General features: G+C 54.9%; 13 protein-coding genes across 30 annotated transcripts; 9 read left to right on the top strand and 4 right to left on the bottom strand.

Annotated features, from left to right (window-relative positions):
* Positions 1-2032: 2032 nt before the first annotated feature.
* PARP10 (poly(ADP-ribose) polymerase family member 10) lies at positions 2033-9450 on the bottom strand. Of its 3 annotated transcripts, none has more exons than XM_081324458.1 (10): positions 9232-9450; positions 8377-8622; positions 7677-7913; positions 6728-7572; positions 6285-6497; positions 6031-6154; positions 4932-5870; positions 4650-4783; positions 3551-3725; positions 2033-2792 (listed from the first exon to the last, which is right to left on the bottom strand). In XM_081324458.1, the coding sequence occupies exons 1-10, from the start codon at positions 9380-9382 to the stop codon at positions 2455-2457; spliced, it is 3402 nt and encodes a 1133-aa protein (XP_081180584.1). In that variant the 5' UTR covers positions 9383-9450; the 3' UTR covers positions 2033-2454. The 3 variants fall into 3 exon arrangements, with proteins under 3 accessions (XP_081180584.1, XP_081180585.1, XP_081180586.1); XM_081324459.1 differs by having other exon boundaries at positions 6743-7572; XM_081324460.1 differs by lacking the exon at positions 6031-6154 and having other exon boundaries at positions 4932-5919.
* A 27879-nt stretch (positions 9451-37329) lies between these two features.
* Positions 37330-51531, top strand: GRINA (glutamate ionotropic receptor NMDA type subunit associated protein 1). Of its 3 annotated transcripts, none has more exons than XM_081325846.1 (7): positions 37330-37491; positions 48723-49028; positions 49329-49441; positions 50137-50337; positions 50474-50602; positions 50963-51106; positions 51291-51531. In XM_081325846.1, the coding sequence occupies exons 2-7, from the start codon at positions 48740-48742 to the stop codon at positions 51438-51440; spliced, it is 1026 nt and encodes a 341-aa protein (XP_081181972.1). In that variant the 5' UTR covers positions 37330-37491; positions 48723-48739; the 3' UTR covers positions 51441-51531. The 3 variants fall into 3 exon arrangements, with proteins under 3 accessions (XP_081181972.1, XP_081181971.1, XP_081181970.1); XM_081325845.1 differs by lacking the exon at positions 37330-37491 and adding an exon at positions 40355-40459; XM_081325844.1 differs by lacking the exon at positions 37330-37491 and adding an exon at positions 42883-43000.
* A 71756-nt stretch (positions 51532-123287) lies between these two features.
* LOC308665380 (sphingomyelin phosphodiesterase 5-like) lies at positions 123288-134149 on the top strand. 4 transcript variants are annotated; one of them, XM_081323343.1, is made up of 9 exons: positions 123288-123960; positions 124534-124675; positions 125370-126366; positions 126785-126857; positions 127399-127539; positions 127631-127720; positions 127856-127919; positions 128734-128884; positions 131438-134149. In XM_081323343.1, the coding sequence occupies exons 3-9, from the start codon at positions 125482-125484 to the stop codon at positions 131510-131512; spliced, it is 1479 nt and encodes a 492-aa protein (XP_081179469.1). In that variant the 5' UTR covers positions 123288-123960; positions 124534-124675; positions 125370-125481; the 3' UTR covers positions 131513-134149. The 4 variants fall into 4 exon arrangements, with proteins under 4 accessions (XP_081179469.1, XP_081179466.1, XP_081179467.1 ...); XM_081323340.1 differs by having other exon boundaries at positions 131408-134149; XM_081323341.1 differs by lacking the exon at positions 123288-123960 and having other exon boundaries at positions 124088-124675; positions 131408-134149.
* Positions 134150-142063: 7914 nt separating this feature from the next.
* OPLAH (5-oxoprolinase, ATP-hydrolysing) lies at positions 142064-156721 on the bottom strand. Of its 2 annotated transcripts, none has more exons than XM_081325310.1 (26): positions 156357-156721; positions 155832-156023; positions 154962-155067; positions 154751-154874; positions 154024-154219; positions 152211-152376; positions 151992-152130; positions 151698-151765; positions 151349-151602; positions 150932-151044; positions 150487-150657; positions 150261-150398; positions 150034-150172; positions 147971-148083; positions 147582-147733; positions 147335-147495; positions 146426-146527; positions 146036-146210; positions 145751-145935; positions 145092-145238; positions 144803-144937; positions 144545-144694; positions 144044-144201; positions 143529-143689; positions 143075-143172; positions 142064-142985 (listed from the first exon to the last, which is right to left on the bottom strand). In XM_081325310.1, the coding sequence occupies exons 1-26, from the start codon at positions 156528-156530 to the stop codon at positions 142818-142820; spliced, it is 3885 nt and encodes a 1294-aa protein (XP_081181436.1). In that variant the 5' UTR covers positions 156531-156721; the 3' UTR covers positions 142064-142817. The 2 variants fall into 2 exon arrangements, with proteins under 2 accessions (XP_081181436.1, XP_081181437.1); XM_081325311.1 differs by having other exon boundaries at positions 142065-142985; positions 154962-155070.
* A 35-nt stretch (positions 156722-156756) lies between these two features.
* EXOSC4 (exosome component 4) lies at positions 156757-157904 on the top strand. The gene is made up of 3 exons (XM_081325313.1): positions 156757-156986; positions 157135-157341; positions 157420-157904. The coding sequence occupies exons 1-3, from the start codon at positions 156816-156818 to the stop codon at positions 157777-157779; spliced, it is 738 nt and encodes a 245-aa protein (XP_081181439.1). The 5' UTR covers positions 156757-156815; the 3' UTR covers positions 157780-157904.
* A 225-nt stretch (positions 157905-158129) lies between these two features.
* Positions 158130-162865, top strand: GPAA1 (glycosylphosphatidylinositol anchor attachment 1). The gene is made up of 12 exons (XM_081325312.1): positions 158130-158303; positions 158383-158565; positions 158640-158751; positions 158849-158999; positions 159075-159176; positions 159527-159723; positions 159968-160164; positions 160249-160402; positions 160780-160872; positions 161103-161299; positions 161421-161591; positions 162256-162865. Exons 1-12 carry the CDS (start codon positions 158230-158232, stop codon positions 162497-162499), a joined length of 1875 nt encoding a protein of 624 aa, XP_081181438.1. The 5' UTR covers positions 158130-158229; the 3' UTR covers positions 162500-162865.
* Positions 162866-163894: 1029 nt separating this feature from the next.
* On the top strand, positions 163895-167083 carry CYC1 (cytochrome c1). Its single transcript, XM_081322595.1, has 7 exons — positions 163895-164050; positions 165000-165193; positions 165617-165743; positions 166001-166158; positions 166266-166426; positions 166509-166609; positions 166769-167083. Exons 1-7 carry the CDS (start codon positions 163952-163954, stop codon positions 166871-166873), a joined length of 945 nt encoding a protein of 314 aa, XP_081178721.1. The 5' UTR covers positions 163895-163951; the 3' UTR covers positions 166874-167083.
* Positions 167084-167224: 141 nt separating this feature from the next.
* On the bottom strand, positions 167225-181051 carry SHARPIN (SHANK associated RH domain interactor). Of its 4 annotated transcripts, none has more exons than XR_014026046.1 (14): positions 180835-181051; positions 180543-180717; positions 179965-180048; positions 176738-176879; positions 176559-176649; positions 176150-176420; positions 175881-176017; positions 175552-175725; positions 169748-169908; positions 169563-169674; positions 169326-169428; positions 168745-168843; positions 168473-168616; positions 167225-167777 (listed from the first exon to the last, which is right to left on the bottom strand). XR_014026046.1 is itself a non-coding variant. In XM_081324729.1 (14 exons), exons 1-14 carry the CDS (start codon positions 181039-181041, stop codon positions 167697-167699), a joined length of 2058 nt encoding a protein of 685 aa, XP_081180855.1. In that variant the 5' UTR covers positions 181042-181051; the 3' UTR covers positions 167225-167696. The 4 variants fall into 4 exon arrangements, 2 of the variants coding, with proteins under 2 accessions (XP_081180855.1, XP_081180856.1); XM_081324729.1 differs by having other exon boundaries at positions 169249-169428; XM_081324730.1 differs by having other exon boundaries at positions 169249-169428; positions 176738-176876.
* Positions 181052-188513: 7462 nt separating this feature from the next.
* On the top strand, positions 188514-194733 carry MAF1 (MAF1 homolog, negative regulator of RNA polymerase III). The gene is made up of 8 exons (XM_081323338.1): positions 188514-188789; positions 190332-190471; positions 191598-191726; positions 192107-192272; positions 192900-193021; positions 193132-193251; positions 193327-193446; positions 193581-194733. The coding sequence occupies exons 2-8, from the start codon at positions 190389-190391 to the stop codon at positions 193600-193602; spliced, it is 762 nt and encodes a 253-aa protein (XP_081179464.1). The 5' UTR covers positions 188514-188789; positions 190332-190388; the 3' UTR covers positions 193603-194733.
* Positions 194734-196863: 2130 nt separating this feature from the next.
* WDR97 (WD repeat domain 97) lies at positions 196864-218255 on the top strand. Its single transcript, XM_081325643.1, has 29 exons — positions 196864-197180; positions 197274-197431; positions 198374-198966; positions 199335-199456; positions 199799-200459; positions 200783-200931; positions 202695-202931; positions 203028-203118; positions 203534-203666; positions 203788-203915; positions 204602-204677; positions 204834-204989; positions 205653-205808; positions 206130-206201; positions 206505-206687; positions 207152-207223; positions 207760-207909; positions 208615-208749; positions 209966-210112; positions 210241-210363; positions 211862-212062; positions 212287-212408; positions 212985-213144; positions 213734-213799; positions 214009-214140; positions 215349-215558; positions 216322-216458; positions 217112-217173; positions 217649-218255. The coding sequence occupies exons 1-29, from the start codon at positions 197138-197140 to the stop codon at positions 217849-217851; spliced, it is 4878 nt and encodes a 1625-aa protein (XP_081181769.1). The 5' UTR covers positions 196864-197137; the 3' UTR covers positions 217852-218255.
* Positions 218256-218913: 658 nt separating this feature from the next.
* NUGGC (nuclear GTPase, germinal center associated) lies at positions 218914-256170 on the top strand. 6 transcript variants are annotated; one of them, XM_081323319.1, is made up of 27 exons: positions 218914-218994; positions 223580-223732; positions 225109-225302; positions 225527-225636; positions 226669-226746; positions 228220-233299; positions 234682-235741; positions 236217-236442; positions 236633-236845; positions 238106-238312; positions 239317-239498; positions 240039-240159; positions 240500-240574; positions 240692-240811; positions 240980-241163; positions 242007-242140; positions 242342-242542; positions 244478-244626; positions 245662-245821; positions 246024-246132; positions 246708-246841; positions 247564-247675; positions 249835-250040; positions 250386-250597; positions 253055-253157; positions 254532-254580; positions 254978-256170. In XM_081323319.1, exons 2-27 carry the CDS (start codon positions 223632-223634, stop codon positions 255085-255087), a joined length of 9630 nt encoding a protein of 3209 aa, XP_081179445.1. In that variant the 5' UTR covers positions 218914-218994; positions 223580-223631; the 3' UTR covers positions 255088-256170. The 6 variants fall into 6 exon arrangements, 5 of the variants coding, with proteins under 5 accessions (XP_081179445.1, XP_081179442.1, XP_081179441.1 ...); XM_081323316.1 differs by lacking the exon at positions 218914-218994 and adding an exon at positions 219261-219559 and having other exon boundaries at positions 250389-250597; XM_081323315.1 differs by lacking the exon at positions 218914-218994 and adding an exon at positions 219261-219559.
* A 1724-nt stretch (positions 256171-257894) lies between these two features.
* On the top strand, positions 257895-261286 carry HGH1 (HGH1 homolog). Of its 2 annotated transcripts, XM_081325898.1 has the most exons (6): positions 257895-258446; positions 258538-258638; positions 258716-258814; positions 258926-259017; positions 260665-260787; positions 260900-261286. In XM_081325898.1, the coding sequence occupies exons 1-6, from the start codon at positions 257917-257919 to the stop codon at positions 261032-261034; spliced, it is 1080 nt and encodes a 359-aa protein (XP_081182024.1). In that variant the 5' UTR covers positions 257895-257916; the 3' UTR covers positions 261035-261286. The 2 variants fall into 2 exon arrangements, with proteins under 2 accessions (XP_081182024.1, XP_081182023.1); XM_081325897.1 differs by having other exon boundaries at positions 258716-259017.
* Positions 261287-262329: 1043 nt separating this feature from the next.
* Positions 262330-271417, bottom strand: LOC308666533 (testis-specific serine/threonine-protein kinase 5-like; the record flags this gene model as incomplete). Its single annotated transcript, XM_081325403.1, has 8 exons — positions 262330-262769; positions 262974-263156; positions 264079-264194; positions 264267-264399; positions 265337-265392; positions 266608-266810; positions 267823-267930; positions 271214-271417. The coding sequence occupies 8 exons, from the start codon at positions 271415-271417 to the stop codon at positions 262330-262332; spliced, it is 1443 nt and encodes a 480-aa protein (XP_081181529.1).
* Between the last annotated feature and the right edge of the window lie 2235 nt (positions 271418-273652).

The following is a 273652-nucleotide window of genomic DNA, read 5'->3' as shown; positions in this document are numbered from 1 at the left end:
CCACATCTTTCAAAAGTCCTGGAGCTCAGGGGAAATACCAGAGGATTGCAAAAGGGCTGATGTGGTTCCCATCTTCAAGAAAAGAAAAACGGAGCCAGGAAACTACAGACCAATCAGTCTAACATCAATACCTGGGGAAATCTTGGAAAAGATAATCAAAAAACAGATCTGGGAACAACTAGAAGCAAACAAAGTTATAACTAGTAGCCAGCATGGGTTTATCAAAAAAGATCCTGCCAAACTAATCTTACTTCATTCTTTGATAAATTGACTAAATTAGTAGACCAGCGAAACACTGTGGACATAGTATATACTTAGACTTCAGTAAGGCACTCAACAAATTAGACCACAATCTACTTCTTGGCAAGCTAGAAAAATGTGGAACAGACACCACCACCATCAGATGGATTTGTAGGCGGCTGATGAACCACACTCAGAAAGTAGTCCACAATGGCACCACATCCACATGTAGGGAAGTAAGCAGTGGGTTACCACAAGGTTCTGTCTTTTCAATATCTTCATAAATGACTTAGATGAGGGAATAGAAGGGAACTCATTTAATTTGCAGATGACACCCAACTGGCAGGAGTAGCCAACAACCCAGAAGACAAGCTCATTATCCAGAAGGTTCTTGACAGACTTGAACGATGAGCCTTATCCAACAAAATGAAATTTAATGGGGAGAAGAGCTAAGTTTTACATGAAGGCAGGAAAAACCAAAGGTTTAAGTACAGATTAGGTGAGACCTGGCTCAAAAAACAACAACTGTGAGAGGCACCTTGGAGTCCCAGTGGACGATCACTTGACCATGAGCCACCCGTGTGCAGCAGCAGCCAAAAAAGCTAATACCACCCTGGGTTGTATAAACAAAGGCATAGAATCAAGATCACAAGAAGTATTAGTACTGCTTTATAAAACCCTAGTGAGGCCACACGTGGAATACTGCAGCCAATTTTGGTCACCATACTACAAAAAGGATGTTGGGACTTTGGAAAAAAGTTCAGAGAAGAGCAACAAAGATGATCCAAGGTCTGGAGACTAAAACATACGAAGAACAGCTGCAGGACTTGGGTTTGGCTAGTCTAAGGAAAAGAAGAAATAGGGGAGACATGGTAGCATTATTCCAGGATTTGAGGGGCTGTCACCAAGAAGAGGAGGGGGTCACGTTGTTCACCAAAGCACCAGAGGGAAGGACAAGAAACAATGAATGGAAACTGATCAAAGAAGCAACCTGGGATTAAGGAGAAACTTCCTGACAGTGAGGGCAATTAACCAGTGGAACAGAAGTTGCCACCAGAAATCCTGGGCACTCCATCACTGGAGGTTTTAAGAAGAGACCACTGGACATTCACCTGAGACGGTATAGGCTCTTCTGCTTGAGCAGGGGGGGGGGGGCTGGACTAGAAGACCTCCCAGGGTCTGTTCCGTTCCGTTCTGTTCCCATTCCTATTCTATTGCCAATTTGGTCCGGTAGTGAAGGCTAGAAACCAGGAGATGGCTAGTTCTAGTTCTTAGCATGGAAAATGGCTGGGTGACCTTGGGCCATCACGCTCTCTCAGCCCACAATGCCAGGATTAGGCAACAAGCCGGTTGATCAATTCCTGTCACAACTAATGGATCAACTCTCGGTTGATCTGAAAAAAATGTGGACTCTGTACTTTCAGGAAGTAGGAAGAAAAAAATCATATGCTGTTAATACTATTCAAAAATTTAGAATTGAAAACTGAATTTTCAAGGTTTGAGGGAGAACTGAACGATTGTTCAATTTTATCTCAGCGGTTGTAATTTACATTGCTTGCAGGCTCTGGATGTATTCTGCTCAGACTGTTACCAAAGAGTCAAGAATGCAACCACGGAAGGGCGTGCATTAGATTTTAAGGGTTGGTTAGATGAAATCTGCCAACTCTGTCCTTAAATTGGTTCTTTTTTTTGACAAAAATTAAAAACTTTGATTCTGGGTGGTCAAAGTTCAATGTCTTGTTGAAAAACTGAATATACTAATTTGCACATCAACGGATTGTAAAAAAGAAAATAGAATTATTATTTTTTTGTTTTCTCCTGCCCTTTTTGTGTTTCGTATTTTATAGCTAATCTTGTTTAATCAAGTTCTATGTTTATTTTTATTCCCATCTGTAGCTTTAAAGAAAACAACCAGTTATTTTTTAAAAAGGGGGGGCAGGGTCTGAGTGTTACTTAGGTGACACACTCGTCCCCTGGGGGCTGCCTGGAGGACCTCTGTGAGGGAGCACTCCAGACGCTGCCCCATGGCCTGAGGCCCACCACCCAGGAAGAGGGGAGAGGTGGGGGCTTCTGGCAGTCTCCGGTGGGCACTGCCCGGCTTTGCCCCATGAACCGTTCCCACTGCAGGAGCCACAATGTCCTCCCTAGCTCTGCCCTTGCCCGCCGAGCAATCCCGCTGGCTCAGGGTCTCTCCTGCGGAAAACCGGCTCCCTTTCACCAGGGCGGCAAGCGGGCACTGTGAGGAGGCCTCCTCTTTGGGTCCACCCACCGACAGGTGATGAGGTATTCGGGGTACGCCTGGGTGTCGTTGAAGATGACGAAGATGGAGGGCTCGCTCAGGTTGTCCACCGTGCTGTCGTACCGCCGGAGGGCGGCATCTCCTTCCCGCAGGGGTGGTGCTCGCATGTTGGGGTTGCCCGCTGTGTAGTCCCCGACCAGGGTCCGGGTCACAAAGATGTATTTGTTGCCATTGGGGCTGCAAGGGGAATACCGATCCTGCGCCGAGAGAAACGCCTTGACCGCAAAATAGACGCCGTGGCCGTAGTGTGTGGCTGGCAACAGGGGAAAGGGAAGGAGGTATTTGATCAATGGCCGGCACAGAGCAAGGTAAACTTATGTAAAATAAGCAAAAGCATCCAGATAGGAATACAGTGAATAACCTACCACAACTGTGCGGACATTTATAGAGATTATAAGACAAATCTCTAACATCTATTAAGGTATGAAAATTCAAACAAAAGTTATCAGTTTATCCTCCCATATTACAACAACCGATACTCAGGTGCAACAAACACATCATGCAAGGTCTAGTACTGAATAATGTGGAATATCTCACACGTATAAACTTGTGGGGCACTGCCCTCTCAGGCATGGGGAGTCTGTCCGCCTGCCCCTTCAGGGAGCCTCTCACACAGCGGCTGGCGAAGAGGACGCGAGGCCTGTGCCAGGCCAGCAGCTACCGGGGCCTTCAAGAGCCCTCCGAGAGGCCAAAGGCAAAAAAGCAACCTCCACGCCATCTTGTCCACCCTGGGCTGGGCATTGACTGGTGCCGGGCACCTCAGCGAGCCTCTTGCCTTAGGCTGGCATTGGCACCCTCGGATCCCAAGGCTGGTAGAGCCACCTACAAGCCACCCCAGTGATCCATCTTCCACACAGGGAGCTCTTACCCTGGGATCTTTTTCAGAAGAAACCAGAATGGATATGGGCACACACATACACAGGACTAGCCAGACAGCCAGCGCAGAGGGTGCCCCCTTGCCCCCCTTTACAGCCCCCAAGGAGGGGTCCCTTTCTGTGCAGCCAGACTGACCATTCTTGCCAGAAAAGCTGCGGTTGAATCCGTGCTGCCAGATCTCATGGCTGGACTGCTCCGTTGTGCCGTGGTACAGGATCCGCTCCACTGCCCGATGCCCGCAGGCCTTCTCCATGGCAGCCTTCTTCAGCTGGTACTGCTGGTAAAGCAGTGGGTGCATCACCTTCTCCAGCTGCCAAGTAGGAGGCAGACAAGTCAGCCCCACGTCCAGCTCATTTCCCCCCCCTGCCGCATCGGCCGCGTTCGGCTTGGGGGACCAGGGCCCGCTTGATCCCAAACCTGAGCTGCCTCCAGCACCACCCCCTTTCTCGCTCAGAACCCCCACCCAAGGGGCCGCAGGCACCGCCTCTGAACCAGCCCCAAAGAGGGGCAGCTATGAGGAGCCAAAGAGGGGTGGTGGAGGGATTCCCTCCCTCATCCAATTTTGCTCTTAGAGCAAGTGGTGCCTGTGGCAGAACCAGGCTGGCCCAGCTTTGGGGGAGCCTGCCCTCTGGGCCAAACCCCTACCACTGCCCTTCGCAAAGAAAGGGGGAGCCCCTGTACCCAATTTGAGACCAGGAGAGGGTCTCTCTGCAAGACCAAGGGGGGTTCACCAGACGAGTGCCAGGAGTGTGCTGGGAGGGGCTTGGAAAAGAGGAGGCTGGCAGACTTCCCTCTGCCCAACGGAGCCCAGCGGCATTGACTGCCGGCAGAGAAAGAGGCAGCACATCTCGGAAGGTCCCCGCTGTCAGCTTCTGCTTGGCAGTCCTTCCCAGCTCAGCTCTTCCAGAGGATTTGTGGGGCAGAACCAGGGTGCCCACTTCGCAGACAGCAGGAGGAGGAGCTGAGCAGGGCACCTTGACTGCAGATCTGAGCCCTTCTCCAGGTTTGGCATAAGGGGACAACCCAACAAGAAAGCAACAATCCCAACATGGCAGGTAGAACTCCAGTCGACCTGGTTAAGGGTCTTCTGCTCCTCAGAGCCCCACAAGTCCCCCCTCTGGACCTTGCTGAGACCCCACCATCCAGCCTCAAGGCCAGAGAGGGCTCTGCTCTGCCTCCATAGTTCTGGGACGGGGCCTGCCCTCTGCTGAAGGGGATGGAGACAAGCAGCCACCTTGACGATCCAGATCTTGCGGTGAAGCCCATCCAGCGTGTCGTAGAAGTGTTGGACGGTCCTCTGAAACTCCTCGGAGTCCTCAGTCAGTGGAAGCAGCTTCACTTCGCCCTCAGCTGAAGGGTCTAGCAGAGCTGCAGAGAAGCACAGTCCATGAAGAGACAGCTGCTGTCCCCCCCAAGGCCAGGAGGGGGCACTCTGCATGGCCAGGGAGGCCTATGCTGCCACAGAACAGGGGCACCAGAACCCCATCGGGTGGGACACACCGCGCAGGGCATCTACCTGGGGAAGCAAGTGGCAGCTGGAGTTCAGTGCGGCCAATGGGCAGAGTGCGGCTGTTGCCAACATCATACTCCTCCATCCGCTCAAAGTCCACAGCAAAAGGCCGCCCATCAAAGAACACCTCCATGCGCTTGTGGCCGCGGCACCACGCTTGCTCCAGCAGGGCGCTGGCCTGGGCCGAATAGGGGGTGGGAAAGCCCTGCTCCGAGGGCTCCCAGCGGACCCAGCGGGCATCCCCATAACCCATGGCCACTTCTGTGTGCAGCAGCCGGGCCAGCAGCAGGGCGAGGTCTCGGGTGGCGGCCACAGGGTAGTCCAAGAAGCCCGACACAGTGGCCACGGAGCCAGCGAGCGTGATGTGCACTGCATGCTTCTTCTCCAGGTAGCTCAGGTAGTCCAGGCAGAGAGCGGGCAGGGACGGGAGGACCTCATTCTGCACCTTTTCCTCCCGGAGCTGCACACCCAGGGCACGCTCCAGCTCCTGCGCCACAGTCTCTGCATCCTCCTCCAAGGCGGTGTAGACCTCCAAACGGGTTGCATCTGCGGCCTCCAGAGAGGCCCTCATGACAGACAGGATGTCGGCATCTGGACTGGATGGCTGCTCCTGCCTGAAGGAGCGCAGAGAGAGCTCAGTGGCACGCTCCATCTCCTCCACTTCCTGCCGAGCACTGTCCATGGACTGCTGGATGGCCAGGAGCAGCTGTGCTTCCTCTTCCTTCTCCTCCTCCTCCTCTTCCACTGCCATGCTCGGAATGGGGCCTGGGACAGGCAAGGGCCCTTCTTCTATTGCGTCTAGGTCAGCCAAGCCAGTCTGCTGCTCAAAGGCAGGCGGGTCCTCTGCCAAAGGCTCCAGAGCTGTGTCTGTCTCCTCCTGTTCCCCTGCTGCAGGAAGAGCCACCCCGGGAGGCTGGAGGGCAGCTAGAAGGCCCTTGATCTCTTCTGCAAGGAGAGGGAGAGCCAGTGAGCAGGGAAGCAACACAAGGTAGGCCTGCAAAGAAAGGGGGAACCCTAAAGCCACCCCAACCTCAGACCAGGAAGGGGATGGCAGGTGCCCCTTGCTGTCCTTCGCCTCCAGGGCGGACAGCTGGGCAGATATTACCCAGGTTAGCTTCGCTTTGCCAGTTGGCCACCCCGACTGGGCTCTTTGGCTGCTGTTTGAGGCCATGCAGGGAATCCCGCCGGAATACGACGGCAATTGGCTCCTGTGAGGTCTCCCATTCGTGCTGAAGGGGGAGAGAGCTCCTTCAGAGGCAGCCCCAGGTTTCCAAGCTCTTCTCTCCCCTCCAGCTTGGCACTCTGTCCTCTGGCCCCACTGCGCTTCCTGAGCCCTATGCCCTCCTCCAGGGTACGCACTTGGGTCTCTGGGGAGTGCCACTGGACGTGTTCCAGCCCGAAGGCACAGCGAAAGCTCCTTTCCAGGCCCTGCAGGATGGCCTGGCCACGCTCCTCCAGCAAGAAACGGCTCACACCAGGAAGATGCAACACCACAGTACGGACGCAGATGGCATGGAGCAGACTCTCAAGGAGGTCAACCGCGGCTCGGCACGCCCAAGATTCACCGTTCAGCTGCACAAAAAGACACCGTCTCTGTTTTCTCAGGCTAACTTGTTTTGTTTGACAAAAGGCTGGCAAAAGCAGGATCTGACCCCACCCTCGTCTTTGGCTACAGAAGTGGGCCTTTAGCCCAGTGCCCAAGGACACGTGGGAGCTGGCACAAGGGGGGGGGACACTAAAGCAGGAGAGAACTGGCAAATGCTTGGCACCCAGGATGTTGCAGGTAGCTGGACCCCATTTACCCGCAAGCCAGTGACCTCGGATTCTTCCAGGGGCAGCAGTGTGATGTCAGCCAAGCCAGCCAACATTTCTTGGCAATGGAGCTGAAGGTAGCGAAGACGGCCAGGCTCCGTGGTCACCAGCATCTCATCCGGCAGGCAGTCCTGCAGGCCTCGCTTCAGCTCAGCCATGTTCTCCTCCTCCAGGCCAGGCAGGGTGAGGCCCTCCAGGTGCTCCCCATCCTCAGCCAGACGCACGAGGCAGCAGCGCAGTCCCGCCTGCACCTGGGCCCAGCGAGGGGATGTCAAGGCCAGCAACTGCCACTCGGACAAGGGCAGGGAGATGGGCCTGAGAAAGGAGCCCAGGAGGGAAGCGGCCAGCTGAGCCACAGAAGGCCTCAAGGCCACAACTAACACCTCCTCTGCGGTGGGAATGTAGCAGGCGCCCACCCCGCGCTCAGCAAGCTGTTCCGCCAGGTGCTCCTGCACATCTGCCCACTGCAAGAACTCAAGCGCCCAGGTTGAGAAGGGCAGCCGCTCCTGCACCACTGCATGCAAGGCTGCCTGGATGTATTCCCGCAGCTGCTGCCGATGAGCTGGATCCCCGCCCGAGATGTGCAGCCCAACCTCTTCACAGCGAAGCACGCATTCAGGAGCAGAGGCCCCCAGCTCCTGCAGGACGCCCTTGGATTGCAGTAGCTGCCTTGTAGCTGCTTCCGGGATGGGAAGGGTGGTGGACAGGGCTGGCTCATCTCCTCCTGCCTGCAGCTCTGATGCTGCCTCTGGCGGCTCCAGGAAGTCGTAGTGAGGGGAGACCTTCAGACTACCATCTGGGAGCCGATGGGGCTGCTTCAGTACCCGATCCACCACTGCAGGACACGAAGGCAGCAAGATCAGAGGAGACTTTTCAGCACCTCCTGGAAGGGGAGGCAGGAGACGTGCAGAAGCAGAACGCGCCTCGAGCAGCCCTCACCTGTGCGATCCTGAAAGGATACCACAGCCATCGTGCCTCCCAGGAGAAGCCGCACTGCCTGCACGCGGCCCCCGCCGCTCCGCCTGCTCTCAAAGTAGAGGGTCAGCACCTCTGGCTGCAGCTGGTTGCCGTGGTGACTCTGAACCAGGATGCTGTCTGTCTGCTCCACCCAGTCCAGCACCAGGCTGGCCCCGTCCAGCACCCAGCTTTGCACATGATCCGCCAGCACCAAGAACTCTGCCAGGGAAGCGGAGGAATTGCATGAAGGCAGCCAAACCCTTCAGGCCTTGCCCTACGAACTGCCTTCTGTTAGCCCCCCTCCCACCCCAGCCAGAAAATGATGATACAACTAGAGGCCAGAGATCGGTTTCCAGGCCCAGCAAAGCAGATGATGGGCAACTTTGCTCATAATGCAGGATCGTTCCTGGTGGGCACACGATCCCAGCTGGCCAAAGGCAGCAGCTGGAGTGATGTACCCCAGTGTAGGACTGCAACATTTCGCCAGGTGGTGGCTTCTCTGCCACTTTTCGTCTTTCTCCTGGTGTTTCTCCAGAGAGGGGGGAGAATAAGGGGACAGGTGCAGAGAAGAGGCACCTAGTGGCAACCACACTTTGGGGCGCCCATCTGGGAAGGAGCCTAAGGAAACTCTGCTGGCTGCGTTTGGAGAGGAAGGGCAGGAAGGGGCGACCTCAGCAAGTACCTGCATGGCTGAGCGCCGCCTGCAGCTGCACCAGCACCTGGTCCCCGGCAGGGCTGCGGTAGACGGAGTAAGCGTCCCTCTCGCAATCCAGCATGTGCTCCACGTACAGTTCCACCAGCTCCAGGCTGCTTTGGGGCTTCAGGCCCTGGAGGACCAGCTTCCCATAATCCCGAGGAGCAGCAGGCTGGACTGTCAGGGGCACCCCTTGCAGGGCATGGTCAGTTTTGGAGAGGACCCTCTGGGCATCTGTGAGGGAGACAACCAGCAGTGATTTCCAGAAGTAAAGTCCTCAACCCCGAGGCCGGCCAAGTTGCTACCATGGACAGGCCCAGCCAGAGCCCAAGCTGGCAGGCCCAGGTGACCACCTCTCCCCCCCACCCCAGGGCCTCAAACCCCTCAGAAGCCCAGAAGGGCAAAGCCAACCGTTTGGGGGAACTTGCCGGGAGCACTAAAGACCCCAGCCCTGTAGCCAGCTGGGTCCCTTGCAGGGTGGACTATGCTTTCCATCATCCCCAGTCACCTCAGTCATAGAACACGTGGAATTTGTAGCCCAGCGTATCTGCTGCTTTTGTAACTCCTGCTAAACTCAATTGGTGTTAACGTGTAGCCCCTGTGGCTTAGCGTACAGCACAAACCCACATGTTGTGCGACTCCAAAGAACTGGGCGGCGCAGTAAGGGTTAGCCACATCGTGAAAAGGCGGTTCCTAAGAGGGCAGCCGTTTTGCGAAAGGCCCGGTGGGAGGGGGGCGATCCTTGGGGCTGCAGGCGAGCGCCGGGCGCGGAGATCCGCCTCCGGCAGAGCAGCAGCGCCGGAAGGCACGTCTCCCCAGCCTCCCTCCGGCCGCGACCCTCACCTTCGGGGCGCTCGAAAGTTAGAGTAGCGCCGCCGCCCCTCCTCCGCCAGCTCTGCACCGGCCCGCCGCCCGAGCGCCGGCTGTTCTCGAAGTAAAACACCAGCAGTTCATCGGCCACGTCCGACGGGACCCCGAGCACCGCCACCGCCATCGGAAAAACCCGCCAGACTCTGCCCGGGAGGAGGGAGGCAGGCTGGGAGGGCGGAGGCTCCAACGTCCGCAGCCGGAGCCTCGCGGGAAACGAAAGCGAAACGGCGGCGCGAGGAAGAAGGGGCGGCGCCGCAGCTGCCTTCCTCTCGCCCGCCGCCCCGCCCCGCCCCGCCCCGCCCCCGCAGGAGGCGTCGGACCTCGCCCGAGGGTGTCGCTGGACTCCAAGAGCCCCCCCGGCCCTTTGCGACCACTGAGCTTCCCCAAGGGGGGGGGACGGGAGCTAGTGTCCGGTTGCTTCTTCACCAGGCTACGGAGCGAACTACAATTCCCAGCACCTCTGCGGCTGGGAGTCCCAGAAAAGGCAGCTAGACCCCCGCTGCCCCGCCCCTCGGTGTGGAGAAGTCGAGCCTTGCGAACATCCCCCCCTTCGCTGTCGGGGCGCTGCTGCACCCGTTGCCTCGAGGCGGGCGGGCGGGCCGGCAGATAGCTCAGGCGGAGGCCGGGCTGAGGGCCTGGGTTGGCTGCGCCCCCCGAATGGGGCCAGCAGGAGCGCGCGCGGCGAGGGTGGGCGGCGCCCCTTCAGAGCCCCGCGCCACCCTCCGGCGGAATCGCCCGGGCACGACCTCCCCCCTGGCTGGCTGGCTGGCTCCCTGGCAGCAGGAGGAGGAGAGGCGGCGGCGCTGGGGGAGCGACAGAAGGCTGCCCGTTTCTCCCCCGGGACATCTAGTCGGCCATCACCCCAACAGCGCTCCTTCCGTCGCAGCTGCTGTGTTCCAGATCCGCGTTGAAGCAGCCGATGCTCTGGATCGGGGGCCCCCAAGCTTCGGGCACCAGGGACCGGTTCCGCGGAGAGGGGTTTTGCTGCAAACCGGAGGGGGGCTGGCTTCGCGTGCTCCCTGCATCCCGCGGATGCCCCCCCCGGGTTGCGCGGCTCAGTTTCTGGCCTGGTGCCGGTCCACGGACCGGGGGTGGGAGAGCCCTGCTCCGGACCAGCAGTCGCCAAAGTTGTTTGAGTCTGCACTCCGATCAATAAAACATTTTGAGCATGAGCCCGCAACGGACACGTGTTTATCGGAGAGTGAGCACAGCTGCTTCGAGCACCCAGGGCGCTGCCTGGCAGAAAGCCCAGGCCGTCCTTCCTTCGCTGGGAACAGCTGCCCTACTCGACAAGCGGTCTTCACACAGGAAGATGTGCCAGGCTCGAAAGACCTGGTCCACGGGTGTGCACTTCAAGCTAGCTACTTTATCGCACGCTGCCTATATTACTACAGGAACCTCCCCGGGCGGTTGCCGTCCCTCGGCGACAGGCAGAAAAACGAGGAAGGGGGCAGTCTGGGGTCCGTTGCGGCTCCGCAAGGCTTCAGCCGCGGGGGAGGCGGGCTCGGCCAGACCGGGAATCGAACCCGCCCGTCACTCGCGGCGCCCTTTCCCGCCGGCTCAGCGCTTCTCCGGGCGGACGGGTCGAGGCGCGCGTGCGCAGTCGGGGAGCCCGCCAGCGGGGGAGGGCGACTGCGCTTGCGCCGACCCAGCCCCTTCCTCGCCCGCTCGACCGTTCTCCGGCGCCGCTTTTGCGGGGGGGGGCGCTTCTCAGCCGCCCCCGCAGCCCGGGGAGCAGCGGGTCGCAGCGGGTCGCGGGGAAAGGCTGCCGGCCACAGGCGGGCAAGCCGGCCGACTTTGGGTGGGGCGGCATCGGGCGGGGGGCCCCGTGGCTCCTGGAGCTTCCTTTAGGGGCTCCAGTGCGAGTCTCGAGCCGGGAGGGGCGGGAGGCTTCGTGGGCTTCGTGGCCCATTTCAAGGCTCTGAGATTAGGGTCGCCGGTGTCCGCTTAAATTCTGCTCTCCCGAGTTGTGTATGGTGAGGATGCTGCTCGGAAGTGGCCAGGTTCATACATTGTGCTGAGACTCGGTTGTTTACGGGATGCAAGAGTCAGTGCAGTTGGGCCGCTTACATCAGCCACGGCTAAAACCACGTTGGCTGCTGCTGTGGCTCAGCTCCCCTGGCTCAATTCTGGAAAATGGAGGGTTCTGGCTCTGGGAAACTCAGATCCCCCCCCCCGCCGCCGCCACGAAGTTCAATATGGGCCACTTCGATCCCTCACCTCCTGCGTGTGTTATTTTCACTGATTGTATTCATTTAAGCCGGTGCAGAGCCCACCAGGCGGGGGGTGTGGGTGTGTGTGTGCTGCTCCGGGCCAGCCTGGGCTGAGAACCTGAGCATGATCAGGCCTGGCTCTTCTTGTATCCCGGAGTTGGAAAGGGCTTACTGCAAACCCAACAGAGGACCATCCTGTTGGGAAAAGAGGAGAGTTCAAGCGGGCAGCTAGCCTCAAGTCCTTGCACAGCCACAAGCGATCCAGGAATGACCACCACCCGCCCCCGCCCCAAGCTTTGTGGAACCTGAAGCTATTGGGTCTGTTCCCTTGGGTCTATTCCCCAGGGAAGGCAATCCCCTTGGGGAGATTCCTGTAGTATAGGCAGAATACAATAAAATAGCTTGAACTGTACATCTGTGGATCAGGCGCTTGGCCTGGCACATCTTCCTGTTTGAAGACCTCTTGTTGAGTGTTCGGCCCACCACCCGGGCAGGCTGTTTCCAGTGAATGAATGATGGTCAGTGCTCTTCTCTCCTGCCCTCTGAGCCCAAGGAGAGGAGCCCACCCCCTTTATCTGCCAGGCAGCGCTCTGGGTGCTTGAAGAGAGCCGTTCCCTCTCCCTCCCTCCTTAATTGCTTTGTTTGTAGGCCAAACATACCTGGGTGTTTTCTCCACTCCTCCAGCAGCTTCCTTTCTGGAGCCCTCTCCAGCCTGACCCCTCCCCCCCACGTCCTCCAATCTGTCACCGTCTTTTTTTAAAAAAATGGGGGGAGCCCCCACTGCACACAGGACTCGAAAGGGCCGTGGCCAGGGAGGAGCGATGGCGCCAGTCTTCCTGGAATTTGAAGACTGAACATTCCTGATTCCTTGAGGTTCCTCCTTGACCATCCTGGTGACTCTTCTCCAAACTGGTTATTTTCCTGCAGATGTTTCATTACCCAAACTAGGTGACGTCTCCAGCATTAGAAGGGAGGGGGGTTTATGGGGGGGAGGAGGAGGAAAGCTGTGGGGTCCTTGGTGCTCTCTGAACTTGGTCGTTTTCTTGTAGACGTTTCATTACCCAACAAGGCAGCATCATCAGTGCTAGCAAGGAGTGGTTTATATTCTACCGGTAGTGGCCGGCCCTGTCAGGGTCGGCGGGGGTGGCCTTGGGGGTCCGTTGGTTGGGCTGTTCACAGCTGGCTTGTTTGGCAGTTCCTTGATTGGGGTCTTGCTTACTTCTTGATCTTTGGCCTGATGTTAATCTTAGTGTTAATCTAACCTGGATATTGATCGCTGGTGGGGAGGTGTTTGGTCATTTTGTTCCCTTTCTGGTTTGTTGACTGATTGTCCTTTTTGTGCAGTGTGTAGATACTGTTTATGCCTATGTATCTGTCGATGGCCAATTTGTCAGAGTGCCAGGCTTCCAGGAATTCCCTCTTTGGACTTGGCTTGGTTTAGGATGGTCACAGTTTCACGGTTGAAATCCATACGTTGTGAAATGAGAGCATTTTCATCCTGTCTTCTGACTGCTAGTTGATCTTCGTGGAGGTCTTCTGCTGGTCTTCTGTCCTACATAGTGGCTGTTGTGCTCTTGACACTCTTGTGTTGTAGATTTTTTTTCTTTTCTTTTGGGGCTGCTGGGTCTTTTGGTTTACTTGGGATGCTTTGCGGGTCTTTTTTTTCTCTAAACCTCATCCAGTTTCCTCAAATCCCCCCCCCCCACCAGGATGCCCAGAATTCAGGCCAATTCAGAGGAGGAGCCTGCCCAGCGGTGGTTCTTCTGGCTCAGGTGGGGGAGGGGCTCTCAAAGTATTTCACAGCCTTCTTCACAAATGCTGTTGCCAACCCAGGGAGCCTTTCATTTCTGTTTCCTAAGTAAAGAATTTTAAATGCCGTTTTCTTGCCTTCAGCCGTTTCTCCAGCCTATCTGGACTGTATTGCATTTCTGTCTTCTAGGAAACCAGCTGTCCTATCTTACTTGACTTGCATTCCCTTGATGTCTTCGTCCTCTGGTGGTGAAAGATAGCCCTCCACACACACACACACACACACACACACACACACACATATGAGCTTCATTCATATTAAAACTATGAGATCCCCCTCCCCCCCTTAAAATGGGAATGGCTACCTCAGCTCTTCTATGACTCGTGGACTTCAATTCCCAGAATTCCTGAGCCATCCAAGTTGGCTCAGGAATTCTGGGAGTTGAAGTCCATGAGTCATAAAAGAGCCGAGGTTGCCTGCCCCTGCCCTTGGAGAAAGCATCCATAAGAAGCAGAACTGGTCCTGAGGAGAAGGAGGAAGAGCCCGCCGGGAACCGGAGGGCCAAGCAAACCACGATTTCTATTCACTGACCGTATCTCAGAGATAGTGCAGCTGCGTGCTGAGCTGGGAGGACGGGACCGAAGGTCACCAGGTGGCCTTATCAAAAACATTCCAAGGCCATCTTGTAATTTGCAGGCTCTGCCTCATTGTCTTGCCTCGCAATGTAGTCAGCCAAAGGTACACACACTGATTTTGCTTTTGCTCAGGGCTGCCCGACAAAGCACCACTGCTTTGTTGGCATTTGGCTCACACCGTTTGTGGTTTGCATGCTTAATGACTGTGAGGTCCTTGGTGCTCTCTGGGCTGGAATGTTTTCCGGCAGAGGCTTCGTTTCCAAACGAGGCAACATCATCAGTGCACAGAGAGCACAAGGACCGCAAACTTGGCAACTTTTAAGACTTCTGGACTTCAACTCCTTCTGGGAATTGAAGTCCACAAGTCTTAAAGTTGCCAGGTTTCAAGATGCCTGCTTTAGGCAAACAAGGTTTTGGCTACAACAGGGGTCTTCACACTTGGCTCTTTTATGACTTGTGGACTTCAGCTCCCAGAATTCCTCAGCCAGGCACTTCATTCTGGGAGGTGAAGTCCACAAGTCATAAACAGGCCCAGTTTGAAGACCCCCGGGCTACAACAACCCAAATATGCAATGGAAATGTTGGAAAGGAGAGGAGCCGGGGTCAATCCTGTGGAGCCCCCACTCAGTACCTCTCTCCAGTTAGATCAGGAACTTACGGTGATGATGCAGGAACCCTGGCAGAATCGCAGGCTGACTGTGCCCACAACCAGGAATTCAGTCCTGATAGGTTCAAGGTTGACTCAGCCTTCCATCCTTCCAAAGCAGGTAAAATAGGGCCCAGATTGTTGGGGGCAAGAGGCTGACATCTTTCAGGCAGTATATAAGTCTAAATGCTATTGCTATTTAGAATAGAATTGGAATTGGAATTGGAATTAGAATGTAGAGTAAAATAGGAATAGAATAGAATAGAATATAGAATAGAATAGAATAGAATAGAATAGAATAGAATAGAATAGAATAGAATAGAATAGAATAGAATAGAGCTGGAAGGGACCTTGGAGGTCTTCTAGTCCAGCCCCCCGCTCAAGCAGGAGAACCCATACCATCTCAGACAAGTGACTGTCTAGCCTTTTCTTAAAAACCTCCAGTGATGGAGCGCCCACGATTTCTGGAGGCAACGTCTGTTCCACTGGTTAATTGTCCTCACTGTCTGGAAGTTTCTCCTTAATTCCAGGTTGCTTCTCTCTTCAGCCAGTTTCTAACCATTGTTTCTTGTCCTGCCCTCTGGTGCTTTGGAGAATAGCTTGACCCCCTCTTCTTGATGGCAGCCCCTCAAATACTGGAATACTGCTATCATGTCACTCCTGTTTCTTCTTTTCTCTAGACTAGCCAAACCCAAGTCCTGCAGCCGTTCTACATGTTTTAGTCTCCAGACCTTTGATCATTTTAGTTGCTCTTCTCTGATTTTTTTCCAACGTCTCAACATCCTTTTTGTAGTATGGTGACCAAAATTAGCTGCAATATTCCAGGTGTGGCCTCACTAGCAGTACTAATACATCTTGTGATCTTGATTCTATGCCTCTCTTTATACAACCCAGGATGGTATTAGCTTTTTTGGCTGCTGCTGCACACGGCTGGCTCATAGTCAAGTGATCGTCCACTAGGACTCCAAGGTCCCTCTTATAGTTGCTGTTTTTGAGCCCAATCTGTACTTAAACTTTTGGTTTTTCCTGCCTAAATGTAAAACTGCTCTCCACATTAAAACTCATTTTGTTGGATAGGGCCCATTGTTCAACTTTGTCAAAATCTTTTTGGATTCTGAGTTTGTCTTCTGGAGTGTTGGCTACTCCTGCCAGTTTGGTGTCATCTGCAAATTTGATGAGTTCCCCTTCTATTCCCTCATCTAAGTCATTAATTGAAGAGTACTGGGCCTAAGACAGAACCTTGTGGTAACCCACTGCTTACTTTCCTATGTGTGGACGTGGTGCCATTGTGGACTACTCATTGAGTACAGTTTGCCAGCCAGCAACAGATCCATCTGATGGTGGTGTTGTCTATCCCACCTTTTTCTAGCTTACTAAGCAGCAGGTTGTGGTCTACTTTGTCAAATGCTTTACTGAAGTCTAAGTACACTATGTCCACAGCGTTTCGCTGGTCTATTAATTTAGTCACTTTATCAAAAAATGAAATAAGATTAGTTTGGCACGATCTGTTTTTGACAACCCCGTGCTGGCTACTAGTATTAACTTTGTTTGCTTCTAGTTGTTTGCAGATCTGTTTTTTGATTATCTTTTTCGGGATCTTCTCAGGTATCGATGTTAGGCTGATTAGTCTGTAGTTTCCTGGGTCTGTTTTCCCCCCCTTTCTTGAAGATGGGAACCACATCAGCCCTTTTCCAGTCCTCAGGTACTTCCATGGTGCTCCAGGATTTTTGAAAGATGTGGTGCAATGGTTCTGAGATAACATCTGCCAACTCCTTCAGAACTCTGTGATTTAGATTTGTCAAGGTTGGATAGGTGTTCTCTTACCGTTTTCTTGCTTATTTTAATTTTTGTTTCTAGTTTATCTTGCAGTAGGGGGTTTTTTTGTACGTTAGGCTATTTCTTTTTGTGTGAAGGCTGATGCAAAGAATGGGTTAAGCAGCTCTGCTTTCTCCCTACTGCCTGTTACATCCTTGCCATCTTCTCTCTTTAGTGCAACTGCAGTTTTCTTGACTTTTTTCTTGTTATTAATATGTTGAAAGAAAATTTTTCTGAGCCTTTGCTTTCCTGATTTCGTCTTTGCATGTTCTTGCTTTCTGCTGGTAATCAGCCTTAGTTATGTGTCCCTCTTTCCATTTTTTGTACTTGTCCTTTTGACTTTCGATTTGTTAGAGAGAGCTTTGTGCAGCCATGCTGGTTTCCTCTTGAATTTCTTGTTTCTCTTTTTCAGTGGTATTGCGCTAGACTGGGCCCCTATGATCGTACTCCCTCAAAGTTTCCCAAAGTTTTCCCCTTTAGGGTTTTCATCCAGGGGATCTTTCCTAGAGTCTCTCTGAGTTTGTTAAAGTCAGCTCTTTTGAAGTTTAAAACTCTTGGTTGGATTATTTTCTATTGTTTGTGTTTGCATTATATTGAATTTAAGCATGACACGGTCACTTTCCCCCAAGGTACCGGCAATTTCGATTCCTTTTATCACTTCTTCTCGATTAGTAAGTATTAGGTCCAGTATATTTTTACTTTTAATTCCCTCCTCCACCTTTTGGATGATAAAGTTGTCTGCTAGGTTGGTTAAGAATCTGTTTGATCTCCCGCTCCCTGCAGAGTTTGTCTCCCAGTTGATATCTGGATAGTTGAAGTCTCCCATTACTACTGTGGTGTGCTTCCTACATATGTTTGTTAACTGGCTGGCAAAGAGTCCATCTGTTTCTTCTGATTGGGTGGGTGGCCTGTAATATACGCCTATAAGCAATGTCACTTTTTTTTCATTTTATATTGACCCATATAGATTCTGGAAGGCTTTTATCTTTGATCACGTGCATTTCTGTAGATATGTAGTGTTCTCTTACATATATGTATATATGTATGCCTTGAGTGCAGGTTCCCACCAGAGATGTACCCGGGTCATGGCCACGCCACCCAGCCCACCGTTAACTCGCAGCCAGCATGCCGCGGGGTTCTTTGGCAAATGCTTGGCTCAGACCAAGGCAAACTCCGACTGCAGTGTTCCCACCAACCGGCAAGGAGCTCTGTCTGGTATGACTTGTCCTTGACCAATTCATACTGGCTGAAGGGTCAGCCCCTTAAGAGGTCAGATGGCCCCCTTTCACAGGGAAAACGGGAAGAGAGAGATGGTATTCGCCACCTTGAGTTATTTGCAAAAATAATAAAGGTGGATTACAAAATGAATAATAACTAAGCATCCATTTTTCTTCCTCCATTCTCTTGGGCCACCAGTCATTCACTTCTTTCCAGAGAAAACGGGGTGGGGTGGGTGGGCCAGCCGTCAGCTGATCACCCGTGGAGGGAGGGGGGGAGGCAGTTCTTCTGCTCCTGGAGATTTGACTCCTGCCGAGGGAGAGCCTCCCTCCTGCCGAGGGAGAAGAAGAACTAAAGAGCCTCTTATTGCGGGTGAAGAACGAGAGTGCAAAACTTGGGTTGAAACTTAACATTAAGAAAACCAAGATCATGGCATCTGGCCCTCTCAATTCTTGGCAAATAGATGGGGAAGAAATGGAGGTAGTGACAGATTTTGTTTTCCTGGGCTCCAAGATCACTGCAGATGGGGACTGTAGCCAAGAAATTAAAAGACGCTTGCTCCTGGGGAGGAAAGCCATGGCAAATCTAGACAGCACACTAAAAAGCAGAGACATCACCCTGTCAACAAAAGTGCGTATAGTCAAGGCTATGGTCTTCCCAGTTGCAATGTATGGCAGTGAAAGCTGGACCATAAGAAAGGCTGAGCGCCAAAGAATTGAGGCCTTTGAACTATGGTGCTGGAGAAGACTCCTGCGAGTCCCTTGGACTGCAAGGCGATCAAACTGGTCAGTCCTAGAGGAGATCAATCCTGAGATGTAACAGTAGTGGGCCTTATTCATGATGACAAGGTGGAAGCTTACCGCAAGGTTGTTGAGGGGTTGGTGAACTGGTGTAAGGAAAACAGCCTAGTTTTAAATACCAGAAAAACCAGAGATCATTGTCAATTTCAGAAAAGGCAGGCACAGCCACACTTCTCTGTGCATTAATGATTCACCTGTGGAGAGGGTTACCAGCATCAAATTCCTGGCTGTGCAACTAACAAGTAGGCTGGCTTGGTCAATCAAGACTGAAGCGGGCACAGCAGTGCCTGCACTTTCTGTGTCGCATGAGAAAAGCACATCTTCCTTCCCCTGTCCTCACCACTTTCTACAGGGGGACGACGGAGAGCATCCTGTCGTACTGCATCACAGTCCGGTTTGGAAGCATCCCTGCTTCAGACAGGAAGGCAGGGCAGAGAGTGGTGAGGAGGGCAGAAAAGATCATTGGCAGTTCCCTCCCTCCCATCCAGCACATAGCACAGAAGTGTTGCTTGAGCAGGGTCCGTAAGATTATCTGGGGCGCTACTCATCCTCTTCACAACCTGTTTTCCTTGTTCCCTTCTGGGAGGGGGGGGGCTTCGTGGTATCCGTAGCAGAACATCCGGATTCAGCCATAGTTTCATTCCACACAGCATTAACCTTGCTAACTCTCAAGCTTCCTCCTTCCATTACATATTCAAGATGGACAGTATTTAATATTTTATTGTTATGTAAATGTAGGGGTGTGGGTCTATACCTATGTTGTATATAGTATGTGTTCAGTGTGTTTCATGTGTGTATTTCACTTTTATAGTGGGCAACTAAATTTCATTTTTGATGTGCGCCGTTGTGCCCACAGTAAAAAATGACAAGATTGTTTTATCTAAAATGAGGTTAGGGAGCAAACCCCACACTTACTAGTACTGATAATGTAACCTAGTTGGGTCATGAAATGTCTGCAAGCAAACAACCAAGCTCAGAAGGCACCCCACAGTTCAACACTAAGCTACATATATTCTCTTAAAATAAATATGATGAAATAAGAGCTAGATGTTGTAACCATTATGTAGGCCAGTGTTTTTCAACCTTTTCACCCATTGTACCACTTTTAGGATATGGCAACATCCGAGTTCCACCAGTCACCTAGCAAGGTGTCAAAAACTTGATGACCAAAAAAAAAAAAGAAAAAAAATGATGAAGTACAGGTAGTCCTCGACTTACAACAGTTCGCTTAGTGACTGTTCGAAGTTACAGTGGCACTGAAAAAAGCCACAGCCGAGCAACATCTGCCTGCCCGCCCGGTGGCACTCTTCCTCCTGTCCGAGGTTTTCATTGTTGTGAGCATTTCTGTTGAGGATTGACAGTGGGGGTGGCATGGGGGGGTGTTTGGTTTTTATTCCCCCCCCATCTGCTGGGTGGTTGCAGCAGGTTTTGGTCACTTCACATGACCCTGGGACACTGTGACCGTCATAAATAGGAATCAGTTGCCAAGCATCTGAATGTAAATCACAAGACCCTGGAGATGCTGCTACATTCCATCTGATCCTGGTGCTTCTTCTAGGGCCTAGGCTGAGCAGAAGTGCCGGGATCAGCGCCAAGCTCCAGCTGGAGCCTGGTGCTGATCCTGGCGCTTCCGCTGAGCCCTGACAGCCCCGAAGAAGTGCTGATGTTGGCGATTCTGCTGAGCCCCGACAGCCCTGCAGCTCCAACCATCTCTCGCTCAGGTTTGTGCGGTGCTGCCACAGGTTCAGCTCATTCCCCTCCCCCGCTACCACTTTTCTATGATGGTCACGTACCACCTGCAAGGTGCCAATGTACCACAGGTGGTACCCATACCACTGGTTGAAAAGCCCTGGTCTAGGCTTATAATTTCCTAATGCCCGCCCACCCCTGGATAGTTCTCATCAATGGCTCCAGTGTGGGGAGCAGCCCCAAGAGAGATGCCACGGGGCTGTGCCATGGTCTTTCAACATTTTAACCAAAATCCTTGGAGGGGTGGGAACTGAATGGACAGTTATCATGTTAGCTGATGACCTGGAGCTGGGAGGGCTGGCGATACTTCGGTGGGTGGACAGAAGCCCAAAGATCCCCAAAGCTTTGCCCTTTGCCGGCGGTCTTCAAAGGGGCCAGATAGCCCTCTCTGCAAAGTTTTAGCAGGTCCTACAGTGGGCATAGGAGGAGGGAACGGATGACCTCTGTGGCCCCTTCCAACTCAGTGATTCTACATCTTATACTTGCCATGCTGGACAAAGCTTCCAGTGGCACAAAGCTCTGCTTCAGGCAGGTGGTCAAGGGTAAAGGAGGGCTTGGCTGGTTTAGGATTGTGGAAAATAACTGGAAGTAGCGAGGAAATTTAAAAATAAATATATATATGCTTTTAGTATTATCATGTAATCATATTTTATATTTTATAATAATCATTTTATAATCAATTGCCTGAGTAGATGCTTTGAGTATATGGGGAAAAATACAAGCCTCAAATTGAGGGAGGGGGAGAATAGGAGTTACCATGGGGCCCAGTGTGAGTCACCATCTAGAAATTGTTTTTAAGTACCTACTGGTGCCTGATACCCCTGGCAGGTGTAGAAGATGGGAGACATCTCTCCTTTAGAATTGATAGGTAAAGGTAAAGGTTCCCCCGCACATGCGTGCTAGTCGTTTCTGACTCCAGGGGCCGGTGCTCATCTCCGTTTCAAAGGCAAAGAGCCAGCGCTTGTCCGAGGATGTCTCCGTGGTCATGTGGCCGGCATGACTAGACGCCAAAGGCGCATGGAACGCTGTTACCTTCCTACCGTAGTGGTCCCTATTTTTCTACTTGCATTTTTACGTGCTTTCGAACTGCTAGGTTGGCAGAAGCTGGGACGAGTAACTGGCACTCACTCTGTTACACGGCACTCGGGATTTGACCCGCCAAACTGCCGACCTTCTGATCAACAAGCTCAGCGTCCTAACCCACTGAGCCACTGCGTCCCTTAGAATTGATAAGCATGTATATATATATATATGGTCTGTGTGCTGCCACCACGTGGCTGTTTTGGGAAATTATAATATGCTAATTGGGTCTGCCAGCACCTTTCCCCTTTGTGATGTATTTCCTATCCTGCTCATGATGCTGTACTAGGATCCACCCCTTCTGGGTTGGACTTCCCCCTTCTCCTTGTTCCCTTGTGTTCCATCCTCCATTGTAACATCTGAACACAAGCCATGTGGACAGTAATCCTGTTACTGTCTTTTGACCTTAAAGTACCGTCCAGACTTCACCTGACCACACCTTCTCTGCTGTAATATTCTTCTACATGCAAAATAAAGGTATTTCAGATGAACCAGGTACTTTACGAGTTCACTATCTGGAAAAGGCCATTAAATGTGACTAAATTCGCTTAAACAGACCAGCGCAAGTGTCTTAACAAGGAATTAAATCACGATCACAATGTGCTTTCGATCCAGAATAGTCAAAAGCCATTAATTAATTTTTAGTGCCTGCAATCTATTGTTATCTGCAAAGCTTAAGTTATCTGCAAAGCTTAAGTTAAATAAAAGCAATCAATTTTACTGGCTGCTTTGTGTGTGTTGTCTACGAGTAAGAAGTCAAAGATAGCAATTAATTCTTACTGGCTGCTTGTGTTTACTGCAATCAAGTTTAAAGTTCAGTTAGAAAATGTGCTTCAATTCCTAAAATCTGCTTCTAAATGTGCATGCCTACAGTAAGAAAGCTGACTCTGTAAGAGGCAGAGCCGTGTTTTCAGGATAAGCTTCTGTGAACTGTTAGTTTCTTCCTGTCTTTCAAAGGAAGCCAGCCAAAAGGCCTGTTAAAATTTTACTGCCTCATTTGCCATTGGATTTCTAGTGATTTAAAGTGATTTGGAAAAGCTTTGAAAAGGAAATGAGCTTCTGCTCACTTAGACGGATTGCTTGAATGTTCCATGTTTTAATTGCAAAGAGACTGTTTGTAATCTTCAAGTCTTGGGAAACCAAAAGAAAGTTTAGAATTTTGCTGCCTGTCTTCCAAAATTGTCTTTCTCTCAAATTTCACTAGAAGGCTTAGAGATTTACCTTTGAAAACAAACTTCCTCTCTGGCTAAGCTATTAAGTGGCAATGAAAGAACAATAAAGTAATTTGTTGCCCTGGTAACTGGCTCTTCAGTGAAAGAGAACCCACCTTCAGAATGCAAGCTATGCAACAGCTTGTAAGCTTGGGTGTTATTATACAGAGAGAGAGGCATTGAATGATAGCCATTGTTTTTAGAATTTGAAATGCATGTGAAAGCTTGCATATAGAGACTTTGATTCACACCTATGTCAAGCCAAGCATGTGTTTTTATCTGAAAGGCGAGTAGCAAAGCAGAGCAAACCTACCCAATCCCAATAGCACCCATCTATGCAAGCAGCACCCAAGTGGCTGCTCAACAATAAAGGCTTGTTCCCAACCACGCAGCAGGTGCCCCTAGTGGTCAAAGGGCGAACTTCCCTGAAGTGTCTGAACCACACAGAAGCTGCCCCCTGGTGGTCAAAGCGTACAGTAAAACCAACCCAGAAACTCATAGAAATTTATGAGGCAACTAAAGATGAACTTACAAGTGGTCTGTCAAAGCAATGGGACAGAACCGCATACGCCATAACAATTTTGCAGAGTCTTAAAGACAATCCTGCTGAATTGAGAGACTCTATACATTGCCTATCTGCAGCTTATGTACGTTACCAGCGGCAGTCTGAAAAATACATAGGTTTTTTGGAAGACTCTAATGTAGACGATTCCTCAGCAGAATTAATTAAAATTGAGTATCTGAACCACCAAAGAGATCTCCTAGTGCAAGATGCAAAGAATAAGGTGAAAATCCGTATTGCAGACCTGCAAGAGACCAGATCTCATAGGTCTACATCAAGTAGACGCACAGTACATTCCGCTAGATCCTCTCGCTCCAGGACTTCAACAATAAGTAACAAGTTGGCAGAGGCACGTGCACACCTAGAAGCAAAGAGAGTACATGCTTCCTTTGCCAAACAGGAAGCAGAGATGGAAGCACAGGAGAAAGCCCATCAAGCAAAGATGGAAGCACAGGAGAAAACCCGTCAAGCAGAGTTAGCAGCCAAAATAAAGATTCTGCAAATTGAAGGGGAAGAAGCCGTTGCCCTAGCAAAGCTGAAGGCCTACGAACAAGCGACGCAGGAAGATACCTGTTGTGACTCAGGGTCAGCCTGTGGGTCCGACAGCCGGCTCCGATGTATCGGAGGACTCAGATGTGGGGGAGGAGGGAAACGAACCGGCTGATGATGATTTGGAGACTTTGCAGAGTCCTCAGCCGGGAACCTCTGCTCAGCTGTGTGAGCCCGAGAGTGCGGAGGATGATGACCCACAGCTGGCCCTGTTCAAGGACGCCCGACGCAGGAGGCAGTCGAGCAGGGACAAACAAAGGAAGGCTATGGGACTCCTCGGGAGGAGGCACAGGGAGACCACGCCCTGAGCTCTCTATAAAAGGAGTGTTTGGGGAGGGGCTGGTTGCTGAAAGCAACTCTTTTGCTTGAGAAGATAAGCTCTTGTGTGTTTACTATTAAATCTTGGCAGAAGCCTTTTAGCCTTGGACGCTTTCCAGTCTCTTCTTTTGATTAGGGGTGCGAGAAGAGGGCTGGTTCAGAACAGTTTGCTTTCAGCCACCACCCCTTAATACTACGATGGAGCAGCTTCTTGCCGAGAATGCCCAGCTCAACCAGCAACTCACCTTGCTGGCCACTCAGGTGGCACAACTGCAGGCTCAGGTACATGCTGCCCCCCCACCCAGGAGGAAATGTCAGATAGCTATGCCGGATAAATTTGCTGGTAAACCAGAACTGTTTCCTGCCTTCCTGGGACAATGCCAGCTTTATATCAGCGTGAGAGCAGCTGATTTCCCCACTGACCGAGATAAGGTGGGATTCGTGTTGAGCCTTCTGTCGGGAGATGCAGCTCGTTGGGGCACGCCTCTGTTGGCACAGCCTAGCCCTTTGTTGGATAACTTTGGGGGGTTTTGTGACCATATGCGCCTCATGTACGAGGACCCGATTAAGGCGCAGACCGCCACCCGACGCCTGAAAGCTTTGAGGCAGGGTCAGCGCCCTCTACAGGCCTATATCAGCGATTTCCGGCTGCTTAGCCAGGATTCCGCCTGGAATGAGGCTGCGCTCGTGGATGCCTTTCAGGATGGCTTGTCAGAGGAGATGTTGGATGAGCTGGCCCGCGTGGACATTCCCTCAGACCTGAATGGGCTGATCCATCTTTGTCTGCGGATCGATGCCCGGCTGCAGCAGCGTAAGAGTCGCCGTGCCACCCCACAGACCCCTGCCGCCCCTGTTGTGCGTGAGCCCCCAGTCCAGAGGGAGGAGCCAATGGAGCTGGGTGCCGCCAGGTCCCGTCTATCGGTGACGGAAATGGACAGACGACGATCGGAGGGGTTGTGTTTTTACTGTGGGGACCCTGGACATTTGGCTGCTTCTTGCCCGAAGAAGCGTCAGCGGGCGTCAGTGACCAAGCCTGCCCCGAGAAAGTCTCCTGCTTTGCTATCGGGAAACGGCCCGAGCCCGATCTAGACGGTGTGAAAGATTGGGCGACCCACAACGATCACGCCGAGCGACGCCGTTCCGACGGTGCCTGTGAACCTCCACGGCATTTGATTTTGGAGGCACGACTGATCCTTCCTGGCAAGCCAGAGGGGATTCCGGTCCATGCCTTAATTGACTCTGGGGCTACCACTAACTTTATGGATTCGGCCTTTGTGGCCAAATGGGCTGTTCCCCAGTGTCCGGTGGATCCGCCCATGCTTGTGGAGACCATCGATGGTCGAGTGCTCCTGTCCGGGCCTATCACGGCCGCCACGCAACCCGTGTGTATGGCCATCAGTACCCATGTGGAGGCCATTCAGTTTTACGTCACTTCGGATCTGCACTTCCCCGTGGTCTTGGGACTGGCGTGGCTCCGGGCGCATGATCCACAGATCTATTGGTCTCAGAACTTGGTCACCTTCCCAAGTTTGCAGTGCGTGGACCACACCCGCCATATCTGTGCCGGCCAGGTGGAGGGTTCCTCAGGGGTTTCCTTGCCTCCCGTACTGTCCGACTTTGCTGACGTGTTCAGCGAGTCAGAGGCGGACCAATTACCCCCGCACAGGCCCTATGACTGCTCCATTGACCTAGTCCCTGATGCGCCTCTCCCAGTGGGGCGTTTGTACTCCATGTCGGAGCCCGAGTTGGCTGCATTGCGGGACTTCCTGACAAAGAACTTGGCTCGTGGTTTCATCCGGCCCTCGTCCTCGCCAGTGTCTGCGCCCGTGCTCTTCGTCAAAAAGAAGTCGGGCGAGTTACGGCTTTGCTGTGACTACCGGAAACTCAACGCTATCACGGTGCGTAACCGCTACCCGCTGCCCCTCATCCCCGAGCTCTTGGACCGACTCTGGGAGGCTAAGATCTTCACGAAACTGGACCTGCGTGGAGCTTACAACCTCGTCAGGGTTCGGCCGGGTGATGAGTGGAAGACGGCGTTTGGTACTCGCTATGGACATTTCGAGTACACGGTGATGCCGTTTGGCCTGACCAACGCCCCCGCTGTGTTTCAGCATTTTATGAACGACATCTTTCGGGATCTGTTGGACCAGTTTGTTGTGATTTACCTGGACGACATCCTGATTTACTCCCCGTCGCGTGAAGCGCATCATCAGCATCTCCGTCAGGTCCTGCAGCGCCTCCGGAAACATCGGCTGTTTGCCAAGTTGGAGAAGTGCCAGTTCTACCAGGTGACCATTGATTTCTTGGGTCACCGCATTTCTCCTGAGGGCATCGCCATGGAACCGAGTAAAGTTGAGTCGTTGCAGAGTTGGCAACCCCCGCGTCGCGTGAAGGATATTCAGCGACTTCTTGGATTTGCCAACTACTATCGGACATTCATCCCTGGCTTTGCTGCCTTGACAGCCCCCCTCACCCGGCTCCTGCAGAAGAAGACTCGGTTCCAGTGGAACGCCCCCGAACAACAGGCGTTCCAAGCTTTGAAGGACGCCTTCATGAAGGAGCCCATCTTGAAGCATCCTGACCCGCAACGGCCGTTTGTCGTGGAGGCGGACGCCTCCGACATTGCCATTGGGGCCGTGTTGCTCCAGGCAGCGACGCCCAACGGTACCCTTTTCCCTTGCGCGTATCACTCTCGGAAATTGAATCCCTCGGAGCGCAACTATACCATCTGGGAGAAGGAGCTGCTGGCCATCAAGGCGGCGTTCGAGGCTTGGAGGCATCATCTGGAGGGGGCGCGGCATCAAATCGAGGTCCGGACGGACCACAAGAATCTGGAAAGCCTGCAGACCGCTCGGAATTTGAACCAACGCCAGATCCGGTGGTCCCTCTTCTTTGCGAGGTTTGACTTCCGGGTGCGGTACATACCAAGCGGGCACAACCAGAGAGCGGATGCTCTGTCCAGGAAGCCCGAGTACACCCGAGTGGAAGACAAGCTTCCGCCCAGGACCGTGATCCCCGTCGAGTCTTTTGCTGCGGTGCGGGAGCCGGTGGATATACGGGCTCGGATCCGGGAGGCGCAGCAGCAGGAGGCGTGGGTGGCTCAGCGGAAGGAAGAGGTGGGGCCAGATTCGCCTTGGTCGGTCACGGATGGACTCCTGTATTATCGTGACCGGCTCTATGTTCCAGGAGGGCCACTCAGGGGACTCGTCCTCAGCCAATGTCATGATAACCCGGCTGCGGGGCATTTTGGCCTGTTCAAGACTCTGAACCTGGTCTCCCGTACCTTCTGGTGGCCCCGAGTCCGACACGATGTCCAGTCTTATGTCACCTCCTGCGTCCCATGCAGGCAGGCCAAGTCAGCGACAGGGGCCCCGCCTGGTTTACTGCAGCCTTTGCCAACGCCCAAGAGACCCTGGGGGGCTGTGTCCATGGACTTTCTGACGGATCTACCCCCATCCTCCGGCTTCACGACAGTGTTTGTGGTGGTGGACATGTTGACCAAGATGGCGCACTTCATCCCCTGTCGCGGCTTACCGTCAGCTCGCGCCACTAGTCGCATGTTCATCCAACAGGTGTTCCGGCTGCACGGCCTTCCCGATAGAGTCGTCTCCGATAGGGGGGCCCAGTTTACAGCCCGCTTCTGGCAGGAGTTGATGCGGGCGTTGGACATTAAGGTTTGCCTCTCGTCCGCGCATCATCCTCAGACCGACGGGGGTACCGAGAAGGTCATCGGCATCTTAGAGCAGTATCTGCGCTGCTACGTTAACCTGCAGCAGGACAATTGGGTGGACTATTTGGCCATAGCCGAGTTTGCCTTTAACAACTCGCAGCACACCTCCACGCAGATGACACCGTTCTTGGCCAATGTGGGTTATCACCCCCGGTTTTTCCCCCTTTCTCCCGTGGACTCACCGGAGCCGGCAGCGAACGAATTCATGGCGGAGTTACAGGCGATCCATCGGTTGGTGCGACGGCAGCTGGAGAAGGCCAAGGCCGACTACAAGAGGTTCGCCGATCGGTCGAGAAGGGATACGCCTCCACTATCGGTGGGGGATCGGGTCTGGCTGTCCACCAGGAACCTACCATCCACTCGGCCGGCGAGGAAGCTGGACCACCGTTACCTTGGACCGTTCCCAGTCGAGGCCGTCATCAACCCGGTCGCCTATCGTTTAACTCTGCCACGTTCCCTGCGCGTGCACCCCGTCTTCCATCGGTCCTTGTTGGTCCCCGAACAACCGGCTTGTCCACTTCGCCAAGCGGAACCTCCCCCATCAGGACCTCGTGATGGCGACAGCACCCCCGAGTACGAGGTCGCCAGCATCAGGGATTCCCGCTGGCTGAAAGGTCGCTTCCAGTACCTGATCGAGTGGAAAGGGTACGGGCCGGAGGACTTCACATGGGAAGACGCGACCGCCGTTCATGCCCCTGCGTTGGTGACTGCGTTTCACGAACAGTTCCCATCCCGACCGCATCCGGATCGGCAGACCCGGGGGAAGGGCCCTGCGGTGCGGGATAGTGTTGTGACTCAGGGTCAGCCTGTGGGTCCGACAGCCGGCTCCGATGTATCGGAGGACTCAGATGTGGGGGAGGAGGGAAACGAACCGGCTGATGATGATTTGGAGACTTTGCAGAGTCCTCAGCCGGGAACCTCTGCTCAGCTGTGTGAGCCCGAGAGTGCGGAGGATGATGACCCACAGCTGGCCCTGTTCAAGGACGCCCGACGCAGGAGGCAGTCGAGCAGGGACAAACAAAGGAAGGCTATGGGACTCCTCGGGAGGAGGCACAGGGAGACCACGCCCTGAGCTCTCTATAAAAGGAGTGTTTGGGGAGGGGCTGGTTGCTGAAAGCAACTCTTTTGCTTGAGAAGATAAGCTCTTGTGTGTTTACTATTAAATCTTGGCAGAAGCCTTTTAGCCTTGGACGCTTTCCAGTCTCTTCTTTTGATTAGGGGTGCGAGAAGAGGGCTGGTTCAGAACAATACCGATGTAGAGGGTTCCATTCCAATAGAAGTGGAAGATCTGATGGAACGCACCAGTCAATACGTGTTAAAGCATAATGTTTGCAACGATGCAGAGCCATCTCCCACACCACCTACAAACATCACAGAGAACCCAGAACTGCAAGGGCCTGCTCTCCTTCAACACCACAGCACAAGTGCAGCTTCTGCACTTCCCGCTCACCACTCAGAGACCACAGAACTGCAAGGGCCCATAGCTCTTCTTCTAAGCAACACAGGTGCGTCAGCTGTGCTTTCCACAAACACCGCAGAAGTCCTGCGCCTGCCAGGGCCTACACCTCTTCTTCAAAGCAACACAGGTGCGTCAGCTGTGCTTCCTATTAAAGGAAAATAAAGGTTATTCTTTTATAAATGGTACCAAATGTAACACCAATGAATTGTATCAAATGTAACACTAAGATGTGGGGCTATCTGCAGTATTTCCTGCTTAGACAGAGAATTCACACATGGTAATCAACAAAGCTCTTTTGAAATGTTAAAAAGGATACTCACCTCAAGAAGGTGAGTAAAACAAGATAGTGTAGTGCCGGATGTAAGGAAGTTGTTACAATAAGTCTTTTGGAAGTAAAGGTTCAAAGAAGATCTTTTTGACTTCAAAGACTGACTTAAGTTTCTTAAGGGGGGGGCATGTATCGAGAAAAGAAAGTATAAATACTTGCTTTGAAACTTGCTCAGGGCGCTCTTAGAACCCAATCCAACTTGGGAAGGGTCTAAGAGGCCGCGTTTGCAAACGCTTTCTTTATTATTTTCTTTATTATTTTCAATTTCTTTTCAATAAATCTTTGTTTTTGTTAACCAGACTTGTCTTTGAGTTGTGAGTATCAAATTTTGGGTTTTTAAATCTCACAATCTTGGCGCCCAACGTGGGGCTTGAAAGAGCCTCTTGGGGCGAGCTGTTCTCAGTAAAGTCCAGGGGCGCGCCTGTTGATTTCAACTGCCTGGAGTTGTCTGAGATCTAGCTTCCCATTGCAGGCTCCGAGCCAAACTAAATTGACAATTCTGGTCTACCAAATCAAAGAATAGGAAAAAGGAAGAGAGTCAACAACTGAGGCCCAGGACCAGGTAACCCAGTGCACTGGCCCAGGTAAGAAACTTTTGCCCCGAAGGAGGGAAGCACGCAATTGTACCTGGGTGGTCAGGAGAGCGATTGTGGGAGGTTTCTGCGATAATGGCTGTGTGAGTGTGATGGGCTGTGTTCTGGGAACACTGGTAAGTCCAAAGCGAGTGCGGACCTGAAAGGTTGCATTTCCTTAACCCGCGAGGGGAAAGGACAGCCTGAAGGGAAGCGAAGTGGTGTTGAAAATTTTGAGTGGCCATAAGATCGAGAACCTCAGGGAACCATAATCAGGGAAACTCTCAAACAAGATGGGCAATTGTTGTAGTTGTTGTTGTAAACCTAAAGAAAAGAAAATTCAAAGAAATAAAAGCAAGTTTTTCTTCTATCTTTTTCTTTTAATCTAGCTCTTTGGACTATTCAATTCCCTTTGTCAAAGGTGAGGTGAGGAGGGTGCTACTTTTCCCCTCCCCCTTTACACTTGCAAAAGACCCCAGGTTCAAAATTCCTTTTAGTCTTTCCCCACTGTCTTTTGAAGTTGGTGGGATAAATTGGAGGTAACCATAAATGTTTTTTCCCTTTTTTAATTAAAAGGGGAGACCTGTTTTGGCCTAAAACCCCAAATTGATATGTGTGTTTTGTTTTGTTATATATATATATATTTGGACATTTGGAACATTAAGCTTGGACTTGGAATGGTGAGAAAAATAGGAGATGGTTAAAGGGCCCTATAGAAACCATGTTCGGTTGGAATCACCTCATGATTTTTCTCACGTCTTGTAAGACAAGCCATATGTCTAAACCAATGTTGTTTTAATAGTATCTGTGTATATATGTCTGTCTGTGTTGTTCTGTGTTATTTCCAAGACTTGGAAGAGGGTCAAAATCCTCTCTGATAACACCAAACAAAAATGCCTTATTTAACAATGTATGGTTTGTCTGGAGAAAGTATGAAATGAAATTTTTGTATGTGAAATTGTTTATGCAAGCAGTCAGAATGGAAGTGAATGAGTTAATTTGCTGATATGTAAATGTATGTGTTAGCCTTCAAACATCACTCACCCCCACCAGTCCCAGGCTGTGAAAGGAATAGTAAATTGCAGATTTTATTGTTGTAAAAAGTAAATGAAAAAACAACAATGAGACAAGTTTCATGGACAATGTGTGAGAGAATTTATGGAAAATGCATGTGAAGGACAGCAAAAAAAAAAATTAGTGGTGAAATTTCTTTTACTCCTGTCTCTTTCTCTTCCCCCCTCCCCAGTTACTTTACAAGAGAGAGAAGGGGGGTGGGTCATTTTAACCATTTTTTTTCTGCTTAGAATTCTGGTCTGAGGAAGGGGGGTGGGTGTGAAATGTAATGCCCACTCTTGCAGTTTCAGCTTGTAATTTTTTTTTTTTTTGGAAAGAGGATACAGTAATTGTTGGACAATTTTTTTTGGAAATCTTTGAGTTTTAGAAATTACTCTAATTTTTTGTGGAGGTTTTTTTTTATGTTTTTGTGTCTGTGTGCAGGACACATTGATGGAAGGTGATATCTGGGAGAATTGGGGGAATTGCAATTCTGTCCTTGTTTGGAACAGGGAAGGGAGTTGGCAATACGACCTTTTCAGAAAATTCAAATTGACTATACTGAATTACCAAAAGCAGGAAAAATAAGGTTTTTGCTTGTCATAGTGGATAATTTAACTCGATGGGTAGAAGCTTTTCCATGTGTGAATACAAATGCTAGCACCACGGGTAGAATATTGTTAGAAAACATAATACCCAGGTATGGTCTTCCTGAAGTAATAGACAGTGACCAGGGGATGCATTTTACGGCAAGGGTAGTAAAATTAATTAATGAGGCCGTAGGAATTAAATGGGATTATCACACAGCTTGGCACCCCAGTAGTTCTGGGATTTCTGAACATGCTAATAAAAAATTAAAACAAACTTTGATTAAATTAATGGAGGAAACAAATTTACCCTGGAATAAATGCCTCCCCTTGGCCTTATTAAGGATATGAACACAACCACGTAAAGATATTGGATTGTCATCATTTGAACTCATGTTTGGAGTACCTTATATGGGGAAGGAGGGATTGCCACGAGTTGAACTGAAAGATAAAATAATAAGAGAATATGTAACTTGAGCTGTCCAGATCTTTTTCTCTCTTGCGACAGAAAGGCATTCTTGCTCAAACTCCACCCTTGGACTTTGCAGTACACCGATACAAAGCAGGGCAGTGGGTGTTGATAAAAGCCTGGAAAGATGAAAAACTAACTCCAACTTGGGAGGGACCTTACATCGTCTTGTTAACTACTGAAACAGCCATCCGGACAGCTGAAAGAGGTTGGACTCATTACTCCCGAGTGAAAGGGCCCGTGCCAGCCCCAGAGAGGTGGAAGGTGGAATCTCACCAAGGAGATCCACTGAAGTTAAAGCTTCGAAGGACCTAACGGACTCTTGACAGAAGGAGGGGTGAAGAGACATAAGGACTAAACATTGCATTTTTTATACTTCCACTCCCAGAGAAAAGCCAAGATTGAGAAAAATCCAAATCTCCAGGAGGTGCTGGTTTTGTAAGTGCCTTTGTGGATGTTGTTGTTGCTCCCATTATATTGATTGCATTTTATGTACGGGGTGTAAGATGGAGTGTGATATTAAGAGCATAGAGGATGTACTGGAACGTTACTGGGTGGTACTTGGGAGTTCTTCTTATTATACTCTTAAAACCTGTCCAACCACTAGAACCATGTACGCAATGTGTAAAAATGACAAAAAGGGAAGGGAAAATTGAGAAAACAATGATATACCATACTATGATTCCTGAATGTTTATAAACTAACTTAACAGACTGCATTCAGAATGACACACAATATAAGCGTTGTCACACCAACATAGGGGTAGAATGTTATGACCCAAAGGCAATAGGACCAGTAACTGCTAAAATGTGGGTGTATAAGGGAGGGGTAGGTGCAATTCAGATGTTCTCATTAAGTCAAATCAGACGAGGTTACATAGCCCATAATGAAACCAGGGGCGGAACTAGTGTGGGGGTGTGCTTTGATGCTTGCCAAGCTATTAATAATGGACAAGGATCTGATAACTCGTTTGGGGTGAGATGTGAAAACTTAGAGTGGGAAAGAAATTATATACAAGAAAGGAAGTATTTATTTCAGAGAGTGCATATACTGTATTAAGTGCAGGACCTGTTGCCATTGCTCCAAGCTATGATTATTGGTACACTACTACGGTCCCAAATGAGAGAAGTATAGGTCCAAAGGAAGTGGAATATCAAAGAAAGAGACATTAAGTGAAATAACTGAGATGGCTTATTTAAAAGTTCCTGAAAACGACACCCTGGACTGGGTAGCCCCGGAAGGTATGTATTGGATATGTGGAAAATATGCCTATGGGTATCTACCCAAGGGGTGGTATGGATCTTGTATCTTAGGAATAATCAAGCCAAGTTTTTTCCTTCTCCCCATTGAACAAAAACAATTGCTGGGACTAACTGTATATGATGATTTATCAGATAAAGTCCGAAAGAAAAGAGCCATACAACCAAGCAATATGAAAATTGGAATCTGGAAAGATGATGATTGGACTCCAGAGAAGATCATCAACTATTATGGACCAGCTACATGGGCGGAAGATGGCACTTTAGGTGCCAGAGAGCCCATCTATATTCTAAATAGGGTAATTAGGCTACAAGCAGTGCTTGAAGTAATTACAAATGACACTGTAAGTACTCTAACGCATTTAGCTAAGGAAAGTGTAAAGTCTCAAACTTACATTATGCAGAATCGGTTAGCCTTAGACTACTTATTAGCTCAAGGAGGTGTGTGTGGAAAATTTAATCTGAGCAATTGCTGCATTGAAGTAGATGAGAGTGGTATGGTAGTAAAGGAAATTACAGACAAAATGATAAAATTAGCTCATGTCCCAGTCCAAACCTGGAAGGGGTTGACCTTAGATGGGGTAAATAATTGGTTTGTAGGGTGGTTTGCAAATTGGAAAGAACTAGCAAAATTTGCAATACTAGGATTCTTGGCTATTATGTTTTTACCATGTTTGATTCCTCTCATACAAATACTAATAAGACGAACAATGAAAAGTATGACCTTAATAACATCTTCAGTTGAAAATGGGAAAAATGGGAAAAAAGAAACAATGTTAATAATGAAGGTAGGAAAACAAGAAGATTCAGAATACAATAACTTGCTTCCACAAAAATTTGAAAAAAAATTAGGAAATGATGAATTCCTAAAAGTATAAAAGAATAATTCAGGTAGAAGAGAAAAAGGGTGGAATTAAAGGAAAATAAAGGTTATTCTTTTATAAATGGTACCAAATGTAACACCAATGAATTGTATCAAATGTAACACTAAGATGTGGGGCTATCTGCAGTATTTCCTGCTTAGACAGAGAATTCACACATGGTAATCAACAAAGCTCTTTTGAAATGTTAAAAAGGATACTCACCTCAAGAAGGTGAGTAAAACAAGATAGTGTAGTGCCGGATGTAAGGAAGTTGTTACAATAAGTCTTTTGGAAGTAAAGGTTCAAAGAAGATCTTTTTGACTTCAAAGACTGACTTAAGTTTCTTAAGGGGGGGGCATGTATCGAGAAAAGAAAGTATAAATACTTGCTTTGAAACTTGCTCAGGGCGCTCTTAGAACCCAATCCAACTTGGGAAGGGTCTAAGAGGCCGCGTTTGCAAACGCTTTCTTTCTTTATTATTTTCTTTATTATTTTCAATTTCTTTTCAATAAATCTTTGTTTTTGTTAACCAGACTTGTCTTTGAGTTGTGAGTATCAAATTTTGGGTTTTTAAATCTCACACTATGACCAGCACACAAACTCTGAGTCTGCATCAGCCAACACCTCCTCAACACTACATTGCAGGGCCATCCCATGCACTTCCTATGAACGTCATAGGGACCCCAAGCCTGCAAAGGCCTGCTCCTCAACATCACAATGCAGCTGTGCCTATTGTCAATGTTCCCGTAACTGCCTGGAATGAACAACGGTTTAATCGACAGCCAGCACAAGCTGTAGGGACCGCACTACAACAGAATGCTCCCGCAACATCTTTCTATCCTGGAATACCTCAACTTCATACCCAAGGGGTACCACAGGTCTCCCTGGAATCAAGGAATGAGAGATTAGACCAGCTTGACTATGCTACACTTGTGACTCATCGAGACCTCATCACTGCTAACCTCTCAAAGTTCGATGATTGTCCAGAGAATTACAGATCTTGGAGATCAACCTTCAGACTCGTTATTGCTGATCTCCACCTTACCGCCAAGGAGGAACTCGATCTACTCATAAAGTGGCTAGGGCCGGAATCTACAGCCATTATCTCAAGAGTGAGATCAGCGTATCCTAACTCTCCAGAGACAAGTCTCGCCTATGCATGGGCTCGACTCGAACAAGCCTTCGGCAGCCCAGAAGCAATACAGAATGCTCTATTACAAAGACTACACAACTTTCCGAACATAAGCAACAAAGACAATCGAAGGCTCCAGGAACTAAGTGATCTCCTCACAGAGATAGAATCGGCAAAAGCAGACCCGCTTCTACCTGGTCTAGCCTACCTAGACACCTCCTATGGTGTCATTCCAGTGGTGTCAAAACTGCCATACGGCCTGCAGGAGAGATGGACACAACAAGGATCAGACTACAAAGAACAATATGGTGTCCTCTTTCCCCCATTCTCATTTTTTTTGCAGTTTCATCCGTCAACAAGCCTGGAGGAAAAATGATCCCAGCTTCAACCACTCTGCACCCAGTGTGGCTGCTCCATCATCATCATCAAGGTTCACCAGCAGACACACCTGGACAAGAAACAATCACAGTTTCAACCACCCTCAATCCAGTGTGCCTACTGCATCATCATCATCAAAGCATGATAACACCACAGCTAAACACAGAAACTCACGTGGAGTTATGTTTATACACAAGACAGACATCTCACCTCCTGTACCATCCCCTACTCAACAGAGTGGGTCAGCTGGTGGAGACGAACATCCCAATCGCCAGTGTCCTATTCACAAAAAACCTCACCCTCTAAGGAACTGTCGTGAGCTTAGAGCCAAGACTATACATGAGCGGAAAGAGGTTCTCCAAAAACTTGGAATATGCTACAGGTGCTGTGCTTCATATAACCATCTTGCTAAAAATTGTAAAGCCTTTGTCAAGTGCACAGAATCCAATAGCGACAAACACGCTACGCATCCTGATCCACTTCCAGACAATACACAGCAACCACCTGTATCCAACCCTGCTTCTAGTTATGGCGGGGAGCAGCATGGCGGGGAGCAACAAAGTCACGCTCCAGTCACCAACGTCTCATCTTAACTCCAGTCTTCAAGTTAGAGACCTTGTTCTGTTTAAGGACCAACGACCTCAAGAATCGAAGGGCACCAAAAACCTTCATCAAACCCATTACAGAACCCGTTCTGCTTTGCCTCTTGAAGACTGAACTCGTTGCTTTCCCTGTTGAATCCTGACTTCAAGAAGACAAGTGCCTTCAACCTGATCCAGACTATTGAAAAGGCAATTGTTGTTGTTGCAATATCTATGCATGTTCTTTTATATCTTTCAGGTCTTGAACGCAACAAGCAAAACCTCAGCCTGAAATGGCAGTTCTTATTATTGCACTATGCATGCATGTTTACTTCTTATATCTCAGGCTTTATGTCCTATATGGACGCATGTTTACTTCTTGTATCTCTCAGGTTTACGTTTTTATGTATGCATGTTTACTTCTTATATCTCTCAGAGTTTTATGTCCATTCCTCAGGTTTACTACTCAGTGTCAGTCCAGGGGTCCATTTAATTGAATTGAGGGGAAGGGCTTCAGGTCAGCCAGGGAGCAAAGCCTGTTAGGAGAGGAAGATGTTTTTGAAAAGAAGCTGGCGGGGCTGTCTCCTCTGGTACAGAGTTTTCAGACACACACACACACACACACACACACAGTGTAACTCTGGTGCTCCAACGCTGGAGATTTTTAAGAAGACCCTGGATAGCCATTTTATCTGAAATGGTACAGGATTTCCTGCTTGAGCAGAGTTTTGGATTAGGTTAGAAGACCTCCAAGGTCCCTTCATTCTGTTATTCTACACTTGCTTAACCCTCAAAGTGTACTTTTTGGTTCTCCGTATAAGAAATGAGGCCTGCCTGTATGCCACAGGCTTGAACCGGTGACAGAATCCACCCTTTTTCCTTTATTTATGTAATCGGTTTGACGCGGCCACCCTTTAACAGTTGCAACTTTGGGCATGAGCAAATAAGAGCCCCAAATTTTTTTAAAAAACAAGGTCCATCTGGACTTGCAAATGCAGTCAGCCTCCGCGGAGCTGCTGACGGGCCCCTTCAGCTTCCCTGGAGGTCCAGGTGGCATAAACGCCGCTTCCGGTGCCACCGGTCTGGTTCAGCAGCTTGCCAGTCGGCGCCTGAGACAAACGGGGGAGGGAAAGGAGCCGTCAGTCTGGGATCGATTGAGGCTCCGGCTGCTCCCTTCCCTGATCCGAGGATTATTCCGTGTCGGCAGCCTAGACAAATGGGAGGGGGCGGGGGGAGTCGGTGAAGGGTTATGTCCGAGGAGAAGAGAAGGCAGAAGGTAAGAGATCAGGGCTGCTGCATTCCCCAAACAGGCTCATCTCGGAAGGCCTCCGGCTTTATTTTAGAATCGCTCTAAGCCGCGAAGGCTCCTAAGCTTCGCCCTCTCTTGCCGGCCGCGCTCGCTCGGCCCCCTCTCCCTTTAAGCCGCTTTGCTTTGGGGCGGCCCCCGTAATGACCTACTTACAGGGTCGGTCGGGCTTTGGAGGGCGAGGAGCGGCGGCGGTTGCGGCAGACGCCGGGAATTGCGATCGCAGCTGCTGCCCTGGCAAGTTTGGCAAGGCTCCCTTGTGGCCTGACACTGGGGAGGGGGGGGGGGCTAGGGGCCAGGCGCTTTGCTCCCTTTTCCGCTTGGATGGGCGCAGACTTCGGCCTGCCTCTGGCCGCTGTTCGTCGGGGCTGCCCCAGATCGCCAGTCTTGCCAGAGCAGGGCTGAGGTTGGAGGGAGCCAGGGAGAAGAATTTGGGGGGTGTGTGTGGTGGTGGTGGGAGGTTCAGTTGAGTGCCAAATGCTGGCAGAGTCAGGACTATCAGGGCTGGGCTGGGAGCAGGAGGGGCAGCTGCATTTATAGGGCTGAAGCTCCTCACACCCCCACCCCCAGCCGCATCTGTGTGCCAAGGCCAGGATGGGATTGGGGGGGAGGGCAGAACTTGGTCTCCCTAGGGCAGAGAACCGGCCGAGTAGGGCTATGGGGGGGGCTGCTGGGCTACAGCCATTTGATGCAGGCCTCGGCCAAGCACTTTGTTCCTTGCTGGGATTTTGGCTTCACTCCCATCTGGCCCAGAACCTCCTGGGCTGAACCTGCCGTCCTGCTGCGCTGGGTTTTGCCTCCAAGGGCCACTCATGTGGGTCTCTGTCAGAATCCATCCTGCAGATATGCCCAAGCACCTCTGCCCTTTTGAGCTGGCATCAGCTGCTGCTGACCGCTTGCAGCATGGCTGCTGGCTGGCTTTGTCCTCACGGGATCCAGTGATGCAGTGCCGAGGATCCAGTGGGGACCGCACACTGGGATCTCTGCCGTGGCAGCGTCTGTGATTCAGCCCCCAAAAGTTTGGGCCTGTGTGGGGATGTCGGGCTTTTCCCCAAAGGCTGGAGGAGTGAACCAAATGCCCCAAGGCGGCACCAGTTTGGCGTTTCGCTTCAGCTTGCTGTGCCAAGGAGCTGAGAGACTTGAATTCTTCCCACGGAGATGAGCTTCCAGCTCAATGGGCCATGATCTCACGAGTTGGCATCCTGATGTTTTGCCGGCTCCTGGCTGGCATCTTCCAAGGTGCAATGCTGTGCTTTTGTTTCATTCTGTTTTGATTTTGTGAAGTTGCACTCCGTTTTGGCCTAGGGCAACTGATGGACATCAGTGGTCAGTATATTTGTTTTTTCCAACTTGATGACCAGTCCAGATGGTCTCTCTGCCCCCCCCCCCGATTGGGGATTCTTCTTCCTCACTGCCCATTTACGGTGGCCTCTCGTCTAGGACTGGGGAGCAAAGGGGACAGCCCTCCGGTTAGTGGGAGCCATCCCAGCCATCATCCCCGGGCCTTGCTTGGTCTGCTCCAAGCCCCTTTGACCTGGCCTAGCGCTGCTCCCCCAGGAGGGCTGGGAGAGGGTGGGCGGCCTGGGCCACTGGCACCCTGCCCCCTGAAGACCTCCCCCCAGCCAGCCCTCCTGCTTAGCAAGGAGCAGTTATGAAAGTCCAGCAGCAACACAGCTGGGTGTGGTTTGTGGTGGAGCAGGCGGCCTTGGAGGGCTCTGGGAGGGAGGACAGTTGGGGGCCTTGCCGTTCTGCGCAGAGGAGACCAGAGGCAACCTGGAGCTTTGGAGAAAGGCCCTTTACTCCTGGGAGGGAGGAGCAGCAGATGCCCTGGGGAGGGCGTGAAAGCAAACTGGGACCCCCCCCCAGGGCCTGCTGGGGTGTGGGATGCCTAAAGGCCAGGGGGCTGGTTTGGGCCCTCGGGCGTGGGGCCCCACAGAATTGGGTAGTGACAAGGGCCAAGTGGTGGGGTGGGCCTGGCTGGTTATCTAGTAGGTGGGAATCGGCCTTCTCTTGACCAAGACCTTCAGGGCTGGAGCGTATGACGGCACCCCACAAGTTGTGAACGTTGCCTCTGGTGCTGTGTGTGCAGTGCTGCAGCACAGTGTGGGGTGTTTGCTGCTCTGGGGTGTGGGGGCGTTTGGCAGTTCTGCAACCATTTTCTCCAGTCCTGGTTTTGATGCCATTTCAGACGATGTGTGTGTGTGTGTGTGTGTGTGTGTGTGTGTGTGTGTCCGGTCAGCATTTGGTTCATATCCAGACTGGGGGCATTTCCCAGGTGGGGGCAAAAAAGCTTTGCCTAAGGATTGTAGCTAGTGGACGGGCCGCCCCACGAAAGCTTCTGGGTGGTCAGAACTGTTGGAGGGCGCCAGGGGGGATCCTCGGTGGAGAGATGCCAGCTGGTCAAGAGCCCGACGGGGTCTTTGGGGCGAGAGTGGCTTTGGGGGACGTCTCAGGAGCACAAATGGGGGTCCCCTCCCCTCCCCGGAATAGACGCGGTGTCGCCAGGCGGCCTTTCCGTGGGGCGCGCAAGCCCGTCGGGGGCGCCGGGGGAGACTCGGTCCCGCTTCAGCCGCGGCCGGGAACACCCGTTAGAATCCCGCTCTCCCAGCCCTGCGGGAGAGCGGTTGGGGCGGGGCCCGAGGGGGCTTGTGGCGGGGGGGCTGCCGGGGGCGCCGGCGGAGAGGAGGCCCTGGGCGAGGGGAGCCCCCCCCGTGCGGAGCTCTCCCGCGGCCTAGACCACCCCCCCCCCGCCTGCAGCCCTGCCCGGTTCCCCATCGGCTGCCGGGGGAGGGGTGCTGCGTGCACGGGGGGGGGGAGGTTTGGCTGCTGACGTCACCGTCCCCGCCCCCTCCGTGCCCGGCCTGGGAGGAGGGTGGAAGCCGCCGCCGCCGCCGCCGTTCCTGCGCACCCGGAGCGCTGCGGGGTCCCGGAGGCCACGGTGAGTCAGCAGCCCCGGGAAGGGAGGCGGGGGCGGCGCTGCCTGGCACCGGGCGCGGCCGTCGGTCCGGCGGAGCCCCCGGGAGGGGAGGCCTCGCTTCGGGGCGCTGCGGCGCCGCTCCCGCAGAGGCCCGGCCGCCTCCCCTGCCGCGCCTCCCCGCAGCCGCCGCCGCCGCCACCTGGCCTGGCCGGTCCCTCGGCGGGCTCTGCGCACTCGGCGGGGCGCCGGGCGGGTTTCCCCCGGGGGTGGCGGGTGGCGAGCGCGGAGCCCGGCGCCGTCTCTCTCCTCCCCGCGTCTGCCAGCAGCCGGCCCGCAGCCCCCGCCTCGCCCGCGGCCTCCGGAGCTGCGACGGGGCCCGCGGCTGGTCTGCGGCCGGCGCCGATTGCTCCGGCGAAGGAGGCCCCGCGAGCGGGCTCGGAACTGGCGGCCCCCGACCCTCCCTCCGCTCCGGCTGAGCGGCTGGCCCGAAGCCCGGCGGGGCGGCTTCTCCTCCGGGGCAGTTTTGCCTCCTCCTGGTTCCGCTTCCTCCTCGCTTTCCATCTGCACCCGGGCAGGGGGGCTCTGAGAGGGACCCCCCCCGCATTTGGCCCCCGGAGCTGCCTGGCCCCCGGTGCCCCCCCAGCACCCTCTTGACTCAGAGTTAGGTCCCCAGATCCCCCCCCCCGAGCCAGGAGCGCTGGACTGGGGTGCTTTATTTCTTTAGAGCGTTTACACAGCTGCCCGTTTTAAAGCCAACGCTCCAAAAATTAAAAGGGATATAAACTCATTTAAAAAACTATAAAACGCAACCGGGTAAAACAACAAGAAACTGGCAGCAACCCAACTTAACTTGCTATCATCTAATCAGGCAAGGCTTGAGGGAAAAGCCCGGTCTGTGGCACCCCAAGGGGGGGGCTGCTGAAGGTCAGGGAGGTGGGGCTGACCCCCCATTAGAGGACGGTTTTGGGGGGGAAAGGGGCCAGGAGTGTGCCCGTTCTCTCTCTCACACCAGGTAGGAGGGGTAGATCTCCTTAGGCCAGGGGTCAGCAACCCGAAACAGCAAAAGAGCCACTCGGAACCGGTTCCGTCATACACACAAAAAAGTGGGAGTCGCAAAATGTGCGCGTGCATGTGGGCACGCACGCGCATGCGCAAAACAAACAAAAATACACCACCCTACGCCCGCACCGCATCCTGAGCTGCACGCACCTGTCACTGACCAGTGCCGCCAGCTTACACGGGGGGGGGGCGGGAGAGACGGACTCGCAGGCGACGGGCACTGGGTTGCGGCGGCGCCTTCAGCCCGGGCACCGCCGGAGCCAGCCGAGCGCCCTCCCCCTCTCCCGGGACCTCCAAACCTCTGCGTTTGATGAATGCAGCAGCTCTTCAAATGTGGAGGCGGAGGTTTGGGGAGCTGCGCAGCTCTCTAAACCGCCGCCGCCCCGTTTGCATAGCTGCTGCATTCCTCCGCGTTTGAAAGAAACACGAACGAACGCAGCAGCTGTGCAAAGAGGACGGTAGCAGTTTGGAGAGTGCGTGCGCACCTCTCCAAACCGCCGCCATCCCATTTGGAGACCTGTCGCGTTCGTTCATGTTTGACGAGCACAGCAGACCTCCGAACGGGACGGCGGCTGTTTGGAGAGGTGCGTGCGCACTCTCCAAACCGCCACCGCTCGTTGGAAGACCTGCCGCGCTCGCCAAACATGGATGAACGCGGCAGCTGTGCAAACGGGCCGCGGCAGCTTTCCCAACGAGCGGCAGCACTGCCCGTTCGAAGAGGTGCGCACGCACCGGGTGACTGGGAGCCGCAGGAGACGGCTCAAAGAGCCGCATGTGGCTCCGGAGCCGCGGGTTGCCGACCCGTGCCTTAGGCAGACAACCTGGCCCTGTGCCAAGTGCGGTTCTTGAGACTAGCAGCGCCTTGACCTGTACCTAGAAAGGAACTGGGAGCCAGTGCAGCTGCCGCAAGAGAGCTGGCGCTGCCATGTTATTGTGTGGGTGCTGCTGCCGCATTCTGGACCGGCTGAAGTTTTTGGGTGGTCTTCAAGGGCTGCCCCATGTGGAGATAATCACAGTAATCCAGACGCGCGTGTGTGTGAGACCAAGGCATGAGTGACCATGAGCAAGGCTTCCTGGTCGCAAGTGGCCCCCCAGACAGATCGATGCAAAGGCCTCTCCAGCCAGGGCTGCCCTTTCAGCAGGAGCCCTGAGTCCAGGAGGACACCCCCCCAAATTGCGCATCAGCCAAGCCCAGGGAAGCGCCACCCGCCCAGAGCCAAAGATGAAGCATCACCAGGGCCTGGACGGGGAGGGGATAAAATCCCACAGCCACTCTGTCTTGCCAGGACTGAGTGGGAGCCAGTTCCTCCCCAGCCAGAGCCTCACAACCGCCAGGCCCTCGGCCATCACTGCCAGGGCATCCCCTGTCCAGCCAGCGAGGAGACGCACAAGTGGGATTCATGGCCTATGATGATACCAGGCCCCGCTGGACAGCTGCTTCCCCAGGGGTCTCACGCTGGAAAGGAGAGGTGCAGGGCCCCGGCCCTGCCCTCCTTTTTTTGGGTAAAAGTTTTTATTCATTTTTTTTCCATACATACAGTAATAATTTTTCAACCAACGTGCTGTCTGAGTTTACATCGCTAATACATATTTAATTCCTAATCCTTTATTCTTTCCTCTAGCCATTGATAAAATAAGTCCCAAGTTTGATAATATTTCGTTGTTTCTTCTTTTTCTTTCAGTTTCATTGTCTGTCTATGCGCATCCTAGTATTTTTTTGATTATTTCTTAATCTGATGGTATTGCTTCATTTTTCCAGTATTGCTCAAATATAATTCTTGCTGCTGTTGTGACATGCAAAATGAAATATAAGCTTTGTTTGTTAGTCTTTTCTGGCATTATACCTAATAAAAAAAGTTCAGGTTTAAAATCTACATGTTCTCCCAACATCTTTTCTAGCCACGTATGTACCTTTTTCCAATAATTCTTTACTTTGTCACATGTCCACCAAACATGATAATATGTGCCTGACTTACGTTTACATTTCCAACTTCTATCTGACATGTTTTAAAACATTTTTGCTAATCTTGCTGGTGGCAGGTGCCATCTATAGAACATTTTATATAAATTTTCTTTGTAGGAAGTTGACGTTGTCAGTTTATAATTTCTTTCCCATAAATTTTGCCATTTTTCTAATTCTATATTCAAATATTTTCACCCATCTTATCATTGTTTCTTTAACTTGTTTGCTTTCCATTTTCAAAGTTAATAGAAAATTATACATTGTCTTAATTAGTTTCTCATCCAAAGTTAACAATGTCTTATCAAACAGTTTGTTCCTTATAAAATCCATACAGTTTAATATCTTTATTATATCTAGCTTGCATTTGTAAATGTGCCCACCATGATAGATTGATACTCTGATTTTCCATTTCTTGTTTAGATTTCAAATTCCTTTCAGAGTTTAGAATATCTGTATATGTCCAGATTTTTTCAAAGTTCACTACATTTGGGTGTACAAATGCTTCCATTGTTGACAACCACCCTGGAATTTTCAAATATATTTTACATTTTATTTTTCCCCATGTTGTTAATAATGCATTTCTTATATAATGATTTTGGAAATATTTATGAACTTTATTTTTCTCGTACCATAAAAAAGCATGCCACCCTAATTGTAAATCGTGACCCTCCAGATTTAACAGCCTTTTATTTCTAAGAGTTATCCATTCTTTTACTCATGTTAATACCTATGCTTGATAATATAAAACCCACTTTGGCAGACCAAATCCTCCATTTTCCTTGGCATCTTGTAACATTTTCATCTTAATTCTAGCTTTCTTTCCTTGCCAAATAAATTTCAAAATTAGTGAATTTAAGTCTTCAAAGAATTTTTTCTCAAGTTTTATAGGTATTGTTTGAAATAAAAATAAGATTTTCGGTAGTATGTTCATTTTCACTGTAGCAATTCTTCCTAATATTGACAATTGCAAGTTTTTCCATTTTTCCAGATACAGTTTTATTTGATTCAATAATTTTATGTAATTATTTTCTTTTATCGTTGAACATCTTGCTGTTAAATATGTTCCCAGATATTTAACCTTTTTAACTATCTGCAATTCTGTTTTTCCGACATTTTTTGTTGTTTGTGAGGTTTTTAACTATTACTTTCGTTTTTTCTCTTGTTTATTTTCAGTCCTGCCATTTCTCCATATTGTTCTATCTTTCCCAGTAGCTTAGGAATCATCTGCAAAGCTTCTTCTAAAATAAATACCAAATCATCAGCAAATGCTTGTAATTTATATGTTTCACCTTTTATTTCTAGCCCTTTAATTTTTATATCTTGTCTAATATTTCTATTTAAAACTTCCAAAGTGAAAATAAATAACAATGGAGATAATGGACATCCTTGCCTTGTGCCTTTTCTTATCTCAAAAGTTCTCAGTATAGTCTTGATTCGCAATCACTTTTGCTGTTCGTTCATCGTATATTGTTTTTATCATGTTTATAAAGTTCTGTCCAAAGTCCATTATTTGTAGTTGCTGAATAATAAATTGCCAGGAAACATTATCAAATGCCTTTTGGGCATCTGTAAGTATTAATGCCAATTGTTTCCATGGATGTAGTTCATAATATTCTAATACGTCATTATCACTCTCAAATTGTTTTTAATTTGTCTCTGGCAAAAAAACCCATCTTGGTCTGAATGTATAAATTCAGTTAAGTATCTTCAGTTTCTCTGCCAAGTAAAAATTTTATAATCCACATTCAGTAACAATATCGGCCTACAATTTTTTATCTGTGTCAAGTCTGAGTCTTCTTTTGGTATTAAGGTAATATTTGCTTCTATCCGTGTATTTGGGAGTTTAGCCTCCAACAAAAGTTCATTACAAACATCTTTCAGCGGTTCACTTAGTATATCTTGTAAGGTTTTATATAACTCCGCCGGCAGTCCGTCTGGCCCCTGTGTTTTCTCATTTTTTTGTCTTCTTATGGCCTCTGTTATTTCCATCATTGTTATTTTTTCCTCTGACATAACCTTACAGGTTTCTGGAATTTTTGGAAGGCTATTTTCTTCCAGATATTGGGTCATTCTCTCTCTTGGAATTTCTTCTATGTCATACAGTTCCTTGTAATATTCTTTAATTATCTTTTTTATTTCTTCATTTTTAAATTGTACACAACTTTTTCCATCTACTAAATTATCATTTTCTTCTTCTGTTTTTTAAGTTTATAAGTTAACCATCTTCCTGGTTTATTTGCATTTTCAAAAAAAAATTGTTTTGCTCTTTTTATTTGCTGTGCCAATTTTTCTGTATCCCACAGATTTAGTTTGTGTTTTATTGTTTCCATTTCTCTTTTCAAAATCTTCTTTTGCAGATTCATTTGCAGTTCTGATTCTGGTTTTCCAAATTTTTTCTTTTAATAGTACATAATGCTGTCTTTTCTGTTTGGTTTTTCTTTGTCATGTATGTTATAGCTATAGCTCTAAAGTTTGCTTTGACCCTGCCCTCCTACCAGCCCCAACCAGAGCCGGTCATGGAGGAAGGAGGAGAAACCCCCCCCCCCGGCCTCCACCGGCCAATCCCGAAGCCGGCCCAGGTGGATGGTATGGAAAGCCACCGAGAGGGCCAGAAGGCTCGGCCTCTCTCCATCCCCAACCCTCCAGCGGTCAGCGCCCTGCCAGTGCTGTGCCCTGGCCTGAACCCCGACCGAGAAGGGTCCGGCCACCTGGCTTCATGCGGGGCCCCCTGGAGCCGTGCGCCGGCCACCCCTTCTTCCCTAAAAAGGGATCGGGGTGGGAGGCTGGACGAACGTCGTCCAATACTGCGGGGTCCAAGGATGGGCTCCTGAGAAGGGGGCGCACCCTTTTGGAGCATAAAGTTGCAAAGCACCCAGAATGGCAGAATCAGGCAACGTATGAATTTATTCAGATGAAGAGATAAAAGAGCAGGAGCCTCTGAAATTGCAAAATTTTCCAAATTCCAGTTTATTTTTTGAATCTTTGTAAATTTTGTGAGATGCCCAATTGCATGCCACCTCACAACATCAAGACAGCACAGATTTCTTAAAGGGACGAGCCCGTCCACTAGGCAGGCCTACCCTGCCTGATTTAGGCTTGCAAAATAGAAAGGCCGGGCCACTCAGGCTGCACCTCTGGACTTGGAGGGATCCCTGGAAGTGTAACCCCCCGGACCTCGGCCCCTGCTGAGCTCCAGGCAATGAAGGGGGGATAGTGGGGCCTTGCCCCCCCCCTCTTGCTGTTGGCTCTGGATTGATGGGGGTGGGGAGTCTGGGGAGCACAGGCCGTGAAGGGAAACCCTTGCTGATGGGGGGAAGGCAGGCTGGCATCTGGGCACAATGCCAGCCCTCCCCTGGGGGTGCCATGCGCTGATTCTCTGGCCACATGGCACTTCCTGCTTCTAGGACTGGAGCGCCTTTTCCCCCCCACCTCCCAGTCGAGGCCCCCCCCCCGGAAGCCTGTCCAGCACGAATAACGGTTTGCTGGACACCATGGCAACGGAGCCCATAATAGAACACATGGTGGCAGCCTTGGAGAGCTGCTCCTGCCAGGCAGAGGGGCACTGGAGGTGGTTCTGGCCTTGCTAGGCCAGGCTGTCTGAGGGCGTCCTGGGCCCTGAAGGCGGGCTGGGCTGGGGAAGGAGGGGAGGCTGGCAAAGGGTACCGGGGTCTGCGGCCTCTCTGCACAGTTGCAGTAGGCCTGGAGCCTGGAGTGGGCTGGGATTCAGGTATTTGTGTAACGGGGAACCTTCCTGGCACCACCCTCCTGGGCACTGAGCTCCTCCAGCCCTTGGCAGCCTCAACTGAGAGTGCCGTGGCTTATGGGCTTAGATCACCTCAGGGTGGGGGCCCGGTCGCCCCTTCTGGTGAAGTGGCGGGGGGCTCAGCTCTGCCTCTCCTGAAGATGCCTGTCCAGGAGTCCAAGCGGGCCTTCGGGAGGCCCCCGAGACCCCCCCAGGGCAGATGCCCATGAGCAGCGGGGTGTGTGTGAGGAAACTCCCTACGGCTCGTCGGTTGGCGTGGCAGCTCCAGCTGACCTCATGGAAAGCCAAGCAGGGCCAGATCCGGTCAGCACCTGGATGGGGTCCCAGCGCCACGAGGTCCCAAAGGGGCCCAGGCGCTCCCTCTGGCAAAGGAAGGGCCGCCGGTTCAGCACCGGTGCCCTCAATACTCGGGTGTAACGGCCTCCAGGGGCCAAGTGGGGCTTGAGGGGACCTCTGCCAATAGCCGAGGCGGGAGCTGTGCCGAGCTGGCTTCGGTCACTCGGGGAGCCCCACATGACAGACCACAACGGGAGGTGGAGAATACTGCAGGGGGGCCTCCTGCTGCTGCAGCAGCTGCTGCTGGGAAGGAGACCTTGCAACCCTTAGTCAAAAGCTGTTGCCACTGTCAGAATCTGCCAAACCTGGTTAATCCTGGTTAATCTAAAAAAGTCCCCAAAATCTCAGGGCTGCCGGCTAGAAGAGGGCGGATATAGCTGAAGGGAGGCCCAAGGCCACTTCCTGGGAAAAGCAAGAAAAATGGGCATGTGCTTGCACGCGTACACAGACACAGACACAGACACACACACACACACACACACACACACACACACACACACAGAGAGAAAGACAGAAATTGTGTCTGCCTTAACCAGAGCTGGAACAAAGTTGATGAGTTAATCCCTCTGTGACCTTTAAAGGCTTTAATGCCATAAGTTAAAATTTCTTGCTAAATTGCTTTGGCCATCCCTACTGCTCCATCTTCCTTTAGAGAGCCATCCGGTTCTGTTCTCTTGGGGGGAGGGGGGTTTAATATTGGCTGCGCTGAAGACCACGGGGCAGGATAGGGGAGGGGAGGTCCCCAGATGGGATACCATGAGGGGGGGGAAATGCCCTCCTCTCCCCCCCCCAGGGAAGGATGAGCTGCTCTGGAGGCCTTGGCAGAATGCCCAGCCTCAGCCTGGGAGGGTCTTGAAAGGGGATACCTGTGTGAACGAGTGGTGTGTGGGGGGTCCTCCCAAACTTCTCCTCCTCTCCCTAACTTTCCTCCCAGCAGCTTCCTGGGCACTGGGGGTCAGTGGGCACTGGTGGGAGGTGGTGGATGAGGAGAGGAAACCCTAGGATCTCTTTAGGGCGTCCCAGTTGGTCAGGAAGCCTGTTTGGGTTGGGGGTGGTGGCTGGTTTTCCTCCTGGGATTTTTTTGGAGGGGGGATTGACAGGACAAGGAAGGACTGTAACAGATGCTGACACGGCCTCACCTGCTTCCCTCTCCTCCCCTGCAGCTCCCAGCATCACCGCCATGTCGCACGAGAAGAGCTTCCTGGTGGCAGGGGACACCTACCCGGGCCCGCAGCCTCCGATGGCCCCTGGCTACGTTCAGGCACCGTATCCCGTGGCTCCCCACCCACAGGGCCAGTTCCAGCCTTCACCTTATGGCCAGACCGGCTATCCTCCGAGCCCCTACCCGGTTTCTCCCTACCCCCAGGCCGTGGCCTACGGACCTTATCCACAAGCTGCGTACCCTCAAGGGCCCTACCCACAGGGTCCTTACGTGCAGCCGCACCCTGGAGCACCTGTGAGCCCACCTGGTAAGTTGTGCCCTGGTGGGCAGAGGGAAGGGGGGAATTTCCTGGGCACGGGGCCCTCTGCGAAGCCTCAGTGGCTCTGCCCTCCCCCAATCTGGGCCATGGAGTGAGTCCTAAGGGATCCACTGGCCGTGAGCAGCCCCCTCGTGTGTGTGTGTGACATCTCCTGAATTCTGACTGGGTGGAAGGGGGCGCCCTCTGTGTGACCTGGGGAGCAGGTGCCCACCTGCACCACCTGCAACAGGCTGTCCAGGGGCCGTACAGAGAGCCACTCAGTCTGCCTGCATTGCTGTTTCTGCACAGAGCCGATGCAGAACTACCACCATGAGGACGGTCCACCTTCTTACTACGACAACGAGGGCTTCACCCCCAGCAACTGGGATGACAAGGTCGTCCGGCAGGCTTTCATTCGCAAGGTCAGCAGGATGGTCACTGCAGGGCTGGTTGAGCTGTGGCCAGCATGCTGCTGGTTGGGTGAGAGGCTGACCCTTTGAATGCTGCCACCCTGCCCAGGGCCAGGCTGCAGGTGGTCAGAGGCCTCTCTGGTCAGAGCTGGTGTCCCTTGGAAGCCCCACAGAGGGGAGGCTCAGCTTAGGGGGCCTAAGACTCTCCTCTTGGAACGTGCTCCTTGTCCACTCCGTGTAAGAAGAAGGGAATGGTTCTTCGGCCAGAAGGCGGGGAACCCTACCTGAACACAATGGACCTTCCTCCATAGACCTTCTGGTCTCCTCTTGCAGAAAAAGGACACAGTCTAGAGGAGAGGATCTCCAGAACTTCCTTAGGACAGGACGAAGCGGGGTCTCCGTGTTCCTTCTCCACTTTGAGGGAAGGGCTCCCACCGGTGGACTTCCCCCACTGTCCAAGAAAGGGCTGGGCAGGCTCTTGGGCAAAGCTGAGGTAGATGGGGTCCCCGCTGTATCTCCTGTGAGCAGCTCAGCTTACGTGGAAGAGAGTCGGGTGCCTCTTGTTGGAAAGTCCAGGCAGGGGAGAGGACTGTCCCCCCTCCTTGGTCAACTGGATCCCTCCCTCTCCCGGTGCCCCAGAGGACTGCCCTGCAGGAGCACTTTCCGCCACTGGTGACCAGGCTGAGCTGCTGCCCTTGTGCCCGCAGGTTTTCCTGGTGCTGACCATCCAGCTCTCGGTGACCTTCTCCTTTGTGGCCATCTTCACCTTTGTGAAGGACGTGAAAGGCTTTGTGCGGAGGAATGTCTGGACGTACTACGTCTCCTACGCGGTTTTCTTCATCTCCCTCATCGTCCTGAGCTGCTGTGGGGAGTTCCGGAGGAAGCACCCATGGAACCTCATCGCCCTGGTAGGGCGAGATTGGGGCTGCTCTCCCCGAGGGCTTGGAGGGTCTGGCTGGCTCTCAGGAGAAGCCCCGCAAGGAAGGGAGGAGGTCCCCCTCCAAGCCCTGGTGGAGGCATTAACACCCTCCCTTCCCCCTACAGTCCATCCTGACGTTGAGTCTCTCCTACATGGTGGGCATGATTGCCAGTTTCTACGACACAGATGCCGTCATCATGGCCGTGGGCATCACGACTACCGTGTGCTTCACCGTCGTCATTTTCTCCTTGCAGGTGGGGGCCCTCTGCTTCCACTGAGATGGGGGAATTGGGCCACGTGGCGTCCAGACATAAGTCGGGGTCACATGTTTGCAGGAGGGATTGGGGAGTACTCGCTTGCCTTGGACCCCAGAATTTCCCCTGCCCATTGGCGCTGCTGCTCTGGGGGAACGAAAGGCCCGAGAGCGAGATTCCCGGTGAAGCCCCCGTGCCTGTGCCAGAGGAGTCCAGGATTCCTGTATTCCTGGACTTGTCGCCCATTCGCTCCCTTAAAGCCTCTGCATTCTGCAATGTGTGTGAGCGGGGTCAGTTTGGGAAAGCAGCCTGGATGTCAAACCCCTTGAACTTGCCTTGTGGCCCCCTCCCCTCCTGCAGACCAAGTACGACTTCACCTCCTGCCGCGGCGTGCTGATCGTCTGCCTGATGGTCCTGTTCATCTTCGCCATCCTTTGCATCTTCATCCGGAACCGCATCCTGCAGATCGTCTATGCGTCCCTTGGGGCCCTGCTCTTCACCTGCGTGAGTGTCTGTGGCACCCTGGGAAGAGGGAGGGGTCTCTTCTCTCGTGGAGCGGCAGGGGCTGCCATGCAGGAGGTTTAGAGTAGGGAAAGGCCTGAGGGCTGGCGGAAGACCCCCCTCCCTCCCCTCAGTCGGCCATCCATTGGAGCTGCTGGGGACTAACTCAGCCACTTCTTTGTTGCAGTTCTTGGCGGTGGACACACAGCTGATCCTGGGGAACAAGCAGCTGGCCATCAGCCAGGAGGAGTATGTCTTTGCGGCCCTCAACCTCTACACGGACATTATCAACATCTTCCTGTACATCTTGGCCATCATTGGCCGTGCCAAGGAATAGGCCACCCCCAGCCCTTTCCTCCCTCACAGTCCCCTCCCCTCCCCAGTTTTGTTCTCTTCCCTACGGGCTTGGTTGGTTTGGTGGGGTCGGGGTCCTTTTATGCTTCCAGGGAAGGCGGCACCGCAAGGTGGCTGCGGTGGGCACTTGCCTTTGGCCTGCCTGCCTGGAGAGAGGAAAAGACGGGATTCACGCCCTGCATCTCTTGGGTGACCCCGAGTTGAGGAAGGGGTGTAAATATGCTGCTGCTCTTGTCCACTGCGTTTTGCTCTAGAAATGTCCATTTCATTTTGGAAACTCTGCTGCTCCTCCTGAGCCCAGGAGCGCCCGCCGAGTCCCTCCGATGGCCCTCGTGGCCTTCCTTCCTTCCCTTGCTTGATGGGCACAGCCTTCCCTACTGGCTCCCCCTGGCCGTCTTGGGCAGAGTGTTTCACCCGGGGGGGGGAGGCTGTGGGTGTTGGGCAGCCCAGAGGGTGCACAGCTCAAAGTCTCTCTTGGCACCTCCATGTTGGGGTCTGCCGAGACCTTTTGACTGGGATGTTGATGTTACTTGGGGACACTTCACTCTTCTTCCCCTCCCCCATGTGGCTGGCTTGGGCGGGGGGCTTGAAATGCTGCATGCTGAGCCATTGCCACTTTGCCCCCTAGGCCAGCCTCTGCACTAAGCTGTATAAATAGCAGTCTAATAAAAGTCAGAATATGCCCACAGCAAAGTCTTCGTTTGTCTGCAGCCAGCCAGAATGGAGAGGAAGGGGCCTTTCCTGGGCTAAGGGCAATGTCTACCTGATCTTGTGAAAGGTGTCCTTTGAATGAGCTGCACAGGGGCCTCCGGGGAGGGATGGGGAGGTGAGTGTGTGCACTGCAGGGGCCTTCCAGAGCACCGGTCTCCAACCTTTCCAACAGCTCCATTTGTACGAGTGGTGGGTGTGCACGCTGCTTACACAAATGGAGTTGCGCGCGCTCTCCCTCTGTGCACACATGTGGAGCTGTACATGTGAGCACGCTTGCACACTGCCTCCACAGCGCAGCTCTGAACAGGCTGTGGCCCTATCGACTGCGTCCCAGGGGTCGGGGGCTCCTGTCCCAGAGGGTTTACAGTGATGTCCACAGTATCTGAGCCACACAGAGACTGGCGATTCAGTTCCAGCCCATAAACATATTTTGGGGGGAGGTGTAATGTTTTTTCAAAAATAATACATGCCATTAAGCTGTGTTGAACAAATCCCATGAGTGGTTGTGAAACGGAGTAAGAAAGGGAAGGCGGAACGAATGATATTCTTGGCTGGTTTCATTTGTCATGGCACAGTCTGAATAAATCTGTGTTTTATCCATGAAAAAGTCTATGCAGTTTGCACCAGACAGGCATAGAAATTGGGGATAAAGCAAAAAATGCCATCCGGGACAGGGTACGGTGCCATTTGTTCACCTCAGCAACTGGGTTTCCGTGTTTCTCCAGAAGCAGAGTAAGGGGGGGGCATGGGGTGTCAGGGAAACATGTCCTTCCAGTCAGTTCACCCACCTCTGAGCCCCACCTTGCACTCAGCTCTCACCTGTGGCTCCCCAAAGCTGTTTTCATGTGGCAGCAGCTTTGACGCCCTGGCTGAACCAGGGGAGGGTGGCTGATGGGCCTCAAACCCTCGCTGAAGCAGGGAGCTGCCCATCCCGGCACGTGAAGGAACGACTGGTAGCCTGAGTGGGTGAGACCATTGGAAGGCCCAATGGCCTCTGCAAGTGCCTGGAGCACCAGGAGCAGGACAAGGCAGAGAAGATGCCCGCCCAGCCGCTGCGCTGAGTCCCACCTCTGCTTCTCTCCACTCGACCGGATTGCCACCCGATTAGGTGGGAGAGAATGAGGCTGACGCTGTGCAATTCACACTTAAATCCAAATTGCATGCTGCTCTGGACACCACCATTCTTTAAAAAATCCTGTGGTGACGGGGTGGGTGGGTGAGGGGTGGGGGAGACGAAGCAGCCGCTGTGGTTAAGTGGGAGGTGCATTCACAGACCTGCTCACAGCTGGCTGAGATCTAATGGATCACTTTTTCAGTGAGGGAAGCAGCAGCAAAACTCAGCGTGTAGTTGGGGGGCCTGGCAGCCTTCTCTAGCTACGCCCTGCTCATCTCCTTAGCACGAGGAAGATGTTAGTAAAGGTGCCCCAAGGTGCTTCACTTACCCAGGCCGCTTCACAGTGGCCAGCGAGGATCCCATCTTGATCGAACACAGACAGATGTACGGTGATGCCAGTCATAACTGGCACTTGGAAGGGGCACACAGTAGACAGACCAGAGGGAGGAGCAGCTTTTTTTGCCAAAGAGCTTGCAAGACATAATACTGACTTTGCAACCCAGCACGAGGAACACTCAGCTGACCGAAATCTGAGGTGGATACCCTTTTTTCTGCTTCTACGCTGGCTGAAGACGTAGGAACCAAGCTTGGTGACCTGTATCTTGCTGGCATTGCTGAGGATGACTGGGAATGCTTCAGGGGTATTGTCCATTCACCTGTGCTGAAGATGCGGGGCCCTCTACTCACCAGCAGCACGGCTGGTTGGAGGAGAATGATGAGAAGATAACAGGCTTGTTGGAAAGCTTCACCTCCATCATGTCTTATCAGAATGACTTTGTATCAGTTGCCAAGATAAAAAATGCCCCTCCAGTGCTTTTTTTAGGAGAGTCCAGAATAAACTGCAAAAAAAAATGCAAGCCAGCATACTGGGATCTGCTACTTGAAACAGTTTTGTGAAGCCTTAACACCGTCTACAGACCTCAGTCTCTCGGGAGCTGCCAGAATATAGATGTTGCAATTCTCATTGTTGAGAAGGTTCAGATGGGCTGAATGCTCTGAAGTCCACTATCGTATATTAACAATGAGGCGACGGATAGGATCCCCCAGATCCACATCAACAGGACCATGGATGAGCCATGAGTAATAGGTGAAGTCCCAGAAGCTGACAGCCAGCAATCCAATGGCAAAGCCCCAGTGGTAGAGGCCCTAATGGCAGAGATCTGCAAAGTCAATGGTCCTATATTTAGAATAGAACAGAATAGAGCTGGAAGGGACCTTGGAGGTCTTCTAGTCCAGCCCCCTGCTCAAGCAGGAGAACCTGCACCATCTCAGACAAGTGACTCTCCAGCCTCTTCTTAAAGACCTCCAGTGAGGGAGCACCCACGATTTCTGGAGGCAACTTCTGTTCCACTGGTTAATTGTCCTCACTGTTAGGAACTTTCTCCATAATTCCAGGTTGATTCTCTCTTTCAGTTTCCAACCATTGTTTCTTGTCCTGCCTTCAGATACTTTGGAGAATAGTTTGACCCCCTCCTCTTCTTTGTGGCAGACCCTCAAATACTGGAATACTACTATCATCTCTCCCCTATTTTTTCTTTTCTTTAGACTATCCAAACCCAAGTCCCGCAGCTGTTCTTTGTATGTTTTAGCCTCCAGGCCTTGGATCATCTTAGTTGCTCTTCTCTGAACTTTTTCCAAACTCTCAACATCTTTTTTGTGATATGGTGACCAAAATTAGCTGCAGTATTCCATGTGTGGTTTTACTAGGGTTTTATAAAGCGGTACTAATACTTCCCATGATCTTGTTTCTATGCCTCTCTTTATACAACCCAGGATTATATTAGCTTTTTTGGCTGCTGCTGCACACTGCTGGCTCATAGTCAAGTGAAAAATTTAGAGAGAAATCAAGTTATTTCAGGCTTTTTGGGGAAAAGGAATTCATTCCTTGAAAGATGCATCCATAATACATCTCTACAAGAGGAAGGGCAATTGTCAAGTATGACGCAACCATTGAGGAATCTTGCAGCTCTCTGTTGCAGGAAAAATCCCTTCATCTGGAGCTGGGCTTGCTACCAGACACAAAGTGTGCCTTCTGCAGAAGTCTGTGGGATTATTGACATAATTTTTGCTGGGCACCAACTTCAGGAAAAGTGTCAGGAACAGTATCACGAACTCTATACAACCTTTGTTGACTTCCCAAAAGCCTCTGGTTCTATCAGCCAACATGGCTGCCCCACCAAATTTATTCAGATGCTGTGCCAGTTCCATGATGCCATGATGGCCTGGGTGCCAGGCGGTGGAGAATCTGCTAAGGCACTCAGCAATGGTGTTACCAGGGCCTTTGCTGGCACTCACACTCTTCAGCACGATGTTCACTGCCATGCTGTGTGATTCCTTTCAGAATGCAGTGCTGGAATCTGTCTCAAGCACAGAGCGGATGGGAAGCTCTACCACTTAAGGTGACCTCAAGCTTTCGCCAAAGCGAAGGAAACTGTTCCGAGGGGTTTCCTCTTAGCTGATGACCAGGTCTTGAATGCTGGCTCAGGGCCAGAGATGCATGTCAAGGTGGACAAATCCTCTATGGCTTGTTACAACCTTGGACTCACCATCAGTATTCAAAAGTCTGTAGTCGTGCACCAGCCTGCTCCTCCTCCGTCGAATGCAGAATCCAAAATTGCAATCAAAAGGCAGAAACAAGCAGCAGTGGACCAGTTCATTTACTTAGGCAGCATCTCCGCAGTGAGCATCGGTACAAACGTCCACTGCAAAAGAGCAAAGGCGAGTTCTGCTTCCAACAGAACTGTGCTCCACTGTGTGGGAACATCAAGAAATTAGACCAGCAAGTAAAACTGAAAGTCTACAGAGATCTTGATGCCCTTCTTCATGCTTGTGAAATGCGTCTATTGAAGGACACCTCAAGCATTTACGTGTGACATGTCTTTGCAGAGTGTTAGGCACCAGATGGGCAGATAAGGTTCCAGACATTGATGTGCTTCAGCAAATCTGCCCTCAGTCCACACAGACAGATAAGAGAATGGCCGTAAGGACCCACCTCAGATAACCACCCAAGAAAGCAGGTCTCTTGAAACAGGCATTGTCTCAAAAGGAACTTTTATTAGGGGTATTAGTGACAGTAGGGAAGTCAAGGCGAGATCTGGGAAAAATCCCGATTAAACGGTATAGTTAAAGCAGCGATATTCCTCCTCCCACCAGAGTCATAATGTCCATTTGAAATCCAGCCAATCCACGATGTGCAGGTAACTGGCACGGTTGGCAAACATCTCAAGGTCTTCTCCAGTTTCGTTTCTCAGCAACCGTCTCCCTGATAAGGGAGACACATTCCTTTCTCAAGTGGACAGAGGCGGCAGAGGAAAAGTAGAAAGTGAAAGTTATCCCAAGCGGAAGCAATTATCCCCCCTCCCCCCCCAGCGGAATGGCAGGCCCCAAAACAAGAGCACAAGAATATACGGATGTGCAAGGAAGACAATAAGGATTTTTGGACCTGACAATACCAAGTTGGAAGGGACCTTGGAGGTCTTCTAGTCCAACCCCCTGCTCCAGCAGGAGACCCTGTACCTTTCCAGACAAATGGGTGTCCAATCTCTTCTTAAAAACCTCCAGGGATGGAGCACCCCCCACTTCTGGAGGGAATCTGTTCCACTGATCCATTGTCCTTACTGACAGGACGCTTCTGAGTTCCAGAGTGCTTCTCTCCTTGCTTAGCCTTCAGGTGCTTTGGAGAAGAGGTTGAGCCCCTCCCCCCCTCTCTATGGCAGCCCTCCAAATATTGGAAAACACCTATCGTGTCACCCTAGTCTTCTTCAGACTCGACATACCCAATTCCTGCAACTGATTTTCATATCTTTTAGCCTCTAAGCCTATTTAGACCAGGGGGGAGGGGCAGATAATGCCATCTGTGTGCCAAACAAGCACATCCCCAAGCACCTTCATTTGGGGGAGCTTGGTTGGAAAATGGTTATGTGGAAGGCAGGTGAAACATTGCGAAGATACATTAAAGGCCTTCTGGAACTCACCGCACATGGGCATGACCACCGGGGAAACACTGGCACAAAATCACTCTGCCTGGAGTGGCCCCATCCATGAAGGCTGTCAAGCTGATGAAGTAAAAGTTCTGTTGCAGAAGCACAAGCTGTGCAAGCCTGGAGCCATCGGTGCTACCATTGCAGGGTCTGCACGTTTGCCTAAGGTGTGCCAGGATGTTCTCCACCTGACTTGGCTTGGCCAGTCCTCTTCCAACACACCACCGGCAGTTTTAACATGGTTAATGCAATGGATGAACAACATGCGTGGAGGGAGATCTGAGGATCATCTGCTGCGAAGGGAGGGGGTGTCTGTACATTAATTTCTAAGAGCCCCTAAAGAATGGGATGCTTGCCTGTCGAGCTATGAAATGGATCCCCTGATTGGCAGCTCACCCGATCTGGCAGCACTTGGCAGGGAAGAAGCTGAGGGGCAAAGTTGCTGGCAAGCTCCTTCCCGTCCCCCAAATATTCTCCTCCTTCACCTTTACACGGCCAAATGGTGGGTGTAATGTATTGGGAGTTTACTTGAACTGTGTTCACATGTCTTTGGAATGCTGCTTAAGGTTGCTCAATTTTTTATTTTATTTATTTTAATCCCATTTATATCCCGCCCTTCTCCGAAGACTCAGGGCGGCTTACAATCTAAGCACAAATCAAATGTGCTTAGCAGTAGCCTTCATTCTATGTATATGCCTGCTTATTAGGGCTTTTGCCCCCCCAAGCGGCATTATTACAAAGTCAGCTTATTGCCCCCAACAATCTGGGTCCTCATTTTACCTACCTCGGAAGGATGGAAGGCTGAGTCAACCTTGAGCCTGGTGGGATGCGAACCTGCAATAATTGAGGTGTCTGTGTAATGGTCGCTGACTAGCCAGACATGCAGTCTCCAAGAAGATTTGGGGCGGGAATGGGTTCCTTTAAACCTATTGGCTGCCACCTAGTGGCCAACCGTATAAGTAGCTGTGCAGAAGCCTCTGATTCATTTCTGTTCCTGTTTGCCTCAATAAAGTAATGTTCCTGTTTGAAACCTCTTGTTTTGCTTCCTGCCTCCAGACTCACTACACAACAGTGGGGCTTCGTTGCACCTGTTGGGGACTCCATGGCTGTAGAGAAGTGCTGTGTGAGTGTGATGCACATTCTTCCATGCCCCCCCATGGCCTTGTCCCTTCACCCCTGCCTGGCTGCAGAGCCTCCAGCATGAGCAGATGCCACTCTTTCCACAACTGGTTCTTCTTGTCCTCTCCAAACTGGGAAAGGGGCACCATTTTCTCTTCCAGGCAAAGCTCTGTGGAGCCTCCCCTGAGTCTCCTCAGGTGGAACTCAACTTGCACGGCTTCCGTGAGACTCCGTGCACCAAGACCCAGCTCCCCAACCCACCCGTCGGACACACTGGGGACCTCTCCAGCCTACAACCATGAGGCAGCAAGGCTGACCCTGCTTAGTTTTCAGAGCACCGACAGATTATTATTATTATTATTATTATTATTATTATTATTATTATTATTTTATTAATTTTATTTGTATACCGCCCTTCTCCCGAAGGACTCAGGGCGGTGAACAGGGCAATACATATTAAAAAACAAGATACAAAAATTAAAAACGATTAAACAAAATGCCCACAAATAAGTTAAAACACATTAAAAAGTAGGTTAAAACAGATTAGTAAAACCCAACCCCATCCCATCAGGCCAGGTCACCTTGTTCGAAAAGGTAGGTTTTGAGATCGCACTGGAAGGAGCGGAGGTCAGGCGCCATCTGGAGCTCGACTGGAAGATGGTTCCATAAATCCGGCGCGCCCACAGAGAACGCCCTCCCCCTGGGGGCCACCAGTCGACATTCTTTGACCGGTGGCACCCTGAGGAGGCCCTCTGTGGGAGCGTACTGGGCGGAGGGATGTTGACGCCGGCCGCAGGTGCTCCCCAAGGTATTCCGGACCCATGCCATGTAGGGCTTTGTAGGTCATTACCAACACCTTGAATCTCACCCAGAAGACAACTGGAAGCCAATGCAGCTCGCGGAGCAGAGGTGTAACATGGGAGTGTCGGGAAACTCCCAACACAACTCTCGCGGCTGCATTCTGTACCAGCTGGAGCCTCCGAGTGGTCTTCAAGGGTAGCCCCATGTAGAGAGCGTTGCAGTAATCCAGACGAGAGGTCACGAGGGCATGAGTGACCGTACGTAAGGCATCCCGGTCTAGATAGGGCCGTAACTGGTGCACCAGGCGAACCTGGGCGAAGGCCCCCCTAGTCACAGCTACTATATTGTCTTCTAGAGAAAGCTGTGAATCTAGGAGGTCTCCCAAGTTGTGAGCCCTATCTACGGGGGGTAATAACTCACCCCCCCATAGAGAGAGATGGGATATCCTGAATATCCCGAGATGCCGGTACGCACAGCCACTCGGTCTTGTCAGGGTTGAGTCGAAGCCTGTTCCTCCCCATCCAGACCCGAACCGCCTCCAGGCAGTGGGACATCACGTTGAGGGCATCACTGGGGTGGTTTGGGGTCGAAATGAAAAGCTGGGTATCATCAGCATACTGATGATATCCAACTCCCAAACCACGAATGATCTCACCCAGCGGTTTCATGTAGATGTTGAACAGGAGAGGCGAGAGGACCGACCCCTGAGGGACTCCACAAGAGAGAGGCCTCGAGGTCGACCTCTGCCCCCCTGCCAACACCGACTGCGAGCGTCCCAGGAGATAGGAGGAGAACCACTGAAGGACCGTGCCTCCCACTCCCAATCCCCTGAGACGCCGCAGCAAGATACCATGGTCGATGGTATCGAAAGCCGCCGAGAGGTCTAATAGGACTAGGACAGAGGAATATCCCCTGTCCCGAGCCCTCCAGAGATCATTCACCAGAGCGACCAATGCCGTCTCCATGCTGTACCCGGGCCTGAAGCCCGATTGGTACGGGTCTAGATAATCCGCTTCATCCAGAACCAGAGGAAGCTGATGCGCCACCACACTCTCAACAACCTTCGCAAGAAAGCGAAGGTTGGAGACCGGACGAAAGTTATTTAACACAGCTGGGTCCAAGGCAGGCTTCTTGAGGAGAGGTCTCACCACCGCCTCCTTCAAGGTGGCGGGGAAACTACCCTCACTCAAAGAGGCAGATATAACCGCCTGGAACCAGCCTCGTGTCCCCTCCCGGGCTGCATAAGCCAGCCAGGAAGGGCATGGGTCCAATAAACATGTGGTGGAGCTCAGCCTCCCCATAATCCTGTCCACTTCCTCCGGAGTCACAGGATCGAACTCCTCCCAGATAACATTGACAAGACCACCCGTGTCCTGATCGTCAGACTCTGCCCAGTCGGAGTCCAAACCGGTCCAAATCCGAGCGATTTTGTCCAACAGATGTTGACTAAACTCCTCGGCACGCCCCTGCAAGGGTTCCTCACTCACCTCCTGATTGAGGAGGGAGCGGGTCACCCTAAACAGGGCGGCTGGGCGATTATCTGCGGACGCGATAAGGGTAGCGAAGTAATTAGACCTTGCCACCCTTATCGCTGCGAGATAAGACCTAATATGGGTTCTTAGTCGCAATCGGTCGGATTCAGATCGGCTGGACCTCCAACCGCTCTCTAGGCCCCGTCTCCAATGCTTCATCTCCCGGAGCTCCGCAGAGAACCATGGAGCCCACTGGGATCTACGCTGGGTCAGGGGCTGCAAGGGTACAACTCGGTCAAGTGCCTCCGTGGCCGTCCTTTCCCAGGCTTCCACTAAGGCATCTGCCGAGCTGTGAGCAGAGGAGGCAGGTGGGGACCCCAGCGCTGCCTGGAACCTCTCAGGGTCCATTAAGCGCCTGGGGTGGAACCATCTAGTTGGCTCAACACACCCACGGTGGGGAGTGGCAAAACGGAAGACCAGCCGCAGGAGATGATGATCGGTCCATGACAGGGGCATAACAATTGGGGAGCCCCCACCAAGATCATCTAACCACCGTCCAGATAGAAAAACCAAATCCAGGGTGTGACCTCCCACATGAGTCGGTCCATGAATTACTTGCGTCAGGTCCATGGCCGTCATGGAAGCCATGAACTCCCGAGCTAACTCAGATGCTCCTCCCAGGGATGGTAGATTGAAGTCACCCAAAACCATGAGTTTGGGGAACTCAATCACCAGCCCCGAGAGGATATCGAGAAGCTCAGGCAGGGCTGCTGCTGCGCGACTAGGCGAAAGGTACACCAGCAGAAAGCCCAACTGCGCCCTAGGACCACACCTCAGTAAGAGAGATTCACACCCGACTATCTGAAGAACGGTTGCCTCCTGCGGACATAAGGTCTCCCTCATAACCACAGCCACTCCCCCACCCCTACCTGAGTCCGAGGCCGGTGTAGCACCTGGAAGCCTGGTGGGCAAAGAGCAACCAGGGGGATACCACCCTCTGGGCCCAACCAGGTCTCCGTGATGCAAGCCAGGTCCGCATGCTCACTCTCAACCAGATCCCGGACGAGAGGAGCCTTATTAACGACGGACCTGGCGTTCAAGTAAACCAGCTAGAACTCAGGTGGCTGCACATCCTCGCTCCCGGGGCCTTGGGGTGAAGACAGAGGGTCGGAGCGCCTCACCGCTTGTAGATAGCGGGGATGCCCTCCCGGATATCGATACGGCCCTCTGTTCATACACCTGCTGCCATTCCCTAACGTCGTGGGAATAGGTAATCCCATGACCTGCTCCGGAGCTCCAGAGGCAACTAACCCCGGCTCCCCCCCTACGCGATCTGTCCCAGGCCTGGCCTGAACAACGGTGAGGGCGAAGGTCCGTTCTCCAAGCGTGTGGGCTGGTTTCCGAATGTTTCATTACCAAGCTAGGTAGCCTCTTCAGCTGCATTGAAGGTGTTACCTAGCCTGGTAACGAAATGTTTGGAAACCAACCCACAAGCTCAGAGAACGGACCTTCACCCTCATCCTCCATCCAAGCCACAAATATTTGCCACCAGTTGACCAAATGCTGACCACACAGCTGGACCTTCTTTCTCCACTGGCCAACAAGTGAACTTTTTGCAATATCACTTCTGAAAGGGGGGGGCAGAGGGACGAGGAGGAATAAGGGGAAGAAGACTTCTTGTCCAGAGGAAGCCTAAATATTATAATGGGCAAGTCACAGATGGCCCAGAAGGTTTGACTGCTTACTGAAGGCTCCCAGGTGCCCTGTCGGAGGTGCATCTCATTGCTGGACCAGTCCGAGTGAGACCCAGTGGACCCAAAGGGACAGGAGTCCGTTTAGCTGTTTTCAGTCAAGCTCCTGCATTAAGCCCATCTGTCTGCATTTTAAATAAAGCTTTGAAGTAATACACTTTGGATGGCTTGGCTTGCACCTGCATAGGGCAGTTTGTGGGCCATGAGCAGCATCCGCGTTCTGGGCTTTGCCCCTCACAATCGGGCCACAGTCGGAAGGGAGCCGGTCAGAAGGGTCCAAGCTCAGCACCCACCTGCCTCTTTCTAGGGCACCAGACTTCATCTCTTGCCAGAAGGGGCAGAGACCCTCGTCAGCAGGCTGGCAGGCTGGAGGAAGAGGTCAATGTTCCTCACCCTCATGGCCAACCCCATAATAATAAAAATAACAATAAAAAACAACAACAATAACAATAGAGTTGGAAAGGATCTTGGAGGTCTTCTAGTCCAACCCTCTGCTCAGGCAGGAAATCCTATACCATTTCCCCCCAGAAGCCCCCCTCCTCTTCACTGTGGAAGCAGCTGGCTAGAACCAGGCACCACCTTTGGGCCGGCAAAGGTCCCTCCTGGCTGGGTCATGGCCCTCCAGGTCATCCCAGCAGCTTCTTTCTCCTCTGGTGCAGAGCCCAGCACCACCACCCCCACCTTCCAGTTCCTTCCCTCCCCCACCTGGCCGCATCACAAAGGCTGCTTGGGCACTGACCACTGTCCAAGCTGCCACCTACCAGCCCAGCAGTGGACAGGAGAGGGGAGCTCTTGGCAGCTGGGGCTCCCACATGGCCCTCTGAATGTCATTCTTTTGGGGCACCCTGAGGCAGCAGAGTCTCCCCACTTCACAGCACCTTTAAGGGGATGGCTATCTTCACCCGCTATGAGGCATTGAGAAAGGAAATCAAGGCCCTCGTGGCTGAGAACGAGGAGCTGAAACAGCTGGTGCTCCTCCTGCGCGAGAACCAGGAGCTCAAGTCTGTCCTTCGCGACCAATTCAACGAGAGAAACCTGCTGCCAAACTTTGAATCCACCCGGCTGGACCAGCAAGGTGGCATGCGGGGGGCGGGGGGGAATGTGGCATGCCCTTGACTCTAAGCAAATAAGAGCCCCCAGGATGCCCTCGGGCCCCAACCCTCAGTCCCTGCACATCAACTCAGTGCTGAGCTGCAGCAGTGTCCCAAGGGGTTAGGGCAGCTGGGGCAGACCTTGGCCTGGAGACTTGGCGGCTGCTCAAACGGGAGTCGGGCAACACCCCAGTTCCACCATGAAGGCACACCCATCTCTGGTTAGCGGGTCAGCCGGGAAAAAGTTCCTTGAGGGGCACTCACAAAGGGGCACTCCCCAGAGACCAGCTGAGAGCAAAGCCGTGCAGAGTGTGGAGGATGAAGAGGTCCCGTGTCCCCAGGTTTTGGCTGTTCCTCAAACGGCAGCAAAAGAATGACCAGGAGAGCATCACCAGCAATGGTAGCCTCCACCACCACCTGCCTCAGCCCAAGGTTATCCCCGCTCATCCCAAGGTCATCCAGGTGGAGACTGTCCATGGATTGCTATGAGAACTTCCATATCCCCCCCCCCCGCCATAGCGGATGCAGGTAGGGCCAAGGTCCACTTGAGGAAGCATCTGCAGAGACAACTGGGGGCCCATTTCTCCACCCACCCCTGCATCCCATCAAAGAAGGAGGGGTGGAAATCCATGAAGGATGTAGGGCTGTGGGGCGGTCCTTTCCCCTCGGCAGCAGGAGGCTGACCCAGGCTTCCCTATTTGTCCTCCCCACAGAACCTTTAATGAACCAGGCCTTCCTTGACGCTTCCAACTTGGACCAATCCCAAAGTTCACCAAGCACCATCCTGCGGCTGGGCATTCGACAGCGACATCCATCTGGCCTCACAGCCCAGCTCACCACGCAGTATCCTTCACCGCCCGCTTCTCCACCTGGGGGAGGAGCCATGGCTTCCACGCCACGGGGGCACAGCCCTCCCCGCTTCCAGATCTGCTCTCCAAGCCCTGTAGGCTCCACTTCAGGTGAGTCACAGGTGCCCGCTGCAGCTGGCCGAGAGAGGCATTCTTGCAGGATACAAGCTTGGCTGTGCCAGGGCAGGGTCCTGCAGGGGATGCCTCCCCTCTGGGCATCTCAGGAGAACAGCCAGGTTTGGGGGTTCTTGGGGCGGGTCTCCCACCTCGCACTGCACAGTTGCCCCAGCCACACTTCTTGGTCTGATGGGTGATTCTGAGCTCTGCCGAAAGGGACTCACGGGGTCCGGCACATGTGGGCCACCCCACTGGTGGACTCTGGCAGGGCTGAAGCTGACCGTGCTCCAGACACATGGGATTCAGCTGCTCCTCCTCCTCAAGCACTCCGCTGGATGGGAAATTGGCCTGGGGTGCGAGTATGTGCCCGGGTCAGCACTCATCCACGAGCGATCCTGTCTGTGGCTAGAGCACAGCTCCGGGGGCCTTGGCAATCCTTGCTCCAGCCTTGTCCGCAAGGCATCTGGTTGTGCAATATGGAACCAGGCAGGAGAAGGTGGTGTGACTCACGTCCTGGAGATGGTGCAAGGCCTGTCTCATGAGCACACAAAGGGCACTTGTGGGTATTGTTCCATAACTGTATGTGTGTATCTATGTGGGTATGAAAGAAAGCAAAAAAGAGAGACGGATGCTGGATTTCAACATAGATGATCTCTGAACTCACTTTCCTTGTGGAGAACAGAATCTTTCTCTTTGTGTAGAGGAACAATAATCTTGCCCTTTCAATCAACAGCCATTAGATGCTGCCTTCACCCAAACAAGGAGCACAAACCTTCCAGGCAAACCACGTTTCTTCTGCTACGCTTGTAGCCTTCCCGTTTTTCAAAATCCTCGTAGCAATCAGACCTTCTTGATGGCAGCCTTTTCTTGCGTGCCAACATGTACAGTGTTCATCTCCAACCCCACTCTTCTTTGTATCTCTGCATACAAATCTCGGAAATATTCCTTCTGCTGTCCCTTTGCTTAAGTTTTGTCTCAAACTATTTTACCACTTTTATTTTTAATTCTATTCATTCTTACAGAGGCTCCTTGTTTAGTCTCTTTGCCTTCTTCTGAAACAATTTGTCTTTCTATTAAAACTGCATTGTATTTTTTCATTTTTTTAATCTTAACTGTTCATTGGGCTTTTTTTGCTACATTTTTTCACAATACTTGTCTTTCTATATGCATTATAGATTTCTCATTCTCCATTTTTGTAGCAATCATTTTCATATTCATTTTTCTCTTACCCAGAGTCTCTTCCACTTCCCATCATTCCATCAAGCGTGTGTGTGTGTGTGTGTGTGTATAATATTTTATTTTCCAATTTTACATATAAGTATTTAAAAAGCAACATGGTGACTGGGTTAATCAATAGTTCGATAACAATATCTTTACAAAACTCAAGTTACAACATCAAATATTTCCTCTCTTTTTCCCTTAACATTTACTGTCTCGTATTTAAGCTAATACAGTTCTTATTGTTGTTGTTAGCTGCGAAGTCGTGTCCGACCCATCGCGACCCTATGGACAATGTTCCTCCAGGCCTTCCTGTCCTCTACCATCTTCTGGAGTCCATTTAAGCTCACACCTACTGCTTCAGTGACTCCATCCAGCCACCTCATTCTCTGTCGTCCTCTTCTTCTCTTGCCCTCAACCTTTCCCAGCATTGGGCTCTTCTCCAGTGAGTCCTTCCTTCTCATTAGGTGGCCAAAGTATTTGAGTTTCAACTTCAGGATCTGGCCTTCTAAAGAGCAGTCAGGGTTGATCTCCTCTAGGACTGACCGGTTTGATCACCAAGGGACTCACAGGAGTCTTCTCCAGCACCATAGCTCAAAGGCCTCAATTCTTTGGCGCTCAGCCTTTCTTATGGTCCAACTTTCACTGCCATACATTGCAACTGGGAAGACCATAGCCCTGACTATATGCACTTTTGTTGACAGGGTGATGTCTCTGCTTTTTAGTGTGCTGTCTAGATTTGCCATGGCTTTCCTCCCCAGGAGCAAGCGTCTTTTAATTTCTTGGCTACAGTCCCCATCTGCAGTGATCTTGGAGCCCAGGAAAATAAAATCTGTCACTACCTCCATTTCTTCCTCATCTATTTGCCAGGAATTGAGAGGGCCGGATGCCATGATCTTAGTTTTCTTAATGTTTAGTTTCAACCCAACTTTTGCACTCTCTTTCTTCACCCGCAACAAGAGGCTCTTTAGTTCTTCTTCACTTTCTGCCATTAGAGTGGTATCATCTGCATATCTTAGGTTGTTGATATTTCTTCCGGCAATCTTAATTCCAACTTTTGATTCATCTAGCCCTGCCTTTCTCATGATGTGCTCTGCATATAAGTTAAATAGGCAGGGCGACAGTATACAGCCTTGCCGGACTCCTTTCCCAATTTTGAACCAATCAGTGCTTCCGTGTCCAGTTCTCACTGTTGCTTCTTGGCCCACATATACAGTAGGTTTCTCAAGAGACAAATAAGATGGTCTGGTACGCCCATCTCTTTAAGAACTTTCCACAGTTTGTTATGATCCACACAATCAAAGGCTTTAGCATAGTCAATGAAGCAGAAGTAGATGTTTTTCTGGAACTCTCTAGCTTTCTCCATGATCCAGCATATGTTGGCAATTTGATCTCTAGTTCTTCTGCCTCTTAGAAATCCTGCCTGTACTTCTGGTAGTTCTCGATCCACATACTGCTGGAGTCTAGCTTGTAGGATTTTAAGCATAACTTTACTAGCATGAGAAATGAGTGCAATGGTGTGATAGTTTGAACATTCTTTGGCACTGCCTTTCTTTGGAATTGGAATGTAAACTGATCTTTTCCAATCCTGTGGCCACTGTTGAGTTCTTATTATATCTCAATAAAAACATCATTACATTTATCAATAAATTTTAGCTTATACATAGCTTAATTTTTTTACATTCAATCTTCATAAACAATCCATATCCTGTTATTATTTTTTCCAATTTTTAGTTTCCCATCAATATTCCTCTTTCACCTTTAATATTTATAATTTTCAGACTTTAGGTAACCAAGATTTCCCTTATCTCAATTCATAACAGAATCTAATATTCAAAGTACACATTTTATCTATTTGAATATAATCTTGTTCTATTTCCTAAAAGTTATCTATTTCCCACCATATTACATCATCAATATCCCCTTTAATAAATCAAAACCATTATATATTACCTGTGTTAATCAATAAATCAAACATAATTATTATTTATTCATAATAATTGTTTTTTTCTTTTAGCTCTAATTTTTAAATATTAAACAGATATCCTTATCCTTACTTTCAACTAATTTCCAAATATTTTAAATCTAATGACCAGAATTCCCCTTATCTCAACTTCTCCCTTTAACCCTCTAATTAATAATATGAAATCCCCTCTAATAAATCAAAACCCCAATTTTCTTCAGCCTTATTCTAGCTTTCTTCCTTTGCCAACTAGGCTTCCATATCAATGCTTTTAGATCGTCAAATAAATCTCCCTCTATTATTATATATGTTATTAAAAATAAAGGAGACCATTTAATTGCTATTTTTTGGAAGGACTAGCCCATTTGTATTCATTAAGTTGTCTCCCTGTTATTCCAATTCCCCATGATTGCCCTAATATGTTTATCTTCCATTCAATCTGTTCTTCTTTCTCAATTTTCTTCTGATTTATATAGAAAGTCTTTTCCATTTTCAGTGTTGTCACTCCCTTTTCTGGATTTTCCATTAACTGTATTTGTTGGTCAATTGAGTCCTCTGTCTTAATATTTGATTGTTCCACTTCTTCTGTTATCTTCTGCATTGTTAGTTCTTTGGTTGTAGTCAAAGTTTGGGTTTGTGTAATCTAAGCTGGCATCTTGATCTTTTACATTAGGTCTTATTTTATCACAAGCTGAAAGAATGGTTTCATGTATTGCTTTCAACATGGAAAGGATCTTTTCCTGATCTTCATCCATCTCTTTCACATGTTTATAAATAGTCTTTATAGTAGAAATTGCTTGTCAACCAAGATTTTATAGTGCAAGGTATTTCATCATCTCATATAGTAACCAATATTCCTCACGTAAAGAGATAGGAAGGCAATTCCCCACATATAACTCTGAAAGTCAGTAAAGGTTTACATTCACTGTTCAAGTAGGCCAGTTATGCCGCCCAGATGTTCTCTTACAGCTGAGTTTCTCACAGGTGGTGTCAAGGTCAGAAGAGTCTTATCTAAGGTCTGGGCTTCGAGTCAAGTCTCTTTTAGAAAATAAGTTGTAATACCAAAGTTTGCCACAAGATGTCACTGATGTCATTTAAGGTTTTTTAAGTCCAAAATTTTTATAATCCTTTTTACAATTTTATTTCTTTTTTGTAGATAAAAGCAAAAGTCTCCAATAAAAATAGAAAAAAAATTGCTCCCCAAGTTTCAGGAACATATAAATCCAATTAGGTTAAAGTTGTTCTTTAGTGCTTTAATCCCCCTGAGTAGTCAATCGCTGCTATTCTTAGAGGGTGGGATAGAAACTCCCTTCCCTCCCTCTCTCACAGGGGGAAAGATACTTCAGGCAGTTTTTACAGGAAAAGAAAGTACTTAGGGTAAAGAGAAGATCAGATCTCACACAGTTTCATCTGTGTTGCTTTCAAAGTGCTTGGTGGCAAGTTTGACTTTGGTTGTCTGCAGCCTAGTGACGGGCCATATTACTATGGCCAGTCTTTCCTCTGCTGGTTTGGAGGGCTGCCCCAGATCAAGCAGAAGGGGTGTTGCCCTCCCGCGATCAAGGGGGGGGTGTCCCCTCCTTGCTCATTGCCCCTACAGGGCAACTTTCAACCCTTTCCAGGGTCCCCCAGCGGAGCGAAACCAAACGCGGTACATGGAGCTTGGCCTTCAGTGGCCGCGGCAGCCGCAATGGCAAACCGGAAGTCAGGCATCCTTTTTTGAGTAAGCCCAGGCCCTTCACTGGCAGTTCTGCAACGTAATTCCCCCTCCTCTTTCCTACCATCCATCTTCATTCAGTAGTTGGAAAATTAATGGCTCTTCTGTCATGACAGGATGGCAGCCACTAAAACAAGAGCTGCTCTCTGTGCTGTGACGGGATTGTTTAAACTGCTCCCCCCATTTTGGTTAAATATTTAAAGAGGACAAAATAGGGTCATAATTTTGGAGACATCCGTCCTGCTCCACGAATAGTTGCCCTCACTGGAAGATGCTGTCTTTTATCACTCCGGCCTTGGGAATAGACTGGATCCTTGGGGAGGGGGAGGATAAGTAGGCCTGACAATCCTAATTTGATCCATGATGATGATGATGGTGGTGCTGGTGGTGTTATCCCTTCAATTGAGTCTGACTCTGGGCGATTCTCTGGGCCAGGTGATCTCTCCACCTCTTCCGAGCTTGCACGGCTTTTTTTGAGTTGTCCAGGGTCAGCTTGGACAGTGTCCAGCCACACCATCTGGTTTGGTGGCCCAGTGCCCTTTCGCTTCTGGCTCTTCCAAGCATCATCGCTTTCTCGGGGGAATTCTATCCCCAGGACGGGGCCGGAGGAAGTGAGACTGCAGTTTCAGAGTTTTGCCTTCCAGTGACATTATACACTCCAGTGTTTGCTTGTTAGTCACCTTTGCTGTCCCAGAAATAAGTATTTGAATTAATTTACATTAATTCCATGGTTAAATATAAAGCATTGCTTGCAAATCAGGGGAATTTTGTTTCATATTAAAGAGTAGCTGAGTGTGGGCTGAAATAAACCCAGCCGTGTGTGTGTGAGAGAGAGAGAGGAGACTGAACTTCGTGGCTGTATTACAAAAGAGAAACGTGCAAAAAACCTGAATGGGGAGACGTTGCCAGGCGATGCACAATAGCCTGGACTTTACCTGCTTTGATGTCTAGGCTGGCATGTCTCAACGCTAAAGTTGCTGAAGCTGAGAAATGTTTCTCTATATGCAGGGCCCTTATTCCTGATCATGACAGCCCCTCTTCTCCTTTGAAGCATGAGCCTTGGTGGAGCAGTGGGCTAATGCCTCCTTAAGTAACACCAGCTCCCTGCAATTAGTGCAGGTGTCAGAATCCATTTATATCATATTCATAAATGGAATGTTTCAAACATATCCCATGGATTCTGCCATCTCCCGAAGAGAAGAGGATAGATGTGTATTGAACCGGCAATAGGCATTTCAAAGGAAAGGAGAAGCCTTTTGAACTGGGGAAACAAAAGGGGGGGCTAGCATCTGGGTTTTGTCACGGAAGACAGCAATAAACAAAAGGGTCCTAACTTCCTTTTTCCCACGAGATGGATGATACGAGAGGAAGGATGGGGGACTGACCAAATGGGGATTAAGGGGGGTTAAACCGGGAACTCTTTATAGGGTTTACTTCGTGGAAATATTAAGTCCTGTCTCGCCTCCTACAACCAAGCATGTCATAGTAAAAATTCCTTTTGGACTAAGATTTGGCTCCAAGAGTTTTGTCTTCCTAAGACGTGGTTTGGGGTGGGTCCTGACAGCAGGTTTGAGTCCCACCAGGCTCAAGGTTGACTCAGCCTTCCATCCTTCCGAGGTAGGTAAAATGAGGACCCAGATTGTTGGGGGCAATTAAGCTGACTTTGTAATAATGCCGCTTGGGGGGGGGAAAGCCCTAATAAGCAGGCATATACATAGAATGAAGGCTACTGCTAAGCACATTGATTTGTGCTTTAAATTGTAAGCCGCCCTGAGTCTTCGGAGAAGGGCGGGATATAAATGGGATTAAATGTCCTGGAGGAACCCTCTGCCCACCCCCAGCACAAAGGTTCCAGCAATGGGAGGTCAATCAATCAATCAGAATAGAGCTGGAAGGGACCTCAGAGGTCTTCTAGTCCAGCCCCCTGCTCAAGCAGGAGACCTTGTATCATTCCAGACAAGTGGCCGTCCCGTCTCTTCTTGAAAACGCTCCAGTGATGAAGCACCCGCCACGTCTGAAGGCAACTTTTGTTCCACTGGTTAATTGTACTCATTGTTAGGAAGTTTCTCCTAGTTCCAGGTTGCTTCTCTCCTTGGTTAGTTTCCATCTGTTGTTTCTTGTCTTCTGGTGCTTTGGAAAATAAGTCGACCCCCCCTCCTCTTTGGGTCGGCCCCTTGAATACTGGAAAGCTGCTATGCCTCTTCTGTGCTTGAGGAAGTGACTGCCCACTCAGGACAACCAGCCCATTTGCCGAAAGGGAGACTTTTATCTTAGTAACAGAGACGTGGGAATTGCAAAGAATTACGGGGAGTCTCTTACTTACTCCAGAGAGGGAGAGATTTGTGCCACATGCACACAAGAGTCTTTGAGGACCTCTCCATCGCACCTTTGGGATGGAAAGGATGTTGCGGTTGAAATAAATGTTGGTCCGCCTTGTTAATTAAGTCCCCCCTTGAGTTATAGATACAAATAGCTTCCAAATTTAATTTATTTGATTTAATATGACTACCAGAATCTTCCTGCCATATTACATGGAATAAATTAAATTAAATTAAACCACAGATTTTAAATTATTTATTTCAAGTCTATTATACCAGTTTCTTGAGTTATTATAAACTACTTTTGGGAGATAGATTTGGGTTACTTTGTAACTCTGCATGTAAACAGTCCTAATTCTTTAACCTAGGGTTAAATTTCATGTTGTGTAGTGGGTTCTGGAGAGCAGGAAGGACGCCGAGACGATGAGTACAGCATAACAGCTCTTTATTAGGTGGAAGTGACCGTACTGGGGAATAGGGGCTAACTGCATTCTTATATATACCTGGCCAGTACCTGGCCAGGTACTCAACCAGCCAATCGGATTGAACCTCTGTTTCCTGCCGAAAATGCTTCCCACCAAAACAGTTACAACGCCTCCTGGTGGTGACTCTTATACAAGCTTTAGGTGTTCCAGTAAAGCCTCATACATAACACCCCTTCCCCCTTAAGGATGAAACTATATACACATGCAATGAATTTACATACATGCCAACCAACTTCCCAAAGGACTTAGCCCCCGGCTTCCCTTATTTGCGCACATAGTCCGTGAGGTACGCGGGTGGCCTATGGGGCTGAGATGAACGTCTTAGGGTCTCTTCCCCTTTGTGGGCTGGCACCTTACTCGGCGTATCCTGGACGTCCACGTTCTTCTGAACTGGAGAGTCCGCTGGTAAACTGTGGCTGCCTGTTTCTGGTGGGCCCACCCCATAGTCAGGCCCTGCAGGAGGGTTAGCTCTGCAGTCCTGGGAGGGTTGCTGTCCAAGTTGATCAGGGTTCTCTGGATCCTCCTTGGGCTCGGACGTGGTTGTTTGTTGGTGGTGCTGGTAGGGGGAATGTGAGCTAGCTTGTGTGCTAGCTTGGAATTCTGGGCCTGGACTTTTATCCTGCCACCCTGTGATGAGTCAGGACAGTGTTGTTCGTAGGAAGTGCAGAAGATGGCTCTGCATTGTTGCAAACATTATGCTGTAACACATATTGACTGGTGCATTCCATCGGATCTTCCACTTCTATTGGGATGGAACAATCTGGATTGGAGCCTTCCTGCATCACCTGTTCATAGACCTTCAGCTTTGCTCGGGCAGCTGCTTGTTCCTTTTCTATTTACAGAATTTTCATTTGGGCTACCACCTCTACTTGGTGAGCCTCCTCTTCTGCTTCCATCTCTGCTTGGCAGGCCTTCTCCTCTGCTTGGTGGGCTTTGCTCTGAGCTTCTATTTCAGCTTCCCTTCTGGCAAAGGAAAGAAGCACGTCCTTTTCCTCTGCAAGTGCACGGGCCTCTACTAGCTTGTCATGTATGGTTGAAGCCCTGGAGTGAGAGGATCTAGCAGAATGTACTGTGACTTTAGTTGATGTGGATCTATGTGATCTGGTCTCCTGCAGTTCAGCAATACGGATTTCTACATTATTCTTTGCATCTTGCACTAGGACAGACATGTGAAACACAAGGCCCGGGGGCTGGATCCAGCCTGCGAAGTGGTTTCATGTGGCCCACGAAGCCATCCTGGAAACAGTGAGGGAACGGCCCCCACTGCCTTAGCCCTGGCCCAGAGACCCTCCTTCTGCCAGAGACCCTCAGATCTGTCCCACTCCTGCCCAGGCCCCCATAGGCACCCTTGATGCGAATGATGTAGAGCTGGCCATGCCCACCCAGTAGGCCATACGCACTCTAGCCATGCCCACCCAGTAGGTCACGCCCACCCTGGCCATACCCACCTGGCCCCTTGAGGGCAACCGTAATGCTGATGCGGCCCTCAATGAAATTGACTTTGACACCCCTGCACTAGATCTCTTTGCTGGTTCAGTTCCTCAATCTCGGTTAGTTCTGCTGAGGAATCATCTATATTAGAGTCATTCAAAAAGCCTGTGTATTTTGCAGACAGCTGCTGGTGACTTTCATATGCTGCAGATAGATGACCTATAGCACAGGCCTGCAACCTGCGGCTTCGGAGCCGCACGCGGCTCTTTCAGCCGTCTCCTGCGGCTCCCAGTCCTCTGCCATGTGCAGTCCAAAAAAAGAAAAAGTGGGACTAAAAAAGTTCAACCAATCAATTCAAATATGCAGGGTAGGTGCATATCTCGCCTTGCCTCCACTCTTCAGTCAAACCCTGTTCTGCGCATGCACGCATGTATGCACATGCGCACACATTTTTTGCGGCTCCCAGTTTTTCCTTTTGTGAGGGAACCGGTTCCGAGTGGCTCTTTCACTGTTTCAGGTTGCTGACCCCTGACCTATAGAGTCTCTTAATTCAACAGGATTATCCTTAAGGCTCAGCAAGACTGACATGCTGTATTCAGTTCTGTTGCATAGTTCTGACAGATTACTGGAAAATTCATCTCTAATTGCCTCATAATTTTCCCTGAGTTTCTGGGTTGGTTTTATTGTACACTTAGGTTTTACAGCAGGATCTTCATACAAATCAGGGTTGTCTGGTTGAACCAGTTCTTCTGAATCAATGGGACACTCCGCCATGGCTAGGATAGGTACAGAAAACTTCCTAGGTATTTTTAACTAATTGGGTGAACTTTGCTCTTTGACCACCAGGGGATGTCTTCTTCGTGGTTAGAGACTTGAGGGAAGTTCACTCTTTGACCACTAGGGAGCACCTTCTGTGTGGTTAGAGACTTCAAGGAAGTTCACCCTTTGACCTCTAGGGGCAATCTACATGTGCCTGGGGACAAGCCTTTTATTTGCTGAGCAGCCACCATGGTGCTGCTTGTGTAAGTGGGTACTTCAATAAAGTTCACCCCTTGGCCACTAGGGGTCGCTGTTTGGAAGCAAGCCTGTTATTTGCATTCAGCCACTGGGGAGTGTGCTGTTCTGCATGAGCAAATACAAGCCTGTTATCGTCCCTAGCCTTCACTTGGACACAAGGTCAGCCAAACTGTTTCTTCTTAGGACCACAAGTTTGTAAGCCGGTCTGGAACTCTTAAGGAACTGCTTGTCCGTATTAAGAGTGTCAACCATAGACTGTAAACTGTGCCATTAATGAAGGTTAATTTGCTCCTTGTTTCTTTGTTTAAAACTAGTAGGACTGGGTAGGATTGCTTGCTTTAGGCCTTCAGTTGCAGGTAACTTACTGTAGGCTTGCTGTATAATCTCCCTTTTGGAGATTCAAAACATATATTTTAAAGATGCTTGCATGGCTTGTCATAAGTGTGAATCAAAGTCTTTCTCTCTATATACAAGCTTTCACATGCATTTCAAATTTGCAGACAGTTTAAGCATTTCAGTATGGCCACCAGGGGTCGCTGCCTGCCTCAACATAAATCCAAGCTTGATGTTTGTCTCCTGCATTCCAAGGGTGGGGGCCTCTTTCACTCAGCAGCTGGCTAGTGATTCACTGGCAAGGAGACAGTAAGATTTTAACAAGCCCTTTGGCTGGTTTCCTCAGGAATACAGGAAGAGACAACATTCACAGAAACTCAATCCTAGAAACACGGCTCTGCCTCTTGCAAAATCAGCTGGAGAATGGCAAATTACTCATCTCCTTTTTATAGCAGGCATGCACTATTTCGAAGCACCTTTTGACTGAGTTTTGCTTGCAGCTAACATGCACATGTAGGATTGCAGACATAAGGAATTCAAATTACATCTTCTGACTATTCTGAATCAAACTGCTGCATTGTGATTGATCCCCTTGTTAAGTCCCTGTGGTCTGTATAAGCAGATATTATCTTTATTAACAGTTCTCTTCATATAGCTGAACTCATGAAATACCTTGATCATCCAGAAATGCCTTTATTGCATGCAGAGCAGAATACAGCACGATAAGGTGAATTAGGAGATATTGTACAGTATTCCAAGGTCAAAAGATGGTAATAACTCACAGCGTCTGCACGTGAATCTGGAGCACATGTCTGCTGGTTATCACATGTCTGCTGGTTGTGAAGAAGCACATGTGTGTCCCAGTTATGGAGGAAGAAGCCTCCAGCGAGCAAGAAGGAAAAAGTCCATCCCAGAAAAGGGGAGGGGAGAGGAAATACATAATAGGATAGGAGGGGTCTGGCTGCCCACATTGTAATTTCCCCAAAACAGCCATGTGGTGGCAGCACAATGAGACATTTGTGACTGGAACATGATTTTGTTGTTCCCCACCATGTTGCTCCCTGCCATAATTTGAAGCAGGGTTGGATGCAGGTGGTTGCTGTGGATTGCCTAGAAGTGGAGCAGGATGCATAGCTGTAGTGTGCTTGTCGCTATTGCAGTCTGTGCACTTGACAGAGGCTTTACAATCTTTAGCAAAATGGTCATATGAAGCACATCACCTGTAACATATTCCAAGCTCTTGAAGAACCTCTTTTCGCTCTTGCATAGTCTTTGTTCTAAGCTCATGACATTTTCTAAGAGGGTGAGGTTTTTTGTGAATAGGACACTGACAATTAGGATCTTCCTCCCCACCACCTGAATCACTCCATTGAGGAGGAGATGGTACAGGAGGCGAGATGTCCATTTTTCTTGTAAACACAGCTCCACGTAAGTCTCTGTGTTGAGCTGCTGTGTTAACATACCTTGGTGATGATGATGGAGCAGGCACACTGGGTTCACCGAAGTTGAAGCTGGGATCATTTCTTATCCAGGCTTGGTGGCTGATGAACCTGCAAAAATATGAGAATGGGGGGAAAGAAACACCATAGCGTCCTTTGTAGTCTGAGCCTTGCTGTGTCCATTTCTCCTGCAGGCCGTATGGCAGTTTTGACACCACTGGATTGACACCATGGGAGGTGTCCAGGTAGCTTAGACCAGGTAGACGTGGGTCTGTTTTTTCCAATTCTATCTCCATGAGGAGATCACTTAGTTCCTGGAGCTTGTGATTGTCTTTGTTGCCTATCTTCAGAAAGTTTTGTAGTCTTTTGAATAGAGCATTCTCTAATGCTTCTGGGCTTCCGTAGGCTTGTGCAAGTCTTGCCCACGCAGCAGCGAGACCTGTGTCTGGAGAGTCAACAAGCACTGATCTCAGTCTTTTAACATGATCTGCAGATTCTGGCCCTAGCCACTTTATGAGTAGATCGAGTTCCTCCCTGGTGTTAAGGTTGAGATCAGCAATAACAGCTTTGAAGGTTGATCTCCAGGATCTGTAGTTCTCTGGACAGTCATCAAACCTTGAGAGGCTAGTGTTGATGAGCTCTCGGTGAGTTATGTGTCTGGCGCAGTCAGAATGGTCTGGTCTCTCACTCCTTGATGCCAAAGAAACTTGTGGAACCCCTTGGGTGTGAAGGTTCTCTGGTGAATAAGGGTGAGGTATGCCAGGATAGGAGGGATGCAGTGGCTCAGTGGGTTAGGACGCTGAGCTTGTTGATCAGAAGGTCGGCAGTTTGGCGGGTTGAATCCCGAGTGCCGCATAACAGAGTGAGCGCCTGTTACTCGTCCCAGCTTCTGCCAACCTAGCAGTTCGAAAGCACATAAAAATGCAAGTAGAAAAATAGGGACCACTACGGTGGGAAGGTAACAGCATTCCGTGCACCTTTGGCATTTAGTCATGCCGGCCACATGACCACGGAGACGTCCTCAGACAAATGCTAGCTCTTCGGCTTTGAAACGGAGATGAGCACCGGTCCCTAGAGTCAGAAACGACTAGCACGCATGTGCGGGGGAACCTTTACCTTTACCTTTATGCCAGGATAGAATGATGTTGCAAGAGCATTCAGCTGCGGTGATCTCTCACTCCTTGATGCCAAAGAAACTTGTGGGACCCCTTGGGTGTGAAAGTTCTCTGGTGAATAAGGGTGAGGTATACCAGGATAGAATGATGTTGCAAGAGTATTTAGCTGTGGTGTAGTCCCTAAGGCTTGTGCTGGTTGTCGATTAAACCATTATTTATTGCTGGAGGTTACCTTGTCATTGGCAGTAGGTGATGCAGTTTGAAGTGTTGGAGCACCTGTGTTGTGGTGTTGAAGAGGTGCAGGCTTTTGCAGGCTTGGGGTCTTTGTGTTGTTCGTAGGAAGTACAGTTGGTGCACTTGTGTTGTGGTGTTGAAGAGGTATAGGCCTTTGCAGTTCTGGGGTCTCTGGTGAGTCAGGACAGCGTTGTTCATAGGAAGTACAGAAGATGGCTCTGCATCATTGCAGATATTATGCTTTAGCACATATTGACTGGTGCGTTCCATCGGATCCTCCACTTCTGTTGGGATGGAACAATCTGGATCGGTGCTTTCCTTCATTGCCTGTTCATAGACCTTCAGCTTTGCTCGGGCAGCTGCCTCCTCCCTTTCCATTTGCAGAATCTTTATTTTGGATTCTGACTCTGCTTGGTGGGCTTCCTCCTCTGCTTCCTTTCTGGCAAAGGAAACAAGCACTTTCTTTTCTTCTAGATGTGCACGGGCCTCTACCAACTTGTCACTTATCGTTGAAGCCCTGGAGCGAGAGGATCTGGCAGAATTTTAGTTGATGTGGCTCTGTGACTTTAGTTGATGTGGATCTATGACAGGGGTGTCAAACTCAATTTCATTGAGGGCCACATCAGCATTGTGGTTGCCCTTGGGGGGCCAGGTGGGTATGGCCAGGGTGGGTGTGGCCTACTGGGTGGGCACAGCTGGAGTGTGTATGGCCTACTGGGTGGGCATGGCCAGCTCTACTTCATTGGCATCAAGGGTGCCTATGGAGGCCGGGGCAGGAGTGGGACAGATCTGGGGGTCTCTGGCAGAAGGAGGGTCTCTGGGCCAGGGCGAAGGCAGCGGGGACCGTTCCCTCACTGTTTCCAGGATGGCTTCGGGGGCCACATGAAACCACTTTGCGCGGGCCGGATCTGGCCCCCGGGCCTTGTGTTTGACATGTCTGATCTATGAGATCTGGTCTCCTGCAGTTCAGCAATACGGATTTCTGCCTTATTCTTTGCATCTTGCACTAGGAGATCTCTTTGCTGGTTTATTGCATCCATCATGGTTAGCACTGCTGAGGAGTCACCTGTAAGAGTCTTTCAAAAAGCCTGTGTATTTTGCAGACAGCCACTGGTAACGTTCATAAGCTGCAGATAGGCGATCTATAGAGCCTCTTAATTCAGCAGGATTATCATTAAGGCTCTCCAAAATTGACATGCAGTGCACAGTTTTGTTCCATAAGTCTGACAGATTACTGGAAAATTCATTTCTAGTTGCCTCATAGTTTTCTTTGAGCTTCTGGGTTGGTCTTACTGTATGCTTGGATTTTACAGCAGAATCAGCACACTCAGCCCCCTGAATGTCTGTGTGGTCGGAACCATGCTGCATCTGTGTTGATTCAACGCTAAAAGAGCGTTCTGAGTCTTTTCTAGACATTTTTCAAGTTTTGCAAAAAATAAGTACTGTCTCTTTAAGCAGATGAACTGTAGCTTAGATAGGGTTTATAACAAGGTTCAACGTACAAACAGTTTTCAGCTTTGCACAGGAAATGCTTATTAAGCTTGTGCTTTCACAAGATGGTGGATTTGCACTGAGCTTGCTTGCAGATAACACACACACATATGGATTGCAGGCAGTAGGAATTCAAACTGTCTTTTGACTATTCTGGATCAGACTGTTGTTTAATGATTTATCCCCTTGTTAAGACTCCTGTGCTGGCCTGTATAAGCTGATACTATCACTGTTAACAGCCTTTCCCAGATAGCAGAACTTGTGAAAGTACCTTTTATCATCCAGAAGGACCTTTATTTGCATGCAGAGAAGATTACAGCAAACAAGATGTGGTAGATGATAAATGCACGGTATTTCCAAGGTCAAAAGACAGTAACAACTCACAGTGTCTGCACATGTATCTGCCAGTTATGGAGGAGGAGATGAAACACAAAGGAACAAGGAGAAGGAGGAAGTCCATCCCAGAAAGGGGAGGGGTATAGGCACAGAGTCAGGAGAAGGAGGAAATACTTCAGAGAGTGGGAGGAGTTGGCTGACCAAATTAAGATAGCATAATTTGCCCAAACAACCACATGGTGGCATCACATACACCTACGGCCAGTGCTTTTTTTTGTAAAAGAAAAAGGTGCTGGAACTTACACATGTCATACAACCCGCCTTGCCTACCCTACAAGGTTCCATCCAAGAAAGGTGCCGGAACTCCGTTCTGAGCATTCTATGAGAAAAAAAGCCCTGGCTACGGCAGACCCCTGCGATGTGGCCCAATTTTCTGCAGGCCCGACACGTGGCCGACCGGAACTTTCAGTTCGCCCACATGTGGTTGCCTCCGCAGCCTCCGCATTTCGGCTGGCTCTCCCTGTGCTCGCGTCATCGATCCCGTTGTTCCGTTTTCTGCTGGATCAGGTCGATGTCAGGTTCTTTCTTGTCTGTGTGCTCGCCGTACGTAGTGCCTTCATTGTGTATTGCTTCCTCTGGGCTGCTGGGCAGGGGAGTCTGTACCGCTTGCACTGCGCCTCCGGCCGCCTCGGCCAAGATCTTATCTTGAGCGTCTTGGAGAGTTATATCAGGCCTTGCAAAAAGCCTCTGTTGCAGACACTTGTCTCTTAGGCTGCACACAAGCCTGTCCCGAAGTCTCTCATCCAGGTTGGAGAACTGGCAGAGGCGGGTGGCCTGTCGTAAGGCCGCGATGAACTCCAATGCAGATTCGCCTGGCTGTTGTACCCTCTGGTCAAACCAGAACCGCCAGGCCAGCGCGGACATTCAGGGCTTGAAATGCCCGTTCAGCTTTGTCGTGAGGTCTCTGTATGAGATGGTTTTGATCGGTGTCAGTGCAAATAGGCTTTCGGCCAAGTCGAATGTGGCTGGCCCGCTGATGCAAAGCAGGGTCGCCGCTTTTAGGCCATCCTCGGCGATTTGGTTTGCCCGGAAATAGTTCTCGACTTGCCCCAGGTGTGATGGCCATTGTTCAGGATGGCGGATGTCGAACTGTCTGGGCTGGCCGACTTTCGGCATCTTCCTCTTGTCTCAGATCCTGCTCTGCCGACTCAGACAGTTGGTTCTGAGTATGTGAGGCCGCTAGCGTGGTGACTAGCTGGTCGTAGAAGGGGGGGAAAGATGCCTCTTTCCTCCAGCACGCGAAGCCATCCCCTCGTGAATTCAGCTCTTTAATGTGAAGCAGGATCCCATCCTCATCACCACTGTTGTGTAGTGGGTTCTGGAGAGCAGGAAGGACGCCGAGACAATGAGTACAGCATAATAGCTCTTTATTAGGTGGAAGTGACCGTACTGTGGAATAGGGGCTGTTATCTATGGGGGTTTAAGAGATCCAGTAAGCCGCAGCATAGCTGATTACACCAGGTGGCGCTGTACCAAAACTGCTGTGGCTGGTTAGTTTTCGGTGGGAAACTAAGGTTTAAACTGATTGGCTGAGGGCGTACCTGGCCAGGTATATAAAGGTACAGGTAACCCCTATTTCCTTAGTATAGTTACTACCACCAATAAAGAACGCCTATGCTGTACTCGTCAGCCTGGCGTCTTTCCTGCGTTCCAGAACCCACTACACAATAGGGGCTAACTGCACTCTTATATATAACCAACCAATCGGATTGAACCTATGTTTCCTGCCGAAAATGCTTCCCGCCAAAACAGTTACAGTTCAACGCCTCCTGGTGGTGACTCTTATACAAGCTTTAGGTGTTCCAATAAAGCCTCATACATAACAATGCATGTGCTAAATGGATAAAAATGGAATTTAAGAGGAGGTAAACAAAATGTAATCTTTGACAGGAAGATAAAACAGGTCCAGACAACAAACACAACTGTGTGCCAATTAAGATGACATGGGTTGCACAAGAATGGGCCCAGCCTTCACAAGCTGATATTCTATACGTAGCACATTTTATTTATTTGCATATTTGTAATCCACCCTAATCAACCGGGATTCTAGTTGGAAGTTTACAGTTAAAACCATAATATAGAGAGTCTTTAAGAGACACCAGGACAAACCAGGGTCTGAATGTCCACTGGAGTAACACGTTTTTAACCAGACCCCAAAATGCAGGAGAAAGGGGCCATCCCCATTTCCAAGGGAAAGAGAGGGGCCACCCCTGAGGAGGCCTGTCTGTCTTCCTCTCTGGGGGACAGTCCCGGCTGGGCGGACTGTGCCTCGGCAACATGCTCCAAGCCAGGGCAGCACCCTGAAGGCCTTTAAAGGGCCGGCCGGCCTCTTGGCTGCATTTGCCCATCCACAGCCAGGCCTGCAGGACAGCAGTCTCCAGATCTGGGCAAAACGGAAGAGGCTTCGCTGAAGTCTGCTCAGCCTGCCAGATGCCTTGGTCCAACACACTAACTCTGGTTACTCAACTTGCTTTGGGGTGGGGAGGCTGGTTTAATATAGTTGCGAGTCTGGTGTCTGATATTTTCAATTGATTATGGAAACCTAACCCTGGACTCCAGTTAATTCAGTAATCAAGCCTCTTGTGTGAGTGCAAACGTATCGCCTATGGGTGGCAGAGGAGGAATTCCTGCTTTTAATGGAGTTTTCTCTCTCTCTCCCGGACCCCGTGGCTGCCTGGGTTTTTCTTTCAGCTTCGCTATTACGAAAGAATGTGCCAGTTCAGTGCACAAACCAGGTTAAGAAGGGGATAGCCGGGCATAGAGTGGTGAAGGGCTTCCCAGCAAAAGTCCTTGGCCTCCGCTCAGCCAGTGACCAGATAATGTCCATTAAGCTTTGTGGGAAAATCTTTAATAGGACAATCGTTTCAGTTCGTGCTCCAACCACCAAGGCAGAAAAAAGATTATTTATTTATTTGAAAGACTTCTAGGGGCTCTGATTTTAAGCAACCCTGGGCAACTCACAATAACAGTGAAACCAGTGAATAAAAAAATCTTGCAATAATGAAAACACTGAAAGAAAAACTCAAAAACCCTCTGCCAAATCCCACCCTTTTGGCATGCCCCATAACAGGCTCAGCTACACACACACCCCCGCTACTTTCTCCCTAGACCATCCCACAGCCCAGGGAAAAAATCCAGGTCTTAATGCCTTCCGAAAGGCTAGGAAGAATGGGCTGATGGTGGGAGAGCGTTTTGTTGTCCACCGGAGATGGACAGAACGCGCCAGGGAGATACGCTGCTTGTGACTGGTGACCGGACTGTCAAGGAAAGGTGAAAAGGTGGTTGGATTCTACTGCTCCGGACCCTGCCGTGAACCAGGAGGCAGACGTATCTGTTCCTGCCGCTCCAGTGATTTCTTTGTAGCTAACACTGTCTTCAAACATCCAAAATGATGGTCTGTAGACACGGACGTCACCTGGTGGAGCACAAACTGACCACGTCACTGCTAAAAGGAGGTGGAGGAGTTCAATTGCAGCGTCAGAGAGACGTGGCTAGGCACTGACCGTAGAACGGATCAGAAGCTGCTCCAGGTTAAGCTGATGATGAAGAAGAAAGCCAGTCAGCATCCATGGTATGAACATGGACCCACCAGGTCCAGAGAAGGACTGTTTGTGTGTGTGTGTGTGTGTGTGTGTGTGTGTGTGTGTGTGTGTGTGTGAGAGAGAGAGAGAGAGAGAGAGAGAGAGAGAGAGAGAGAGAGAGAGAGAGAGAGAGAGAGAGAGAGAGAGGGAGGGAGGGAGGGAGGGAGAGAGAGAGAGAGAGAGAGAGAGAGAGAGAGAGAGAGAGAGAGAGAGAGAGAGAGAGAGAGAGAGAGAAATTTCCTGACTGTGAGAACAATTAATCAGTGGAACATGCCTCCAGAAGTTGTGGGTGGTCCAACGCTGGAGGTTTTCAAGAACAGTTTGGACAGCCATTTATTTGGAATTGTATAAGGTCTCCCACTTAAGCAGGTGGTTGGACTAGAAAACCTCTAAGATCCCTTCCAACTCTGTTATTCTGTTAATCTCTGTGAAGTCCTGAAACTCCTCAACAGAGAACCAGAGGCCCTGCACAATGAATTAAAGAAACCGTTTAGGGGGAAGGTGATGAGAGACTGCCAAAGATGGAGAAGCAGAAGAAAGCAAAGTGGATGTCGGAACAAACCATGGAAATTGCAGAGAAAAGAGCAGAAGCTGAAGCGAGGAGGAAAGACAAAACTCTCAGGAAAGAGCTTCACAGAGTTTCAGAGAGCTATTAGAAGAGACAGAGAAACACCATTACAGCTCCTGTAAAGACACCCAGGTCAGCAACAGACATGGAGAAGCAAGGGGTGTCTTTCAAGAGATCTCTGAACTCAGAAGGGGGGTCCGACTTCAAACCGGCATGTAAGGGACACTCAGGGACAGACAGGAAGCAGCTGAAAGGAGGTCAAAGGACCAGGGAAGGAAGACCCAGAAAGACGGAGCAGCAGAGAGGTCAGCTTCCAAGACGTCCAAGGAGAACATCTCATTGTTCTCATGAGAAACTTATATACAAGTCAACAACCCCTGGTCTGGACAGAATATGAGAAACAGACTGGATCCAGGCTGGCAAAGGAGCGTAACAATATGCTTCCCTTATTTATTCAACCTATCTACTAGGTATATGAAGGGAAGCTGGGTTGGAAGAAGACGAGTGCGGTTTTAGAATTGGAGGAAGAAAGATCAATATGCTATGCTTATGATGAGACTGTGTAGACCGGAGTCCGCAGTCTTTTGGGGCACCAGGGACCGGTTCCGTGGAGAAAGTTTTTCCATGGAGTGGAGGGGTGGGGGTGTGATTTTGCATGCTGTCTGCATCCCACAGATGGGCCTTCACTGTTTGTGTGGTCAGTTTCTGGCATGCCGTGGCCCAATGCTGGTCCACAGACTGGGGATCCCTGGCATAGACAGTCAAAAATGCAAAGGATTGGCAATCTCTAGTAATAAACATCAAGGAGCAGAGGGGAAAACAGAGTTAAAATTAAATATAAAGAAGAATGAAGTATTCCAGGCTGACTCTTCCCACTGCCAGCAGTTCGATCCTGACCAGTTCAAGGTCGACTCGGCCTTCCATCCTTCTGAGGTGGGTAAAATGAAGACCCAGATTTTTGGGGGTAATAGGCTGACTCTGTAAACCACTTAGAGAGGGCTGTAAAGTCTTGTGAAGCGGTATATAAGTGCTGTTGCTCCTGTATGGCGACTAATGACAAGGCACAGCCAGCCTTAGAATTGGCAATGAAGCTACCGGGAAGGTAAACAGCTTCTGCCTTTCAGTGTTAGCCATGAAGAGTAGAGGAAGAAGCCATCGGTAAATTACCCTGTGGATGAGCCCTCGGTCGAGGGTCCATGAAGACCTCGGAAACGGATGGGTCTGCCCCTCTAAAGATCAGAACCAAGGAAGCCCTGGGGGTCCCTCTATGGAAGCCGGACTGTCCAGAGGGAAAAGGACCCAGATAGCCCTCCTCGTTCCTGGCCTTCCACAACTGATAATCTTCCCTGAACTGGAGAGTTTGATCCAAGGGCGACCTCTAGTGGAGGGGGCCCACCAGGGCAAGGCAGGACCACCACCACCCCCACACAAAGAAGCACTCGCCCCTCCTCGGACCCCACCACGTGCCCCCTCCTGCCCTTGACTGTTTTTTCCATCCGTTTTCAATTATCAAAATTTGAAAAAGGGCAGATTTTGAAGGATAACAGTTTTGGTTCCTGTGGGTTTTAAAATGCGGAATTGGATGAAGTTAAAATGCAAATAAAATGAAGGGGAGTGGGACTTCAGATGCCAGAGATGAAACACGTGGTCACCTACAAGCAGAGTGGTCAGTCGGCTGCAAATGGGGGGGGGGCTCCGTGCACTCAGGCCCAGTTAAGGCGAGTAGCATTCCCACCTCCGCTGTTTCCAAGATGGGCAGCACTCTGTAGGTGCGCATGCTGTGCTTCTCGGGGCCACTCTTGCCGGGCCTCATTCCCACAGCCATGCCTGTTTTTCTGCCCAAGGACAGAGTCGGCCCGGAAGCATCACCAGCTGCCTCCAACTTGACCAGCGGGAGACCTGTGCGTACTTGCACCTGCCCTCCAGGCAAGGGGAGTCTCTGTGGTCACTGTTTGGGAGGACGCTGCCCCCAGGAGGGCTCTGGCCATCACTGCCGTGCCCTGCTCTAGAGCTGGGGTGCCAGTCATGGCTGGGATGCCAGGGCTTGGAAGGCAGACTTTCCACTGAAATCTGAAGGTTTTGTGCCGGTAAACAAGGCAGCAGCTCTGCCAGCAGCTTCTGGCCTTTAGAGGCAGGTTGCCCAGGGCTGGAGGAAGCAGGAAAGGGGGTGCCCCAACAGCCATTGCGCCCACCTAAGGAGTGCCCCCTCTGCATAGAGCTCCTTTGGGAAGGTACATGGGGGGAGCTACGTCCCTCTGTATAATAAAGTAAATACGGTTCGCAGTGAGGAAGTGGCACCCGGGCCTGCTGAGCGAAAAGGAGCAGGGGTGTCCAGGGTCTTCGCAGAAGGGAGCTGAGCCACAGGTGGGCATCCAGCAAATGTGTGTGTGTGTGTGTGTGTGTGTGTGTGTGTGTGTGTGTGACGGTAGCACAAGGCGGCAGAGCTAGAGAGGGCAGTAGGTGATCAATAGGGACAGCATACAGAGGTACCCTTCTCCCAAAGCACCAGGGAAGACCCCCCCCCAGGCCTCCAGGGAGTCAGCGAGAGCCCCCTGCCCTGCCGTGCCTGGCGCTCGCTCAGCAGACACTCTTTCTGTTCTTTGCAGCCAGCGGCACTTTCAGCCAGAAGTTCACCACCCCGGCCGCCCCTCCCATCTCCCTCCACCCCTCTGGTTCCCATGGCTACTGCCACGAGTGTGCCTTCCCGTGGCACCCGCACCTGCCACCCTTCTCCCCGGCCGCGCCCGGTCCCCCTGCTGCCGCCGCCGCCTTTGCAAGCGGCACCCCCCCGGGTTTTCTCCCATGCTGGCCCCAGCCTGGTGCCCAGCGCTCTTCGCCGGTGCCCAGCCCCTTCGCCCGCGGAAGCCCCACTGCCTACCAGGCTTTCAGCTTCAGCCAAGGAGGCCCCGTGCAGGCCCAGGCACCGCCGCTTGCTTTTTGGATGGGGGCGGGCGGCGCAGCAGGAGGCGGCAGCCCCTTGGTCACCGCTCAGGTCCAGAGTGCCCTTCCGCCCCCGCTGCAGGGCAGCCAGCACCCTTCTGCCCAACCGCCGCCTCCCGTAACCCCTCCCATCCCGGCCCTGCCACCTGAAGTCGGGAAGGGCGAGCCCCCGGCTCCAGGGGGAACCCCGCAGCCCCCACCCAGCCTGCAGTCGAAGGAGAGCAGCGGCTCACTCCAGCGGGAGGGTGCTGCCGACAGCAGCAGCAGCACCACCGGCACCAGCGAGCAAGGTGAGAGCGGCGGGCAAGTGAGCCATAGTGGTGTGGGGGGGCGTGTGCGAGAGCCTAGGACCCTTTGCCCCAGAGACCAGGACCGGGCCAGAGGAGGGGGTGGTCGCCTGGTGGAGGGGCACAGAAGGACTCTGCAATGCTGGGAGCCCCGTGGCTCCTTTCAGGCTAAAATGTCTGGGCCAGGCAACAAGCCAAAAGCAACGTACTTCCAAGTTACTCCATTAAATTCCAGATGGAACTAAAAGCAGGGAAGTAGAACAGGTGCTCCCAAGCCCTATTCCCCACGGGGTCCTGCCCCCACCCCACTCACCTCGCTGCTCTGCCCGCTTGACCATGGCCTGGCTGGCCTGGCCTTCTCGTACCCAGATACCGGACGGCACCTTCACTGGTGGCACTGGCTTAACGCAGCCTCCGGCTGTCCGTTTCCTTCCTCTCAGCCAAGGCGAGGTGACTTCCAAGTCTCATCCTAAACCTGCCCCAATCACACACACCGCTGCTTTGGAGCACAGAAATGCATGGAGCAGGGAGGGGTCCTGGCCAGCCCCCCCACCCCCCCACCCTTGCTGACCGTTGGCTCTCAGCAGTCTCTTTCCCCCTCCCCTCAGTGCTGACCAGGCTCTGGGAGGGGCAACTCCTGGTGCCTGAGAGAGAAGCCGGCTCAGCTTTGGTCCCCTGCTGGGGGAGGGGCTCCCAGAGGCCACGGCCTGGGCCACAAGGGTCGCTGCTGATTGGCCTTCTCTTGCAGAAGCCAACAAGCAAGAGCGCATTGTGGGCGAGGTGGCCTTCCAGCTGGACCGCCGCATCCTCTCCAGCATCTTCCCTGACCGACTCCGCCTCTACGGCTTCACAGTTCGCAACATCCCTGAGAAAATCTCACAGGTGAAGCGACGCCCCCCAGCCTGTTCCTACCCTGGGAGGGCACCTGTGGAGCAGGAAGAGATGCTTTCTGCCCTGCGGGGTGTGGCAACAGCCTGCTTGGGTCCCTCCGTCTGGGGCAGCCGCATGACCCCCTCCTGCGACTCCGCCTGGAGTGACATTTGGGGCTTTGCATGGGGAAAGTACACAGCCCCCGCCTAGCTTCTCCGGTAGTCAGGAGGGGGCAGGGTAGGTCAGGTAGTTTGCCCCCCATGGCTGGACTCGGCCCACCCCTTGCCCCTCCTGCAGAGGCTGCTTTCCTGGGCTCCCGTGGAAGGGGGGCAGCCGTGGCTCTCGCCTGTCCTGGTTGGGGGGGCTCTGTCCCTTGGGAGGGGCCAAATGAAGCTCAGGGACCCCAGGCCATGCTTCTTGCCCCCCGCCCGTCTCACGCTCCCCGTCTCTCCCCAGAGGGAAAAGGACCCCTTCCTGCAGCTGAGCAAGGAGCAGTCCGACACCATCATGGAGCGCTACAAGAGCATCATGGACTCCCTGAAGCCCCTGGGCTACGACCCCAGTGTCCACCCGGGCCTGACGGAGCGCACGGTGAACACCTTCGGCATCCTTCGCGAGCGGCCAGAAGCCTCCAGCCCTGAGGCAGCCGCCTACAGTGACGTCCAGCACGTGGAGGAGGTGGTGAGGAGCGTGGCTCCCCCCGAGATGCTGGAGGACTGCCTGCTGCTGCTGACCTGCCTGCAGAAGCTCTCACAGGAGGACGGGAAGCCCCTCTTCATCTGGTGACACACACCCCATCCCTCCTTATTGTGCACACCCATTAAAGGCAATAAAGGTCTAGAAAGGACTGGCTGTGTCTCGCCCTCTCAATCCGGAGCCCAAGACCGACGGCTGATGATAAAAATTAATAAATCCCAGGTCGGGATGATTGTGGTGACATAAACGTGATGTAAAATAGAGCAAGGGATGTTTCATAGGAATTTGCACAGCAACCCCCCGAGTTCTATGTGGATGTTTTACAAAAGACAATTGAAGTTTGTGTAATTAGTGGGGTTGGAGGATCTGCATATTTTCATCTTCAGGTTTTTTCCTAAAAGAAAATTGACCGATTACGTGCCATCAAGTCACTGTCAACCCTTCATGACCACCTAGAGTTTCTCCATGGCCATCTGCCTTCAATCTGGTCTTTAGATCTGGTCAGCAAGGGAGCCCAGGGGCCTTGGTGCTGGTCCCCCTTCTTCTTGGCCATTCCCAGCAGTGGAGGTGCACCTGAGAGAGAGACAGGGGTCTTCTGCTCATGTGTCTGATGGAGGCGAGTTTGAATCTGGCCGTTTTTGCTTCATCCTTGTCTGGTTTGTCTGAGGTCTTGGCGTCCCTGACATTCTGAGGAGCTTCTCCCACCCTCAAGTTCAAATGGATCAATGCTCTTCACCTCCTGCTTGGATCTTGGCTTGCCTGCCTGCTATGAGGCTCTTCCAACTGGTCCTTCTCCAGATTTGCTATCAGAACCTTGGCTGCATCTTCTGTTGCTTGCTGTATCTCGGGGGTCTCCCTCGGTTCTTGTAGCCTTTTGAATTGGTGATAGCTGGAGGGGGGGTCTCTCTTGGTCTCTCCTGAGGCGTTGTGAATGCTGACATCTCTGCTGCTCCGTCTTTCAGTAGAGATAGTCCTCGACTTACAATCCTAATGGAGCCCGCCCTGCACTCTGCCGGCTGCCCCTTTGCCGTCATCTTCCCCACCCCACCACCCCGTGGCTGGCCCAGGAACTGGCCATGGAGGCAGGCCAGCCTCCACCCTCAGTTCTTGAGCTGCCGCTGGCTCTCCAGCCTCACCCAATGATGGAGAGAGCCTGGCCTCACCCTCCCACCGTCTCTGGCCTGGCGGGGCCTGGCAAACTCCCCTTGGCAGGTGAGGCTCTGCACTGACCACACAAATGCCAAGACTGCAGGCTTGCCCAGGGAGAGTCTGTGACAATTCGCCATGGCCAACTTGCCACAGCCAGCTCACCACGGCCAAGTTGCCCCACTCCATGCCCAGGCAGCAAACCTATATTCTCCCTCCCCCAGCGCAGCAACCCTGCGAGAGAGAATGACTGGGCCAAAGTCACGGCAGTAAGTTTTCATGGCAAAGGTGAAACTAGAACTCACCGTCACTTGCTTTCTGGTATGGTGCCTTAACAATTCTCACATACTTGCAGTTGTACGTATGGGGGGGGTGAGGCTGCCTAGCATCTGAATTTTGATCATGTGATCACTACACTACAACAGCTGTAACTTCAGGGACCATTCACAAGTCCGTTTTTCCAGCACTGTTGTAACTTCAAACAGTTGCTGAATGAGTAGTCCAAAGGAAAAAATTTGTTCCCACTGAGAAGGTAACTTGGCTGCCCCAGATGAAGGGGGGGGAATAGCCGTCTCCTGCCCCCTATCAGATGCTACCACCTCCTTTTCTCTCTCTCCATCCTGCAGGTGTTGGCGGTGCAACAATCTCGCTTCAAAATGCTTCTCAACGGAGCAGCGGCAGCTCAATCGTCCCGCGGGGCTACTGCTTTGAGTGCCCCATCCCATGGCACCCCCACCTACCAGGCCCCTCTTCCCCTGGTGGAGGGCTTCCCCTCACCTCACCAGCCAGTCTGCCCAACCTGCCTACCACCACCCAGCCAGGTGGGACCTTCATTGCCCCTGGCAACCTCACCAGCACCCAGCTCACCTCTGTCTTCCCTGGCAGTAGTCTGCCCAACCTTCCTGCTGCCAGGCAGGTAGGGGGGACATTCTCCATCCCCAGCGCTCAAGGGGGAATGCCCAGCTGGCACATTGGTAGCTCCGAGCTCCCTAGCACCCAGAACCTCTCCCAGATGACCTCCGTCTTCGGCAGCCCCACCAGGCCCACTGCTGGGCAAGGAAGGGGGACATTTTCCATCCCCTGCGATGAAGGGATGCCCAGCTGGCACATTGGTAGCTCCGAGCTCCCTAGCACCCAGAACCTCTCCCAGATGACCTCCGTCTTCGGCAGCCCCACCAGGCCTACTGCTGGGCAAGGAAGGGGGACATTTTCCATCCCCTGCGATGAAGGGATGCCCAGCTGGCACATTGGTAGCTCCGAGCTCCCTAGCACCCAGAACCTCTCCCAGATGACCTCCGTCTTCGGCAGCCCCACCAGGCCCACTGCTGGGCAAGGAAGGGGGACATTTTCCATCCCCTGCAATGAAGGGATGCCCAGCTGGCACATTGGTAGCTCCGAGCTCCCCAGCACCCAGCACCTCTCCCAGATGACCTCCGTCTTCGGCAGCCCCACCAGGCCCACTGCTGGGCAAGGAAGGGGGACATTTTCCATCCCCTGCGATGAAGGGATGCCCAACTGGATTGTTAACACTGCCGAGCTCCCCAGCACCCAGAACCTCTCCCAGATGACCTCCGTCTTTGGCAGCCCCACCAGGCCCACTGCTGGGCAAGGAAGGGGGACATTTTCCATCCCCTGCGATGAAGGGATGCCCAACTGGATTGTTAACACTGCCGAGCTCCCCAGCACCCAGAACCTCTCCCAGATGACCTCCGTCTTTGGCAGCCCCACCAGGCCCACTGCTGGGCAAGGAAGGGGGACATTTTCCTTCCCCTGCGATGAAGGGATGCCCAACTGGATTGTTAACACTGCCGAGCTCCCCAGCACCCAGAACCTCTCCCAGATGACCTCCGTCTTCGGCAGCCCCACCAGGTCCACTGCTGGGCAGGGAGGGGGGACTTTCTCCATCCCCTGCGCTCCAGGGAGTCCTGAGGCACCCAGCACGCAGAGCCTCTCCATGCTGCCCTCCATCTACATGAAGCCCACTGCTAGACCAAGAACGAGGATATTCACCTTCCCCAGTGTTCCAGGCAGCCCCGAACTTTCCAGCACCCAGCAGCCTTCCCAGCTGCCCTCCATCTACATGAAGCCCACTTCTGGGCAAGGAGGTGGGACGTTCTTCCCCAGTGCTCAAGGGACTCCAGAGCCTCCCAGCACGCAGAACCTGTCATATCTCACCTCTGTCTTTGGCAGCCTGCCTACCACCCAGCTGATATCCCAGCTCAGCTCCGTCTTCGGCTCTAGGGACATTCCCTCAATGACCCTCCCCACCCAGCAGCACCCCTTCCAGCCCATCGAGACCTCAAGCCCTATCCAACCTGCCCAGGAAGGGGGGACTTTCTCCATCCCCTGCGCTCCAGGGAGTCTCGAGGCGTCCAGCACACAGAGCCTCTCCATGCTGCCCTCCGTCTACATGAAGCCCACTGCTAGACCAAGAACGAGGATATTCACCTTCCCCAGTGTTCCAGGCAGTCCCGAACTGTCCAGCACCCAGCAGCCCTCCCAGCTGCCCTCCGTCTACATGAAGCCCACTGCTAGACCAAGAACGAGGATATTCACCTTCCCCAGTGTTCCAGGCAGCCCCGAACTGTCCAGCACCCAGCAGCCCTCCCAGCTGCCCTCCATCTACATGAAGCCCACTTCTGGGCAAGGAGGTGGGACGTTCTTCCCCAGTGCTCAAGGGACTCCAGAGCCTCCCAGCACGCAGAACCTGTCATATCTCACCTCTGTCTTTGGCAGCAGCCTGCCTACCACCCAGCTGATATCCCAGCTCAGCTCCCCCTTCGGCTCTAGGGACATTCCCTCAATGACCCTCCCCACCCAGCAGCACCCCTTCCAGCCCATCGAGACCTCAAGCCCCATCCAGCCTGCCCAGGGGGCCAATTACCACACCACCTCTGTCTCCCCTCCCTCTGGCCCTTGCCCTCCCTCCTGCATGGTCCCCTCCTGGGATTGTTATGGCGGTTTGCAGCTCCCACCCCCTGTCAGTGACCCCTTTTCCCAGTTCTCCTCTGACCTCTTCCCCTCGGGACCTGGCATGGGAGCTGACCTTGGGAAGCCCCCCCAGCCTCGGCCACCTGGGCTGCCACTGCCTGCCATGCCCAATATCACCCCACTGAACCTCTCTCAGTATGTACGCTTCCCTGGAGACATCTATAATCTCGGGGGGGACCCCAATCAAGCCCCATATAGTCCTGGCCAATTTTCTCCCTATTCCCCATCTGGCATTTTCTCCCAGCCAGACGCCTGCAGTCCGTTCAGCCCTGGCAGTTCTTTTGGCACAGTTGGCACTCCCGATGGCAGCCCTTTTTTCCCACTGGTTCCAGGGTCCCCCGACATGTCCAGCCTCTATGGGCCGATGGCACCAGGAAGCCTAAGGAGCATCTCTGGTGGCCTAATGACCCCGTCTGACACATCTGCCTCCAGTGGCACCAGCGTCTTCACTTCGCTGTCCCCAGATGCTTCGATTGGCACGATCCCCAGCCCCTACAGCTCCCTGGGCGCTATGAGCCCCTTTCTGCAGGTGCCCCCAGCCAGCTCTCCTGACACATCCAGCCTGTACGGCCCCATGTTCCCCGCCAGCTACGTCTCCAGCTTCTACGGGTCAATGGTCCCAGCCAGCACCACCGGCTCTAGCAGCCCACTCTTCTCCAGCCCTCCCTCCAGTTTCCTCAGCCCATTAGTTCCAACGAGCTCTCCTGGCACCATTTGTGTCCCATCACCCATCCAATTCTCCCCACTGGTCTCTTCACCCATGCCAATCGCGAGCCCCAGACCTGTCACTCCGCCTGTCCCACCCAGCCCCATAAGCCAACCCGTCACCCCGGAGCCCGCTGAGAAGAGTGATCGACGCACACAAACCACTGCCGTGAGCAAAGGTAAGGGTCTGTGGAGGGGGAAGGAAGAGCGGTCAGGGATGGGGGGAGGCTCCCCCTGGCCCCATGGCACCCAGCATGCTTCTGCCAGGTTCAGACTAACTGCTTAGGACCGGAGGGGCCGGCACGGCCCTCTGGGCTGCAGGGAAGAAGGCCAGTACAGAAGTACATGGGGCTCTTATGGGCAAAAAAACGGGTTCCCTGCCACTTTGGGCAGGTAGAGCTCAGTCCCCCTGCAGCCTTGCTCCCTGCAGCCATGCCAGCCCATGGGGGCTGCCCCCGGGAGGCCGTAGCTATAGGGCCTGCTCCCTCCCCAGTCAAGCTGTCTTTGAGGCCTCAGAGTGACTGAGAGGTCCCTGGATGATCCACCCATCCTCGTCCTGGGGCACCACAGATCTAAGCCAGGCATCTGCTTGGAAAATGGTGGGGGCAGGCGGGGAGGAATGAAATCAGATCCCCTGGCCTGGCACGAGGTACCTTGTAGATGTAGTCAAACACCTCCTGGCTCATTTGACTGTTGTTGGTTGGATGTTAGAGCTTGTTCCTTGGTAGAAAAACATGGATAAACATTTGGGATACCCTGCCAGTCCCGGGAAAGACTGGACTTTGTTTTCTGGTTCTGGATCATTCCCATCTTTCCTCTCCCTTGGCTACCAGGAACCCTGGGCATTGGGCGCTCTGATACGCAGTCGTGCCCATCAGATGGGTCAGCTTTCCAAAGGCTGCCTGGGCAACCCCAAGGGCCAGAGAGGCTCCCCCCCCTTGGTTTATTGTAGGTTATATTGTGGCACACCTTTCAGCTCAGCCAGGTAAGAGTTTTGCCCCTGAGAACACAGCAAGCGTCCCGTGTGTGGCGACAGCCATCTTTGCTTTCAGGTGTGCTTTCCCTGGACTTCGCCTGACACCTTCTGTTAGGCCTCAGGGGACAAAGATATGGCTCCACGGCAGATTCCTGGAGAGACTCTTCTGGGATGGAGTCCGAGGCGCCAGGCTAAAACTGGGGAGACAGGGAGCTCCACTCCCCTCTTAGACACAAAGCCTGATGGTGACCTTGGGCAAGTCCCCCTCTCTGACCTAGGAAGAAGGCGGCCAGGAAGGAAGGGGGGAGCTGATTCCCAGGCAGGTGAGCCAAAGGAACAGGCGAGAAGAACGGGCTGTGGCTGAGGAAGGTGAACCCTGGGGGGCACTGCCCTTTGGCCCCACCAACAGCATGCAAGAGGGCCATTGAGAAGAGCTCGTGTCACCCAAACGCCTGGAAGCACTCCCCAAAAGGAAAGGAAACCCCGGGATCAACTCACCAAATTCCTAGAGGCCCCTCCTGTTTTCCTCCCCCCCATTTAAAGAAGGTGGCCTTTTCTTTTAATTTTGGCATAGAAATATATGGCCAAGAGAAGCCTCTGCAAGGCCAATGGCAGAGAAATAGATCAGACATTCAAGAGGTGCATAAAGGGGTTGGGTTGGTTTCATCCTGGCCAGAGGATTCCCCCAGGGTCGTTTAGGACACATGCAGGCATGCCCGTTGATTTATTCTAAGTGGGGCTCCCACAGAAGGAAGGGGATCTTCTTTCAGGGACTGCCCCCTCTGGGAACCGTTCGCAGTTGCAACCTTTATGACCGATCCTCGCATTTACTTCACAGGTCTGTAAAGCAAACGAAAGCTGAAGTAAGTTCACCAGCACAGTTGTGGTTTCATTAGGGGCGGGTCATGTGATCAAAATATGGGTGCTTGGCAGCCCATCCCCACCACAGGGCTGCTTCAATTCCCCCCCCCCCACCTATCTTCTCTCCCCACTCCAAAATCTACACCCTTTTGGCCCCTGTGCTTCGTGGGCTCCTTGCTCTGTGGCTGACCACGCACACCCAGGTGGGCCCTTTGTGGATTTTCCTCCTGAGGTCGCCTGTGGCAGGTCCTGGCAAAGGGCCAGGTGGGCACCCCTCATTGGCAGATGAAGGAAGAAGAGGGAGAAGGGCAGCTGAGGGGGCAGAGCAAGGGGGCAGGGCCTCAGGATGCAGGGTGGCAGGGTGAGTGCCACACAGACCCCAGCCACAAACAGCCCTTGGCACTCATGGATAAGCAAGACCACCACCCCATCATTAACGATTGGAGGAGCAGCTGAGCTCCCCCAGCCACCTGATTAAATCCTTGTGGAAGCCCAGCATCCCCTGAATGGCTAATGGGGCTGGGCCCACCCAGGTCTTCATGAGGCAGGCCTGACTGGCAAGCCCAACAAGAGTGCATCGCTTGGCAGAAAGGGCCTGGAATGTGCCCTGTCTGTTAAGCCTGGTGGGGCCGCAAAAACAGTGGGGCAGAGAGAGGTGGTCCAACAAGAACTCTGACCCTGCTCTGGAGGGCTTGATAACTGATAACCAGTACCCTAAATCACCTGCTGGGACCCAGGGCAGCTAATGGGGCAGTGGAGTTGTGTGGGTGCACTGACGAATGCCCCAAACTACCCATACTGCTGCATTTTGCCTCTTCCGAGTGTGCTTCAAGGGCAGCCCGCTGTGGACTCTGTTACAGAAGTCTAAGTGGGAGGTTATTGAGACATAAGGCACCACGAGTGATCCCTAAGGTATACCCAAAGCCCCCCTTGGGCCCCGTTGCCCTCTGCTCTTCAGGCAGGAGCCACAAGACTGCATACTGACTGGGGGAAGGACCCCCACACAGAGCTACAGATGGAAGACCCCCCAGGAGCCCAGGAGACACTCACTGCCTCCAGGCACTGGGAAAGGAGCTAAATTACTCTGCTTGGTGGCTCAGCTCAGGCTGGAGGTATCTCAGCCCGGGCTGACCAGCTGCCTCACCCAGCAGCCTCAGAGGATGTTGAAGAAGCTGGAACTGGCCTGGGGGAAAGGAGCTGTAACGGGATGCCCCCATTCCCAACCCCCAGGGGCCCAGAAAGGTCCATGAGTGACAGCATTTAAAGTTGCTGAGAGATCAAAGAGTGCCGGGGAGGGGGGTGCGGGAACCCCCCCACCCTGGGCCTAGGTCTGCAGAGGACCCTGGCAACCACCGTTAATGCTGCCACTTCGGTACTTAAACCATGTCCTGATGGGCTGGGTCCAGTGGGGGGGGGTCTCTTAAAGAAGGGTGAGCCACTGTCTCCTTCAGGGCAGAAGAATACTCCTCTCCTGCATAGACTGTTTATTTATTGTAACATTTATTCGCTGCCCATCTCGCTACCAAGCGACTCTGGGCCACTTACAGCATAAAAAACATTAAAACCATCAACAATAAATATTCCTAACTCAATAAGACACAACTCCCTGCCAGCTGCTGGGAGAGCTTAATTCCACCCGGAGAGATACAGATGGCTGAGCCCATAGTTCTGAGGACCCTGCATGCTTCCTCTTGCTCCTCCTCCTCCTCCTCCTGCTCTTCCCCCACCCCAGCATTGAGTTCCCTTTTGAGGATCAACCCAATGTTGATCCATTGGTTGCAACAGGAGCTGACTGTCACCTGATCTGCACCTTGTGGGCTAAGACAGAGGGACTGGCTCAAAGTCACCCGGCTGGATGCGATGGCTAAGGCAAGGCTAGAACTCGTTGTCTCCATTCCTAGCCTGGTGCCTTAACCACTACCCCACACTGCTCTCACGAGGTCTTGTATGCTTCAGAGCCAAAAGGTTTCAAATTCTCAGGTCATCCGGCGGACCATCCTCAGGCCTGGGCAGCTGAATTTCAGCTCCGAGTGAATCCAAGTGACTTGGACCAGAGGATCTGATGGGTGCCTTGAACACTCTTCACTGCGGCCTTGCAGGGCTTCCCTTGGCCCTTTCTTGCCCAGGAAGGACCCGGTCACTCTAAACAGGGGCCCCGGCTGGCTCCCTCTGGACGCAAAAGCACTCTGCTTCCCTGTCATGAGTGCCACAAGGAGGCCCTTAAGGAAGGCTCAGCACCTGTGCCGGGCCACCTTTTGCTTCCCTCCAGCAGCGTTCTAGGCGTCTCTTGTGCCTCTTTCCATCCCCTCAGAAAACCAGGGGATGCCGTGAGACCCACTGGCATAAAAAGGCCGCAAGGTGCAGTCACGGCCCGGGTCCCCCCTCTCATCCCACGTGGCAACCTGAGCCTCAGCTGGTCAGCCGCGCATCAGAGGCCCAGGAAGCCCAACCCTCAGCTCCCTCCAGCATTCAGTAAGGTACATCAGGGGCCTGGAGTGTGAGGGCTGCACAGGATGGACTTTGTAATGCTTGCAATATGAGTTTTGTAGTACTATTGCACTAACATTAGTTTTCTTGTATTTTAAATTTGCCTTTCACCAACATATTGCTGATAGGTTGCCACAAGCCTTAATCTTCAAGAAGAATTAAAGCCTTTCTTTGATTAACCAGGGCTGGCAGAGGTATCTGATTCATGTGAAAAAGGCAAATTTGAAATGCAATGAAACCCATGTTAGTTAGCCAGTGCAACTACTACAAAACCTATATTGCAAGTATAATCATTATCATCATCATTATAAAGTTGGAAGAGGCCACGGAGGTCATCTAGTCCAACCCCCTGCTCAGGCAGGAAACCCTATACCATTTCTGACAAAGGGCTGTCCATTCTTAAAAACCTCCACTGTTGGAGCATTCACCACCTCTGGAGGCAGGTGGTTCCACTGGTTAATTGTTCTAACGGTCAGGAAGTTTCTCCTTAGTTCCAGGTTGCTTCTCTCCTTGACTAGTTTCCATCCATTGCTTCTTGTCCTGCTTTCAGGTGCTTTGGAGAATAGCTTGACTCCCTCCTCTTTGGGGCAGCCCCTGAGATATTGGAACACTGCTATCATGCCACCCCTCACCCTTCTCTTTGTTAAACTACACATACCCAATTCCAGCAACCGTTCCCTGTATGTTTTAGCCTCCAGTCCCCCAATCATCTTTGTTGCTCTTCTCTGCACTCTTTCCAGAGTCTCGACATCTTTTTTACACCATGGTGACCAAAACTGGATGGGGTATTCCAAATGTGGCCTTACCAAGGCCTTGTAAAGTGGTATTAACACTTCACCTGGTCTTGATTTATCCCTCTGTTAATGTTAATTCTATCCCTTTGTTAATTACAAAGTCCATCCTACATGGCCCTCAAGAGCACCTTAACTCCCTGTGGGAGAGCTGACCACATTTCCTGAGCCAGCAGGAAATGATCTGTGCATGGCAAGGAACCCCCCCCCCCGCCCCAAAGCTCCGGATCACATTGCCACCCACCCCCCAAGGCAAACACCTCACGTGTGGCCTCTGTGGCGAGTGGAACAGCCGTGATAGGCTTGGTGGTCACGAACTCTGAAGCTGCCTCTCATTCCATACCCCAGGTTGGCAGGATGAAGGGCCCCAGCACCACAAGGCTGGGGGCCTCCCCCACCAGCCCCCTCAGGGCTCCCAGCACTGCAGCAGCTCCAGTACGGACATTGTGGTGCAGCAGGGAGGCTGATATGCAAATAACAAACACAGGGATTCCTCACCAAACAACTTGCTCTTTACCAAAAACAATGGACACCCCAACCCCCCCCCCCCAAAAAAAATTACTTACACCTGGTTCCAGAGCTCTGATGGCAGCAAACACTCCCCCTCATGATCACATGACTGCATTTCAGGTGCTAGGCAACAGGCTCGCTTTTATGGCCAATTGCGGTATTTCGTAGTCATGTGACCGTGATGGTTTCCAGCAAAAAGCCCCCCTAGTAATGAATGGACTCTATGATTTCTGTGCTCGCTTTATAACTGTCCCCCAAAAGGTCATAAAATTGGGTCGGTCACCTGAGTGCCTCAGCTTACAACCATCAAGATTTACAACAGAAGTTCCAAGCTGTATTACGGTCATAAGTCAAGACTACCATTTGGTCCCTAGAGTCCAAGTTGACCCCCGGCGGTCTGTGAAGGAGCCCCTCTGAAAGTGGCTTCCTGGAGGACAAGGGACGCCCCTTGCTCATTGATTTCTGCATGCTGCATTTTTAAATCTTGTCCTGAGATATTGTGAACCACCCAAAGTCGATCTGGACTCAGATGGCACAAAACTCAGGTCCAGACAAGCAGCCCATCAGTCTCCCCCAGTGGAAGGGAGCCCTTTGGCCACGGCCAGGGACAAGGCGAGGGCTGCTGGGGGACTCTCAGGCTGACCACGGATTCTGGTCTCCTCAGATTCCAAGGCTGCGACCTTTGAACGTATCGTGGGCGAGGTGGCCTTCCAGCTGGACCGCCGCATCCTCTCCAGCATCTTCCCCGACCGAGTCCGCCTCTACGGCTTCACCGTTGGCAACATCCCTGAGAAAATAATGCAGGTGAGGCGAGCATGGCTGTTTGTCGGCCCTTGGGCCCTCTGCCTTTTGCGGGGCCACAGCAGATACACTGATCTGGCGAGGAGGGTCTGAAATCTCACTTAGCAGTTGGTGTCAAACTCACAACACTCCAAGGTTGACGTAACACCCAGAGTGGGCTTTCCAGGGTTATCAGGGCTTGGGCTATTCACACGCCATCCACATCAGCTGTGGGTTACCTCAGGTGGGGAGAGAGACAGAAACGGGAAACTGGCAAGGAGCACCAAGGCGAAAGAGGAGATCTGATGCCCACCCTGCTGGGGCCTAGAGACCTTATTTTTATTTATTTATTTTAATTCCATTTATATCCCGCCCTTCTCCGAAGACTCAGGGCGGCTTACAAACTTAGCAGTAGCCTTCATTCTATGTATATGCCTGCTTATTAGGGCTTTCGCGCCGCCCCCCCAAGCGGCATTATTACAAAGTCAGCTTATTGCCCCCAACAATCTGGGTCCTCATTTTACCTACCTGGGAAGGATGGAAGGCTGAGTCAACCTTGAGCCTGGTGGGATGCGAACCTGCACTAATTGCAGGCAGCTGGTGTTATGTAAGGAGGCATTAGCCCACTGCTCCACCAAGGCTCTTTATGAGTGCAGGAGCCCCAGGACTTCTGGCCCTGCAGGGGACCTTGGGATCTCCTTGGATCAGCGGCACCGGAGTGCCAGGCAATTCCAGGATTCCCGTGGCAATATGGTCACTGCCATCAGCACGAGTGCTGGGTCTCCTGCTTGTGGCCCGAGGGGCAGAGCGGGCTCTGGGCAGCCGAGCGCCCAAAGATGAGGAGAAGGAGACTGAAGATTTGCCTCTTTTTCCCCGCAGGCTGAAAATGACACCGTCAACCCCCTGACCCCAGAACAGCGAACGGCCATGATGGACCGCTACAACGAAATCATGAACCGCCTGAAGCCGCAGAACTACAACCCCACCTTCCACCCCCAGTTCACGGAGCACATTGTGAACACCTACGGCATCCTCCGTGAGCGTCCCGACGCCTCAGGCTCTGAAGCTCAGCTCTACAACGATCCAAGCTACCTGCACGAGGTGATTGTCAGCGTGGTGCCCCAGGACAAGGTGGCCGACTGCCTAATCCTGCTCAACTGCCTCCAACTGCTGTCCCAGGCCGATGGGAAGCCCCTGTTCATCTGGTGATCATGCTGCCCCTCCGCCCCCTTCCTGTCTTGCAACCACTACAAGCGCAATAAACCATCTGCGAAAGGCAACGTGTGTGTCCTCCTCCGGGAACCCTGCAGGGTCTGTCACCCACCAGCCTAAACCCAGCCCATGAGCAGCCCTGTTGGGGGGGGGGAACCAGTCTGGACCCCTTGTGAAGCAGGGAAGCCAGGTACGGTTTGGCAGAGTCAAAGTTTTCTCTGAAGGGCAGAGGTCGGCAACCTTAAACACTCAAAAAGCCATTAGGACCCACCTCCCCGATGGAGCACTCCACTGCCACCACTGCTTCCCCCCCCCCGCATGAAATGTCCTACCGCCACTGCTTCCCCCACCTCCCTGATGGAGTGCTCCACCCCCGCTGCTGCTTCTCCCCCCCCCCCCGCACCAAGTGCCCTGCCGCCACGGCTTCCTCCACCCCCAGGACTGTTGGGGTGGCTTCTCTGAAAACAGCTGTGTTTGTGCAATCATGTTCCAATTTCCTTTTCTGTAGTATCTTGACAATATGCAGGCAGTCCTCGGCTTACAACTGTTCACTTAGTGACTGTTCAAAGTTACAACAGCAGTGTAAAAAGTGACTTTTTCACACTTACAACCATTGCGGCATCCCCATGACCACAAGATCAAAATGTGGACGCTTGGCAACTGGTGTGTATTGATGGCGGTCGTAGCGTCCCCGGGATCACGCAATCCCCTTTTGCGACACTCTGACAAACAAAGTCAATGGGGGAAGCCGGATCCGCTTAACAACCGTGTTCCTCGTTTAACGACTGCAGAGATTCACTCACCCACTGTGGCCAGAAAGGTCGTCAAGTGCGGCAAAAGTCACTTAGCAACTGTCTTGCTTAGCAACGGATGTTTTGGTCTCAATTGTGCTGGTAAGTTGAGGACTGCCTGTCTCTGGCTCTTGGGAACCCGTCCTGCCTTGGGCACAAAGAAAGCTGGGTGGCCCTGAGCCAGCCCTCCCTCTCAGCCCCAAGAAGCAGGCAAGAGCAACTGCCCAGAAAACCGCAGGGGCTCATGCAGGCCGTCCCGACTGAATAGGGGGAAAAAGCTATTTTAAACCCAACAAGATGTGCTCCCTTCCTTCCGGAATTAACCCTCTTTTGTCTCCTCTAGCCGGTTTCCTCTGTGGCTTAGGTTTGGACGAAAGAGACCCCCCCCCCGCCCCTCCCCTCCTCGGCTCTTCTCTGATTCTTTGGGAAACGAGACATTCAGCAACACCACGGAAAATCTTTGGGGACCGCCATTCCGGCTCGGCTCTTTTCCATTGTCCCAGGGCCTTTTCTCCCCCAGAGTCCTGGCATCTGGTCCGGCAGCTCCTGGGTCTGCCTGGCTCAGCCGTGAAGAGCACCCTCCCCATTCACCCTTGTCTCCGCTGGGCTCTGCCATTGCTGCTCTTTCTGGGTCCCTCCCACCCACCCGCCCCAGTTTCTGGCCTGCTCCTTTTGAATAGGTTTCAATCCCTCCGTTCCATTCCTGAGTTTCATCAGCCCCAGTTTCGATTAGGGCCATAATTCCCATTTCCTTTCCTTTGCTCAGATGTCCAGCTCTCACTTGACATTCCACACACTGTGTGCATTTCTGGAGGCAAAAGGGGGGAAACGCCCCTGGGACCGTACAACGTGGCCTCGTCCTTCCTGGCTACTTCGTCTTATGCCTGGCCTCTGGCACTGCGCCATTTTCTGGACTCAACACGCAGGTCGGAGGGGGGGGAGAACTTTATGAAGACAGCATTTTGCTGCCTCAGTCCAGGCTCCCCCTCCCCTCCCATTTTGTATGGGCCTCAAGAAGGCTGAAGTGAATCCTGCGGCACAGAGGTGTGGTAGTCGAACCATTCACACCTGGGAGGGGCAGAGACTCAGGATCCATGTACTTGGATTTCAGCCAGACTCTGGAAAAGTCGCCCAGAGCTTCCTTCTTGATGACGTGGGATAGATAGATGCTAGATCTCTCTCTCTCTCTCTCTCTCTCTCTCTCTCTCTCTCTTTCTATCTTTATCTCTCTCTCTATCTTCTATCTATCTCTATCTATTAATAGCACTTAAGACAGTGCTTTACATAACCTTCTAAGCAGTTTACAACATCAACATGTTGCCCCCAACAATCTGGGTCCTCATTTTACCCACCTCAGGTAAAATGGAAGGCTGAGTCAACTTTGAGCCGGTCAGGATCAAACTGCTGGCTGTGGGCAAAGTCAGTCTGCAATGCTGCATCCCAAGGGGCTCTAAAAGCAATATGAGTGGGAGGGGGGAGGAGTGTCATCTATTCTGTGAGATCAGAAATGAGCTCCTGTTGACAGGTTGGCCCTCGTCTCTCCACAAGTCCTCCCTTACCTGGCCCGGGGGCTGCTCCCCTTGCAGATGAGGGAACGCCAGCCCCTTCGCTTCCAGAGGGTCACTGGGGGCCTGGAGTCCTTCTCGCCTTCTGAGAGGAAGACAACCATGGCTGGCGTTTCCTTGCAGGTCGCCAGAGCACTTGGCTGCCTCCGCCTCCTTCAGAGAGCGTTGGGGTTTCTGCCCTGCAGGCCAAGGAGGCAGGAAGGTCCGATGGGGCCTTTCACCTCAAAAAGGCAGAGGCGTCACACGGGGGGCCCTTTTCTCTTTGGACAACCCTTTGTCTGCCGTGCTATAGGGTTTCCTGCCCAAGTAGGGGGTTGGGGTAGAAGAACTCCAAGGTCCCTTCCAACACTGCCATTCTGTTATTTTTCTGCCCCTTTTTTTGCCTTGGGTGGTCTCTCTTTGGAGCGGAGGGGTGGGGGTGGGTGGGGAGGCCGGTTCCATGTCTCTGGTTTGGAAATAGCCGGTTTGTTTAGCTTGCACAAGAAACGACTTGCGTACGCTCCAAAAGCTTCAGGTCGCGAAAGATGGCGACAAAGTTTCTAACCTGGAATGTTAATGGCTTAAATTCACCACAGAAGAGAAAGAAAATCTTTCAATATTTAAAACAATTTAAGAATGATGTTATTTGTTTACAAGAAACACATATTAGAGCCACGGACCAAAAGTATTTGTTAAACTCAAGGTTGGGTACACAGTTTATTGCTTCTGCAACGGATAAGAAAAATGGAGTGGTTATTTATGTTAAGAATACTCTGACAGCAGCTTTAATTGAAGCAGATAAACAAGGAAGATACGTTATAATTGAACTGTTAATAGAAGGCAAGAAAACGGTTGGACTATATGCTCCTAATCAACAACAAGCAGATTTCTACAGTTTATTACACAGCAAGATTACTCAGTGGGATTATAAATCTTGTATTTTTATGGGAGACTGGAAGGCGTTTTGGATGTACAAATGAACAAGGGGGGGGTGTTAAAAGCACCCCAAGTCATGCTAAATTGCCTAAATCTTTTTTTGAGATGAAGGATGACTTGGAATTGCGAGACATTTGGAGAGAAAGGAATTTGCAAGAAAAGGACTATACCTTTTTCTCCGACAGGCATCAATCTTTTTCTAGGATTGATTTTGTATTAATTACTAATGATTTTTTTTCTAGGATTAAGAAGTTCAAGATTTGTCCAAGAACTATGTCTGATCATAGTCCAGTATGGTTAGAGATAGAAAAAGATAATAGGGATAGACGGTCCTGGCGCTTAAATGAAAATTTGTTTAGATATCAGGAAAATGTGGAAGAGTGTAAAAAACAGATGAAGGAATTTTTTAAAATTAATATGTATAAAGGTACTTCTATTGAAATGGTTTGGGATGCTAGTAAAGCTTATATGAGAGGTGTACTAATATTTTTGAACAATAAATATAGACGTAACTTGGAATTTAGGAGGAAAGAATTAGAGAACGAAATTAAGGAAAAAGAAAAGGCTTTAATATTGAATCCATCGAATGGGAAGACTAAAGAGGTAATTAATTTACTAAGGGGCCAGTTTGATAAGTTGATGGCTGACCAAGTGGCAACTAACTTACGGTATGCTAGACATAATATTTTTTGTAATGCCAATAAACCAGGCAGATGGCTAGCTTATTTGTTAAGGAAGAAGCAAAGGGCTTCTAATATAGATAGAATAGAACACAAGGGTAAGGTAGTGTACCAGCAGAGTCTTATCAAAAAGACCTTTGTTGATTTTTACTCTAAGTTGTACGCTAGAGATAAGATTAGTGATGCAGATATAGATGAATATTTGATGAAAGCTAATATTCCTGTTCTTACGCAAGAACAAAAGGAAGAGATGAACCAATTGATAACTGATGAAGAAATTCTTTCAGCAATCAAACAATTGAAAGTGGGCAAAGCGCCAGGTACGGATGGACTGACTGCTGTGTATTATAAAAACTTACAGTTAGAGACGGTGAAGCCTTTAAGGGAATTGTTTCAGACAATTCAAATGGGAGGAGGGGTACCTCCGTCTTGGAAAACTGCTTTTATTTCTTTGATCCCGAAGGAAGACCAGGATGTCACCCAAGCAAAAAATTATAGGCCAATATCACTTTTGAATACGGACTACAAGATATTTGCCAAAGTTTTAGCTAACAGATTAATGAGGGTACTGCAACAAGGAATTCATGGTGATCAAACTGGGTTTATAAGTGGTAGACAAATGAAGAACAATGTGAGGCATATAGTAGATTTGTTGGAATTTTTGGAAAGAAACAATCAGATCTCTGCAGCGTTGATCTTCTTGGATGCTGAAAAAGCCTTTGATCAATTGGATTGGCAATTTTTGTTGAAAGTATTAGATAAAATGAAATTTGGGGAAAATTTTTTACAACCAATCAGGGCAATATATCAAAAGCAAACAGCCCGCATAATAGTTAATAATAGTTTGACTGAAGTATGTAACATTGAAAAGGGTACAAGGCAGGGGTGCCCGTTGTCACCCTTATTATTTGTTTTAACATTGGAAATATTATTGATTAAAATACGGGATTCGGATAAAATTAAGGGAATTCAAATTAGAGACCAGGATTATATATTGAGGGCGTTTGCAGATGATCTGGTTGTTACAGTGACTCAGCCTGATTATTCAGTTGTAGAATTGATGGAGATAATAACGCAATATGGGAAAGTTTCTGAATTTAAGGTTAATATACAAAAAACTAAAATGTTGTCTAAAAACATGACAGTATCACAAAAGGCTGTCTTAGAAGAGCTAACGGGATTTGAAATAGTTAAAAGGGTTAAATATTTGGGGATATACTTATCACCCTCAAATGTAAAGTTTTATAAAAATAATTATGAAAAGTTATGGGGGAAAGTACAAATTACAATTATCCTTATTGGGAAGAATTGCAGCTGTGAAAATAAATGTTTTGCCAAAATTTTTATTTTTATTTCAAATGATACCTATACTTAAAAAGGATTTAAATTTGGAGGAATGGCAAAAAGGAATTAATAAATTTGTCTGGGCAGGGAAAAAGCCACGAGTCAAATTTAAGATTATGCAAGATACGCATGAAAGAGGTGGTCTTAAAATGCCTAATTTTAAATTATATTATGAAGCTGCTGCTTTGTCAGCGATAAGTGATTGGTTCAATTTAACACAAGCGAGATTATTAAATCTTGAGGGCCATGATTTGTTATTTGGATGGCATGCATATTTATTGTATGATAAGAAGGTGGACAATGTGTTCAGGATACATATTTTAAGGTATGCTCTGTTGTGAGTTTGGAAAAAGTACAGACACAAGTTAAATTATAAGATACCTATTTGGGCAATACCTAAACACGCAATAGAAAATATAAATGTTGGGTTTAAACATGATGTGATTACATATAAGGAAATTTTGTGTTTTGAGAGGAATGTATGGCAATTAAAGCCATATAATATTTTAAAAGAAGAAAAGATTGTACAAACCTGGTTTCAGTATGGGCAATTACAGGCTAGGTGGAAGGAAGACCAGAAAATTGGTTTCTCAATGATTGATGAAAATTTGGTAAAGCAAATTAGAGATCAAGGTCACGCACATATCAAAAGGATATATTTTGCATTGATAGAAATTGATTCAGAGACGGAACTTGTCAAAGACTGTATGATAAAGTGGGCTCAGAATTTTCAAGAAGTTATTACTTATTTATTTATTTATTTATTTATTTATGGGACTTATATCCCGCCCTATCTCCCGAAGGACTCAGGGCGGCTAACAACAATAACATATAATAAGTACAGAAATTAAGATAAAATTAAAATTAAAGTCATCTGTGCAATAAATTAAAATTAAAAATTAAAAATAAATTAAAAATTGTAAACATAATTAAAATGCCTGTCAGTCCAGGTCAGCCAGGTGGAAAAGGAGTGTTTTGAGGCCGCGGCGAAAGGACTGGAGATCTTGGGCCATCCGAAGCTCAGGGGGGAGCTGATTCCATAGGACTGGCGCTCCCACAGAGAAGGCCCTTCCCCTGGGGTTCGCCAGCCGACATTGTCTAGCCGACGGTACCCTGAGGAAGCCTTCTCTGTGTGAGCGTACTGGGCGATGGGAATTCGTTCCCGGTAGCAGATGGTCCTGCAAGTATCCCGGGCCTAAGCCATGTAGGGCTTTAAAGGTAAGTACCAGCACCTTAAATCACACCCGGAGGGCAACCGGTAACCAATGCAGCTCATGGAGCAGAGGTGTTATATGGGAGTATCGGGGAGCTCCCATCACTACCCGTGCAGCCGCATTCTGCACCAGCTGAAGCCTCCGGGTGGTTTTCAAGGGCAGCCCCATGTAGAGAGCATTGCAGTAGTCTATACGGGAGGTAACGAGTGCATGGGTGACTGTACGTAGGGCATCTCAGTCCAGAAAGGGGCGCAATTGGTATATTAGGTGAATCTGGGCAAATGCCCCCCTAGCTACGACTCCAATATGATCTTCAAAACTGAGTCGTGAATCTAGGAAGATGCCCAGATTGCGTGCTCTATCAACGGGAGGTAACATCTCTCCTCCTATAGCCAAAGATGGAAACTCTTGGACTAAACGAGATGACGGTATGTAGAGCCACTCAGTCTTGGCCGGGTTGAGCCGAAGCCTGTTCTTTCCCATCCAAATCTGTACCGCTTCCAGGCAACGGGACATCACATCGAGGGCATCACTGGGTTGGTTCGGGGTGGAGATGAAAAGCTGGGTATCATCAGCATATTGATGATACTTCACCCCGAAGCCACGGATGATCTCTCCCAGCGGCTTCATATAGATGTTGAAAGGAGGGGCGAGAGCACCGACCCCTGAGGCACTCCACAACTAAGGGGCCTAGGGCTTGACCTCTGCCCCCCTGCTAACACCGTCTGCGAACGGCCCGAGAGGTAGGAGGAGAACCACCGCAGAATGGTGCCTCCCACTCCCAACCCCTCAAGACGACGCAGTAAGATAACGTGGTCGATGGTATCAAAAGCCGCTGAGAGATCTAATAGGACCAGGACAGAGGAATAACCCCTATCTCGGGCCCGCCAGAGATCATTCACCAGCGCGACCAATGCCGTCTCCGTGCTATACCCAGGTCTGAAACCCGATTGGTACGGATCCAGATACTCAGCTGGATATTTGGGAAAAGATCTGGGTGAGAAATGTAAAATTTACACAGGCCCAAAATTTAAGAGAGAACTTTTATAAAATGTTTTATAGGTGGCACTTAGATCCTAAAAAAATAGCAAGTATGTATCCGAACTGCCAGCCCAAATGTTGGAGGTGTGGTTGTGAGGATGCAACGTATTTTCATATATGGTGGACTTGTAAAAAGGTTAAAGCTTTTTGGATTAAAATTTGGTGGAATATGCAAAAAATATTCAAGAAAAGGATAAAGTTTTGTCCGCAATTGTTTTTACTGGGCATTATCATAGATACTACTGTTGTGGACACTAAGTTGATGTTGAATTTAATTACGGCAGCGAGACTTTTAGTAGCGCAATATTGGAAGAAGGAAGAACTGCCGACTATAGAAGAATGGACTTTAAAAGTTTCCAATTTGGCGGAAATGGCAAAGATTTCAGCCTATTTGAAAGACCAGTCACAACAGAGATATATTGTGGAGTGGAGAAGATGGATTGATTACATCCAGAATAAATACGGGACTAAAAAGTTTCACCTAGCCTTTGAGTAAGTATTGGATTCATGTGATATATAAATTGTTGTTGTTAGTTGTGAAGTTGTGTCCGACCCACCGCGACCCTATGGACAATGTTCCTCCAGGCCTTCCTGTCCTCTACCATCTTCTGGAGTCCATTTAAGCTCACGCCTACTGCTTCAGTGACTCCATCCAGCCACCTCATTCTCTGTCGTCCCCTTCTTCTATTGCCCTCAATCTTTCCCAGCATTAGGCTCTTCTCCAGTGAGTCCTTCCTTCTCATTAGATGGCCAAAGTATTTGAGTTTTAGCTTCAGGATCTGGCCTTCTAAAGAGCAGTCAGGGTTGATCTCCTCTAGGACTGACCGGTTTGATCGCCTTGCAGTCCAAGGGACTCGCAGGAGTCTTCTCCAGCACCAGAGTTCAAAGGCTTCCATTCTTTGGCGCTCAGCCTTTCTTATGGTCCAGCTTTCACTGCCATACATTGCAACTGGGAAGACCATAGCCTTGACTATATGCACTTTTGTTGACAGGGTGATGTCTCTGCTTTTTAGTGTGCTGTCTAGATTTGCCATGGCTTTCCTCCCCAGGAGCAAGCGTCTTTTAATTTCTTGGCTACAGTCCCCATCTGCAGTGATCTTGGAGCCCAGGAAAATAAAATCTGTCACTACCTCCATTTCTTCCCCATCTATTTGCCAGGAATTGAGAGGGCCAGATGCCATGATCTTGGTTTTCTTAATGTTTAGTTTCAACCCAAGTTTTGCACTCTCCTTCTTCACTCGCAACAAGAGGCTCTTTAGTTCCTCTTCACTTTCTGCCATTAGAGTGGTATCATCTGCATATCTTAGGTTGTTGATGTTTCTTCCGGCAATCTTAATTCCAACTTTTGATTTATCTAGCCCTGCCTTTCTCATGATGTGCTCTGCATATAAGTTAAATAGGCAAGGCGACAGTATACAGCCTTGCCGGACTCCTTTCCCAATTTTGAACCAATCAGTGGTTCCGTGTCCAGTTCTCACTGTTGCTTCTTGGCCTGCATATAGATTTCTCAAGAGACAAATAAGATGGTCTGGTATGCCCATCTCTTTAAGGACTTGCCCGAGTTTGTTATGATCCACACAATCAAAGGCTTTAGCATAGTCAATGAAGCAGAAGTAGATGTTTTTCTGGAACTCTCTAGCTTTCTCCATGATCCAGCGTATGTTAGCAATTTGATCTCTAGTTCCTCTGCCTCTTCGAAATCCTGCCTGTACTTCTGGTAGTTCTCGATCCACATACTGCTGGAATCTAGCTTGTAGAATTTTAAGCATAACTTTACTAGCATGAGAAATGAGTGCAATGGTGTGATAGTTTGAACATTCTTTGGCACTGCCTTTCTTTGGAATTGGAGTGTAAACTGATCTTTTCCAATCCTGTGGCCACTGTTGAGTTTTCCAAATTTGCTGGCAAATTGAGTGTAGCACTTTTACTGCGTTGTCTTTTAAGAATTTGAATGGCTCACCTGGAATACTGTCACCTCCACTAGCTTTGTTGTTGCTCAGCTTTCCTAAGGCCCACTTATAAATTACTTATATAAATTATATAAATTACTTGTAGTTATTTTAATAAGAGTTAAAGTGCAATAGAATTTAATATTTCATTGTTGTTTGCATATGGTAGATTATGTTTGTTTGTATTTTTATACCCTGTATTTAGCTCTGGGAAGTCGGGGAGGGGGGAGGGGGAGGGGAGGGAAGAGTTGGGGAGGTTTGGGGAGAGGGGAGGGGGTTGGGAGGGGTTTTGTCTTTTAAAAAATGTACTGTAAAACTTTTCAATAATAAAAAAAAGAAATGACTTGCATAAGGCAGACTGGAGGAGGAAACGGCTCACTTAAGCGGAATCTGCAATTTGTCCCACAAAATGTCCACACAGAATACCGGATTGGATGATCCTGGTTACTCACTTCCAAGGTAATTGGGGTGACTGAGTGTGTGTGTGTGTGGGCGTGCGTGCGTGTTTGTGTGGGCGAGAGAGTATGAGTAAAGTGCCCCTTCTCCCCAGTCTCTCTCTCTCTTTTTTTTCTCTCCTTTGTAGAAACAGGCATGGATGGATGGATGGATGGATGGATGGATGGATGGATGGATGGATGGATACACACACACACACACACACACACCCCTAGCTCAAAGGGTCGTCATATAGTAAGGATGTAGCAGGCTGCTTTCACCCTGGGGACGGGCAACCCAAAGGATCCGGTTCCAGAAATGGTTTCAGATCAAGGTGAGGAACAAGCTCTGGAAGGTCTCAGCTGTTGGGGAGTCTCCTTCATTGGAGCTTTGGAGCAAGGCTGGATGCCCACCTCTGGGTGGCTGGCGTGTCCTCCAGGAGCAGGATGGGGCACGCCTTCAGGGCTTGCAAACAAGGAACCTCTCCGTGGCTCCCTCCTCCCCCCAAGGCCAACCACCTCCAGCAGGAGAGGTTGGGGGCTGCTCCGCCTGCATCTTTGCAACGGGTGGCCCCACAGAGCTGACCTTGGCTGATCCCTGACAGCTCAACGTCATGCACAACCTCTTTGGCGCCAGCAGGGGGCAGCAGACACTGGCTCAGGTGGCCTCAGGGGATCCCAGGGCTCCAGTTCAACTGGGAAGCTGAAGAGCGTCTTGGAAGAAGGTGGGGCCGAAGGCTCTCCGAATCCAGCTAAGGAAGCTGCCCGCCTGCCATCCCCACGGATTGGGGGAAGTTTTGCTTTCCTTTCAGCCTGGGGGGGTCTCGGCTGGCTCTCCACCAGCAGCCTCCAGGGTGGTGCAAAAGAGCATCAGCCCCCTTGTCCGCCCAAGAGGAGGGAGACACTCCTGCTTGAGGGTCACGAACAGGGGGCCTTTTTGTCCCTGGGAGGTTAAAATCCCGGCAGCCAGCAGGGTCCCAGGCTCCTGCGGCCAGTTCACCCCATGGAGGGGGAGTTTCAAGGCCCATTTCTGCCAGCTCTGGCCCCTCTGTTTCAAGGGCCCTCCAGCCAGCACTGCTGCAGCCAACCCAGGCAGAGGCTGGGGGGGAGATGGGGGGTCTCCAGGGTGGGAGAAAGACTGCAGGGCCTTCTCTCTTGAAAAGGACCCCCGGCCTGTAAGAGTTCTGTTAAACTGCCTTGCTTGTTGCAGCGTTGAGCAGCTTTGGGTTATGGTGGTCTAAACCCCAGTTTTTTTAATGTTTTTAACCCTGTCCTTCATTTCAGCGAACAGAATAAATTTGGATGTTTTGTAAAATGCAACTGTAATGTGTTGATTTATTTTATCGGGAGGGGGTTGTAAGCAAAACTTTTACCAGGAAAAGTAAGGTCTCATTTCAAGTCAGACATTAAAGCTGAGCATCTCTGGAAACCACCAAGCGCCTCTCAGCAGCTGGTGAGGCACAAATTGTCTTTGCCAGGGGCTGCGCAGGCATGGGCACAGGGTGGGCAAGGCTTCCTCATAGCATCCCGGGTGGGGCGGAGAGGGAAGGGTTAAGGCAGAAGCTGCTGGCCGGTCTTTCCCACCATCTCATGATGCCATGGCGAGCCCCTTCCTCTGAGAGAGCCAGATGGGACCGCTCTGGACAGGCCTCCCCAAGGAACTTCTCATGTGTCAGCTGGTTGCTTTGCAAGCGCTGAGGCTTTAAATGGGCAAGGGCCCCAGTGCCCAGGTGGCTCCTGTTGATACTCCGTCCATCCCAGCATTGCCCTGGACAGCAGCAACGAGGGAGACACAACTGGTGCTGCTTGAGCTGAGCCCCAACTGTGCTCCTGCCCCAGTTCCCTCCTGACCCCCAGGTCCAACAGGGCATCCTGCCCAGGGTGCTCCAGAGGCTGGGCAAGGGGCAAAGAGGCTCCGTTCAGAGCTTGCAGCCCCCCGGGTGGGCAGGGGCGCAAGTAGGGACTGGGGCTGAGGGCTTTCTTGGGCTCCCAGGAGAAAGCAGGGTCCCTTCTCTTTACCACTGGGCTGGGGGCTCCCCAGCATCTAAGCTCTTCATGGGATGGCATGGCTGACTCCTCTGCGGTGCCCACCAAGGACCTGCAAAGCCGCCAAAGGAAAGCGCCTTAAAACTGTGGCCAGCTCATATTTCGGATTTTGAAAGTGAAATGGACACTACCTAAATGTGATAAATACAAATGTCATGCTTAATTTTATTTGGTTGTATTGTTATTTTAATTGCAGCTATAATAAAGTATCAGATGCCAATGTGTGTGCAGGGCAACTTCTGCATTCCTCCATAGAAATGCCTGAATGAAGTCCTGTCCTAAAAATAGAACAGAATAATAAAATCCTTGGGATCAGGGTGCTGGTGGTGGTGATTGTATTTATTTTAAATTTTTCTATGCCATCCCTCAACACGGCTCCTTTGCAAATGCATGATGGGTTGCAAATAACCTATTATAATTTAATTTAATTTAATTTATTAATATTTCTATACCGCCCTTCTCCCGGAGGACTCAGGGCGGTGTACAGGGCAAGAATAAAACACAGAAATTTACAAAAACTAAAAGATAATTAAATGCATGCCCGATTAAAATACAATTGATACATAGTAAAAACCCCAATAAAAATGATAAAAAACCCCCACCAATCCCCCCTCAGGCCAGGCCGGCTTGCTCGAACAAGTATGTTTTCAGATCGCGGCGAAAGGAGCGCAGATCGGGCGCCGTCCGGAGCTCAACCGGTAACTGGTTCCATAGCTCCGGGGCGCCCACAGAGAAAGATCTCCCCCTGGGGACCACCAGTCGGCATTCTCTGACCGGTGGCACCCTGAGGAGGCCCTCTCTGTGGGAACGCACAGGGCGCAGGGAGCTTGATGCCGGCAGCAGATGTTCCCTGAGGTACTCCGGCCCCATGCCATGGAGGGCTTTGAACACCATTACTAGCACCTTGAATCTCACCCGGAAGACAACTGGCAACCAATGCAGCTCACGGAGCAGAGGTGTCACATGGGAGTATCGGGAGACTCCCAACACAACTCTCGCAGCTGCATTCTGTACCAGTTGGAGCCTCCGGGTGGTCCTCAAGGGAAGCCCCATGTAGAGAGCGTTGCAGTAGTCTAGACGAGAGGTCACGAGCGCGTGAGTGACCGTGCATAAATCATCCCGGCTTAGATAGGGCCGCAACTGGCGCACCAGGCGAACCTGGGCGAAAGCCCCCCTAGTCACAGCCACCATGTGATCTTCCAAGGTAAGCCGCGAATCTAGGAGGACTCCCAAGTTGCGAGCCCTATCTACGGGGGGTAATAATTCACCCCCCATAGAAAGAGATGGAATATCCGGATAGACCCGGGATGAAGGTATGCAAAGCCACTCGGTCTTGTCGGGGTTGAGTTGAAGTCTGTTCCTCCCCATCCAGACCCGAACCGCCTCCAGGCAACGGGACATCACGTTGAGGGCATCACTGGGGTGGTTTGGGGTAGAAAGAAAAAGCTGGGTATCATCAGCGTACTGATGATACCCAACTCCAAAGCCACGAATGATCTCACCCAGCGGTTTCATATAGATGTTGAACAGGAGAGGCGAGAGGACCGACCCCTGAGGAACTCCACAAACGAGAGACCTCGCGGTCGACCTCTGCCCTCCTGTCAACACCGACTGCGAGCGTCCCTGGAGATAGGAGGAGAACCACTGTAAAACCGTGCCTCCCACTCCCAATCCCCTGAGACGCCGCAGCAGGATACCATGGTCGATGGTATTGAAAGCCGCTGAGAGGTCTAATAGGACTAGAACAGAGGAATGACCCCTGTCCCTTGCCCTCCAGAGATCATTCACCAGCGCGACCAATGCCGTCTCCGTGCTGTACCCGGGCCTGAAACCTGATTGGTACGGGTCTAGATAATCCGCTTCATCCAGGACCAAAGGGAGCTGATGCGCCACCACACTCTCAACAACCTTCGCAAGAAAGCGAAGGTTGGAGACCGGACGAAAGTTGTTCAATACAGCTGGGTCCAAGGCAGGCTTCTTGAGGAGGGGCCTCACCACCGCCTCTTTCAAGACGGCAGGGAAGCTACCCTCACTCAAAGAAGCTGATATAACTGCCTGGAACCAGCTGCGTGTCCTCTCCCGGGCTGCATAAACCAGCCAGGAAGGGCACGGGTCCAATAAACATGTGGTGGAGCTCAGTCTCCCCATAATCCTGTCCACTTCCTCCAGAGTCACAGAATCAAACTCCTCCCAAGTGATATCGACAAGACCACCCGCGTCCTGATCGCCAGACTCTGCCCAGTCAGAGTCCAGACCGGTCCGAATCCGAGTGATTTTGTCCGACAGATAATTGTTAAACTCCTCGGCACGACCCTGCAAGGGTTCCTCCCTCACCTCCTGATTAAGGAGGGAGCGAGTCACCCTAAACAGAGCGGCCAGGCGATTATCTGCGGACGCGATAAGGGTAGCGAAGTGATTGGACCTCGCCACCCTTATCGCAGCGAGATAAGACCTAATATGGGTTCTTAGTTGCAATCGGTCGGATTCGGATCGGCTGGACCTCCAACCGCTCTCTAGGCCCCGTCTCCGGCGCTTCATCTCCCGGAGCTCCGCGGAGAACCATGGAGCTCGACGGGATCTGCATCGGGTCAGGGGCCGCAAGGGTACAACTCGGTCAAGAGCCTCAGTGGCTGCCCTTTCCCAAGCTTCCACTAAGGCATCTGCTGAGCTGTGAGTGGGGGAGGCAGGTGGGGACCCCAGCGCTGCCTGGAATCTCGCGGAATCCATTAAGCGTCTGGGGCGGTACCATCTAACTGGTTCCACACACCCACGGCGGGGGGTGGCAAAACGGAAGACCAGCCGCAGGAGATGATGATCGGTCCATGACAGGGGCATAATAATTGGGGAGCCCCCACCAAGATCATCTAACCACCGACCAGATAAGAAAACTAGGTCAAGGGTGTGGCCTCCCTCATGAGTCGGTCCTGAAATTACTTGCGTCAGGTCCATGGCCGTCATGGAAGCCATGAACTCCCGAGCCAACTCAGATGATCCTCCCAGAGATGGTAGATTGAAGTCCCCCAAAACTATAAGTTTCGGGAACTCAACCACCAACCCAGAGAGGACATCGAGAAGCTCAGGCAGGGCTGCTGCTGCGTGACTAGGCGAAAGGTACACCAGCAGCAAGCCCAACTGCGCACCAGGGCCGCATCTCAAGAAGAGAGACTCACACCCGACTATCTGCGGAACGGTGGCCTCCCGCGGAGCTAAGGTCTCCCTCATAACAACAGCCACTCCCCCACCCCTACCCTGAGCCCGAGGCCGGTGTAGCACCCGGAAACCTGGTGGGCAAAGATCAGCCAGAGGAATACCGCCCTCTGGGCCCAACCAAGTCTCCGTGATGCAAGCCAGGTCCGCCTGCTCACCCTCGACCAAGTCACGGACGAGAGGAGCTTTATTAACGACAGACCTGGCATTCAGGTACACCAGCCGGAGCTCAGGAGGCTGCACATCCTCACTCCCGGGACCTCGGGGTAGAACAAGAGGGTCGGAACGCCTCACCGCTTGCAAGTAGCGGAGAGGCCTTCCCTGAGATCGATACGGCCCTCTGTTCCTGCACCTGCTGCCATTCCCTAACGTCGTGGGAATAGACATTCCCACGACTTGCCCTGGAGCCCCGGGGGCGACCGACCCCCGCTCCTCCCCTCCGCGATCAATCCCGGCCCTGGCCTGAACAGTGGTTGCTGGACTGCCCCCCATATCCGAACAACCAAAAGAAGTTCCCACCCCCCTCCCTAACCTCCTAAAAAATTTAACCAAAAAACTAACCAGGGGCCTCCTATTTGGCTTGGCTTATATCGGAGGCCCCTACCCATTATAGTAATCCAATCGGTCATGATGTAATTAAAAATCTGCAGAAATTAAGGTACCTTTGCCCAGCTCCAAGAAGGTACCAATGCTTTAATTTATTTATGTTCTTAATTTTATACAGTTTCATTTTTATGACTGCATGCCGCCCAGAGTTGCTTTGAGGTAAGACGAATGGCCTATAAATTTTATAAGTAAATCAATGCTGTAGCAGAGTCGCCCCTTCAAAAAGTCCATCTACAAGAGGTTCCTCCCACCCCCACATACACACACACACACACACACACACACACACACACACACACATGTTCTGACTGTCAACTTCCTGGAAGTCACCTGCTGAGCCAATTAACATTTCTGAGCTGCCTCTGGCGATGACTCTGGGAAGCTGGCAGCCCAAGAGGCTGTGAGAGGCCGCAAATCGCAGGCCTAGCTGAGCTGGCCTTCTGCGGACAGGACCTGCTCCACCAGATACCTGCCACCCCCACCCCCCTTGGGGGAGAGCCCAAGCGCCTCTGCTCCGCCCTCACTGTGGACTTGCTCCCCAAATGCTTCTCTCTGCCTGGTCAGGGCAGCGATGGGGGTGGGTGTCCTGGGGCTGAGAAGCTGCCCCCAGCTTGGCTTCTGCCTGCAACCCCCTCCCTGAAGCCCCCAACACAGAGCAGGCCGGTGGACCTGCACGCAAGGCAAAAGGGGGGGGATTCCATGTGTTTATTTATTGGATCGAGGCTGGGAGGGCTGCCCCATTGACCGCAAACTATTAAGGGGCTTTTGCAGGCAAATGAGCCATAAACCATTTATGTCAAAGCAAGAACCTCCCATGTTAGCCGCGTTTATTGCTTTGATGCTTTGTGTGCAGGGGAGGGGAATTTAGCTTTGGGTTTCGACTACATAGTGCCGATACTTTGTTTCTCAAATAAAAGATTCTTTAAGGCAAAGAATGCCTTGAAGTTCTTTTCAAGAGTTTCATCTGTCGCAACCATGACAATTTATTTATCAGATTTATATGCCGCCCACCTCAGTATTCAATTAGCTTCAACCAGACATAATTCATGTTAATCTATGATTGGGCTTGATGGAGCCCTTGTTGCGATCGACTCTTAGCTAATAAGAGCTAGCTAGCTTTGCATTGCATCCTGCCAGCCTGACGTTAGCAATGGGGGGGGGAGGGAAGAGATGGACAAGAGGACAAGAGGGGGTTGGCAGCCCCGAACAGCGAGACGCCCCAATCCAGCCCAAGGAGTGCTGAGACAGAGAAGGCGTGAGCTGAGGGGTCCGTTGCCTAAACAGCAGGAGAACCTCTGATTGGTCATTGACTGACCACAAGGGGCTTGGCCAGGGGAGAAAGGGAAAGGTAATCGTCGCCTTTGCGCACCAGTAATGTATATTCTTAGGAAGCGATGGGCCAGGAGACTTTCTTGATGAGCCCTATCTTGACGCTTCTTGGAACATGCGAAAGAAGCTGGCCACAAATATGCCAGTTATAGGAACTGTTAGCCTAGCCGGCCGATGGTGGCTTTGCAACCGGGCTGAAGAATTTTGTAACTGGGCCATTACTGGAAGAAGGACAGGGAAGCTGCTTCAGCTACGGCCAAGAATCTCTGGTCGCAGGTCCAGAGGCACGAAGCTCCTCGTTAGCATGTTGAAAAGCACGTCCGGAAGGGGAGAGCCGAGCAAATGAAGTAACACCCACCCACCCTGATAGCTTATCATGCGAAGTTAGCCTAATCTGCACAACCGTCCTCAGCAAATCAGGAACAAGTGATCAGGAAAGTCTGGTGTGGTCGTGTGATTGTGTGGTTTTGTGGCATAAATGCAGGCAGCTGAACATCAGCAGGAGCACTCAAGTCGGAGGTGGGTCCCCAGCGTGGTTCTCTTTGCTTCGCCCCCCCCCTGCGCACCTCACAAGAGGGCAGAATAATATTTTTTTTAAAAAGGGAATAAAAACAAAATCTAGAACCCCAAAACAGTATGAAAAGCCCAAGAGCGTCACAGGACAAGTGAGCCAAGCAGCGTCTCGTCTGTGAGAGACGCTTCTGGGGGCTTCGGCTGCGGCTCCCTCCAGGGGAAAGGCCCGATTGTCGGGGCCCTGTGGAGGGCTGGGGTGTCAGGGTCCTGTGGGTGGGGGAAGGAGGCCTCCGGGGGCAGGGGCTGCACCAGAGGGCGCCCATCTCCTGGGCCCTGCCTGAGCCGCTCTTTGCAGGGGGGACCTGAGGGGTGCCCACGTGGTTGGACTCGTGGACAAGCAGAGGCAATCGGAGATCACAAGGAACCCTATCCCAAGCCATGAATGGTGGCTTGATAGATGATAACCAGGATCTCGAATTGCTCCTGAAGGCTATGGGAGGGCCAGTGTGATTGGTGAAGCAGGGGGGGGTTATATGGGCGTATTGAGGTGTCCCCAAATTTCTCAGGCGCCGCTTCTGGGTGGTTCTGAAGGGAAGGCATTTGCTGGGGGGTGAGCAGCCCTAAGCAGCCCCTCCCAGTCTAGGAACAAGATGGATTGGTGCCTGGCTGCTTTCTTGGCTCTGCAGCCCTCCCCCCCACACTTTTCCCAGCCAAGATCACCCAGGGGAGGCCCCAAGGACCCAGAAGCACGGACCATCCTGGGGCCACAGACAGCCCCCCCACAAAGAAGGTCAACCAGTGGACGCATGCTCCTCCCTCGCCCTCTGGCCCTCGTGGATGTGGGATGCAAGTGGCCAGACCTCTCTCGCTTCTTCTACAGAACTGCCACAGGATGGGGAACATGGGCCTGGAGGTCCCCATCAGCACCCAGCCAGGCCGGTGGCTCAGCTGAAACCCACAGGGTGCACTCCAGGCGGTTTTCTGCCAGCAGTCCACTCGGGCAGGGGAAAAGTTGCTCAGAGGGTGGGGAGGGGGCCTTCCTGGGGTCCCTGGCTCAGAGGCGGAAAGGCACCAGGACCGACGTCCAGCGAGGCCCAGCCTCCCTTGCTGCACACTGGCTTTCCCAGAGGAACCAGTCAAGCAACTTGGCGGCCCCTCCCACCCTGCCTTGGGGCGGGGGGCTTCCTGCCTGCCTGCAGATGCTCAGGGACAGGACTTTCTGCAAATCTGCCCTCCCCCCAGTCTCCTCCCCCCCCCTTCCCAGTTCCAGAAACTGCCTGATCTTTCTCCAAGGAGCCTTCGGACAGCAGCTCTGAGCTGGCTGCAGAAACCTCCAGGGACTCCAGCAGCCCAAGGCCGGGGGTGGGGGGGAGACTGCCCCCCTCACACCCCCACCTTGTCCCTGCAGGTCCTCCCTCTCTCCCTCCTCCCAGTCTGCCCTTGCTGAGCTCCTGGGTGGCACAGCCCCTCCCTCCCCTCTCCAGGGGTCGCCCTCACTCACACACCCGGTGTGGGACAGGAAGAGCCCCAGATATTCCCAAGTTTCTCATTTGGGCCCCAGACGCAGAGGGGCCCGGTCCCCCCTCAACCATCCCGGTTTCCTGCCTGGGGAGGCCAAAGTGCTTTGCTCCGCCCTGGGCCAGACTGGGTGCCCTGCCAAGGAGGAGGGGCATCCTCCCCATCCCTCCCAGCATCCCAGCTTTCCTGGTCTGAGAAGCCTCTTTCCAGCCTCCCCTGCCCTGGGCAGCTTGCTGAGCAGCAGCCCCCCCCTCCCCCCACCCCGGAGAGAATGGGAGCAGCTCGGGAAGGCTGAGCAGAGCCAAGCAAGCACCAGAGCTCCTGGTCCCACCGGGCAGGGAAGTGACTCATGCACCAGGCTTCCCAAATGCCAGGCAGATCCTGTTGTTCACCGCTGCCGCTCAGCTGAGGATGCCTGCCAGGGCTCGGCCCCAGCTGTGCGGCCACAGAGGCTGCGGTCAGTGCTCATGACTCCCCAGGGCAAAGGGGCAATGCCTCCCCCCTTTTATTAGTTCCCCTTCGGGAATGCAGGCCATTCTTGTGGCTTTCAGCTGCTTCATGAAGGCTGCATTTCGAGGGTCTCCCCAGGCACGCTGGAAGGAGTCCCTGGAAGGGGGGGCTCTGTGGATGCCCTTGGCAGCCAACCCCCCCATCCGCCCCCCCCCCGGCTGCTCCATCCCAAAGTTCTTGGACATGGGTGGCTCAGGAGAGGCCTCTCCTTTCCAGAAGAATCGGCTTCCTTGTGGGAAAAGAGGGGGCAGCTTGGCCTGGGTGAGAGCTGTGTTAACCTACAGGGGGTCCTCCACTTATGACCAAAATGGAGCCTAGAATGTCAGTTGTAAGTTGGTGCACCAAGCGACCACACTTGAGTTCACTCCAGGTAGTCCTCAGCTTATGACCACAATTGAGCCCAAAATTTCTGTTACTAAGTGAGACATTTGTTAAATGAAGTTTGCCCCATTTTGCAACTTGCCACAGTCGTTAAGTGAATCGCTGCAGCTGTTCAGTTAGCACCATGGGTTGTTAAGTGAATCCAGCTTCCCCATTGTCTTTGCTTATCAGAAGATCACCAAAGGGGATCGCGTGACCCCGGGACACTGAGACCATCGTAAATACGAGTCAGTTGCTGAGAGTCTGAACATGGCACAAATTGGGGTCACAGGAATGTGGGAATGTGGAGCCGTATGCCAAGCGCCCGACATGCCTTCCTACGACCACAGGGAGGGGTCGCAGCAGTCGTAATGTTGAGGATTACTTGTAGCTTCTTAAAGTCCATCATAACTTTGAACGGTTGTTAAGTCGAGGACTCCCTGGACAAGCAGCGAGTGTGGCCAGTGCTTCACTCAGCTGCAGCAGCCTCGGCCAGATGACCACGGATGCCACGAAGGCTGCATTTCCGGGTGCAGAAATACATGCAGCCCCCTCAGCCCCACCCCCTGCAAGAGTATTCTGCCCAAATCCAAGTGCAAAGCTCCGATTGGAGCAGCGTTTTATTTCCTTGTCGCTCTGGAATAACAAGAGCGATTGGAGAGACCTGCAGATCAGGCAGGCCTTTGCCCAGCTCCCCCTACAGCACCTGGGGAGGAGGGGGAGGACTTCAGCCAAGCCGGCTCTGGAAGCAGCGGGGAGGGGAGGGGTCAGTGCAGCAGCCAGGCTGGGGGATCTGCTGGGCCCTTGGCAGCGCCCGGCTGCCCAAGGAGGGAGCAGGAGCTCCTGGGGAAGGCCTGCAAGATTTGCCCTTCCAGAAAGGCAACCTTAGGGGGCCTGTGCGTTAAATGCTAAGCACATTGGTCTGTGTTAAATTGTAAGCTGCCCTGAGTCTTCGGAGAAGGGCGGGATATAAATGGGATTAAAATAAAAATAAAAATGGGGCACCCCAATGGCTACGTGAAACCGGCCAAAGGGTGGCATGGCCAATGCAGGGCTCCCTTCCGCACGTTTTGGAAGAGCAAGGACGAGGGGCTCAAAAATACCCCACAGAATGATGTTTGGGGGGGTGGGGCAGTCTCACAATTCAGGAAGATTTTAGGAGCTGGAATATTGGGCAGAAATCAGGATTGCAAGAGAGAGAAACAGAAAAATTCAAGGCCTGACTTTGGTCCTGGGGGAGGAGAACCCTTGCTGGGCAGCAAAGCATAAAAGGCGGATCTGGGGGGTCTGGATGGATCCGAAGCTGACCCACCAGCAGGATGAGTCAGGGGGGCCTCAGCAGAAGCAGAGCGCAGCACGGTCCAGCTCAGGGCAAGGAGCCCTCCTGGCTGGGGGAGGACGGGGCTGGCCCTGCATTTAGGAAGGAGACGGAAGAAGCAGCAGAGCAGGCCAGACGATCCCAGCCTGCAGACAGGCACGTTCAGTGTCGTTCCAGAAGAGCAAACAAGAAACCAAGGCTCAGATTACCAGGAAGCAGATTTTAATCAGACATCAAGAAAAATGTTGCAAGAGTTGTTCAGCACAGGATGGACTTCCCCAGATGGTGGCCGTCCACTCTCCTTCCTTGGGGGGTTTCTGCGGAGGCTGAAGGGGGTCTGCGGGGTCTGCAGGCTGCGGCTGTGGTGTCTTCCTCCAATGGGCTGAGGATTAAACTAGATCCTTCTGAGCAGCAGGAAGGTTGATGGCTACATCAGCTCAGGAGGCGACCAACTTTCTTGGAGGGGGGGGCTTTGTAGTGCCACAAGAAGGGCCTTCAATATGGAAGTGTCAAAGGTCAACACGCCCACTGCACTGCAGAGCCGGGGAAGCTAACCACCAAGTGAGGCGGCCATGCCCACATCACCTCAGCATCCTTCCGCCCGTTTGTCACACTAATTCAGGAGGATGTTACAGAATTACCCTCATTAGTGCAAGCAGAGAAGAGAAGGAGATGCCAGAGGGAAGGCAAGATTGCGCAATGGCTGCCACCGAGGAATCAAGTTGGGGGGGGCACAAGGCAGCCTTGATCTCCTCGCAGCCTTGCAAGGGTGACGAACGGGGCCCCTTCAGGGTAGGCAGCCACCCCAGAAGGGCCAGTGGACCCACTGGTTCTGCCAGAAACTGGACCTCTGGCAATTCTTCCCCCGAACTTCACAGAACACACTTGGGGAGACACAAGGCTTCCTTGGCAGCTCTGCCTGACATGTGCAGGCAAAGTGCACAATGTGCCATCTTCCTGGCACTGGAAGAGGCAGCCCACAAGGGATATTGCCTGCTTTTGGGAAGGGGAGGGAGCACGGAGGAGATGGAAGCCTCCGGAGAGAGCAAAAGCCCCCCCCCGGAGGGGAAGCCCTGGCCAAACGGGTGACAGAGCAGGAGGGGAAGCCCCCTTCAGTCTCCACCTCGGCTTTTTCCCCTGGACCTCTGGCGAGCCGGCAGGGCCACGGGCCAGGGGACGCTGCCGCCTGCGCCTGGAGGAGCGCCTTCCCCGGCTTCTCCGCGCCCCCGGCAGACACTTTCTCCTGGGAGCGACCCTCTGCCCCTCCCTCGCTCCCAGCTCTCGCTTGGACTTTTGTCCCGGGGCAAACGGCGTTTATGGCTGCGCGGAAGTTAATCTATAATCGGCCGCGCAGCCAGCGAGGCAAGACCTGTTAGTCAGCTGCCTGGTCGGAGGCAATTTGCGAGCCGGATCGACCTCCCTCGCTCAGCGGGTGGATCCCAATCCCCGGGAGGCATGACGGGCAGCTCAGCTATGCGGAGCACATGACCGCTGGCAGGTGCTTCTGCCGGCCAGCGCGGCCTCAGTTCCCTGACCGCTCCGGCCATGCGGAGGAAGGCCGGAGGAAGCTGGCCAAGTTCAGCCCCGGCCGGGCACCGGCAGCGGTGAGTGGTGCGAAGCCGCGGCCGTGGCACTTACGGGAGACGCGGCACCCAGGTCGCTCTAGGGGCGAGAGGGGGTCACGGGGGGGCGGGGGGGCAGGAGAAAGACTTTTGGCCAGGCGGAGGCGCCTCTCAACGCTGGTCCCGGGGTCCTCCTAGAGCCAGTGACCCACTGCTGATGCTCCGGGGCGGCGGTTCCTTTCCCTCTCCGGTTGCAAAATCAGTTCAGGGCCGCCCCCTTCGTGTCCTGCCCGGGATCCCTTCCTGGGAACAGAAACCACCCTCACTCTGCCGTTCCTAAGGGAGCAGCGTGCAGCTGCTCTGTCAAGTTTCTGGTCCTGCATGAGGCCGGCCCCTAGTCCCCAGCCCAACTTAGACTGGGAGGATTTGCAAGTCGCTCCCTTGAAGACTTTCATGAAAATCTGGCCCTGGGGGTCCCCAGCAGTCAAAGTGGCCACCGCCGCTCAGCAGGAAAAAGGAGGAACCGGTCAAGGGCTCAGGAAGCCCGGAGAATATGAGTCCTGACCCTGCCTCAGGCACCAGCCAGCGGAGTGACCCGGGACCCCTGACTCTCAGTTGTAGGAAAGGGGGGAAAGCCACGTCTGAAAGGGCTGCCGAGAGAAGCTGGCGCTGGGGTTGACTTCGCCGCCGCCGCCGCCGCCACTCATCAACAAATCTGCAGGACATCTTTTATTTCCCCACACAACGTCCCTGAAAGGTAGGCTAAGAATAAAACCAGCCGATTCACCTGTTCCTTCACCGGGCGGCTGCCGCCCCCTCCCAGCGCTGCCCCAGAGCTGCCGGCGGTCTCTGCCCGCTGGGTCCGCCTCTCCTCCTTCAGCACCCGCAGCTCCGGCTCCGGAAAGCGCCCCGGGTGGGGGCTAAGCATCCCGTGGCAGCATCTCAGCCCCTTCCGCGCCGCTCCTCGGGGACGAGGAGAGGAAGGGCAGGGCGGCTGCAGCCTCGAGCGAAGCGGCAGCGGGCCGTTCTGCTGCCGGCAGCCGAGCCAGGCAGGACCGTCGCGCCGCGCGCCCCAGTCGGGGTGCCCCGGAACCTTCCCCCCCCTTGCCGCGGACCCTCCGCCCGAGGAGAGGGGACCCGCCGCTCCCTCCCCCCGCAGGCCCGCCGGGCGCCGCAGCTCCCAGCCCCGCCGGCAGCGCTTCCCGCGCCGAATGCCGAGGCGAGAGGCAGGCGGTGCTTAGTGCGGCCGGGTGGCTCAGGTGCGTCGGCGGGTGGAGCCCGGAGGGCGCAGCGGCGAGCGCGGAGCTCGGCGCGAGGATTTCGGACCTCCGTCTCCCCCAAGCCTGCGGCTCCCTCCCAAAGGCCGGGCGAGCCGCTCCAACTGCGCGGCGGACGAAGCCGCAATCCGGGCTGCCTGCGCACCTCACGCGCCCCTCTCCCTCTCCGCGCAGCGCCTGTCCGCAGCCCCGCAACCGAGCGCACCGGAGGCGTCCGCGGCAGCATCTCCAGGCACTCCGGGAGTCCCCCCCCCGCCGCCGCCGCTGCGGCCGCCGCCCTCCCACCATGGGCCTCCGTGAGTCGCCGTACTCCAACCGCGTCCTGGGGGGCCTGGACACCACCACGAGGGCCCTGCTCTTCCCCGCCTACTGGCTGGCGAGCGAGATTCTGGCCCTGCGGCGGACCACGGCGGAAAAGCCGGGCTGCGCGCCCCACGGCCTGGACGTGGCAGTCCGGGGGCCGCCGCTGCTGCTGCTGCTGCTGCTCTACAGCCCCATCTTGCTGCTGGCTCTCCTGCTCTGGCTGCCCTTGCAGAGCGCCCGGCGCCCCTTCGCCTACCAGCACACGCCCGGCCGAGCTTCTCCCGAGTTGTGGGCACTGCCCGGCCCGGCCAGGACCCTCATTCTCCTCAGCGGGAACGTCTGCCTGCTCCCCGAGGGGCTGGCCAAGTTCAGCAACCTCTGGCAGACCCAGTGGCGGGCTGGCCACATCGGCCAGTGCCTGGCGCGGGCGCACGCTGGAGCCCCCAATGGCCCGGCAATCTCACACGGGCTGCCGGGGCCCCCTGCCGGTGTCCTGAGCCACCCCCCAGGCGATGCTGTGGTGACCGTGGAGCCGCCCCTCATGGAGGAGGTGGGGGCCCTGGCAGTGGAGACCCAGGAGCCCCGGGAGATCTGCGTCTGCTTCCCTCCGGCTGTGGACATTGTGTGCCTACAGGAGGTCTTTGACCTCCGGGCCTCTGCCCACCTGTGCCGGCTCCTCGGCTCCCGATATGGACACATCATCTATGACGTGGGCACCTACGGCCTGCACGCCGGCTCTGCTCTGAAGCTGCTGAACAGCGGGCTCTTCCTGGCCAGCCGCTACCCCATCTTGGCCGCCGAGTTCCACTGTTACCCCAGAGCCACCAGGGAAGATGCCTTGGCTGCAAAAGGCCTGCTGTGCGTGCAGGTGAGCCAGCCGGGGCCTCCTTGGGCAATGGAGGGGCGTGAGCGGGGCCCTGCCACCGCGTGGCCCTCCTTCCAGGGTGGGGCCCCTGGGGCTTCAGCCGTGGGCTTAGAGGCTGCCTGGCAGCCACTGACGATCCTGCTGCCCATATTGTCCCTTGAAGCAGAGGGTGGGGGGGGTCTCCTTCTGCAGGTCCCTCGGACCACAGACTGCTATGATGCCATGAGGCCTTCCTTGACAATCCGTGGGGCCCTCGATGACCTTGGACCAGTGGGGCCCCCGAAGGTCTTTCCACTGGTGGCCCCTAGCGAGGTCAAGGGTATCTCGGTGGACTCCCCAACCTGAGCGGGCAGCTCCTCTCCCAAAAAGCCTCTTCCCCCACCCACCCACAGAGGCTCAGTCTCCTGCTTGGTCCGCTCAGGTGCAGCTGGGAGCTTGCCAAGGGCGAAGGGTCGTTGGATACCTGAACTGCACCCACCTGCAGGCCTCCGAAGGTGAGGGGGGGGACAAGGCGGGAAGAGGGACGGTTGGGGCAGAAGCGAAGCTTCCAGGGACGAAGTGTTGCATCCGGAGAGCCCCGGGGGCTGCCAAGGCAGGACAACAGGGAATGTCCGAGGGTCAATATCTTGGTCCAAAGTAGAGGGAAGGAGGTCCAGACCAGATGTGCTGAACCTCTGCAGTCTCTCAACTGGCACTGCATTTCCCTTCCCTGGAGGGTTCTGGATAGCGGCTGGATGGCTGCATTGGACTAGATGATCTCTACGGTCCACCTCTATGCCTGTCCAGTGTCTTCTCCCAGCACAATGGCCGTCGGCCTCTGAGGGCCAGAGGAAGCCTGATAGTGGAGAAATGGACTCCTTGCTGTGGAGGGGGAGAGGGGGGCACAAAGGGGGAGGATATCTGCCCTATGTCTCTCTTGGCCTGCTGGGCAGTCCCCCAAGCCAGGGCGCTCCCTGCACCCAGCCTGGTGGTGCCGTGCCAGGAGCAGAGCTGAGCCCGCCGAGGCCAACGCGGCTTCTGTCCCGTTCCCCACAGCCGACGGGCCCATCCGGTACCAGCAGCTGAGCCTCTGCCTGCTCTGGGTGCAGCTCTTCCAGGACAGCCTGGCACAGCCGGAGGACCTGGTAGCCTTCGACATCTTCTGTGGGGACCTCAATTTCGACACCTGCTCTCCAGGTGGGTCTTCTGGAGGGAGATGCGGAGGACGGAGTGGGGCAGGGGGTCTCCCCCCCTCACGTGGCTGTCTCAGGCCCCGCTTTCTCCTTAGGTGATGAGATGGAACAAGGCCACGAGATCTTCAACTGGTACACGGACCCCTGTCGCATCGGGCCTCGCAAGGACCATCCTTGGGCCATCGGTGGGTGACCCCCACCCCAAAGGCCGCTCTGGGCCAGACCCCGGGAGCGTGCCTGGGCCGGCTGGGTCCAGGGGGCGACTGGAGGGATGGGGCTGGGCAGGGTGGAGTGCGACCCCTCCCCTCTGCCCTTCACAGGGACGCTGATGAACTCGCTGCGTATCTACGACGAGGCTGTGGCCACCCCAGAGAACCTGAAGAGGTGAGGGTCTGGGGCCCATCCTGGAATCTCTGGGGGGCTCCTTTCTGGGGGGGAGGGGGGAGAAGGCCATGCCTGGTCTGACAGCAGCCAATCACGGTCTGTCTCCCCTCCCCCAGCCCAAGGGAAGTTCAAATCCTGGCAACGGCCTGGGGGTCCCTGGCAAGGTTTCCGAGGTGGCCTCTTTCTGGGGCTGAGAGAGGGCCAGTGGCCTAAGGCCCACTTCTGGACGTGGGTGCCCGAGGCAAGACCCCGCCTTGCCCTCTCCCACCTTTCCCACCGGACACGGCCCAGGCGCCGTGATGGAGCTGGCTGGCCTCTGAGTGAAGCCTGCCTGGAGCCGGGAGGGGCTGCCTCTGGTCCGTGGGGAGGAACAGGGGGCAGCTGCACTGGGAGCACGTTGCTCTGCCTCCAGGTAGGAGAAGCGGGAGGCCCACGTCTAGGGCCGAGGATGGAGGTGGGGGGCAGGGCTGGCAAGGGGTGCCTCTGGGACGAAGAAGGGAAGGTACGGGCCGCCGCCTTCAAAGACCTGGAGAGCTGCCCCATGTCTATGCCATGGCCCCAAAGGGCAGGACTGGGTCCAGTGAGCGGAAACCACGAGAAGGGAGGGGAGTAGCTGAGAGATGAGAAGGGACTTCCCAATCGTAGGAGCCATTAGCCAGTGGAACAGCCTGCCACATGAATGGCGAGTTCGCCTTCACCAGATGTCTTCAAGAGGAGCCTGAATAGTCACCACTGCATCCTGCATCCTGTAGCAGGTTGAACTAGATGACCTTAAGGCTGCCCAACCCCCAACAGAATCTCCGTTGCCTTTCAGGACTCTGGAGAATCCAGAGGAGCGCAGGAAGTACCTGGCAGGCCCCCTCCAGGCCGAGGGCAGCGCCAACCTCTCCACAACCTGGCACGAAGGGAGGCGCATTGACTATACTCTTTACCGGCAGCACTCAGGCCCGGTGCCCTTGAAGACCGTGAGTGGCCCCAGAGCCTGTGGTCAGCTGGGCCAAAATGGCCGGGGAAGGGGAGCTTCCTGGGCTTCTGGGCCACAGCAGCGGCTTCTCCTGCGGGGGGGGAGTCAGGTTTGGGAGGGACTGGGCCTATAGATGCCCTCCTGGACTTGCTGGGGGAGGGGTGGGACTTCTGCCAGTCAGGGGAGGCTGTGGTGGTCATGGCAGCGTTAGCAGGGGGGGAGGGGGTTGACAGGTGGCCAAAGACCAACGCACACACACACACACACACAGGCTGGCTTTGCAGAGGTGAGGTGGATCCAGGTAAGGGTGTGCAGCTGGCTATGGGGTGGGGAGGGGAAGGGAAGGCTGCGCTGGCCATGAGCAGCCACTAAGGAGGGGAGGGAGGGAGTGGGGAGTCCTGAGGCGCTGAGGGAACTGGGTCGGAGTCGGGCGGCAGAGGTGGGGGTGGTGGGTAACTGGGAGTTGCCAAGGAGGGCTGGACCCATGGCCTCCCAGGGTTCATGCCAAATGAGAAGCCCCTGGAGCTGCCATCTCATCTGGGCACACGATGCCCCCCTGCGTGCCCCTGGACCAGGTGAGCCCCTACAGCACTCGGAGGGCTGAAGGAAAAGGAAGGGCGGAAAGCAGGTGAGGGAAGAGGCTGTGTGGAGGTGGAGCCAGGCCCAAGGGCCCCAGGACCGTAAGCCGGGCCAGTGCGGGCAGCACGGCCTGGCAAGGCTGCCCCACCGAGGGGCCTCCCTGCCAGAATTGGCACTGACTTTCAGCATCTGACTCTTGGGGCTTGTGGTGGGGCAGAGCCTGGCAAGGAGCAGAATGCCCAGGTTCTTGCCAGCCCTTCAGCGCCCGCAAGCAGCCTTGCAAGAACTTCCTGCTGAAATGGGCGCAGGCAGCTTCCTGGGGTTGCTCTGCTCTGCTCACCTTGCAGTTCTCCACGTTCCTCGCAAGACACGGAAGTTGCTTCCCTGTGCAGAGCAACAATTCTCGGAGGCCGGGGGGGGGAACCCTTTGCCCTCTGTGTCTGCTGGAGAGTTGCTTTCTCTGTGGGGTCCCAGGATGCCCCTGTGGCCCACTCGCTCTGGGGGACCTTTGCACCATCCATATGGGGCCGTCCCCCTCCCTCCCTCCCACCTGAGCCAGGGTAACGCTGGGCATGGTTCAGCAGAGTAACCCGCCTCCCACACGAGGCAGCATTTCCCGGTACCCTGGAGGGTCTTTCCTTGCCCAGAAGTCCCCGGCCTGCCAGTGGACCCAGCTCAGCACATCCCGGGGTGCTGGGGAGAGCAAGGGGGGCTCTTCAGAGCACACTCTCCCACTGACCCAGCCCAGGACAGGAGCGGGGTTGCCTGGGATCTGCTGGATGTCCAGTTCTGCTCCTCCCAGGACATTTTGGTAGCTGCGCTTGACTGGCCAAAGACCTGCGTGGGTGGGAACGGAGGGTCAGGAATCCAGCCCCCCCAAAACCTGGCCAGTCTCCTTGCTAAGAGAGGTAAGGTGGCTGTGGCCGTACACTCATTTATGCCAACCTGAATCGGGGGTGGGCTGTGAGGAAGAGGCCACCTCCCCTCTTCCAAGGATGGAGTCCAGGTGGCTGGTCCTTCTGGGCCAGCCTTTGCCCTGCAGTGAAGGACGTGCTGTGCAAGACACGCCTGGCATTTCCTTGGCAGCCCAATTAAGCTCTCTCATCGCTATGACTTCCTGCCCTGGGAAAGCATCTTCCGGGTGACTGCAGGTGCAGCAACGTTTGCATTTCCTGGTCCTCCACCTGTGGTCAGCCAGGTGCTCTCTTGGTGGATCTGGTCCTCGGGGATTGGACAGTCAGATCTGTGACCCTCCCCAACCATTTTTTCTGAGCCAAGGTGACATTGGCATCTCCTGTGAACTCCAAAATGGGCATTTGATACAGGTAGTAAACCTGGTCAGTTTGCCCCAAACAAGAAGGTCCCCACGGCCTACAGAGCTTCCCGGCAGCTTTGCCAACTTCCCTCCATCCCCCCCCCAATGAATGCTAGCTAGTTCTCACCATCCCCTCAACCTCCACAAGACCTGGGGGCTAGAAGGGACCGAAATGGGTGGGTGGGGTCTCCATAATAGCAGTGACCCCTCCTTCCAGAAGGAGGAGAAACAAAGCAAGGAGCCCCCTTCCCCACCATGGTCTTTCCCCTTTCAAAGGGCTCTCTGGAGGGTGCCAAGGAGAGTGGGAAGGGGGGTCACTGGGGAACGGCTGCAGGAGGATGGGGGGCTGCTGAGGTTCCAGCCAGGGCAGCTGGGGAAACGGGTGGGGTTGGCGAACGTTAGGGGCAGGTGGTGCCAGAGAAGAGGAGGGGGCTGCAGACAGATGGCCCTGGAATCGGATGGAGGGTGCCGCCACGTGCCGAATCTGCCCTGAGCAGAAGGTTGCTTTAGGCGGCCCTCAAGACCGCCTGAAATTATTCAGGATTCGGGGCCAAAGCGCTCGGCCCCTTCCTGGCCTGGTTGCTCTGCTGCTCTCAGCCCTCCCCGTCTCGTGTCCCTCTTGGCTTGCAGACGGTGGAGAAAGTCTTCTTGTTCACCCAGCTGGCCACCTGCTCCGACCACTTGCCTCTCGGACTGCAACTCCTGGTGTCTTCGGAGGTGGAACCGGAAGAGTGACCGGGCAGCCCTTGCGTGGAAGGACCCACCGTGACCTGCAGCTGGACCGAAGTCCTTGATCCGGGGATGGGAAGCCGCCCGGGGCCTCTCCCTGCTGGAGCGAGAGGGAGCGGTTACTCCTCCAAAGCCAAGCCGGGCACTCTGGGACAGCCAAGGGGCTGGCATGGGAGGCCTTCAAGGTTGCAGGCACCGGAGTGGTCACCTACTGCAGGCTCCAAACTCAGGAGATGGTGGGAGACAGTGTGACGCTGGTCAACGGAGGCCATCAAGGCGACTCCGCCGTTCTCTGTCCAAGTGCCCGGATCTCTTGGTCAGCCTCGCCTTTCACTCCTCCTAGGAAGGGCTGCATGAAAACAGTCGAGACTGACGTGAGATCAGGCTGGGGGTGGACACGTGGGGGGGGCAGAGTGGACGATGGCCCTGTGGCCTGTTCTGCATCTGGGTGAAGTCGGCTATGAAGGGCCGGTGCAGACTTTGGGCTGGGGAATTGCCAACCCTCCCCCCCCCAATCAAATCAAGTGCAACTTGACTTTTGTAACTATTTACCCAAATGTTGTCAGCCTTCCAAGATAAAAATCTCACCACACAGATTACACATCCTGCATCAGGCATGTATAGAACTGGATGTTTCAGCAAAACTTGAATTGTTTCCAAGAAACCGAAGGGCCTCAAATATTAATAGTTTACTGCGTTTGAGCAGACCATTTCTGGGGTGTTCTTAATTTGTGGCACTTTTAAGGCCTGTGGGCACCCCTTGCCACCCTGGGGTCTCAGGGCTCCAAAGCTTTAAGGTCTCAGTGGGCCCAGGAGGTGGGGGGGAGGCCCTCCGTCCTTCCTTCCTTCCTTCCTTCGGGCGCAGGAAGGCGCTTCCTGGTGGTGATGACTGTACAGCTCTTTGTTCAGTCTCTTGAGTAAACACCTTTGCGACAGGTGGCAGAAAAGGCTGACCTCCTGTGGGGCCTCAGGGTGCAGCATCCAAGTCAAGAAGGGCCTGGTGGTGGGGGGGGGAGGGGGCCTTACCCACGCTCACCCTATAGACAGCCCGCAGCACTGGATGCAGACCCCCGCTGCCCCCGGGGCACGCAAGCCAGGCACAGACACGATTTCTACAGAAATGATCCCTGGTGCCTCCTCAGATCCTGTAGCTGCAGGGGGGGGGAAAGAGTTCAGGAGCCCATCCTTCCTTTTTTTCTTCCCCTTCCTTTTTTTTTGCTCAGCTTTGCTTCACTTTGCTTTCTGGTTTTTCTGGGTTTTTTGGAAGTCTGAGCCCTGCTCCCTCCTCCTTTGCGCTCAACTGGATCCCTCCTATGTTGTTGTTTGCCCCCTGAAATCCACAGCCCAGGATTTTCAAGAGCTGATCCCAAAGGACCAACGGCTGCTCTGATGGGCTGGCCCTCAACCCGCAGCTGGAAAAGGGAGTGGGGGGCTCAGCCCCGGGAGCCCTGGAGTCCTGCCTGCCCTCAAGGCCCCATCCTGCGCTGCAATCGCTTTGCCCCTGCCAGGCGCCGCTTGGCAAAAGGATTAAAATTCGGAAAGGGGAGAGAGGAGAGGCGCAGAGGAGGTCCATCAGCCTAAAGAAACCTGGGCACAGCACTTTAGCCAGACAGGTGAACCTCAGCAGGTGGCCACACTGACTCCAGCCGAATTATTCTTCCAGCAGGCAGGCAGGCAGACTCCCCTGCTCCTTCTCCTGATGGGACCCCAACACCGAGGGAGGAGGGGGCCGACCTCTCTCACACACACATACACACACCCTTTACTGCAGGTTCCAGCAGACAAGACTTGCGGCGGAGGCAAGTTGGAAGAAGCACAGCAATTATAGGATTAGTAATTTTTTTTTAAAAGGCAATTTCTTCCCTATCAAGAAAGCCAGGAAGAAATCGCCAGCCTCCGTGTTGGGATGCTTAAACTTAGTAGCCGGATCAGTCAAGAGTGCCCTGGGCCAGAACACGCAGTGGCGGTTGACTGGCTGGAGAGGGTGGCTCCCGAGTGAGGCGATCTGCGCTGTGATTGGTTCCCGTGGGGGTAGCTCCCCCTTCTGTGCGCTCTGTAGGATGTTCTGTGATTTACCTGACAATTTATTTATGGTGTAGGGATGTCCCTGACTACTTCGTCTGCTGTAAATATAGTAGATGTAAAATATATTTATTTGTAAAATAAAACCCTACAGGTTTGTGTCTGCCTCCTTTGGGACGGCTACTGCGCCTGACAACCAGCATCGTGGGCTGGGCAGGGGCACCAGCCTCCATTTCCCCCCCTGCCGTGGGCCTTTAGCCATCAGCAGCGGGTAGCCGGGATCAATCCCCCAGCCCACTTCTGCCTGGGGGCGTCCGGCATCCTCCGCCTCACCCTGCAGGCCTCTCCCGTCTCCCCTTTCTGGCAGCAGCATTTCCCAGAGAGGAAGCCGATGAAGGGGGGCAAAGTCCGACCGGGGGATAAACCGGGAATTGTGGGGTCCAAGGGGCTTTCTGAGCTGGGTGGTTTTCTTACAGACCTTTCACTACCAAACTAGGAAACATGATCAGTGCTGTAACATGAGAGCAAAACACTCCCCCTCTCTAGCGCTGACGGTGTGATCTAGACAGCGAGCCAGGTACTTCCAGGTCATGATCCCTAATGAGGAGTGTTGGGGATGTGTGTAACACACAACTCTGCCACTGGTGCAGCCGTGCAGAGGGGATTTTGCTTCGAGAGAATTGAGGGGTGCAGTAGCAGCAGCCGGAATGGCAGATCAGGGATGGCATATTGGCCCTCGGGAGGCTGGACGTGACCCGCACTCATCAGCCACACGTAGCCAGGCGTTCTTCGGTGGGGTTCTGAGCCTTTTGGGGGAATTGAACCCCCAGATCCTGCCCTCGAAATGACCGTTCTGCGTGGAAGGCCTTCAGCAGCAAAGGCAGCGCGTGGAGCACACAGTGAGAAAATTCGTGTCTGGCAGGTTTCTAGCCTTTGTAGCTGAAAAGGTTGCGTCTTTGGGAAGCTGCCTCTGCTCCAGATGGGTTGGCGCTGCCCTTCTTCACTGGGGAAGACCGCCTTGGGGCAGGGCAGGAAGGGCAGGGCTGCTGCTGCGGGGGCCAGGGTCCCCGGAGGCCGGTGGCCGGGGCAGGGAGGCCTTTGCAGCTCTGGGCTGGGCTGCCTCTGCTGACTTGGGCCCCTTCTGAGCTTGGAACAGATTCCCACCCGATCAAGGAAGGTGCCTGCATGAAACAGGCACACACAACATCACAATGGCAGAGAAGGGACTGGGGAGCATCCACACTCCAGCCTTCTCTCCGGTGTGTGTGTGTGTGTGTGTGTGTGTGTGTGTGTCTGTCTGTCTGTCTGTCTGTCTGTCTCTCTCTCTCTCTGCTCCGTTTCTTCCCAGGAGGGCTGGGTTCGAAAGAGAAGCCACCCACTCTTTTCAGGGGTGCATTTTGGGGCAATCGGGGAGTCTCAATGTGGGCCTCGGGAGGAAAGAGATGCTGGAAAGGCCTGATCCCCCCCCCCCGCCCGTAGGACACACCCGGGGATTTCCTTTCAGCGTGTTGACACTGCAAACACGCACCACACCCTCCAAGAGCCGGCTAGAGATAAGCTTTACAAGAGAGCCTGGCGTGGCCTCTTCTCCCTTGAAAGGGCAGTTAAGCAGCGGAGGCTCCGTGGGTGTGTGTGTGTGTGTCTGTCTCTGTATGTGTTCCTGCTTCGCCAAAAAGGAAAAACGAACACCCGAGAGGCAATGCAGGGCCTCTCGTGCGGGGCGCGGGGGGGGGCACATGCCAGCCTCCTCCCACCCACGCTTGGCCTTCCCGGGACCTCCGCCCATTTTCCCACGCCCGAGCAGGGAGCGAGCGCTGCTTTCCGGGGATCGGAAGGGGCTTCCCCCTCCCAGCCCCCCGTCCAACGGGCCCGGGGCTGCGCGGATCGCAGCGCGCCTCCTTCCCCGCCGTCCAGCCTGGCCCGGCTCGCCCTCCTGCGGCAGGCGGAGCTCGGGAGGATTTGGCCCTGGAAAGGCCGGGACGGACGGCGAAGGAGCCGCTCCCGCCCCGTGGCCGGCTGGCCAGGAACCCCGTCCGGCTCGGCGGGGCGCTCGGGGGCCGCCTGACCTCCGCGGGGGTGTCCGCGTCAGCCGCCTCCTGGCGGGCCCGCTAATTGTGGGCTCCCGGCCGGCTTCCTCCGTGAGTCAGGCGCGCGGGAGTCCGCGGAGCCGCCCCTAATTGCGCCTCGGCCTGACCTGCGCGGCGGCTCCGAAGCGCCGCTTGCCCGAATTCTTTCTGCCTCCTCGGGAAGTTGCGCCTCGCGGCCCAATTATTGTGGGCGTTGTTGTTGTGCGCCTAAGCGTCAAACAACCACACGAACCGGTCCCACCTTTGACCCGCGTTCCTGGGACAAGACGCTGGGCGTTATTCCAGCGCGGTCGCTTAATGGGGACGCTTCTGTTGTTTTTATTGGTTCTGCTGCTATTACTCTTAGCATTCTTAGCATTTTTAATTGTGATACATTTTTGAACGGTAAGCCGCCCAGAGTCTCTGAAAGGGGCAACCAGGGATACTGAACGAATAAATAAAGTCCAAAGGTGTAAGATACGCCCAGCAAGATAAGAAGAGCTTTTTTTGCAAATCCACAATTGAAGTGACCAAGATATTTAGCTCTTCTAAACGTTTTTCTTCTCTCTTGTTCTTCAGCCTAAAGTGCCAATTAATAATTGCAGGGGTGACTTGGCAAGGTGGCCATCCTCTATCCCAGGGCTCCTGAACCTCGGCAACTTTAAGACTTGTGGATTGAGGAATTCCGGGAGTTGAAGTCCACAAGTCTTAAAGTTGCCGAGGTTCAGGAGCCCTGCTCTATCCATTCCCATCCTGAGATCTCCGTAGTTTTCCCCATTCTTCCCCTGGGCTTTGGCAGCTGACTATAGCAACTCCTTGTGTATCCGAGGTGCTGCATTCTAGAGATGGTAATCAGTTTGTTTGCAAGCATAACATTTTAACCTAATTATTTACTACTGCTTTTATACTCGGAGTGTATATTCCACCTAGCGCTAATGCTAAGGAAGCGCTCTGTGTACTTTACCAGACTATCAACGAACTGCAGAACACACACCCTGACGGATTATTTATTGTTGCTGGAGATTTCAATCATGCAAATCTCAGAACTGGGCTCCCTAAATTTCATCAAAATGTGGACTTTGCAACCAGAGGGGAAAACATGCTGGATGTTGTTTGTACAAACATCCCAGGTGCATATCGGGCAAAGACCCACCCCGACCTCGGCTATTCAGACCACATCTCTGTTATGCTAATTCCAGCACAAAGACTAATAATAATAATAATAATAATAATAATAATAATAATAATAATAATAATAATAATAATAATAATAATAATAATAATAATAATAAGAAGAAGAAGAAGAAGAAGAAGAAGAAGAAGAAGAAGAAGAAGAAGAAGTAGTAGTAGTAGTTGGAAGGGATCTTGGAGGTCATCTAGCCCAACCCCCTGCTCAGGCAGAAAACCTTATACCATTTCAGGCAAATGGCTGTCCAGTCTCTCCTTAAAAACCTCCAGTGTTGGAGCATTCACCACCTCTGGAGGCAGGTTGTTCCACTGGTTAATTGTTCTAACTGTCAGGAAGTTTCTCCTTAGTTCTAGGTTGCTTCTCTCCTTGACTAGTTTCCATCCGTTGCTTCTTGTCCTGCTTTCAGGTGCTTTGGAGAATAGCTTGGCTCCCTCTTCTTTCTGGCAGCCCCTTAGATATTGGAACACTGCTATCATGTCACCCCTCACCCTTCTCTTCATTAAACTACACATACCCAATTCCAGCAACCGTTCCCTATGTTTTAGCCTCCAGTCCCCCAATCATCTTTGTTGCTCTTCTCTGTACCCTTCCTAGAGTCTTGACATCTTTTTTACATCGTGGTGACCAAAACTGGATGCAGGATTCCAGGTGTGGCCTTACCAAGGCATTGTAAAGTGGTATTAGTACTTCACTTGATCTTGATTCTATCCATCTGTTAATGCAGCCTAGCACTGTGTTGGCTTTTTTGGCAGCTGCAGCACACTGCTGGCTCATATTGAAGTGATTGTCTACTAGGACTCCAAGATCCCTCTCACAGTTACTACTATTGAGCAAGGTACCACCTATACTATACCTGTGCATTTGATTTTTCCTGCCTAAATGTAGAACCTTACTTTTTTCACCATTGAATTTCATTTTGTTAGATAGCGCCCAGTCTTCGAGTCTGTCCAGATCCTTCTGTATCTTAAGCCTATCTTCTGGAGTATTGGCTATTCCTGCCAGCTTGGTGTCATCTGCAGATTTGATGAATTCCCCATTTATCCCCTCGTCCAAATCATTAATGAAGATATTGAAGAGCACTGGGCCCAGAACAGAGCCCTGGGGCACCCCACTACACACTTCCTTCCATGTAGATGCAGTTCCATTGAGGACCACACGCTGAGTACGGCCTGTCAGCCAGCTACGAATCCATCTGGTGGTGATGCTGTCTAACCCACATTTTTCTATCTTCTATCTTCATCAGGTGTTCAAGGCTAGTACGGAAGAAGGTGAGGACCTGGCCAGCAGGAGCCATCTCTGCTCTTCAGGACTGCTTTGAATGCACTGACTGGGACATGTTTAGGGAGGCTGCAACCAAGGGCGACTCCATTGACTTGGAGGAGTATGCATCGTCAGTGACCAGCTATATCAGCAAGTGCATTGATGATATTACAGTCTCCAGGAAAATTATCTTACACCCCAATCAGAAGCCGTGGATAACTGGAGAGGTGCGTGCTCTGCTGAAAACTCGAGACTCTGCATTCAGGGCAGGTGATAAAGCAGCCCTCAGAATAGTGAGAGCCAAATTGTCCCGGGCCATCAGAGGAGTAAATCGTGCACATGCCCAGAGCATCCACTAATACTTCACGGACAGCAGCAACACACAGCGTATGTGGCAGGGCATCCAAGCCATCACTAATTACAGAATATTACCAGCTGCCTGTGAGAGCGATGGCTCACTTCCAGATGCGTTGAACAGTTTCTACACCCGTTTTGAAGCACAGAACAACGTGACAGCAAGGAAGACTACACCTCCTTCCAAAGACCAGATACTTTGTCTCTCCACTGCTGATGTGAGGAAAGCCCTAAGTAGAGTCAACCCACGGAAAGCTGCGGGACCAGACAATATTTCTGGCAGAGTGCTCAGAGGATGTGCAGACCAACTGGCAGATGTTTTCACCGACATCTTTAACATTTCTCTGAGCACCACTGTTGTCCCAAAGTGCTTCAAGACAACGATCATCGTTCCCGTGCCGAAGAAACCATCTGTGTCTTGCCTCAATGACTACCGTCCCGTTGCACTTACTCCCATCATCATGAAGTGCTTCGAGAGGCTCGTCATGAGGCACATAAAGACCCTGCTGCCTGTAACATTGGATCCACTGCAGTTTGCATACCGCTCAAAGCGTTCCACCGATGACGCCATCTCTACTACACTCCATCTAGCTCTCACTCATCTAGACAACAAGGACTCATACGTACGTATGCTGTTCATAGATTTTAGTTCAGCATTCAACACTATTATTCCCCAACACCTGATGGGGAAGCTGGCCCTCTTGGGCCTGAACACCTCCCTCTGTAACTGGATCCTGGACTTTTTGACTGGAAGACCTCAGTCAGTCTGGATCGCGAATAACATTTCTAACATCATCATACATCATACATCATACCTCCGTCCTCACTCCGTCCTCACTCTATTTTGCAGCCCTTGTTCCCAAAATGCAAAAATTAACCCTTCTGCTTCCTTTTAGACGGTGCCTGCCCATCTAAAGCTATCCAACTGATTTTCGGTATTTCATGTGTCGTTCTTGAAATAGCTTCAAACATAGAACATCATCCCATGGTGGCGAACCTATTGCACGCGTGTCACAGGTGGCACGCAGAGCCCTCTCATTGGGCACGTGGGCCATCACCCCAGTCCTAGGCCTTCAGCTGGGTTTTATAAAACTTTTTTGCTTTAGGCCTCCGCCACCGTGTGCAAAAAAAAAAAGTTCAATCAATCAATTTCAACTTCTTGCGGGGGGGAAAAAAAGATCTTCCAAAGTTGGAACTGATTGATTGAACTTTTTAGTCCCACCCAGTCTGCCGTTACTACCGCAGCCACGTCCACCCAATGGGCCACGCCCACCCAGCACCCAATACATAAGTGGATTTTGGGTTGCAGTTTGGGCACTTGGTCTCTAAAAGGTTCGCCATCACTGCCCTAGTCCATTCTAGGCAAATGGTTGTCCAATCTCTTCGTGAAAACCTTCAGAGATGGAGCACCCACAAGTTCTGGAGGCAACTTTTGTTGCACTGGTTAACTGTCCTGTCAGGAAATTTCTTAGTTCCAGGTTGCTTCCCTCCTGGGTTAGTTTCCCTCCGTTGCTTCTCGTCCTGCCTTCAGGTGCTTTGGAGAATAGCTTGACTCCCTCTTCTTTGGGGCAGCCCCTGAGATACTGGAAGAGTTGCTATCGTGTCCCCCCTGGTCCTTTTCATTAAACTAGACAGACCCAATTCCAGCTACTGTTTTTCCTACGTTTTAGCCTCCAGCCCTCTAATAACCTTGTGTCCAACCTTCAAACGCTCTGAATTCAGCCATGTTTCTTCGTTTTTCAGTTGCCACAGCAATGAAAGGGAAGGAGAGAGATGCATTCTTATGGTTTTTAGTCAAAACAGTAACTTTCTTGTGGGAATCAAGGTCACGCAGCCTAAGTGTTTAGGGAGCCCACCAAAGGTGTTAATTGGGGGTTGTGATTTATGACACACCAAGGGGCGGGGTTTCAACTTTTACTTTGTAACCTTTGGGGGGGGGCTTTCAGACTTGGTTTCACCTTTGTTTGTGCTGATATTATGTAGCAATTAAAAGTGTTCTTTAAGGAAAGCAAATGCCTCAAGACTTTTTTCTTCTGCTCTTTTATCGGAACCATCACACCTTCCTCTTTTTCTGGACTCTTTCCAGTCTCTCGTCTTTTTTATACAGCAGTGACCAAAACTGCAGTACCCCAAGTGTGGCCTTATCATTTCCTTGACACTTTTCCAACAATTTACTTTTATAGTCATTTTGGTTTATGTACTGGCAATTTTCAAGGGCTTTTGTGTCTACCAACTCCGGGGAGCGTTTCTTCTTGGCTTTCCTCGATCGTCATTTAATCCACGTTCGTCTGCCCAGCAGGGCCTTTTTTGTGCTAGGCCATCAGCTGTTACCACTTTGGGATGCAGCACGTGATGCATTGCCATTCAGTTTTTACAATTTTCATCATTGATATTTTACGTATTTATTCGTCGTCGTCGAGACAAATCATCTTTGGCTGGGTTCCTTAGGAATCGGACTTCCACTTGGGAACCACCAAAATCCCATCTTCAGACGATGGCAAATCGGCCGTGCGGATGACCTGTGTGGAGAGGCCACCCACAGAAGCCTTTTATGCTTGACCAGGTGTCGGGTCCTGGGGATGGGTCGGGGGAGGTGGGTGCCCAACCGGAGGCCCTTGCAACCGTCCTGAGGGCTCCTTCCAGTTGTGGCAGGTCACCCCCTTACCGAGAAGAGAGTTGCAGGCGCCTGCCAGGGGGAGTCAAACTGCTGGCAGGAGCTATGGCGCCACCCGGGTTGCCAGTGCCACACTGCAGCACGAGAGGCTGCCAAAGTCTAGAGATGGCCGGGTCTGCGTGGGATGCCACAGGCTGAAGCTGGGCCTGGGCAAGCAGCCTTCAATCTTGCTGACCTATTCTTGACCTGCCATCCTGGACTCGGCCCTTCGGTTCCTCTGACCACAGCAGTCCCGCCATGAGCACAGGCTGGGGGGGTCTGTGCGTGTCACAGCCCGATCCCCACCCGCTTGACGCACTGCGTGGGCTGCCTCTGGAGACCCCTGGAAGCCACAACCACTCACGACATTGGCACTCAACGCCAGCAAGAGTGCATGTCCCACGGGGCTCCCCATTAGCCCTGGTGGCACAGTGGTTAGAGCGCCGTGCTGCAGGCTCCTTGTGCTGACTCCCGGCTGCCAGAAATCTGGCAGTTCCAGTCTCAGGTTGACACGGCCTTCCGTCTTCCAAGGTGGGTAAAATGAGGGCCCAGATTGTTGGGCGCAAGAGGCTGATTTTGTAAACCGCTTAATGAGGGCTGCAAAGCCCTGTGAAGCAGTATATAAGTCTTAAGTGCCATTGCTATTCCGAGGGCAACACAGCGCAGTCCTTGGCCTATAAACCCAGATGCCACGAGAAACAGCTGCCAGTTTCCAATTTGGGGAATGCTGTTTCTTCCCCTGGAGGCCTCATGGCTGCCCCACATATTCACCCCTCCCCAAACCCCCGGGCTTCTAAAGGGGAATTTCTTAGAGGTGGCCTTTTTGTACCAGGCTGTGTTATAGTATTGGTTTGCCCAACCACCCTGGCACAGTTGGTCATCTGATGACGGCGGCTCCTCATATCTCATGGCCAGAGAGGGTCTCGGGGGAGTCCAGGACCCCCGTCTCCTGCCTGCTGGGCTTCCCATGGGGGAAGGGCAAGAGCCCCAGCTGCCACACAGCCCACCTGGCTACTGGCTGAGACCCAGATGACCTCTGTCGGTCTCACCTTACGCCAAAGAACGCCAGCTGCAAACCCTCCACCGGGAACATTGTCTTAGAGGAAGGGGCGCTCTGCCCCTCCACCTGTCAGAGCCTCACACAGGGAGGGGCTGTTGGGTCAGAAGACATGAGGGGGGTGAGCTCTAGTGCAGGAAGAGGCAGACCCAGACCCCCCACGGAGGCTTCGACCTGGGCCTGGTGGGCAGCACCACCAGGCAGACCAGCTGGCTTCTCTGCTGGGACAGAAACGATTCAAGGACTCCAAGCAGATTCTAACTTTATTCATGCAAAACTACGCTAAGTGCTTGCCCGGCCCCTTCTTCCCAGGAAAGGTCTGGGCAGCGTCCATCCCACCACCACTGGCGCTGTGCCTCACTGTTCTCAGCTGGCGCTGGCGCCACTTGCTCACAGCCCCTGTGCCAGCTGAGAAGAGTGAGGCACAGCACCCTCCCTCTCTCTCTGGGCTTGAGGAGTGCGGGCAGAAGAGAGGCGGGCAGGGGGCAGCCCCCCTAGGGGAAACAGCATTTAGGGTGCATCGAGTGGAAGTCCATCTCTATTTCACCCTCCCCCCCATAGGGCCAGGAAAGGAAGAAAGCCGGTCTCTGCTGCCCCCTTGTGGTGAGAGGTGAAACTGCCCCGCCACCTTCTCCTCCAATCTCTCCATCCTGTCCTTTCTGGCAAGATCCACCCTGCTCAGCCGGGGCCCCTCCTCCCCCTCCCCCTCCTCAGGGCCCATCAATTCTCTCCTGTGACCGGCTGTAGTAGTAGAAGCTGCCTCGTTCCCTGAAGAGCTGGGCCCGGAGCCTGGTCTCTTCAGGCCCTTTGGCCAAGCCTGGCGGTTGAGGGCGCCGTCCGAAGCCCCCTCCCCCTGGGGTCTGCAGGCAGAAGACGTCCTGCGGGCAAGGGAAGGAGAAAGAGCCCTCAAGAGGGCGGCTTCCGGGACAGGGCAGCCGGGCAGGGAGGCACTCCAGGGACTCCTTACCCCAGGCTGCACTTTCACAGACATCTTGGCACCCAGGTTCATGGTCCGTCCGTGGGCTTGGATCAGCAAGTTCAGGCCGGGGGAACCGGGATCGCCACCTGTCCAAAAGGGGAGAAGGAGCCACGGGACGGTCTGGGGGTCAGCGGAGAGGCTGGAGAAGCCCCCTCCAGCCTTGCAGGCTGAGCCTTCCCTCTCCACGCTTCGGCTGTCCCGCCGTGGCCTTCCCGTGGCCTCACCCCCAAGCCCTGAGAACTTCCACCAGAGGCCGGGTGGACAACCGGTGGGGATGTTCGGGGGCTGCCCCACTGAGCAGGCCAGGACCCGTCACGTCCCTTCCAACCCTGTGATTCCACCAGTCCATCCCACAACTGCAGCGACTCTGCCCCCCCCCCAGATGGGCAGAAGAGCCCCTCTGACATGCTGGGACCCCCCACCACACCCAAGATGGCCCCACCTTGCAGCCCGTACGGCTGGAAAGCCCGGCGCTCACTCAGCACCGACAGGACCATCTCCTCCCGGAACAGGAGCTCTCTCCGGACCCCGTCCCCTCCTCGGAACAGCCCAGCCCCTCCGGTATTCGGCACCAGCTGGAAGGTGCGCAGGACCACTGGATACCTGGGGGGGAGGGGAAAGAGAGCGGGGTCTGCAATGCGGTGCCAAGTGCCTCCTGTACAATAGGCTGAGAGTATGCACAGCCAACACACACACACACACACACACACACACACAAGGACACAAGCTGCCTGCCTTGGGGTGAGAGCTTCGAGCTGGGTAATCAATGGGGGGGGGGGGAAACGGCATGGGACTAGGGAAAGGAGCATCCAGACTGAGCCTGCTTGCCAGGACAGACACACACCCCCTGCACACCCACACACACACACACACTCTCCTGGACCTGAGGGACGAGGCGCATTGCCCAGGACCCGGTGCCGAGATCCCCCCCGCTTTTCAGGCTCCACTGTCACCCACCGTTTTTCCAGGATCTCAGGGTCTGTGATGCGGGTGTTGGTCATGTGGCTGTGCACCCCGCTGCGGCCATGCCAGTGGGGCCCCGCCCCGGCCCCCCCGGCCACCGTCTCGTAGTAGCCGATGCGCTCGTTCCCAAAGGTGACGTTGTTCATACAGCCCTGGAGGAGGGTCAAGGAGACGGAACGTGGGCTCTCCGGCCAGCTGCAGAAGCCCCTCCTCCCCCAGGACCCAGGGCTGGGCAGAGAGGGAAGGCCCTGCTTGGGCGTCAGGAGAGCCCCGGTCTCGGGGATGGTGGCAAGTCTCCCCGCGCTCCGAGCACAGCCACCAGCCTCTGGGCGTCTCTCCTCTCAGCCGCTAGCCGGGTACGAGGAACCCAGGAGGTGCCACCTCCTGGCCCAGCTGGCATCTGCGCGAGGCCCCCAACGCCTGGGCCGAGCAGTTGTGTGACCCCCACCCGAGCGCCAGAGAGACCCCCAGTCGGCCCTTCCGTGCTCCCCTCACCTGCGAGGCAGCGCAGACTTCAAACGCTCGGAAGATGACATCCACCACCCTCTGGGAGGTCAGCACGTTGCCCCCCACCACGCCGGCGTCCAGGGAGGGGTGAAGGACAGAGCTCTCGGGGACCACAATCCGCACGGGGGACAGGCAGCCCTGCGAGGAAGCAGCAGGGACATTTCAGGTTCTCCTGATCATCCGGGCAGCCCCCCCCAGCTCTTCCAAGGGCTGCCCCCCCCCAGCCGCCCCTCCCTCCCTCTGCACCTGGTTGAGGGGGATGTCCTCGCCCACCATGCAGCGCAAGCAGTAGATCAGGGCGGAGAGGGTGATGGCACGGGGGGCGTTCCAGTTCCCGTACACCTCCTGGCCGGTCCCCGTGAAGTCAAAGATGGCAGTGCCCTGGGAGGGGGGGAAGAGGCACCATTAGCCCTCCCCCCGGCCATCCACGTTCACCGCTGCTGTCAGTCCTTCTCAGATCCCTGGGAGTTGGGGACCCCTGGAATAGACGACCACCACGACCCCTCCCAACTCCAGGATTCCGTGAGACGCTCACCTCCTGTGGGTCCACTGTCACTCGGAGACAAATCGGGGTGCCGTCGTCCATGAAGTCCTTGGCCTCCACTTGCATGGGGCGGTCCACGTGTCCACGGCGTGTGGCGAACTTCCTCAGCATCGTTTGGACGGCGACCTGTGCGTTGGCCTGAGGGCACAGCCAGGAAAGAGGCAAAATGGTCCTGGACTCTTGGGTGGCAGAAGCCTCCCCATCCTGCAGGGAGGGGCCCCAGGAGGGCCCCACACCGCTGCCTCCACCCTTGGGGCCCCAGCACTCAGCATGGGGGGGTCTTCAGAGGAAGCACCCCGAAACTGCCCTCTCCAGTGTGGGGCAGGCCTGCCCCCAGAGAATAGGAGGGGCACTGGGACCCCCACTCCCTTTCCACTCAACCCACTTACGCTGGACACGGGAGGCGTTTGTTTCGCTGTCCCGGGAAACACGAAGCGATGCCTTCTCGCCTCCCAGAAAGTGGCGGGAGTCGTTGAGCCCAAGCACATCGCATCAACCCCACCTTAAGAATTGAAGGGGGGGGGGTCTCCAACCCGCTCTTGGCTCTCCCCTGGCCACGCAACAGGGCAGGCCTTCCACTGGGTCTTTGAAAGCCTCCAAGCGGGAGGCAGTCCTGGGGTCAAGCCAAGGGCAGCGAGACCCCTCCTCACCTGAATGTGGCCCATGTACGCCTGCACCACGCCCAGCCCATACTGCCCAATCAGCTCGTTCACCAGCTGGATCCCCCTCTGATTGGCGGCCACCTGGGCCCGCAGGTCGGCGAGGTTGTCGTGGAGGTTGCGGGTGCCACTGCTGCCGGGCAGTTGTCCAGGGGCCAGCAGGGCCGCGGTGACGGCTGCAAGGGAAGGGGGTCTGCAGTGGCGGGAAGGGTGATGGGTGCAGCCCCCCCTTCTGGAGAACTGAAGCCCCCTCCCCTCCCCTCCCCAAAGACCAACCTTCCTCTTGAAAGATGCCCTCCTCCACCAGCTTGAAGGAGATGAAGATGGCCCCCTCCTCCTGGAGGGAGTGGGAGTGGGGAGGCATGGAGCCCGGGGTGATCCCCCCAATGTCAGCATGGTGGCCCCGGCTGGCCACGAAGAAGATGGGCCTGGCCTCCTTCTCCCAGAACACCTGGAACGAGCAGCAGCCACTCCATAAAGGGGCAGGGCATGGGGGGGGGGGCTGGGAAGCAGACGGGGGGGGCTGCAGGGGCAAGTCAACCCTGGGGCCGCATAAGCCCCCGAACTCTCCTATTCTGCAGGACCAGCCCAGGGCCCACCTCAGGGACAGCTCTGCGACCCCGGCTGCTTCTTTGCCCCTCTGGAAGCAGGGAGGGGGCCACTCACGGGGGTGATGACCGTCAGGTCGGGCAGGTGGCTGCCCCCTGCGCAGGGGTGGTTGCTCAGGATCACGTCCCCCTCGCGAAGGTCGGGTCCCAGGTGATGGATCTGCCATGGCAGAAGGGGAAATGGGGAGGAGGGTGGAAAGACTCACTAGCAGTTGCAGGTCCCCCACTGAGGTCTGGGTGCAGCCCCTCCCTCTGGAGGAGGCTCCCCCCAGCCCCCCGAACATCCAAGCCGTCCGCCCACCAGCCCCCGGCCCCTGCCGGTGGGCTCTCCCGAGGGGGCCGCCCGGCACTCTGAGCACCAACCACCTGTGGAAACACGAACGATGGGTGGAAACGTGGCAGGAGGGGAGAGAGAGAGAGAGAAGGGGACGGTCGCTTGGTGGTCCACAAAAGAGGGGAGGGGGCTTCTCTTAGGCGCCCCAGGAGAAAGCGAGGGGTGCTGACGGGGCATGGGAAGGGTGCCGGCAGAAGAGGAGACACAGGCCAAGGGCCGGCCCTGCGGAGGGGAGAAAGAGACTCATTCACACGTGCAGGCAGACCCTGCAGGGCGGCTAAGGGGAGGGGACAGGCAGGGGAGACAAAGCCACTCAGCCCAAGGAAGGGGGGGCGGAGGAGGAGCCCCACCCAGACGCCCCACGACACGTGTGTGTGCGTGGATGCATCCCTGCCCTGCAATTCTACTTCCAGTTTTAAGAAAGCGGGACTTCCGGCAACCGCAGCAAAGCAGGGTAGGCGCTTTCCTCGGGACCTTCTCGCAGTCCTTGTTTTACACACCCGTGTCGCATTAACACACTAACTGCCTCTCATTTCTCTGCCTCTGGGGCACCCCCCACCGCCAACTGCCCCAGAGGGCTCCTGTGCCAGGCCTCCCCCGGGCCTGCCCTTCGCCCCTGGAGCCGACCCCTACCTGGAACTGCACCGTCTCCTGCATGGCGCCCAGGTGGACGGGGATGTGGGGGGCGTTGGAGACCAGCCCCCCGTCAGGCCCGAAGAGGGCGCAGGAGAAGTCCAGCCGCTCCTTGATGTTGGTGGAGATGGCCGTGCGCTGCAGGACTTTGCCCATCTGCTCTGCTCGGGAAGAGAGGAGGCTGTTCTCTCAGGGGGGGGCAGGGCCCGTCCTGCCCGGGGGGGCAGGGCCCGTCCCCCACGCTCACCTGCAATGCTCATGAAGCGATGGGAGAAGATGGACAGCTGGACGGGGTCAAGCTCAGGCCCAACTGGGCGGAAGGTGCCGGAGCCCACCGCGATGCAGATGTCCCCCAGGGCTGTCACGGAGGCTGTGCAGCCGGGCTCCAGCAGGATGGTGCTGCAGGAGGGCAAAGGGGCCCTTCAGTGGCTGCCTCTGGGTCACACAGCGCTCCCCCCTCCCGTGGACCACCAGCAGTGGGCATAGAGCATCGTCCACGGATCAGGAAAGTCACGGGCCGACTGTGGGAACGCCTGTGATCTTATTTACCTACTGAGTCGGTAACTTCTTTTCTGCTCCGACAAGATTCAAACCTTGCACCTGCTACCTCCCCCTCCCCCCGCAGCCCCTCCTCACCTGTTCTTATCCACCAGGATGCTGGGGCCAGGGACGGAGTGGCCGTGGAAGAGGTTCTCCAGGAGGTAGACGGGGGTGTCCTGGTAGCCCCCCTCGAAGTAACAGCGGGTCACCTGTAGGTGGGGAGGGGCTTCTTACACAAACCCCTCCCCCATCTGGTGCAGCTGTTGTCCCCCCAGATCACTGTGCAGCCCCCCCCCGGCACTGCACCCGATTGGCACCGTGCGGCAGCTGGTACCTGAAACAGCCCTCCCGGGGACCAGAATTTCTGGGAAGGGGGCAACTAGGGAGAAGCCCCTTTCTCTCTCTAGGTCACCGGGCAGGCGAGGACCCCTGGCTCTGTTAGGACAGGGGAAAGGGTGCAGCCTCCAAGGAGGGGACCAGCAAGTGGCTGCTGTCCGGAACAGAAAGCAAGCCAGCAAGACCAAAAGACCAAAGGCACTTCAACGCCCCCCAGGCTCAGGTTTCCCCTGCACAGCGGAGCTGGGATGACCCAGGCAGGAGGACTCGGAGCCCCGTTCTTCATCCCTGAGAAGCCGGGGATGATGGGCCTCTGCCAGAGGACGGAAGAGGAACGAGTGCTGGAGGGGGACGGGGAGGGAGACCCAATGCCAGGACCGGACGAAGCCCTTTTGAGCCTTTGGAGAAGACGGTGCCAGAAGTCACACACACCCCGGGACTCACAGCATTTTAAAGGGGACGTGGCCGACCTCAGAGTAACTCTCCCCCACCCCCAAAACGCCTCCCGCGCAGCTCCTCCTGAGCCGGGCCACCCAAGGCAGGCCAGGGAGAGTAGCCAAGAGAGAGAAATGCCAGCAAAATCAGCTTTAGGAGGGAGAAATGTAAAGTCCTCAGAGGCACCAAGATGGGACGCAAAGGGGACAGAGGCTGGCGAAACGAGGGGTCTCACTTCCTCCGGCCCCGTCGTGGGGATGGAATTCCCTGGAGAAAGCGACGATGCCTGGAAGAGCCAGAGGCGAAAGGACACCAGGCGGCCAAAGAAGACGGGGGGAGGAGGCCGCCTGGCCCAGAGAACCGCCACGAGTCGGACTCTCCACTGAAGGGGTAACATCACCATCACCAGGCAACCGCCAAGTCAAGAAAGACCCCCCCACTGCAAACTAACCATCAACCAAGATGATGATGATGCTGCCAAAAGAGCCCGATCCTGGAAGGCCTCGGGGTCACGAGCAGCGACTCTTCCTCTGCCACAGGAGGAGTTCATCCAGGAGGAGCCGCCCCCTGAGCCCGGGGCAGAGAGTCGGGGGGCCTCGGGGGGGGCAGGGACGGCTAGGCCTTTTCCAGAAGGCAGGAGGAGAAACTGGGGTGTGGGGGGGGGGTGTAAGAGGATTTCAGCTGGAGCTCAGCAAGATCGTCCTAACCGTGAAAGCAGCTTAACGACAGAGCAGGTTGCCTGGTGGCGGCCTCCCCCCCGCCGGAGTTTTTCCAATGGGGGCTGGATTAGATGATCTCCAGAGTCCCTCCCAACGCTTCCATCCCACAATTCTTTGCATTTTTGGAAAACTGACTTTCCACACTTCCCGTTATGCCCAGGGCTCCCACAGTGGAAAGGGGACGAAGAGAGGGAAGGGGTGTACAGGTGGGGGGGGGGTCTGTTGCCTCCGGGAGGCCCCCGAAGGAGCATGACTGCCCCTCCCATCTGGGAATCTGGAGCAAGGAAGCCAGAGAGGCAGGCAGGCAGGCACGCACACACACACACACACACACACACAGGGCTGCATTCACACAGCAGCCCCCTTTGCTCCATTGGGTTTTAATCTTTGTTCCTTTTAACTTTTCGGAGTGGGAGACTCTGCCTGGATGGTTTCCGCTTTGCAGCCTCGTGCAAGTTTGGAACTAAAATCCTGCCAGCAGCGCGAACCATGTTGGGCAAGTGCCACTCCCAGGCGTGGCTTCCCAGGAGATGCTGAAGAGGACAACACAACAGCCGACCCAAGGAGAGGCCCCCAGGGTGGAGCACAAGGGCCCAGAGGGCCAAAGCTGTAAGGCGAGTGGCTGGGCCAGTAGCGAAGCCCGGCCTGGAGCCGAGGGGAGAGCCGTACCATTTCCTGGGTGGGGGGCTCTTTGCAGATCGGCTGAGGGTCTTCCTGGCCCATCCCGGAGCTGGCGGTGCCCCTCACCCGCACGTCGTCCACCAGAATGGCCCGGCTGGGGATGGTGAAGCCAAATTCCTGCCGATACCTGGTGGGGGGAATCAGGACTTCCTTTGGCTCCCCAGAGGGAGGGGTCCTCGGGGGGGTGCAGGGGATGGGTGTGTGGTGCCACTGACCTACTGGCAAAGGCGGCATCAAAGTCTCCCCGGCTGCAGGAGCTGGCGTGGGCCGGGTAGCCCTTGGCCGAGCACATGAGGGCGCAGTCTGTCCGCTCGTAGCGCAGGTGCAAGAAGGCCTCGGTGGAGATCTGGGACCTGCGGGCAGAGGGGCTTGACATCTTCCGCCCCGGGTGCCAGAGCCGGCCCCCCGGCCCCCTCCTGCCCTCCCAGCCCTGGGGCCCACCTGGTAAAGCCCTGGGCCTCCAACGCGCGCAGACATCTCTCCTCCAGGGCAGCCATCCGCAGATCCAGCTGGGCGAAGGAGGCCGGCCCGTAGACCAGGGAGCAGGGCTCCTGGGCCTCGTGGACGATGTCTGCCAGGGCCAGCCCGTAGGCCGACAAGACCCCACTGTGCCTGGGGGGGGAGGGAATACCTCAGGGAGCAACAGGCCACCCACCAGGCAAAGTGCGAAAGCCCCTCCCCCGCTGGCCAGCACATCCCCCAGGCCCACAGGGGCCTCACCCTGCTTGGGAGGACAAAGGTAACCAAGCCCCCAATTCCCCTGTGCCCGCCCCCCCCCCATGCTGGCAGAAGAACAGGCCTCCTTGGCGCTTTAGGCAGCAGACCTTCCGGGACAGCCGAGGTGCTTCTGCCTCCCCTGACCCCCACCGCACAGCCCAGGACCTACTTGTGGATGAAGACTTTCTTCATGCCCAGCGCCCGGGCGATGGCACAGGCGTGCTGGCCCCCGGCCCCTCCGAAGCAGGCCAGCACGTGGCGAGAGGTGTCGTGGCCCCGGGCCTGTCCAGAGGGAGGAGCAGCACCGTTGGGGACAGACCCTGCTCTGGGGCGGAGGGGGCAGAGGGCAGGGCCAGGCTCAGCACCCCACCCCCCACCTCTCCGGGTGCCGCCTTCAGAGCCAGTTCAGGTCAGCCATTAGTTCCCAGCGCTCTTCCACCCGTCTGCGGCTCCCAGAGTGGAGGGTCGCTGCTCAAAGGGGCCGCCTCTGCCCACCTGGATCACGGCCACAGTCAGGCACCCTCTGCGGCCCCCGTGAGGGCCCCCCTGGAGGCCAGCAAGGACGGGGCCGACGAGCAGCCAGTACCTGTGTGAGCGCCCGAATGGGCCTGCACATGGCCTCGTTGGCCACCTGGATGAAGCCCATGGCCACCTCCTCAACGCTGAGGTCGGGCCAGGCTTCCCCAGAGGTCCTCAGCTCGGCGGTCAGCGCCTGGAAGGCCTGCAGGGAGGCTGGGTGAGAGAGCGGCTGGTTCTCGTTGGGCCCAAAAATGTGAGGAAAGTGGCTGGGCAGGAGGCGACCCAGGCACAGGTTGGCGTCCGTCACGGTCAATGGCCCCCCTGCGAGAAAGGAAGAGATGGGTGCCCATCACCGACCAGCTGCCCGTCTCCTTGGCCCTCCCCTCGCCCAGGACGACACCAGGCGGCTCCCTCACCCTTCCTGTAGCAGGCGGGGCCGGGGTGCGCTCCTGCGGACTCGGGGCCCACCACGAAGAGCCCGGACCTGGGAATTTGGAAGAGCAGCTGGCATCAGGTAGGCTCCCCCTCCCCAAACTCAAGGGGGGTGAAGGGGCCGAAAGCAGCAGCTACCCAGTCGGTGGTTGCAGGGCCAGAGGCTGCCCTTAATCTGTCCCTGCTCAAAGGACGATGGAGGGCGAATCGTCCGCAGCTCAGGGACAAACCCCCCCCCCCCCCGGGGCCAAAGCGGGGAACCGAGGCAGGAGGCTCACCTGAAGAAGAGGCGGGAGCCACCTCCGGCGGCCACTGTGTTGATGTCCAGCTGTGGCACCTGGATGCTGATGCCGGCCGTGGTGGACTCGAAGACGTGCTCGTACTCTCCGGCGTAGCGGCTCACGTCGGTGGAGGTCCCTGCAAGAGGACCCGGTCAGCCTGCCTCCCTCCCCCTGCTCCAAACAGGGCCGCGGAGCCCCTCCACTCCCGCCTCTCACCTCCCATGTCAAAGCCAATGACCGGATGCCCTTCCGTGCGGGAGTAGCTGGTCACTGCGTAGCCCACGACTCCACCAGCAGGGCCTGAGAGGATGGCCCGAGAACCACTGAAGGCCTCCATCGGAGTCAGGCCACCATCTGAACGCATGAAGGCAACTGGCACGCCCTGTGCGGAGGGAGAGGGGCAGGCCGGAGGAGCCCAGGAGCTCACGGTTGGCCAGCTGCTTCGCCAGGTCCTGGGGGGCCCTTCAAAAGCCCTTTGGGGTCCAGTGCGCTACGAACCTCACAGCCCCAAGGGAACACCTCTTGCCACGCCCTCCTTAGCTTTGACGGCCGGTGGACGCCCCCCCCCGAAGGGCAAGCGGGGCCCGAGAGGAGGTGCACGAATCTCACCAATGAGCAACCGGCAGAGAAGCCGCGCTCCTTCCTCAAGCATTTATGGGCTACTTATTAATGCGCTGAACGGGAACACCAGGCGCGCTCGGCTGGGCGCCAGAGAGGGACTTCTCGCCCTACTGCTCGGCCAGAGGTCAGAGAGCAGCCCGGATGCAATTGCTGCACATTTAATGCTCAACTCGCAGGTCTGTGTGTGGCAGCACGTCAGTGTGAGACGCATCCTGTGCAAGTTTATTTATTTATTTATTTATTTATTTAGTTACATTTATATACCGCCCTATTCCCTGAGGACTCAGGGCGGTTTACAGGAAATTAAAAAATCCACCATACAAAAGTTAAAAAAAACCAAATTAAAAAATATTAAATTGACCCTGTATACTTAAAACCCCAATTAAAAATTTCTCCTCAGCCTGGGCCCGAGAGCTCAAAGAGCCAGGTCTTCAGGCCCCGGCGGAATGATCGGAGGTCGGGGGCAGTCCTCAGCTCCACCGGCAGCTGGTTCCAGAGGGCAGGCGCTCCCACTGAGAAGGCCCTATCCCTGGGTGTCACCCGCCGGCAATCTCTCACCGGCGGCACCCTGAGCAGACCCTCCCTGTGGGAGCGCACTGGGCGAAGGGCGTTTGATGCCGGCAGCAGGTGTTCCCTCAAATAGCCCGGACCCAGGCCATGTAGGGCTTTATAGGTGATAACCAGCACCTTGAATTTCACCCGGAGGGCAACCGGAAGCCAATGCAGCTCGCGGAGTAGAGGTGTTACATGGGAGTATCGGGAGACCCCCATTACAACTCGCGCGGCCGCATTCTGCACCAGTTGAAGCCTCCGAGTGGTCTTCAAGGGCAGCCCCATGTAGAGAGCGTTACAGTAGTCCAGACGGGAGGTAACAAGCGCATGAGTAACTGTGCATAGGGCGTCTCGGTCCAGATAGGGACGCAACTGGCGCACCAGGCGAACCTGTGCAAAAGCCCCCCTGGTCACGGCTCCTATGTGGTCTTCAAAATTGAGCCGTGAGTCCAGGAGGACGCCCAGGTTGCGAGCCCTATCAACGGGGGGTAACACCTCACCCCCCATCGTTAGAGGTGGAATAACTTGGTTAACCCGAGATGCCGATATGCACAGCCACTCAGTCTTGGCGGGATTGAGATGAAGCCTGTTTCTCCCCATCCAGACCTGAACCGCCTCCAGGCACCGGGACATCACGGAGAGGGCATCGCTGGGTTGGTTCGGGGTGGAAAGAAAAAGTTCCCAAAGCTCAGTCGCTGCGCTTGAGTAACATGCACAAACAATCTTCTGCTTTAACACGACAACCTGGCTTGCATAAAATGACTGCAAAAGAGCGAGCAGAGCCTGGGCCGCCTAGGCAGGGTGCGATCCCTGGAGGCCCTGTCAGGCCAAGGCCCCCCTGCCTCCCCCTCCTCACCTGGAGCTGCGAAGCAAAGCCGTCCCGGAAGCTGTGCAGGTAGTGGAGGATGCAAGGGGTCAGGTAGGCGTCCACACAGGCCGTGTAGCCACGGGGCACCAGGCGCACCATGGGCATCACCTCGGAGGACAGCGAGACCTGTCGGAAGCCCAGCTCCCGAGCCAGGGCACCCACCTGCTGCTCATGGCCGGGCCACCTGTCAAAGGCACCGGAGGCTGAACCTTGGAGGCCCCCGACGACCAGCTCCCTCCACTCTGGGCCAGCAGGAGAGGTGGACTGAGCGGGGAAAGGTGCCCCCTGCCATGCGGTGTACTCAGGGGGTCAATCCCAGCCACCGAAGGGAGATCTGGGCGGCGAAGGAGAGTTCAGCAGCTGCTAGCGCCTCCCCTCCAGCCATTACCGGCTTCCAGCTCTTTCGGCTATAAACCAGCACACGGCGGCTATAGAAGCCCGGAAAAGAACGGGATCCATAAATCTCTCCAAATCCACCCCCTGCCTGGTTTGTGCGATCCCCGTCTATGCCCAGCTGCTAAATGCAGCCCTTGGCAGCCAGAGGTTGCCCCCCCCAGCTGCCTTCTCTCTGGGCTACCAGCAGCCCAGATGTGCTGCCTGTGTTTCTACATCTGTCCTCCGTGGCACCAACGGTGCACCTTCTACACCGCCCCCCCGGTCTCCCTGTTGGGGGCTGCCCTGCAGGGTCAGGACCCCCTCGGCCCAAGGGACTCACAGGTAGGAGTGCAGCAGGACCACGGCCAGACTGTGGATGCCCCGTGCCAGCAGCGCCTCCAGCTCCACTCGCAGGGCAGCAAGGTTCACGGGCTGCTTCACCACCACCGCCTCCCCGGTCAAGCCTGGGGGGGAGTCCACATCTGCACTCCAGAGGCTCCACCCAGCTCTCCTCAACCCCCCCCCCCCCCGTGCCTGGCTGCAGCTCTCACCTGTCACCCGCTGCCCGGAGTCAAAGAGCTGGCAGCCTTCCTGATGGAGCACCAGGCGCTCGTCCACCTCGACCACGGCCTCGTACAAGACCTCTGGCATTCGGACCTCCTTGGGGGAAGAGGACAGGGGGCCCATGGGGAGACCAGGCCTCGGGGACGGGTCTGTCCACTTGGGGGGGGCAGAGGCAGGGAGGGCGAGAGAGAGCCCATGCCAAGAGAAGGGTTGGGCCCAAAGGGGCCCAGGAGGCAAGCGAAGGGGCAGAGAACCAAGGCTCAGATGGGCCTCCGGCTTCAACAGCCCCCTTCGTCAGTGCCTCACTGGGCTGGCTACACCCGGCGTTCCCCTTCGGGCACAGGTGGGGCAGACCCAAAGGAGTCCAAGCACATCTGGGGAGCCCTGGCTGCCTGCAGCTGTTCTGCTGCAGCCCCTGCCTGGCTCCAGGAGGAGCAGGACTCTCTGGGGCCCCAACTCTTTGCGGAGGGGGGGGCAGCCTTAGGCCAGCAGAGGACCGAGAGCCTTCAGGGCAGAAGGGCCCCCCTGGACTGAGGCAGGCAGGCAGGCTGGCTGGCACTCTCAATCCCGGTCGGCCACTGGCCTCACTGGCCCAAGAAGCCCCCAGGAGCGCGGAGGGGTTGGGGTGGGAGCAGAGCTGCTCACGCCTTGAGTCCCAGGCACGCCCAGGAGGGGGCAGGGGCTCCCAGCCAACCTGACACACACCCCCACACACACACCTGGCTGCCACTGCCAGTCCCAGGTGCAGCTGAGCTGCTGTTCAGGGAAGGTGGCGCCAGCTGGCACAGGGATCAGTCCTCTCGCGCAAGGCACAGCAGAACCGGGGTGGGGGTGGGACCTGTTTGCAGAGCACTGACCAGGTCAAAAATGCTGGGCCGCGCCTGGTTCCCGATGTAGAGCAGGTCCCGGAAGCCCTTGGTGATCAGCAGGGCGAAGCGCTGGCCCTTGCGCTCCAGGAGGGCGTTGGTGGCCACCGTGGTGCCCATCCGGATCCACTCGATGCGCCTGGTGTCCAGGGGCTGGTCTTTGGGGAAGGGGACCCCGCACTCCTGTTGGGGGGGGAAGGGAGGGCTGGACTTCAGCCAGCTGCTTCCTCTGGGGCCTCCCCCACAAGCATCAGGGGAGTCCCAGCCGCCAGGATCGGGGAGCAGAAGCAGTTCTGCCCTTGGCCTCCTCGGCTGGTCTGGCGTGCGGCAAGAGGGAGCGAGCCGGAGGCGGAGACCCCCAATTCGCAGGCCTTCGCCCTCCACCCTCAGGGAAGCATCCGAGCCACCGGCTGCTCCGAGGCCAGCCTCGGGCGCCCCGGGAGAAGCCGCTCCGCAGGCGGCGCCAGGGGACGGGGCGGCCCGCTGTGATCGCTCCTCCAGGCGGGCCGGACTGACCTCCTCCAGGATGCGGCGGATGCCCTCGGTGGGGGCGTCGCGGTAGTTGGCCGGGTCCTCGGAGAGCAGCTTCATCACGCGGACCTTCCCGCGGGGGCAGCGGGCGAAGACGTCGGTGAAGGTGCCGCCGCGGTCGATGGCGAACTGGAACTTGTCCGGCTGCGGGACAGCCATGGCGGCGAAGGGGGCGAGCGGGGCGCCGGGAGGACTCTCCGCGCTCCTTCCCGTCGGCTTCTCGGAAGGCTGAACGGCCGGACGGACCACGAGCGCACCGACCCGGCCGCTGCCCTCCGCCCCAGCCGCCGCCCCGACGGAGACAGCCCGCCCCTCCGCCCCCCGAACGGCGGCCCGGCTGCTGGAGCGGGCGGGCGCTCCTCCTGCGCGCGCGGAGAGCCAGGGGCGGCGCCTGCCGGCCCCTCCCGTCGGGGCGCGGGGCAGGCCGGGAAGCGCCGGGCGGGAATGGCGGGGCTGGAGCTGCTGTCCGAGCAGGGCTACCGCGTGGACGGGCGGCGCGCCGGCGAGCTCCGGCAGATCCGCGCCCGCATGGGCGTCTTCGCGCAGGCCGACGGCTCCGCCTACCTGGAGCAGGGCAACACCAAGGCGCTGGCCGTTGTCTACGGGCCCCACGAGGTAGGCGCTCCCCGCCGCGCTTGCTCGCTTGCCTGCCTGCCTGCCTGCCAGGGGGCGCCGGGTCGGGTGGGGGGCTCAGGCGGCCCCCTCCCTCCCCTCCCCTGCCTCTCCCCCTCCGTCTGCCCGCCGCTCTCCCGTCTCCCCGCAGGCGCGCGGCTTTCGCGGCAAGGCGCCGCCGGACCAGGCGCTGGTCAACTGCCAGTTCAGCATGGCCACCTTCAGCACGGGCGAGCGCAAGCGGCGGCCCCACGGCGACCGCAAGTCCAGCGAGATGACGCTGCACCTGAAGCAGACCTTCGAGGCCGCCATCCTCACGCAGCTCTTCCCGCGCTCCCAGATCGACGTCTACGTGCAGGTGGGGCTCCGGGGCCGGCGCGGGGGGGCCGGGGGGGGCACGGGGGCGGGCGGCTCACCGCCGCTCGGCCGCCTTCAGATCTTGCAGGCGGACGGCGGGAACTACTGCGCCTCGGTGAACGCCGCCACCCTCGCGGTGATCGACGCCGGGATCCCGCTGCGCGACTACGTCTGCGCCAGTTCCGCGGGCTTCGTGGAGGACAGCCCGCTGGCCGACCTGAACTACATCGAGGAGGCGGCCGGGGGCCCGCAGCTGGCGCTGGCGCTGCTGCCCAAGGCCGACCAGATCGCCCTGCTGGAGATGAACGGCCGGCTGCACGAGGACCACCTGGAGCGCCTGGCCGAGGCCGCCCGCAAGGCCTGCAGGGACGTCCACGCCGTGCTGGACCGGGTGGTGCGCGAGCACCTGCGCGAAGGAGCGGCTCTCCCGGGAAACTGAAGCCGAGGGGCTCCCCTGGACTGCGGCCCGCCCCGCCGCCTCGCCTCGGGCCGCTTCGGACCGCCCGGGGCTTTGTACGCCCGTCTCGAACACGCGCCTTCAAATAAACGTCTGGAATGAACAATTGCGCCCGTGAAGTCTCTTAGAAACCGGGGCGGGCCAAGAGGGGCGAGGGTCGCAGGCGGCCGCGGCGGCTCCGGAGGGCTTCGGGCCTGCTGCGATCTCTGCGCGGCGTTTGGGAAGAGCTCCGGCCGCCTCCGAGGCCCTTCTCGGCGCCGCGCGCGATTCGGGGGTTCCCGGAGCAGCGCCGGCCCTCCAGCGGCGCAGTCCGGGCGCGAACGCGGGGAGGCGCCGGCGGCGCGCTCGGGACGGGCGCTCCTCCCCGGCGCCGGGCGGAGCGTGCGCGTTTTCCGGGGAGGCGCCTCCAACGGCTTCTGCCGGCCGGGCGCCATGGGGCTGCTCTCCGACCCGCACTGGCGCCGCGCGGCGTCCCGGCTGCTGCTGCGCCTGCAGGCGCCGCTCTGGTGGGTAGGGGCGGGCGGGGAGGGGGCTCCGTCCGCCGCCCGCCCGGCTGAGCCGCTCTCCCCTCGCTCTCGTCCGCAGCGCGCTGAGCTTCGTGGCCGGCTTGGGCTGGTTCCTGGGCCTGGCCTTCCAGCCGCTGGCGCCGCGCGCCTCCATGTCGGAGAACGCCATGGGCTCCACCATGGTGGAGGAGCGCTTCGCCCGCGGGGACCGCGCCCTGGCCCTCGCCCGCGAGTTCGCCGCCCAGCGCAAGAAGGCCGGCGGGTGAGTCGGGGCGGCGGGGCGGGCGCGGGGCGGCGGGGCGGGGGCCGCGGCGACCAACGCCCCTCTGCCCGCAGGGCGCTGCCGGTGGCCTGGCTGGAGAAGAGCCTGCGGGGCCTGGGCCTGGAGGTCTACGCGCAGAGCTTCTCCCGGACGCTGCCCTTCCCGGACGAGGCGCGCGAGAGATACGTAAGGCCCGGGGGGGGGGGCAGCCGGGGCGGGAGGCTCAGGAGGCTCCCTCCTCCCTTCTCCTTTCTCCCTCCTCCCTTCTCCTCCCCTCTTGCAGATGGTGAAGGGGACCAACGTCTACGGGATCCTGCGGGCCCCGCGTGCGGCCAGCACCGAGTCGCTGGTCCTGAGCGTGCCCTGCAGCGGCGGGCAGCAGCAGAACAGCCAGGCGGTGGGGCTGATGCTGGCCCTGGCCGCGCATTTCCGCGGTGAGGGGGGGGCAGTGGTGGAGGCGGGGAGGGAGGGAGACAGAGGGCCGGTGCTGAGCTGCCCTTCCTTCCCAGGCCAGATCTACTGGGCCAAGGACATCATCTTCCTGGTCAACGAGCACGACCTGATCGGCATGGAGGCCTGGCTAGAGGCTTACCACGACGTCAACGTCACAGGTAGGGGGGTCTGCCGGGTGCTTGGAGGGGTGGGAGCCTCGGTTCCCCCCTGCCCTCCCTGGCTTTGCTCCAGGGCGCCCCCCCCATGCCTCTCTTATCGGGGCTGCTGCTCCCCACATCGGTTAGGACCCATCCGGTTGTTAGCAAACGCTTCCCTTAAAATGAACGGGACTTCTAGCCCTTTTTAGAAAAGCAGGGCAGGGATTGGGCCCATTGGCAGCTTTGGGAAACCTGACCCTGGCTTTTGGCAGAGCCTCTTGGAGAGCTTCCGAATCTAGCCACTAGGAAACTCCACCGCCCGGCTCCCCTCTCTCAGGGAGGCACCCACGCAACGGCTGTGTCCTCTACAGAAACGCAGTCCTCGGGGACGTTCGGCCGAGCAGGAGCCATCCAGGCCGCCATCTCTCTGGAGCTGAGTAGCGACGTCATCACCAGCTTTGACGTGGCCGTGGAGGGGCTGAATGGGCAGCTGCCCAACCTGGATCTGGTCAACCTCTTCTACTCCTTCTGCCAGAAGAACGGGCTGCTGTGCACCATCCAGGGCAAGGTGCGCGGAAGAACTCCTGCGTCCTGGGTTTGTCTGGAGGCTGCCTGGAGGGGAGACCACCTTGGCCATCAGCCCAGCCAGGCCGGAGGAGGTGCCTTGCGCCAGACTCGGCCACTGGTGGAGCAGGCACGTGGTCAGTCTGCCAGCAGGATCCCTCCGCGGTCGGGGTGGGAGCGGTGGTGCCAGGGCACCCTCCAGACCGTGCCTGCCCTGCTGAGGGCCTTCCCTGTTCCCCCGCCTGCAGCTGCAGCGCTCCGACTGGGACTCCCTGCCGGCCTTCCTGCACTCCCTCCAGACGCTGCTGCTGATGGTGCTCAAGCAGGGCTCCGGCCACCCGCAGGGGGACCACGGCCTCTTCCTCCGTTACCACATTGAGGCCGTCACCATCCGCGGCATCAACAGCTTCCGCCAGTACAAGTTCGACATGGGCGCGATGGGCGTGTGAGTGCCGAGGAGAGGCCGGGGGGATGCTGGAGGCCCCGTCCGGGACCCGAGGCCGCAAGGCTCCTTCCGCTCTCCCCCCAGGACCTTTGAGGGGATCTTCCGGAAGCTGAACAACCTGCTGGAGCGGCTGCACCAGTCCTACTTCTTCTACCTGCTGCCTTCGCTCTCTCGCTTCGTCTCCATTGGGCTCTACATGCCGGCCTTCGGCTTCCTCCTCCTCATCCTGGTCCTCAGGATATCCTGCTCCAGCGGGTGGCCCTGCTGACTGGGAGGCCTGAGACGCTTCGGGGAGGGTGGCTGGGATGGGGCTCTGGCGCACCCTCCCCCGAGGAAAGTGGGGTGCTGGAGACACGTGCGGGGACCCTGCCTGAGTCCTCCAGGGCCACGTGCCAAGCAAGCAGGGTTTGGGGCCGCTGGGTGCTGGAAGAGGGCGGTCCCATCCCGTTGCAGGACCCCCCGGCTTCCTCAGCAGGCGAGGGGCCCTTTGGCCTGAGAGAGCGACCCAATGTGGTCAGCAGCTCTTGTCCCCAGAATGCTGGGGGGGGGCAGTCCGGGTGTCGGTGTTTGGGGATTGCCTATGTCAGTCCTGTTTTCCTGGACTCCCCCTTCAACGCCCTGGACTTGTGGATGAAGCTGAGCAGCTTCGACGGCGATGGGAACCAGCTTTGCGATGGAGACCAGGCTTCAAATCCTGCTCCCCTGGAGGTGGGTTGCAACAGGAAACGGCAGTCCTGGCCCCTTGAGAAGGGGGGTGTTGTGCTCGTGGCAGAAATCTCCCTCTCTTCAGGGATCGACTTGGGCCCTGTGCTCGGCCTGTTGTCAAATTCCCCAGCCTTGGCGGTGGGATATGCCTGGCCAGCTCTGGCTTGGCCGTTCCCGTGCTTTGGGGGTGGAGGAGGACACCCCCTGAGCTGCTGACATCCCTTTTGGGACAGGATCCGAGGCCCAGCTTGCTGACCCTGGTCCCCCCACTGCTCATCTGCCACGCCGCTGGCCTTGCGCTCTACTTTGTGCCCGTCTGGGGGCAGCAGATGGCCACTGAACACTTCCCGGTCTCTGAGGCGGAGGCCGTGGTGCTCACCAGCATTGGGATCTACGTGGCCGGACTGGCCTTGCCCCACAACACGCATAGGTAACGGTGGGGTGGGAGCCTGGCCTCCCGCGTCGGGTTGCACTCGGGGCTGGACGTGAGGAGCAGGCAGGCGAGTGGCCGGAGGGTTCTGCCCAGACTCAGCCGGGCTCCTGCCTTGCAGAGTCCTGATGGGCTCCGGGACCAACCAGGGCTGGATGATGCTGAAGCTGTTTGCGCTGCTCTACCTGGCCATGCAGCTGAGCTGCGTCGCGCTCATCAACTTCTCCCTGGGCTTCCTGCTGACGGTCACCATGGCGCCCGTGGCGGCGATTGTGCAGCCCACGGGGCCCAGGTATGCCCCGGGGCAGGGACAGCAGCGCCGCAGGGCCTCTGAGGCGGCAGGGGGCGGGAGTGGCATGCTATCCCAGGGCGGTGGGTTTGCTCTTCCCTACCCCAGCGATTCCCTCCAGGGAGAAAGGAGAGCTTTTGAACCATTCTCTGTATCTGGTGCCCCAGGCCCGAAACCGTCTCTGTGCGGCGAAGGTTGGCGTGAAGGAAGCCAACATTTTCACAAGGGTGAATCCCCTCCTGGGTGGAGGGAACAACCAGACCAGTTAGCAGTATCAGTAGCCAAGCCAGGCAGCCCGTTTCTGCTGTTTCTGGTTCCTGGATTAAAGGATTGCTGACATGGGTGAAACCTTCAGCACCTTTGCACCCTGGTTAGATTGCAGTTTCTCTTAAGAAATTGGTGGGAAAGGGTGCCGATGCATCTGTGCAGGGAGGGGGGAGTGCCAGACAGGTCACGTTCCCTCCCCCCCCCCCCCGATTTAAGCCTGGAAAGCTGGCAAGCAACTCCAGCCCACCCAATCAGCCGCCTTAAGCAGCGCAGGTGCAACACCTGAGGAGGCTTCGCCCTGCATCTCTGGCCAAGGCCGGCGGGCGGGAGGAAAAGCCACCGGGGGATGGGCACAGGTCTTGGGCAGGGTGGGTGTGATCAGAAGCCCCCTCCCCCGCAGGTACCTCTATGCGGGGCTGCTGGTGGTGGTCTCCCCAGCCATCACCCTCCTCCTCTGCATCTTCCTGTACCAAGAGCTGATGGAGTACCCCATTTCGCCCCTGGAGGGCTGGCAGCAGTTCCTCCAGGTGATCGCAGAGGGGCTGCTGGACCACTACCTCTACGGCTCCATCGTCTTCCCCTTTGTGGCCATCTTCGTCTACCCCTGCTGGCTGCTCTTCTGGAACGTGCTCTTCTGGAAGTAGCTCCCCCCCCCCGGCCTTGGCCCACCAGAGGCCAGCGAGGTTTTGAAGTGGAGCGGGGAGGGGAATCCGGACCCCCCCTCCTGCACAGCAGCCGATGGTGTCCAGAGAGCTTTCCAAGAAGGCAAGGAGGAGGCGGCAGCTGCCAAGCTCGCAGTGTCGAACGTCCGGCTGGCTGCAGGCTGGGTCCTGCTTCTGGGCCGGCCGCAGAGGGTTGCTGGGGCCACAGAGATTGGCTAGGGGCCACTGATTCTCTTGGACTTTGCTGCGGTTGCAAAACCTAGAAAGACCCTCTGGAGGCCGGGAGGGGGGGCGGGAGCTGTGGTTTGCCTGAAACAGTTTTGGCAAAATAAACCGTTTGGAAGTTGTGGTGCAAAGAGTGGATTTGTGTATGCCCACCGCCCCTGTCGTTTTTCAGGCACTCGCAAGTTCCGAGTCAAAAAGGACTCCGGGTGGGTTGCAAAGCTGACCTTGAGAGGTTGAAGGCCGGGATGGGGCTCTTGAACAATGAACCTGAAACAATCCTGTTAAAACAACGTGGAATTTAATGTGGAGGAAAGCAAAGCTTTACATTTAGGCAGGAAAAATCAAAGGTATAAAAGTACAGATTGGGCTAACTGTGAGAGGCACCTGGGAGTCCTAGTGGACGATCACTTGCCAGCCCTGTGCAGCAGCAGCAGCCAAAGAAGCTAATACAATCCTGGGTTGTATAAACGGGCATGGAATCAAGATCAGAAGAAGAAGCAGTACCGCTTTATAAATACCTAATAAGGCCACACCTGGAATACCTGCATCCAGTTTAGGTCACCACGTAACAAAAAAGATGGTGAGACTTTGGCGGAAAAAGCGCAAAGAAGAGCAACTAAGATGATCCGAGGCCTGGAGACTAAAACGTACGAAGAAGGGCTGCGGGATTTGGGTCTGGCCAGTCTGGAGAAGAGAAACGGCAGCCTTCCCGTATTTGAGGGGCTGCCACAAAGCGGGGGGGGGGTGAACTTGTTCTCCAAAGCAGCGGAAGGCGGGAGAAGAAAACAAAACGAAGCCGGAAGAGAAGCAACCTGGAATCGGGGAGAAGCTTCCTGAGGACGATTAGCCAGCGGAACTGCTCGCCACCGGAAGTCGAGGTTGCTCCGTTTCTCGAGGCTTCCAGGAAGAGATTCGAGTCGTGAGAAACGGTCCAGGTTCTCCACCAATCGTCGCGTCCTGGGCTCCCTTCTCTCTTCTGATTGATGGATTGGCCGCTTCCGGTCCCGCCCGCCCTCTTGGCGCAATCGCTGCGGGCCCACGAGGGGGCGCTCCTCTAGACGATGCGTAGGTCTGCCTGCTCCATCCGCGGAGGCCCGAAGGCGCCGCGCCGCTCTAGCCCACCGCCGCCGGGAGGGCGTCGCTCGGAGGGCCGGACTTCCGCCGCGCGGCGCCTTGTGGGAGAGCTGTCTGGCCCAGGCTCGCCCCAAGATGGCTGCGGTGGCGGCGGCGGCGATGGCGGCGCGGAGCCTGGCGCGCTCCCGGGGGCGCTTCCTGGTCCCGGCCCTGCCCGGCGGCCCTCAGGCGCGGGTACGGCCAGGCGGACCGGGACGGCGCGCGCGCGGCTCCCCCCGCTCGGACCCGGCTCGGTCCCGGCGGCTGCCCCAAGGTCACCCCGCTCGGCCGCGGCCCTTCCCCCCCGTCCGGCCCCCGCCGCCGCCTCCTGCTGCTGCTGCTGCCGGCGCCCCGGAGGAGTCCCGCGGGAGGAGGGTCCGGAGCGGCTGCCGGGAGGAAGGGGGGAGGCTCCCCCGGGCAGCCCCGCCGGCGGCCGAAGGAAGCCCGTCCGCCCGGCGGGGCGCTCCGGATCGGCCCCCTGGGAGGGCAGAGAGGCCGGAGGGCGGCGGGTCGGTCCGTGGCGGTCGGGGTTAAGTGCTTAAGTGCTCCGAGGGGGATGGGAGACCGGAAAGCGGGTCGTGCCCCCCCTCCTCCCTGGCCAAGAGGGCGGGGCGGCCCCCAGTAGCCGAAGTGGCATGTTGGATATCTGAATTGTCCAGCCGGGTCCTTCTCACCTGGGCAGCTTGAAGATGGGTGGACTTCGAGTCCCGGAGTTCCCCAGCCAGCTTTGCTGGGAGTTGAAGCCTGTCCATTTGAAAGATGAAAGCTGGCTGGGGAGTTCTGGAAGCCCCCCTCCCCCCTCTTCAAGTTGCCAAAGTAGAGAAACGCTGCTCCAGCCTAATTTGTGCAGAAGGATTCCCCCACGTCAGGGTTTTGTGTTATCAACGTGGGAACTCTGCAGTATATATCGTGGTGTGTGTGTGTGTGTGAGAGAGAGAGAGAGATTCAGAGCAGTCAGCCAGAATTTCTGGGAAGCAGGTGATAGAAGAATCCAGCAGAGCAGCGGACTGCAGGGAGAACAGGGACAGGCCACTGGAGTTTCAGCCACATTTGGCCGATGACCTCTGAGGATTTCCTGCTTGCTTTGGAGGAGCGAGGCGCCGTTTCCCTTGCAGGAGATTCACTCGGTTGCCTTTCTCTGCAGGCCAATGTGGCGTCGGTGGCGGGTCTCTCCTGGGGCAAGAGGGTGGCCCTGAGCGCTCTGGGCGTTCTGACAGTTGGCGGGGCAGGGCTGGCCTGGGCCCTTCACAGAGCTGTGAATGCCTCGGAATTGGAGCTTCATCCCCCCAGTTACCCCTGGGGCCACGGTGGCTTCCTGACTGCCTTGGACCACAGCAGGTACGTGGTGTCCTAGCCCAAGAAGCCAGGGCTGGCGGTCCCGTTGGAGTTTGTTTTACCTCCTCTGGATGGGAAGCAGCTGCCAGGCCTTGTCTCTTTCCAAACCCTGTCCCGTCCCACCCGATGGCACTTAGGGGAAAGCTTTATAGCTGGCTCCGCTTCCTTTGCTGCTCCTGCACCCAGGTTCTGTCTGCCTTTAGTCCAGACGGTCATCTCTGAGCTCCCTTGGCACTCTGCTTGGCCCGGCTGCCTCTGGCACTGGGCGTACCAGGCCAGCTCAGAGGAATCCTGATCCTGGGCAGAGCCATTCCCCAAGAGCGGAAGCCAGACTTTCCTCGGTTCCTGTGCTTGCCTGTCGGCTACCTTGTTTGTAAGCGCTGCCTTCTGAGGCTCGTGGCCTGACGGAAACATTCGTGTCCACAGTGTCCGGCGTGGCTACCAGGTGTACAAGCAGGTGTGTTCCGCTTGCCACAGCATGGAGTACTTGTCCTTTCGCAATCTTGTGAACGCCACCCACACTGAAGAGGAAGCCAAGGCCCTGGCTGAGGAGGTAAGCAAAGCGTGCAGCGGGATTCAACTGGACCACAGGGAGGTGACCCTGGTTGGGATGGTGCGGGCGCTGCTCTGGACTGCCTCGTGTCTGGTTCACGCCTTCAAGCGGTTGGCGGTAGGGCTGGTGGCCACGTCACCACTCCACCCGACCCCGCTCCGGGAGCTGAGGTGGTGATGGATGAAGGTGGGCAAATACCGGCTCCTTCTCTGGGGAAGATGGAGGGTTCACAGCGAGGCTGACCTCTCGCCCTTTAGGTGGAGGTGCAGGACGGACCCAATGAAAACGGCGAGATGTATATGCGGTCTGGCAAGCTGTTTGACCGCTTCCCCGACCCTTACCCCAACTCTGAAGCGGCGCGGGCAGCGAACAACGGCGCCCTGCCTCCTGATCTCAGCCTCATTCTCAAAGCCAGGTAGTCTCTACACCCTGAGGAGGGGGCGGGGCACAACTGGGCGGTTGGCACTGCCAGGCAGAGGAGAGGCTTGGAGACGCTGGGCCCTCACCGCCCTTCCCTTTCAGGCACGGGGGCGAGGACTACGTCTACTCCCTCCTCACTGGCTACTGCGATCCCCCGGCAGGCGTGACTATGCGGGAGGGGCTTTACTACAACCCCTACTTCCCCGGACAAGCCATAGCCATGGCCCCTCCCATCTACAATGACATTCTGGAATACGAGGACGGTGAGTGGGCTGGGGGGTTGGGGATGGCAGGAGGCCTTTCCCTCGACTGGGCTGGTGATCACCCGGGTCTGCTCCTTTGCAGGCACACCTGCCACCATGTCGCAGGTGGCAAAGGACATCTGCACCTTCTTACGATGGGCAGGGGAGCCAGAATTCGACGACCGCAAGCGGCTAGGTCTCAAGGTGCGTCTTCTTTGCCGGCCGTGGCCTGATGGGCCAGGCAGGCGTAGCCAGGAGCTGCTGCTGTTCCCTGGTGGGGACCGAGAGGGCTGCCTGCAAGGGGGGGGGATGCCTGGGAGTGGGGAGGGAAACTCTGTGACAGCCTCTCCTGTCTTCACGCAGACAATACTGATTGCGTCTGTGGCAATACCCTTTGCATACTTGATGACAAAGCACAAGTTTTCGGTTGCGCTGAGCAGGAAAATGTTCTACCAGCGTCGTGACTGACCTCTGGATGAGGCAGACCCGCCTCGGATGCCAGAGCGTTGATGGCACTTCGTCCTTCGTGCAGCTGGGTGGGGGGGATGGCTGCTTCTCCCGAGCGCCCTGGCCACTATTTAATGCCTCCCGCCGTTCATCCAGTCGCTCTCACAGCCTTGGCAAGAGGACCCTGGGGCAAGGGGTGGCAGGCACCCAATAAACGTGTTTCCTCAACCAGACGTTAGTTGCTTTCTTGAGACGCCGAGTCCCCTCGGCCTGCAGATCATCTCACCTAAGTTGTGGCCATTCCTGCCCCGCCCCCCCTTCCCTTCCCTTGCAAATCTTCCTCGGCCCTGAAAAGAATCACCGGCTCAGGGCTGGCATGTTTTTCTTTTATTGAGAAGGTTCTCCCCACCTGTGCAGCAGCATAGAGCTGGGGTCCCCCCTTCCTTCTGGTTTCACTCTCTGAAAGTTTATATAGCTGCGCCTTGGTTGCCCAGAAGTGTCAGTTAAAGCCTTTTGGGGTAGGGGAAGGAATCAGGTAATGGGAGGGAGGGAGAGACCAACTGATTTTCTGACTCTCCCCCTGCAAGTGAAGTCAGAAAGCAGGCATCCCTCCGTTGCTGTCTTTCGAGCCCTGGGCTGGCACTGCAGCATCTGCCAAAGCTGCAAAGAGTCGCCTGTTTTTACCCGCCATGCAGTTAGAAGTCCAGGAAGGGGAGGAAGAGCTAAGTAGGGAAACACCCCCCCCCAATAAAAAAGCCCAGCAGCCAGGTGGAGCTCCACCCAGCTCATCTATTGAGATGGGGGGGGGCGGAAGTCTGCCTGCCCGCTTCCTCTTGGCAAGCGCTCAGTGACAGTTCTGGCACAGCCGGTGGCATCTCTCTCCGTTCACGTTGCACCGACAGCCCCCGCTGATGTCGCCGTGGCCCTGCAAGAAACGGGTGAGTGGGGTGACCTGGCAGGCCACCCTCCCCTGCAGCCTCCTCCTGCCCCTCCGTGTCGCCAGGGTTGAAACCCACCCGCTCCCCTCCTGCCCCCTTTGCCTTCCGCCACTGCGCCCCTGGGAAACGCTGAGGCTCGGTTTCCCAAAGCCTGCCGTCTTCCTGAGGCCTGGCTATCCCAGCCCCTGCCTACTCCAGGGCAGGCGATCTGATGCGGCTCAGAAGAGAGCCGCTTCGGCAGCTCTTCCCTGTTTGGGCAGGCGGGCCAGAGGCGGTGCAGTATCAGCTATCCCGGGCCCTTTGGGATGAGCTGGGGGGGGGAACCGGTGGCCCCTTCCGCAGCTTCCGAGGAGGCAGCCTCCTGGGATGCTCTCACCCTTTCTGAAGCATCAGACAGGCTGGTCAGGAGGGGCCAGAGGAGTTTTAGCTCACGAACGTCCTTGCACTTGTGTGCAGTCACACAAAAACACACCCACCCCTGCCTTCTAAAATGCGGAAATGGCCCCTTGTTACAAGAGCTCCACGCTGCCAGACCCAAGCAGAATACCTGTGGGCTCCCCAGAGGGCAGCCAGGCCCAGCAGCCAGAGGGCTTGGGACAGCGCGAGAGCAGGGAAGAAGAGTTTGGCCCTGCTTGCCTTCTCCTCCCCACCCACCTCCTCCCGCCCCACTGAGTACACGTACCCCTGGCCCCCAGCGTGGGCCTTTGGTCACCCAGCAGATCTCTGTCTGGCAGACGGGGCACCTGATCCAGTCACAGCCGCCCTTCTTCTGCACCACAATGCGGCAGGCGGGGCAGTGCATGGCCTCCCCCAGCTGCACCAGCATCTGCCGGGACAGAGGGCGCAGTTACGTGCTCGGAAGACACAGGCTCCCTAGCACAAGGGGGGGTGGGGGCCAGCGCTCTTGGTGAAGGAGGCCCCCCCCCACGCCCCCCGGAGGGGAGAGCTGCTCACCTTCAGCATGTTGTTCGTCTCCCGGGCAGCGGCATCGTTGTGAGCCTGGGAGCGTAACTTGTCCTGGTACTGCTTGCAGTTCATGCCCTCGTGAATGGCCTGCGGGCAGAGGCCGTTTCAGGCTCAGCCCTTCCACCCTGCAAGCCCCCCCCTCAGTGCAAGGGGCGAGAACCCACCCCATCTGGAGCATCTGCCCCCTGCTTTCAGCTGCAGCCGGCCAGCAAGGTTTAGATGGGCTCCCCTGTCAGGGCACTGCCCTCCCGGGCAGAGGGCCGCAACTCTGCCAAGTCCACCAACTTGAACCCGGGGCCTTAGGAACCAGCCATCCCTGGCAGGGGAGGAACGCAGGGAAAAACGAAAGTGGGGGCTTGTCTCTGGCTGCCGGTCTCGTGGGAGAAGGCGTAGCAGAAGGGTGCAAATGGGGCGCTCAGGGGCATCTCCACTTTGTCTGGCTCCCAGTCCAAGCCAGGGCGGGGGGTCCGAGGTGTCGCCCGCTGGGCCCACCTTGCAGACAAGGCAGTTCTGGGCCCAGCAAATTGGGCAGCGGAACTCGTTGACGTCGTCCTCGTAGACGCACCAACCGAGGCAGTCGGCCGTCCGGCAGTGGTAGCTGTTCTGCGCCCGGCTCTCAGCCACAGCCAGCCGGCGCTCCAGGAAGCGCTCGTACTCGTCCCAGGTCACCAGCTGCGGGGAGGGAGGAGCTGGCTCAGAGCAGTGCCAAGAGGGAGGGAGGTAGGGGTGTGGGTGTGTGCGTGCGTGCGCCACCCTCTGTAGGTGCCTTCAGGCGCTTCTCTGGCAGCTTCCCAGTATGGACTCACCGCCCGGATCTCCCGGTCTTGGAGGTGGCTGGTGCAGGCATAGGAATCGTCCCGAAAGGGGCAGGACACCTGGGGGTCCTGGTTGCAGTTGACCAGCTGGCGCAGGCAGGCTCTGCGGAAGGAGAGGGCGGCTCAGAGCAGGGCTTGAGGTGGGGCCCAGCCCCGCCTCCTGCGAGGCGTCTCACCTGCAGAAGCTGTGCAGACACTCCCTCAGCAACACCCCGTTGCCCGGCTCCACCTTCAGGTAGCAGATCCGGCATTCCATCTCCTCCTGGTTGGGCACCAGAGCCTCGTCCTCCAGCTGGCACAGCTGCTGGAAATTCTGCAGCCGCTCCTGCTCCAGGGCCTGCAGGAGGAAGGGCAGGAAGCTGGGCTTGGCAGCTGGCAGAAAAGCCCCCCCCCAGCCCCAGAGGCCTGAAAGGCAGAGCGCCCAGAGGGTTGCAAAAGGAAGGCGGGATCGGAGCAGAATCCCTGGAAGTGTTACTGGCACAACTCTGTGAAATGCCTACTGCGCATCACCCCTGCTTCCCAGAGCCCTCTGGCACGGAAGGCCCTGCGAGGGCACAGGATGAGCGCAGCACAACTGAGAAACGGGGACGTCTCTGTGGCCTTGGAGGCTGAAGCTGCTGGGTGACAACAGAGCCAGCCTTAAGGGCACTTCGGTTCCAAGAGCCACCCCCTTCTTACTGCCTCCCCCCCCCCCCCGTTATCCTCCTGCAGTGCGTGCCTAACTGCTGACCGGAGTGCCTTTCTCCGCCCCTCTGGCACAGCCCCCATCAGATGCTACGAGGCAGATTTTGCCAGTGGGGTTTACAGGAGAAGCCCCTTTGGTGTTCCGGGCATTCCCAGCCCAGCCTGGACTGAGCTTCAGGCCCTGAGGAGGTGCCTTCTTTGCAAGCGGGGGGGGGGGGGGAAGCAAGAGGTCAGGGGCTTTTCTGCAGCAGCTTCACAGCTGAAAGCTTCCATCCCGCCCTAGAGAGAACGAGGAAGCCATATTGTTTCTCACCAGAGCCCTTCACCGTTATTTTAAAAGCTGCTTATTTCTCAGTGAATCATTTTGTCACCTTTGAAACCCACTCGCTCCCTGTAAAGCTAGCCCAAGGCAGCTGAACTCAGACAGCAGCCCTGAAATGAGAATGCTCAAGGAAATACACGTATCAGGATACTGCAGAGGGAACCAATAACATCGGAACAGGTAACGGAATTCACAGCTGCCCATTAAAACAACTGAAACAGGCTCCGGGCAGGGCCTTGTTGGGGAAGGACTGAGCACAGAAACCATAACCAGCCAAAAAGGCAATATTCTCTCTCCTCTACAAAATCTCAAAACGACGTTCCAGGGTCATTAGAGGAAAACTGGAATTCACAGAAGACGGTCTGAAGCAGATCCTCGCCAAGCGGAAGGCAATGGTCCTGCCCTGGCTGGACAGATTGAGGAGTGTCTTCAAGGATTTAGTGCCGAGCAGCAACCAGCAGGCCAGTGCAGGGGGTTCCAGCTGCCTGGCCATTATGCCCCAGAGCGGAGCCCACCCATTTCTAATAGCCAACCCCAATGAAGCTTGATGTGAGTCAGGCAAGCCCCCCCCCTTTCCCCGCTGCACCGACTTGCCTTCCCCAGGCAGCCCCTTGGCCCCCGAGGCTCCAGGATTCCCACCCTGAGCACTGCTCTTTCAAGCAGAGGGCCACTCCAGCCAAGGCCAGCCCCCCCTCCCCCCAAAGGGTTCTTGCATATTCGTCCTTGTGACCCCGGCACAGAGCACTTTCCATGGTAAACACTGGGGAAGCCTTTGGTATCCAAAACGTCAATGGGAAAAAAAGGTCCGGTGAACTAGGTCAACTCGTTCATGGGCACCAGAAGGTCGATCATACCTTCCGCAGACAGCCACCTTTCCAATTAAAATAAATGGTGAAGTTGCCAAGGAGAGTTTATGCAAAAGACCCCTAAGCTCCATTTCTGGCAAAGGAAGCAGAAGGTGAGGCTCAGGATGTGCTCAAAGGGCTTTTGCATCCTGCAGTTGCAGTCCTTGAACACTTGGAACATTGCACCCAGTTTTGGTCACCACAATGTACAAAAGACGCTGGGACTCTGAAAAGAGTGCAGAGAAGAGCAGCGAAGATGATCAGGGGATTGGAGACTAAAACATATAAGGAACGGTTGCTGGATTGGGCGTGTCTGGTCTAACGAAATGGACTAGGGGGGACATGATAGCAGTGTCCCAATATTTGAGGACCTGCCACAAAGAAGAGGGAGTCAAGCCATTCTCCAAAGCCCCTGAAAGCAGGACAAGAAGCAAGGTAGCAAAACTCATCAAGGAGAGAACCAACCTGGAATTTAGGAAGAATTTCCTGACAGAACAATTAACTAGTGGAATAACCTGCCTCCAGAAGTTGTGAATGCTCCAACACTGGAGGTTTTTAAGAAGAGCCTGGACAGCCATTTGTCTGAAATGTGGTATAGGGTTTCCTGCCTGAGTAGAGGGTTGGACTAGATGACCTCCAAGGTCCCTTCAACTTTATTACTACTTTAGAATGCACAATAATTACTCTCTGTGCCAAGTCAAACAAGCCCATTGCGGCATTTTTGCCAATCCCAGTGGATGGGTGACCTACAGCATGGATAAGGTACGGTTTGGCCAGGACCCCGGCTTTGCTGGCAAAAGTTGGGCTTATCCAATGGCTTAACAAAGAAACAAAATGAATCTTGAACTGATCTAAATCCAACCAGGATAAACCTCTCCCAAAGTAAGCAAATCCTTGCATTTGACTCTCCTGGCTCTTGAGCCATCTTTTGGGATTGGGGTTTTATATATTGCTATTGCAGGCTTTCTGTTTTTTAAAAAAGGCACATATTTTCCTGCAGAATACTTTTATTTAAAAAGGCAATAGGATCGCTAACCAAGCAGCTGTGCTTCCCACCAGGGCTAGCTGTACCCTCCTTCCTGGGGCCCTGGCAGCTCAGGACCATTCAGAAGGGACCAACCTGCACAGCGACCGAGGGCTGATGCTCCTTCCCCCCACCCTGCATTTTGCTCCCCGAGGCCAGGCTGGTCTGTTCAGAAACATCTTTCAGGCAGTGCTGACGCTCCTGCACACCTTTGCTAAAACAGCCCCCCCCCCGCCCACTTCCTCTGGGTTTCAGTGACCCGAGCCGGGGTTCTGCTGGGGCTCACCTGGCTGCAGGGCTTTCGAGCAGTTACCCATTCAGACTTTCAGACTGGCACTGGGGAGGGGGATCAAAAGAAGAAGCTAACTGGGTTGGTAGAAAACAGGGTGAATTTGTTGATTCAGCCACTTAGCTGCGAAACATAAGATTACATCCTAGCCTGTAAACCCAAGCAATGGCAAAACGGGGGAGCACATTAGATTAGCGCGTGTACGCAGATATTGGGTGTTTTTCCGAGGGGGAGGTGGAAAAACGCCATCCTTGCTGACAAAACTACAGATCCATTTCTTGGGAAGGCAACTCTCTACGCCCCTTTCCTCCGATAAACTGTAATATTAAATGTACATGCTGCTCGACTCTCAGCCACTCTGGGTGTTTTGTTCTTTTTAACTTATGCAGCCGAAGAGGCAGGGCTCCTCCTGGCCCACCCACCCAGACTTCACGAACCTGGTACCCACGAGGCGGCCACGCATCGCTTCAAGAGCTGTGGTCAAGGGACTCTGGGTTTTTGGGGGGGTGGAGGGGCTCCACCCTCCTCTCCCCACTTCACTCCCCCTCTTCTTTCAAGCCCCTCCTGCCCCAACAGGACGTCAGCACAGGAGCTCGGCCAGGTGACTCCCTCGGGGGATGCCAGCTGCAAGGAGGGAAGGCGCCTTTCTGGCTGCAGAGGGCAGCAGGGGGAGCCCTCAGAAGGGGACCCTCTTTGCTCCCCAGACCTCCTCCTGGGGGAATTCCACACAAGGACTTCTTCCCCACTTGCCTTCATTGGGCGGTGGGGGGGGGAATCTCTCCCTCCCTGGCTCAGTCAAGAAAGCAATGCAGATTCTCTGGATGGGCCATCTGGCCCAAAGGCGTCTTTTAATGGAACAAGTTCTCCAATTCATTTCAAAACTTCAAACGCAAGATGCAGAAATTAACCCACCTCAGAACGGTACCCAAAGCCACCTTTAGGGAAGGACTCGGAAGCCCCCCCTTCAGGCCGGGCCAAGCACCCCAAGAAAAGGTCACCTGGTCCTGGGGCTCCCCAGCTTGGAACACGCTCAGTTAACGCCTGGCCCCTCCCCGCGGGCCACTGCCTCCCAGCCCAGCCGTCTCCTGCCAAGGAACCTGGCAAAAGGACAACTTCTACCTCTCCGAAGCGCATCCCACGGAGGCGGTGGAGGAAATCAACGGGGCAACTCCGTTTCCAGCCTCCCTCTCGCACCACACGGCGCCTAATCCTTGGGCTGCTTCCGGGGCAGAGACCGGCCTGTCAAGGCCCAACGTGCTAGTTGGGGAGGGTGGCAGGGAGGTCCTCAGTCCCCACTGGCAGCCAGAGCAGCCCCTCCAGCCAGAACGACCCTCGCTACTCTGGCCTGTCCTCCCACTTCCTTTGGCCGCAACCCGGGCCCCCAGGGGGTTCCCAGTCCCAACAGGGGACGGCAACCCTGGCCTGAATCGTTGGGTAAAGGAACGGAGGCCAAGCGTAGCCCCCCTCCCCCCGCCCCTCCTCGGAGCCTTGCCCGTTTCTCTCTCTCTCTCTCTCTCTGTCTCAAAGGAGGGCTCTGCTGCCCGCCTCAGTCGGGGCAAAGAGCCTGTCGCGCCAGAGGAGCTGGGCAGGGCTGCGAGTGCAGCTACGAGAACTCCGGGGAGAGGTGGATGAAGTCGTCCAGGGGCCCAAGGTTGTGGGCATAGGGCACGGCTGGACTGTCCTCTCTCCTTCCCTTTTCCTGCCGCAAGAGAAAAAAGAAAGAAGAGAAGAGAGTCATCAGGGGCCCGAGAACCGTTGCCTCCCCCTCGCTTTTCACTCCCTCCTCACAAGCCTGGTCGGGGGCCTCAAAGATGGAGGAGTTCTTGCAGGGTACAGGATGCCACATCAAATAAAAATAAGTAACAATACAGTAGAAACTGCAAAGGTCACTTTCACAAAAGCCACAGGAGTTATAAAAAGACAAAACGCGTATGGCGTTTCTAATTCTACACAGAAAGCTTTAATAATACACAACGCTCATCTACGTCGGTCCTTACGAGTCACACAGAGTCCCGAGTTCTGTACAGTCCCACTGAAGGAGACCCCCCCACACCTGAAACCGGAGGGCTGAGTCCTCTTTCCCCACCACTGAGCCTTCTTCACCTGCCACAGCCGCCTGGGATGCTACCCCTCTTCCTGAGCCTGTCGAACTGGGCGACCGTGCCCACCCCGGCTGACATCCCAGCCCGACCTCCCCCACGCGTTCTCCGTGGAAGTGACCCCAAAAGGGGGCTGGAGCTGCCTCCTGGGATGCCGGCATGGAGAAAGGCCTGGGCTGGTTGCAGCTGCTCCCCAGACACAACTGTCTCTGGGGTGGCGGCTGATTTTGAGAAGCCCGGCCTGGCAGAGGCGCTGCTTCCCCCACGAAGGGAGTTCCAGCATTAAGATCTGCGGAAGGGGAGGCCCTTCTGGAGAGGCCCCCAAGAGAGGGCTCTGACACACCCACACTCTTCACGCTCTCAGGAGAAGCGCTCCCGGGTCTGCAAACCCTCCCTCTGGAGCAAGGATTGGTGCCTGCTCTTTCAGCCCTGGGGAAATGTGTACTTTCACTGCCTTGACATTGTTGAAGGAGCACAGACTTTAAGTAAATTTTAAATCTGCAATTTAAACTTTTAGGAATTCGGCATTGTAAAAACACAGCCTTGCATTGGCAGATCTGCAGTCTCCTCCAGGCTGAGGGGGAGCTGGTTCGGCAAGATGTGGCTTCACAGAGACAGGTTGCCAGCTCTTTTGCCTGAGAGGCAAAATGCTTCCAACAAAGAGAAGGTTTTCCCCCCTCCCACGCCCCATCCCTACTCCCACCGCAAGCGGCTCACCTTCTGGTACTGCAGGATGCCCTCCTTCTCCTGCTGCATCCGCCAGCGTTCCACCTCGTCTGGCCGGTAGCTCCCAGGGACCACGTAGCCAGCAGGGCGGTCAGTGCTGCACATTTCGCAGCCGGGGCGGGTGGGCTTGTTGATGAATGTGCAGGTGGGACACGACCAGCCGGCCTGGGCAGCGGAGGGAGGGAGCCCTGCCTCAGTGCCACCTGCCGGGCAGTGATGAGTCAAGGCTGCCCATGGGAGAGCAGGGCACGTGGGCAGGGCTCAGATGTCAGCTGACTGGGGGCAGAGGGCAGCCGACTCCCGCCCCGGGATCTACCTACCTGCACAGGAGAATTGGGGGCCGCAGCTGGGGTCGTGGGGGATTGAGTGCGGCAGGGAAGGATTTTACTCATATGCACAGAATCCAGGAAGCGAGTGATCTCCCCAATGTCCGTCTTCCTGTTGAGCTCTTTCCCGCCTGTGGGCAGAGAAAAGCCTTGGCATCAGCCCGGCCACCTTCCAAGCGGGGAGTGAAGGCCAGCACAGGCACACGAACGTCCTCCCGAGCCATTGGGAGGGGGGGCGGAAAAGACGTGTTTTCCCTGCTCACCTCTGTTTGGCAAAGAACCGGCTACGCCTCTGTGCCGGCCGTCAGAGCTGCCAGGGATGGCGGAAGGGGGTGGCTGGAGCACCACCCAGTCCTTGTCCTCCTTGTAACGCTGCTCGGAGAGGTTGGCTCGCTTTGCTGAGAGCAGGTAGAGGAAGGCCGTATCGCCATCCTTCCGGATTCCATAGGACCCAACCGTTCGGTCGTCCACGCACAGGCACTGCCCAATAATCCAGCGCTGGACAGTGGGGTGGAATCCATAATCCTGAAAGACCTGGTGGGCAAAGCAGGCGGGCACATGGGGGCTGCACAGCTGCAGGGCCTAAGCAGGCCTTCCCACTGCCCCACGAGCCTGCCCAATGCCCCCTTTTCCAGAGGCTGGCCCGGAGGGGAGACGAAGCAAGCCGAGTACCTGTTGCCTGAGGGCGGCGATGGTGGTGTGCATGTGGACCTGGGCCGTGATGTTGGCAGAATAGGAGGCGTCTTCCACTTGCACCTTCATGCTAAGAGGAAGCGAGCACCGGTTAAAGAGGAGGAGCCCCCCGCAAAGGACAGGAGCCCGGCCAGAGGCCTCCCTCTTTCCTGACTCACCTGATCTGGCTGGCAGGGTAGCAGGACTCCTTCAGCTGGATGTGCAGAGCTGTGTGCTGCTGCGCAAGCAAGGAAGCGCACCGCATGGCCTCTTCCTCGTTTCCAAGTTCGATGGCTGCAGAAAGATGGAGCACCAAGTCTTCTGAGGAAGCAAGGAGGAGACTATCGTTTGTTTACTGCAGTCCTGGCTTGTGCCCTGCTCACGTTGTAGAAAGCAAATATTAAACATCCTCGGTAAGCTTAAAAAATCCTAACAGGGAAATAAGGACAAAAAGATGAGCCCCAGAAGGTTCCCACCCTCCCCAGAGGAGCCGCATCTTCAACCTTTTCCCGAAGGCGCTTGGACCAGCCTGAATTGTCCAGGATGACCATACCGGCGGGCCGTGGCTGCCTCCAATTTCCTTCATATCACCTGGAGGACAGGGAACCACAAGCAGCTTTTCCCTGGATGATCTAAGACAGACATGTCAAACCCGTGCCTGCAATTAGTGCGGCTTGAGACGTATCGGGACTGCTTTGCCATTGCCAACAACGGGGTGGGTGCAGCTTCCAGATGATGCATCTGGCCTGCAGGCCAGCAGTTTGACACCCCTGATCTAAGAGGTTGGGACCTTTCAGGTGAGAGCCAAGCCACAAAGGGCTTTATAGATTAAAAAAAAACCCATGACTTTAAATGACACCCAGATGCTAATAGGTAGCAGCCAGTGCGGGCCTGACGTATATGCCCAATGCGTTCCCAGCGATAGCAACCAGCCAGCCCATCATGCTGGGCTCTGTGGCTGAGCATCCAAGCGGTCCTTAGCTTCAGGTAAAGAGCACTGCAGCCGTCTAAACAGGGGCACGGGGTACATAGCCACCAGGCCTTCCTTTCTTGGGTAAGGTCACAACTGGGGCTCCACCCAAAGGTGGGCAAAGGCTCCTGGGCCATAGTTTCCACCCCTGAATCAGCGACAGTGGTGAATATGGAAGAGAAACCTCTTCTGTCAGGAGAGTTTCTGACCATCCAGAGATAACATGGGTTTGAGTGGGGAGGCCTGATGGCCAAGCAGCATCTTCATCTCATCTACTCTCATCCAGACCCTGACACTCGTCAGCTCAGGGTGGGAACGCCAAACAGGGGAGAGGGTTGACTTCCCATGGAACCCCTTTAACACGGAGACCACCAGAGCCACCTCCCCCCCCTACAACTGATGGCGCCCACGTGCTGGAGGAGGAGTGGAAGCTCTGCAAAACAGCAAGATGGATCAGTGCTCTTTCAGTCTTACCCGAGTCCCACCTGAACAGAGTTGGAGGTAAATCATGCAGCTTAAATAAAGCTTAGAGATCTGTATGGTTTGGTTTTAGGTGTTGTGTCTGTTTTTAACCTGTATGTTTATTTATTTATTTATTTAATTCCATTTATATCCCGCCCTTCTCCGAAGACTCAGGGCGGCTTACAAGCTTAGCAGTAGCCTTCATTCTATGTATATGCCTGCTTATTAGGGCTTTCACACACACCCCAAGCGGCATTATTACAAAGTCAGCTTAATTGCCCCCAACAATCTGGGTCCTCATTTTACCTACCTGGGAAGGATGGAAGGCTGAGTCAACCTTGAGCCTGGTGGGACTCAAAGCCGCACTAATTGCAGGCAGCTGGTGTTACTTAAGGAGGCATTAGCCCACTGCTCCACCAAGGTGCCCAGAGTCAGTAGTGAATTGGCATTACAGGAGGACAGCCGTGTTAAGTCTACGGTATCCCAAAATCAAAAGGAAACTGGCAGCCACTCTGTGCATTGGGATGAACTGTAGCATGTGAACTTTAATGATATTTTACAATTTTTTTAAATTAATTCCAGACAGGAAATGTGCCTTCTGAGTATGGTTGGTGGTCTTGTAAACCTAAACAATAATAAACAAAGACTTCTCCATACTGTGTTTAATATGCTCCTGGTGCCTCAAATAACATTCTCTTAAAAGTTTGGTAACTAGGTAATAGTTTATCTAACACCAGTGGATTCAGGGAGGATCTTATCAGGAAGGAAGGAATCACAGCTTCTTTCAAAGCTGTGGGAACACACACAGAGACACACTCATGAGGCAGTGGTAACTTCAGTGTCCTCAGCCCCACAAAGCCAGGGTGGGCATGGGTCAAGCTCCCAGCTGGCAGAAGATCATCTAGATAGCCCTTTCACTGCTTCCTCAGAGCCCTACCACCACCAGTCAGTGTCCCGGTCAATGCAGCCCAGTGAGGCCTTCTTTGCCCTCAAAGGTTCCACTGGCTAAAACTGGCCAAGGGCTCTCTTGACCACAGCTTCCAAGTCCTGATCCATTAGGAGCTCTGACTCCAGGGGAACCTCGAGGTCACGCAAGCTCTACCTTGACCTAGAACTATCACAGTTAGCTAATAACCAGGATCGGTTTCAGGATTAATCGCTCTAAGTCTTCATCTGTTTCTTCCCACCGAGATCTTATAGACTTATAGACTGCTATACAGGTGATCCTTGACACGCAATAGTTCGTTTAGTGACTGTCTAAAGTTACAAAGGCACTGAAGAAAAGCAACATGACCATCTTTCTCACTTATGACCACTGCAGCATCCCCATGGTCACGTGATCAAATTTTTGGCAGCTGACTCAAATTTATGACAGTTGCAGTGATCCCCTTTTACGACCTTCTGACAGGAAAAGTCAATGGGGAAGCCAGATTCACGTAACAACCAAGTTACTAACTAAAAAACTGCAGCGATTCACTTAACATCTGTAGCAAGAAAGGTCATAAAATGGGGCAAAATGCACTTAACCAATGTCTCCCTGAGCAACAGAAATTTTGGGCTCAACTGAGATCGTAAGTTGAGGACAACCTGTATCTCCCCTTCAGTCTGGCTATCGCCTGCCTATCGAGGATATTGGACCCCAAACTGTCAAATGCACCCCAGGTGCGTGTATTAAATAAAGCGGGGCAGATGGTCAGCCTGCTCATCCCCCATGAACCGCAACTGGGACTGCCCACAGAAGTCGGGGAGCAGGGTGCCAACGACCCCCAGCCCTTGCAGGCGATCCACAAACGTTCCAAGAAACGGAGAGCTGCCAAGAGACCTAGCAAAATAAGAAGCGCTCAGATCACAAAAGGACATATTTTTCTCTGATTCCAAAACTTAGCACGGCTGCGTGTATTTCAACTTAATTATCCTGAACAATCTGAGGGCCTACGAGGGATAAGCGGTCATCAGTGAGCAGCGCACACCAACCTTTCTTTGCCGTCTCCAAGGGAAGAGCAGTCGGGGTGGCCAAAGGCTGGGCAGGTGGCCGTCCGGTGAGCCCATTGCTTCCTTCTGGAGCCGGAGAGAGAAAACGTTGGAGGGGGGGGGAAGGCTGTTCTCCTTTGGGCGAGAGAGCCCCAAATCCTCCGAAGCCCAGAGGGGGCCCCTCAGAGGGAGACCCACAGCAAGGCCTCCCTTGAAAACCAGCCAGCCCAGCGGGGAGCGTTTCTGGCCACAATTTCCCCGAAGAGTTTCCCCCACGGAAGGCGCCTGGGAGATCCGCCGGGTCACCGGGATCCCCGCCCTCCGCCCGGATCTACGGGCCGAATTCCGCCCGGGGTTCCCAAGTCTCAGAGGAAGCCAGGCGCCAGAGCCAGCCCAGAGACCCGCCGGGACCCGCTCCGGGAAGGGGGCTGGCGCAGCAGGCGGCGAGAGCCCCGCTTCAGGCCTCCTCCTCCTCCTCCTCCGGCGGCGGCGGCTTCCCGCGGGGCTTCTCCGGTTCGGCCCGGCATCCCCGCCCGGGGGGGGGGTGGGAGTCGGGGCAGGGGCTCCGGCCGGCGGCTGACCTTTCTGCACCTCGCGGAGGGAGCTGCTGACCGCCGCCCACCAGGCCTGCGCCTCCCGCTCGTCCTCGAAGTGGAAGAGCAGCGGCTCGTCGGGCCGGGCCAGGACCTTCAGCTCGTGGCAGGTGCCGCTCCGGGCCTCGTAGGAGATCTCGCGCAGCCCGTACTCCACCAGGCCCTGGCGCGGGAGAGGGAGCGTCACCCACCCGCCCCCCCGCCCGGACCGAGGGAGGGAGGGAGGGCAGCGGGGGGTGGGGTGGGGGGGAAAGCGCCCCTCCCTCCCTCCCTCCCTCACCGGCTCAGGGCCGGAGTCCGGGCCGCCGCGCAGGCCGAGGCGGAAGCGCTCCGGGCCGGGAGCCGCGCTCAGCTGGAGCCGGAGCAGGCGCTGCGCCTCCCGGGCGCCCGGCGGCGAGGACAAGGCCCGAGCCGAGGCCAGCACCACCAGCCCGCCGGGCGCCGCCGCCGCCGCCGCCGCCGAGGACGAGTCCGGCGCCGCCGCCATCGCGCCGCCGCCGCCGGAAGCGGAAGCCCCGCGCGCCGCCTTGCCGGAAGCGCGGGGGACTCATCCGGCAGCCGCCGCGGGGCACGACGGGAGTCGTAGTCCCGCGCCCCTCCCGCCGGGCGCCCGGCCCAGCCCTCCCGCGATGGCGGGGAGAGCCGGGAAGGGGCTCGGCGAGGTTGCCCGGCCCGCCAGGCTGGAGGAGGCCGAAGGGACCGCCGCTGCTCGGCTTCTCCGGCACCCGCGCCCGGTTCTGGCCCTGTCAGCCACCCCAGCCCCGCCCGGAGACGACCCTCTGTAGCCCCCGGTGCCCGGGAAGCATCGCTGGAGCCGGCGCGGATGGGACGGCTCGGCTGGGCACGATGTGCTGAGCGGCCCCCGCCCGGGCCCAAACACGTGAATACAGGGGTCCTCGACTTACAACAGTTTGCATAGTGACCGGCTGAAGTTACAACGCCACTGGAAAAAGCGACTTAGGACCGTTTTTCACACTTAAAAGACCCATGCAGTATTCCCCACGGTCACAATTCAGACGCCTGCCAACTGACTCGTATCACAGCATCCAGGGATCACGTGATCCCCTTTTGCGACCTTCTTCAAGCGAAGTAATGGGGAAGGCATATTCACTTAATAGCTGGGTTACTAACTTGACAGCTTCAGCGATCTGCTTAACAATTATTTATTTATTTATTGATGGGATTTATATCCCGCCCTATCTCCTGAAGGACTCAGGGCGGCTCACAATAAAACATATAATAAGTGCATAAATCAAGATAAAATGAAATTGAGAACATCAGTGCAATAAAAAATTAGAGAATTTAAAAATGAATTAAAAATACTAAATATAAATTAATTAAAATGCCTGTCAGTCTAGGTCAGCTTGGTGGAACAGGTGTGTTTTGAGGCCGCAGCGAAAGGATTGGAGGTTTTGGGCTATCCGAAGCTCAGGGGGGAGCTGATTCCATAGGGTTGGTGCTCCCACAGAGAAGGCCCTCCCCCTGGGGGTCGCCAGCCGACATTGCCTAGCTGACGGTACCCTGAGGAGGCCTTCTCTGTGTGAGCGTACTGGACGATGGGAATTTGTTCCCGGCAGCAGATGGTCCTGCAAGTATCCCGGACCTAAGCCATGTAGGGCTTTAAAGGTAAGTACCAGCACCTTAAATCTCACCCGGAGGGCAACTGGTAGCCAATGCAGCTCACGCAGGAGGGGTGTAATATGGGAGTATCGGGAAGCTCCCATCACAACCCGTGCAGCCGCATTCTGCACCAGCTGAAGCCTCCGGGTGGTCTTTAAGGGCAGCCCCATGTAGAGAGCATTACAGTAATCAATACGGGAGGTAACGAGTGCGTGGGTGACTGTACGTAGGGCATCTCGGTCCAAAAAGGGGCGCAATTGGTATATAAGACGAATCTGGGCAAATGCCCCCCTAGCCACGGTTCCAATGTGATCTTCAAAACTGAGTCGTGAATCTAGGAGGACGCCCAGATTGCGTGCTTTATCAATGGGAGGTAACATCTCTCCTCCTATAGTCAGAGATGGAACCTCTTGGACTAAACGAGATGACGGTATGTACAGCCACTCAGTCTTGGCCGGGTTGAGTCGAAGCCTGTTTTCTCCCATCCAAATCTGTACCGCTTCCAGACAACGGGACATCACATCGAGGGCATCACTGGGTTGGTTCGGGGTGGAGATGAATAGCTGGGTATCATCAGCATATTGATGATATTTCACCCCGAAGCTACGGATGATCTCTCCCAGCGGCTTCATATAGATGTTGAACAGGAGGGGCGAGAGCACCGAACCCTGAGGCACTCCACAATTAAGAGGCCTAGGGCTTGACCTCTGCCCTCCTGCCAACACCGTCTGCGAACGGTCCGAGAGGTAGGAGGAGAACCAACGCAGAACGGTGCCTCCCACTCCCAGCCCCTCAAGACGACGCAGTAAGATACCATGGTCGATGGTATCAAAAGCCGCTGATAGATCTAATAGGACCAGGACAGAAGAATAACCTCTATCTCGGGCCCGCCAGAGGTCATTCACCAGCGCGACCAATGCCGTCTCCGTGCTGTGCCCTGGTCTGAAACCCGATTGGTACGGATCTAGATATTCAGCTTCCTCCAGGTTCAAAGGGAGCTGTCGTGCCACCACGCTCTCAACGACCTTCGCAAGGAAGCGAAGGTTGGAGACAGGACGGAAGTTGTTTAAAACAGCTGGGTCCAGTGCCGGTTTCTTGAGGAGGGGCCTTACCACCGCCTCTTTCAAGGCAGCAGGGAAGTACCCTTCACTCAGTGAGGCATTGATAACTGCTAGGAGCCAGCCTCGTGTAACCTCCCGAGAAGCATAGACTAGCCAGGAGGGACACGGGTCCAACAAACATGTGGCGGTACTTAGTTTCCCCATGATCTTGTCCACTTCATCCGGAGTCACAGGATCGAACTCTTCCCAAATGTACTTGGCCAACTTCATCGTTTTCCTCTCGTTAGATACTGCCCAGTCAGAGTCCAGCCCAGCCCGAATCTGAGCAATTTTGTCCACCAGATATTTACTAAATTCCTCAGCCCGTCCATGTAGGGGGTCCTCTCCCGTCTCTTGACTTAAAAGGGAGCGGACCACTCTAAATAGGGCGGCCGGGCGATTATCTGCAGACGCGCTTTGCCACCCTCATTGCCACAAGATAGGATCTAGAAAAGGATCTTAACTGTGTTCGGTCAGACTCAGACCGACTGGCTCTCCAAATGCTCTCTAGGCCCCTTCTCTGGCGCTTCATCTCCCGCAGGTCCTTGGAGAACCAAGGAGCGAGTCGGGACTTGCGCCGGGTCAGAGGCCGCAAAGGGACAACGCGGTCGAGCGCCTCCGAAGCAGCCTGTTGCCAGGCATTAACTAAGGACTCGACCGGGTTGTGGGAGAGGGAGGTGGGAATCGGTCCAAGCGCCATCTGGAATTTATCTGGGTCCATCAGGCGCCTGGGGCGGAACCACCTGGTCGGTTCCGCTTCCTGACATCGGGGGGTGACGTGACGGAGGCCCAACCGCAGGAGGTAGTGGTCTGTCCATGAAAGGGGTTGTGATGTAGGAGTAACCCCACCCAGCCCATTTAGCCACTGCCCAGAGACAAAAATTAGATCCGGCATGTTTCCTCCCTCGTGAGTTGGGTCCTGAGTAATTTGAGTAAGGTCCATGGCCGTCATGGAGGCCATGAACTCTCGGGCCACTTCTGATGCACTGCCCAGGGAAGGTAGATTAAAGTCTCCCAGTACCATAAGCTTTGGAAATTCGACCGCCAATCCTGAGATGGCGTCAGGTAGCTTGGGTAGAACCGTTGCTGTGCAGCTTGGAGAGAGGTATACCAGAAGTAGGCCCAACTGACCACCAGGACCCCACCTTAAGAGGAGGGATTCACATCCGTCTATCTGAGGGGCAGTGGCCTCCCGCGGATGGAGGGTCTCTCTGATAACGATCGCCACGCCACCTCCCCTACCCTGAGCTCGAGGTTGATGTAGCACACGGAAACCTGGGGGGGATAAATCAGTCAGAGGGACCCCTCCCTCTGGGCCCAGCCAGGTTTCCGTGATGCATGCCAGGTCTGCGCCTTCCTCCTCGATCAAGTCATGGATGAGGGGAGCTTTATTCACAACAGACCTGGCATTAAAATAGATCAGCCTGAGCTCAGGAGTCAGACCTCCCTCTTCCCCAGGGCAGCAAGCGGGAGCCAGAGGGTCAGAGCGCGCCACAGCAAGAAGATAGCGTGGGCGTGATCTCAGAATACGATATGACCCTCTGCTCCTCCATCTGCTGCCATTCCCAATTACTGTGGGGATCGGTATCCCTGTCCCATCCCCCTGGTTTACAAGACTCTCCATGGCCCTCATATTGCCGCGACCATTGGCCAACTTAGGCTGAGACAGGTCCGGTGGGATCTTCCCCTCGATTTGCTGGGCCTGACCCTCCCCCCTCCCTAACCCTTCAAAAAATTTTAAAAGAAAACCCAAGAGCCTCTTCTTGGCGCCATGCCACCTCTCGGGGTCCCAGGACCCGTCATTAAGGAAACGGCGGCGTAGGTATGTCACTTAGCTACGTAAATTTTAGGCTCGATTATGGTCATAAGTCAAGGTCTATCTATACTCTTTATCTCCTGCTTCGTATCTTAGTTTGTTGTGGGACTCCTCCAACTGGCCATTCTCCACATTTCCTGCCATACCCACTGGCTGTTCTCCAGATTTCCTGGCATAGCTCAGTTGCAGCCTTGACTGCTTCCTCTCTCGCTTGCCACATCTCGATTCTTGCAGCCTTTTGACTTGGAGATGGCCAGAGGAGGGGAGGGGGTCTCCCTTGTTCTTCTTAGAGGTTCTTGGGGACAGGCGGTGTCTCCTGGCTCAAAAACAGCAACTGTGAGAGGGACCTTTTGAGTCCTAGTGGATGATCGCTTGACTATGAGCCAGCAGTGTACAGCAGCAGCCAAAAAAGCTAATACAATCCTGGGTTGTATAAAGAGAGGCATAGAATCAAGATCACGGTAAGTATTATTACTGCTTTATAAAACCCTAGTAAGACCATACTTGGAATAATACAGCCAATTTTGGTCACTATATCACAAAAAGATGTTGAGAGTTTAGAAAAAATTCAGAGAAGTTGGAAGGGACCTTGGAGGTCATCTAGCCCAAACCCCTGCTCAGGCAGGAAACCCTATACCATTTCAGACAAATGGCTGTCCAGTCTCTTCTTAAAAACTTCCACTGTTGGAGCATTCACCACTTCTGGAGGCAGGTTGTTCCACTGATTAATTGTTCTAACTGTCAGGAAATTTCTCCTTAGTTCTAGGTTGCTTCTCTCCTTGGCTAGTTTCCATCCATTGCTTCTTGTCCTGCTTTCAGGTGCTTTGGAGAATAGCTTGACTCCCTCTTCTTTGGGGCAGCCCCTGAGATATTGGAACATTGCTATCATGTCACCCCTCACCCTTCTCTTCATTAAACTAGACTTACCCAATTCCAGCAACCGTTCCCTATATGTTTTAGCCTCCAGTCCCCCAATCATCTTTGTTGCTCTTCTCTGTACTCTTTCTAGAGTCTCGACATCTTTTTTACATAGTGGTGACCAAAACTGGATGCAGTATTCCAGGTGTGGCCTTACCAAGGCATTGTAAAGTGGTATTAGTACTTCACGTAATCTTGATTCTATCCCTCTGTTAATGCAGCCTAGCACTGTGTTGGCTTTTTTGGCAGCTGCAGCATACTGCTGGCTCATATTTAAGTGATTGTCCACTAGGACTCCGAGATCCCTCTCACAGTTACTACTGTCGAGCAAGGTACCACCTATACTATACCTGTGCATTTGATTTTTCCTGCCTAAATGCAGAACCTTACTTTTTTCACCATTTAATTTCATTTTGTTAGATAGTGCCCAGTGTTTGAGTCTGTCCAGATCCTCCTGTATCTTAAGCCTATCTTCTGGAGTATTGGCTATTCCTGCCAGCTTGGTGTCGTCTGCAAATTTGATGAGTTCCCCATCTATCCCCTCATCCAAATCATTAATGAAGATATTGAAGAGCACTGGGCCCAGAACAGAGCCCTGGGGCACCCCACTACACACTTCCTTCCATGTAGATGCAGTTCCATTGAGGACCACACTCTGAGTACGGCCTGTCAGCCAGCTACGAATCCATCTGGTGGTGATGCTATCTTACCCACATTTTTCTATCTTATCAAGTAGTAGGTTGTGATCTACTTTATCAAATGCCTTACTGAAATCCAAGTAAATTATATCTACAGCATTCCTCTGGTCCACTAGTTTTGTCACTTGGTCAAAGAATGCAATAAGGTTTGTCTGGCACGATCTGTTTTTGACAAACCCATGTTGGCTTTTAGTGATAACTTTGTTCGCATCAAGGTGAGTTGTTGTTTGATTATCTTTTCCAGAATCTTCCCAGGTATTGAGGTCAGGCTGATAGGTCTGTAGTTTTCTGGATTTATTTTTTCCCTTTTTTGAATATGGGAACTACATCAGCTCTCTTCCAGTATATGAACCGAGTTGCTTTTTGCTCTTGTGTAATCCAGACCGTTACGTTCCATCACACCCAGCCCCATTCCTTGCGCCATCACGCCCAGGAGGCCTGGGCCTTCCCCCTGGCACTTCACTGAATGACCTACTTAACCACTGCTGGGAGAGCCAGGACTGTGGGCATTGAGTAAAGTGGCCCTATGGCACTCGCCATAACAGAGGCGAGGACCGAGATTGTGATCCTAAGGGAGGGCTACCCATAGGTTGATTTTGGCTGCAGTGGTCATCTTTGTTACTGTGACCTTCCCCCCCCCCAGTATGGGTTAGGTCCAGTACTGGCCCCTGGTGCTCCTTTCTCCCTTGGGGAACGTAACTGGCCCAGCCGCCACCTAAGTTGCTCCTCTTTGGAAGCTGCCATCGCATTCTGAGAGGAGGAGAAACGTGCTGCTCCCAAAGGTTTGCTCAGCAAAGAAGGCGCACCAGGAGAGGCTCTACGGCACGTTGGCTGCTCTGGCAGCGCCCACCTCCTGCCGGTCCCCAGATGGCTTCTTTTTGTGTTCCACAGGTAGTTCTCCACTTACGTACTTCATTTAGTGATCGCTCAAGGTTGCAAAGGCACTGAAAAAACTGACCACCTTTGCTACCCATTGTCACGTGATCAAAATTCGGATGCTTGGCGACAGGCTCCTATTTACGACGGTTGCAGTGTGATCCCCTTTTGCAGCCTTCTGACAAGCAAAGTCAATGGGGAAGCCAAATTTACTTAACAACCGTGTCACTAACTTAACAATTGCAGGGATTCACTTGGCAATGGAGGCAGGAAAGGTTGTAAAATGGGGCGAAACTCACTTAGCAACAGAAATTGTGGACTCAGTTGTGGTTGTAAGCTGAGGACTACCTGTATTCAGACAACTCTATTTCTGATTAACAAAGGTGGACGTGGATTAACACGTGGCACGTGACTTCTGGAACTCTGCAGAATTCTGGAATTTTTAGATGCCCCCAGGAAGAATCAACTGATGTGTACAGATGTGCCTTTGTATACGTACTCCTCTTCGGAGGTGTCTGTGTCTCACACACACACCCCTTCAGCCCCACCCCGACATTTTATATCAAGCAAGAACTTTCAACCCGGTGCCCTCCAACACCCCTCTTTGACGGGACGCCCCCCCACCCCACTGCCCGCCCCCACTCAGGAACCCCAGGCGGAGGGAGGGCGCGCGCTGGGCGGGGCGAAGGGCGGGGCCTCCGGCGTTGAGTGGCAGCCGCCCCCTCGCCTTTGTTCCCTGGTCGACGACACCGCGCCCTTGAAGTCCCGGCCAATGGGAGGCGGGCTCTGCCTCGGAGGCGGGACGCTGAGGTGGATTGACGCAGAGGGCAGCCACTGAGTCCTCTCTTCCCTGCGATTGGCGTCGCTTTTCTCCAATCAGAGCGGCGAGCCTGGCGGGCGTACAATCTTCGATGAGAAGGGCGCGGCTTCTCGCCGCTGTTATCGTCCGCCGCCCGTCAGAACGAGAGGCGTCCGGTCGGGGGCTTTGCTCGCGGGAGCGGGAGCGGGAGCCGGGCGGTTGCGGCGCGGTGGCTCTTCCAGCCGGGGAGATGTCGAGGCGGGTGGGGCTCCGGCAAGCCGCTTGGAGGCGAAGAGTGGCCGCCGAGGCGACGGCGGCGCCCGACTCGAGTTCCTCCGGGAGACTGCGCCCCTCGACGGCATCCAGCCCCTGAGCGCCCCGAGCGCAGGCGGACGCGGCCCCTGGAAGGCGAGTAACGGCGCTCCGGGAAGCCCCTCAGCCGCGGGACTACATCGCCCGGCATGCCCCGCGCCCAGGCGGGACCAGGCAGCGCGCGCGCGCGGCATCATGGGGCCGGGCGGGAGGGGTGCTCGGCGCGAGGCATCACGGGAAGGGTAGTTTTGGTAGTTTTCGCCGGCGGAACCTCCCGCGGCCGCTCTTCCCCGGCCTGCTGCCTCGGGCGAAGGAGGGCTGGTGGCCGCGGCAGCGCCGGGCGTTTCGGGCTGCCCCGGATGGGCCCTCCGCGGGAGGCTGCCCTGACTCGGCCCGCGGGGCGTTGGCGCCACCCCGAAATTCCGGCTTCTGGGGGGCTGCCCCAGAGAAAGAGGGGGCGGGCGTCAAGCTCTTGGCCAAAGCGCCTGAAGGCCGGACAGAAAGCGCCGGAAGGAAACCGGCCGAAGAGAGAAGCGACCTGGAACTCGGGAGGAATTTCATTTGACCCATGGAACAGCTTGCCCCCAGGTGTGGGTGCTCCAACAGTGGAGCCCTTTCAGAAGAGATTGGACAGTCCCTTGTCTCAAAGGGTCTCCTGCTTCAGCAGGGGGCTGGACTAGAAGACCCCCAAGGTCCCTTCAGATGCTCTTATTCTGACTCCACCAAGCGCACGTCGTCCCGTCTTGGGGTCCAGGGAACCCACTGAATCGCTTTGGAGTTGCACGCCAAACAGAAGTGCACCCCCAGATAGAGATGCCCCACCCAGCCTTGACCCTCGGAGACCTGACTGGAGCAGGGCCAGCACAGCCTGACTCTGCAAGGCAAGGGGGACAGCCCTAAACCCAGCCGTGGCTGATGGGCCACAAGCAGCCCTGCCTGCCTGCCTGCCTGCTGAGCTCTGGGCCTGAACCGGCAGGCGTGGGGGAGGTGCTTCCTGGAGGCAGCCTGGAGGAGACCTTCCGAGGAGGATCCTGGGCGGCCTGCCCTGTCCTCTGGCAGAGAGGGCCGAGCTCTCCAGCAGGGATGGCTGCTGCAGCTGAGCTGGGCCTTGTGCTCCTTTCAAGCTGCCAAAAGCACCGCCTCTGGAAAGACCCGCAGCCCTGGTACTCTGGCTTTGGCTGTTGTGCTAAGTTTCTGAATTGAGAGTAACGGGGAGGCAGGGGCCGAAGGTTTTAAGCAAGGCAGCAGAGGAAGGAAGCTCTTTTTGGAAGAGACTTGGCTGCGGCCCCTGCAGCCTCCTTCCGACCCCGACAAGGGATCTTGACCACAAATGGGGACTTTCCCAACTGTGGAGAAGAACGGCAGAAGCAAAGTTGCACGTCGCCTTGCCTTGTAGCTTTTTCCAGGGGCAGCCGAGGGGATCTCTGAGGGCACAGCTTAAGGCTTTGGATGATCTCTCCGGTTCTCTTCAGGGCATCCTCCCATCCCAAATCTGCTCCCCTTCTGAGGGCAGGTTTTCAGGCCATCCCAAACCGTAAGGAGAGTGCCCTGCTGGGGATTCCCCCCCCCCCCGGCTGAGCCACGCAGCGCGCTCTTCCTGAGGGATAACCAGGGGGGTCTCTCCTTTATCTCTGCCAGGGAATTCAACTGCACAGCAAAGTACCGAAGACTGCTCTGGCACCAGGAAGTGCAGTAATGAAGTTGTTGGAGAGCTCCAGTTTTGAAGCCATCAACTCCCAATTGACAGTGGAAACGGGAGACGCGCACATTATTGGCAGGTGACGGTGGCTCCTTTGCAGGAAAGGACGGGTGCGGGGAGAGGGTGGAAGACCCGTGCACTTTGTAATAGGAGTCTTCAATTATGGTTTCCATAATTAATATGACTTCACATTGAGGCATTCCTGGTAGATTGGTGTCAATTCTGTGCTAGAACCCATCCTGTGAAGGAGCCTCACCCCCACCACCCACCCGTTAGGCGACTCCTGTGAACGGCCCCTTGAACCAAAGCAGCTGCTCGGCCTTTGGGCCTCCTCTGCCGACCATCCGCGAGATTCTCCTTTTGGGGCGACTGTGAACCTGTCTGATTGTGAACGTTTATTCTCCAGCAACTTTTGCTGACTTCAGCTGCTTCTCTTTCCTGAGACCAGCCTACAGTTGGGGTCCCCTTTCTCGTCTTTTCCTTAATTCTCCCAGCTCTCTGTTTCATTCCCGTCATCTTTGGTTTCCATACCGTATCTTTATTAAGCTCTTTGTGTAATCACACTGGCGGCTTCACGCTTTCTCCTCACTGGAATCCTTGTCAGGGGCCACCTAGACCGCTCCTGAGGAGTCGTGGATCTGCCCCCAGTTGTATCTGCCTTAAAACTGGGCCGTCAGAAAGAATTGGCAGATCCCTTGCGGAGCCTCTGCCCTCTCCCCCCTCGGCTGAAAAACCATCCTGATGCAGAGCAATGACATTATTGCTAAGCACATTGATTTGTGCTTTAGATTGTAAGCCGCCCTGAGTCTTCGGAGAAGGGCGGGATATAAATGGGATATAAATAAAATAAATTATTATTTATTAAATTTATATGCTGCCCATCTCGCCACCAGGCAACGCTGAACGAACAAATGAACGAAGCTTTATTCTGACTTACTGCTGACTTGCCTTGCTGGTGTGTTTAAAGGTGTAGGAGGAGCCCTGAGGCTGGGAGAGGCTGCAGGCCTCTTTGGTGAACGTTCTGCCCTATGCAGGGTCACCCTCTGGCCTCTGGCCTGTTTCTGGCAGTGCGGTCAGCCGCTGTAATCTGAACAGATAAGCTGGGTGGCTCCTTGCCTTCCCTGAAAAAGAGGTGGCCAGCTTCTCTCGCTCAGGAGGAAGCGATGGCCCCCGGGCTCAGAGGGACCCATTTGTCTCCCCCCCAGGATAGAGAGCTATTCCTGCAAGATGGCTGGGGACGACAAGCACCTCTTCAAGCAGTTTTGCCAGGAGGGTCAGCCCCACGTCCTGGAGGCTCTCTCGCCGCCCCAGACCACCGGCATCAGCCCTAACCGGTAGGTGCTCCCAGGGCGAGCCTCCTGTGCAGAGGCCACCCTCCCGGAAAGGCCGCTCGGCTTGCAGCGCCCGTGAGCTGCCAGAGCAGGGCTCCCGCTGGAGCCGGGAGGGGGAAGGGCGAGCAGGGAGGGGTTGTAGCAAAGGGGCCTCTTCCCAGCCCCCCTTCTAGGCCAGGCCTGTGGCCGGAGGGCCGGTCTCCTTAGAAGAAGCCTTTGCCCCAAGGCTGCGTGACCCAGTCCCTGTTGGGAGATCGGGGCAGCGTCTCTTCCACCCACCTCCCCATCCCTCCAGCTGAGCGTAGCAGGATCCAGATCACCGCGAGACCCAGCTGCGCCCTCCAAAGCTGGCAGGGGTCCAAGCGGTGTGTCTCTCATGCCAGGCTCAGCAAGAGCCAGAGTGGAGACGAGGAGGGTCCCCTCAGCGACAAGTGCAGCCGCAAGACCCTCTTCTACCTGATCGCCACCCTGAACGAATCTTTCCGCCCGGACTACGACTTCAGCGCGGCCAAGAGCCACGAGTTCAGCCGGGAGCCCAGCCTCAACTGGGTAAGCGGGTCCTTCGCCCTCTGCGCTGGCAGGGCAGCCGATCCTGCAGCCGGCTGGAAGTCTCTGCCCTGGGTCTGCTTGCCCAAGGCGTTGGGTGGGAGCCCGGGATCGGGGGGGGGGGCTGGAAGAGCGGAGGGAGAACAGGAGGGCCCTCCTGTGCCTGAGCGGCCCTGAGGTTACTCGGCAGGCAGGAGGTCACCAGTTCTGGCCTAGCAGTCCCTGCTCCACAGAGCTCCGCAGCGGAGACCCCCCCCCCCGACACACACACACTGGGCGTCTCCCCAGCAGGGCCACCGCTCTCGTTCAGGGAAGTGGAGGCCAGTCTTGGGCTGCTTTGTCCTGCTTCCCGCCCGTGTTCCTCCCGCTGTCATCCAGCCTGGCCGGATCTCGGAGGAGGCACCTTCTCCCACCGTCCTCCGTCCTTGATCTGGAGGCGGTTTCTGACCGGGCAGCCTGGGGCGGACACGCCAGGCCAGGCTGCTCCTGGAAGCTGCTCCTCCTTCAGCTTCTGCCTCCCTTGGAAAGGCTTGGGGTCTCCTCCTCCCGGCCCACCGTCTTCTTTCCAGGGCCCACCAGTCCCCTCCCCGCTTGCACTCCGGGAAGTGTCCATTTGGGGGCCTTTTTCAGGTGGTGAATGCCGTGAACTGCAGCCTCTTTTCCGCCGTCCGGGAAGATTTCACCGCCCTGAAGCCTCACCTGTGGGATGCGGTGGACCAGGAGATCTGCCTGTCCGAGTGCGACATCTACAGGTGGGCCCCGGCGGGAGGCCCTGGGGGGTGGGCGGGGGAGGGGGGCACCCCCAAGTGAGCCCCCCCCAGCTGCAGCAGCAGCAGCAACTCCTCCCCCTTCTGTGCCGCAGCTACAACCCGGACCTGGACTCGGACCCCTTCGGGGAGGAGGGGAGCCTGTGGTCCTTCAACTACTTCTTCTACAACAAGCGCTTGAAGCGGATCGTCTTCTTCACCTGTCGCTCCATCAGGTGAGCAAGGGCCGGGGGAGGCCCTGGGGGTCCCCGGCCTCGGGTGGGTTTTCTGACCCTCCTCTGTCCCCGCAGTGGCTCCACCTACACTCACTCCGAGGCTGGAAACGAGTTGAACATGGACCTCAGCGAGGACGATGCCGAGGAGACCGCTAGCGGCTGCGACAGGGACGGGGGCAGCATTGAGGCGGAGAAGTGAGTCTCTCCCCCCCCTCCCGTCTTGGCTTCCTTGCCCTGCCTGCTGCCATGGGGAGGGGCATTCTTGGGCCAGGCCCGGCTGCCTCCTGCCACGGCTGCAGAAGTGATGGCCGCCCCTCTTCTGCCCGCAGGAGGCCGGTGGTCTGCATGTGATTCCTGGGCCGGGGGCTTCTCCCACGAAGGACGGCGCTGCCAGCTCTTTCCCCAAACAACTCGGCGTTGTTGTGTTGCTCTGCCTGCCCTGTGGATGCTGCGTGAGCCATTGGAGGGTGCCAGCAAGTCCTCTGCCTGTCCGTCCACCCGCTCGGCCTTCAGGGATCCGATTCTTGCCTGGCAGCGGCCTTGTGACTCTGTCTCTCCTGCCGTGCCCGGGGGGGGGGCACAACATTTCGTAGGGGCAGCTGCCCTGGTTCAGGGGGGGACTGGCTGCTGTTGATGCGGGGGCTCCTTTCAGCCCTGGCCCCCTGGACGAGTAAAGCAGCAGAAGCCGAATTAACCTGGGAACAGGATGGAGAGGCTCTCTCCTCCTCCCCCCCCCTTTTAAAATCCCCCCTCCCAAGACTTTTGGCATCAAGTAGCTGGACAGGCAGGGAGCTCCCGCATTTGGCCCCCTGGCTCTCTCGCTTCCCCCAAGGGCTCCTAGAGATTTTATTTTTGTATTCCTGCCGAGGGTCTGCTTGCGCCCGGCCCCTCCCCAGAGACTGATGGAGGCTGGCTTTGTCCCTGCCCCCCAGCCCCTCTCCCTGCGCTGAGGGGTTGGGGTGGGGGGTGGGGTTTCCGTCCATCCACCTAAGCAGCAGGCCCCCTCCCCTTCTGCCCTGCTCTCCTTTTGCACTGACTCGATTCCGGCCCTGTGCGGGGGTGTCTTTGAGTGTCTGTTTTGTGGAGTGGGCAGGTGCCATCACCTCCCTCGCAAACATTGGGACAGCCTGCTCCCCCACTGGAGCCCAAGCAATTTTTGGGGGGGAAGCAATTTCCCACAGTTCCCACCCTTCAAATGGGGTGCAGAATAAGCGTATGGGGGGGGAGTGCTGTCCTCCAGGGCGCCCTCCATAATTGAGCCTTGGAGATCTCCAGATCTGCCCACTGCAGGAGCACTTAACCTTCCTCTGTGGAGTGGCTGGTCCCTCGGGAAGACCGCGCGCGTGCGTGCGTGTGTGTGTGTGTGTGTGTGTGTGTGTGTGTGTGTGTGTGTGGTCCCCCAACATTTGATTCCCCTATTTGTTCCCCCCCCCCTTGCCTCGTGGTTCTGTTGGCCAAGCTATAAAAGTTTTTTCCCCTCTGCCTGGTGTCTCCGGAGGACTCTGCCTGCCTGCCTGCCTGCGCGGCTGCTCCCGGAAAAAGGAGGGGAGGGAGGGAGGGAGGGGCGGCCGGCTTGCGGGGCTCCCTGTGCCGCCAGGTAGAAGCTGGGGCGCCCGGAGATTGGGCGGGGGGGGGGGTCGCGGCTCTTGGCTGCCTCCCGGGGCGACGCGGGGGGAGGGGAGTCGAGCCGGTGGGTGCTTGGCCCCTCCGGGCTCCGGCTGGCCGGGGGGGGGGCGGTTCGGCGCTTGCGTTCCAGCCGGGGGGGAGGGGGGGGCAGGGCGCTCGGATGGCTCCGGCGGCGACCGGACTGAAGGCGGCGCCGCGATCCAGCGCCCGTCGCTAGGGAGACCCGCCGCCGCCGCCCAGGTGCCTCCCGGCTCGGGGGAGCCGCGCTGCGGGAGACGCTCGCCAGGCTTCCTTTGGCCGGGGAAGGGCCCGTTGCCTCCGAGGGGGGCCGGGCGGGATCTTCTGAAAGGCCGTTGCCTCCCTCGTCTTCGCGCGGCCCTCCGCGGTCGTCTCGCCCTGCGAGTCCCGTCCCCCCCCCCCGGTAAGCTGGCGGCGGCAGGTGCGCGGGATTCGGCGCGGGCGTCGGGCGACTCGGCGGGGCTGCCGAGGATCGGCGCAGCGCGAGCGGTCCAGGGCAGGAGCTGATCCCGAAGCGGGGCTGCCTCGGGGGTCCGGTGGGGGCGCTCGAGCCGCCTCCGGGCCGGGGAACCGCTCTCCCTTCGGCGGGGTCTTCGCACCCGCCCCGAAGCCCGGACGAGGCTGCGTCGCCCCGAAGGCTGCAGCGGTTACCGCGCGGGGCGTCTTTCTTCCTTTGCGCCTGGTCCTCGCTTACTGACCTTTTGTTCCGTGGCCGTTCGCGGCTACGATGGCGTTGAAAATATGATTTTGCGGCCCTGTATGGCCTTCTGGCATCCTCGCGTTATCCTCTGCCTGAGCTCTGTTTTTGAGGCAGCCGTTTCCTTACCCCAACTTGGGAACGTCTTCACGACTGCCAGAGTCCCTGGTTGGGTCATGTAAACAAACACTTGCAAGAAGACCACCAAGGACCCCTCATTTCAACCCTGAGCTACAAATATTCTCTATTGGTACAATTCCCCCTTGCGGAGCGGAGAGATTGGAGAAAAAGGGATGGCAAGAAAGTAAGCTGTTTGCTAGGTATCAAAAACCGTGATTGCACCGCAGCCTGGACTGAGGGGCACAGGCACGCTATGCAAACAGCTTCCAGTACTCTTAAAAAAAATTCTTCAGTCTGTGGTCTGGTGGTGGGGAGAGAAAAAAGCAATTGACTTCTGTAAGCGTTCTCTCCCTGATCCTCTCCATTTCCATCACGCAAAACAAGCGGAGAGAAAGATTCCAAGAGACCGCTGTAAGCGGTCTGCCCGCTGCGCCCACAGCTTTCAGCCCCGAGCTACAGTGTGGCCACACTGTTTTCAATGCGTACAAAAAAGCAACCAGGCACCTCTGCCTTCTAAAGCAGGGCTCTCCAACCTTGGCAACTTTACCACTCGTGGTCTTCAACTCCCAGAATTCCTCAACCCGCCAAGTTGCCAAGGTTGGAGACCCCTGTTCTGAAAGGCAGAGCGCTAGGAGGCAGATGGGAGCAGACTAGCCTGGTTTCTTTTTAGCTGCAAAACACAATGGTAGGCACTGATTTAGCTGTTGCATCACTTTGTGGCAGAATTTCAAGTCCCTGTGAGGGTCATTCAGTGAGGACTACCTGTATTTACAAGCCAAAATAGGTTTTGGACACTTAGTGGGAAATATCCCTTGTAAAATACAAAGACAGGTTCAAGCTGAAGGCTTGGGCGATGCAGTTGGGGCTGCGAGGGTGCACACTCTGCCCTAGGACCCTCCCTTTGCCACGCCCTCCTGCCCCTGGCTGCTTAGCTCCCCCTCCCTGCCTAGCCCGCTGCGGGAGCTGGTCTTGCCCCACTACAGGCCAGCGAGATCCCTCTTCTCTGCTCCGGAGGCAGCCAGTGGAGCCTTCTGCAAAAAAAGTGGCCCTGGACGGAAGCTGGAACTGGGCGCCCCGTTGCCCCAAATTCTCCTTGGGCCCCCCTTCCTGCCCCCTGGAGAATCCAACAAGAGCTGCAGCCGTGAGGGGTGGGCTGCTTTTTGTACACCCACCTCAGAGGACCCTGAGCAGCCCAGGCAGGCTGATAGCCAAGGGAGTGTCCCAACCATCTGGAATTGAGGAGCTCTGTGAAAGATTTTTTTTTTAAAAAAAAACCTTATGGCTGCCATTTTGACTGTTTTGACCTAGCTGCACCTCTGCTTATGTGTTCCAGAGCCAAATCCAGCCCTGAAATTTGATTGGGAGCCTTGCTTTGGGGCCTTTCAGCCCCACGCCCCCTCCTTCCGCAGAAGGGCGACTCTTTAGATGTGCCCGGATGCCCAGATGGTGGAGTCCTCGGGCAGCAGTTGTAAGCAAGCCCCCTCCCCCCCCACCGCTGGGCTCCTACCAGACAGCAGGGAGCCCTCTCCCCTGCCCCTGAACACCTGCCCCCCTTCTGCAGCCTGCCAAGTGGGGCAGAGGAAGAGGCCGCCCCAGCAGTCCTCGCCAGCTGGAGAGAAGATGGGAAAGGAGGACGGGGCTCCCCTCGGAGGGGAGCAGGCAAGGGGGCGCAGGCTCTGGGGCCTCCTCCGGAGGGGCTTCCGCCGGGCTGTGGAAAAGGTATGTTCCCCCGAGGGTCTGCCTTGCTGGCCGCCTGGCGATCCCAGGGGAGGTGCAAGCAGCCCAGCCCTTCTTCCTCTGTGGGCTTCTGGACACCCTCCCCCCCCAGGCAATTCTGTGGGCTGGTAGATGGAAAATTAAGAGGGGTGCAACGAAGGTGTGATCAAACTCCACTTTTTGAAAAATGCATCATAAGAGTTAAAGGAAAATTATTTTTTGATCATAAAATATAAAATTGGTAGGAAAAAGGAATTGAATTGGCACGTAAGCATGGGAACAATCTGATAGAAGAATCCCCTGGGGCCAGATGGGCAGCATCCAAGTTTAATAATGAAAAAAGACGGAGGCGAAGGCGGGCACAAACAGCCAGCCCCGATCGTCCCGCCCAGCTTGCAGGAGGCAGAGCAGCGTCCAGAGTTGGGTGCCCATGGCAGGTGCGGGGGAGGATGGGGGGGGTCACCAGTGAGGAGGCTGACAGAGCAAAGCAAATTCCGCCCCCCAGCCCAGAGGGGTGCTGCAGTCCAGCAGAGGGGCGCAGAAGCCCCGGGGTAACAGCAGCCTTCCTGCCCAGGCCAGGGAAGTGCCAGGAAGCTCGCCAGGAAGGTGGGTTGATGAGGGCAGCAGAAGCGCAAGGGGCCCCTGTCCTCCCAAAGAAAGGACGGCTGGAAACCATCACTCCTACCAGGAGGCTGGGTCTTGCCTTTCAGCAACAGCCCTCGTGGGCAGTGCTGTTGCCACCCGCAAAGCTAGAGACCTTGCCCGTGCTTCATGCTGGTGCTGCCAGGCAGCAGAGGGCGTAGAGATGAAGATGGCTGGGAACCTAATGCAGGGTCCCGCCTGGTACCGGCCAGTCCTGCCACAAGGTCCTCGGGCAGCCACCGTCTCTCAAGCGGCCGGCCCCTCCTGGCAGACCCCAGCCACAGAGTTTTCTTTCCGGGTCAGATGAAGAACGAGGAAATGAAGACCCTCCACCTGAGCCACGGGCTGCAGCACCAGTGCCGCGTGGTCCTGGCCAGCCCCGTGCGCCACGTGACCCACGACCTGCAGAGAAGGGCCTTCGTAGTGTTGGACGCAGCCAACACGCTGCACCTGTTGACGGAGGATGGCTGCTGCAGGGGTAGCGTGGAGGGCCTGGTCCCCATGACGGGCATCCTGTATGCCTCCCACGTCAACCAGTTTGTGGCCTGGGACGCAGGAGGCCTCCATGTCCTGGACTCCCACTTCCAGCTGCTCTCTCAGGTGCCATCCATGCTGCCCATCCGCTGCGGCATTTACAGCAAGCAGCTGAACCGGATTGTGACTGCCGGCGAGGGGAACTTGACCATCTGGAGCTTCCGCTACGGCTCCCGCAGCCTCCAGTGCCGAGCCAGCGTGAGCACCGGCCTGGGACCCAGTGACCTCTTTCTCCACCTCGTCTTGGACCCAGCCAGCGCTAGTGAGCCCCAACGCTGCTTTGCCTCTTGTGCTACCGGCGTGGCCACCTTTGACATCTCCAGGGGGAATCTCCTGGCCTTCAGGACGAAGCTCCATAGCAGGTGAGATTGCTGTGCTGGGGAGGGACCCCCGTGGCCCCCAAGGCTTTGCTCAGCGCTCTGTGGCCCAGTGCTTCTCGAAGGCCCCAGGAAGGTCGGGACGGAATGGCCGTCCAGAGGTGCCTTTCTTCTCTCGCCATTTGCTTCGTTGCCAGGTCCCCAGCGTTTCCTGCTGGTGGGGGCTGAAGGAGAGATCTGGGCACCGCCCCCTCCCCCTCCGGGGCTGCTGTGTATGTGAAGGAGGGGGAAGCAGTTATGGTCCAGTGCTGGACTTAGACTTGGGCCAGTTCCAGCTAGGCATGAACGAGGTGCCCTTCTGCTCAGCGACAGGTGGGGGACTTAATTGCAGGGCCCCCCGTGTCTCTTTGCAGAGAGATCACAGACCTTGCCTATTGTGAAGCCATTGGTTGCGTAGTCACAGCCTCACGGGACACCACCATCAAGGTGTGGGACAAGGAGTGGCACATTCAGATCGTCTTTGTGGGGCACACCGGTGAGTTCAGCTGCTCAGGTGCCCATTGGATGAGTGGGAGGAGCCCCCCCCCGCCCCTGCCCTTCCTTCCTGCCCCCTTCACGTGGACGAGGTGGACACAGGTGTTGCCCTTCCCTTTTCAAAAGAGCTGCATGGCTGCTAGAGGTTCAACAGGCGAAGCTCCTATCAGCCTGAAGGTACACGGTGGAAGAGCTGGATCTCTGCTGAAGGCAGGAGCCGGGCTCCTCTGCTCTCGGCTTCTGAGCCCACGGCTAGTTCTCCCCGAGGGCCTCTGAGCAGTCATTCCCCCACCCCAACTCTGAGAAGACCTTTCCTCTCCTTCCTGCCCCCTTCTGCCGCCAGCTCCAGTCATTGCCGTGACCATCTACCCTCACCGGCCCCTCATCTTCTCTGCCTCCCAAGACGGGACCATCCGCACCTGGAACCTCAACACCGTTGACCAGGTAGACCAGGTCCACGTCTCGGAGCCTGTGGAGTCCTTGGACACCCACACCAATGTGCACGTCTTCTCCATCTCGGGCTGCAGCCTCAACCTCTGGAAAATCAACCAGCTCTACTCGCTCTACACGGCACTGGGTTCTCCTGCCAGGCAGCTCAGCTGCATCGATCTGCGGCTGCTGGGCGACTTCCCTGCCCGCATCCTCTGCCTGTGCCAGGACTCCACCGTGCGGCTGCTGGATGCCCAGAGTGGCACGCCTGTGTCCGTCCTCTCCATGGACCAGTATTCCCCAGCTCGGGCAGTGGCCTACTGCTTGCCCCGGGAGACCCTTTTCGTGCTGCTGCAACAGGGCCACGTGCTGCGCATCAACGCAGCCACCAGCCCCATGACGGTGAAGCGGTGCTTCAGCAGCAGCCTCTGGGAATCCAAGCCCTGCTGCATCCTTCTCTACAGCCACGTGGTGGAACCGGATAAGGCGTATGCCACATGGCTGGAAGTGGCCCAGAACCAAGGCTACCGGAGGAAGTGGCAGAAGTCCACCATCAACATGCAGGACAGAAATAGGTAGGCCACCTCAGAAGCACTGCCCCTCGCTCCTTTTGTTCCAGTCTGCAGCTACTGCCCAGCCTGGTCATTGTGTCCTGTGGGGTCTGCGGGGATGGGGGGGGTTCTCAAGCCATCACCTGGAGGGACGTGTCCTGGCTTCTCTGGACAGGCCTTGAATTCCAGGGAACAGTGCCTGCACTGGAACTCTTGGCTGGGAAAACACACCCTGGAAGGCCAGGCTGGGAGGCACTGAGAGGATGAAAGGGGCTGGGCAAAACTTCTTCTGCCACTGTTCTGAGCTGGGGACACCTTTGTCCCCTCGGTGTGTCTCTCCATGCCAGGTTCCTGCCAATTCTGGGGCACAAAAATGGCTCCCTCAGTGTCATAGATTGGTTCTTGGGCCGAGTCCAGTACACAGTGGAGGCGCATAACCCTGGGCGTGTCACGGCGTTGGCTGAATATACCACACAGATGTGTGTCCTGTCAGCAGGTGAGTCTCAGAGCCCCAAGGGGGAGGGGGGAGCTTCAGGGAGTCCCAGGCCTCCCCAGAAATGACCTAGAGGGAGACTGGCGTCAGCCTCACTCGGCAGACTGGAAGACAGTATTACGTAACCCCCTCCGAAGTTGTTCCATCTTTAACGATTTTGGGAAAACAAGCGGGGGGGGGGCAGCTGATCTCCAGGTCTGTCAGCAGCCCCATTGATGCTGCCGGGTGCCTACAACCAAAGCTGCCGCTTCCCACTGGCTGCCCACAGTGAGGTGCCCGTTCACCAACAGCCCTGGGAGGAAGCCATGGGCAGCATCACCACGGAGTTCCCTACAAAAGCGCTGCCCACAGCCCTGTGCTGAGCTGCCCCGAGGCTCTTCTGCAGCCCCCCCAGGAAGCCAGCTTTTCCACCAGGGTGTGGCTGCCTTCCACCATGGGGAGAATGGGGAGATGCTGCCTCTCGGCTGGAAAAGGCTTTGCCGCTGCCGCCAGAAGAGTGAGAGAAGCAGGTGTCCTTCAGGGGACCCAGGAACTGATGGCAGAGCCACCCCCACCCCTCCAAAGATCCCTCCTCTTCCTCTCCTGCTTCTAGGGCAGAGGAATCCCCCGTCCAGCTGAGGCCGTCACTGGCCCCTCGCTCCTTCCTGGTGGCTCCATCACCACTGGGCATTTTCAGGAAGAGACTGCACAGCCACTTGCCTGAAATGCCATAGGCCTTCTTGCCGGAGCAGGGGGTTGGACTAGAAGGCCTCCAGGGTCCCTTCCGCCTCTGTTCTTCTGTTATGCCCACACTGGGAGAGAGGCTTTGCTCTCCCTGCAAAATTTCCTGAAGCCTGCCAGAGCTGCTATTTGTCTCAGCTGCGTGACAGTAAGACCTGGGGAGTCTTTTGCGCTTCTTCTCTTCAGAAATCCCAGCTAAACCCTCCTCTGGGCTTTGGGAGGGGGGAACTGGCATTGCACGGCTGTAAAGCGATTCCATTTCTCATAAAAGGAAAGCCACACAAGGAGTTGCGACTCCATCACATTTTAGAGCAGAGGAAGGGTCAGCAACGGGAAGCAGAGAGGAGAAGGCGTGTGTGTGTGTGTGTGTGTTAGTGTTAGCTAACCTAAACCCACCTGAACATGGAAAGAATTGGCTCTCCCCTCCCCCTCCCTTTGAATCCCGGCAAACCCTCCTGGCTCCCACCCTTCACACGTGGCCTTTGGGCCACAATCTGGTCATTTGGACCGTCTCAGTCCACTCCTCTTGTGTTCGCCTGTGTACTCCCTCCACCTTTGTCTGTTGTCCATTCGTTCTTGCCCCCCCCTTCGCTTTCACCACCTCTTTCCCCCTGCGCTGCACTCCCTTCCCCAGCCCCCACCTCTTCATAACAGGATGGATGGAGCCAGAGGCTCCTGCACTTCAGGTGCTTCCCTTGAGAAACAGGCGCTGCTTTCAGCCACCCACAGCCCGCCCGCCCGCCCGCCATCCTCCTTCCAAGTGAAACGTTTCCTACGTGTTCCCCCGTTTTTAACAAACCTCCTGCCAACGGCACAAACTCACTTTCCTGTGGCCCGTCAGGTGAGGCCAGGGGGCACCAAGTGGATTAGTGGATAGGAAGAGGGTGTACAAGTCTGTCCCGCTTGGCACCCACCTGTGAGCAGAATTCTTCAGGCGTAGTTTCAGTGAATCTCAGGTGGTCAGCAGGGGCCGGGAACCGGTGGTCAGCCCGGGAAGAGGGAGGGGCAGATCCAGGCGACCAAGCGGGCTCCCTTGCCTGGAACAGGTACTGACCTCACGGTGAAGATGTGGCGCCTCTTCCCCTACGCGGAGGAGTGCCTGCTTCCCCTCCTCTCCTTCTCCTGCGCCTCTCCTGCCTGGCACGCGTGCTTCCTTGGGGACACCCTGGCGGTGGCCTTCCAGGACCCCGAAACGGTCACTTACAGCATTGTCCATTACAACCTGATGGAGCAGACGCGCTCTGAGCATGGACCCGAGGAGGACGCCCAGGATGGCATCACAGGTGCACAATAGGGCCCCCAGTGGGGGGGGATGCAGCAGTTGCTCCACAAGGACTGAGGAGGTCTCAGCTCCCTCCCCCCCCACCTCCTCTCCCAAGGTCTCTGCTGCTGCCCAAACCTGCAGCTCTTCGCCTCATCCAGCCGGGACGGGTCGGTGAAGATCTGGGACCACAAGAACAGGCTGCTCCGGTGAGGGCCCCGTTGGAGGAGGGGGTGGGAGCGTGGGGGTGCAGCCTGAGCCCCTAACCCTGCAGCAGCAAAGGGGACTGGCTGTGCCCAACTCCCCCTCCCTGAGGACCGGTCACCCTGGCTCCGTGCAGGGTGCCGCATTCTTGGTGGGTCATCCAGCTCGGCTACAGGGAGCCCATTGGGGGGCTGCTCTCCAAAGGCTGCCTCTGCTTGGCCCGGTTGCATCCAGCCTGCCTGCCGTAGTGACGAGTATCACACCGTTAAAGGGGCTCAAGGCTGCCTCTGTGCTTTCTTGTGATTCCCTTAGAGCAGAGGGGGAGGGGGGGTCTCGCAGGTTCTGTGTGCTTTCCCACTCTGTCTCCCATTTGGGGGCCCAGCCCTGCTCGCCTTACCTGCAGAGTCCCCTTACCTGCAGGCACCTGAAGCTGAACACCATCCCGGAGAGCCTGGCCTTCGCCAACCACAAGGGGGACCTGCTGGTGGGCCTGGAGCAGCACCTGTACCTCATCCCCCACACCGAGTACCTGCCCAGTTACTACCAGATGCAGGTGGGCCCAGATGGCACCCCCGGGGCCCCTTCCCAAACGGACTTGCACCGTTGCCTGGATCCACCTGAAGGACAGGCGTTGTGGTCCTGCCTCGCTGGATCTCCTCCTCCTCCTCTTGCAGCTGCTGTGGGCAAAGTTCCTGGAGCCCCTCAAGGACATTTCCCTGCCCATCAGCCCGTCCAGCTTTGAGGCCCTGGTGCAAGAGAACAGCCGTCGCTTGAGGCAAGAGCTGCCTGCGAAGACGTCCGAGTAAGCTCTTGGGCCGGGCTGGGAGGGGGCCTTGGGTGGCAGCGATCCCCGGCCATGCTTGCTAAATCCCTGAGCGTTAGATCAGAGAACCTGCTCCATCACAGGTTCTGTTTCCGTCGCTCCGGTAGGATCCTCTGCCTTGGGGCGCCTTTAGGTTCCAAAGCCTGGTGTGTCTGTGCTTTTTTGTACGTGCACGCAAGCGTCTGTGTGTGCACACACCTTCAAGTCACACTCCACTCCTGTCCGAGCCCTGCTGTTTTCCTGGCAGCCTTTCCGGAGACGGGCTGCCCTTGCTGCCTTCTTGGCAGAGCTGAGAGAGGGGGGCTGGCACAGAGCCCCCCCAGTTGCTTTTCAGGGGGTCCCAGTTTCTAGGCGGGTCTGAGATGCATGAGGGAGAAGGTGGGCCTGAAAGGGGCCTGGACAACCCCAGGAAGGAAGGGGACACTGCTCTGCCTCCCCTGGAAGGGAGAGCAACCCGGAACGCCTCCTGGGGTGAAACCTTGCTGGAGCTGCTAGCTGGGGTCCTCCCAGCTTTTTTTGGGGGGGGGTCCCCGCTCTGTGGCTTCTGTGAGGAAGTATCTCTTCTGGCAGAGCGGCTGCAGCCCCACAGCTCCAGCGAAGGAGGGAGGGGGGAGGCGGGCTGGGGGCCGCCAGGAGAAGAGGAGGTCCTGCTCCTGTTCTTGCAGGTCCAGTCTGTCCGGCCTCGTCCAGCTGCCCCTGAAGGAGTCCAGGGAGGTCAGGGAAGCCAAGCTCAAACTACAGGTCAGTCAGTGCTGAGCAAAGGCCGGGTGGGGCTGGAGCCAGCCGGGAGCGCAGAGGGAGCGCAGCCCAGCCCCAGCCACGGGGGGGGGGGGGTGGACGGAACTCCGCCTGGGGGCTTTGCTGCTCCTGGAGGCCTGAGCCCGGTGTCCTTCGCAGGGCATGGCCCAGCTGGTGGAGAGGAATCGGGACCTGCAGCTGCTGCAGGAAGGGAGGATCAGCCCAGCCAAGAAACGGCCCTTCACCAAACAGATGCGGGAGGAGGCCTTCCAGCGCTACCTGGGCTTGTTCTACAAGGAGCAGCTCAGCCTGGAGGTGGCGCTGCCACTGGCGGGGCTTCCGGGCAGGGGGGGAGCACAGGGTGGGCTCTGGGCCCCAGCCCCCCGCTCCTCCTCGAGGCTGATCCGAGAGCCCTTCCCTCTCCGATGCCAGCCCCCCTCTGCCGGTGGGCTGCCCTGGGCACCGAGGGACTCCTCCTCTCCAGCCCCCGGGCCGTCTCTCTGCCTCGGGAGCCCCTGCCCGATGCCCCGTGGCTGCTTCTCAGAGGGGCTTCCACAACCGCTGGCTGCTTCTGACGTCCCCTCTGCTGGGGGGGGTTGTTCCCTGCAAACAGCTGGGCAATTGCTCACCCGGGCAAAGGCAGGCAGTGGGCAGCTCTGGTGGGCTCAGCTGGGCATCCTGACCTGGCATCATCGCCAGCCCCCCCCCCGCCCTTGAATAAGGACCAGGCCTGGCAATATCCATAATGAGCGCTCTTTTCTCCGTCAACCGGGGGTGGGCATTCCTGGGTTCAAGTATGCTGAAGTTTCTGCCTTTGATCAAATGTCTGAGTCAGAAAAGGTGCCCCCCATTCCCGCCCCCCCCAGATCTGGGTTTTGGCCCCCACAGATCACCCTGCTCCCTGCCCCTCCCCCGCCCAGGCTGCCCTGCTCTTCCCTGGGCTGGATCCTAGCTCAGCCCCACCCCTTCTTCCCACAGATTCCTGAAGAGGATCCCTTCAACGCAGATGAAGTGCTGGAATCCCTGGGCCAGATGGATCCCATCTCTGTCCTCCGCGGACCCGCCATTTCCCACATGTTCCTGGGGGGCTTCACTAAGCCCAGGACCCTCGAACTGAGCAGCTCAGCCTTTGCAGTAAGGGGCCTTTTGCTCTCTGGGGCTGCGCCTCGAACGGCCCCTGTCTGGGCCCTTACTGGGCCTCCTCTTTTTCCCTCTTGGGGGCGCCCCCCCAGGCTGCAATCCCTTCCCCCCACGCCAGCCCCCCCGGGGGGGTCCCTGGGCAGCGTCACCCACCTGCACGGCCTCTGCATCACTCTCCACACACCCGCACCCCGCTGAGGACAGGAGCAGCCCCCAAGCAGGCTGTTTTCTGTGCCGTGCCCCCCCCGCCCTTCCCTTCCTTGCTGTGCAGGCTTTCAGAGGGACCTTTCTTCCGCCCTTCCCTCCCCCCCCCAGGATATTAGCCCCTCCATCCGCTTCGCCCCCTGCCCTGCAGTTCCTGGCCTGCTCCAGGTGAAGAGGAAGAAGGTGAGGAGGGGCTGCCTGGCTGGGTGCCAGATTGGTGGGAGGAGGGGGGGCTTTGGAGGGGTCTGCTGGGGACCTCTTGCCAGAAACAGATGATCTTTTCCTGTTTTTGTGGCATTTTTAATTAAAGTGCGGTTATTTTTCCAGCCCCCAATTTTATTACATTTCCCATCAGCAAGTTTGTAACTGCAAACTGGGAAATGGCTTTTGGCAAGCCGGGGAGGGGGGCTGCCCTGGGGTCGTTGGGGCCCCTGAAGCCCACCCTGCCCAGGCTGTGCCCTGAAAGTCTCCCCCGGCTTCTCACAGGTAGATGTTGTTGCTGCCCCCTCCTCTGCCGGCATGCAGGAGACCCCCTCCCCAGGGAGAGTTGAAGCTCCCCCTCCCCCCCTCGCGCTGGAGGCCCCCAAGACCGCCAGGCCCCTCCCTGCAAGAGCGGGCAGGCCAGGCTACCGGCCAGACCTGAGAGCGGCCCCAGAGGAGGCGCCCAAGGTGAGGGTCCGGGCGGAGGGGGGCGGGTCTGGGGGAGGCCGCTCAACTGATAGAGCTGCAGTTCATCTGTGAGTGCTGGACCCTTCCTCTTGCTTTTCCTCTGCTGCAAAAGGGTCCCAGCACCTGCCCCCCCCCCCGAGCCTGGGGCTCCAGGCCGACACTGCTCTGCCCCCCATCTTCTGGGCTCCCCATCTTGAGTTAAGGGCCCTGAAGAGCAGCAGCCAAAGGGGCCACAAGCCCTCCCCGTTCTCCCTTGTGGAGGTGGGCGTTTGGGTAGCAGACCGGCAGCTCGGGGGTCTGCCTCCTCCCCAGGAAGATTGAGGAGGGGCCACAGGACGGGGAGGTCAGTGTGGGAGGCTCGAAGTAGGTCTGGCCGTCCTGCAGGCTGGGCAAAAGGGAAAAGTCGGGGTGGTGGTTATGTGGGATCATGCCCAGAGCCTGCTAAGATGCCTGCTTCCCTTCAGCCTGCAGAGCGCACGGTTACCCCAGAGACCCCTTCGTCCCCCAGCCCCTCCAGGCACTTGAAGAGCGAAAAGGTAAGGGGCCGCTGCAGCCACACAGACCCCTGCCCAGCTGTGCCCGCTGGGATTTTGGCTGGGGCTCCGTGGCGTGTTTTAAGCCCCCGACTTGGAAGTGAGCGCCAGAGGAGGGAGGGAGGAGGGCTCCGGGGCAGCGTGGGTGAGGGAAGACCTGCCCTCCCACAATGTTGAGGGGGGGGGACTTTCAGCTGCTGATTGCTCCCCCCGGCCCAGCAGCATGAGCTCATTTCAAATTCAGGAAATTTTGACCCTGCAAACGCTTCCATCCCCAAGCCCCAGACGAGTGGGGCTGGCCCATTGCAGGCCTCTAAAGGAAACCTCTGCGGACAGCGTCTCGAGATGGCCACAGACTCAGTGGTCAGTGCTCCGTGGCACCTTCCCCCCCATCTGATTTCACCTCCTCCAGCAGGAGCCTTTCAAAGTGGGGCCCCGACTCGGGGTTCCTGGTGGTGGCAGGACTCCTGGGCGGCCTTTGCAGCAAGAAGGGGGGTGGAAGAGAACCCACCCGGCCTCTTGTGGTGTCTTGAACCCAGAGCATCGTCTTCAGGGGACTGGTGTCGTCGCAGGAGAGCCAGAAGCACCTGGCCTCCACCTCCGGTTTGATGAGCCCCCAGCCGTCCGCCATCGTCAAAGGCTTCTTTCCGGAGAGGGTCCCCAGCCCGCAGGGGTCAAGGTCACTTGTGGTGAGCAAACCCCCCCATGGGCGGCAGCTGTTCCTCTCCCTGACCCGCAACAGGCTGAGCCGGGGGGCACCCAGAGGAGGGAAGGCTGCGTAGCCCTCCGCCCGCGTGTATCCTCATCAGGGCATCCCCAGGTGGCACACCTGTGCTCCCCCAGCTCCGTGCTCTCCCCCTTGTCAGCCCTTGGCCCAAGAAGCCCTCTGGAGGACTTGCCCCCCCCCGTGGTTTTCCTTTGGGGGCTCACCTTGCCAACTGCACTCGGGGCCGCCCTGTGGCCCCCGCCCCACTCGCTCTGCAGCAGAACAAAGCCGGGCGCTCCTCTGTGAAAAGAAAGAGTGGGGAGGGCTCAAATCAGGCCTCTGAGTCAGGGTGGCTCTTGCCTCATGCCCCCCCCCGTTTGCAGCAGATGTAGGATTCCTGCTTCCTGGGAACGGATGGGGGTGCAAGAGGATGCCCTGACTCTTGATGGTGATGCTTTCTTTGGTGGTGGGGGGCGTTTTCTCCCTGTGCAGCCCCACCAGGTCTTTCGAGTGAGCATCAAGTTGGTCGGCATAAACCCCTTGAGAACAAGTCCTCTCCCATGGGCGGAGGGAGGGGCCCTGTTTCCCCTTGGCTCTGCCCAGGTGGTGAGGGCCAAACTGGGTGCCCGGCCTTGGCGCCTGGGAGGGTTGGGAGGGCTGCCCGAGTCTCCTCCTCCTTGGTCTCCAGGAGCCCAAGAGCGAGAGCCTTCAGCTGCCCAGAATGGCCTCCGGCTTCATCCCCAATTCTGTGGTGGCCCAGCAGCTTCACCCCCTGGACCTGTTGGAGACAGAGAAGCTGGTGAAGGTGATCAGGCCCCAGGAGGTAAGCGCCTTCGGGGGAGGCCGGGACCCCCTTTGCCAGGGCACCCAATGACAAGTGGCGCCAGGTAGCTCTTCTTTAGAAACTGGGGGGGGCATGCCTGAACCTCCCCCCCCAGGGCAGCCGGTTGGCTCTTGTCAGTCCATGGAGGCTGTGCTCCCAACTCAGCAGGTGCCATTTGATGCCCACAGCGCCTTCCCTGGGAGGATTCTGACCAGGTACACAGCCCCCCCATTTGAAAGACCACCTGGTTCAGGCAATGCATCCCCCACTTGCAAGGAATGGAGGAGGGGGGACAAAATGATGAAAGACCACAAGAGATGTTGGGGTGCAGAACCTGTTCATGTGAGGGGAGGGGGGCGATTTGAGAAGCCTGCAGGATGCCAGATGGCCTGAACAATAACCCTCAACGTCAGAAAACCCACAGCTGGGCTGGCCTGGCACCACAGACCCCCGAGGGTGGCTCCCACTGCAGAATTTGCATAGTGCTCCCACTTGGAAATTCATCCCACCTTCTCAGCCCTTTCAAGGAGCAAAGACACTGAGCATCTGGGCACGCCCAGCCAGCCTTGGGCTTCTGTGTAGGAAGGCCGTCTGGCTGGGAGGTGGCTTCCTTCTCTGCCCCTGATCTTGGCTGACAGGGGTCCGAGGACCCTCGGGAGCTGGGGTGGGCTGTGGGTGGAGTGCCACGCGTGGGAGCAACTTCTTTGGTGTCCTTCAAAGGGCATGGAGAGAAAGGGAGATGACCTTGATGGAAACGAGCAAGAATCATTACTGGGTCAGTGGTACCCAACCCTTGGCAACTTTAAGACTTGTGGACTTCAACTCCCAGAATTCCCCAGCCAGCATGAAGTCCACAAGTCCCAAAGTTGCCAAGAATCGGATACCCCTGAGCTAGGCAAAAGGCTGAATGTTTTTAAGCCCCGGGAAGCCGCTCCGATTCACGGGGTACAAGAGGGCGAGGCGATGCTGCACCATCTGACCTGCCAGGTTCGGTTATTCTAGCCAGTTTCAACAAAGTAATTTTAGCCTCCCTGTGATTTCCTGGTGCAGCCAGTATGGCTGGCGTAGCCTGGTTGCTCTGCCAATTCCCGGTCTGCCTCCAGCCTGCGAGTAGAGAGAGGTGGCTTGGTCTTGGGGACCAGTAAGGGGTGCTCTGGCCGTGGGCTCCGTTCCCAGGAGAGGCTGTGAGGGACCCCTCTCTTCCTCTGTGGGGCAGGTGTCGGGGAGCTCCTCAAAGGCCAGTTTAACGTGGATGTTTGATGAGGAGGAACTGCCCAAGGAAGAACCGTTGCCAGTGGCCCTGGAGGGCATCTCCAAGTCCTGGATCATGCCAGCGAAGGGAGACCCCCTCTCCACAAAGCAGGTGCCTCTCCCAGCCACTGAATTCCCCTGGCTGGCATCCCAGGACGGCTGCCTGGTGTTGTGGGCACCCAGGACACAGTGAATGTGTCCCTATGAGTGTTAGACCCTCCCTCCCCTCCCTAATTTCAGAGCGTGCCTGGGATATTCCTGACTCAGCTGGATGAGTCCCAGTATCCAGAACCGCCGAGGATGGTGCCTGTATTTGTTTCGCCCTTTGTGGGCCAAGAGTGGTTCCAGAATCTTTTCCCAGAGGTGAGAGGGGGCCCTACAGAGCCAAGATCACCAAGGGAGCCTTGCCCCCACATCTTTTACCCTCCAGTTCACACACACACACACACACACACACACGGTCTTCCTTGGGGATGGGGTTGCCTTGGGTTAGTGAACTGTGTTGATAGAAAAGGGGGCACGATGGCTCAATGGTTAAAGACAAAAGCTGCCAGCCCAAGGACTCCTGTTACTGGCCCCAGATCCTCCCCACCTAGCAGTTAAATGTGAGTAGATAAATAGGTACCACTTTGGTGGGAAAGTAACAGCATCCCCTGTGCCTTTGGAGTGTAGCCATGTTGGCACATGACCACGGAAGCCTCTTTGGACAATGCTGACCCTCTCCGCTGGGACATGGAGATGAACCCCTCCCTCTAGAGCCAGACACCGCTGGCGGGGGAAAGGTTGCACCTGTTGGGACTCAACCAGTCCCATCCCAGATACTGACAAACGCATCACCCATGGCCACTCAGTGCCCCAATGCAGAGGTCAACCCGGGCACAAACAGCGGCGATGTTGGCTTGCTACACTGAACTGGAAACCAGGCAGCCCAAGTTGAGCCCAGTGTGCAGCCTGGATTCGGCCCGTGTGAATTGGAAAGAGGCCTGAGAAGTCAAAGGGCTGGCTTAGAGTTCAGGCGGTGGGTTACTAGTGGTAGGAAGTCCAGTGCATTCCTTCCCTTAGGAGTGTGGGGGTGCCCGTTTGCCTGTCTTTCATTAGCATTTTGGCATGGAGCCGAGTCACCTGACGGGACCCGCCTTTTTCTGATTACAAGGATGACTCCAGGGGGGCTCCGTCTGGTGGGACCCAGGCAGTGGCTTTTTCCTTTGCAATGGTCCCCATCCTCTGGAACGTCACACCACCACAGTCACACACACATATAACCCAAGGTGAGCTTAGCCTCATCTCTCTTAGCCTTCCGGAAGACCCCGAAAATGTGGTTTTTTTCATCAGCCACGGGGCTCCCACGGGCGGCCCACAAGGGGGCTGCATGAGGTCCAGGGACTGTTGTTCTCCTGCAGCCTTGAATTATTTACACGCTTGTCTATGTTTGACTTCGTACGTCGTCCAGAGTCACATCTGTATAACGGGTGGCTGTGTAAACAGGTGAAATAAATAAGTATTGCCCAAGTTTAGCACTACCATAATTATTGTATATCACGTGTGGTAAATATGGGATGCTGTGGATCGGATACTGTTTGCGGAGGTATTGAGTACCGTACCAGTTAAGCAAACTAAAAGTTACTATTTTTTTATCGTGGTTTGTTTGTTTATGAAATGTATAGGCTGCCCATCTTACCTCAAGGTAACTAAGTCCATTTATTACTTAGCTGCCATAAATAATAAACTTTTGAGCCCCATTCCCCCCCCCCCAAACTGGCATTTGCCTGCAGCATCTCTGGAGCCTTCCAGACCTGGCCCGGTGCGGAAGGAGGGCACCCCTGCCTCCCCCTCCTGAGTGGGGCTCCCCTCTCCCCCGCAGGGCCTCTCCCCTGAGACGACCTTGAAGGTCTTGGTGAGGAAGCTGCAGGAGGCCCTGCTCACCGCCGACTTCAGCACCAAGACGGAAGTGCTGGGGGCCATTGCCTACTTGGAAGACCAGCTGGAGGACAGGGCGAAGAGGTGGATCCAGCACACCCTCTTTGAGGTGCTGAATCAGGAGGGCAACACCCCCTCTTTGCAGGTGAGGCTGCTAGGGGGGTAGACAGGGTGGGGGGGGCTGGTGGGAAGGCCTCAGATACTCCAGTTGGGCTCCCTCCAGTGGGGGTGACACATCTCAGCACAGTAGGGGTCCTCAAGACAGCCAGCCATCCCAGCCGTGTGGGGAAGGAGGTAAAGGTGGGCCTGCCTGACCCCTCCCTCCAAGAGGGCCGCCAGCTAAGGCACCCCCTCCCCTTTCTACTGTAGGAAAAGAGCCAGAAGAAGTTCATCCTGGCCACCCTGCGTATTCTCCTGCACCTGGACAAAGATAGCCTGGACCTGATGGTGGAGCTGATGACCTGCTACCTGATGGCTGCTCCCTCCGCCCGGTGAGGCCCCGTGGCAGAATGAGCCTTGCGGGTCCCCACCTGGGCAGCCGCCCTTGGCCAAGGAGGAGCTGTCTTCCGGGCACAGCAGTGGGTGGAAGCTCCCAGGGGTTGGGTGGATCTTCTCAGGAGGGAAGAGGGGACCTTCCAGAAGCTCAGGCTGCAGGTGGGGAGCAGTTACCTGCTGGTGAGAAAGAGGCTGCTGAGCAGCTCCGAGGCCCTCTGGGATTTGGGGCCCTCCGAAGTGCAGAGAAGGCAGACGGGGAGAGCGCCCTTGTGCTGGTAGCTGCTGCCCCACGGCTGTCTGGCGTCTGCATCCCTGAGGAGATCCATCCTGGGCAGGAGAACCTCTGGAGGGCAGCTCCTGGCAGCCGTCTAGGGCTGCTCCAGAAGTCCCTCTTCTGCTGTGCGTCCTGCAGCAGCGTTGTGCACTGGGTAGTGCCCCTGTCTCCTGCGGGGAGCCACGTTATTTTCTGTGTGGCAGGAGGTTGGGGCAACCCAAGGAGGGTGTGCTTTGTGTGTGCAGTGTTGATATTAAATGCTAGCTAAGAAATGTTCTCCTCCTCCTCCTCCTTTCAGGGCAGTTTTTAAGGATATGTTCAAGGAGTTGGGACTTCAGGACCCTCACAACTTTTTCTTCAAGGAGATGAACTCCTGGCTGGTGGGTATGGAGGACTCCAAAGGGACCGTGCGGAAACTCAGCAAGGAATGGTTGGAGGAGAAGATCAGGATTTTCAAGGTGCTGCCCTTTGCCACTCTTCGGATGCCCCCCGCCCCAGCCTAAACCCTTGCCACTCTTCGGGTGCCCCTCTGAATGCCTGGGAGCCCAGGGATGCCTGTGTGGTGCAGCCACGACTGTCCCGTGGCCGGGAGGGGGGAAGCATGGCTGGCGCAGGGTTTGGGTCCTGCCACTCCAGCGTGCTTGGGGAGCCTGATTCGGGGCCCAGCCCCACCGAGGGCTCCTCCGCTCCAGATGTCAGAAGCAGGGAGGAGGGAATCAGCCGCCTTGGCCATCGGAGCCCCCTCCCTCCCTCTTAGGACGGGGCCTCGGGAGAGGACTCTGCCCAGTGGGTCAGCTGACCTCCCAGGGGACGGGGCCACCCAGCCCACCCTCCGGACTCCCTCAAAGGGGATGGTCCTGCTCAGCACAAGGGCTGTGGCCGGGAGCCTCGTGAAGTGGGGGGGGGCTTCTGGCCAGGGTGGTCAGCGAGGAGGACCTGAGCTCATAGCTGACAGGAGAGCTCTTCAGGCCTTTGCCAGTTCTGAGTGGGGGTCCCCTGTGCTGAAAAAGGGGCCACGTAGCTTAGGCGTGGCTTTCCTTTCCCCAGGAACACAGAGCTCGCCTGTTGGAAGAGGCCGCCTCTGGGAAGCTTTTCCTGGACACCGGCCACAAGGTGGGCTTTAGCTCGGACCCCCAGCCCTGCCCAGTGGGTGCAGCTGGGCTCCCCTATCTGGTCGAGGAGGCCTCTCTGGGTCTCCCCCTTATTAGCCAGCCTCAGGCAATGCAAAAGTCCCCAAGGAAGAGACCGTCTCCCGGGTCCCTTGTGGAAACAGCCCAAGGGCACCGCCACATATAGAGACCGTTTCATTGACGCTTACATAGAGGCATCTGAGTTGGGGGCTTCTGAACTTGCAGACCACCGCCCCTCTTTTGACCCTGGAAAGGAAGAGGCCAGAGAAGAGCCGCAAGAAAGCCAGGAAGATCGCTGGAAAGGGGCCCAAGGCTGTCCACAAGGTAAGGCTTGGCCTTCTCTTGAGGCTGGGGCAGAGTGTGGGGGAGGAGATTTGGGGTCCTGGATAACCTCTGATCGGCTGCACAGTGGATGGCCTGCTGTGAGGACCACCACCCGGCCTCCCACACCTGCTCTTGCAGGCCCCACCTTCACTTCCTCTTTCGCATCCAACAAAGTCAGTGGGGAAGCCAGCAGGAAGTTGAGGGTCTCAACCCAACAGGCAAATAAGTGGCTGTTGCCAGGTGGGGGAGGGAGCAAGGGGAAGTGTGGGGGAGCACAGGAAGGTAGGGTTTGTGTGTGAGGGTGGGAGAGGTATGCAAGGGTCAGAGAGAAGGTGCAAAGATTGGGGAGGTTGCAAGGAGGTGCGTGAGGCACTTTGCGGGCTGGGAGGGTGCGCAGAGTTGCACAAGAGGTGCCACGTAGATTGGGGAAGGTTGAAGATGGTGCACAAAAGGGGGTGAACAAGAGGTGCCACAGACTCAGAGAGAGCGCACCAGAGGCTTAGTGCAGTCTGTGAGCCGTGGCACATCTTGTTCACCCTCTTGAAGGGGAGGGGGTGTGAGGGAGTACATGAGAGGCGCTCTGCGGATTGGGAATGTGAGGGGTACGTGACAGGCGCTACACTGATGGGGAGGATGCATGAGAGGTGCTGTGCAAGTGAAGGAGGGTGCATAAGAGGTACCACATGGTACACAAGGGGGAGGATGCACGAGTGGATGGTGTGGAGCAAGTGCAAGGGGCTGGGATGGTGCATGGGTGGAGGAGGTACCACAGCAACTTGTGACCTTCCCTGCTTGGCTTCCCCATTGACTTTCTGGGGAAGCCAGCAGGGAAGGTTGCAAATGGCAAGATTGTGAGGTGCTTGGCAACTGATTGTAAGTACAAACAGGCTGCCAACCATCTAGATTATGATCATGTGAGCAGGGGGGGGGTGCTGCGGTGGCCAGAGCTCTGACATAACCACCATTCATTCAGTGCTGTCATAACTTGCAATGGCCGTTGACTTCCTGTATGCACAGTTTGTCATTTGATCATGTGCTCTGAAGCTGTTTTTGACTTCTAGATCAGGGGTGCCTGGCTGAGGAATTCTGGGAGTTGAAGTCCACAAGTCATAAAAGGGCCACATTTGAAGACCCCTGCTCTAGATTTTCTCCGTGATTATGCCTAGCCCGACTTTCAGCTCTCCCGAGGGTGCTTGGGGCCACCATAACAGAGTCCGTTGCTTTCCAAGCTGTCCAGGGTGATGGCCTTATCTCAGCCAAGGGGGCTTCCTTTATTCCACCTGGCATCTCCATTTGGCTGTCGGAAGGGGATGAAAAACGGCAAAGATGGGCTCTCACTATCTTGTCTTCCTACTCAGGACGAGATGGACAGCGAGGAGGAGCAGTGGGGGAAGCCCAGCTTGGAAGACCACCAAAAGGCGAGTCTTCCTCTATTTCCCTGTGCTCTGGCCAAGATACCCCTGTCGCTTCAAGGGCCCATTAGCACCCTCTCTTCCTGACAGGAAGCCCACCCATGGTGCACAGCCCCCCCCCATTTTGAGGGGCAAAAAACATACTACGCCTATATTTGCTGTACAATAACCATCAAGCAATATAGGAGAATATTTGTAGCTCAGGGTTGAAATGAGTTCTTGGTGCTTTCTAGAGTTTAGTTTTCTTGCAGACGTTTCATTATCCAACTGGGCAACATCATCAGGGCTGATAATGTTACGTAGCTGGGTCGTGAAACGTCTGCAAGAAAACAAACCAAGTTCAGACAGCACCAAGGACTCCTGATAACCATAAAACAGGGATCTTCAAACTCGGCCCTGGTGTGCCTGGCTGAGGAATTTGGGACTTGAAGTCTATGAGTCATAAAAGGGCTGAGTTTGAAGACCCCTGCCATAAAGCAATGCCCTGCGTATTCTTCCTGCACAGCCACACCCACGCTCCCAGTCACCCATACCTTGCGTCACTTTGCATCTGGAGTACTGTAACACACTCTACATTGGGCTGCCCTTAAAGAGTACTTGGAAGTTCTGCTAGGTCCGGAATGCAGCGGCTCACAGGGTTGTTGTGCTTCCTGTTTCTGCCTCGTTGGCCTTGGTGATCCCAGGCCCAAACTAAGCAACGCTCCAAGGGCAGCTGGCTCCGTTTGGGCCCGGCTGACCTGTGGCGGCCACATTCCTCTCCCTCCTTCAGCCCGTTCGCCCCATCGATGCCATCCAGTATTTTACGGAAAAGCAGCTGGAGAGAGAACTGAAGGAGCTGAAAGAGGCTGTCCCTTTGAGGGCAGATTCCCCCCGGGACACGGTCTTGGCGTTGCCCCCTCTTCAGAAGTAAGTTCTGACTTTATATGATCTGAGCAACCTGTGCCCCAGGGGCCCGCTCGAGGGCCTGGGCAAGCCAGGAGCTCCTGCTGCCGGTGTGTGTGGGGGGAGAGCTCTGCCTCTGCAGGGCTGCCAGGAGTTTTTAGGGGAACTGGAGCCCCCCCCTCCCACCACTTGCTCTGCTAGCCAAGTGAGCTGCGATCTGTCCGTGCTTCTGCCGCCTTGTGCGCTTGATCTGGGAAAGGCCCAACGCTCTACTGGCACGAAGTTGGCTGCCCCCTCGACTCAGCAGATTTCCCCTGAGGAAATGGAGGAGAAAGCCACCCCACCCTGAGGCTGTCCTGGGATGCTTCTGGAATAAGAGGGAAAGCGCCACCCAAACGCTGCGAAGGACGGCTTGAGTCCGTCCCGCTCACGGATGAAATAAAAGCCAAGTCGGGGGGACGGAAGAAAAGTCCCAGAGCAGATTGGTCTGCTGATTAAGGCACGGGGGGGGGGGGGACACAGGCCACTCTCTGTAAAGCTGCAGCCCCCTTTCGCTCCACTCCGGTTTGCCCCTCTCGGCCTCTGTGGGGGGAGGGAGTAGGAGAGCCCCTTTGGGCTCCTCGGTCGCTGGATTCTACTGCGCTGGGCTTGTAAGAGCTCCTGCTTTTCCGGGACAGGTCGCAAGCGATCCTGCGTCTAGGAGAAACCAACGCAATGCTGAGAACGAGAGTTGCTGAGTGTGAGTATTGGGGTTGCTCCTTCCATCTGTTGGGGTTCCGCCTTTCCTCCCTCTGGCGTGTGAGAGGGCTGCACGGTGAGTGGCACCTTCCCGTGTGCCTCCTGGTCAGGCCTGGCGCTGCTGCTGCTGTTGCACTCTGGCGCAGACGGTGTCATCTGATGCTGGACAGTCCAGGAAAAGCAGCCGGTGGCTCCCTCTGCTTTTTCCACCAGCCCACCTGTGGACCGGTCAGCTGGTCAGGGAGGGGGGCCGGTGTCTGCTTCAGCAGAAAGCCCAGGAAAGCCAGAGGGTTAGTTCTTTATTGGTCGAAAGCCACCCTGTAAATGCTGATCTGCCCATAGAGCTGGCTTTGGTCGGTCAGCCATTCCGACTTGGTCACCGTGCCTCTGGCTCCTCCCCACACTGGCCCCGGAGAGGAGCCCGTCTCCGGCCTGGCTGGGTGATGCTCCTTCCTTCCTTCCCTCCTCCAACGCAGGCTGCCACTTCCCCTTCACCTTCCCCCGCTACCTGATGAGAGGCTTCGTCCCCTTCCTGAGGCTTCCGCTCCCCAAGATCACCTTGCAGCCGTTTCCGTCCCGCCCCAGGAGGCCCGCATCGCCAAAGACTTTCGCTGCCATGCAGCAGCTGGTGCACAAATACTTCGTCCCAAAGTTTTCCTACGCCGACAGCTACCCTTGAAGGCAGGGCCGGCTGGCAGAGGCCCCGGGTGGAGCCGAGGGGCTTCCAGGGCAGGAAGCGGATGGGCCCCTTGCTGAAGAGCCAGCTGGCACCAGCCTGGCAGATGGAAACAGCCCGGTAGCAATAATCAGAGGCTCTCCAGAGGCGTTTTATTTTATTTGTTTAAACTGATAAGAACCTGATTTACGACTTCGGGTAAGATTTCCAGACAGACAGAGGGAAAAGCAGCAATAAAGAGGAAAAGATGCCAACTGAACTTTTTGCAAGGGAAACTTTTGTCAGCTGTTTGGTGGGCCACCCGCAGAGGGAGGGGGGACTGGGGAGGAGAGGGGCCCAGGGGAAGCGCAGGCCAAGGCAGGCCAAGAGTGGCCGAGCGAGGCAGCTGCTGCGCTGTACAAGACCCCCTCGGCTCCGGAAGGAAAGGCTGGAGAATTGGGTCCCCAGGACCTGGGTCGTCCAGCCTGCTAGCATCTCCTAGAGGTTTCTCAATGGAGGTTCTCGTCTCCTGTGGGGGGCCGGACCGAGCCTCCCAGTGGGTCTCTAAGCAACGGGAGTCAGCCTTCCATCCTTCCGAGGTAGGTAAAATGAGGACCCAGATTGTTGGGGGCAATTAAGCTGACTTTGTAATAATGCCGCTTGGGGTGTGTGTGAAAGCCCTAATAAGCAGGCATATACATAGAATGAAGGCTACTGCTAAGCTTGTAAGCCGCCCTGAGTCTTCGGAGAAGGGCGGGATATAAATGGAATTAAAATTAAAAAAAAGGGGGCGGCTACCCTCGGTGCAACCTGCTTCGCGGCGGCGTCCAGGCAGAGGCCACGAAGCCTGCGGGAGAGGCTGGGGGCGCAGGGAAGCCCCCCGTTTCCTACCCCGCCTTAGTCCTGGCGGGGGCGCTGCGGTCGCACTGGGAATGGAGCCGCGCGACCCTCGGCCGACGCCCCTCGGCGCCCAGAGCCTCCATTGCAGCCTTGGCGAGGCGTGGGGAGGGGCGGCGGGCGCAGGCGCAGAGGACGGCCCGGGTTTCGCTTTCGTTTTTCCCCTCCCGAGTAGGCGGGGCCGGCTTTGGCGCGAAAGGAGGCGGAGGGCGCGGCGCGGGAGAGGTCGGCTCCTTCCCGCGGGGCTCCGGCGTCCCCTCCACCTCGCAGGTCTGGGCCGGGGAGGCTTCCCCTCCGGTTGCGGGGAGGTGGAATCCGCGGTTGGGGCTGCAGTGCGTCACCCTCGCAGATCCCTGGCGGAGCCCCGGGGCGGTTGGCTGGCGAGGCTGGCGAGGCCGGCCCTTCCCGCGGGGCTGCCTGAGCGGAGAGTCTCCGGTTTCGGTTGATTTCACTCGTCGGTGCCCGGCTTCTGTCTCCGAGCCTCGCGGCGCCTTCCAGTCCAGCGCGGACCAGGCGATCGTGGCTCTCGGGGCGGTTGCGCAGATAAGCTCTGCCCGTCCGGCTGCCGGCCTTATCGGTCGGGGACAGGAGGTCACGAGAGCGCCGGAGCGGAGCCACCTTCCGTGAGGGGGGCCCTCCTCTAACCGGGGGGGGAAAGACACGTTTCATTGCTCCTCGCCGGTTGCTGGCCGATGATCACGTGCCTCGGTTTCCCCAGAGTGGAAAAGCTCCCCGCTCCGTGGTGCGCTGAGGTGCTCGATTTGCGACCGAGTCCCGAGAGCGCCGCTTTGTGCGCGGCTGGGCGGAGTAGACGGGTCGCACTTTCCCTCTTTGGGTGAGAAAATTGGCTCCGGTACCAGTCCGGCATTTGGCTGGGCCGATCCGCGGTTGGGCCGACTTGGTCCTCCGCCGTCTCGGCAAAAGGGAGATCTGCCCTTTTTCCTTTCCTTCCTCCTTTGCAAAGGTAAAATTTCCAGGGATCGGATGGAAGTCGATGAAAGCGGTTATAAAGTGGGGGAGGCATTAATCAAAGGAAAGCAGAAATTAAAAAGAAACAGTTCAGAACTATTATATTATATTAATAGATTTAGAAATAAAAGCTGCTAGCAAGATGGGATCGAGCAGATTTTCCAAAGAGTAAGAACTGTAAAAAAATATTTTACAGATCAGTAAAATTTCAGCCTAGCTTCTGTGTGTTCCAGAAAAAATCTGCTTTATCAGAAAAATTCTTGTCTGATAAGGATTTCTAAGCATGTTGTGGTTAGAGCGCAGTTAGGACAGGAAGGTCACTGAGGCTTTCTGCAGTTTATGAAGAGGCCCTCAGCTCTTCAGGCAGGGTGTGCCAGAATAGCGAGGTCATCCAGTCCAGTCCCCTGTACCACCAGTGTGCAACCTTGGCAACTTTAAGTCTTATGGATTTCAGTTCCCAGAATTCCTCAGCCAGCTATGGAGTTCTGGGAGAGGAAGTCTTACAGTTCCCAAGTTTGGACATTCCTGCCCTCTGCCATTTCAGACAGGTGGCTGCCCAGTCTCCCTTGTTGCAGCATTCACAACGTCCGGTGGCAACTTCCGTTCCACGGATTAATTGTTCCCACTACCAGGAAATTCCTCCTTCGTTCCAGGTTTGGGTCTCTCCTTGATAAATTCTTACACCAAACCACTTCCTGGAATTATGCTTTGGCCTATAAAGCATAGCAAGATTCTTCTTTATTCTTAAGTAAGATATATATAAGAATATCAAATTTTATCCTTTGTAGCCGCTGCTGAAGCAAAACCTTTTGAAACCTGTGTCCTCAGAGATTCCAGGTGGTGAACATGCGTAGAACATCTGTAATTACACACGTGGTTGTATTGCACAGTTGTGCTCCATTCAGCATCCGGAGTGGGTCAGGGCAGCTTTGTATTGCAAAATGGTTCTTGAAATGTAGCACTTTCAAAAATGCAGTGTTAACAAACTGACAAAGCCAGGAAAAAGTCAGAATCTTTACGTATTCTTTGTCCTTTATTTACTTTGCTTCTGTGGATGTTCCATAATTTCTGGACATCCCAACAGGTAAAAAAGGCCAGCTGGATGACTTTGGGCTAGTCTCTCTCAGCCCAGCCCACCTCACAGGGTTGTTGTTTTAGGGTAAATAGGAAGAATTTTTATGTAATGTGTCAGGATAGAAATCAAATAATCTAATACTAATACCACTTTACAATGCCTTGGTAAGGCCACACCTGGAATACTGCATCCAGTTTTGGTCACCATGATGTAAAAAAGATGTCGAGACTCTAGAAAGGGTACAGAGAAGAGCAACAAAGATGATTGGGGGACTGGAGGCTAAAACATATAAGGAACGGTTGCTGGAATTGGGTCTGTCTAGTAGTTTAATGAAGAGAAGGGTGAGGGGGGACAGGATAGCAGTGTTCCAATATCTCAGGGGCTGCCACAAAGAAGAGGGAGCCAGGCTGTTCTCCAGAGCACCTGAAGGCAGGACAAGGAGCAATGGATGGAAAGTAGTCAAGGAGAGAAGCAACCTGGAACTAAGGAGAAACTTCCTGACAGTTAGAACAATTAACCAGTGGAACTCCTCGCCTCCACAAGCGGTGGATGCTCCAACACTGGAAGTTTTTAAGAAGAGACTGGACAGCCATTTGCCTGAAATGGTACAGGGTTTCCTGCCTGAGTAGGGGGTTGGACTAGATGACCTCCAAGGTCCCTTCCAACTTATTATTGTTAATCTCTGTAGTAGTGACCTACCTTCATCTCTCAATATTGGACGTTCTCGTACATAGAAAGATCATTGTAGGTCAAGTATGTTTTCCTCTTTAATGTTTCCAGATTTGATATTCCAGTCTCCAGTCAGCAGCAGCACCATATCTTACTTGCATCTCCCGTTGATTTCAAGCAGGCCTTGGTCATAAAACTCATAAATTCCTTCCGCATCAGTGGTTAGAACATAAACTTAGATAATCGTATTCATGTTTTGTTCACAAAGTCTAACCTGGGCGCCGACTGCCTTGTAGCCGAGAGCTGCCCTCACTGTGTCCGTCCGGATTAGGAAAGCCGGACAAGCCCTCCTTTGTGTTTCATGTCTCGGCTAGTAAGAACTGTAGGACTTCTGGCTGAGAGTGTCCAATTCCAGCCCGTTTCCATTTGCTGAGACCGTCAACCCGTAATCTTTCATGTTGAGCGTTCCCATGTTCCTGCTTCTTAATAGCTAAGTTAGTAGCTAGTCAGAGGAAAGAGGAAACAAGGAATTAGCAAAGCACAAAGAAGAAACCGCTGGAGCGTGCATTCCTTTACTAATTACAATGTTAGAAAAGCAAACGGTTGTCCTACTTCTCATCCATCTGCTGCTGTTGTTAGCTGTGAAGTCGCGTCCGACCCCTCGCGACACCATGGACAACGTTCCTCCAGGCCTTCCTGTCCTCTACCATCTTCTGGAGTCCATCTAAGCTCACGCCTCCTGCTTCAGTGACTCCATCCAGCCACCTCCTTCTCCGTCGTTTTCCTTCTTCTCTTGCCCTCCACCTTTCCTAGCATTAGGCTCTTCTCCACTGAGTCCTTCCTTCTCATCAGGTGGCCAAAGTATTTGAGTTTTAGCTTCAGGATCTGGCCTTCTAAAGAGCAGTCAGGGTGGATCTCCTCTAGGACTGACCGGTTGGATCGCCTTGCAGTCCAAGGGACTCGCAGGAGTCTTCTCCAGCACCAGAGTTCAAAGGCCTCCATTCTTTGGCACTCAGCCTTTTATCCATCTGCTGCTGTAGTTGAAATAGCAGGAAATCTTGCTAGGACACGTAAGCTATAGAATTGACTGTCTTTTTGTCTCTCTTCTCCCGTGTGCTGAGTTGAGCCCAAGAGCTATTGTCGATTCATTTAAATCAGGGGTCCCCAACCCCCGGGCCGCGACCCAGTACCGGGCCGCAGCCCGTTGGGAACTGGAGTGTGCAAGCGGCAGACTAGCATGCAAACCCATCCCCCCACCCCGCTGCCTTTGCCGCCACGATCGGTCTACAGAGCCAGAAAAGTTGGGGACCCCTGATTTAAGTAGCCCTCTTGAGTTTGGGTTGGTGCCTCTTTCTCCCAACAGTTAATGGGGGTTTGGGTATTTAAAGGACAATATCTGAAGTAGATCAGAGCGAATAAGATAAGATGACCTTTACTGTCATTTTTTTACTGTGGGCACAACGGCGCACATCAAAAACGAAATTTAGTTGCCCGCTCTCAAAGTGAAACACACGCATGATGCACACCTACTGTATACAACATAGGTATACGTATGTTATGCATATGCAGACAACATACGTATAATAAGCAGTTAAGGAGTAAGTCTGATTCGATCTTGGAAGAGCAGACAGGGCTTGATGAATTAAACGACAGCTTCTTTCATGACATGCTGCTGAATAGACCACACCTGGGGTGGCCTGTACCTGCGGGGTTCCTCCTGCAGTTCGTAGGAGCCGGAGGAGTTAGATGTACAGGGGTAACTGCTACGGGTCCTACAGGTTGGGGTAGGGGGCAGGCAAGGAGGCCTTGCATTTCCAAGGCATGGAACAGCCTCCCTGGGAAAGGCAAGCCGGTCCCTGATCTGATGTGGCCATCGCCATTTTTTTAAAAGCAGGACCTCTGTGGAGTCAGGCCGACTCGCGCCCTCCGTCTCTGCCACCCCGGGAAGGGCAGGTGGGAAGGTGGAGATCCTTGCAAGAAGCCAGCTGGTGCCCGAGGGAGGCGGGGCGGGCAGGACGGGGCGACGGCTTCCTTCGCTCCAGGGCCGCCTCCACGCAATAAGGAGGAGGAGCTTCGTCCCGCAGCGCAGGCAGGAATGGATCCTCCGGGTGTCCAAGCGGGTCTTCTGCTTTTCGTTGACAGCCTGAGTCTGCCTGGCCGTGGCCGGAGTGGAAGGAAGGGGGAATCCCCTGAGATGGCCCTCCCCTGCCTGCCGAGTGGCCAGGGGCCCCAGCAGAGTCACCTGCGCAGCATCGGCCCCCGGGCTCCCGTCCCCGGCAGCTGTGAGGTTATCCAGTAAGTAGCACCCCCCTCCCCTCCGGAGGGCAGAGCCTCGTGGTCGGGGGGGGGGTCTCCAAGGAGGGGGGGACAGCAAGGCCTCTGTGTGGCCGCCACTGTCACCAAAGCCCCGCCCCTCTTAGACAGGCATTGGGGGGGCATTGGTCACCTAACGAGGGCCACCCCGGGGACTTCCCCGTTGTCCCCACTCTGCAGACAGCCTTGCTTGGGATACAGGTGGTCCTCGGTTTACAACAGTTCCTTTAGTGACCATTCAAAGTTACAACGTCACTGAAAAAAGTGACTTATGTCTGTTTTTCCACACTTATGACCGCTGCAGCCTTCCCATGGTCGTGCAATCAAAATTCAGGCATTTGGCAACCGACTCGTATTTATGACGGTTGCAGAGTCCCTGGGATGTGTGTGTCACGTGATCCCCTTCTCACAAAGTCAGTGAGGGAAGCCAGATTGACTTAAGAACAGTTTGACTAATTTAACAACTGTGGTGATTCACTTAAAAGCTGTGGCGAGAAAGGTCGTAAAATGAGACAGAACTCACTTAAGAAATGTTTCACTTATCAACAGAAATTTTGGGCTCGGTTGTGGTCATAAATTGAGGACTACCTGTATATAAAGGTCGGATGGTTGGTTTAATTTTCCACACCTGTTCCTTCTACTTAAATTCACATTTCTGCCTGTCAAATGTTTTAAGTAGGATACCCGTGTATGCATGTACCCATCGTGCTACCCCCTTCTTCAACTGACAGAAAAAGGAAGGCAAAAGAGAAGAACTCAGCCTCCTTTATCCCAATCCGTCGCTCGCTCACTCTCTCCATCCCTTTCTCCCCACTTCCCTGGCCCCGTGCCCGGCTGCTTCTGCCTTTGGCCCCGGGGGCAGCTGCCTTGGCTCGGGAGCTTTGGGGCAAGGACCCTCTTCCACGCTTTTGGGGAAAATGGTGGGGAAGCTTCCCGCTCCAGCCTGCCCCTTGTCCGGCAGCCAGCCGGAGGAGTTCCTTTCCAACTAGCTATTGTCTCCCAGCCGTTTCCCCCAGAACAGATTTTTAACAATATGGCTAGCTAGAGATTTTGTCTCGCTGTCTCTGTGTCTGCTTTTTAATATTGTGGTGGGGATGTTTCATTGGGCTGTTCCTGAACTATCCCAGCATCTGTCCTCAATGAGGCTGCTATCTACAGCAGGGGTCTCCAAACTTGGCAACTTTAAGACTTGTGGGCAGCGTGTGCTGGCTGGGGAATTCTGGGAGTTGAAGTCCACAAGCCTTAAAGTTGCCAAGTTTGGAGACCCCTGATCTAAAAGACAATCAGAAAGCCAGCTGGAAACCACATGGAACCACGTAGTAACCTTACAAACACTGTACTTATTTCTTTCTCCCAAGCTTTGACAAGGCCATCACCCTGTTCGGCCGAAACCACCAGGTGGTGGACTATTGTCTCAGCTCTCCGGCCGCCACCCCCACGGACCTCAAGTACATCTCTCGTATCCATGCGCGGATAATCCGGACAGATGGCGCATACATCCTGGTGGACTCCAGCCTGACAGGCGTGTATGTCAACGACATCCGCATTGAAGGTACGTGTAGGCAGTGTCCTTAAGAGAGGCATGAGGGACTATGGCTCTGGGGCCTGCCCTGGTTGACTGTCAACTACTAATAATTCTTTTATCAGTGGCGGTTATATTCCCAAATCCAGCAGCTGTGCTAGATTGAGAGCCTGTAACAAGAGGAGCTTTGTGACAAAACCTCTGAGCTTTAAACATATTTTAAAAACTCTTTTAATGGATCATTTTGTGTGCAGGTAGAGTAATTTTGCGAGAAGGAGATACAGTCACTTTTGGCCATCCTGCTGGGAAAAACCTGCTCCTGGGAAGCTACACACGGCAGCCAAATTCTCCCTTTTACTTTCTGGTAAGACTTTCCCTGCACATTGTATAAATGCACATATTGGTCAGAAAATGATTTAGTGTGATGATTAACCATCTTACTTGCAAACAGCTCCTAATGCTAAATGAGGAATGTCACGACAGTAAGGCAAGCGCAGCATAAATTACAGCCTGACCTTGCAGTGTTTTTGATGAACCGGTCTGGGTGACATTTTGTTCCTTCCTACGAGGTCAGGATGCCGCTAGCTATGCAGGAAGTCTTTGAGTTGTGATAGGATTTGTGATTTTCATCACCAAGCAATGCCCTTGTAAAGCGCAATATCACATGACTGCCTCACTTAGTGACAGCAATCCCACATGCCATCGTAAACCAAATCCTGCTGGTCGTTAGGCAAGGACCCTGGCTAATCCAGGTCAGTCTAGATGTTGAGATGAGCACAGAGCAGAGCAACGAAGGTGATTAAAGTCCTGGAGATTAAAACATGAGCAACCAGCCCAGACCAGTGGAGTCTCCTGAATAAGGTGAGGCCAGGAGATTGCCCACTGGTGCTCTGGAGGGCTGCTTCTCGTGACTTCGGACGACTGGAAAAGTCATCAAGCTCACAGCCATAGGGGAGGCTTTAAGGACACCGAGTTTGCTTAAAACTTCACTTTCTTAAATCACATCTAGGTTATCGTTATTTCAAAGCTAAAAGAAGCCTTCAGAATAGCAGGACACAAAAACAATGAGCTTTATTCCAGATTTTTATTTTTGTGAAATGTTTGATTAGGAAAAAGACAGCAAGAACTTTTATTGGTGATTGGTGCTATGTAGCAGTTCAGGACTGAGCTGTGGATTTTTTTATTGCTCTCTGGGCTTGGTGGGTTTTTTGCAGAATTTTCATGACCCAAACTGGGCAGTTGCTAATTGCTGCCTGCAAAGAAGATTGGAAGCTGCTTCTTGTGCGTTTTTCTTTTTCATCTTTATTCACCGCTATTCTTTATTCTTTTCTTTTTAAAAAAGTTATTTAATTCTTCAGGAAAAAAACATTAATCACCCTTTTTCTTCTTTTTGCAGTTTGAGCATTGCGATTGCTGTCCTGATCAGATGCAAAGTGTTTATGGAGACAGAAGAAATTTCCCCCAATTATTAAAAGTGAGAAATACAAACACGTGTTTTCAGTTAACAGCTGAGTCCACAAATTGTGTTAAACCATTATTTTCTCTTAACAATTGTTGAATAAACTACAACAATCTCCTGTATATACAACAAATAAAGTTGTCTTTACAGGAGAGAGTTAGTTTGGTGTAGTAGTTGAAATGCCAGGCTTCAAAGTGGGAGACGGTGAGTTCTAGTCCTGCCTAAGGTCTTCAGGAGTCAGTGGTCATAAATCTAATACAGGTTGTCCTCATTTAGTGACCACAGTTGGGACTAGCCGCTCTTTGTTGTCAAGCAAAGTGGTTGCTAGGTTGGAAATCATATGACCGTGCTTCCCCTTTTCCTCCTACAATGCCCTTTGGAACGCTCACTCAGGAACTGGGATAATTAGCAAGAAAGGAATTAATGTTTGTATTTACATTCAATAGAGAGGAAGGGATTACAAGACAAGAGAATAAGTAGGTATACAATGGGGAAAAACACATAAAAAGAATGCAATGGCACCAGCAGTCCCGGGCATGCAAAGCCTGATGGATTCCCCATTGTGTGTATGCCTGCTTATTCTCTTGTAATCCTTTCCTCTGCAGTCTTTCTGCTCTGTAGGGCAAGGGGAAGAAAAAAACTGGGCAGGCACAGGAGAGATTGTCTACAGAAATTGCTTGACTTTGCAGCAAAGATGATTGAGGGCTGGAAGCTAAAACACGTGAAGAACAGTTGCAGGAATTGGGTATGTCTGGTTTAATGAAAAGAAGGACTAGTGGAAACAGGATAGCAGCGATCCAGTATTTGAGAGGCTGCCACAAAGAGGAGGGGGTCGCCTTATTTCCCAAAGCACCAGAAGGCAGGACAAGAATCAGTGGATGGAAACTAATTAAGGGGAGAACCAACCTAGGACTAAGAACAGTTAAACAGTGGGACAGAAGTTGCCTCCGTGAGTTGCAGGTGCTGTCACTGGAGGCTTTTAAGAAGAGACTGGATAGCCATTTGTCTGAGATGGTAGAGGGTTTCCTGCTCAAGCAGGGGGTTGGACTAGATGACCTCCAAGGTCCCCTTCAACTCTGTTATTCTCTTATTTTTTTACAGATTTTTTCCACACTTGAAAATAGAATTTGGATAGAGTCATAGTCTGTAGGTGGATCTCCATCTCCAACGCTTCTCAAATGTTGATAGGCATTAATGTCTGTTAACAGAAGACAGAAGCATTGGAAATGGGAGTTCCACCCGTGTAGGAAGCAGGACAGGTGGAATCCTTTCCGAAGTAGCCACCTGGTGTGGCTGAGCTTGCAGAAGTTCTCTGAATCCTGAGAGCTTCAGTTGCAACACATATCAAAGGTGCTAATTTAGGGCAGCAGGCAAAGGAGACCATGACAAATTCGGGGACTCGTGGGAGAAGCTGAGGCCTCTTTGCAAAGATCTGAAAGATGCAAAGTGTTTTTGTTGCTGATCTCTCAATTTTCTTTCTTCCCGCAGCGTCCTGACATGGTTTCTGCAGGAGTTTCACATCCAGGCAACCCGAACTTGGCCTTTGTGCACTACATTTCCCGTCCTCAGATGGCACTATCAGGGTTCCTGCCAGGGCAGGCCCCTCTGTTGAACTCTGTCACACAGTGTGACCACCACACTACTTTGGCCTCACCACTAACCCCAGTTCTTTCCGCATCTTCCCCAATGACGGCTCCACTCTCCACACCTTCTCAGGACTCCACTTTGGGAGGGCCAGAAACATCAGACCAAACTAGGTTTCCTTCCTCGTCTTCTCTTCCGTTCAGCTCTCCTTGTAGACCAGGCTCCCAAGTTCTCCGTTCTGCTTCACCAGACTACACATTTCCCAAAGAGAACTCTCTTGCCGCCCCCGAGTTTTCTCCTCTTCAAGAAAATTCAGAATCCAGCGATTCCGTTTCTCGCAGCAGCAGCAGCTGCCGCCCTAGTGAGAGTGCCCTAGAGTATGACACAGCCAATGCGCAACAGCTGTTTCAACACAAGGGTGACAGAAGTGATCCTGAGAGAGCTTGCGTGTCTCCGCTCCTTCCTGGCCCCACCTGTTCACAGGTTTCTGTAGCAGCTGATCATGATGGTTCCCCAAAGCCAATCAAGGCCTCTGGACCCTGGGAGGAAACGTTCACACCCGTCTTCCCGACAGAGACAAGAGGCGCTTCTGGTTGTGCACCGTCTGTTTTTAGCCCAGGGTCTCCAGCTCTTAGCGAAACTGTCCAAGATGAGGAAGTGGCTGAGATGAATCTTTGCCCAAGTATGGAGGAAACCGCTTCAGCATCTTGGGCCTCAGAACCAGACAACCCAGTGAAGGAAATGGAAGGAGTTGAATTGGCTGGGAGCCGTGCTCAGGCAGCGAGTGGCTCCATAGATGGGTGCAATGAGAACCTTGTGGAGAAACAGCTACTGAAAGCCTCCTCCTCCTCCTCCTCATCAGAAGAAGAAGCAGTGGAAAGCAGAGCCATCAGTCTCTCTGCAGAAATTCAAGCTTCTGGATTGGGGCACGTTCAGCAACATAGCAAAGAGAACGGCAGAGATCTGTTTTTCTTTTGGGGAAGAACCAAAATCTTAAGTCAAGAGAGATTAGATTCTGAGAGAAGAAATGCACTTTTACCTTCAAGAAATTCATCGTCTGGGACCCAGACTGGTGGTGTAGACTGCACAATAGATTCTCCTCAAAGGGTTACAGCTAGTGAAGATGTGGAAATGGAGCCTCCAACAGATGCTGGCTTAGAAGGCACAGATGGCCACCTTCACAGCAGAGAACCTGAACCAGAGACAGGCTCTGTGATTCCCGTGGATGCTGGAGGCACTTGCAGTAAGGCCAGCATGGTGGACACTTGTGCAGAAATGGGGCCGTGGAGTGATGGAGTGAAGCCCGGTGAGATGGAAGTAGCAGCAACAAAGTCTTTCAAGGATGTGAACCCAGCCAAGAGGCCAAGTGCTGATGGCCCTGACTCAAAGGCACGGGTGGTCAAGGAGATGCTTCTTCAGAAATTATCCGAGACCCTGGTCCTTGACGAACAATTCTCAGGCAGGTTCTTCAAAGAAGAAAAGAAGGGCCGGAGTGAAGCTTCTGAAAAAATAGACAAACTCCTCCATTCCAAAGACCTACCGGAGACCTGTGAAGAAGGAAGGGTTCTTGGAACGGTTTTGTCGCAAGCATGTCCTGTTTTGAAGGAAAACATAGCTCTTGCGGAGGCTTCAGGAACTTCAGTTTCTGAACCACCAGGGAATTTAGGGGGTCTCATTTTTGATCAATGCCCATTCCAGAGCAGCAAGATTCTCTTTGAACATCAAGTGGAAGGAAGTTCCACGACGGAGGAAAAATTGGAACATGAGAATCAAAGAGGTGCTGAACCCAGCAACAACTCAAATAACGTTACTGCTGGTTCCAGGCTACAGGATGTGGAAGAGTTGAGTGAAAGTGATGATTCTTCCCCGGGAATTGTCGATGTTTCAATGGTTGGGTTGTCGGGAGCAGAACGGCCCAGTTCCGAAAGTGGAAGTGACAGACAGTGCCAGGGTGACGGTAAGGATGTACCAGGTGAAGAAGAATCAGAGGTGAAGAGATGCGTAATCGGCACCTCAGCAGCAACCAACAAAGATGCAGCCAACCAAGAGCGAGAGGCTGAAGATGGCCCAGACAAAGAACTGAGATGCCTTGTAGAGCAGGAGAAAGTTCAACGTCCTGGTGCTGATGCCTCCCTCACGAGAAGCCCTGATGCCGATCCTGCTGAGTGCTACTCTTTGGGCTTGGTAGGTAGAAAGGGCGATTCCTCTAGAGAGGGCCTTGAAAATGGGAGAATTTCCCACTTGGGTGACTGTTCTCCTGTGGGGCCACAGTTGTCTTTGAAAAGCCAACATGAAGCAGGAGAGAGATCAGTGTCTGATTGTAACCACCTTTTGAGCTCTCAGTATGTCACAGAAGACGAACAGTTTACAAGTCTGAATGAGGAAGACACAGTGAAGACCAATTTGAGAGACGAAGAGGAGGAGGAGGAGGAGGAGGAGGAGGAGGAGGCAAGGGCAAGTCCTGTAGCAAACATTCCTTTAGCTGTCACAAAGAGGGATTTTGGCCAAAGTCCTACGCAGGTGGGATTGTTGAACGAGCCGGGTAGTACATTCTCCTATGTGATAAACCAGCAACAATGTCTTACGGATGTTGATCCCCAAGAACTGAAATCTGATATTGTTGAGCCTGAGAATCTGGGAAATTATTTAGAAGTGAAATCCCAAGGACCTGATGTTGGGGAAAAGTTGCTTTTTCTTGAAGACCCTCTTATACAGCACGGAGCTTCTGAGGAACCAGAAGCCCCTGTTGAGCAGATCAACCTTCCTGTTCCAGAAGAACATACGCGAGCTGTCTTCGTTCCTGAGCAGAGCGGTGGGTTTGGTCAAATTGCTGAAAATTCTCCTTGCAGTAAGGCAAGAAGCGGTACTGTGCTAGCTCTCCCGAGTGTTGGCCTTCTGCAGCCTGGGACTGTTGCTGTGAACCTCCCAGTGGAACAGAGGGATGATTCTGCCGAGGCCCCACAGTTGCCTCAGGAGCAGGAGGAGCGCTATCTGCACATTTGTGCGTCTGAAGCTGAAAAAGAAGAGAAGGGCCGCTTCAGTCCTTTTAAGACGCATGATCTTCCTAGAAGAAGGGACTCCTCATCGTTTGATCCAGCTGAACAGATAGTTAATGCGCTTGGCAGCAGTAAAGCATTTAGGGAACCAACTGAGGAATCCACCCTCCAAAGACCACGTGATCTGGCCACTCAAGAGGCCAGTGCTGGGCCACTGAAGGCTGGTTCTCGTGCTGAGATGCTGAAGATGAATCTGGAGGGACAAACCTCCTCCCACCACGACCAAGGTCGTCCTGTAAGGGCTGCATCTCCACCCACAGGGACAGAGCCTGGAGACACCGCCTCCCTTTCGGCAAAGAGCAGGAAGGGAGCGTCAGAAGCACCGGAGGATCCAGGTGGGGATGAAATGGAGCTTGATCCTGTCAACTCGGCTGGTCAGCCTGCAAAGTCCCCTTCGGTCTCAGCAAAGGAGGACGCCAGGGCTGTCAAAATCCTTTCTAAGGATCGTGGCTCCATAGAAAACACCAGTCAGGGCTTGCTCCAAGATAGTTGGCCCGTGGCTGGCAGGCTTCCTGGGCAGCCAGACGGGGCAACGGTGGCTTCACCTCCCGGAGGAGCCGTTAAAGAGCTTCCAGGAAGTGAGATGTCCAGCAGACCCTGCTCAGGAGAAGACGAACACGCTCAGGACGCCAGAGGGCTGCATCAAGACATCAACAGGCTGCCGTGCCAAGAAAGCGTGTGCCAGCTGGGGAGTGGTCCGGATCCCCCTGCGGGGTACAGCGAGAGATTAGGGAGCTCAGAGGGCCGCAAGGCCCTTTTGCAGGAGGGGGACGAATTGAACAGCTCTTCTCCTAGAAAAAGACATCAAAATGAGGAGTTAGATTTGGGAGGCGATGCCTCTCATCAAAAGAAACTCTGCGGGCAGCATTTTGTCTCCGTTCAGGGCTCTGCGAGTGATCCAGCTTCATCTTCTGTGCTTCCTCCTCCTCCTCCTCCTCCCAATTTGAAGAGGAGCAATGAGCAATTTGGCAAAATGATAGTGAAGTTCCTTGATCAGTGTAGAGACCGAATCCCTCTGTGCTCTGACCCTACGCAAAGAAATGGAGATAATATCGCTCAGATCGTGAGAAGTTACTTTAAAAGCAACATCTACTCCAATGAACCGGCAATTGAAAATGGGAAAGCGAAAGAGCTGAAAGCTCAGTCTTCAGAAACGGCGGCTGTGGAGAACATCAGCTGCCAGCCTGAAGGGGCTGCGGGAGACCCCGGGGAGAGCCTGGGCTGCGATGGGCCCAGTTCACCTGAAGACGAGGGTGCCCAAATCCCTGAAGCTGCCCGTGTGTCCCCTGGAGCCCGGTCAGCTGGGCCCGGCTCTTCCCCCAAAGAAGAAGGCCAGGGCTCAGCGGGCACCGTGCAGGAGGTCTGCTGCTTCCAGGAGGAGCCCTTCCCCTCGGAAGTGGGCTTGGCGCTGGAGGACTTGAGCAGCGGCTCTGCTGCTGAGGCGCCAAATGCAGAATCCACGGAGGTGCCTTTTGAAGAGGACCTGTGCGCCTCTTCGTCTCTGGGCATCACCCCTAGTTCCCAAAGCTGCGAATCCTCTCCCAGTCCGCACTGGAGCAATTCAGACAAACTGCTGGGCGGCCTTTCTGGAAGCTCTGGCACGCTCTCAGAAACGGAGTGGTACTCTCCCTCTGAAGCAGGCGGGTACGATGAAGACCCGGGGACACCCCCAGACGTGGCCATGTCTGACGACAGCCAGGCTCTCCCAGGGGACACCCGTCTGGAGTCTTCCCATCCTCTCAGTCCGTCTGAGCAGGAGGCTCCCGGCCGGTGGCTGCAGGGTGGAGAATCGGATGGAGGAGACGGACCGGATGGCTCTGCCTGCCAGGAGGATTCTGGGAAGGCCCTGGAGGGCGATCGGAGCGGGATGCTGGCCGAAGGAAGCGTTTTCCCTCGTCAAGGCAGCCCCGGAGGGTCTCCTGGCCAAGGTAATCGCAGAAGCCGTTTTTCACTCTTCAGTCCTCTTCGCTTTGGGTTCTGGGACGGGGGCTGCTACCCGCCACGTCTAGTTCATTTATTCCTAAAATCAAATTTATAGAGCCCTCCCCCATCCCATCAAAGGCAACTCTGCCTGCTGCACAACCAACGGCTAAAACCCCATACAAAAACCACAGAAAACGTAAAAACCACATTGATACAGGCAGTCCTTGACTTACAATCGTAACAACCCAGGATTTCTGTTGCTAAGTGAGTTAAGTGAATTTTGCCCCATTTTACAGCCTTTCTTGCCGCAGCTGTTAAGCCCAACTCTGCAGATGGTGAGTCAGTAACAGGTGTCAGGCTTGCCCCACTTGGGTCCCTGGGAGAGAGAGAGAGAGAGAGAGACCCTCGACTCCATTTGATCACAGCAAGGAGTTCTTCTACTAGAGACTGTGGTTGCAGCAAAGCCGGCTAGAACTGAAGCTCCCACCCACAGGGTTGCAAGCCCTTCCCCTTCATCCCACCTTCCCTCCCTGACCGGTTCGTCTTCGGCCAATGGAGTGCCGTTTTGGTCTTTGGGAACCGCTCAGATGTTTGGTGCAATCCACGTTCTTTTCTCAGCCTCCGCAGCCTTGAAGACTGGAACAAGCTGGTTCTCGCACCTCTTGTTTCCGTTAGACCTGTCAACCCCTCCCCCTTCCTTCTAGGTCATCTCCACCCCCTACGTGCCAACTGCCTATTTCCTCCCTGGCAGCTGATGGCAGGATGCATTGCTGCTTCCTGGCCCATCCAATGCCGGTTCCTGGCAGCTGGGTGTCGGACGCGGGGTTGGTGATGAGAAGGCCCTGCTTTAAAAGGAAGCTCAGGACGCCAAGAGCCCCACGTAGTTTAAAGCAGGCGTGTCCAGCCTTGGCCACCTTAAGACCTGTGTATTTCTGGGAGTTGAAGTCCACAGGTCTTGAAGTGGCCGTGCTGGGAGACCCCTGCTTTCATTTAAAGGGTCGGATTTGAAAAGCAGCAAGCAGATGGGAAAAGCAGAATTTCTAAAGCCAGAAAAATGGGAGAGGAGAGATACTTAATGAAAGAATTGCATATCTTCTCCAGAAGAGAGAAGTTTTTCCCAGCAGGATGGTGCTTTCAACCCCCAGAAAAAGAGAGTTTGTACCCTTGATCTTTGAGGGAGGGGCTCCAGTAGTGGTTGCTTGGTTTGTTCAGAGGTGGGGGCACACCTGCAGCCTTGGGGCGAGGGGGACCAGGGGCTGATATCCCACTGAGAACCTCGCGTTCGCTTGCCGGTCCTCCTTCAGCCAGGCAGAGACCAAGGAAGGGCAGGGAGAAGTTTTGCATTACTGTCCCTAACTTTCCCCCATTTTTAAAAATATTCCCACAGATAAAATGGAAAGCGCCCGTGTCACGAGTGAGCCGTTCCCCCAGTCTCTGTGGGAATCCAGCAGCAAAACGGTTCTACAGTCAGGGTTGGGCCGTTGTGATCCCCCACTGAAAACAGAGCTGACCGATGAAGAATCTGACGGCCAAGATTGCAGGAGAAACAAGTCTCCTCCTCCATCGGGAAGAACTCCTGTGGCCTCTGCACGGGGAGGGGACAATCCCGAGGATCCTTCCGCCCTTCACCGCAGTTCAGCCCCGGCCAAGGGGTCCGCTTGGCTCCCGGTAAAGGAAGAGCCTGTGCAGGAAGACACGCCTCTGCCGTTCAAGGGGGACGAATCCTCCCTCCCTGCTCTCTGCCCCACCCAGGCTGGCGCTTCTGCTGGAACGGCCGTCCACACTGGCTCCCCTCTTGAGAAGGACATTTGCAGGCCTGAGGGTGGAGCAGGACAGGCTGCCTCCCACCAGGCCTCCCAGGAAGCCCCCTGGACCCCGGTCACATCTGGTGGTTCCCCAGCCATCGACGTCTGTGTGGATCAAGGAGCTTGCAGGGCTCTGCCACTGGAGCGTGATGGGTCCCAGCTGGCACAGAGTCCCTTGGCAGACATGGAGCTTCAGTTCCAGGAGGAAAGGAAACAGCTTTGCCCTCACCTCTCACACCCCACCTCTCATGTCCCCCAAACCTCAGCAGACGAGCAGCCAGAAGGATCTTCACACCCGGCAGATTTTGGAGGCAGAGAGTCTCAGATTCCCTATAAGTCAGAGAAGGCTGGGCTGGCCGAGCCTTCAGACGCAGAGTGTCTGCGCGTGGCAGCCGCCGTGTCGTGTCCTGCACCACCAGCATTCAGGGAAAGGGTCCCCCTCTTCAGAGACCCTCCTGCTCGGAGAGAGTCCCAGGGCAGCTGCCTCCGTGAAAGAGCAGAGAGCCGCAGCCCGGCCGAGTGGGCGTCCTCCGAGCAAGACGTTGCCTTCCAGCTGCAGGAGTGCCAGTCGGTGCTGGCAGAAATCCTGCAGGCCTTGAGTTCAGTGGAGGGCATTGACAACACCCACGTGGAGGAATGGAGGTATTTTAATTTATTATTTCTTAAGATAATTTATATAGCCGCCCAACTCCCTTACGGCTCACTCTTAAGAACAGGAGACGGGTGTGTGTGTGTGGGGGGAATGGTTTTGTGTGAGTAGCAGGCAGGCAAGAACGTGCAACTCCATTTGCACCAGCAGTGGGCACACGCTGCTGATGCAGATGGAGTTGCGAACGCGTGTGCCTGTTGCTCACACAAATGGAGCTGCACCTGCCCGCCACTTGTGTGGCCTGGCTCCAAAGGGCCACCACCTGGTAGTGGCCCGTGGCCTGGGGGTTGGGGACCCCTGCCCTAGAATTTCCAGCCAGCCATGTTCAATTCTGGGAGTTGAAGTTCACCTGTCTTAAAATACTCAAGGTTGAGAAATACTGAGATAGGTGACGAGAGGGAGGGAGGGAAGGATGACGCTAGGCGCCAGCGCATCGCTTGGTTCTCCCTTTCCCTCCTCTCCTCCAAGGGACCAGATTGCTGCTCTCCAGAAGGCGACCAAGATGCCCCAGACCCACATAGCTGTGGTGGGGAACACAGGGGCCGGCAAGAGCTGCTTGCTCAACGCCCTGCTGGACGAGGAGGCCATGCTGCCCACCTCCGCCATGAGAGCCTGTACCGCGGTGGTCGTGGAGATCTCCAGGGCGGCAGAGGGCAGCCCGTACGAGGCCGACGTGGAGTTCCTCTCCCGGGAGGTGGGTGTGGGCTGTCTCGGGCAGTGCCTGCCTGCCCAGGACCAGCCACGGGGCGACCCGGCATGGCTGTGGCCCTCGAGCCTGGAGGACGGAGAAGAGGCCTCTGGGCTTGGCTCAGGCTTAGTCATAGTTTCCCCAGCGGCAGAGAGGCCATCTGGGACCCCTTTCCCTCTCTTGTTCTGCACCCCAGGAGTGGAACAAGGAGCTGGAAGCCCTCCTGGAGGACATGAAGGACAAGGCCGGCATCCTGAAGAAGCGCTGCCCAGATCGCAAGACGGAAGCCGGGGCAGCCTACAGCCGGGTGAAGGCCGTCTACGGAAGAGTGGACGAGCTGGAGAAGCTGGAAGACAGGCAGGGAGTGACCCAACACCTGGGGACGGTCAAGCACATTTGTGCTGAGACGGTAAGCGAAGCTGCTCCCCTGGTGGTCCAGCAGGGAAGGTGGGCTTTGTGGGAGAAGGCGAGGTCAGGGTGGAACTTTTGACTTTTTCTTTTTTACATACTTGTTTCTGTGGATTCGATGTCCCTTCAATCCAACCAATTCTAAGTCATTTTGAGTTCGGGAAAAGAACCAAAACATGAAACGCCTACTTTAAAAAGGTATCTGGATCAAAATTCTTCCAGGAATTCAATCCCATAATATCCACAGGGCCTCCTCCCTCAGCCTGTAAAAACTCCCATGGAAAAAAACGTCAGTCAGCCTCCTGAACGTTGCAAGAAACAAATCCCCCTCCCTGGACCTGCTCGTAGGGGGCGCTCTCGGCCCACACAGGACGGGCAGCTGCCGGTTCAGGCACCGTGCAGAGCTCAGTGGGTGAAAATTGTACCAGGAGGCCAGCACAGCCCCAAAGCAGAGACGCAAAAGTCGTTTTCTCCTAGTATCCAAAAGGAATTGCAGCCTGTATCATTTGAAGCTTCTGGAAGGTCTTCAAGGGCAGCCCCAGCTAGACTGAGTTACGGTATTCCAGACATGAAGCGACAAGGGTTGCAAGTGACTCATCGCTGGTGTCTCTTGGTCTACAAAAGCCCAGTGGCACAGGGCAGCCCCCTTCAGAGCATCTGCCTGTTTTCACACGGCCTTGCCAGCATGCGACCCGAGACGGTGCTTCCATTTCCTGGCCTCTGGACGCTTCTACTGGTCTCCCTTGGGACCTGGGGTGGAGGGAGAGAGAGAGAGAGAGACGCTCCTGGGGATCACACCCCACCCCAGGTTCCCAGCTGACCTCTCCCCACGTTTCGTTTAGACATTCAGTGGGAAGGGCAGGAGGGAACCTCACCTACTGAAACGGCCACGGCCTTCCTCTCTCCTTCCGTGCCACTGTTGGCCGGACTTGCCCATTCAGGAAGATGTGGAATCTCCATGGAAGGGGGCTGCTCTGCAGGCCCTCGCAGGTGGCCCAGAAGGGTTCCAGGTTTTCGAAGAGAGACAAAACTGGATGAGAAACGTGGTGCTTCCTATGGTGGGTGAAGTCCCACCATAGTCAGTCCACGAGGACAACCACTGTTCCTGAACCACGTCCCGGCTGGAACACAAATAGAAACGGGTGATTTTGTACTGAAGTGTTTAAACAGTTGTTAAGCTAAACTACCTTTGCAGTGCATGTCTTGTAAAAAGTTCTAAAACCGAAAACTTAATTTTCCCGCTTGCTGGCTGGCTTTCTAGGCTGCAGACTTCCGCATGAAAACTGAGAAATTTATCGACTCCCGTACCGACAACTTGCGTGAGATGAAAGGTGGAGAGTTTTGGCCCATCGTGAAGTGTGTGAGGATCCGTGTGGCCAAGGCTGAGGTTCTGAGAACGGGCGCGGTGCTGGTGGACCTGCCGGGAATCCGAGACTCCAACGCGGCCCGGGATACAGCGGCCAGAGAGGTAGGCACCTCTCCTCCTGCCGCGATGATGGCCGTCCTGCTGCCTCTGGGTGCGCAGCCGGGCTCAGCTCCGTCTCCGGGAGTTCTTAAGCATTAAGAAGAGCCGTGGACCGAAGGGCTTCCCCCCCCCTTAGAACAGGGGTCCCAACCCCCGGGCTGTGGACCAGTACCGGGCCGCACAAAAAAGCAGAGCCCCATCTGCGGGATGCAGGCAGCACACAAAAACCACACACCCTCCGGTCCGGGGAAAAACCTCTCAGAGCTTGGGGACCTCTGCCTTAGAAAACCCTAAGAGTTGTGTCACAGGTGATCCTCATGACCACAGTTGAGCCCAAAATTTCTGTTCCTAAGCAAGACAGTTGTTAAGCGAGTTTTGCTCCCATTTTATGACCTTTCTGGCCACAGTTGTTAAGTTAAATCACTGCAGTTGTTAAGTGAGTAACACGGTTGTTAAGTGTCTCTGGCTTCCCCCTTGACTTTGCTTGTCAGGAGATGATGATCACGTGACCCCGGGACATTGCGACCGTCATAAATATGAGTCAGTTGCCAAGTGTCCAAATTTTGTGACCATAGAGATGCTGCATTGATCGTAAGAGGTGAAAAACGGTCATAAGTCACATTTCCCAGTGCCGTTGTAACTGAATGGTCACTGAATGGACTACTGTAAGATCCAATCGGGGCCGGTCAGCGGGAACCAGACGTTTTCGTCTTCCGAGTTTTGGGACGCCTCCTGGAGCCCCCCACCGCCTCAGAGAACGTCTCCGCGGCAGAGTGCGTCTCCAACGGAGAGGGCCTGGCAGGGAGAGGCCTTCCCGGTGGGTGGGGGCTCCAGCACAAGTCCGAAAGCTCGAAAGAGCAAAACGTCCGCTCCCAGTGACCGACCCAGATTGGATCCTGTCACACGTAGATCCGCCTCCTTTTGCGAGGACGGTTGTAAGTCGAGAACTACCTGAGGTTAAAGTGGGCTGGGCGTGTTGGCCGAACGGATTCTTGGCTTTTCTCCAGTATCTGAAGGACTGCAATGCCGTGTGGGTCACCGCCAGCATCACGCGAGCCGTGGACGACAAGACGGCCAAAGAGCTGCTGAGCGCCAACTTCCGCCGGCAGCTGTTCATGGACGGCCTCTACGGGAGCCTGGCCTTCATCTGCACCAAGACGGACAGCTTCAGCATCACGGACATTGTCAGGTGGGCCCTCTCTGCCCGGGCAGGGGTCCCAGCAGGGAGGGAGGGAAGCCTCCCCCCCCCCAGCATCCTTCATGTCAAGTGCTGCTCTCGGGGTGCGAATGCTGCCTCTGGGGCGAAAGCAGGAAACGGTGAGATTCTCCGTCATCCAGGTCACGGTTGCCCCCAAAGGGGTTTTTCCAAACAGCAACTGGACTTTCTGAGTCTTTTTCCCTTGAAAGCGTTTCACTTCTCATCCAAGAAGCTGAACTGAATTTTGAAAGCTGCACTTTGAAAACGGAATTTTGGGAACGGAAGAAGCTTCTTGGACAAGAAGCACAACATTTTCGAGGGAAAAAACCCCCCATTCCAGGGTAATTACCCTGGGACGGCTGACAGTTCTGCAGCCGAGCCTCTGTTGCTGGCTGAGCAGAGGATGCCTTGGAAGGAAGGGGTGTGTGTGTGGGGGTTGTAGGGGCCCTTGGCGCGACTTGTCGCTGGTCAAGCAGAATTCAGCAGTTGAGCCAGGTGGTTGTCAGAAGTTCCTTCCCTCAAATGTTGCAGGGACCTCAGCTTACAAGATAAGATTTGTCCCCTAGAAGAGGAATTGCAAGAACTGGAAAAGCAGAAAAGTCGAGCAGAAATAGAGAAGAAACACCTTTACGCGCAACTGCAGCAGCAAGAGGTATTTGTTACTTCTCCCTTCATCCGAGCTCAGCGTGCAGCTGCTCTGTCTCTGAGATAAGGGCCAGTGAGTAGGAGCCGTGGTTTGCTCGGCCCTCCGGTTCCCGGCTGATTCTTCCTCCTGTTGCTCCTCGGGGCCAGTTCCGCTCCTGGTGGTGGATGCTTTCTCACAAAGACACTTCAAGCCGTTCCCATTTGAAGGGGGGAGGGTGGGAAATCTCTTACGTTTCATGTGAACGCTGTGCGGGGGAGGAACCTTTTGCCACCCCAAAAGAAATGCCCTTTCTGAGTCCCGCTCGAGAATTCAGCATCCAGCCACAGACAACCCTCTTCCTCTGCAGCCAGTGAGGAAGGGAAGCGCAGCCGCAGATTCAGTTTGGCTTCAGAGACACGACATCTTGGAGAAGGAGTTCCAGGTAAGTCCCCCTCCCCCCACTTCCAGCTTCGGGAGATGAACCAAAAAGCCCGTGGTTTTCCTCCCACGGGGTGGGCCGGGGGTTCCTCAGTTCCTCCCTCTGTCCTCCCTTGTCTAGATCTGCTCCTTGCAGAGAGAAAAAGAGGCCAAGCTCCGTGCCATCAGCCTGATCTGCGTTCAGGCCCGGAATGAATTTTCCAAGCAGCGGATTCTGATGGATTTCAGCGCTGGCCTGCAGGTAGGAAGGCTCCGTGCCGGACGTCAGGAGGATCAGCCGCCTGGCACGTTCAGCGAAGCGTTCGCTGTGCCCGCTGCCACGCTCGGCAGCTTTGTGGAGGGAGGCGCCTTGTCTCTCAAAGGCCGAAGGGTCTGTGGGTAAGAGCGGGCCACGCGTGATCTCATGCAGGAAGTGTCCAGCAGAGCTGAGGGTGAAGACGATGGCGAAGAAGAGGTGGAGGAGGGGGATTCGGCCGGAGGGCAGCCTGGGAAGCTGGAGGTTTTCACGGTCAGCTCTACGGAGTATCTCAAACTTGGTGGGAAGTTGCTCTGCAACGGTCAACCTCAAGTTTTCCATGACGTCAAAGACACAGGTATTGCCCCGAGATGTGTTTGTGCGTCTCTTTCTAAATGACTTGAAGAAGTATTTAGGGACTAGTATTTAGTACTTAGGGATTGTTACAACACAATCTTGTGAATCTATTTTGCTACCATTTCAATCAATCCATCATAATAGAGCTGGAAGGGGCCTTGGAGGTCTTCTAGCCTAACCCCCTGCTCAAGAAGGAGCCCCTATGCCATTTCAGACACAGGGGCTGTCCAGTCTTTTCTTAAAAGCCCCCAGTGATGGAGCACCCACAACTTCTGGGAGCAACTTCCGTTCCACCGATTAATTGTCCTCACTGTCAGGAAGCTTCTCCTTAATTCTAGGAGAATTCCTTGATTAGTTTCCATCCGTTGCTTCTCGTCCTGCCTTCTAATGCTTTGAAAAGTAAGCTGGCCTCCTCTTCTTTTGTGGAATCCTGCTTAAGTATCTTCCAGCCAAGTTTAAGTTTAAGACAGCTGGACCTCAACTCCCAGAGTCCCAAAGTCATAGCTGGCTGAGGAATTCTGGAACCTGAAGCCCACCAGTCGTCAAGGTTGCAGGCCCCTGCTCTAGAAGACGTTTCTGCACGTAACCTTACTCAATATTATGAGCTGGGGGTGATGCGTTTCCGTAGCAGATGGGATGTATCGACAGGCTTCCCAGAACCTTCCAAATAAAACCTCATTCAGTCGCGCGTCTTGTTGATGCTTCAGCGCAGACTCTTTCAAGGAGGCTCTTGCGGCATTTGGACCGTCTCACAGTGTGGTGTGTTTGTGTGGGCTGCCAGGCAGGTTGGCAGGAGAACTGCAGAGAACAACGTCCCCTCGCTCACTCTCCTCCCTCCCTCCAGAGATTCCTGCGCTGAAGAAATTTGCGATGGACACAGCGCTGAAGCACAGCATGGTGGCCACAGAGAAGGTCATCCGGGACGTGGCTCGTGTCCTGAGCCAAATGGTGAATTATCTCAACAGCCAGAGAACGGAGGTAGGAGCGGCACTGAAGGGGCTCGAATCTTGGCTGGAAGATAATAGAATAACAGAATTGGAGGGGACCTTGGAAGTCTTCCAGTCCGACCCCCTACACACGCAGGAGACCCTGTGCCATTCTGGACAAGTAGCTGACCGGTCTCTTCTTAAAAACATTTCCTTTCCCCTTTCCTCCTTTCCTTTCCTCCCTCCATCGCAGGCTGATGCCCACCAGGCCCAGGTGCAGGAGACGCTGCAGCAGGCCTTGCAGGACCTCCCTGCCCTCCTCCAAGGGGTCCTCGGGGCCAGTTCCCAAGACCTCCGGCAGGCCTTTGAGACCCTCATTCTGGGCAGCCTGCAGAACGGGGCTGAGAAGGCCAAGCAGCTCTCGGAAGCCATCGTCAGAGGCTGGGGCTCGCCGGTAGGTGCTTCCTTGCCTTCAGAGGCCATCTGGGGTCAGGGATGCAGCCCCCTCCCAGGAAATGACCCGGCAGAGGCTCCTCTGAATAAAAGGGCTGCTGTTTCCCACGTGGTGATCCTGGTTAGATCCCTTCAGGGATGGTCCAGAGAGAATTCTGCATAGAATTGGGAGGAGGTGATCCGTCTTAGGAATCTGGGGCTGTTGGTAAATCTGACCAAAATAATTAAAGCAGCATTGAAAGGCCACTGGTGAGGTGGGAGGGGGCTGCATTCCTCCCGCTAGTCAAGTTTCATTTATTTATTACATTGGTATAGCTGCCCGTCTCACGTAGTGACAGAATATATCAAGTATAAAAATATATAAAAAGCCATTAAAACGATCGAAGTAAATAAAATAAACATAGCAAAACATACAAAGGGTATCTCCCAATTAACCATCATTAAGCCTCCACTATGCCATCCCCAAACCAGGAGCTCCAACGTTGTTTTGAGATCAGCCTCCCTTTGGGGGGGATATTCCCAAGGGTGGGGCCATGGTAGAACAGGCTGGATCCCACCAGGACCAGCATCCCATCATTTCCCTGGCACCTCTGGCTGGTCAGGTGCTGCCGGGATCAGGTTTTCAGGTGCCTGGAATAACTGTAGAGCCCACCCCCCTCCCCGCCCCCAAATCTCCTTTCTCAGGTCAGCCAGATCCCCAACAGCATAGCTGGCTGAGAAATTCTGGGAGCTGAAGTCCACAAGTCTTAAAAGTTGTCAAGGTTGCAGACTCCTGCTCAACAGAACTGCCCGAGAGCCCTGGGGAGCCCTGTGGCAGGGGTCTCCAACAACTTTAGGACTTGTGGACTTCAAGTCCCAGAATTCCTCCCATTGCTGCCTGAGGAATTCTGGGAATGGAAGTCCTCAAGTTTTAAAGCTGGAGATCCCTTCCCTACAGGATTCAGTTGCTGTCTGGAGCAATCAGTCTGACTGCCCCTTCCGGACAGTCACAATGGTGGAAGGCCATGGAAAGTAGAGAATGATCTGAGCATGACGGGTGGAATTGTACTCCACCCTCGGACCGTGTCTGACCCACGTGTGGCCTCCTGTGTGAACTAGGCCCAGCATCCCTCGGAAGAGGGAGCCGCATGTGTTCTTCTTCCTGCACATTTCCTGTTGTGCCGTATTCTTTTCTAGATTAGTAGAAAAGTCGAATGTTTTCAGATTTTGTGGTGGGATGTGGAAATGGCTTTTCTACAGGAAGGCTGCAGGCTGTCCCGAGATCCTTTCTCCAGCCCTTCGCCCTCCGTTCGGGGGTGGGAACTGCCACCCTCTCGCCTCCGCTTCGCCCGGTCCTCTTGGCCCATTGCTCAGTGCCGGTCTGCCCTGGGCCCTGGGAGAAGGGCAGGGGGTGGGGGGGGCAAGTGCTCGGGGGAAAGTGAAACGGATGAAGCTGATGGAAAAAGACTCTGGACAGTTGCTCCTCTGGGAGAGGAATGCAGCCGGGACTGTTTCCAGAACATAGTTTTTAAAATTGATTGGACCATGGGGAGGGGGGAACCAGCAACGGGGGGGAAGAGTTATTCCTAGAGTTTTGGTGCCCGAACTTCCGTTCTGGCTTCGCTTTACTGTGTCCGGCTTGACCTTTAGTGAAACACACTTCCTTCACCCAGTGGGGTCAAGGACGTTTCTTACGGAATGGTTCCAGCCGAGGCAGGCCTGACCGTGGGCTTCTCCGGCCCTTGCGTGAAATCAGGGTCTGCGTTTGCCCTTCTGCCCTTATGGATGAGTGTCGGTTGCTTACGGGTTTTCTCCTTCGACCTGGAGCCTTGGATACACATGGGTGTCACGAGTCCACTCCAGCAAGTGTGGGGTCCACTCAGGACTTGGCTTAGATGGAACGTGGGGGGTGGAATGGTGTTTGTGTCTCTGACGGAGGCCCCTCTCCCCGCTGCAGATTTGCGGCTACCCACACGTGACCTATCGGGCGATCTGCAACCACCGTGGCGTTTACACCTCCCCCAAGTACCAGTCTGTGGATTTCAACAGAGAACTGTCCGACCCCATCCTCCAGGTCATCTCCGTGGCCTGGAACGAGGTCTTTAGGTAGGTTTCGTGCCATCGCTCACCTGAACCCGACCCCCTTGGCCAGGGGTAGGCAACCTTGGCTCTTTTAGCTGGCTCAGGAATTCTGGGAGTGGAAGTCCACCGGTCATAAAAGAGCCAAGGTCGCCTACCCCTGCTCTTGGCCAAGTCAGAGGAGGGAAATTGGGCAGAAGGCCTGAAATGGCCACTCTTCAGCCATCGAGAGGTCCTCACGTCCAGTCCTGGAGTACCTGCTTGGTCACATCCCAAGATCGCTGCTCCCGGACAGTGCCTCCCCTGGTGTCCCCCCCCCTCCCCAAGCCCAATCTGGGACGGAGAGCAGGAGGGCCTCGACAATCTGTAAAGCCGAAACAATTTTGAGATACAACCTGCTTGCCTTTTAAAGCTATTCCTCTTCCTTTTGCGACAGAAATCATTCTCAAAAGAGATGAGCGAAATCAAATGTTTTTTTTCAAAAAAATAACAAAATGTGATATATAAAGCCTTTTTAAAAATAAAAAATAGGCTTAATGCTTTGGCAGGCCACAGGTTAATACGTTGGTCCGTTGTAATCTTGAGAGAGAGGTGGTTTTCAAGTTACTTATCTGTACCCAAGAAATTGCAAAAGGAAAGTAAACCTGGAATTGGTCTGAAATTACATCGAGTAAAGTGTTCATGCAGAGAAATGAGAATAAAAGGAAATCAGGTTTGTAATTCTCAGAGGCAAAATGAGTTAAGCCTTAGCCCAGGCCCTAACTGGAACCGTGTTACTAACTTAGCAAGGGCAGTGATTCATTTAATCACCATGGGGCAAAACTCACTTAACTCTCTTGCTTAGCAACAGAAATGTTGGGTCGTAAGTCGAGGATCCCAGGGGGCTGCTCTTCCGACGGGCTGGCCGGTGGGAAAGGGAGGCGCTGGGGCTGCCTGGGAGGGCTCGCTCTGGGCTTTCGGACCCCGGACGCTGCTTCCGCAGGAGGGAGGGGCCCGTCCCGAAGGAAGCCCGCTTCCCTGAGGGGCTGATGGGGCCCTGGGCCACTCTCTCCCCTTCCGCAGCTCCAGGCTGGTGAGCTCCATCGAGGGCTTCACCAGGGCCCTCCTGGCTCAGCTGAAGTCCTTCTTCAAAGGCCTGAAGAAGAAGCTGCTCTGGCACGCTCCGGTCTCCGAAGCCCTGCATGCGATTTGCGCTCAGCAAATGGAAGCCACTCAAGCACGGGTGAGGCTGGGGCGGCCTGTGCCCACAACACTTGCCTTGGGGGCTTTGCGGCGCCCGTGACCCACATCTGGGTCTCCAGAAGGCACAGTTGCTGGGTTTTTAAGGATGGGGGGGGGGGTCACTGGAAACGGCATGGTGAGGGTCCCATTGTGGGACAGGGGACTCTGACTGGATTCTTCCTCCCTCCCCTCCATCCTTCCAGTTGCTCAATTTTACCTTGGATCAGATGAGTTCCATTACACGAAAGCAACGGACAATCTCCCGGCTCTTGATACCGGCGATTCAGGCCGGCATGGAACCAGCATATGCAGGTAATCTACTGCAGGGGGGCTCCCGTCATCCATGGGTTCTCGCCCAGAGGCTGCAGTGAAACCTGGGGAAGTTTGTCTTCTGGAGCTACGTGGGGTGGGAAGGGGCAGGAGATCCGGCATTCCCTTGGCTGGGCAAAAGCCAGAAGCAGCCCTAAGAAAAAATACTCATCTATGGCTTAGTGCAGAGGTGGGAAACTGTGGCCCCTCTATGCCTTCTGGACTTCAACTCCCAGAATTCCCCAGCCAGCCCTGCTGGCTATGACCCCTCTATGATTTCTGGACTTCAACTCCCAGAATTCCTGAGCCAGCCATGCTGGCTATGGCCCCTCTGTGACTTATGCCCTTCAGCTCCATCATAAATGTCAGTCCTTTGTCAAGCATCCGAATGTAAATCACGTGTCCAATGGTCGTAAGTGACGAATATAAGTTGCTTTTGTCAGTGCCGTTGTAACTTTGAACGGTCACTAACCGAAGTGTTGTAAACCGAGGACTGTGCATTAGCTGATCCCCCAGGGCAGGTTGAAGGATGCCAGAGCCACGACAGGGCAAGACCGACTTGTGAAATCGCTTTGCAGCCTGCTGCCAACTCTCCGGCCCGGGATATTTCCGAAGAATGAAAGATGAGATGGAGACCTTCATCCACCGGCAGAAGGACGCCATCTTTGATTCGGCCGTGGAGAAGCTGTGGCAGCAACTGCATCTCCTCCAGGTGAGCTTTCCCCAAAGTGTCCAACAGTCTGTCGGGGGTCCCTTCGGGCCAATTCCAGGCATCTAAGCCTGTGTTTCTCACCCTGGGTGACTTTAAGATGGGTGGAGAAACTCCCCAGCTATGCTGGCTGGGGAATTCTGGGAGTTGAAGTCCACCCATCTTAAAAGTCTCCCAGGGTGAGAAACGTTGATCTAGGCTACTGCCAGCAGATGTCCTGAGGCGGAAAGGGTGGGGGTCCCAGCTGCACTGATGGGGCGATCCCTGTGCCCCCTCCAGTTCTCAGCTGGGAAGAAGCACTTGGCAGCCGGTTCCTATTTACGACGGCTGCCCTGTCACAGGGTCACATGATCCCCTTTTGCAACCTCCTGACACAAACACAGTGGGGAAGCCAGATTCACTTAGCGACCGTCTTCCTAACTTAACAAGTGCAGCGATTCGCTTAACCCCTGTGGCGGGAAAGCTCGTAGAATGGGGCAAAGCTCACAATAAGCGTCTCACTTAGCAACAGACCTTTTACGTTGAGGACCCCCTGTAGCCTTTCCCAGGGTCGGCTGCATCCATCATGGCCCCTCCTGACCGAGTAAAGACCACAGCCGTTCCCTGTGGGGGAAGGGGTCCAGCAGGTGGCTATGAGACCCCCTTCCCCCACTTGCTGCTTGGGGAGGGGGCAGAGAGGACCTTGGCCTGGCCAGGCAGCTTCACTCCTGCTTCCCCCCCCCCAGCTATCCATCCGCTGCAGCCTGAAGAGCGTGGCCCAGGAGCTGGACACCTCCATAAGGATGCAGTTCGAGCCGCTGCTGAGGCCGGTCCAGAAGAACCAGGAGATCCTTCCAGGTAAGGCAGGCCTTGCTCACCTGCCCCGTGGGGGGGTCTGCCCCCAGGCCCAGTGGGAAGAGGCTGCAGCTGCCCCGCCTTTGTTGTTGTTAGCTGCGAAGTCGTGTCCGACCCATCGCGACCCCATGGACAACGTTCCTCCAGGCCTTCCTGTCCTCTACCATCTTCTGGAGTCCATTTAAGCTCACGCCTACTGCTTCAGGGACTCCATCCAGCCACCTCCTTCTCTGTCGTCCCCTTCTTCTCTTGCCCTCAACCTCTCCCAGCATTAGGCTCTTCTCCAGTGAGTCCTTCCTTCTCATCAGGTGGCCAAAGGATTTGAGTTTTAGTTTCAGGATCTGGCCTTCTAAAGAGCAGTCAGGGTTGATCTCCTCTAGGACTGACCAGTTTGATCGCCTTGCAGTCCAAGGAACTCGCAGGAGTCTTCTCCAGCACCATAGTTCAAAGGCTTCAATTCTTTGGTGCTCAGCCTTTCTTATGGTCCAGCTTTCACTGCCATACATTGCAACTGGGAAGACCATAGCCTTGACTATACGCACTTTTGTTCACAGGGTGATGTCTCTGCTTTTTAGTGTGCTGTCTAGATTTGCCATGGCTTTCCTCCCAAGGAGCAAGCATCTTTTAATTTCTTGGCTACAGTCCCTGCCTGCCGTGATCTTGGAGCCCAGGAAAATAAAATCTGTCACTACCTCCATTTCTTCCCCATCTATTTGCCAGGAATTGAGAGGGCCGGATGCCATGATCTTGGTTTTCTTAATGTTTAGTTTCAACTCAAGTTTTGCACTCTCCTTCACCCGCAACAAGAGGCTCTTTAGTTCCTCTTCACTTTCTGCCATTAGAGTGGTATCATCTGCATATCTTAGGTTGTTGATATTTCTTCCGGCAATCTTAATTCCAACTTTTGATTCATCAAGCCCTGCCTTTCTCACGATGTGCTCTGCATATAAATTAAATAGGTAGGGCGACAGTATACAGCCTTGCTGGACTCCTTTCCCAATTTTGAACCAATCAGTGGTTCCGTGTCCAGTTCTCACTGTTGCTTCTTGGCCCACATATAGGTTTCTCAAGAGACAAATAGGATGGTCTGGTACGCCCATCTCTTTAAGAACTGCCCTGCCTAGCAAGGGGAAATTCTCCCCTGAAACCTGGGGCACCTCTGGTTCCATCGCAGCAGAGGCTGAGCTGGAGGGGCAACCCTTGGAAACTATCCGGAAGCTTCAGCTGGTACAGAATGCGGCCAGCTGAGCAATCTTTGGTGCCCCCAAAGTGGCACCGGTAGCACCTTGGCCACTGCTGTGGGTGCCAGTCTGCTTCTGGGCCCGATTCAAGGTGTTGCTTATGACCTTTAAAGCCTGTCCGTGGCATGGGGGCAGCTTACCTGAGGGACCCCCTTCACCCCTCTGTGTCGGCCTGTCCCATCCAGTCAGGCAAAGTGGGTGCATTGTGGACCTCACCAGCTAAAGAATTCCAAGGGGGGGCGGGGTACTCTGCAATTGCCCCTGCCCTTGGGAAAGGCAAAACAGCCAGGTCTGAATCTTGCGGCATCCCATCACACACCTTTTGAATACAATTTTGAGGCAGCCCTTTACTTCATGGTTGTCCTGCCCCCCAGCAGCCACTCTTAAGCCCCCAGGGCTCTCCATCCGGTGCTTTTCCTGAAGCCCAGCTCTCTTCGGCCTGCAGCATGCAGTACTGTGCAGAAGTCTTAAGGCGCTTGTGCAAAAACGCTGCAAATTCAGAAGGCCTGCAGAAGCATTAATAGTTTATTTTTATCAGTTTAAAAAATGGAAAGTAAACGAGCAGAAGAGAATGCCAAAACAAATCGGTATTTGGTGTGGCCACCCTTTGCCAGTTCTCTTAGGACAGAGCTCCCCAACCTTTTGGGCACCAGGGACCGGTTCTGTGGAGAAAGGTTTTTCCACGGACCAGAGGGGGCCTGGTTTGGTGTGCTGCCTGCATCCCGCGGATGGGGCTTTGCTTGTTTGGGCGGACTGGTTGCTGGCATGCCGCAGCTTGGTACTGATCCACGGAACCTGGGGCTGGTGACCCCTGCCTTAAGGGAAATTGGCAAATGCCATCACGCCCCTTGTACCGATTCTCATCCTGGGACGTGGCAGCTCGGAGAGAGACTTACTGGCTGTTATGCCGCCCTTTCCCAGAACTTCAGCGTCTCTGTGCCAAAGTGGACAAGATCTGCCAGCGCTCGGGCGTGGACTACATGCTTCCCGTGGCCCTGCAGCCAGAGGACCGGCCTCCGGGGACCGAGGCCAAACTGCTGGGAAATAGGGGTTGCGTAAGCCTTCCGGCTACGTCCATGGATGTCCACGTGGGAGCCCTCTCTCTCCCCCACCTCTCGGACATTGAGGTAGGTCGCAGTTTGCCTTTGGGCTCGGGGGGAGGGCGGTGTGGAGGGCTGAGGAGATGCCAGCAGGTGGCACCTGGGTAGCAATGAGGGCAAGATCGGTCCCCTCAGGACTGCCTTTATTAATCTTTCAGGTAACCTAAGACAGCAAACATATCAGACACACCTTCCTCCTCCTATTTTCTCTGCAAAAACAACCCTGTGAGGTGGGTTGGGCCGAGAGAGAGGGACTAACCCAGGTCCCTCAGACGGGTTTCATGCCTAAGACAGGACTAGAACGCGCATCTCCTGATTTTTAGGCCAGCATCTGCTGCAATTCATGGTTTAGTCCCCATTTCTTTCTCCCAGCAGAACCCGGGAAGTGCTGAGTCAACTGGACCCCGAGTGGCTTCTGCTCCTGAGCCCGTCGTGGTCGATGCCGCTGCTGGGCAGCTGTCGCAACCCCCGCTTCTCCTCTGGCCCCCCCGTGGCAGAAAGAGAGCCGGGGAGGGGGCCCTGGCGCAGCTGGAGAAGAAGACCAGGCTTCAGTCCGTGGGGCCTGCCGGCTCCCCTGGGCTGCAGTAAGTTCTTGTATTTTGTGCTGAATTTGGAATCGGTTCGGTCTTCCCCAGAAGGCCGGAGCCAGCAGGCCAGGCCCCGATTCTAGGGTAGATTCAGTGAGAAGATGCTCCCTGGCTACGGAGGAGGTTCACGGGTGGCTTAACATCCATGTTCAGCTGGGATATTGTGGGGGGGAGCAACACTTGTGGTCAGAGGTCCCCCCTTGTATGTCTTCCTTGGCAGCAGCAGCTTTCCAGACTCCTTCAAAACGTATAAAACTACCACTTTATAAAGCCTTAGTAAGGCCACACCTGGAATGCTGCATCCAGTTTTGGTCATCACATTGCTAAAAAGATGTTGAGACTTTTGAAAAAGTGCAAAGTAGACCTCTCAGCGGCTTTTGATACCATCGACCATGGTATCCTACTGCGGCGTCTCAGGGGGTTGGGAGTGGGGGGCACCGTTTTACAGTGGTTCTCCTCCTACCTCCTGGGCCGCTTGGAGTTGGTGTTGGCAGGAGGGCAGAGGTCGGCCCCAAGGCCTCTCGTTTGTGGAGTCCCTCAGGGGTCGGTCCTCTCTCCCCTCTTGTTCAACATCTATATGAAGCCGCTGGGTGAGCTCATTCGTGGTTTTGGGGTGGGGTATCATCAGTACGCTGATGATACCCAGCTTTTTCTTTCCACCCCGAACCAACCCAGTGATGCCCTCGACGTGATGTCCCGTTGCCTGGAGGCGGTCCGGGTCTGGATGGGGAGGAACAGGCTTCGACTCAATCCTGCCAAGACTGAGTGGCTGTACATACCGGCATCTCGGACTAACCAACCTTTTCCATCGTTAACTATGGGGGGTGAGGTATTACCCCCCGTTGATAGGGCCCGCAACTTGGGCATCCTCCTGGATTCACGGCTCAGTTTGGAAGATCATATAGGAGCCGTGGCCAGGGGGGCTTTTGCCCAGGTTCGCCTGGTGCGCCAGTTGCGGCCCTATCTGGACCGAGATACCCTACGCACAGTCACCCATGCGCTCGTGACCTCCCAGCTAGACTACTGCAACACTCTACATGGGGCTGCCCTTGAGTACCACTCGGAGGCTTCAGCTGGTGCAAAATGCAGCTGTGTGAGTAGTTTCCCGATACTCTCATGTAACACCTCTTCTCCGCGAGCTGCATTGGCTTCCAGTTGCCCTCCGGGTGAGATTCAAGGTGCTGGTGATGACCTATAAAGCCCTAAATGGCATGGGTCCGGGTTATCTGAGGGAGCATCTGCTGCCAGTGTCAATTTCCCATCGTCCTGTGCGCTCCCACAGGGTGGGCCTCCTCAGGGTACTGCCGGTCAAGGATTGCCGGCGGGTGATCCCCATGGGGAGGGCGTTCTCTGTGGGTGCGCCTACCCTATGGAATCAACTGCCAACAGAACTCCGGACTGCCCCGAACTTCGTTCGTTTCGCCGGGACCTAAAAACTTGGCTCTTTGAGCTATCTGGCCTGGACTGAGGGGTTTTAATGATTTTAAATTGTGATTTTAACTTTTTGGGGCTATAGTTAAATTAATTTTATTTTAATTTTATATTGTATTGTTTTTAAATTTTGCCCTGTAAACCGCCCTGAGTCCTTCGGGAATAGGGCGGTATATAAACCGAATTAATAATAATAATAATAATAACTCGGATGATTAAAGGCCTGGAGACTAAAACATATGAAGAACGGTTGCAAGGATTGGGCTATGGTCAGTTTAGAGAAAAGAAGGTCTGGGGGGGACACGAGGGGCTGCTACAGAGAAGAGGGTCAAGCTCTTCTCCAAAGCACCAGTGGTCAGGACAAGAAACAATGGGTGGAAACTGACCAAGGAGAGAAGCAGGCGAGAACTAAGGAGAAACTTTCTGACTGTGAGAACAATTAACCAGTGGAACGGATGTTGCCTCCAGAAGTTGTGGTCACTGGAGGTTTTTAAGAAGAGACTGGACAGCCACTTGTCTGAAATGGTATATAGGGTCTCCTGCTTGAGCATGGAGATGGACTAGAAGACCTCAAGGTCTAATTGTAATTGATTGTAAAACTCCTCGCGTGTGGGGTGCACAGCTCTTTCTCCCCCAAACGCTCTCCGAGGGGAGCAAATCCTCGCTTCCCTTTCGCTCACCAGGGCTCAACCATCGCCCGCTCTGCCCTTGATCTGAAGCCCCTGTTTTCCGGGCCCAACTTAGCCACAGAGAACAGAAGGCTGGAGTATTTATTGGTTATTCATTGTGAAATTTATTTGCCGCCCATCTTGTATCCAAGGGCAGTTTATAACATCAAAACATTAAAAGACATTAAAACCACCAATTATAAAACGGCACAGCAGAAAAAAGGATGAACACAAGATGGCAAAGGAGACAGGCAGGATTAGGTTACTGCAGGAGCGGAGCGGGTTAGGTTATCAGTGGGAGCTGGGAAGAGTCGGAAGGGCCTGGCTACCCATGCTCCCCTCTGCCCTTCTCCAGATGCAGCCAGAGGGCAGAAACGAAGCCCACCTCCCATTCCGCGGCCCTCCTGGGGAGCTGCAGCCCAGAAGGAGCCTTCCTCCCAGACGGCCCTACGTGTCCGGTAAGTGTTCGTGGTAGGCCCAAAGCCCAGATTAGAAAAGGTCCCCACTGGGTCACCCTGGTGTTCTGCGGGGAGGAAGGGGCTGCTTGGCTTTCCTTTCCGGATCCTCTCCTTGGCTGCAACCTGCCCCTCCCGCTAGAGTCCATCTTGGTCCCGTTCAGAGCAGTGAGGAGATGAGGCGTCAAGACCACATTCGTGGCTAAGAGGAACATGAGCGGGGGATTAATCAGGCCCACGTCAGTCTTTCCTCAGAGGGAAAATCAGTTAGAAGTGGGCAGACGAGTACAAAATGACTGCAGGACATCCCTGTTGCTGGGAATATTGGAAAACCGTCTCAACTGTCATCGGGAAACAATTTAAAACAATTAAAATAATTTAATCAAAAACAATTGCAACCATGCTGTAGTTGGGAAACAAAAAACTATGAAGGGAAACTAATCAAGGAGAAGCAACTTAGAATTAAGGAGAAATTTCCTGGCAGTGAAAAGAGTTAACCAGCGGAACGGCTTTTGCCTCCAGAAGCGGTGAGGGCTCCGTCACCGGAGGCTTTTAAGAAGAGGCTGGACAGCCATTTGCCTGGAGTGGTCTAGGGCCCCCTGCTTGAGCAGGGGGATGGACTAGAAGACCTCCCAGGTCCCTTCCAGCTCTATTCTGATTGATTGAAGCTGTTCAGATGGATGATTCAGTGCTGTAAAAGCACAGGAAATAAATGAGGGGAGGGGGGGCAGCTAGGCAGAGGCCTCCAACCATGGACCGGTTCTATGGAGAAAGATTTTTCTTTGGACCAGAGGGGGCCTGGGTTCGTGTGCTGCCTGCATCCAGCAGATGGGGCTTCACTTGTTTCCACAGCCCAGTTGCTGGCATGCCACGGATCGGGGGTGGGGGACCTCTGAGCTAGAGATTGGCGTCTTCTGCTGACCTCCCAGCCACCCAGCTCTCCTTCGTTCCCTTTCTGGATTGTAGCGGGACCGGAGGAGAGCTGCCCTTCAAAGTCTGGCCGGCTGGGGGCTTTGGGGGGAGGCTGCTGGAGCCCCCAAGGAAAATGTCTCTCTGGCTGCTGGAGCCAACTGGCACCAGGCGGCCTTTGCTTGGCAGGTCAGCCAGTGGGTGCCCTTCAGCCGAGGGCAATTCAGAGAGCCCACGTCAGCTGGCAGAGTCCACCATCGGGGGTGAGGGGGCTCCTGGAGAGAGCCGCTGTCGAGAAGGGGTGGGCAGCAGCTAGTGGGAGAGTCCAGCTGGTAGGGAGAGGGCAGGAGGCCCAGTGGCCGGAGGCAGCCAGGCGCAGCAGAGAAGCTCTGCCCGGAATGGTAGATTTGCATGCTCCCAGCGTCTCTTTCGGTTCTTCAAACTCAGGTGCTGATCTTACGTTTTCAGGTGGTCGAGGACCCCGAGGGTGAGCCCCTGGCAGTGACCCGTTCTGCAGGTACAACAGCTTTTGAGCAGCTGTTAGCTCCGCCTAGCCCTAAGTCCCACGCCAAGCAGCAGGCCTTGGGGAATCCGCCAGCCTTCTTCCTCGCTGGCAGAGAAGGACCCATTTGCTGCTCTCCATAGTGCAGAGACGCCTCTTGGCCTCTTCGCACTAGGCCTCCCCTGGCCGTGGACGAGGCAGGTGGGCAAGAAAGGCTCCTCTGGCATTTGGGGCTGTTTCACCCAGGGCCGGCTCTGCGTTTGAGGTCCACGCTGTTCTGTTTATGGAGGAGGAGAGCTTTGGCTGGAGGGAGGGAGACGGGGCAGGGAAGCTCTTTCTTCTGGAACAGACCAGCTGCAAGTCTTGGGCCTTTGGCAGGAGGTCTGATCGTCTTTTTCCTTGACCCCGGCAGGTCTTCTCTGGGTCGGAGCCAACAAGGGAACAGGCGGGAAGCCTCCAAGCCTCACCGTGAAGGAAGAAGAGGCAAATCTCCCAGGCGAGAAGACTTGCTTTGAACTGTAGTTCTTCCATCTCTGCGCGCGCACGCACACACACACACACACAGCTCAAACTTGCGGAGGGGTCTGAGCCTCCCCCTCCAGGCGTTGTTCTGGCAGCGGAAAGCCCATTTCCGTGTAAACCACCTGTGCAGAAGCCGCGTGGCCGCCTTTCTCCCCTTCTCCTCTCTGAGCCTCGCTCTTGAAATGTAGCTCTTTTAAAAGGCCCCCTGACTCACTGGGAGCCTCTAATGCTTCTCCTGGGTGAAAGCGGGTGGACGACCCCCCCCATTTGAGCTTAACAGGGGAGAACAAGAAACGGAGAGCATTGGGTGTCCACTGCTGGTTGTTACAAGCAAGAGAAGAGGGCTTTGAAGCCACAGTCCCATCTCCTGCCCACCACTGCTGAATTGGGAGAGAGGAAACTTAACAGTGTTGGGCAACATTCTGCAAATTCTCCGTTCTGTTGAATTCTCTAAAACGGGTTCCCCAACCTTGGCAACTTGGCTGGCTGGGGAATTCTGGGAGTTGAAGTCCACAAGTCTTAAGTTGCCAAGGTTGGGGACCCCTACTCCAAAATTCTTTGTTCTGCGAATTCGCTAGATAAGCATTTTGAAAACAATGTTCAGTTAGATGAAAATATGTAGACTTCCAATTCCCAGAATTCCCCAGCCAGCATGTGTTGGAAGTCCACATATCTGCTGGTTGACCACATGCCTTAAGCTGCCGTGGTTGAGAAACACTAATCTATATTGTGGTGATGGTTCTTCCAGACACAGTTGAAAAGAGAGGGAAGTTCTTCCTGAACCTCTGCAATGCAAATAGTTTTTTTTCCCTGTAAGCAATTACGGAAGCTTGTTTTCACTTCTTTGCTCGAGTGCTTGCAATATTTGTTGGCCTACAGTGGATTTCCCCAGCAGCTCTTTAGCTGTTTTCCTCTGATATCTGTGATAATTGTTTCAGTCTTCATCTTGATTTAGGGGTACTTTGTACAATTACCATAAAAGAACAAGGATGTTTTTTTCTAAAAAATAATAGTAAAGAGAAGGATTAAACCTTTAAATTGTATAAATTAATAGAGAAATAAAACGATTGGATAATGAGACTACTTTATGAACAAGGTACTATCCGTGACTTGTGAGGTGCCGACTAAGGTTTCAAGAAATTATGTCCTGTGCTGGATTCTGTTTGGGCAAAACCTGGTTCGCCTGCAGCCAACAGCTGTGGAGATGCAACATACATGCATTAAGCATGCAAACAAGCTGCATCAGGTTGCAACAAAGTAGTGGTAGCTTGTTGTACATCCCCGAGCAAAAGCAGAACCAGAGGGTAGAAAGGCAGACTGTTGGAAAGTTTTTCATAACCCACCTGGTGACCTTTGGCCTCAAAGCTTACTATAGAAGTTTTCTCAAAGGGTGCTTAAGCCAGGGCTTTTCAACCAGTGGTACGGGTACCACCTGTGATACATTGGCACCTGGCAGGTGGTACATGACCCTCCTAGAGAAGTAGCGGCGGAGGGGAATGAGCTGAACCGGAGGCAACACCGCACAAGCCTGAGCAAGAGATGGGTGGAGCTGTAGGGCTGTCAGGAAGCGGAAGCGCCAGGATCAGTGCTGGAGCTCAGCGCTGATCCCGATGCTTCTGCTGAGCCCAGAAGAAGCGCCGATCAGCTGGAATGTTGCAGCATCTCCAGGTTCTTGTGATTTACATTTAGATCCTTGACAACCGATTCATATTTATGACGGTCACAGTGTCCCAGGGTCATGTGAAGTGACCAAAACCTGCTGCAACCACCCAGCAGAGGTGTGTGTGGGGGGAATAAAAACCAAACACCCCCCACCCCACCCCTGCTGCCAATCCTCAACAGAAATGCTCACAACACTGAAAATCTCGGGACAGGAGGAAGAGCGCCACTGGGTGGGCAGGCAGGTGTCTTGCTCAGCTTTGGCTTGGGGGGCACTTTTTTCAGTGCCATTGTAACTTTGAACAGTCACTAAGCGAACTGTTGTAAATCGAGGACTACCTGTACTTCACTTTTTTCCTTTTTTTGGTCATGTTTTTGACACCTTCCTAGACGACTAGCGGTACTTGGATTTTGCCATATCCTAAAAGTGGTACAATGGCGGAAAAGTTTGAAAAGCCCTGATTTAAGCCGTTCGGATTTAAGGGGGGGTGTACCACGTGGTAATGAATGGATGGAAGGAATGAGAATGAAGCCAAAACGCCTGGTGGGTTGGCTTCTTCGAGTCAGGATTAAGGTCGGGCCTTGACTCGAAGCAGCCACCCGGCGGCCAATGACGTGGGCAGCGTAGGCAGAGACTGGGAGGAGGTGCCGGGCAGAAGTGTGCAAACGGACTCGTGAGACGGACGGGGTTTGGCTAAGCAGGAGCAATAAATGGGTGTGTGTGTGTGTGTTGCACGGTCAACGTCCTAACGTGCGGAGAGAAACGGCGCCGAAAAGGCCATGCATCCCAAGGCGGGATCCCGACCCTTTGATTCCGGAACGGGGATCTCCTTGAGCGCCGATTCCTAGCAAACCTCCCTCCGGAGCCGCAAGTGAGGCCAGCGGACGCCCGCGCTTCTTCCAGAGGGAGCGAACCTCTCCCCGGAAGCCAGGTGGGCCCCGCGGGGGCTGCTGCCCCAAAGCCCGCCCGGGGATCGCCTCCGGAGCGTCCCGCCGAACTCACGCCGGGGAGGCGGCCGGGAGCCGGACTTCAACTCCCGAGAGGCGCCGCTCCGAAAGGTCTCTTCCGATTGGCTAAGGAGCTCCTCGGGCCCTCTCTGGCCCCGCCCCCTCGCCAGCCCCGGGCGCGGATTGGCGGGGCGCGGCGAGCGCGGAAGCGGGCGGCCCAGCATGGACGAGCGGCGGGCGCGGGAGCTGCTGGCCTTCCTCCGGCCCGAGGCCCGCGGGGACCTGAAGGGCGGCGCCGTCCGCCTCGTGCTGGGGCTGACCGGGGGCGCCGAGGGCCGCCGGCTGCTGCTCGACCGCCCGGGCTTCCCGGAGGCGCTGCTGGCCTTGAGCGGCGACCCCAGCCTCGCGGTGGCCGAGCCCGCCTTGCAGGCGCTGGTCAACCTGGCGGCGGAGCCGGGGGCGGCCGGGGCGCTGCGCGGAGGGCTGCCGGACCTGCTGCGCCGCCTGCTCGACCCCGCCTCCCCCCTGGCCCAGCCGGCCTGCGCGCTGCTGGCCAACTGGTCGCGCCAGGAGGGTCCCTGCCGGGCGCTCTGGGACGAGCTGCGGCGGGGCGGCGCGGGGCTGCTGCCGCTGCTGGAGGCCTTCTGCGGGCCGGACCCGCGTCCCGGGGCGCCCTGGCACCACCTGGGCGCGCTGCTGGTCAACCTGAGCCAGCTCCCGGAGGCCCGCGCCGCCCTGCTCGACCGCGCCGGGTAAGGCGGGCGGGGGGGGGGGACTGCCGCGCTGGGGGAGGCGGCGCTCGGGACCGGCGGGGCGCGGCGGCTGACCCGGCTCTCCCCTTAGGCGCGCGGTGCAGAGGCTGCTGCCCTTCACGCAGGACGCGGGCTCGGCGGTCCGGCGGCGCGGCGTGGCGGGGACGCTGCGGAACTGCTGCTTCGACTGCCGTGAGTGGCGCCGGTCTCGCTTCGGCCCTGGGGGAGCAGCGCCGGTCCCGCCTGGTGACGGGCTGTCTGCTTTCCAGGGCACCACGAGTGGCTGCTGAGCGAGCAAGTGGACCTGCTGCCCTTCCTTCTCCTGCCCTTGGCAGGCCCTGAGGAGCTCCCGGAGGACGAGATGGAAAGTGGGTGCCTTCTCCGGGCGGGGGACAGGCGGGGGACGGAGACCCCCGGAGGCTGCACCGTGGCTGCTGCCCTGCGCCCTTCTTTGACCCGCCCGCTCCTGACCCTCGCAGGGCTGCCCCTGGATCTGCAGTACTTGCCAGCCGACAAGCAGCGGGAGCCGGAAGCTGACATTCGCAAGATGCTCCTGGAGACCCTCCTGCTGGTAGGTGGGAAGGTCGGTGGGGGGAGGGTACGTAGGGGCTGCTCTGTGCCCAGGAAACTGCCAAGTGGGTCCTGTAAGCAGCTTCCTCTGGGCTACAGAGCTCAGCCCCATCACCACCAAGATCCAAGAGGTCGACCTTGAGGCCTCTCATTTGTGGAGTCCCTCAGGGATCGGTCCTCTCGCCTCTCCTGTTCAACATCTATATGAAGCCGCTGGGTGAGATCATTTGTGGTTTTGGGGTAGGGTATCATCAGTATGCTGATGATACCCAGCTTTTTATTTTGACCCCAAACCACCTCAGTGATGCCCTCGACGTGATGTCCCGTTGCCTGGAGGCGATCCGGGTCTGGATGGGGAGGAACAGGCTTCGGCTCAACCCTGACAAGACTGGCTGTTCGTGCCGGCATCCCGGGAAATTCCGATTATTCCATCTCTTGCCATGGGGGGTGAGCTATTACCCCCCGTAGATAGGGTGCGCAACTTGGGGGTCCTTCTAGACTCACAGCTCTCTTTGGAAGAGCATATTGGAGCTGTGACTAGGGGGGCCTTTGCCCAGGTTCGCCTGGTGCGCCAGTTGCGACCCTATCTGGACCGGGATGCCTTGCGTACAGTCACTCATGCGCTCGTGACCTCTCGTCTAGACTACTGTAATGCTCTCTACATGGGGCTGCCCTTGAAGTCCACTCGGAGGCTCCAACTGGTGCAGAATGCAGCCGCGCGAGTTGTGCTGGGAGTCTCCCGATACTCCCATGTTACACCTTTGCTCTGCGAGCTGCATTAGCTGCCGGTTGTCCTCCGGGTGAGATTCAAGGTGTTGGTAATGACTTACAAAGCCCTACATGACATGGGTCCGGATTACCTACGGCAACACCTGCGGCCGGCGTCAACTTCCCTCCGTCCAGTGCGCTCCCACAGAGAGGGCCTCCTCAGGGTGCCTCCGATCAGAGAATGTCGATTGGTGGCCCCCAGGGGGAAGGCGTTCTCTGTGGGCGCGCCAGACCTGTGGAACCGCCTGCCGGTTGAGCTCTGGATGGCCCCCGACCTTCGCTCCTTCCGGCGGGATCTAAAAACTTATTTGAGCAATCTGACCTGGTCTGATGGGTTAGGGTTGGGGTTTTAATATGTTTTTAATACTGTTTTAAACTTGGGCTAAATATTTAATTCATTTTTTAACTTTTGTATTTCATTTTTTATATTTATTGCCCTGTACACCGCCCTGAGTCCTTCGGGAGAAGGGCGGTATAAAAATATAATAAATAAATAAAAATAAATAAATAAATCTTCAGGGGCCTCCCAGCTCTTCCCCACAAATCCCTATTAATTGAGTCTCCCCCGCCCCCCACCAAATCTGCATCTTTTGTGCAACTCTGGAAAAGAGCGATCCTTTGCTTCCTGGCTTGCATCCTTGCATCAACTGTGTTGTGGACCTTGATGGCAAGGGGGGGAGGGTCTAGAAGACACAGACTGGGTCTCCTATTCCCCCCCCCAAGAGCCTGCTCCACCCAACCAGGCTGCTGGATTCCTTTTCTGGCTGTGAGCAAGAGGTCCAGAGGTTTTCTGCCCCCAAGAACGTGACCCTCCAAGGGACGCAGCCAATGGCTTCCCTCTAGAGGCCCCGCTGCCAGTGACCCCCCCTCCTCTTGACAGCTCACGGCCACCAAACCGGGGCGGCTTCTGGTGCGAGAGAAAGGCACCTACTTTGTCCTGCGAGAGTTGCACAAGTGGGAAGGGGACCGTGGAGTCCGTGCTGCCTGTGAAAAGCTGATCCAGGTGAGTGGGGAGTCAAGGGGGCCTCCGGACCCTTCCCTTATGCAGAGGGGCTGGGGACTTTTAGGCTGCTCCTCGGCGCCCCCTGAGGCCTGGAGGTGTTTGCCCCGAGCAGGTTCTGATTGGTGACGAGCCGGAGGCTGGGATGGAAAACCTGCTGGAGGTGAAGATCCCCCCAGAGGTGGAGCAGCAGCTGCAGCGCCTGGACCAGGGGGAGGAAGAGGCGGCCTTGCTGGAAAGAGCTGCGTGAAAAACGGAGGAGCCCCCTCCACTGCCCGGCGAGAAAGAACTTTCTTCTTTGCAGCTGGGCACCGAAAACCCGGCCACTCCTTTGCTGCCAAAGGCGCTCCTTGGCCCTGCCTCGTGACTGGACTGAGGGTCCCATGAAGGCCGTTCCTCTGCAGCCTGGACAGACCAGAGCTGGCATCCCTCCAGCCCCAGAAAGGGGGTGCTGAAGGGGGAGGGGCCGGAGCTCCCTCAATAAAGGCTGCGGTGCACTTTTCTTCCTGGCTCTGCCCTCCTGCCTCGCTCAGGGAAGTGGGCAGTCTCACTAGGGCGCCTCTGCCTGGCTGACGGGCGCTCCTTCTTCCAGGTGCCAGGCTGCAGGTGCACAGTAGGTGAGGGCGCTGAGAGGGCCACTCTGGTTGCAGGGAAAAGGCTCCCTCCCTTGCTGGCGTGGGGAGGGTCTCCTGGCTGCCAGCCCTGCTTGTGGGGGAGGAGGCTGCTACTCTGGAAGGGGCAGGGGTACCCATTTCCATTGAAATACAGTACGGGGCAAAAAGGGGGCAGGGAGCAATGCGGGGAGGGCCCTGCTGCTTTCAGGGCAGAATTCAGCCCCTTGCTGGAGAATTCTCCCTCCCCCCCCCCCCCCCCGCCAGGGTGGGGAAGGGTCTGCAGAGACGGAAAGTCACACTCAGCTGTCATAAACAGTTGTCAATACTTGGGGGTGGTGTTGGTTTGGTCACATGAAGGGATATTTCTGTTTCAGAAGCCCTGAATGGGGGAGGGGATGCTTGGAGCAGGCAGCCTTAGATTGGACCCCCCCCAAAAAGAAACCATGGGCTGAGTGAGCGAACAGGGCACGGCTGCTGAGCAAATGGACAAAGCCAGCTGTAAGTTGGGGGGCTTGGCCTGGAGCAGCTACTCTGCACAAGCGCAGGGGGGTCGAGGGCCGGGGGAGGCCAGCGCCCCTCCCTGCTCTGCCTTAGGAAGCGCCGCGGCGGCGGGGGGGGGAGTGCCCGGAGAGAGGTGGGGGGGCGGCCGGGCTCCAGCGGAGGAAGAACGGGCGTTAGACAGCAGCACACAGAGCAACGGTACACGGATGTATATGCAGAAAGAGCGGACAATCGCGCGGGCGGACAGGCGAGGAGCGGCCGGCCGGCCAGCCGTCTTTCGGGTCCGGGACCGCCGCGGGCGGCGCGCGCATCGCAGCAGGCAGCAGCCCGGGCGACTCTGAATAAGCTTTAATGGGGCTCGTCCGGCGGCGGCGGTGGCGGCGGCGGCGGCTGTAGAGGGAGGGCGTCGGGCGGGCGGGCGAGCCGGGCGTCACGGGCAGGGCGTCATGCTGTAGAGGGAGTGCACCTGCTTGGAGAGGCCGGCCGAGGCGCTGCCCAGGGCGGCGGCGCGGGCGGGCGCCTTGTCCCCCAGCCGCTTGCTGGCCACGTAGGCGCTGGTGGAGAAGCCCGAGCCGGGCTTGCGGAAGTTGGGCAGGTGGTGGAAGGGCTGCAGCGTGGTCAGCAGGCTGGGCCGGTAGAGCGAGAGGCGCGGCGGGCGCTCCGTCTTGCGCGGCGAGGGCAGCTGCAGCACGCAGTTGGCCGGCGTGACCGGCGGGCTCTTCCGCTCGGCCTTGGCCCTGGGCGGGAAGGCGCCCGCGGCCGAGGAGGCGCGCGCGGGCGGCAGGACCTTGCTTTCCTTGGCCGGGCCCTCGGCGGTCTTGGCGGGGCCCTCGAGGTCTGGCAGCTGGGCCGGGGGGCCGCCGGCCTCGCCTGCAACGAGACGCGGGGGAGGGCGGGGGACGCCCGGTCACGCCTTGGGCCCCGCTTGGGACGGCCGCCCGGCCCGTCCAGGGTGGGCCCGGCCCTCCCCGCCACCGAGCGGCGCTCGAAGGAGGCACCCGCGCCTCTTTGCCCAGCGGGACTCGCGGCGCCGCTCGCCCGGGGCAGGAGCCCCGCTCGAGGCCTCTCCGGTACCTGGTGCCGTCTGAGGCTTCTCTTGGCCCACGGAGCACTCCGGATGGACTCCCATGGAGCTCATCACCCGGTGGAAGATGGCCGAGGTGGCCGGGAGCATCCAGCGGTGCGTGGCCACCTGCTGCAACCCCAGGCGGGCCGCCGGCTTCAGCTGCAGCAGCCCCTCAATCAGATTCTGGCATTCTGGAGGGGGGGGGCGAGAGGGAGAAGGCAAGCTTGGTCCCTCCTTCCCATCTGCTGATCCTGGGAGACCCTGCTGGGAACTGCGGGCTGAGGGCCAGCCGTGAGTGGACCTGGCCGGGCCTGGCATGTCCCGGCCATATGACTGTGGGGATGCTCCGGGGTCACAGCTGTCCCAAAGGGGCTTTTCCAAAAGGCAACTGGGCTTTCTCGGTTCTGTCCTTTGAAAACGTTTTCTTTCTAGAAGTGAAACATTTTCAACGGAAAAAACCGAGGAAGCCCAGTTGCCTTTGGGAAAAGCCGCTTTGGGGCTGGAATTCGGGGCTTCCTCAGGGAAGCTGCAGCTGCCCGGGAGGTTTCTTTTGCCCCTCCCCTGTGACCTCCCCCAGCAGAACCTGCTCCACAGCGCAGGCCAAGCCAAGCCCCCTCTAGGGAGGGGGGAGGACTCTGCGCTGTGTTCCCCACCTCTCTGAGGGGGCTGTTGCTCAATGTTGGCGGACTGAGGGGGACCTGTGGGGGGAGGCACTTGCCCAGGGTCTTCCTGCTCCCACCGAAGGGATCGGCCATCGGGAGGCAGGGCAGGACTGGCACTGCAGCCCCCTCCTTGGAACTGGATTCCTGGGCTTCGGGGGGGTCTCCCCGCAATGCAGCCGGTCCCCAGCAGGCCAGGGGGGCTCGGCCCTGCTGCCCCAGGGCCAGTTTCCCCCTCTCCCCTGCTGCTGTCCCTGGGGCCCACTTCCTCCTGGTTTCGGGGTGTGTGTGCCAAGGACCAGGCTCGCTTGTGGGTCTGAGCCCAAAGCCACCCTCTGGCAGCCGAGGGAAGAGCCAGTGGCAGAAGGCTGTTGCGGTCGGACACAAGTTGCGGGCTTGTGGGGCAAGGCAGGTGGGGGAGAAGAGCCCCTTTGGGTGAGGCGTCCCCTCGTACCTGGCGAGATGGGCTGCCGGAAGGCCAGGCCTTGCTTGATCACGTGGATCATCTTGTGCGGCTGTCGCTCCTTGAAGGGAAGCTTCCCTGTCACCATGGCGTAGAGGATCACCCCACTGTGCGAGAGGAGGGGGTCAGGAGGGGCCTCTGAGTCGGCCCTCCCCCCACCCCACCCCGGCTGTGCTTACAGGCTCCATAGGTCAGCCAGCTCCCCATTGTATTTCTTGCTCATGAGGATCTCGGGGGCGGTGTAGGCCACAGAGCCACAGAAGGTGCTCATTAGGGAGTTCTTCAAGGAGTAGCGGTTGGCAAAGCCGAAATCTGCAAGGAGGGAGAGCCGTCAGATTCTCCACCTTCCCCCGGAGCCCAGCCCAGCCCCCCCCCAGCAGGTAAATTTATCCCCAGGTAGGCTAGAGACAGACTAGGAGTGGCACTTGGCAGCATGCAGAGCAATAAACGTCAGCCTCAGTGCAAGAGAGGTCTGGGCAAAACTCAGAAGGACAGAGTTGGATGGGACCTTGGAGGTCTTCCAGTCCAACCCCCTGCTCATGCAGGAGACCCTACACCATTTCAGACAGGTGACTGTCCAATGTCTTCTTAAAAACTTCCAGGGATGGAGCATCCACAACCTCTGAAGGCAACGTCTCTTCCCTTGATTAATTGTTCTTGCTGTCAGGAAATTTCTCCTTCATTCCAGGTTGGGTCTCTCTCTGATAACCTTCCATCCGTTGCTTCTTCTCCCGCCTTCAGGCGCTCTGGAGAATAGCTTGACCCCCTCCTCTTCTTTGGGGCAGCCCCCGAGATATTGGAAGGCTGCTATCCTGTCTTGAGATGGTAACTCTTGAGATATTAGCCTAGACTCCTGGAGAGGGCCGGGGTGCCCATACGTCCCTCACGTCCATGGCACTTCATGGGCTAATTAGCTTCCTTGGGCAACGGATCTGGCCTTCCAAATGCCCGGGGAAAGAGACCAGATGGGAAACAGCCTGCTGAACAGAGCAACTGCAGCCTCAGGTCAACTCCCGAGAGTAGTCACTGAGGCAGGAAAGCTCCTCTTGCCTTTAAAGACAATCAGAGACATAGCGCAAAAGACCAAGGAGGGAACCCGGATCATTTGGGCCGACTGGGGGAGGCTGCCATGCTGATCCCCCCCCCCGCCCGGGGACTGCTGTGTGTTGTTCTGTAATGCTGCTCCCTTCTACGGCAAGAGGCAGGATGAGGCCGTCCCATCTTCCTCTCTTCCGAGAAGAAAACTCACCTGTCAGTTTAATGAAGCCACGTTCATCCAATAAAATGTTCTCGCACTTCAGGTCTCTGGGGGGGGGGGAGAAGAACAGGGCTGTTTGTTGACCAGCACGGATGCTTCTCCCTTGCTTATTCAGCCAGGACAAGCCCCGTCTGGCCCAGGATGGGGGTCGCCCCCTGCCTAGCGGACCTCTTCCAGTGAGCCCAAGAGGGGCTTCTTTCCCACTGCAACTTCCTGGGGGGGCTGGAATCCAGGGGACGCTGCCCACTGAGTCATCCGCCTTTTGGCTTATGACCTCATGCGACTTGCTCAAGGACCGTTGCAAAAATGATCGTGTGATCCAGGGATTGTGTGGTGACTTGACTGATGACCACAATGACTCCTGACCAAAATTCTGGGCTCAAATGTGGTTGGAACGTTAAGAACGAACTGCAGCTATATCCATAGCCATTAACTTTTTATTTCCGTGAGGTTAGATTCACCACAGAGTTGTCTTTTTTAAAAAAAATTAAATTGGGGCTCAACTCCCCAGCAAATCTGACTGTTTAGCTCAGGGGTAAGCAACCTTGTCTCTTTTATGACTCGTGGACTTCAACTCCCAGAATTCCTGAGTCAGCTATGCTGAGTCAGGAATTCTGGGAGTTGAAGTCCACGAGTCATAAAAGAGACAAGGTTGCCTACCCCTGGTTTAGCTCTTTGGTGTAAAGAGATCCTTCTAGCGATCTGGATTTTGCTTTTGTTTACATTTCTGATAGTTGGACAACCAAGAAGTAATTCAACAAATGCTGGAATAGTATCTTCCACTAATGCAGAGTTTGTCCCCTAGTCAGAGTCGTTAAAGCTCCCCCTTTACCTGTAAGTCTTCCTATATCTGGCAATTATATGAAGCAATCTGGAGGAAAGGTGACCTGCTAGTCACCTCTGGATACTCCTCCGTGCGCAGGTGGGATCCTTTTTGCATAGAGGATTTCCAGGTCATCGGTCGACGTGCTGGGAAACGATTCTGCTCCCCCATGAGAGGGACAGAATTACCTCCCCCCTCTGTAGCTTCTCCATCTCTCAAGAGTCCTACTCTAGATTGTAGTCTTGAGCAACAAGAAATGTGATGCCGGCAGTTGCTCCTCCCACTGTGCACACTGGCCCCCTGTGGCTCTGCTTCCTGGGAGAGGATCCAGCCTGGTCCTGAGCGCCTCCTGCTGGAGGGGTCCCTGGCCTCGGAGAACGCCTGCCACACCCCCACCCTGTCATTGCACCCCTCCCTTCCGCCCGCCTGCTTATCTCACCTGTGGACGATGCCAACATTGTGACAATGGGCCACAGCGCTGACGATCTGTCGGAAAAGCCTCCGTGCCTCCTCCTCCTCCAGGCCAGGGTACTCCCTCCGGTCAGACGTGGCGTTGATGTGCTCCAGGAGGTCCCCCCGGGAGGCCAGCTCCAGCACCAGGTAGGTGCGCTTGTTGTTCCTATACATCTCATAGAGCTGGATCTGCAGGAGAGCCGAGCTTTTGCTGAGCACGGAGCCAGACAGCCCACCGCCTTCCCCTCCTCCCGCATGGATCTCCTAGCGCCTTGCAAGGGGACCCTGATGCTCTGTCGCCAGATCCCTTGTTGCTTTGGGGTTCATGGCTCAGCCAATAGCAGCAGCAGAATAACAGAGTTGGAAGGGACCTTGAGGGGGTCTTCTAGTCCAAAGAGAAGGTTAGTTCTTCACACAGGGACAGAGTAGTTGTATTCTCTTCAACAACTATTTGCTGGCAGAGCATCCAGGAAGCCATCACTGAAGAGAATACATCATCCATCTTCTGCATAAGATGTTCTTCTGGCCTTGGGGGATCTTGCCCTTTTCCCTACTGGATTTCGTGGTCTGCTGGAGCCCAAGATAGAATGCGAACTCTCCTTAGACCAGGGGTCTTCTGACTTGGCCCTTTTATGACTTGTGGACTTCAACTCCCAGAATTCCTTAGCCAGGCATGCGTGTCTGGCTGAGGAATTCTGGGAGTTGAAGTCCACAAGTCATAAAAGGGCCAAGTTTGAAGACCCCTGTCTTAGACTTTCCTTGCTAATTAGCTGACCAGCAGCACTAGGACTACCTTGGTGGACACTGTGGGGCAAAAGGGCCAGGGGAGAACGTTGCTGAAAGGTCACGAGACACATGTGGATGGGCAATTAATTTTCCCACATGAGAAACTTGGATTGCTGTTGGGGGCCCAACCAATCGGGCCGAGAAGATGCATAAGCGTGCATGCACGCACTTGTGTAAATTGGAGGGGAAAATAGCAGTCGCCTTCAAAATAAAAGGGATCCCCATGGGACAGCCAAAGGGGCCATGAAACACCCAGAATATCCTGGCATAACAAGCTATGCTGCAAATTGGATCTCCCCTCGTGTCAGCCATCGGGGGCTCCCCAACACACTTTGGCCCGCGAGGTGTGTTGGGGTGCTTTACTCAGAAGAGGCCCATCAGGGTTGGGGGTTTCCCTTCCGCTGCAGAAACTCACCACATTTAGGTGCTTGTAAGTAACATTCAGGGAGTAGATTTCCCTCGGAAGGAACTTTTTGGTATATTCCACCGGGGCCTCTGCTGTTGAGATTATCTTTATGGCAACCTGTGGGAAGAGGAAGCAGAGCGTGAAGCAGGCGCAGGAGAAAGCCCTCGGCCGTGGAGCTTCAGGGCTGATGGACTTTCCTGGCCAGGGTGGGTGAGCATCGGTGGTCCCAGGACAAAGCATTCGGAAAAAGAGAAGAAATGAGACACTGTATTAAAATAATCAAAACAGAATGCAACCTGTTTCAACAGAGAAACGAATTGCCAGAATATTTAGGCCGTTTAAAAGCTTAGCAGCTGCGGAACTAGCACTCACTTAGCCACAACTGAATTGCTAAGAATGCCACTTCTCCAAAAGTAAGGTCGAAAGAAATATATGCGTAGCAAGTCTGCAAGAGGTGGGACCCCTTACTCTGGGAGGAAATCCCGGCCGCCGGCAGGTGCTGTGCGTGTGCCCCAGAGAAAAAGGGGAGGGCCCTGAATTTGGTCCTGAATTTTGACTGTCCTTGCAGCCCATTATCCTTTCGAACGCCCCCTCTCACGCTCAGAGGAGCAGGGCCAATTCAGCCAGCCACACCAGGTAGTAAGTGGAAGGAACCCCGGCAGAGCAGGTTTCTCGCTGCCCCCCCCCTCACAACGGACCTGCAGCTTTTGCACAGAATTGGAGGGACGTGTCTCCCCTATTTCTTCTTTTCTTTAATCAAGTCCTGCAGCAGTTCTTCATATGTTTTAGTCTGCAGGCCTTTGATCATCTTAGTTGCTCTTCTCTGAACTTTTTCCAAGGTCTCAACAACTTTTTTGTAGTATGGTGACCAAAATTGGATGCAGTATTCCAGGTGTGGTCTCACTACTAGGGTTTTATAAAGCAGCACTAATACTTCTTGTGATCTTGATTCTATGTCTCTGTTTCTACAACCCAGGATTGTATTAGGTTTTTTGGCTGCCACTGCACACTGCTGGCTCATAGTCAAGCGATTGTCCACTAGGACTCAAAAAGTCCCTCTCACAGTTGCTGCTTTTCAGCCAGGTCTCGCCTAATCTGTACTTGTACCTTTGATTTTTCATTTTGTTGGATAAGGCCCATAGTTTCCAAATTATGAAAAATCAACTAAATAGTCAAGACCCATTCCCATGCTGTTCCACCTGCTTATCACTCCCTACAATTGCAGGGTAGAAGGTGACTGACTCTTTCCTTTGTGTGCACTGGGATCAGGATGGATCTACTCCAGCCTCTGGGGATCTGGAAAGAACAACCATCGGCATAAGTGGGCAAGATCCCCAATTTGCCTCTCTCTCCTGATCCATAACCACCTGGGACATTCCACTTCAAGTCAAATCATCTCCAGCCATTTTGGAGTTATGGGATCACGAGAACCATCTCTGGCACAGTTTACAATGTGGTGTAAGCTACATTTGTAATCTTGTGATGTAGGTCAGAGGTGTCCGACTTTGGCAACTTTGACTTGTGGACTCCAACTTCCAGAATTCCCCAGCCAGCATAGAATTCTGGAACTTGAAGTCCACAAGTCTTAAAGTTGCCAAGGTTGGACACCCCTATATAGTTTAAACAAAGCTATAACTAAAGTGCATTCTAGGAGAACAAATGAAACACACTTTTTGTGTCTGAGGGAAAGAAAATATTGCACTTAAGACCAGAGAGAGAGAGAGAGAGAGAGAGAAATTCCGGGTGCCGGCAGGCACTGTGTCTGTGCCCCAGAGAAAGGGGGGTGGGCCCTGAAGTTTCCTCCTGAATTTTGACTATCCTGGCAGCCCATTGTCCTTTCCTACTGCCACGTGGACAGAAACAATAGGGAAAGCTACAGTGGGAGGGTCGCACTGGTGCTGCCCATTTGGGAAGACCCACCTAAGGCGAATTCATGGATCATAAAATCAGAATCGCAGAACTGGGAGGGACCTTGGGGCCCAGAGCCAGCCTTGGCACTGAACTCCTGGGACCCGTTTCTAAGGTTTGCTCATCCGAAGCTGGCCCCGATTTCTTCTCTGTTCCATCCCGGTTCCTACTTCAGATCTAGGAGCTGAGAAGTAGATTCGCTGGCCAGCATAAGAACTGCAGGACTCGCGAGTTGCCATCTCCAGATGAGGCAGGAAGCATGCAGTGGGGAAGTGACACAGCATTTCAGTACCTGCTGTGCTTTCAGCAGTTCTCGGGCAAAGGAGGGGGGGGGCTCAGAATCCTTTACGGAAGGGAGAATTCTTCCGCAGCCTGAACTTGCTGGGCCCTGACCATAAGCCCCTCCCTGCATGAGCGACAGCCTTTGCAGTTGATCGTGGTCTCCCAAGGAGTCAGTGCCTCAAACCTGCTGCAATGCTCCTTGCCATTCTGGTCAACGGCTGCCTGGGCTGCCAACTCAAGAGAGGGAGCTCCTTTGTTGCAAGACCCCTTCAAGATTAGCCCTCCCCCAAAATATCCTGAAGAAATTTGCTGCTGAAAGATGCAAACTTTCCTGAGAGCAGGTACAAAAATGCTCAGGCTGGGCCATTAAACCAGGGAGCAGGATTAGACCACTTGCAAGTCGGAGCCCCACCACCTTTCCCAGACTGGCTGGTGTCCGGGATGGTTTCCAGTTCAGGTACAGAACCTTAATTACCCACCTTGGACAAAGGGCTGGGAGAAGGATCTGGGGATCAAGCGATCTCAGTCCAGAAAGCACTCGGTTCAAGGAGGCCTTTTGGCAAGGAGGATCTTGAAGGACGGGAGAGCCAGCCCACAGGGCAGGAAGAAAGCCAGTTTCTGCTACCGTTCTTCGTATGTTTTAGTCTCCAGGCCTCTAATCATCTTAGTTGCTCTTCTTTGAACTTTTCCCAAAGTCTCAACGTGGCTTTTGTAGTATGGTGACCTAAACTGGATGCAGTATTCCAGATGTGGCCATGCTAGGGTTTTATAAAGCGGTACTAATACTTCATGTGATTCTGATTCTATGCTTCTGTTCATACAACCAGGGATTGTATTAGCTTTTTTGGCTGCTGCCACACACGGCTGGCTCATGTTTAAGTGGTCGTCCACTAGGACTCCGAGGCCCCTCTCACATTTACCTTTTTTTTTTGGCCAGGTTTTGCGTAATCTGTGCTTGTATCTTTGGTTTTTCCTACCATTGTTCAAGTTTGTCAAGATCTTTTTGGATCCTGAGCTCGTCTTCTGGGGTTTTGGCTGTTCCTCCAGAAGACAATCTCAGGCTCCAAAAAGATCTCGGCAGACTTGAACAATGGGCCCTATCCAGCAGAATGAAACTTGTTTGAGGCGGCAGTGGGGCAGAAGCAGGAGGGCAGAGTCTCTTATCCAGCCCCTCCAGCTCTCTTGGGCTCCACCCACCCCTTGGGCTCACCATAGAGTGCCGCTTATTCCTGAGGTCTGAAGCCAGCTTGTAGTTCTGCATCATTTTCTCCTGGGTGGCGTAACCCAGATAGACTTTTGAGAAAGCCCCCGACCCGATTTTTTTGGAAGAGAGGAGGTAGCCATTCTCCTTGCTTTCCCGGACCTGCTCCAAGAACGTCCTCCTGTCGGCCTCACGCTTCGAGAAGCTCTTCATGGCCCCGAAGCGGCCCAGGAGGGGGCGGCCCAGCGACCGGGCTGGAAGAGGGGCTGCCGCAGGGCTGGGGGAGAGGCCGGCAGAAGCCCAGTTCAGATATGCACATCAGCTCTGCAAGGGGGGCGGGCGCAGCGTGTGGGTCCTTCTTAGCACGGCGCCTTTCCCATCTTCCACTTGGGGGCTGCCACTGGCCAAGCACAAGGAGTGGGAGTCCCAGGGGTCCCTTGTTGCTCTGGGCAGAGGAGTTTCCACAGTGACCGGCCGGCTCGGGCATTCCAGAGGGAGCCTTCTAGAACCGAAGCACAACAAGCAGTTGTAGAACTTCGGATCTCGGCCAGGGGGCCCACAGCTGGACTGGATCTCCACCCCCAGCCCTGCTGGCAGACGGTCCCAGGACAGAGAGGCCTGGGGAGCCCCGCTCGGGCAGTGCTTCCCAGAGGCTGGGTGAGTCACAGACTGGATTTATACCTCTTGCTAAGCTGGGACCTGGTCTCTCTCTGGCCCTGTGTGCAAATTCAGCCCCTGCGGTTGGTCTGAACCCCGGGATTCCGTACGTTCTGCCATCCCAGCCAAAAATGGGATGTTCAGCAAGTCTGGATTAAGAGCGTGGCTCCTCCTGTGTTGGCTGAGCGTGAGTGACTGGCCCAAGGTTACTCACTCAATTTTGTACCTAAGGAAGGACTAGAACTCACCATCCCCCGGCTCCTAACCCCAATGCTTTCACCATTACGGCAACATGCCTGGCTTGGCTGAGGCCAAAGGTTGGCCTGGGCAGCTGCAGAGAGAGACCAGGGCTCTGGGCACCCAAACCTTTAATCTGGGCACACCGGATGCCTTTTCCTACTCACAAACAGTGGGATCAGCTAATCACTGCCATGTATGAACCTCCCCGGGAGCTCTGTTTCGTAAAGACAGGAGAATCCCTTAGGAATCCCATTGGAAGAAGGGAAGGGATCTGCACGTGAGGAGGAGGATGGTGGTTTAGAAAGACAGCCTTGAAAAATGGTTGAAAGGATGTGAGTTAACAGGGACAAATGTCAAGTTCTGCACATGGAGAAAAAATATCAATTTAGAATTTTGTGCAGCCTGGCTGGCCGTGCATACATGAAAGAAATCACAAGCTGAACACAACCCCCCAGTGTGGTGCCACCGTTACCAGGCGATGCTGCTCGTGTAGAGTCTGGACGATGGGAAATGATTGTCCCACCCCACTCTGCCCCCTTGGGGTAGGGGCCCAGACCTGGCCGAGGAGGGCCACTTGGGATGAAAAAGGGTCCTTTCTGGAGCGACATTGAAAGGAGGTGATAATTTAGAATAGAATAATAACAGTTTAATTTCTATACCGCCCTTCTCCCGAAGGACTCAGGGCAATAAATACAATAAAAAATACAATGTACAAAAGTTAAGATAGAATTAAATATTAAGCCCAATTACAATAAAATTAATTAAAATTAATATTAAAATTCCCAAACCCATCAGACCAGGCCGGCTTGTTCAAATAAATAAGTTTTTAGGTGACGGGGGAAGGAGCGAAGGTCGGGAGCCGTCCGGAGCTCCACCGGTAGACGGTTCCAAAGGTCTGGTGCGCCCACAGAGAAGGCCCTCCCCCTGGGGGTCGCCAGTCGACACTCTCTGACCGGTGGCACCCTGAGGAGGCCCTCTCTGTGGGAGCGCACTGGACGGAGGGAAGTGGATGCCGGCCGCAGGTGCTCCCATAAGTAAACAGAATAGAATAGAACAATAGAGTAGAGTAGAGTAGAGTAGAGTAGAGTAGAGTAGAGTAGAGTAGAATAGAATAGAATAGAATAAGAGCTGGAAGGGACCTTGGAGGTCTTCTAGTCCAGCCCCCTGCTCAAGCAGGAGAACCTATGCCATTTCAGACAAATGATCATCCAGTCTCTTAAAAACCTCAAGGGATGAAGCACCCACCACGTCTTCAGGCAACTTCTGTTCCACTGGTCCTTAATTGTCCTCAATGTTAGGAAGTTTCTCCTTAATTCCAGGTTGCTCCTTTGATCAGCTTCGATCCATTGCTTCTTGTCCTGCCCTCTGGTGCTTTGGAGAATAATGTGACCTCCTCTTCTTTGTGGCAGCCCCTCAGAAGGGAAGACCTAGCAGGGTGATACAGGGAGGAGAGAATTGCCCTGGGTTTTTTTTGGGGGGGGGGATACTAATACCACTCTATAAATAGAACAGTCATTCAATGGAACAGAAGTTGCCTTCAGAATTTGTAGG

Source organism: Vipera berus, assembly GCF_964194415.1.
Source record: "Vipera berus genome assembly, chromosome: 3".
Lineage (NCBI taxonomy): Eukaryota > Metazoa > Chordata > Lepidosauria > Squamata > Viperidae > Vipera > Vipera berus.
The sequence above is the reverse complement of the archived record's forward strand: the minus strand, read 5'-3'. Positions and strand labels throughout refer to the sequence as shown.

Coding starts and splice junctions, on each gene's coding strand:
- GRINA (XM_081325844.1), top strand. CDS start 42,898: ATGGCCTATGATGATACCAGGCCCCGCTGGACAGCTGCTTCCCCAGGG. Junction 43,001..48,722: donor CCCTGCCCTCCTTTTTTTGG/GTAAAAGTTTTT, acceptor CCTCCCCTGCAG/CTCCCAGCATCACCGCCATG. Junction 49,442..50,136: donor GGCAGGCTTTCATTCGCAAG/GTCAGCAGGATG, acceptor TTGTGCCCGCAG/GTTTTCCTGGTGCTGACCAT.
- OPLAH (XM_081325311.1), bottom strand. CDS start 156,530: ATGGCTGTCCCGCAGCCGGACAAGTTCCAGTTCGCCATCGACCGCGGC. Junction 155,071..155,831: donor GGCCCAGCATTTTTGACCTG/GTCAGTGCTCTG, acceptor TCTTCCCCCAAG/GAGGTCCGAATGCCAGAGGT. Junction 151,603..151,697: donor CCCCGCCTGCTACAGGAAGG/GTGAGGGAGCCG, acceptor CCTTTCTCGCAG/GGGGGCCATTGACCGTGACG.
- EXOSC4 (XM_081325313.1), top strand. CDS start 156,816: ATGGCGGGGCTGGAGCTGCTGTCCGAGCAGGGCTACCGCGTGGACGGG. Junction 156,987..157,134: donor TTGTCTACGGGCCCCACGAG/GTAGGCGCTCCC, acceptor GTCTCCCCGCAG/GCGCGCGGCTTTCGCGGCAA. Junction 157,342..157,419: donor AGATCGACGTCTACGTGCAG/GTGGGGCTCCGG, acceptor GGCCGCCTTCAG/ATCTTGCAGGCGGACGGCGG.
- MAF1 (XM_081323338.1), top strand. CDS start 190,389: ATGAAGTTGTTGGAGAGCTCCAGTTTTGAAGCCATCAACTCCCAATTG. Junction 193,252..193,326: donor TTCACCTGTCGCTCCATCAG/GTGAGCAAGGGC, acceptor CTGTCCCCGCAG/TGGCTCCACCTACACTCACT. Junction 193,447..193,580: donor GGCAGCATTGAGGCGGAGAA/GTGAGTCTCTCC, acceptor TTCTGCCCGCAG/GAGGCCGGTGGTCTGCATGT.
- CYC1 (XM_081322595.1), top strand. CDS start 163,952: ATGGCTGCGGTGGCGGCGGCGGCGATGGCGGCGCGGAGCCTGGCGCGC. Junction 164,051..164,999: donor CCGGCGGCCCTCAGGCGCGG/GTACGGCCAGGC, acceptor CTTTCTCTGCAG/GCCAATGTGGCGTCGGTGGC. Junction 166,427..166,508: donor CATTCTGGAATACGAGGACG/GTGAGTGGGCTG, acceptor GCTCCTTTGCAG/GCACACCTGCCACCATGTCG.
- WDR97 (XM_081325643.1), top strand. CDS start 197,138: ATGTGCCCGGATGCCCAGATGGTGGAGTCCTCGGGCAGCAGTT. Junction 207,224..207,759: donor GGCACTTGAAGAGCGAAAAG/GTAAGGGGCCGC, acceptor TCTTGAACCCAG/AGCATCGTCTTCAGGGGACT. Junction 216,459..217,111: donor GCGTTGCCCCCTCTTCAGAA/GTAAGTTCTGAC, acceptor TTTCCGGGACAG/GTCGCAAGCGATCCTGCGTC.
- NUGGC (XM_081323315.1), top strand. CDS start 219,417: ATGATCACGTGCCTCGGTTTCCCCAGAGTGGAAAAGCTCCCCGCTCCG. Junction 235,742..236,216: donor ACCCACGTGGAGGAATGGAG/GTATTTTAATTT, acceptor CTCTCCTCCAAG/GGACCAGATTGCTGCTCTCC. Junction 245,822..246,023: donor TGGAAGCCACTCAAGCACGG/GTGAGGCTGGGG, acceptor CCATCCTTCCAG/TTGCTCAATTTTACCTTGGA.
- HGH1 (XM_081325897.1), top strand. CDS start 257,917: ATGGACGAGCGGCGGGCGCGGGAGCTGCTGGCCTTCCTCCGGCCCGAG. Junction 258,447..258,537: donor GCCCTGCTCGACCGCGCCGG/GTAAGGCGGGCG, acceptor CTCTCCCCTTAG/GCGCGCGGTGCAGAGGCTGC. Junction 258,639..258,715: donor GAACTGCTGCTTCGACTGCC/GTGAGTGGCGCC, acceptor TCTGCTTTCCAG/GGCACCACGAGTGGCTGCTG.
- GPAA1 (XM_081325312.1), top strand. CDS start 158,230: ATGGGGCTGCTCTCCGACCCGCACTGGCGCCGCGCGGCGTCCCGGCTG. Junction 158,752..158,848: donor ACGAGGCGCGCGAGAGATAC/GTAAGGCCCGGG, acceptor CCCCTCTTGCAG/ATGGTGAAGGGGACCAACGT. Junction 159,177..159,526: donor CCACGACGTCAACGTCACAG/GTAGGGGGGTCT, acceptor TGTCCTCTACAG/AAACGCAGTCCTCGGGGACG.
- SHARPIN (XM_081324729.1), bottom strand. CDS start 181,041: ATGGCGGCGGCGCCGGACTCGTCCTCGGCGGCGGCGGCGGCGGCGGCG. Junction 168,617..168,744: donor AGACGAACAACATGCTGAAG/GTGAGCAGCTCT, acceptor CTGTCCCGGCAG/ATGCTGGTGCAGCTGGGGGA. Junction 167,778..168,472: donor GCCCACGCTGGGGGCCAGGG/GTACGTGTACTC, acceptor CGTTTCTTGCAG/GGCCACGGCGACATCAGCGG.
- LOC308665380 (XM_081323340.1), top strand. CDS start 125,482: ATGGGCCTCCGTGAGTCGCCGTACTCCAACCGCGTCCTGGGGGGCCTG. Junction 127,721..127,855: donor GGACCATCCTTGGGCCATCG/GTGGGTGACCCC, acceptor TGCCCTTCACAG/GGACGCTGATGAACTCGCTG. Junction 128,885..131,407: donor GCCCGGTGCCCTTGAAGACC/GTGAGTGGCCCC, acceptor CTTGGCTTGCAG/ACGGTGGAGAAAGTCTTCTT.
- PARP10 (XM_081324458.1), bottom strand. CDS start 9,382: ATGGCGGTGGCGGTGCTCGGGGTCCCGTCGGACGTGGCCGATGAACTG. Junction 6,155..6,284: donor GGCACTCCCCAGAGACCCAA/GTGCGTACCCTG, acceptor CTCCCCCTTCAG/CACGAATGGGAGACCTCACA. Junction 3,726..4,649: donor GCAAGATCTGGATCGTCAAG/GTGGCTGCTTGT, acceptor CCTACTTGGCAG/CTGGAGAAGGTGATGCACCC.